The sequence below is a fragment of the Balaenoptera borealis genome, assembly GCF_965194805.1.
Source record: "Balaenoptera borealis genome assembly, chromosome: 18".
NCBI lineage: Eukaryota > Metazoa > Chordata > Mammalia > Artiodactyla > Balaenopteridae > Balaenoptera > Balaenoptera borealis.
The window spans coordinates 17140805-17416373 of record NC_138877.1 but is presented as its reverse complement, the minus strand read 5'-3'; the positions used below and the strand labels follow the sequence as shown (position 1 = coordinate 17416373).

The 275569-nt window shown below is 40.8% G+C and overlaps 1 protein-coding gene and 2 long non-coding RNA genes across 11 annotated transcripts; 2 read left to right on the top strand and 1 right to left on the bottom strand.

Moving 5' to 3' along the window:
- Nucleotides 1–57603: 57603 nt before the first annotated feature.
- Nucleotides 57604–101592, bottom strand: LOC309615706. Of its 5 annotated transcripts, XR_014236993.1 has the most exons (5): nt 101008–101592; nt 80004–80199; nt 79623–79790; nt 77646–77697; nt 57604–57949 (listed from the first exon to the last, which is right to left on the bottom strand). It is a non-coding gene; the product is annotated as an uncharacterized lncRNA (long non-coding RNA). The 5 variants fall into 5 exon arrangements; XR_014236994.1 differs by lacking the exon at nt 77646–77697 and having other exon boundaries at nt 101008–101589; XR_014236995.1 differs by lacking the exons at nt 57604–57949; nt 77646–77697 and adding an exon at nt 67354–69986 and having other exon boundaries at nt 101008–101589.
- Nucleotides 101593–101932: 340 nt separating this feature from the next.
- WDFY2 (WD repeat and FYVE domain containing 2) lies at nt 101933–275047 on the top strand. 5 transcript variants are annotated; one of them, XR_014236943.1, is made up of 13 exons: nt 101933–102213; nt 174364–174431; nt 187620–187693; nt 223216–223270; nt 227471–227621; nt 234254–234366; nt 247488–247614; nt 260015–260120; nt 263966–264067; nt 264921–265051; nt 267411–267519; nt 268569–268685; nt 274465–275047. XR_014236943.1 is itself a non-coding variant. In XM_082365592.1 (12 exons), the coding sequence occupies exons 1-12, from the start codon at nt 102077–102079 to the stop codon at nt 268596–268598; spliced, it is 1203 nt and encodes a 400-aa protein (XP_082221718.1). In that variant the 5' UTR covers nt 101933–102076; the 3' UTR covers nt 268599–275047. The 5 variants fall into 5 exon arrangements, 3 of the variants coding, with proteins under 3 accessions (XP_082221718.1, XP_082221719.1, XP_082221720.1); XR_014236944.1 differs by lacking the exons at nt 267411–267519; nt 268569–268685; nt 274465–275047 and adding exons at nt 265439–265531; nt 265674–266551; XM_082365592.1 differs by having other exon boundaries at nt 268569–275047.
- LOC309615735 lies at nt 227651–230987 on the top strand. The gene is made up of 2 exons (XR_014237032.1): nt 227651–227692; nt 228930–230987. It is a non-coding gene; the product is annotated as an uncharacterized lncRNA (long non-coding RNA).
- Nucleotides 275048–275569: the final 522 nt, after the last annotated feature.

Sequence of the window (275569 nt, the reverse complement as noted above, 5' to 3'; positions counted from 1 at the left end):
TGAAGGCAGACGTTCTCGGATAAAACCAGCCCCTGTCATCAGGCTTGATGGCATAATGATTCCTCTCCTAAATCATGTCCGAGGAAGAGTTGCCTCAAATATACTAGTTGAAAACTTAAAGACATTGCCTAAAATACAAGTTGAATTAGGGACATAAGACCGGTATAAGACTGTAGAGATTTATAGGGCCTCTCCTATTAGCCTAGCATTTCGATTGTTTATCCTGAAATTCTTAATTATTTGCCTACTGGTCACTCAAAGAAGTTGTTCCTATTACCATTAACACAGAACAGACATGTTTTGTGGCACTTTTTCTAAATTTTGAATTTTATAACTTGGACTTTTCCTAATATTTAAGACAACCTCTGAATTTTTGTTAATTTAATAGTAGGGCTATTCAGTAATATGGTGTTCTGTATGTGCCATAGAAGAGTAAAATATTTTTAAGAGATTTGGACTACTAAATAAAGTGGAGTAGCGAGCTTACATCCAATATTTGCTGAGGACCAGTGGAGTTAAAAAATGATTAAAATATTGTCCGTGCCTTCAAAGAGTTTGTGGTTTTTCTAGAAGAATATTGCCTACATATTATTAGCTACTACAGAGTAGAAAGTGATTAGATACTAAATAATTCAGAAAAGAGAAAATTTTATTTCCCTAGGGTAATGAAAGAACATTTTCCAGGGTCAGTAAGTTTAAGCGGTGCCTTAAAGCAATGTTTCTCAAACTGGGATCCTAGACCCTGGGGATAAGAATTAGAGTTCTTTGATACTTTAAATTTTTTGTTTTCATTTTAATGACAATATACAAATTGTTTTATTAGTTATAAAGAAATTTTTTCTTTCAAAGTGATAATTTGCAACTGAAAGAGATTTTCGTAGGGTTGGTCTTCAGATTTCTCTATCAGTGCTTTCAAACTGTGCTCTGTGGACTCCTGCCTGTCAGAAAATGTATTTTCTAGAATCATAATTTCTTTTACGTTTCTCAGGTTTGAGAAACACTGCTTTAAAAGATCAGTAGGATTTGGGTATGTGGGTAAAGGAAAAGAAGCTGCTGGTGAAAACTCCTTCTAGACGCTGGAAATGTAGTAAAGAAAGGAAGTTAGCACAGCATTGCCAGTGGCTTCCTGGGGAACAGTCAAGTTCAGCTAGGCTGGAGCACCAGGTACATGAAGAACAGTATAACATCCAGAAAGGTAGGTCAGGTCTGGATGGTAGAAGGCCTTTATTCCAGGCTAAGAATTTTTTTCCATATAAATTGGAGTTTTTAGTTAGGGTGCTGAGTACAAAGCAGTGTTTGAAGGGAATAGAACTAGACGAGTGAGGTAGATGAACATGCATTAATAATGACCTTACCTATTGCCGTTACTTGAGATCATTTCCAACGGAGCCACCATGGTCTTTCTTCCCTGACTCCATGGAGTTGGCAGATTGTTGCACTAGGGTCATAAGTGGAGGTGTATGGTAGAGCCAGGATTAGATGCAAAGATCAGGAGAGCCAAGTCCAAGGAGCCAACGTGGAGCATATAACCAGAACCTATGCTTGTGGTGGCACCTGAGATCAAAGGCCAGGTTTCCAGTTCAGAGGCCCAGAAGTGCTGGAAGGCAAGGCCCCAAGGCAGAACAGGAAAAAAATCAGGACATACATAGGCAGCAAATCAAGAGGCAGTCCAAAACCAGGAAGCATTGACGAGTGGTCCCTAGACAAAATTGTGAAATAGGCCAAGTTTATTCTTAGTGACTCTGGTTGGCAATTAAGCTATTAGTTGGTGATGGCTTAAATTAGTGGTTCTGGGCCAGGAGATGCACATCAGCATTATCAATAGAGCTTAAAAATGATAATGAATGTACCAAATCCCCAAACCCAGAGGAAGGTGATACAGTAGAATTGGGATGGGCCCTCTACCTCTCATTTTTTAAAAAGCTGTTCAGGTGAATCTTAAATAATGCTGATTAAGAGCCATATGCTTAAAGTATAAGAATAATGTATGTGTCTAGCATCTAGTAGTACTCAGTAAATAACTTTAAAAATTCACATACCCTTAGAGTTATTACATTTCTTAAAACTCCTAAAATAAATCTGCAGACTAAAAGGGAAAAAAACTATAAATGTGACACCAATATAGATAACAGTGGAGTTTCATCATATGCATATTTAAATTGCTTGAATTCAACTATGTTTGACAAAAAGGAAAAAGAGAAAACAAAATAATGCCAGAGACTCCCACTGTTCCCCTCAGTGAGCTTAGGCCTTGCAGGAAGCACAAGATGGGAAACATGAACCTCTTCTTCACTCAATCTCTGTGATTCTAGAATGTGATTCTAGAAAGATTCTGGTTATATGCAGGCTTATTTTTCTAAAACATGGCCCCCAAATGCAAGCCAACTATTTCATCAGACTCAACTGAAGAAACAGTGAACTCTTGCAATGCTAGAGGGAAAACTAGTTGGAGTAGGGTGTGCTAAGCCCTGTGCTGTTGCAGTCTAAGGGATTAGAGAAGACTTTTCTGGGAGGACATTGGTGGGAAGAAGTATGTGGGAGAAAACATGCTCTTTGCTGCTGTTTTTAAAGGAATGCTGCCCAAATGCTATGGTTCTGATTTAAAAGGGAATGAATTAATTATACAAAACCCTCTGAAAGAATGGTGACTCTGGCTTAAACAATAGCCTAAATTGTTGAAATGGAGCTATTCTAACAGAATTAAGAACTGATGAATTATATTCATTTGTAGGAGCCAACCAGAGCCCTTTTAAATTATTTTAAACTAAACAGGGTAACACGGTTTAAAAATAATTATGTGCCAATGACTTGGCTTATGGTATCTGGTTGTACCATCTGAAAAGAATAATCAGATGAACTTAGTGTTCCTCACATGTAACCTAACAAAGTTTCTTTTGGCTGTCTTACCATTCATTTGCTCAGCTCTCTGTTTCACTCTTTGAGATCACAATAGTGATGTTGAGAGGTTGAGAACATCAAAAACAATGAAGAAATAAGCGTAAAAAATTAGATGTGAAATTATGTAGCAGAAAGTATTCAAATAATATATAAGGAAATTTAATTTTGGTCATCCTAATTTATAATATTATATAATACCAATTATATAATTATATAATGTCAATCCTCAGAAAAAAATGCTACTAGGGACTACTATTAACAAGAAATTAGACCTTTCCAACGGGCAGCATTTCACAGTAATAGTTGAAGTCTTAGGCGATTCAAGATGAGTACTGAAAATGAACATATCCAAATTGAGAATTAGAATCAAAGTGGAACAGTTTCTCTATCAAAGGAGCATGAACATAGCAGTAATTATTTAAACAACTATTAATAGCCCACCTACTATGTGACAGGCACTATTGAAACCCTATCACTATGGTAAGCCATAGAGAGTTTATAGTTTAATGGAAAGAAGAAAAGTAGTGAGAATACACTCTTATGATATCAGCAGACCCCAGGCATGATACAACCAGACCTGTCTTAGAAGATTGTTTTGAAAATGCAAGATAAGATACCGTATTTTATCAATTCTGAGACACCACGGGTTCTAAGAAATGCCATTACTTTGGGGCACTGAAAGAAAAACAAAAAATGCTGCTAATTAAACTACAACATGGGAATTCCCTGGCGGTCCAGTGGTTAGGACTGGGCGCTTTCACTTCAGGGCCCCAGGTTCGATCCCTTGTTGGGGAACTAAGATCCCACAAGCTGAACGGTGCAACAAAAAAATTAAAAATAAAAGTAAACTAAGGGCTTCCCTGGTGGCGCAGTGGTTGAGAATCTGCCTGCCAATGCAGGGGACACAGGTTCGAGCCCTGGTCTGGGAAGATCCCACATGCCACGGAGCAACTGGGCCCGTGAGCCACAACTACTGAGCCTGCGCGTCTGGAGCCTGTGCTCCACAACAAGAGGGGCCGCGATAGTGAGAGGCCCGCGCACCGCGATGAAGAGTGGCCCCTGCTTGCCGCAACTGGAGAAAGCCCTCGCACAGAAACGAAGACCCAACACAGCTAAAAATAAATAAATAAATAAATAAATAAATAAATTTATAAAAAAAAAAAAAAAAAAGTAAACTAAGACATATTGCTTTCTTACCAATTAGAATTTTTCCATACTGTACTGAATTCTACCAACCAGGAGCATTAGTGATACAACATGTTTTAAAAGAATACTCCACTCTTGTCTTCAGTATTTTCTTCTAAACCATTGGCTTCCATTCCACAAGTTTTGATTCTGGTGCTTTCTTGATCCAACTAGAAGGTGTCAGTGAAAGGTTTTCAGGCCCAAACAGGATTTATGTCCTTTCTTTAAACGGTTAGTTGACTAAAATGTCTAAGGTTTGCAATTGCCTCATTGTGCCACCAAGAATAATCATGAAGTTTGCGCATGTACAGGCTATGACAGCTACATCACAACTGCCTTCTGGTGACAGCATTATAAGATGCAACTACTGAATGCTGAATTCCAATTTTCGAGATGTTAAAAGAGAAAGCAATGTACATTTTAAAATCGGTGAAATGCTGGGACTTCCCTGGTGGTCCAGTGGTTAAGACTCCGTGCTCCCAATGCAGGGGGCCTGGGTTTGATCCCTGGTCAAGGAACTACATCTCTCATGCCGCAACTAAGACCGGTGCAGCCAATAAATAAATAAACATTAAAAAAAAAATCGGTGAAATACTATTTAGTGCTTGTAGCTTTTAAGATAAGCATCATTAGAATATACAAAGAGCACTGTGAGTACTGAGGCTAGAGCAGCTAATCTCACAAAGGGACATTTGAGCAGACAGAAATCCATGGGGCTGGAACGTGTGTGGAAGAGTGGCAGGAGTTGAGGCTGGACCACATCAAGGGTTTCATGTGTCCAAGTAAGATATTTTGAATTTTATCTTCGGGTGATAGGAAGACAGAATTTTGTGGTAAGGGAGTAATATAATCAGAATCTCATTTTAGAAAGATAACTTCAGTAACAATTGGGAAGATGGATTAGAATGGGAATACAGTAAGCAAGGAGACCAATTAGGCAATTTCTGCCTTAATTCAGGGAACAAATAGGAATCACTGTGGATGTGACAACAGGGACAGTAAGGTAAGGCAGGTGTTATAAAAGACATGGGGACTTCCCTGGTGGCGCAGTGGTTAAGAATCCAACTGCCAATGCAGGGGACACGGGTTCGAGCCCTGTTCTGGGAAGATCCCACATGCCCAGAGCAACTAAGCCCATGCACCACAACTACTGAGCCCACGTGCCACAACTACTGAAGCCCACTTGCCTAGAGCCTGTGCTCCACAACAAAAGAAGCCACTGCATTGAGAAGCCCACGCACCACAACGAAGAGTAGCCCCCACTAGCCACAACTAGAGAAAGCCCACGTGCAGCAACGAAGACCCAATGCAGCCAAAAGTAAATAAATAAATCTTAAGAAATAAAAATAAAATTTAAAAATAATCTATAGAAAAATAAATAGATAAAAGGCATGGAGGCGATATATTATTTATAGAAAAATAAATAAATAAAAGACATGGAGGTGATAAACTCCATGAATTGATAGGACCTGGTGAACTGAGTAGATGCAGGCAGAATCATGATATTGTGAAATTAAATCCATCGTGCGTCATGTGAAGTGAATATCAAACTACTGGTAACTATAACTTCTAATAAGAACCAATGGTGTTTATTCAGTCATTGGTTCAACAAATATTTATTGAATCTCTAGTATGTGCAGCAGCTAGAAATTTAGCAGTGAATAAAACAGGTTGGAAAATGCCTGTCCTTATGAAGTTTACATTCTAGTGGGGGAGGGAGGCAGTAAAGAAGATAAGTATATGGTATGTTCACTCTTAAGTGTGAAGGAGGAAAACTAAAGCAGGAAAGGTAACAGTGTTGCAGAGGGGGAAGGGCTGCCGCTTTAGATATAGAGAACAGGGAAGACATCATTGAGAAAATGACATTTGAGTAGAGACCTGAAAGAAGTGAGAGGCAGAGCTGTGCAGACATCAAGGGGAAGACAGATTTTATCCATTTACTGAAAACATTTGTAGTTTGAAGTGCTGATACATTTTAAAGTCTTATCTGTTGGTAAGTATTCTTTGCAGATACTTAGTATTTTTATAACAAGTAGTATTAATAATAACTATTTTTGGGTGATAATACATGTTCTTACTAATAGCAGTATTGTTCTAATTAATAATAATAAGTATTCTTTGCTAATATACGTTCTCCCTGACAGGCAGAATATCAATTATTCATTAAATATTATTGAGAGATTTATTTATCTTAAAGTCAACAGGTACAGTTTTAGATTCTGGGGATTCAATGGGGAGGGATAAATTGGGAGACTGGGATTGACAAATGCACACTACCATATAAAATAGATAACTAATAAGGACCTACTGTATAGCACAGGGAACTCTTCTCAGTACTCTGTAATGGCCTATATGGGAAAAGAATCTAAAAAAGAGTGGATAGGGCTTCCCTGGTGGCGCAGTGGTTAAGAATCCGCCTGCCAATGCAGGGGACACGGGTTCGAGCCCTGGTCCGGGAAGATCCCACATGCCGCGGAGCAACTGAGCCCATGCGCCACAACTACTGAGCCTATGCTCTGGAGCCTGCGAGCCACAACTACTGAGCCCGCCTGCCACAACTACTGACGCCCACGCACCTAGAGCCCGTGCTCCACAACAAAAGAAACCACATCAATGAGAAGACCCGGCTCGCCGCAACTAGAGAAAGCCCGCGTGCAGCAACAAAGACCCAGTGTAGCCAAAAAAAAAAAAAACAGTAGCTGTATGTATATGTATAACTGATTCACTTTGCTGTACAGCAGAAACTAACACAATATTGTAAATCAACTATACTCTAATAAAAAAATTTTTTTAAAGATTCTGGGGATTCAGTGTTAAATGAGATAGACCTACTCGCTACCCTCGGAGAGTTGCCAGGTAAAATACAGGACCCACAATTAAATTGGAATTTCAGATAATGCATAATTTTTTAGTATAATTATGTACCTAATATTATGTGGAACATACTTATACTAAAAAAATTATGTGTGGGCTTCCCTGGTGGCGCAGTGGTTAAGAATCCGCCTGCCAATGCAGGGGACACGGGTTCGAGCCCTGGTCTGGGAAGATCCCACATGCCGCGGAGCAACTAAGCCCGTGCACCACAACTACTGAAGCCCACGCGCCTAGAGCCCGTGCTCCTCTACAAGTAGAGAAGCCACTGTAACGAACAGCAGCCCCTGCTCGCTGCAACTAGAGAAAGCCCGCACGCAGCAAACAAGACCCAATGGAGCCAAAAATAAATAAAATAAATTCATAAGAAAAAAAATTATGTGTTGTTCATCTTAAATTCAAGTTTAACTGGGCATCCTGTATTTTTATTTGCTGAATCCGGCAATTCTATGCCCTCAACTGAACCTACAACCTAACCTACAGGTGGCAGAGATTAGTAAATACAATTAGCATACAGTGCACATGCTGTATAACCTGGGAAGCCATAAAATGGAAGACACTGAGACTCTAAATGGGTGGAAGAAACCTGCCTGCCAACCAAGAACATCCATCCTTAAGAGCAAGAAACAAACTCATCATATTTGCACCATGTGTTTTGGATCCATTTGTCCCATGGTCTCTTTCTAACACCAGCCTAGCCTAACTACCTTAATGTGTCAGTCCTGAAATCTATCATGCCCAGGTTTACTCCAGAATCAGAAGTTTTCATGTAATGTACCAGCAACTAGTAAAATATGTAAATAATTTTTACCAACAGAGAGGTAAAAATGCTTGTACTGTAGTCATCATTCTCTCAGGTGCTGGTTTTAAAAACTGGGGTGCCCAATGTCGGGTATGAACCCTTCACTCCTCAGAAGAAGCTCTGGGTTTTGAGTTCCCTCCTGATTATAGGTCGCCATGCCAGGGGTGGGAATTACAGTGAGATTGTGTCTCAGCCTTTCTACCTGCTTCAATGTGATTTCCCTCTGGTTTGCCTCATGTGAAGGGGTTGCTCCGCCAGTTTTTACGTTTTTGTTCAGAGGAAATTGTTCTGTATACAGCTGTAGATACATTGTGTCCATGGCAGGAAGTGAGTTCAAGGTCTTCCTACGTAGCTGTCTTGAGCCAGAACCATAGTCATCCTTCCGACATGGCTTTAAACCTGAGTATTTTCAAGGCAGTCATGAGGGACATCGGATCAATAAAAGAAAATTACATGATTTGATGGTTTCCCTAAGCAACTAACACCATACATTATTTCTGGCTATTAAAACATTTTAAAATACTTTTTCTTTCAAACAGTTATTGAATGTAGAGACAGGTATTGTAGGCTCTGAAAATTATAAATAAGACATGATTTCTGATTTCAGAAAGTGTAGGGCCTAGTAGAGCAAATAAAGATACATAATACTAAGCACAGTCTAATCAGTGCCAAAAGATAAATGCAAATAATATCCCTAATTGAAGTGAGAAATTCATTCAGACTGAAGAAGAATAGAATAAAGCAATTGAATAAGGAAGCATTTTTCTTCAAAGTTTTATAATTTTCTAACTTTAAATTTTGTTTAAAAGAATCTGTCAAAAATTTACAAAATGCAAAAATAACAGAGAAAACAAAATTCACTTTTAATCTCACTACACAGATATAGCCACTAAGAACATTTTAGTATATATTCCCTCCTTTATATTTTAAATAGAATTAGGGTCTTTTATATATATTTTTTCTATCCTGCTTTTTTCCCACCTAATATAATATAAGCATTTTTCATTAAATAATGTTTTCAATATGACTTTTAAAAAGTGCATAATATTCCATCCCATGGATGTATCATGATTTATTTTCTTATTACCAGATATTTTATTTCTAGATGTTTTACTTTTATAAATAAGGATGCACTGAACAGCCCTATACATCAATCTTTGTAATAATTCAACAATTATTATTTGAACACTAGTTACTGCTCTGGATGTTGGAGATGTGTTAGTGAAAAAAACAGTCCCAAATCCCTGCCCACATGGGGAAGAGGAGGAGAGAGACAATAAATATGTAAACTCTATATTTGTAAGACAGCGATAAGTACTCTAGAAAAAAATAAAGCAGGGAAAAGGAGTAAGTGGTGGAGCTAGGTGCTTCCCTTTTAAACCTGTGTGATAGAAATAACTAAAACATGGAGTGGAATTTGGTAAATGCCAAAAAGAAGTTCAAAATGCAATGAGGGACATTACCTAATTGGACAGGACAAGAAAGAGAAACCCACCAAATTAGCAGAGAACAGGTGGACAACCAAAGCCAAAGCAAAAAGAGAATTTCCAAAAGGAAAATATAATTTTTCAAAAGTTAATGACACAACAAAGTGAAGGCTGAACAAAAGCTATTAGATTTGAGAAAGCCATTGTTGACTTTTATAAGGAATATAAAGACAGAAGAAATAAGGTGAATTAGATCACCAGGGATTTTTTTTTTTTTTTTTTTTTACTTTTTTTTTTTGGCTCTGCCACACAGCTTGTGGGATCTTAGTTCCCTGACCAGGGATGGAACCCAAGCCCCCTTTAGTGGAAGTGTGGAGTCCTAACCATTGGACTGCCAGGGAATTCCCACCAGGGATTTTAGTGAATGACTGAAGGCGGAGAATATAAACTTCTCTTTTTGAACTAAAAAAAAGAAGATGGGATGGTAGCTCAAAGGACCAAAGAGAACTTTATTTTAAAGTGAAGGAAAAACCTGAACATGTTTTCAGGTAGAGAAACAATGGGGGGAAACCGAAGGTGTGAGAGAGGTATGGCGGGGTGGGGCAGTCTCAGGAGAGGAAACGACAGGGTTAAGAGCACAGGTGGGAACACGAGGACGTGAAAGAAGGGGCACTGACTTCCCTGAGACCAGAAACAATGACAAGAATATGAACAATGCCCAGCACCGTGCCCACTGTGATGTTAATTGACCACAAGGCTGCCCAGAATTTGGTCAAACATTATTCTGGGTGTGTGTGAGGGTGTTTGTGGATGAGATCAATATTTGAATAGGTAGACTGAGTTAAGCAGATTGCCCTCCCCCAAGTGGGTGGGTCTCATCCAATCAAAGACCTGAATGGAACAAAGAGACACCCTCCCTTGAGTAAGAGGGACGTCCCCCCTGACCGCCTTGAGCAGGGACTTCGGTCTTTTCCTGCCTTCAGACTCAAAACTGTAACACTGGCTCTTCTTGGGTCTCAAGCCTGCCAGCTTTTGGACTGGGACTACTATTGGCTCTCCTAGGTCGTCTCCACTTTGCCGACTGCAGATGTTGGGACTTCTCAGGCTCCATGCTCGTGTGAGCCAATTCTTTATAAGCAATCAATCTCTCTCTCTCTCTCTCTCTCTCTCTCTCTCTATATATATATATATATACATACACACATATATGTATGTTCTATGTTCTGTTCCTCTGTTTCTATTTGTTCTGTTTCTCTGGAGAACCCTGACTAATATGTCAGTATATGGCAGATGTGTAATCTATATTGAATGACAAAATCAATTATAGAGAGATTCAGAGGTGGAGAGAATGGGTCCGAGGGAGCAATGGGAAATGGATGGCTGCCCAAGCCAACCAAGCTAAATGCTCCAGGGAAACCTCTTTAGTGGCTGCTAGGGGATAGTATGGACAAGCAAGCAGACCTTCTGAGCTCTTCATAGGCAAAAATCCCGGCTGGCAGGGGGTCAACCTCTAGGACATTCAACAAGCATACCTGTAGGTGGTCAGAGCTCTGAGTCAGAAATATGAAATCAAGGGAATGGTCAGAAAACATGCATTTCATCGCCTACTTGTGCCAGGCACTCCTGCTAGAGCTTCCCATGATCATTTACTCTTCTGACAAACCTGCAAGCTAAGTGTTCTTTCTTTTTCAGAAAAGGAAAGGGAGAACAAGTAATATTAATTAACATAGTCCAAGGTCACAAAGCAGAATAGACTTAGAACCTAGATCTGAATCCAGAGGCATAATCCAGGGCAAGCCTGACAGGAGTTGTCGTTGACCCATCCATGGGAATTGGCACTTAGGGCTAGGGCTCCAATCCCTGTGCAGATGTAGGAACTGGGATACTTGGAACAAAAACAAGGCAGAGCCTCAGACACAGAGGAAAACATAAGGGAGCCAGTCAACAAAATATAGTATAAGGGAGGAATTTGCTCATAAGAACATAGTGGGAAGGATAATGGGGTGAGAGCTTCTAAGATGTTAGTAAGAATATCATTTTAATATTCAGTTCGCTAGTCTCCAAACACTAGTGTTCTAAAACAGTGAGTAAAATAGCTTTACATCTTATTAGGCAATATCTATCACAGATGATGGGCACATAGGAGCACTCATGACGTCCACTTAATTTGCCAGATTAAGTGATGCTCCTCATTCCCTCTTTAAAACATGCCCACGTTGTGGTATACGCCCCAAACTAGTAAAATTTCCTTTGCTATCATTGTGAACTTCACCCACTACAAGTTCCATGCTTGTGTAATCAGTTGCATTTTTCCCCCCAAGCCCCTTCATACCAGCTGAACTTGTATTATGTTAATTATTACATAAACCAATGGAACGTGAAACAAAGTCACTAAGTAAATCGCTGTCAAATTAGGTGTAAGCAAAACAACTACAAAAGCCTAGACAAAAAAGTAAAAATCTATAAATATTTTGCATTTCAAAAGATTGACAAATGAAATACAGTTGACCCTTGAACAAAGCAGGGGTTGGAGCGCCAGCCTACCACACAGTGGAAAATCTGACTATAATTTATAATTGGTCCTCCGTTTTTTGTAGTTCCTGGGTATCCACCATCCACATCAAATTCATGAATTCGGGACTTCCCTGGCGGTCCAGTGGTTAAGACTCCACGCTTCCGACGCAGTGGACACAGGTTCGATCCCTGGTCGGGGAACTAAGATCCCACATGCCGCACGGCGCAGCCAAAAAAAAAAAAATTCCATGAATTCAGTCAACTGAGGATCATATAGTACAGTAGTACTTACTATTGATAAAACGCGCGTATAAGTGTAACTGCAGAGTTCAAATCCCTGTTGTTCAAGAGTCAACTGTACATTTGCAGTTCAAGTTATTTTAGCTTTAGGTATGTAGTGGCATTTTTTAAATTTCTCTGCTTTAGTTGACTTTTTCAGTCCACCAATCACCTACCAATGTTGGATAAGAGGGCTTTTACTATGCTCTGCATTGTACTTGTATAGCACTTTTGTTTTTTTCTAAAAAAAAGCAGTCTGTCTAGAAAAGCAAAATTCAAGGCCAAGTCCACGTTCTTTTAGTGATTCCATTCAGCATTTTTCTGTTAAACCTCAACACAGAGTATAATAATACTACATGTCTGTTTAGACTATTCCTCTAAGTCTATAATGTGACTCCTCTGTATTAAATTCTGTATTGCAAACATTTATGGCTCACTAGTATTCATAAGATTGCCAGGAATTATGCATTTGGGGGCCAAGTTGTTGTTTCATTATAGGCCAATATGTACAGCATTCTAATAGTTCTCAATGGACGGAATCCTAGAGACAATCTAGTGATTCTCTTGTATTAAAGATAAGTAAACTGAGGCCCAGGGTTAAAGACACTTGTCCAAGGTAAAAATATATTGAAATAAAATTAAGGGAAATATTTCAATAGCCCCTAACAATTGTACCTTCCCCATAATATATAACACTTAAAATCCAAGATTCTCAAAGCACTTTTAAATCAGATCATTAATGATTCTGATACCTATGTATCAAATTATTGTCCTATTTTCTACCAGCTGGGTTGCCTCCTCTCAGACACTGAATGGTCAACATTTTCTTTGCAGGTGAATCAGTTGAGAGTTGCATTCATCCGTGAATAAGAAACCTGAAAAACAAGGGTTATTTTTATCACCTGTGTCAGTGTTAGGCTGTCCAGGCAGGCCTCGTTTGTCCACTCTTAAGTTTTATAATATCATTAAGAAAATGAGGCTTTCTCAGGTTTTTGTTCAGCCAGTCTTAATGAGTGCTTCTCAACTGGTAATAAGCTATTTCACCTCAAGTATTGTAGGTTTGCTTTGGTAAAAGAGATGAGAAGAAGAAAAGAAAGCAAGTCAGCTGAGCTGGCTTTCCTTAGAAAAGAGATTTTCTGGAACCATCCTAATAATTTCCTCTCAGATCTGACTGGCCAACTATGTTACACGGCCACTGTCACCTGAATGGTGGCTGCACTATGTGATAGGAAGGCAACCTGCAATCTCTGTCACTGCAGGACTGTTGCCAAGATTAGGAAGAACATGTGTGTGGCATTGATAGCATGGTTCATAGTAGATGCTGAAAAACTGGCAGCTGTTATTGTTAGAAAAAAATGAAACTAGTGGTGACATCTCCAAATTTCTTCCATAGTAATTATGAAGAAATGTAGTAATGTTTTCATGCATGTAAAGAATCCAATATGGTAATAACATAATTTTTAGTAGCAAAGCACATTTTTACTGAACTTCCATTTGGCAGTAAAATATCGGTATGGCAACTTTTAAAAACTCATTTGATTTACCAGATTATCATTCTGGACACTGGTCAATAGTTTATGAATATGCACTGTAGTGTCAAAAGTTTTAAATATAAATGACCTTTTTCTCTCTTATGTTTCATGAGTTGGAAAATATTTGTTTATTGTACTTAATTATCATTAAAAATATATTTTATCATAAGTAAAGCATGTTCACATTGGTGACATGTTGAGAAAATAACATCTGTTGGACCATTAAAATTTTACAAGTATTTATTTGTATTATTCATACAGACATACATATTCATACATATTACTGTTAAATAGAGATCTTGACTTTAAAAAGATGTATCTGTGGAGATCATTGGGTTTCTGGTTTCAGTTCCAAGAATTTCTAGTTTGCTATAGGCATTGCCACTAGAATGGCAATCCCAGAAGTTTTATATAAGGTACTTGATTTTGTGAAGCAACAAGAAGAAAAAAGACAAATATGTATTTTATAAGAAAATTAACCATTTTCACATAGAAAAATAAAAAATATTAGCAGAATTTCATAGATGTAAAAATACCTAGAGCTAACATCTGCCTCATACATGTAGTTTACCATGTACCAGTCAATCCCATGATAAAACAAAAAGCTGAAGCACAATCCAATATTGTGTTATACTGGACTTTTATGATATAAATCGCTTTGAAATGAGTAGGCAAAACAAACAAAAAACTTCACATAAAACCTCTGTCTAAATATTTTCTCTAAAATTAATTAAATATGAAAGGGGTATGTGTATGTGTAATAAAAGAAAGGGAATGTAGCCATTTTAAAAGTCTACCTAGGAGTCATTATAACATTATGCTTAGTGTTTTACAAATACTTCTTATCTCTCAATCTTTGTAACAACTCTGAATACTTAGTTGTTTCTCCACTAAGGGGAATCACATGGAAAGGAGGCATCAGAGAGCCTAAGTGTCCTGAACAGGGACTGCAGAGCTGTGACTCCAATGCTGATCAAACTCTACAGCCTATGTTGGATCCTCTACTCCATGCCCTAAACATGTGATTGTCTCATGAATATGACTTAGCCTCTAAGTTTTTCATGTAGCAATTTTGTGACCTTTGATGTTAATTCATGTATTGTAGTTTTAATGTTCAGATCTGTGAAATGTAATTTTGGTTCTGGTTTGCTTTTCAAAATACAACCGAGGACAATACAAGCAATATAATATGAAGAAATGAACAATTAGATGATGAATTTAACCAGTTTATAAAGTTTGAACTCAAACTTCCCCTGGATTGTAAGATTCGTCTTTTTTCTCTATAATTACCAAAATACTTGATTCAGTTATCCAATTAATTTTATATATTAATTTTATATATAAACTTCAAATTGCAGCTTTTAATTGCCTTATTCCACCAGCAAGCATGTACATGCTTTTTTCTTTTGAACTTTTTCTTGCTTATTTTTCCCTTTGCTTAGATTCATCCCATCATCTACAGTTAAGCCTGTTTTATAGGAAGTCTTTGCTTTCTTTAAATTATTTCTTTTAGTCTAATTCCACCTCTTCCCAACTTTAATTCAGCATATATCCTGCACTTACCTATAGTACTTGTGTCAGCATTATTATTTCATTGGCAACACTGTCACCACTGGAAGTCAGTCTCAGTTGTGAAAGAGAATTTGTTTAGGCATAACAATAGCAATATTGAAAAGATATTTTCAATGTCTTTTGTAAAGAACTGAAATAAAATGCAAGCCTCCCTTTAATCCATTGGATCTTTTGCAGATAAAAAAATTTTTTATTTTAAGTAAAAGTGCACTTCATTTTTATCACTAATGCATCCAAGAAGATCCTTTTATACTCTAAGGAGTACCATTTTCACTTCCATAAAGAATTCTGAAACCTATTAGTTACTCAGATCCAGCAGTTTGTTTCTTTCCACAGATCGGGATGAGCAAACTGCCCTGGCAGGAAGCCACCAGAAATTCCAGTTGCAGACTGCCATCTTCCTTCACAAAAAGGGCCTGGAAAGTGCTAGCAATACCCTATTCCTCTTAACCATCTCTAACCCTTACTCAAGAAAAGGGCAGGGCTTCCCTGGTGGCGCAGTGGTTAAGAATCTGCCTGCCAATGCAGGGGACACGGGTTCGAGCCCTGGTCTGGGAAGATCCCACATGACGCGGAGCAACTACGCCTGTGAGCCACAGCTACTGAGCCTGTGCGTCTGGAGCCTGCGCTCCGCAACGAGAGGCCGCGACAGTGAGAGGTCCGCGCACTGCGATGAAGAGTGGCCCCCCACTCGCCACAGCTGGAGAAAGCTCTCGCACAGAAACGAAGACCCAACACAGCCAAAAATAAAATTAATTAATTAATTAATTTAAAAAAAAAAGAAAAGGGCAAAGGTTAAGTAAAAATGTTTGGTACAGTCGATTTTTAAATGAAATAAAAACACATACTCATACTATGGATAAACTCCTTTTTAAAGTATGTTCTGCCTTATTTTCTGAGGTATAAAAATATTTTTAAGGCAATTTCAATGAATCAGATTTCAAGAAACTACTAGAACATTTTTTGTGAGTTGCTTTCTATGTATCTGAATTATGATACATATTTCAACACTTTGCTATACCAGAGTATGTAGGTTTGTCAGTCACTTCACAGCTGTCAAAAGGAAATTCTTATTTTAAATCTCTACATCATCATTAAATAGTTCTAATAATAAAAGGCCTAAATTTTAGGTCCTCAGGGACATCAAGGTATCTCATCTACTGTGTTGTTCAAGCTCTGGCAGCATGTTGTAAAACAGATATGTAACAGGCAATAAAGGGTAGGAACAAAACCTAACATTGTTACCTGGTGTTGACACCACCTAAGATGCTGAATAAGATGATACAATATTTTGTTTAAGACTAGTAGGCTATTTTAATAAGTGAACCAAACCGGGGTGGGGGGTGAGGAATTCTAGGCATATCTATTTCAGGATACGACCTATCATTGACCCTTTTTCCTCCTTAAGTAAATGTGTTCCTCTTCCTACATAGCTCAGAGCATTGTCATAACATCCTTGTGAAAGCAGTCATTTAAAAATGGAGTTCAAAGTCCACATTGCAGCCTTGTAAGGTGATCCAATTATGTGATGACCTTGGAGATTTAGCTCCAATGGGCAAAGTCTAGTGAAGTGGACCTAGCATAGCTTCGAAAATACAAAACCCCCAAATTCCTTTTTATTCTACTAAATATTTGTATTTGTTATGGTTTCCCTGAGGAAGGGTTGGTGCTGGTAAAAGGGCAACAAGCCCGATGGTCTGAATTTGACAGCCAAAAATAAACATGGAAAAAATCCTGACTTTCAGATGTGTGACTCTGAGATTTGGCCCAGGCTGAAGTCAAGTTTACCTTTGCACAGTAAAAAAAAAAAAAGTTTGCTAGGCACACAGGTAAACAGTAGAGTTTATCTTACTTAATAATTACTTTCAAACTATCCAAGATATTTTAGGCTCAAAATTGTTTATTCACAAGTAATAAAGAGGAGCATTACAAACACACCTACAAAATTATCTCATTTTCATCACCTGATCGTTTTCTTTCCCTATCAGTTGTGTTGCTGTGTGTTTTTAAAGTAATAAAAGTTTTTTAAAGTTATAAATTTATAAAAACTTATGAAACTTTTAGAAAAGCTGTGAGATAGATAGACAGATGATATATGGAGAGAAAGAGTATATATGTATGTATTTTATACAGACTTTTCCTCTGGTGATTCTCAAGTGGAGAAACTGAACTGGGAAGCATTTGGAGATGGATGAGGGCGCTTTTGATTTCTCAGTGATGGAGGATGTGCCAGGCAGTGAGCTACTGACATTCAGGGCCAGAAGCTAGGGATATGAAACACGCTGCAAGAATGGAGTGTTCGCTGTGAAGAAGTACAGAGACAGAGTAGTGTAGACACTCTATGTGGACTGTGGAGCCATACAGCTTGAGTTCAAATCCCACTTCTGGCTGTATGACCTTGGCCATGTTAACTAAGTGGTCTAAGACTCAGTTGCCCCATCTGTAAAATGGACATGCTGGTAATGTCTGCCCCACAGAACTTTGTTGTATGGATTAAACAAGTTAAAATATATAAAGTGCTTGACATATGGTAAGCTCTCGATGTTGGCTATGGCTATTACAAGTTCACTCAAGTCCTTCATTTTATGTTAATCAGAACTGTTAAGAGAATGTATCAACACAAACAGTTTTTGAAATCTTCATCTCCTAAATTTAAAAATTCTCAGTATGGAATCCATTATGTATTAGAAGATATTTCTGGATGATGAGAGTCATAATGGAAGCACACTTTCAGTCACTAAATATGTTCAGACAAAGCAGTAGGAGAAGATTAACAGTAAGAGTGGGAAGCATTCTCAGGTGGAAGAAAATTTGTGTGGGCTATAAAATAGGAAGAGTGTAAGAGGATTCTTTACAGGGTGAAGGGATGCAGAGGACATCTGATCAAATTATCACCGTGAGTTTGTACAGTGGTGATCATGGCTGATGAGATGCAACCACAGAGAGATTATTACTGACCTAGGACCACGAGGAAAAATCAAATCCAGATAACAGTCAACTTGGAGGATATTTGTGGAACACACTACACTTCCATGTGGCCTGCAAGCCTTGAGCCTATCAATGCAGACTTCACTTCGAACGTTCTGAATAGTTAAATGCTTCTTTCTATGAAAGAGAAGACTTCTCACTCTGCAGCTAAATCTTGGATTTGCTGTTTGCATACAAGGGTCTTTCTTATGTAACACTCACTTTGAAACAAAAAGAACTAAAAAGATAAAAGTACACCAATCGCCCTTCCAATTTTTCAAATCAAAGTTCTGTCAACTGTCAGATGTTTTATGCAGTGATTAAAATAATCAAATGCTTTAATCAAAAATAGAATTGAGTATTAGCACCATTAGTAGGAAACTTCCAAAAATAGCAATAATAGTACTATGTTGATTCCTTCTCTTTCAAAGACTGAGTCACAAAGTACAAAATCTAGTGATCTGGAATTGATGACAACTATCCCATTTCCCCTGTATCTTTCTTGGTCCTCTTCCTACCCTTTAAAGCTTCACATTGCTAAAGGTCTAACAGTCTCCGTTATGTTCTCTGGCTATACACTTGCATCACACACACACATACACACACTTTTTGGAGACTCCTTAAAGTCATCTTACTGGCACTACTGTGAATGTTTCTCAAACTTCTGTCTCCAGCATCGTCCCCTCCCTTGCGTTCCAGTCTTAGTTTCTGAGAGCTATATTGCCACTTAAATACAAAAATTCTACCGTAAAATTCACATTTTCCCCCTTACGTATCACACCCAAACCATCAACAAATCGGGTCTATTTTCCAAATACATCCAAACGCTGACCCCACCCTCTCTGCTTCCGTTCTGGTCCAAGCCACCATCAACTCTTCCTGCATTGCTGTAGTAGCCTCCTCACTGCTGTCCGTGCTTCCATCCTTCCCCCACCTCACTCTCCTGGACACAGCAGCCAGAGTGGCGTTTTTAAAATGGAAGTCACATCCCAACACAACTCTGCTCAAAACCCTCCAGTGGCATAATTTCTCTATAAGAAAGTATGCTACCCCACTTCTGCCACTGAGTTTGCTAGGGAAAGCTACTTAACATCTCTGAGCCTCTATTACCTCATGGTAAAATAAGGACAGTAATTTTCTTATTGATGTATAGGGAATATACATGCTCATTGCAAAACACACAGAGTGTAAAAATTGCACTTAATTCTGCTGATCTCCAGGGAAGGCTTGTGTGGCAATGAAATGAGCCATATGATGTCCTATCAAGCTCAAGAATGAAGACAGATCTGCAGGGTAAGGTGGTAACTGAATCTCAGAGCATAACCAATCTGTGATTCTAAGAAAGAGCCCATGAGGATATAAGTGTAAGGCAGACCCACAACCAAAAGATCAGTGCAAGACAAAGATTGCTGATTGGGCTCAATACTCAAGATCCAGGGCATCTACCTGGATGGTAGAGTGCAAGCAATCACCAATATTTTAAGTAGATGGAATGATCAGGTCTGGGAGGTCCAACTTTTTTACTTCAGTAAGTGAACCCTGTGATTTTAGTTGGACATATAGACACTCAGAATTGATTCTATCACCCAGCTTCCTTGGCATCTGAGTGTTCTGTGGTCTTGGGATGGCAGCAGAGGGATGTATGTAACTTTGGGGCTGTAACTTTAAACAAAAAAAGCATGTCTTTCAACCCCTTTTCTCCATTTTGCTGCTAAATAGACATCTTGGATCTTGATAAGGACCACACCCTAAGATAGTAGAGAAAATAAGACAGCAAAAGCTTGGGTCTGGGGACTTCCCTGGTGGTGCAGTGGTTAAGAATGAGCCTGCCAATGCAGGGGACACGGGTTCAATCCCTGGTACAGGAAGATCCCACATGCCACGGAGCAACTAAGCCCGTGCGCCACAACTACTGAGCCTGGGCTCTAGAGCCCTCGAGCCACAACTACTGAAGCCTGCGCGGTCTAGGGCCCATGCTCCACAACAAGAGAAGCCATTGCAATGAGAAGCCCACGCACCACAACAAAGAGTAGCCCTCACTCGCCACAACTAGAGAAAGCCCGTGCACAGCAACGAAGACCCAACAGACAAAAATAGAAAAAAGAAAAAAATTTGGGTCTGGCTATTTTAAAGCTGCCGTATTGGCCTTGAACTGTCTAAATTTATGCTTTAATATTGTTTGTTAGGACAGCCAAACTAATATATAGCAGATGACAAGAAAGCCTGTTAATTATCTAGCAGTAAGATTTTTCAGAAGTAGCTTAGGTACAAAGGACAGGTTGTAACCTATGGACCTAGTCTAGGCTGTCCCTGGGAGGTGCCAGCTCTGACTCCAAGTTGTGACCTCAACATTACTCCCTTACATTGTGGCCAACAATAGCTGAACACTGCCCCAGTCAGAGCTCCCGTGACTGAGTTTCCCTCTGTGGTTTGACACAGGGCTACCAGAGCCAACTCTGGACCCCCAGATTCTTTCCTATGCAAGCTTGATTGTGTGGTGGTGTGTGGTCATGGTCCCTAGTTTTGTCCTTGAGGTTCTCTCCTGGCTTCTGATAGAAATTAAGAACTGGAGACTTAGGCTTCAGAGACCACTGTCATAAATAGGGAACAACCTATCTGATCCTAAAAGTCATTGGGATGACCACTGATTTAATGCTGTGCAGCCCTTTCTCCAGTGAGTATGGACTTTAGCCTGAGATCAGCATTCAAGAAATTCCATATACTAAAATGAAGAACTCCTTTGTTATTAGATGTCTTGAAATTCATTTTGGGTACCATATGAATATGTAGATTTTCTCTATACTTCAATAATTCCAAAACTGATAAATACATTCTATTTCTGTCTCTCATCCTAGGGGGTATTTTTTTTTTACTTTGCTAAAATATACATAATATAAAATTTACTATTTTAACCATTTTAACTGTATAATTCAGTGGCAATAAGTGCAATCTCATTGCTGTGCAATTATCACCACTCTCCATCTCCAGAACTTTTTTACCATCCAAAACTCGTACACTGTATGCATTTAACACGAATTCCCCATTACTCCCTCCTCCCAGCCCTTGGTAACTACTATTCTACTTTCTGTCTCTATGAATTTGACTACATTATGTGCCTCAAATAAATATGAAGTATGGAATCATACAATATTTGTTTATTTGTGTCTGGCTTATTTCAAGGTTCATCCATGTTGTAACATGTTTCAGAATTTCATTCCTTTTTAAAGCTGAATAATACTCAATTGTATGTATAGCCTGCATTTTGTTTATCCACTCATCTGTCGATGGATACTCTGGTTGCTTCCATCCTTTGGCTACATAGAACCTTTTGCTGCTATGAACATGGGTATACAAATATCTGTCCAAGGCCCTACTTCCAATTCTTTTGGGTATGTACTTAGAATTGCTGGATTATGTAGTAATTCTATGTTTAATTTTTTGAGGAACCACCGTACTGTTTTCCATAGCAGCTGTACCATTTTATATTCCCATAAGCAATGCACAAGATTCCAATTTCTCCACACCCATGTCAACACTGGTAATTTTCTGGGTTTTGTTTTTTGGGTTTTTTTTAAAGATAGCCATCCTAATGGGTGTGAAGTAGTTTCTGCTTCTCATTTTTAATGTTCTCAATCAATTCGAATTTTAGAAACCCCTACCAGCCAGTACTGGCTTGAATCTTCTAGCCCTGACTATTCTTTGATTAAAGTGGTTAATGAAGGAGTTCAATGTGGGATGGACTTTCAACGTCACCTTGTCTATTGGTTTTCACACCTCAGTCCCAAAAGCTGCTTCCCCAATTTTCAGCCAAACTACTTCTGACTCTGATTTCATCAGTTTTACATAGTGCATGTCTGAGTAAGGTTTCATTTGATAAAAGAGCTCCTCAACTTAAAAGAAAAGTTTGAAAACTTGGTCCATACTCTCTAAGGTTCAGAGAAATTAAATGACTTTCCCAAGGTCTCTCAGCTCAGTAGTAGCAGAGGTAGAATTTGAACAGAAATACATCCAGTGAGACAGAAGACATGCCTAGTAGCAGTCATGTTATGCACGCATTCCATCAATCACTTGTTTATTTCTTCAAGGTATACTGCACACACAATTTAACTGCAAAAAAGAATTCACTTACAAAATAGACTAGACCAGTTGGTCTTTATCTCTCACCAATTTAACAAGGAGAATGGTAAGGAATCAGAGGAATGAGACATGCTCTTGTAAATACCATCATCTTAGCAGGCAAGGAACCAACGATAACAAATGAAACTTCACCCCTTCCTGCCAAGAGAACTACACATGAGAGATATACAGTTATATTGGAAAAGTATGGGGATAGTCAGTTCTTTCTAGAGAAAAAAAGTATCATGAGTCAAAATTTAATAATAGTTACGAAATTAAGAATAGTTCTGTGAAATTCCCTACACTAATACTATAGGAAATATAAAGTTGAAGAAGGTGGCATAGGCCATGCATGTAAGAAGCTTACAGTATAATAAGGGGCTAAGGACAAGTATACAAATAGCCATGAGCAGGGTGACAAATACTTGAAAGACCAGGGTAAAATAAGAGTGCTGAAAGTTTTTTTAGAGACTTAAAGGAGAGAAAGATCTTATTTGGTTAGGGAAATCCAGAAAGGCTTTGTAAGGGACTTTGTAAAAGAGAGGCTAAAGGAAGAGTACTATGGCATATTCTCTGAAAGGTGGACAGATGTTGAACAAGTAGATCTTGGGGAATCAAAGGAGGGAAGGCCAATTCAAGTTAAGAGAAAATGTGTGCAAAGACACGAATGGGGATGATTACAATTTGTATCCCAGAATAGGCTGTGTATGGGCTAGTTGCAGGATAAAGGCCTAAACAGATGAGTTAGGAACACGTGGTGGAAATACCCTAGAATGGCAAGCTGTAAAGCATATGCTCTCCTAACCAGAAAAGTAAAGGAGAGTCATCAAAGGCTTCTTAGAGCACTGGGTCTTCGAGGCGGGTTATATAGACAAGCAGTTTCTCTGGGCCTATGTTGTCATATGTGCTTCATGCCCTACTACAAGCACTGCTTTAGGAAGATTTATCTTACAGATTGTTCCCTCTCCTCAAATGTCAAGGAGGACAGAGGCAAAGATTATGTCCATATAAGTGAAGCAACTTGGTGCAACAAACTTAACTATTTGTGCATTGGATTGGGTACAGAGCTGATTGGAGCTAGGGTAACATTTAAGAATATTACAATAGTCCAGGTAAAAAGTAAAGGCCCATAACTAGGACTTAGTCATGAGATTGGACACACACTAGAAAAGCACACTGGAAGAAGAAGGTAGAGGACTTTGCAAACAACCAATGGAGGGGGGGAAAAGGGAAGGCACAGATAAGCATGGCTGAGCTTGCAAGATTGAGTCATTGGGAGAATGATGGTACTACCCACCCAAGTAGTATGAGCGAGGAGGAAGAGGAACCAGTTTGGAGCTGAGGTTGTGGAAGATTATGGGTTTGGTTGGGGATCTGTTGCTTTTATAGTACCAGTGGCCATCTGGGTCAAGTTATCCAGCAGGAAGTTGGATTAGGTTGAAGGTAGGGCTGCATTCCTAGGGATTGTGCAGAGTGGTGAGAGTTATTTAACTTATGGAGGAAGAGGCCTGCAGGAAGTCCTTTGAGGATGAAACCTTGAGAGATGGCCAGGTTTAAGAATAACCTGGAGAAGAAGAGACATGGATAGGTTGGTTAGAGGGGTAAGAAGGAGGTCCTATTGTGCTTTGGAAATCCAGGGGCGTCAGATAACTTATACTGGTTCCTCCAGATTCCCTCTCCACCCTCCTACATTCTGCTGTCAGTCCCAAGGCTGCCCCATATGGCCCCATGCCTTTGGCTTTAGGATGTGTTTAGTCAAAGGGGATTCTGGCAGGCGGTCCAAAGGTGGGAGAAGAAGGAGAGGTTGCCTCGGACTGGCTGCGACCTGACCTACTCATTGCTCCTCTCACAGCACCTGCTATGCATGATTCTCCTTCCAGGCTCCATAACTTTCCCTCACCTTTTCCCTTTGGGCCCAGGAGTGATAATTGCTCAGCTGCTGTCATTTCTGAATTCATCCTATCCCTTTTGGTTCCCTTAATTCTGCCTGCAGTTTTGTAATTAGCCTCTTATAAACCTTTCTAAGTTATCCTAATTTGAGTGTTCTACTTGTTTCCTGTTGGGACCCCAACTGATATACTCACTAAACCCTAATATTAACAGTAAGTGTTAACTAGGAGTATGGGAACACTGACGTCCTATCCCCAATCAATAGCTCCTTTGATTTATGGGTATCAACAGCAAAATTTAATTTCAGCCATAATTCTACCTAGTTCTTGGACTCCCACCCAGAAACTGCTGTGCAACTGACTAAAAGGGGCCTTTGCTAATCAAACTAAGCTGTACCTAGGCCTAAAACCAAGAGCATATTTTTGATAAAGTTGCTGATTGATGCATGAAGAAAGTGAGCACACACATAGATAAAAGGGAAGCATCCCTGATTCTTGATCCTCTCAAGATGGGCACGACTAGCAGTCTTGGTCAAATGCTCTAGGGTACAAAAGAAGCCCTGCTCCTTGACTGTCTGGAGCACTTAGTGCTCCCCAGGGGGTCAGTGGCCAGCCATTGTTGGTAGCCCAGCTTCTCATAAGCTTCTCGATGTTCAGAGCCATATCTTAAACACTGATTTTTCTAGCTTAAAGAAGACTTCTAGGGCTTCCCTGGTGGCGCAGTGGTTGAGAATCTGCCTGCCAATGCAGGGGACACGGGTTCGAGACCTGGTCTGGGAAGATCCCACATGCCACGGAGCAACTGGGCCCGTGAGCCACAATTACTGAGCCTGCGCGTCTGGAGCCTGTGCTCCGCAACAAGAGAGGCCGCGATGGTGAGAGGCCCGCGCACCGCGATGAAGAGTGGTCCCCACTTGCCGCAACTGGAGAGAGCCCTCGCACAGAGGCGAGGACTCAACACAGTCATAAATAAATAAATAAAAGAACGTGAATTTCTTTAAAAAAAAAAAAAGACTTCCAGGACAAGAATATCCAATTCCAGATATCCACCTGAATCAACCCTGGGGGCCCATGGAAACAGATGAACTCAGGATTTAGTGGTCTTTTTAAGTGGAAAAATTTTAGTGATGAGAATTATGGAGGGAAACTTCAGTAATTCTGGGGTAAGCAGGGGTATAGGGAGACTGGTTACGTTTCTGAAATTTTATCTGTCCTTGCAGTGTAGAAGAATATCTAAGGCCGGGGTTTTGTGGCCTTGTCAGGGATAAGCTTTAGATTTCCAGACAGAAAGAAGGAGTCTGATAGTTAGGAAACATGTCTAAGTGGTGAATAAGCACAGGCACTGAGGTTTTTGAGAGCAGCTGGATTTTGGGATATGAGGCTGTTCCTTCTCTCCTTATCATAGTGAGGCAGGCTTCTGCGGTCTCTGAGTATTTCTTTGGTCACTGGTCAGACCTGTAGTAGAGCTTCTCTGATCCTGAGAATACATTGAGAACGAGCTGTCCCAAGAAGCTTCCAAACCCTTCAGCAGTGCAAAGCCAGGGGTGGCAGATTTCTGATAAGTGATGGGCCCTGCTTTTAGGATTCTGCAGCAAGAGTCATAAGGCTGGCAGATGCTGCTAAAAAAGCAAGCACATTCAATTCAAGGCAGTGCTTCTAGCATTTTGAAGCTGAAGTAGGGATATACTCTGGGGTGGAGCCAAGGCTTAGTGTTGGAGGTGAGAGTGATTTGACAGGTAAAGCTTGACCTCTCCCTTTAAAAAGGAAGCTACCAGGAAGGGATTCTAAACCATGAAATAGGTTGCTGAGGTTGCTTTTACTATTCCCAAGCTCATGGCTCATATAATTACTGGTATTCCCAGTCTCACCTTGTGGCTCTAGGAATGAACATGCTATCCTATGATGGGTATGTTTTAAGTTATTTCTTCTATGCATTTAGAATCTTCAACAGAAATGCACCAAGATTTGCTATAAATAATCCTGATCAGGATAGTCAAAAGCTATGGACACGTGACTTCCTATTTTTCTTCTACTTTGATTTATATCTGCTATGTTCTTTGAGATAACAGCGACTCTATTTATTACTGCTAATTCCTTGACCCAGACTCCTCCTGAAGGATATGTATCATTTCCCTTTTCTCCCAAATGTACATGCGTGCTAAAAATCTTTCTTGTAAGTGGGGAAATTTATAGCAAACAAAAAAATGCTGCATCAGTTCAAGTTTGCAGAGAAATCCTGAAGGGACTGAAGCAAGAACATTTAGCTAAGCTGAACGACAACAACATGAGGCTAATTCTGGGGAAGAAGAAGGGAAGGCATGATTAGGAAAATGTAGACTGCAATAAATGGACAGTCTCAAAACGACATCTCTGTGACATAAATGCAAGGTCATATTCATTTTTAATAATTAAATGTCTCATTCGCATTGTATTATTAAGTCCCGGACAGTGTTCTGAGCACCCGGCATGCACCATCTGATTTCATCCTCACATCAACACTCTGAGGTATAGGTACTGTCTTTATTCACATTTGCTACATGGTGAAACAGCCCCAATCACACTGTTTGTAAATAGTAGATCAAGTGTTCAAATTTAGGTCTGTCTGACTCCAAAGCTCGTTTATTTCATTTCTCCAACAAATATTAATCGGGCACCCACTCTGAGCCAGGCACTGGTAAACAGGCAGACGGTGTCTGTCCACATGACGTTTATAATCTAGGAAGGGTGACAGACATTAGTCATGTATTTAAGTTATAATTGTGCTACACATCACAAACAAATGGTAGAAGGTATTCTCTAATATATTCCAAACTCCTAGACCGTGCCTGTGTCAGATGCCCAATAAATACTGGTAGAAAGGTGGACTAAGCCCAGTCTTGGTAGAGGACCGGGAAGGCTTTTCTGTGACAGTAGTCTTGAACCTTGAGACGTGAAGGATGATTTGGGCTGATTGGGAAGGTAGGAGAAGCTTGCCAGAAAGGAGTGTTTTAAGCTGCCTGCCTAAAATACTTCATTCAGGGAAGAACCTTGGTAGTTAGAAGGGATACAGTGTAGACCAATGAAGTTGAAGCACGGAGGGTGGGTGAGTGTGAGTGAGGGTGGCCGAAGTATAAAGGTAAGAAGGGTAAGATATCCAGGGTCATGTGAACCATATAAAGATTTTTATCTTGATTCGAAGAGCAATAAGTTGCCAGGGAAGTGTTTTAATAAGGAGAATTTCCATTAATCATTCTTGCTGGAGTGTGGTCAGTGGGGAGGTCAGTTAGGAATCTATCACCATGGTCCAGACTTGGACTAGGATGATGGCAGTGGAGAAGAGGAGAAGTGAGCAGATACTTAGGAGGCAATTGCCTGGATATGAAGGGTAAGAGCGGGGGGAATGTGTGCATCAAGGTGCCTGTATTAGTTATCTATTGCTGCAAGACAAATTACCCCAACCAACAAGTATTTATTATCTCATGCAGTGTCTTGGAAGGTCAAAGACCCGGGAACAGGTTACCTGGGTGGTGCTGGCTCAGTCTCTCATGAGGTTGAAGTGAAGCTGTTGGCAGGTGTTACAACCCTCTAAGTTTTCACTGGGGCTAGAGGATCTGCTTTCAACCTCACTCATATGGTTGACTGCAGGCTTCAGTTCCTTACCATGTGGGGAATGCTTGATGTGAAGGCTGGCTCACCCCAAAGTGAATGATCAGAGAGAGAGAGAGCACAAAGTGACCAAGAAGGAAGCTTGGGTGTTTTTCATGACCAGTCTCAGAAGTGACACACCATCACTTCTGCCATCTTCTACGGTGAACACAGACCAAGTCTGATACACATGGGAGGGGACTACACAAGGATGTGAATACCAGGAGGCAGAGCCTGTTAGGGACCACCTTGGAGGCTGGTTACCACTGTGCCCATTGTGAAAAAGATGGCACTTTCAAATCACGGTAATTTGAGAAGTGTGTGTGTATGAATAGTTGGTTTGTTTTCTCACAAAGGGACAATTTACAAAGATGTGTGAAGGGAAGAGGAAGACCACAAAGGAATAATGCAAGTGTCCAGAGCTGGAAGCAGTAGAAGCTGTTATCACCCCTATGCCCAAAGGACAAGAGGACAGAGAGGTTGCCGGAACTCTGAAGGTGAGAGAATCATAGACAGCACGGCCGCCTTGAGAGGAGTTGTGTTATTCTGTCGGGCGACACAGCCAGCCCTGTGCTAGGACATGCGGGAGCTGACTGCTACCATCATTTCCCAGCTCTGCATTCCATGATGTCACATGGGTAGCCACATAGTTTGTGGTTGGTAATATACCAGAGAAATCAGCGAATATTATGAACCAGAACTTTTTTTTTTCAGAGAGCCAGTCGTTAAACACTTACAAGCACACTGCTGGACACAGCCAGCCTGAGGCAACCTCTTAAACTGGGAGCTAAGAAAACTCACACCCGGACCTCACTCTCAAGATAGGAGGAGGACCAAGCTAAACCAGGAAGTCAGAGAACACAGGAGCCTCTTGACTCAATTAATTACTCTTGACTTGTTCTATTCAAACCATCCCCTAGGGGAGACAGCAAGCGGAGGAGGCTGGAGAGTGGGTCCAGCACAGCATGACTGCCTATCAAGCATAATTCTCCAGTTTCTTCTGTGAGGAGTTGAGTGGACAGCGATTCAATTTACCGGAAACAGAAAAAAGACAAAGTATCAGTTGTCACAATCTCTCTTAATTATATTGATACTTTCCTACCCCTCCACATCACTCCTGACTCCCCACATCAATGCATGTAACTTTGGCAGACAATTGAAAACTGGATTTTCTAATAGGGTCAGAGAATTAGTTCATTTTTTTTTGTTTGTTTAATGGTTTTAAACAATACAAACTGACTCTAAGTTGAGAGAATTTATTAGAAAGATGTGAGAGAGCTCAGATAATCGAAAAAGGACCTGAAGAAGGAGGCTCACAAAGGGCAGAAACGGGGCAGCCCTGGCTCATCCAAGTGGTAGGAAGTAATCAATGATCTCAGAGCAACTCTGATGAAAAAAATCGTACTCCAATTTTTTTTTTCTTTCATAACAGTCCTTGAGTTGCTCTGCTCAAGATGCACTGTCCTAAAGTAAAATTTGATTGGCTAGCTTCAGTCAATGACTACTCTTGGCAAGGAGAAGGCAAGGGTTCCTTGACTGACAGTCTCACTGGCACTGTCACAATAAAGAGCCAGTAATTCCCAACAAGGAATTCATAATTAAGAACAGGAGGGTGAACGGGTGCTGAGAAGTCAAGGAGTAGCAAATGTCCACTACAGTCTGGGACATGACTTTGCTCCAGGGTCCCTCCTCAGTTGGGGGGTAGGGAGAGGAGCAACTTTCAGATTAATGTGGAAGTAACTGGAAATTAACTGTTCTTTAAAAATCTCTAGGCATAATGTCAATAGTTCAGAAATGTCACACGATTTGACATTAAGAGAATTAACAGTGAAAAATCACAGGTAGGTAAATAAATGTTGGAACTAAATAGGAAATTGAAAGAAAAACTGAAATGTGATGTTTTAAAAGGAAGGCCAGCTGTCAAATATCAAAAGCGATGAACAGATAAGTGTACTCCTGTTGCATTCCGAGGAAGCGGAAAATCTAGAGTTAAAATGGAGACAGGCTGTTAAGTATTGTGAGTTTGTAGGAGGCTTTCTGGTATACCTCAGTTATAAATATGAGTTAAGAGAAAATGCTTGACCTCTAAGACCATGGGTCCCCTGACCTGCATTGCTCTGCTCTCTTCTCCACTCATCTCAGCTCTGCTGTCCTTCAAGACCCAGCACACGTCTTCTCCTCTCAGACCTTCCTGGACCGGCTCAATCCAGCCCAATCCACAATTACATAGCACTTCTTGTCCCATGCACTTGACACTTCCTAAATGTCTCCATAGGTTGTTCCACATCTTCTCATGTGTGCATCCTGATCCTCGTCGAGTCCAAGAATGTTAGAGGCAGGATCTCTGTCTTACCATGATAAGTTGGCTGTTGGAGGTTTAATGTAACTTTTTAAAACCTTGGTCTTTCTTCCCTTTTCTAGTTCCTCTTCTGCCTTCACCCTGAAAGTGTGGACCTTCGCAAGGATTTGCCCCTTTTCCCTCTTTTTTTTCTACCTCACAATGTTCTTGAGAAAATTAATGAAAGTATACATGTAAAAGCCCAGCCTTACACTCACGCTTTAATTTTGTTTGCTGCTCTTTCCCCTATCAGCAGAAATCTCCTAAGCACATAGAAGATCCTTGTAATGGTTACTAATATTGATAGTATTTGTCTCATGCTACATGTCCTTCCTCAATGATTTCATCAGCTTGGGCAGTTTCAGCTGTGATCTTTAAGGGGCTGACTCGCTATCGGCCTTCAGCTGATTCATCTTCCAAGCCCCAGGCCCATATTTCCAACTGGATGTTCAGTAAACATCTCAGACTCAACACGTCCTGAATTGAACTCATCCTTCCATACAAACCCAATCTTTCTTTTTACTGAAGTACTTGATCACAAGTCATAACTGGGCTAGACATGACTGACTTCTGCTTGAAATACCAGAAACATTCTAGCTCCAGCGTCTCCCTTTTACTCTCTCCCACCCGATATCCCGGTGGAGAGTACCTTGTGTTCCTAATGTTCCGTTTTCTCTGCAGCCCCATGTCTGACCTTCGTTAAATCTCAATCCAAACCTTACAAGAATGTCCTGGCTCGTCCCTTTATCTCTGCCCCTCCACCTCAGCCCATGCTCTACACTGTCATTAGAGTTCTTTGCCTAAAACACTGATAAGATTTTATCAAACCTCAGCACCCTCCCCACATACACCAAAGCTTTCCGTATCCCTCCTGTTGCATGTAAGTAATCGAAGCTGTCCACAGTTTGCTGCCCCCGCCAAACTTTCTGGCATCATCTCCGCTACAGTCCCCGAACCCAATGCCATCCCCTATTTCACATTCCCAGAATAGGCCTTCCACTGTCACACAGTTAACTCTGTTGAAGTCGTTTCCATTGTCTTGAACAGTCTTGCCAACCAGGATCTTCCTAATCTTACCTCTTCCAAACCACTTTACTAATTTTAACAGTTAAAATCAATTGTTCTTTTAATAACTACCCATTATAGAGAACTGAATGTGTGCCAGGGGATTTACATACACTATCACAGGAATCCTCACCACAACTGAGCAAGTTGGGTATTACAGGCCCACGATCCCTTATCCACAGCCATGAGGCCAACCGTGCTTCCAAATTCAGAATGACTTCTTTTTTAGAAAGGCAAGAGTGGACTGCATGTCAATTTCCCCATCTGTAATGTGTGGAGGATAAGGATTAGCACTCTACCTACCTCGTGGGGTTGTTGTGAAACAGGCAATGTGTTCCATCAGAGAAGCACCTAGGGAAATGCCCTTATTTAATGCATTTTGGGAATCTATTCATTTGTTATAAATAACTCATAATACCTTATGACAACACCTTACTAGGAAATAAATGGATCTAACTTTTACAGTTACCTAATTTGTATCAGTAAAGTAATTTGAATGGTGATAAGAGCCCTCATTTTGTTGGATGTTGCATTTCTTCTTCTTTACTTTCACTTCCTTCTGCTACATACCACACCCTTTACTCAGCGTTTCCTACCAAAATTACAGGCCTCCTGCCGCTGCAGTAAAAATGCTTTCTTCAGTTTTCTGGCCTATTTTACTATTAATTCATAATTTTCTCTGGCAAAAAAAAAATTATGCTAATTATTCCCTTCCTCTCTGACAAAAATACTTCATGACAATCATGCTAATTTTTAGGAAGTCAATGAAAACACCACTAACAAACTCATCTCCTTTACTCTTCCATGGGCCTGGATGCAGATGAGATCAAGAATGTAGTGCTGGCAGGGACCTTGAAGATCAGCTGGTACATATGACCTGGGTTTATTTAATTATCTACAGGCAGACCTCATTTTACGCTTCACTTTATTGCCCTTCTCAGATTTTGCGCTTTTTACAAATTGAGGGTTTGTGGCAACCCTGTGCCAAGCAAGTCTCTTGGCACCATTTTTCGAACAGCATTTGCTCACTTCATGTATCTGTGTCACACTTTGGTAATTTTCACAGTATTTCAAGCTTTTTCATTATTACTATATTTGTGTGGTGATCTGTGATACTTTGATGTTACTATTGTAATTGTTTTGGGGCACCATGAACTGCGCCCATGTAAGATGACAAACAATTGATAAATGTGTGTGTCCTGATTGCTCCCCTGAAGGGTCAGTCCCTCGCCCCTTTTCTCAGGCCTCTCTATTCCTTGAGACACGACATTTTTGAAATTAGGCCAATTAATGACCTACAATGGCCTCTAAGTGTTCAAGTGAAAGGAAGAGTTACATGTCTCTCACTTTAAATCAAAAGCTAGAAATGATTAATCTTAGCAAGGAAGGCATGTCGAAAGCTGAGATAGGCCAAAAGTTGTGCCTCTTGCCACAACAGTTAGCCAGGTCGTGAATGCAAAGGGAAAGTTCTTTTTTAAAAAAAAAAAATTTATTTATTTATTATTTGGTTGTGTGGGGTCTTAGTTGTGGCAGGCGGGCTCCTTAGTTGGGGCTCACCAGCTCCTTAGTTGCAGCACACAAGCTCCTTAGTTGTGGCATGCGAACTCTTAGTTGCGGCATGAATGTGGGATCTAGTTCCTGGACCAGGGATCAAACCCGGGCCCCCTGCATTGGGAGCGCAGAGTCTTCTCCACTGCGCCACCAGGGAAGTCCCAGGAAAGTTGGGTTTTTTAAAAATAAATGTATTTATTTATTTTTGGCTGCACTGGGTCTTCGTTGCTGCACGCGGGCTTTCTCTAGTTGCGGCGAGCGGGGGCTACTCTTTGTTGCGGTGCGCAGGCTTCTCATGGCGGTGGCTTCTCTCGTTGCAGAGCACGGGCTCTAGGCGCGCGGTCTTCAGTAGCTGTGGCACTGGATTAATATTTGCCTTAAGAATAAGTAAATGGGGACTTCCCTGGTGGTGCAGTGGTTAAGACTCCGCCCTCCCAATATAGGGGGCCCAGGTTCGAACCCTGGCCAGGGGAGCAGCAAATGAAGCTTCACTCGCTCACCCCCTGCTCACCTTCTGCTGTGTGGCCCGGTTCCTAACAGGCCGTGGACCGGTACCAGTCCTCGGCCTGGGGGTTGGGGACCCCTGCTTCAAAGGACAGGTTGACTTTCTCATTAGGGGCTAATGCAGCTGGTGACTTTAAGTTGAAGCCATCACTCATTTACTATTTTGAAAATCTTAGAACCCTTAGGAATTATGCTAAATTGACTCTGACTGTGCTCTATAAATGGAACAACAAAGCCTGGATGACAGCCTAAGTATATATTATAATTTTTATGTGATAAACAGAATTTTAATTTACTTTTCTAATTGTTCATTTCATTGTATAGAAATACAGTTGGCATTAGTATATTAACCATATCTCTTAAGTACTCATGAGTTCGAGTAGCTTTTTCTTGGTTCTCCAGGGTTTTCTATGAATACAATCATTTCATTTGTGCATAAAGCCAAATTTATTCCTTCATTTTCAATATGAATGCCTTGTTTCTTTCTTTCCTTCTATCCCCACTGTCCTGCCAGGATCTCCAATACAATGTTCAACAGAAATGGTGAGAATGGACAAGCCTGTTGTACTCTCAATGTTAGGGAGAAAACATTCAGTCTTTGAACATTAAGGATGATCTTAGCCTAAGATTGCTTTGTTTTGTTTTGTTCTGTTTTGAAGATGTCCTTTATTAAGTTGAGAGAGCTATCTTTTACTCCAAGTTTATTGAGAGATTTTATCATGAAAAAATTTACTCTTGATATGTTGAGTTACATTGATTGATGTTAACCAAACTTGCATTCCTAGGCATCTCACCCCCCCAGCCCCTTGCTCATGATGTATTATCCTTTTTTTCTTGAATTTGATTTGCCAAAATTTTGTTAAGGATTTTTGCATCGATGTTCATGAGGAATACAGGTCTGTAGTTTTCCTTTCTTATCATGTTTGTGCTTGGTTTTGGTGTCCAGTTAGTACTGACCTCATAAAATGAGTAGGAAATCATTCCTTCCTTCTGTCTTTCCTCAAAGTTTTTGAAAATTTGTATTATTTCTTCCTTAAGGGCCTGATAAAATTCATCAGTGAAGCCATCTGAGCCTGGAGTCTTCTTTGAGGCAAGATTTTAAATTACTAATTCAATTTCATTAGTAGGCATAAGATTATTTGGGTTTTCTATTTCTTGGTATGTCAGTTTGACAAATTGTGTCTTTCAAGGAAGTTGTCTATTTCATCTAAGTTGTCAGAGTTATAGACATAAGTTGTTTATAGTATCTCCTTATTATCCTTTAATGTCTGTAGGCTCTATAGTTGTGCTCCCTCTTTTATTCCTAATATTGTTAATTTGTACCTTCTCTTTTTTTCATCGATCTTTTCAAAGAACCAACTTTTGGTTTCTTTAATATTCTGTTTTTGTCTTTTTCTGTTTCATTGATTTCTTTTTATTTTTATTTATTTGGTTGTGTTGGGTCTTAGTTGTGGCATGCGGGATCTTTTTTTAGTTGTGGCATGTGGGATCTAGTTCCCTGACCAGGGATTGAACCCGGGTCCGCTGCATTGGGAGTGCGGAGTCTTAGCCACTGGACCATCAGGGAAGTCCCTGTTTCATTGATTTCTGCTCTTATCTTTCTTATTTCATTCTTACTGCTCGCTGTGAGTTTAATTTGCTCTTATTTTTCTAATTTCTTCTTCCCCAGCTTTATTGAGATAATTGACATATTGTGTAAATTAAAGGTGTACACTATTTAAAAATTTTTGTAAGGTCAAAACTTCGATCATTGATTTTAGACCTTTTTTTTTCACACTAAGTACTGCTTAGCAAACAAATTTTCATATGTTGAGTTTTCATTATCATTCAGTTCAAAATATTTTCTTTCCCTTGTGATTTCTTCAATTCATGGGTTATTCAGACATGTGCTGTTTAATTTCAGAATATTTGGTGCTTTTCTGTTTATCTTATTGTTATTATTTCTCATTAAATTCCATTGTGGTCAGAGAATACACTCTGTAAGATTTCAGTCTTTTGATATTTATTGAGACTTCTTTCATGGCCCAGGATATGATCTGTCTTGGTGAACATTCTTTATGTACTTGAAAAGAATGTATAGTTTGAAGCTGTTGGGTGCATTATTCTATAAATGTCGGCTAAGTTATAGTGCTGATAATGTTTCAAATCTTCTATAGCCTTACGGATTTTTTTGGTTGTTTGTTCTATTCATAACTAGAGAAGTATTTAAAAATCTCTATGTTTATGTGTCTATTTCTCTCGTTAGTTCTATCAGTTTTTGCTCCATGTATTTTGAAGTTCTACATATATAATTATTATGTACCAATAGCAATGCATAATATCATTATGAAATGTCCCTCTCTGCCTCTTATAAAACTTTTCTTGAATTCTGTTATTTTATTAATATAGCCACACTAGCTGTCTTATGTTTATGGTTTGCCAGATATACATTTTTTGATACTTTTATTCTACTTATGTTTCTGTATTTAAAGTGTGTCTCTTACAGACAGCAAATAATTGGGTCTTGCTTTTTAAATTCAGTCTGACAGTCTAACAACCTCTGCATTTTTTCCCCCCTTTATAAATTTATTTATTTATTTTTGGCTGTGTTGGGTCTTCATTGCTGTGGGCAGGCTTTCTCTAGTTGTGGCGAGCGGGGGCTACTCTTTGTTGTGGTGCATGGGCTTCTCATTGTGGTGGCTTCTCTTGTTGTGGAGCATGGGCTCCAGGCACGCGGTCTTCAGTAGATGCAGCACGCGAGTTCAGTAGTTGTAGCTCGCGGGCTCTAGAGCTCAGGCTCATTAGTTGTCATGCACGGGCCTAGTTGCTCCACAGCATGTGGGATCTTCCTGGATCAGGGCTTGAACCTGTGTCCCCTACATTGGCAGGCAGATTCTTAACCACTGCGTCACCAGGGAAGTCCCCAATCTCTGCTTTTTGATCAGAGTGCTTAGTCAATTTAAATTTAACATAATTGTTGATCTCATTGGATTTTGGTCTACCATTTTGCTATTTGCTTTCTATTTGTCTCAACCAGTTTTTCTCCCCTGTTCTTTCTTTCCTACCTTCTTTTATGTTAAACAACTATTTATAGCATTTCAATTCCTGTTTTGACTTTTTAGCTATATCTCTTGGTATTATTTCTTTAGTGACTGCCCCAGGGATTACAATCTTTAATTTATCAATCTACTTGGAGTAAATGTTAATTTAACTCTAATGTTAAAATATAGGAGCCCTGTATATAAATACATATAAACGTATATATAAATCTGTATATATTATAAAACAAAAAATACTAGATCCCAAGTTTCTGCTCTATCATTCCTGATTTGTGGTGAGATCTTTCAGTTTTAAACCACATCTTAAAAGTTATAATCTAATGCAACTGAATCAAAACCAATTTCTCATTGGGTTAAGAAATTTTCTAAAACATTTTGTGTCTTTATGCCATTATAAAAGCTAGTAATGGGGAAACCTGAGCAGCTCACTGAGATTTATTCCTTGACTCTGAAACAAACATAAGGAACATTTAAATTTCAAAGCTGAAAGTGAATTAGAAATCCTCTAGTCAGCACCCTCATTTTATACACAAAGAAGTGAAATCCAGACATCTAAGATCACATACTTTCATTTATTTAGTAATTTACTTAAAAATAGACATTCATTCTAAAAACATCTATTAATTGCTTACCTGTCACTGAAGATATAAAAGTGAGTAAACACTAAAAATCATTGAATTGCATACTTAAAATAGGTGAGTGTTATGGTAGGTAAATTATACCTCAGATGAAACTGTTTTAAAAAATGAGTAAAATTCAGTCTTTTCCATCAAGGAGATCACAGTGTAATGACAGTCTAAGACAAGCATAAACAATTACAATAAAATGTGAACATGCTATAACAGATCCGTATGCTTAATCACTTTACACTGGAGTACCCTGGGGCTCAGGCTTGGACCTCTTGTGTCTTCTTTCTACAACCACTCCCTTCATGATCTCATTCAGTGTCATGGCTTTACATATCAATTGTATGTTGATAACTCCAAAATTTTTATCTCCAGCAGATGTCTCTCCCAAACTCCAGACTCACTAATCCAGCTGACAACCTGACATCTCTCCTTTAAAGGCTAATTATCATCTCAAACTGAACATGTCCAAAACCAAATTTCTTATCTTCACTTCCATATCTGCTCCTTCCACAACCTTCATCATTGCAATTCATTAGTAGCTTCATCTTTCCAGTTGCTCAGGCCAAAAACCTTGGAGTCATCTTTGGCTTATTTCTTTCTCTCGTTTAATCCTATTATCTCTACCCTCATGAAATCCTATTGTCTCTACCCTCAGCATGTATTCAGAATCTGACCACTTCTCACCATCTCCCCTGGCGCAAACTTGGTCCAAGCCACAATCCTCTCTTGTCTGGATTATTGCCTTGTCCTCCAACAGTCCATATTCCATAAATCAGAGGAACCTTTAAAATTGTGACTCAGATCAAGTCAGTTTTCCAATCAAATTCTCCAACAACTTCCTATCACACTTCTAGTAAAAGCCAGAGTCCTCACAATGGCCTCCAGGACCCCATAAAATCTTGGCCCCCATCTCTACTCTATTACCTTTCTGATCTAGTCTGTTCTTTCTGCTCACTCTGTTCCATGCACATGGGCTTCCTTGCTGTTCCTCAAATATTATTGGCAAGCTCCTGCCTCAGGGCCTTTGCACTGGCTGTTCCCTCTACCTGGAGCTCTCTCCATCAGATATCTCCATTGCTCGCTCCTTCAAGTCTTTGCTCCCATGTCCTCTCCTCACTGAAGTCTTCCTGATTACCCAATTTCAATCTGTAAACAATTTGTAGCCCCCCGCCCAAAACTCACACCCTCCACACACATTCTATTGCTCTTCCCACTCTGTTTTCTCCATAAGCACTTATCACTTTAAATATACTATGTAAAATGTACTTATTTGATTCATTGTCTGTTTATCTCCATTAGCTAAAAGCCCTATGAAGGAAAGTTTGTCCAAGCATCTAGAACAATAGGCATTCAATAAAATATTTGAATAAGTGAACAAAAGTGCCTTAGAGTATTAGTTTCCTTCTGCAACCAGGCCAGGTTTGTCTATTTGGGTTTTTAGGGGTAGGAGGAGGGTAACTGTAGCTAAGATGGGGGAAAAGGTTGCTGGTTGTTAGGGAAGAGTTAACTGTGGAAGTGGCTGTTAAACCTAGCTGTGAAGGATAATCAGGAATTTTCCAGACCAAGAAGATGGTGAAGGGTATTCCAAGTAGAAGGAACAACACGTGCAAGAGCAGGACATTTTGCAAATTTGTGGCATGGTCATAAAAGGCCAGAGAGTTGCGTATTACACCAGGGAAGTATGGAAAAGGGAAAGTGAATTGGTGGGTCCAGAGAGGAGGCCTGGAGGGCTAGTCAGAGCCAACTGTGAAAAATGGAGGCAGATTAGACCCTGGTCTCCCAACTCCCTTTCCAATGCTGTTTCCAGGCTTCATACAGCCTCACTTTTTCAGTCTAAAAGTTATTTTTCTTTTAGATATTGTAGGCTGATACCTTTACCATTCACATTTTCCTTTATAAATAAAAATGCATTCATGATCCCAGAGTGTGAGATTTAAGGTAGGTGATTATAAAAAATATGCACATTTTAAAAAGCAAAAAGCTAAAATGGCTTATATTTTGAAATAGATTATAGATTGATTGCTTAGATGCAAAGGACTGAATAATCAAAACTTCCAGAGAAATGAGAGCTGGTGCCTAGTGCAAGCCTTAGAGATAAAACCCTGTAGGAAAAAAGTGCCTATGATATAGCACACAGAGGGCTGTGGAAACAGATGTAAGTTTGGGGGGATTGAAAAATATGCTTCAAATTTTTTGGCAGTTGGCAACTGTTAAATTGACGTTGATATTATATTGACTATTGTATATTTGAATTGTTAAATTAGGAATGAAAAGTAGGAAATTGTGTGCAGTAAACTGATCATGGACTATAATACCAGTTTCTTATTCTTTTTTTTTTTTAACATCTTTATTGGAGTATAATTGTTTTACAATGTTGTGTTAGTTTCTGCAGTATAACAAAGTGAATCAGCTATAGGTATACATATATCCCCATATCCCCTCCCTCTTGAGTCTCCCTCCCACCCTCCCTATCTAGGTGGTCACAAGGCACTGAGCTGATCTCCCTGTGCTATGCGGCTTCTTCCCACTAGCTATCTGTTTTACATTTGGTAGTGTATGTATGTCAATGCCACTCTCTCACTTCGTCCCAGCTTAGCCTTCCACCTCCCCTTGTTCTCAAGTCCATTCTCTACATCTGTGTCTTTATTCCTGTCCTGCCCCTAGGTTCCTCAGAACCATTTTTTTTTTAGATTCCATATATATGTGTTAGCACATGGTATTTGTTTTTCTCTTTCTGACTTACTTCACTCTGTATGACTAGACCCTAGGTCCATCCACCTCGCTACAAATAACTCAATTTTGTTTCTTTTTATGGCTGAGTAATATTCCCTTGTATATATATGCCACATCTTCTTTATCCATTCATCTGTCGATGGACACGTAGGTTGCTTCCATGTCCTGCCTATTGTAAATACTGCTGCAATGAACATTGTGGTACATGACTCTTTTTGAATTATGGTTTTCTCAGGGTATATGCCCAGTAGTGGGATTGGTGGGTCGTATGGTAGTTCTATTTTTAGTTTTTTAAGGAACCTCCATACTGTGCTCCATAGTGGCTGTATCAATATACATTCCCATCAACAGTGCAAGAGGGTTCTCTTTTCTCTACACCCTCTGCAGCATTTATGGTTGGTAGATTTTTGATGATGGCCATTCTGACTGGTGGGAAGTGATACCTCATTGTAGTTTTCATTTGCATTTCTCTAATGAGTAATGATGTTGAGCATCCTTTCATGTATTTGTTGGCCATTTGTATGTCTTCCTTGGTGAAATGTCTATTTAGGTCTTCCGCCCATTTTTTAACTGGATTGTTTGTCTGATATTGAGCTGCACGAGCTGCTTATATATTTTGCAGATTAATCCTTTGTCAGTTGCTTCGTTTGCAAATATTTTCTCTCATTCTGAGGGTTGTCTTTTTGTTTTGTTTATGGTTTCCTTTGCTGTGCAAAAGTTTTTAAGTTTCATTAGGTCCCATTTATTTTGTTTTTATTTCCCTTTCTCTAGGAGGTGGGTCAAAAAGGATCTTGCTGTGATTTATGTCATAGAGTGTTCTGCCTATGTCTTCCTCTAAGAGTTTGATAGTGTCTGGCCTTACATTTAGGTCTTTAATCCATTTTGAGTTTATTTTTGTGTATGGTGTTAGGGAGTGTTCTAATTTCATTCTTTTACATGTAGCTGTCCAGCTTTCCCAGCTCCACTTATTGAAGAGGCTGTCTTTTCTCCATTGTATATTCTTGCCTCCTTTATCAAAAATAAGGTGATCATATGTGCATGGGTTTATCTCTGGCCTTTCTATCCTGTTCCATTGACCTACATTTCTGTTTTTGTGCCAGTATCATACTGTCTTGATTACTGTAGCTTTGTAGTATAGTCTGAATCAGGGAGCCTGATTCCTCCAGCTCCGGTTTTCTTTCTCAAGATTGCTTTGGCTATTCGGTTTCTTTTGTGCTTCCACACAAATTGTGAAATTTTTTGTTCTAGTTCTGTGAAAAATGCCAGTGGTAGTTTGATAGGGATTGCACTGAATCTGTAGATTGCTTTGGGTAGTAGAGTCATTTTCACAACGTTGATGCTTCCAATCCAAGAACATGGTATATCTCTCCATCTATTTGTATCATCTTTAATTTCTTTCATCAGTGTCTTATAGTTTTCTGCATAGAGGTCTTTTGTCTCCTTAGGTAGTTTTATTCCTAGGTATTTTATTCTTTTTGTTGCAATGGTAAATGGGAGTGTTTCCTTAATTTCTCTTTCAGATTTTTCATCATTAGTGTATAGGAATGCAGGAGATTTCTGTGCATTAATTTTGTATCCTGCGACTTTACCAAGTTCATTGATTAGCCCTAATAGTCTTCTGGTAGCATCTTTAATCCATTCACACTTAAGGTAATTATCGATATGTATGTTCCTATTACCATTTTCCTAATTATTTTGGATTTGTTTTTGTAGGTCTTTTTCTTCTCTTGTGTTTCCCACTTAGAGAAGTTCCTTTAGCCTTTGTTGTAGAGCTGGTTTGTGAGTGCTGAATTCTCTTAGCTTTTGCTTGTCTGTAAAGCTTTTCTCTGTCAAATCTGAATGAGATCCTTGCTGGGTAGAGTAACCTTGGTTGTAGGTTTTTCCCTTTCATCACTTTAAATATGTCCTGTCACTCCCTTCTGGCTTGCGGAGTTTCTGCTGAAAGATCAGCTGTTAACCTTATGGGGATTCCCTTGTATGTTATTTGTTGCTTTTTGCTTGCTGCTTTTAATATTTTTTCTCTGTATTTAATTTTTGATAGTTTGATTAATATGTGTCCTGGTATGTTTCTCCTTGGATTTATCCTGTATGGGACTCTCTGCGCTTCCTGGACTTGATTGACTATTTCCTTTCCCATATTAGGGAAGTTTTCAACTATAATCTCTTCAAATATTTTCTCAGTCCCTTTCTTTTTCTCTTCTTCTTCTGGGATCCCTATAATTTGAATGTTGGTGCGTTTAATGTTGTCCCAGAGATCTCTGAGACTGTCTGCAATTCTTTTCATTCTTTTTTCTTTATACTGCTCTGCAGTAGTTATTTCCACTATTTTATCTTCCAGGCCACTTATCTGTTCTTCTACCTCAGTTATTCTGCTATTGATTCCTTCTAGAGAATTTTTAATTTCATTTATTGAGTTGTTCATCATTGTTTGTTTGCTCTTTAATTCTTCTAGGTCCTCCTTGTTAAACGTTTCTTGTATTTTCTCCATTCTATTTCCAAGATTTTGGATCATCTTTACTATCATTACTCTGAATTCTTTTTCAGGTAGACTGCCTATTTCCTCTTCATTTGTTTGGTCTGGTGGGTTTTTACCTTGCTCCTTCATCTGCTGCATACTTCTCTGTCTTCTCATTTTGCTTAACTTATTGTGTTTCTGGTCTCCTTTTCGCAGGCTGCAAGTTCATAGTTCCCGTTGTTTTTGGTGTCTGCCCCAAGTGGGTAAGGTTGGTTCAGTGGGTTGTGTAGGCTTCCTGGTGGAGGGGACTGGTGCCTGTGTTCTGGTGGATGAGGCTGGATCTTGTCTTTCTGGTGGGCAGGACCACATCCGGTGGTGTGTTCTGGGGTATCTGTGACCTTATCATGATTTTAGGCAGCCTCTCTGCTAATGGGTGGGGTTGTGTTCCTGTCTTTCTAGTTGTTTGGCATGGGGTGTCCAGCACTGGAGCTTTTTGGTCGTTGAGTGGAGCTAGGTCTTAGTGTTGAGACGGAGATCTCTGGGAGAGCTCTTCCCAATCGATATTACGTGGGGTCGGGAGGTCTCTGGTGGTCCAATGTCCTGAACTCGGCTCTCCCCCCTCAGAGGCTCAGGCCTGACACCCAGCCAGAGCGCCAAGACCCTCTCAGGCACATGACTCAGAAGAAAATGGAGGGGAAAAAAAAGGAAAGAAAAGAAAACAAATAAAATAAAATTAAGTTATTAAAATAAAAAAATTTTTTTAATATTATTAAAATTAAAAAAAATTAAAAAAAAGGAGAGAGCAACCAAACCAATAATCAAATCCACCAATGATAACAAGTGCTAAAAACTATACTAAGATAAATATAAAAATCAGAAACTAGTGTGTTGCATACAGCAAACCCCAAGTCTACAGTTGCTCCCAAAGTCCACCGCCTCAATTTTGGGAAGATTTGTTGTCTATTCAGGTATTCCACAGATGCAGGGTACATCAAGTTGATTGTGGAGATTTAATCGCTGCTCCTGAGGCTGCTGGGAGAGATTTCCCTTTCTCTTCTTTGTTCGCACAGCTCCCGGGGTTCAGCTTTGGATTTGGCCCCACTTATGCGTGTAGGTCGCCTGAGGGCGTCTGTTCCCCACCCAGACAGGAGGTGGTTAAAGGAACGGCTGATTAGGGGCTCTGGCTCACTCAAGCCGGGGGGAGGGAGGGGTACGGAATGTGGGGCGAGCCTGCGGCGGCAGAGGCCAGTGTGACGTTGCAACAGCTTGAGGTGTGCTGTGTGTTCTCCCGGGGAAGTTGTCCCTGGATCATGGGACCCTGGCAGTGGCGGGCTGCACAGGCTCCCAGGAGGTGTGGATAGTGACCTGGGCTTGCACACAGGACTCTTGGTGGCTGCAGCAGTAGCCTAAGTGGTTCATGCCTGTCTCTGGTATCTGTGCTAATAGCCACAGCTCGTGCCCATCCCTGAAGCTCATTTAGGCAGTGCTCTGAATCCCCTCTCCTCATGCACCCCAAAACAATGGTCTCTCTTGCCTCTTAGGCAGGTCCAGACTTTTTCCTGGACTCCCTACCAGCTGGCTGTGGTGCACTAGACCCCTTCAGGCTGTGTTCACGCAGCCAACCCCAGTCCTCTCCCTGGGATCTGAACTCCGAAGCCTGAGCCTCAGCTCCAGCCCCCACCCGCCCCGGCGGGTGAGCAGACAAGCCTCTCGGGCTGGTGAGTGCTGGTCGGCACCACTCCTCTGTGCGGGAATCTCTCCGCTTTGCCCTCCGCACCCCTGTTGCTGCGCTCTCCTCCGTGGCTCTGAAGCTTCCCCATCCCACCCCCCATCCCTGCCGTGAAGGGGCTGCCTAGTGTGTGGAAACTTTTCCTCCTTCATAGCTCCCTCCCAGAGATGCAGGTCCCATCCCTATTCTTGGTCTCTGTTTTTTTCTTTTTTCTTTTGCCCTACCCAAGAAACAAGGAGTTTCTTGCCTTTTGGAAAGTCTGAGGTCTTCTGCCAGCGTTCAGTAGGTGTTCTGTAGGAGTTGTTCCACATGTAGATGTATTTTTGATGTATTTGTCGGGAGGAAGGTGATCTCCACATCTTACTCCTCTGCCATTTTGAAGCTCTTCCTCCAGTTTTTTATTCTTAAAAGTGGTATTTCTTGTACTTCAATTCTCCTTAATTTGATATGTAAAGCTGAAGATCTTGCGCTTTTTTATTAACTTCATTAATTTGGTTTTAGATTCCAAATGACACAAAAGCAAGTAACTATTTCTCTTTTCTTAAAATAACCATGAGGAATACATTGATCTACAGTGTAGAGAATAACCATTCAAATGAATTTGCAAATTTACACTCTTGTTTGATTAAGATGAAACAGTTGTGAGAATCCCCCAAAAGCCCTATGGAAATCAGACCATTTCCATTGACTCACATGCACAACTGACTAAAACTTTGTTGGAAGTCGTACTTGCCTGTATTTGCCTTCCTACAGAGATATCACTTATATTCCTTGTATTGGAGTGAACTCAGCCCCCATCTAGCCCTTGGGAGCCTGAACCACTGTAATAAGACCAATTTGCTATGCATTAAAATATATATCCAAATATATATATATATATATATATATATATATATCTCCACAGTATTTTTTTAAATATTTATTTATTTAGGCTGCACTGAGTCTTAGTTGTGGCATGTAGGATCTTTGTTGTGGCATGTGGACTTCTTAGTTGTGCCATGCGGACTTCCTAGTTGCGCCAGGCATGCGGGATCCAGTTCCCCGACTAGGGATCGAACCCAGGCCCCGTGCATTGGGAGTGCGGAGTCTTACCCACTGGACCACCAGAGAAGTCCCCATCTATAGTATTTTTAAATTGCATTTCTTGCAGTATGTAGCAAGAGCCAATAGATGTTCTGTCACTTTGACCTAGCAATCCTACTCCTGGGAACTTATCCAAAGGAACTAATTCCACAGAAGCTAAAGTCTAGATGCACAAAGACTTTTATTGCAAGGCTATATAGAACAGCCAAAATCTAGAAGCAACCTAAGTTTCTACAACAGGAAAATGATTTAGAAAAGTATAGTGCATCAACATCATGTCCCATTATGTGATCACTAAAAGCCAGAATCATGAACACTGCAGAAATGCCAAAAATATTTTTGACAAACCTGAAATTAAAAGGCAGTATTTTTTCAAATGGTACTGTGATTATAAAGGTGTAAAAGCAGATGAGCGTGTGAAAGACTAGATGATAAAATGGAAAAATGAAAACAACTGTATTGAGATGATAAAATGGAAAAATGAAAACAACTGTATTAGGAGTTTGTTTTACTTATAAAAATGTTTCAAGTTTTGTTTTACATCAACTTTTCAACTGAAGATTACGCCAGGCAGAAGCAACTCACACCATGTGGATATGTCGACAAAGATGATAAATAAAAGCTGGATTTTTACAGAGTTGACCCATTTGTGTTTTCTGTGAGCTCCTTACTATAACTGTCTCTGTAGTATCATCATTTGTACCATTGTTTTCAACCTTGCAGAGCTGTTTCAAAATACATATGCTGGGCCCCATCTCAAATCTACCAAATCTGAAACTCTGGAAGTGGGGCCTGGGCATATGCGTTTTATTTTATCATTTTTTAAAATTGAAATATAGTTGCCATGCAATATTATGTTAGCTTCAAATGTACTACATAGCAATTTGACATTTGCATGTGTTATGAAATGAGCACCATGATGAGTCTAGGAACAATCTGTCCTCATACAAGTCATTACAATATTATTGACCATATTCCTTATGCTGTGTATCACATGCCCTTGGCTTCTTCATTTTATAACTGGAGGTTGTACCCCTTATTCCCCTTCACTTATTTTGCCCACCTTCCACTCTCTCCCCTCCGGCGACCACCCATTTGTTCTCTGCATCTGTGAGTCTGTTTTCATTTTGTTTTGTTTGTTGGTTTGCTTTTTTTTTAGATTGTATTTTAAATCCACCCCCAGGTAATTCTAAGTTGCAGCTAGGGTCAGAACCACTGATATCACCATGCAAGAGAACCAGTGGCTTCAAAGCCAGCCTTTTGGAAATTAAAAAAAAAATTTTTTTAACTTCATTTTAAATAAAAAACAAAAATTACAATCAATGTTCAGGTGACTATTTTCAATTTTCATTCCCTGGGATGTAGGAAAATGTGGCAAATGTGTTCATACAGCTACAACCCAAGGCACACTTTCCTGCGGTCCTCAGAACACACCAAACCAAAGAAGGAAGGTCCTAGAGCCACCTCAGACCTACCCTTAAGGCAGGGCCCCTGTGGCCATGGTGATCTTGTAACACGGCAGGCAAGAGGTTCTTGGGAATTTCCCAGAAGGCAAACATTTCTTTCTTCATTAAATTTATATGGTGCTCAAACCACTCAGAATTTTTATTTTGATTTCTAGAAATTTTCAGACACTCGACTGCTCTCTGCAGGTGCATGAAGCTCCGCTGCCTCCAGCATCCCCTACAGCAGAGTAGGTGGCAGCAGAGCCTTCCAGAGGTGGAGGAGGAACAGAGCCCACCATAAATGGTCCTCTCAGTTCTGCCCTGATGATGAGGCCTCTCCACCTGCTTCTTTCTCCAAAATGAGCACCTTACAATACATTCTCTTTTTTGGCTAGTGGTTCTTTCCTTTTCTCTTTGATTTATAGGTTTTATAAATGTGCCATTTTTTTTTTGTCTCAGAATATTAGAGTTGGGAGGAACTTGCCCCAATTCTTATATTTTTAAACTGAGAAAACCAAGGCCTAAAGAGGATAATGATTTGCCCAAGATCACATCACTCTGATGAGGCAAAACTGCTTCCTTGGGCTTCCCTGGTGGCACAGTGGTTAAGACTCTGCCTGCCAATGCAGGGGACACAGGTTTGAGCCCTGGTCCGGGAAGATCCCACATGCCACGGAGCAACTAAGCCTGTGCGCCACAACTACTGAGCCTGTGCTCTAGAGCCCGCGAGCCACAACTACTAAGCCCGCATGCTACAACTACTGAAGCCCGCGCGCCTAGAGCCCGTGCTCCACAACGAGAAGCCACTGCAATGAGAAGCCTGCGCGCCACAACCAAGACTAGCCCCCCACTAGCCGCAAATAGAGAAAGCTCGTGCGCAGCAACAAAGACCCAATGCAGCGAAAAATAAATAATTAAATAAATTTATTTTTTTTTAAAAACTGCTTCCTTGTCTTAAAGTCCACTCTTCTCATTATTATTAGGAAACTTGTACCATCAATCCACAGTCTACAGGGCATGTGCTTTAAATTGTTCTAATAGTGGGGAAGGTTGGCAGTGATTCATCCACACCTTCTTGCCCAACCACCATGTGACAGGTGACACATATCTGAGACATCTGCTGTGACGTACTGAAAGCGTTCAGACAGGGTCATGCTGGGAGGGAAGCTCAGGAGGGACTGAACCTTTGACACTGGCTTGTTAACAACACACCTCCTAAGAGCAGGTGGTCTTTGAGTAGAAAAGGAGAAGCAAGATTCGTTTGTAACCCTATGTACCCTAGATTGCGTGTCAACCACTCAACACAAAACGCCAAGCATGAGTTAAATAACAGGGTACACGGGCTCTATGTTATCAATCATCTATATTTCTATATTCAGGCAGTTGCCAAAATATGAATGAGATATAGTCTATATTACTTGGAAGGACTGAGTATTTGGAATTCTTTAGCCACTTTTGTTAGACAAAAGATTACAGAATGTTACTGCACAACAACCAACTTAGCCCCGTTTTGCTGGATGTGGCACTGACAGGACGTACTGAATTGTGTCCTCCCCAAATTCATATGTTGAGGCCAAGGGGGCCCTAGGCCCCATGTGACTGTGTTGGAGATAGGGCTTTGAGGAGGTGACTAAGGGTTAAATGAGGTCACCATCTCTGATCCCACAGAACTGGATTATAAGAAGAGGAAGAGACACCAGAGCTCTCTCTCTCTGCCATGGGAGGACATAGCAGGAAGGCAGACACCTGCAAGCCAGGATGTTTCTCACTAGAACCTGACTCTGCTTGGACTTGCAGCCTCCAGAACTATGAGAAAATAAATGTGTGTTGTATAAGCCACCCAGTCTATGGTATTTTGTTATGGCAGCCTGAGCAGACTACAACACTAACCTCCAAGAACCACGTGGACTCTCTGGGCTTGGTGTTCCAGGCTCCACAGCATGGGCCCAAGAACACATGGTGCTCCCCGCCCTGGCTGCCAAATGTCCAGCTTTGGGGGGAAGTCCAGGATCGGTAACAGTAATGTAAGTTCTGCCAGCTTTGCCAGCTGTTCATAAGCAAGGTATTCAGAAATTAGGTGCTTTCATATATATACAAGAAAGCGCAACAACACACCAATGTATGCAACCGCTCATTCAACAAATATTCACTGAATACCAACTATGTGTTGGGCACACAGGCACAAGGGGTATGCTGGTAAACAGAACAGACAAAACTTCCTGTCCTCAGACAGCTGATCCTCTACTGGAGGAAGACAGATGACAAATGAAGTAAGTAAAATATATGATCTGCTGGACAGTGATAAGGAGAAAAATAAGGCAGCAAGGGGCTAAGGAATACATGGTGATTTTCAATAGAGACATCAGGGGACGTCTCACTAAGAAGATGCCAGAGGAGTAAAGAAAGACCTGACGGAAGTAAAGGAGGGAGCCATGTGTATGTCAGCAAAACAACATCCCAGAATGATAGAAAGTACTGAGGCGTGTTGGAAAACACCAAGAACGGCGGTGTGGCAAGGAAGAGATGAACTGGGGTGAGAAAGATGCAGTACAGATCATGCAGAGCTTGTCGACCATTCCATAGACTTCGCCCTCTACTCTGAGCAGAGCAGCAGTACAACCTGCTTTACATTTGACCAGAATCTCTCAGGCTGCTGCACTGGCAGAGCTGCTGTGGAGTAAAAGCTTGGAACACATGCTCTATTGGCTTCCTAGGGCTGTTGTAACCAGTTACCACAAACTGGTGGCTTAATACAAACGTAATGTGTTCTCTCATGTTTCTGGAGGCTAGAGGTCTGAAATCAAGGTGTCAGCAGCGTTGGTTTCTTCTGGAACCTCTCATGGAGAATCTGTCCCATGCCTCTCTCCCAGCTTCTGGTGGTGGCAGCAATCCTTGGCGTTCCTTACCTTGTAGCCACATCACCCAGATCTCTGCCTCCATCTTCATGTGGTCTTTTTCCCCATGTGTGTTTCGGTGTCTCTGTATCTGAATCTCCCTTTCTTTTCTCTTATAAAGACTCTAGTCATCAGATGTAGGGCCCAGCCTAATCCAGTATGACCTCATCTTAACTAATTCAATCTGCAAAGACCCTGTTTCCAAATGAGATCACATTGACAGGTTCTGGATGGACATGAATTGGGGGAGATACCACACAACTCACTCTACATACCTGACATTAAATACTGCATTTAGGCTTATAATCTGAGAAAAACTAGCCTTTTTAAAAAAATCAATGCTAAATTCAGGTCCTGCAGTTTATAGGAAGGAAAACACCATGTGAAATAAGGGTAGATCCCTCAGTAAGATGGAACTGGTTGAAAACAAAGTATAAATAAAAATGCCGAAGTCCGAGGGACTAATCCGTTGGGTTTTCTTGGGGTTTTTTTTCCCCTAAGTAATAGTGAACTTATATGAACACATACATATGAAAAGAAAACCAAAAAAGCCTTTCCACAAAATTACTTTCAGTAATGACGTGTTTAGCCCTGGGTCTGGGAGGGAATGGCCTCTGGCCAGGGGCTCAGCAGGTCTGCACTCAGATCTCCAGGATAAAGATGGGGTAAGGGCTGCCGATCCTTTCCTGGTCACTTTTTAAAAAGGGACATGTTTGTGCTCCAGGAAACAAAAATGTGGGATAAATTCAACCTCTACAAATAATTATAATCGAACAAATTCTTAAAGTACCACATCTCTTCCCCAGGCTCATCCATTTGCCACCCCTTTCCACCGGGCCTTTGGAGCCTGGTTCACCGAAGTCCAGGAAGAAATCCCAGGAGAGAAGCTCAACAAGGGCAGCATGGTGCCCTGCCACCTTTTCCTGCCTGGTTTGCCAGCAGCGCTCTTCAGATGGCCTGGTCTTAGCACATTTTTATACAACTGTGTCCACCTCAGAATAAAGTCATGGACCATTTCTGGAGAAGATACTGAGCACAGGAAGCTGCTTCGTAGCCATAAGCTAGTGATGTCTGGTGATCACAGGAATTCTCTCTCTTTCGTGCGTGTATTTCTGTCTCTTACACACACGCACACACTTCACACACTTTAATGCACTGTCTCTTCCGCACGCCACCCCCACTCTTCCGGTCTAGCTGCTCCTCTTTTCCACGCCCTCTCTCCACACATGCACATTTCACACACACATACACCCGGCACCTGGCCTTACTGAGCGCCTGCGCCACCAGCCTTTCCACCCAGGTGGAATGCTGGCCACCTGATAACCCCAGCACAATCCCGCGCCTTCCCATTCAGTGTGACACATGGGGCTGTAGCTGGGTCACACATGAAGTCAGATTGCCTGCAACACGGCTCCACGCACAATTCAAGGCCTCTTAGGGGAGAGTCAGCGCCCAAAGCCTCCGGCCGTGGAGAAGACATACACCTTTGCCTCTTCTCTCCACAGACAACCCCCTGCCCTGGGGGCCCATATTTTTGGTATTTCAACACTAACGCTAGACTGAAGTACAGAATAAGTGTGAAAGCCCAACTATAAAGAGAGGTAACCATTTTGACTGAAAAAAATTTTTTCTCTGCACCATTGCGTTAAGATTCAGCCGCTTTTGATAAAACATCAGTAAACTCCCACCTTTCTTCTAATTCTCCTGGGCCCCACCGGCGTTTTCACGTTTTCCTCAGTGCTCTCCCCGGAGATGAGCACAGCCTCCGAAACGCTGAGGAACTGAAGAGAAATGAGAGGTGCTGGGAGATAGGCCCTCTGCACAAGCCGAAGAGAGGCCTGTCCCGGCCGCAAGATGGAGGCGAGGACTGCAGAAGACACCGCGCTCCCCAGACCTCAGCTGACGGAGAAACAGGCGTCGAGAGGGGCCACGAGGACAGCGGCTCTCACTTCCTGCCCCCGGGCCAGAGGAAAACCGCCTCTGGCACCACAGGAGTTTAAAACGCGGTTGAGCGCTCCTCCGGCAGAAAAAGGCCGGTTTGTAGGCAAGACGCAGGCGTGAGCGCGTCACGTGGGCTGCTGTGCTTCAGGCTGATTGGTCGATTGATGGAGGGCGGGTGGCATGCAGGCTCCGGAAGGTTTCCTAGCTATGTATTTTTAAGTCCTTATATATTAGGTAGAATGGAAGAATTTATCGTTAAAAATGTTATCTGGGATTTGCTTTAAACTATTCCAGGAAAAATGTTGGTGGGGGAATAAATGAAACAAGATTGGCAGTATTGATAGTTGCTAAAACTGAGAAATAGGTACATGGGTAGGCTTATTATACTATTCTCAAATATTTTTGTATGTTTGAAATTATCATAATGAAAGTTTGAAATGTATAATTTTCAATAGTGTGATTTAGATAAAAACAAATGCTGTAGAGAAAACACTATTTCAATGCCTGAAGCTGTTCATGCAAATAATCAATTAACAATCTATAATAAGAAGAAAAGATTCAGCCTCTTTTGCCCTTCTTTTGGTTTCCCGCTTTTTCCTTTAAATGGTAGCATATTAAATACACGGCTATACCTCTTGCTTTTTAATATATCTTTATTGATGCATATTTTATGTGTCATATAATTCACCCATTTCAAGTGTAAAATTCAAATTTTTTTTTTTTGGTAAATTACCAAGTTGTGTAACCATAACCATAAGTCAGTTTTCAATTGTTTCCATCACTCCAATAATTGAACAACTTCAATTGTTTCCATCACCCTCAGGCCCATGTACAATTACCCCTCTCCACTCACCCCTCCCTCAGGCCCAGACAACCCCTTTTGCCTACTGATTAGAAACTATGATAAAACAATTCTTGGTATTGTCATCAGAGTCTAAACAGACTTGGCCAGTTTCTTTCCCATCAGAGGAACCAGGCATTTCACAGTGGCTGTCGTCATGGACTAAACCCAGGGTAGCTGTAATAGTAAAATTGAAGGCTGGGGGAAGAGAGAGGAGGCTGTGGCTAGGCACATTGAACTGTGCTTGAACCTATAGGCCCTTTTTCCCCAAAACCACACCACAGTGACTGCCCCCTAAACCAGCTCTGCCAACAACAACTTTTTAAAAAAACATAAAAACCAAATTCACAGGAAAAATGACTACATGCCTGAATCTTAATTTACTTTAATTTTTTAAAAAATAATTTAAAAAGAAATCCTGGATGATTATGACCAAATAGGTTTTTCAGAGCTAAAAAGCAAAAGTTGAGATAAAATGACTGAATCACTGTCCTCAGGTACACAGGAAAATGCCTGTCACTGACCATTTGGAATTTTTTTTAAAGAAAGGAAAGAGTCAAAGCAAACACAGGAATCAAAACCCACAGAATTCAAATTAAGACTCTGTCAGGGCTGTTTTGAAGAGCAGTGACTGATCACAAAATGAAAAGAAAGGTGAGCAAGTCAAGTTGTAATGCAATTTGATTTACATAACAAACAGCTCTTGCTGCTTCCACTTTCCTCTTTGCTCCGAGAGAGGAGGAACACAATAGGTCCTCAACTCAATTAATATTTGCCTTAAGAATGAGTAAATGGGGACTTCCCCGGTGGCACAGTTGTTAGGAACTCCGCCCTCCTGGTACAGGGGACCCAGCTTCGATCCCTGGTCAGGGAACTAGACCCCACATGCATGCTGCAACTACGAGTTTGCTTGCCACAACTAAGGAGCCCGCCTGCTGCAACTAAGACCTGGTGCAATCAAATTAATTAATTAATTAATTAATTATTTTAAAAAGTAGTTAAAAAAAAAGAATGAGTAAATGAATGAAGGCCTATTATGTTCTAAGCACTATGCAAGAAATTGGGGATCGGAAATGACAAAGGTCCCGATGTCAAGAAAACCAAGTACAGTGGAGAAGCAGACATATAAAAAAATCATTTTTATGTAGTGTGGTAACCACTAGAAGTAATTTCAAGGTATATTGTTAGCTCAGAATGGGCAGTAATTAATCTGGTTGGGGTAGGAGGTTACATATACTCATATTCTCCAGGAAAACAATGACAAGGAGAGTGTTCTAGGCAGAAGAAATAGCATTTGCAAAGGGAATGAGTAGTTCAGTCTAAAGCATTAAATGCATCAAGATAGGTTTCCCCCTGGAGCCATGGGACACAGAGCAAAGGTGAAGGAAGTCCTGGGTGAGGTCAGATGTGGGAAGTAAGAAACAGTTTGATAGTCAAGTTCAAGGAGGTCGATGGAAAGCAAGAACTGGGCAAAAAGTAAAGGGTCTTCAATACAGGACAGACAGGATGGGTGTGAGCAACAGTGTGCAGAATAATGGAGCAAATTTCTTGTCCTAGTTTATGTGCAGGAGCTCAGAGCTGAGCATGTAGGAAAGTGGCAGGAGTCGAAGCCACAGCTTTGATGGAATAAGGTGGCAGATGGAATCGTATGTGAATTTTGTGGTGGGGCAGTAGATGTACCAGACAGAAGTAAAGGAATGCTCTTCAAATACGCTATTCAATATTCTGTGGAGAAGGGATAGTATATGGGTAAATGTGGACTTGGATGAATTTTTTTTTTAAGTTCCTTTACTCTTTCTTTTAAAATTAATTAATTTATTTATATATTTTTGGCTGTGTTGGGTCTTCATTGCTGTGCATGGGCTTTCTCTACTTGCGGCGAGCGGGGGGCTACTCTTTGTTGTGGTGCGTGGGCTTCTCATTGCGGTGGCTTCTCTTGTTGCGGAGCACGGGCTCTAGGCACACGGGCTTCAGTAGTTGTGGCTCACGGGCTCTGGAGCGCAGGCTCAGTAGTTGTGGCGCACGGGCTTAGTTGCTCCGCGGCATGTGGGATCTACCCGGACCAGGGCTCGAACCCGTGTCCCCTGAGTTGGCAGGTGGATTCTTAACCACTGCGCCACCAGGGAAGTCTGGACTTGGATGAATTTAAACAGCGTCCCCTAAACAGGTAGAGAAACAAATAAAATGAAATAGTAGATATCAGGATTGTTAAGGTGGGCTGGGTCAGGATAAATTAGCATCTTGTCTGATGTATTGGTACATACAGAGGTCTTTGTGGATAACGGCCCAAACCCGGAGAAGTCAACTATGACTATGAGGGCAAACAGAGTAAGAAAGTATTCCCTCTTGGGACACACTGGAAAATCTTTTATTGACTCAGTAGGGAGACAGCCTCTTTTACCCCTAAATTTATGTCACATTGCTTTGCACAGAGATCCTTTGGCTAACATGTGGTCCATACAATCCTCTACAGGGTTCTTGAAAACCTTTTTTCTCAGTATTGGCCAGGGTTTAATGCTATAGACAGTAGTTGAGACCCACCCAGACCAGAGCACCATGAGATATGTGAATCATAGCTTCCCACTATCAAAAGGCATGTGATACACTGGTCATTAACCCATAACCTAAGAGAATATCTTTCTTGCAAGTGGAGAATCCAGTATGACTTTGATTAGGGTATAGAGGTAAAGAGCTGGGTGTGGGAGCAGGAACCTTAGCAGTGGGGGACAGAAAAAAGGAAATAAAGTCTCTGACTCAGACAATAGTGAACTTGGGGAGAAAGGGCAGTTTCAGGTATCAGACTCAAAGCGGTGGACAGAGAGCAAGAACCAGATTACAGTGAAAGTGGAGACCAGGAAGAGCCCCCAGACTGTGGCAGGCAGAGGAAGGAGGCTGGTATAGAGACCTGTGGTCAGGTCCCCGCACAACTTGAGAGCTGTTGAAGATGCTGTTGATTGAAGGTTTTCACCACATATGTGAGGTTTGGCAAGCAAACTTAAAAAAAAAAAGTCATCCTAAGAGATCTCACTAAAAAGATCTGGAGAATGATATCAGAAACCTTTTAATTTGCTTTGGGAAAAAGAAGTATTGATACAAAGCAAATTATCTATTTCTATACAAAATTGTTCTAATTCTAGAGAAATAATTTCACTGTCAACAAAACTTGCTGTGGTCTTTATAAAGTTCCAAGTTAAAAAACCCCTCAAACCCCTCTGGTATTGTTTTATATATATACACAGTACACACATACCTGGCCAAGGTGGGCAATAAATTTGAATCAAGGTCTAGGTTTCCAAAGTAGCAGAGCCAAGTAGACAGTCCCCCGGCAGAATTCCTTTTTTAAAAGGTTTCTTTTTTATTTTTAAAGGATTTTGGGGGGGGGGGTTTGGGGGGGGGCCGGGGAAGGGAATCTGAGCGCACTCCATCTATCTACATGACACCATAATAATTTGTAGACAAGATAATCATGTGGTTCCTTTGACTGTGAGATAACAAATCATGAATAATTCTTTTTTATGTGGACATGCTTGTGATAAAGGAAAGATATTGAGGACTAGAGTGAAGGCAACTCTCATTCAAGAGAATGGAAGCAAGAAAATTCTGAATGTGACTTCACGATGAGGGTAAAGGTAGTGGTTTGGGAACATGGGGTAAGGGTATTTATTTGCCTAATTTCAGCACTGCTAGAGCACACGCTAACAATGATATTCCACTTCTGAAATTCCACTGGCTCTGGAATTCCAGCAAAGGTCCCTCCAGGTCATCGTGTTCTCCCCGACCTCATAGTGCTGCTTGGGAAGGCACTGCCTTTTCTTTGCATCACAAATTGTTTAGCAAACTATTCATGAAAGAAAAAAAAAATTGTAAAATTCTATGAAAATTGTCTTGAGCTCTGACTCAATGTATCCAAATAATTTTTTTTTCTGTATATAACATCCTTAAAAATGAAAACTCAGCTGAAGCTTCAACTAGTTGATCGTTTGGCATTTTGAGAAGTCATGATTCAAGCAGAAGAGGCAGCCTCTTGCTTTATCCCATTCACCCTGAGCCTGTAACTGAGACAAGATGTCCTGCCCTCTGGAAAAGGGGTACCACCACACTTTGTCACATCTGCCATTTTAGAATGTTCCCCAACAGCTGCAGCTGGGCCTGCCAAGGGGATGCTTCCGTGACACAAAAAGCCTTTCATTACAGTTTTCAATGCTATTTGAGATGTTTGGATTCTTCTGTTGTTACTGTTATTCTTGAAGGTTGCTTCTGGTTTGGAGCCCTATTTAAAACCTGGAGATCTCTTTTCCTTAGATCAAAGTTATCTTGTGCCCACAGACAGTGGTATATATGTACACTAAACAGAGCTTTGGCACAAATGATCTTCCAGATGGGAGAAGAACACCTGAGCTATTCAATACAAACCCACATTTTTAATGTGACAAGCCTGTCTTATATTTTCATGTTATAGCCTTCTGACTTCAAGTCTTCATCCTACTTTCAATGTGCAGATTTTCTTTAATCCTATTTCTTAATGAAAAAAGAAACTATTAGGGAGATTAAAAGTTTAGCGTTTTGAAGTGCATGCTTCGGGGATATTGACTTATTCACTTATCACCCTTGGTGATCCAAATGAAAAAGGATATCAGGCTAACTTAGAAATTCGCAGGGTCTTCCCTCTCGGGCTTCTGTGCAATTAATTAGAACAACAGGGAAGGCTTTCATGAAAGTTATATCTTCAGGCTCACCCTCATGTTCTTTTATCTGAACATAACATGTTGGTTTCTAATTTCTTTTCTTTCTTCCACTTCCCCCCAAATCATGTAGGTTAACAGCCAATCAAAAAGCAAAGAGATTTTCTAATAATAAGATTATGATGTATTTAATATGATAAACTACTTTCCTAATTTCAAAGTATAGCTTTCATGCAGGAAAAAAAAAAAAGGCATTATATAAGTTGCCCTCTTCAAACTGCAGTTAATATGATAATTAATTTCTTTGATTTTTGTCTATCAGTACATATTACTGAGTTCCTGATGGGGTCATAGCAGTATGCTCCCTGTTCTGCTTCTTTTGAGCCCGATTTAAATCAGGGATCTATCAATAGGGGTCTTGTTGACCAGTGGGGTAAGTCAAGTGGACGTATGTGAAAGCATCTTTACCAAGCTATTGTTGGGTTTTATGGTGAGGGCTGGGGTGTGCTCTTCTTCAGTATATTCCCCACATGCTGGAAGTGATGGTGACCCCCAGCCTTCAGCGAAGTACTTCTCCCAGAATTGCCCTCAGCCAAAGACTGCCATCCCCCCAAGGTCATGCTCCCTCCCTGAACGCAGCATTTATCCAACGACTGGTTGATTAGAGAGCAAGTATTAGAGGCTCCAGGCCCTGGCCTTGAGGCAGGATAACTCAGAAGGACCATCCCAGCTCCAGACAGCCTGGGAAACCACTTACCTTTGCATTTTAAGTGCACTTTAAGTCACTCCTCCCTCTGCCCTACTCTGTGCTAGTCCCCAGGGCACTGCCCAATATATTCCCAATATATTTCTTGCATGCAGATCTGTCTCAGAGCCTGTTTTTTGGGCGGACCCAGCCACAGCAGCATCAAATGCTGATATAATGAAATCAGGATGCCCAGGTTTTGGTCCTGCTCCTGTCACCACAGGGAGTCCCCTCTCTCGACTTCCTTTAAAAGGGTTGCTTTTAAAGGAAATCTCGACTAAATTTCCAAAGTAACATCTCTCTAAAAGTCTAAGATAACTGTCACAGTAAGCACTCAATCTTGATTGTTCTTCTAAAAATTATAACTAATATCAACTGAAAAGAACACGGAATCAAAAATCAATGACCAGGAATCAGTTTCAATTACTAATTTGTTTGACAACACAAAATAGATTTTCCCCCACGTATCTATTCCACAACAGAAGATACTCTTATAAATCATCCCTATTCTGAGTTTAATTCAGCAGCTTTCATTCCATTCTTCTCTCTGCCCAGGTTTCCAGGAGCACAGGTAAATCCACTCAATCATCTCCTCTCCATCTGGAACCAGATCAATGATTGCAAAGAGGGTTTGTAGAATCCACCCGGAGTCAGATATTTCAGAATCAAGCAACAATGTGTTAGTATTCTTAAGTGGAAAAGGAAAAGGGACTCCTTAAAAACAATTTAATAAATATAATAGGGAAAGAATTATAACCAACTTATTAAATGAAATATATCCAACTAGTTAAAATATATGACTCCACTACTTAAAGTACCAAGTCCTTTGTTTTTCATTTTATCCTCTTAGATTACTTCTTTGACGTAGGTATCGTTAAAGCCATTGCAGTACCTGCAGTAACTCTATCCTTCTTGGTTGGTGCCTTAAGAGAACGTAAACACCCACCGAGAGAGGCAGGGTGTCAGTTCCTGCCACTAGCACCAAGGTGTTCTTGACCTTAGGGTAAAGTTATTTTTACAAATTCACTTTGTTTCTTTATTTTCCCCTGCCCTTCCTTTCCTGTTTTATCCATCCTGCTTTTTGGTCCCTCCCTCTGGCATACACTTTGTCCTGCATCTTTTCCTATAAGGGTGTACTCTGTGCCCGCATTTGACTGCTGTTACTGGGATTGCTTCCATTCTCTTCCTGCCTGTTGGCTCCACAGCTTGCCTGAGCGCTGCTGAACTCACTTTCAAGTGCCCATCTCAGCATGAGGCAGCCTTCTCCTGGTGGTGTGGGGAGAGGTGAGGGTAGTGAGCTATTATGAGATGAGGTGCGGGGAGGCGTGGGGAGGTGTGGTCAGGTATGGTGAGACGTGGGGAGACATGGGGAGGTGTGGTCAGGTATGGTGAGACGTGGGGAGATATGGGGAGGTGTGGTCAGGTATGATGAGACGTGGGGAAACATGGGGAGGTGTGGTTCTATTTTTTCTAAAGTGACTCCATGCACAGTGGGAGAAACTATAACCTGCCCTGGAACACCTATCATTGGCCAAAAAGGCCTAGCTTTCTGGCAATACTGTCTGGTTAACCAGTTGACCCTGGAAAACAATCACATTCTCTGTGCATGTAATTTGTCTCATCCACATAGGAAAGTGGCCTGGATTACCCACCACCTGATGTCATCAACTGTGGCAACCTACCATCCTAGTAGCACTTTGCTTTTAACCTACTACCACGTGGGAGGTGTGTGCAGACTTTTATCAAAAGCTTTGGAGAAGTTTCTCTACCTCATTCTCCACTGAATAAAACTGCTACATGTAAGGAAAGAAACACTTAAAAACTTGCATCTATCTTTGCATATTTCCCCAAGCTTATATTCTACCCCAAGCCTCTTCATTCACAGTTTGCTGCCAGCTTTATTCATTTTCTACCACCCTTACTCCCAATCCTGTACATCCATAGGGTTGTATGTAAAGAGGAAAATATTAGTTTTCAAAATGGTAGGTGATCCAGTTAAGTTTTTTAAATACTTTACCTTTTAGAGCAATTTTAGGTTCACAGCAAAATTCAGAGGAAGGTACAGTGATTTCCCACGTACCGCCTACCCCACACATGCAGAGCCTCCCCCATTATCAACATCCTCCACCAGAGTGGAACATTTGTTACAACTGATGAGCCCACACTGACACATCATGATCACCCAAAGTCCGTAGTTTACCTTAAGCCTCATTCTTTTTTTTTTTTTTTAAACATCTTTATTGAAGTATAATTGCCTTACAATGGTGTGCCAGTTTAAGCCTCATTCTTGATGTTGTACATTCTGTGGGTTTGGACAAATGTCTAATGACATGTATCCATCATTATAGTGTCATACAGACTATTTTCACTGGCCTAAAAGTCCTTTGTGCTCCACCTATTCATCTTTTCCCCTCTCCCGTATACCATCCCACCACCACCAGCCCTTGACAACCGCTGATCCTTCCACCATCTCCATAGTTTTGCCTTTTCCAGAATGTCATATAGTTGGGATCATATAGTATGTTGTCTTCTCAGTAATATGCACTTAAGATCCCTCCATATTTTTTCATGACTTGATAGTTCATTTCTTTTTAGCACTGAATAAGATTCCCTTGTCTGGATGTACCACAGTTTATTTATCCATTCACCTACTGAAGGCCATCTTGGTTGCTTCCAAGTTTTGGCAATTATAAGTAAAGCTGCTATAAACATCCCCATTCAGGTTTTTGTGTGGACATAAGTTTTCAGCTCCTTTGGGTAAATACCAAGGAGCCAATTACTGGATCGTATGGTAAGAGTATGTTTATTTTTATAAGAAACTGCCAAACTGTCTTCCAAAAGTGGCTGTACCATTTGGCATTCCCACCAGCAATGTATAAGAGTTCCTGTTGCTCCACATCTTTGTCAGCACTTGGTGTTGTCAGTGTTTTGGATTGTGGCCATTCTAATAGGTGTGTAGTGGCATCCCGTTCTTTTAATTCACAGTACATTTAATTTTTAAATTATGTCTCCCTCTAGCTTCTCTATAGATATATTTTAATTTGCAAAACAAAAATAATACTTTAAAAGAAACTTTAACATGATTGAATAAAAGTGATGTTTGAGTGTTGAAAGCCTAACTCAACAGTAATACAGTAGATATTCATTAAGTGTTTAACCATGCAACATTCATCAAGAACTTTGGCATCTGGATCTTAGTCTCTGTCTTCATTCCAAGGTCTGTCATTGACCTAGGCAGTTTCCCTGTCAATATAGTTGACCTACTCAGCACCCTAGGCTCCCAGTTCAGCTAAGGTTATCAAGCTTGTCAATTTTATGTTCAAATCTAGCTCTGCTCCTATTGGTTATATGACCTTAGACAATTGTCTGCCCTACCTAGATCCTTTAAAGACTATAACTCCACTGCCTGTATCAATCTGGTTGGAATTCCAGTCTGATCTTCCATGCCCCTGCAACTAGGCAATCAGTATTATCCATTGCAAATCAGCGCAACTATAAGTTTGTGACCTCCAACCACAGACAAATCCTCTGCACTGCTGTGCAGTCATCCTACGTGTCTTTAAACAGCCACCTCAAACCTAAATTTCTAAACAGTGTTTCTAAATCTTTACCACTCTCCTCATGGCCCCTCCCCAGAAATCATCATCAGATGGGAACTCCCTCAACCTCTTGCCCTTCTTCTACCCAACTACAGATTTATCTTCATTTACACCTGTCCTTCCCTCCTTCCATCTCATTTGAGAGAGTATTTAACCACTTACTCAAATCCGCTCAGGATACCAACTTTTCTTATCTCCTTTAATGTTTTAGTCTTTTCATGTATCCGTTTTATGCTGTATCCTCAATCTCTCCCTCCCTACTGCTTTTTTCCCTTAGCCTATGAACAAGCTCAAGCTTTTTATCTTTAAGGAGAAAAAAAGGCCTTCTATCTTCTACACAAACTCTCTCTCCATTCACAGACAACCTTCTGCAAAGATCAGTCTATGGAACCATCACTGCCTCTTTACTACCTTCTGGTTCACTACTTTACCCACTTCAATCTGGCTTCCAACCGCACTTGAATTGGGAAGCCACCCCCGCAGATGGCAGATGTGACATCTGTATCACCCAATACAATATAAAATTCTTAGTCTTTGATATACACGCTGTCTCTGTGTCATTGACCATTGACCACATTTCTTTCTGAAGTCCCCTCTTCTTCTTTGGTAATTGGGACATCACTTTCTCCTGGTTTCCTGCTTACCTCTGACTATTTCTTCTCGGTCTACAGTTCCTAACCCTTTAAATGCTTATATTCTCTAGGGCTCCATCCTCACCCTTCCTCTTCATTTCATTCACACTCTCCCTTGGTGATCCTGACCAACTCACCCTTCCAATTCCACCTACAATCTGATAGTTCCCTAAATTATCTGTCTAGATATCCCAGGCATCCCAGAGCTCCTCTGGGCCCTAGGACAGTAACTCCCTAATGGACATTTCTACTTGTGGGTCACACGGAGACATCAAATTCAACATGTCCCAATTCAAAGTCCTCATCTTCCCGCCCCCTCCCCCCCACTCCCCAGTACCTGCTCCTCCTGGGCTCTTATTTTGTCTGATGATACCACCACCCAAGCACACAAGCCAGATATCTGAGTCTGATCCTCAGCTCCTTCATTCAAATCCTCTTTTTTTTTTTTTTTTTTTAAAATTTATTTATTTATTTATTTATGGCTGTGTTGGGCCTTCGTTTCTGTGCGAGGGCTTTCTCCAGTTGCGGTGAGCGGGGGCCACTCTTCATCGCTGTGCGCGGGCCTCTCACTGTCGTGGCCTCTCTTGATGCGGAGCACAGGCTCCAGACGCGCAGGCTCAGTAGTTGTGGCTCACGGGCCTAGTTGCTCCGCGGCATGTGGGATCTTCCCAGACCAGGGCTCGAACCCGTGTCCCCTGCATCGGCAGGCAGACTCTTAACCACTGCACCACCAGGGAAGCCCCAAATCCTCTCTTTTTGTCTTCTATTCTCAGTTAGTAAAATCCTATCAAGACTTTTTAAAATCTCTTGAATTTGTCTCTTTCTCTCCAGTTCCTCAATTACTGCTCCATCATCTCCAACCTGGATTGTTCTCCTGACTCCAGCTTTGTCCCTTTGCAATCTGTCCTTCATAAGGCAGCCAGCAGTTGTCTTTCCTTGTTAGGATAACTTTCTAAATAACGTAATGCTCAGCTTAGAGTCCTTAAGTGGGAGGAATATGGCCATTGGGTAGTAAAGTTACCTAAATTTATTTTACTTAATCTATTTTTAACTGATAACTTTTATATTAAATTTATAATTTTAAAATATCAGGACAAGTTTGGTAGAGGACTATGAGGGACTTCCATTCTAGAACCTCTTTCTCAGAATCAGGCAAGTTAATATGGCATTCAAGAGGTTTGTTTTTTTTTAATATTGATTTTTATTTATTTATTTATCTATCTTTATTTTTGGCTGTGTCAGGTCTCCGTTGCAGCATGCGGGGCAGGCGGGATGGTTTTAGCTGCAGCGCGTGGGCTCCTCTCTAGTTGTGGAGAGCGGGTTTTCTTCTCTAGTTGTGGCACGTGGGCTCTGTAGCGCGTGGGCTCTGTAGTTTGCGGCACTCAGGCTCAGTAGTTGTGGCGCATGGGCTTAGTTGCCCTGTGGCATGTGGGATCTTAGTTCCCCAACCAGGGATTGAACCCACACCCTCTGCATTGGAAGCGCCAGGGAAGGCCCAAATTCTTTTTCTTGTGATGAGAACTTTTAATATCTACTCTCTTAGCAACTTTTGAATATACAATAGAGCATTATTAACTATAGTCACCATGCCTATATTTTAATCACTATAATTCTAAATGCATTTTGATATCTGATATGACCGTTATCCCCTCTTTACTTGTTTTTTAAAGACCATATTACCTTTCATTTTAACCCTACTCTTGCTTTTCAAAATGTCCACTATTCTTACATGTTTATGCCAAATAATTAAGTCTTTGGTCAATAAAGAGCAAAGGGATGGAAGGAGAATGGACATTTAGAATTTCTTTTTATTTTGTTTTCCAAAAAGAAGACTGAAAAGGCATTTAAAAATTCTTGAAATGCTAACTGTAGAGGTTAAGACTCACTCTGGAAGCCATGATCTCCCAGCTTTGAATTCCAGCTCCACCACCCACAAGCTGGGTAAGCTTGGACAAGTTTCTTAACTTCTCTGTGTCCTCAACAGTAACATTGGGATAATATTATTATACCTATTTAAAGTCTTTTTGTGAAGATGGCATGAGCGAATACATAAAGCTTTTGGACAGTACCTGGCAGGTAGGAAATGCTTAGTAAATGTTAACTCATAGTAATGCCTGTCTAGAACATATACACCACGAGAACAGGAACTTCTATTTTGGCCACAATCCTATTGCCAGCAATAAAGATTTTGCAGTTCAGTTCATTTAAGTTCAACAAATATTCATGAATACTTATGACATGCCGGGCAGACACCAGAGATGCAGTGATGAGTAAGAGTTCGGCCTCGTCCTAGAGAGGCGAAGACAGATAGGAAGGTAGAATTTTCTCTTCACTCTTTCTTTGCTATGCTGTTCCCTCTTCCTGGAACACTCCTCTGCCGCTTCTTCACCTGCTTAATTCCTACCATTATTCATTTCCTTAAAACTCTCAGCTCAGACACTACATCCCCACAGAAAACTTTCCTGACATTCCAGGATGGGCGAGGAAACTTCCCCAGCCCCTGTGCAAACTTCTGTTGTGTTCTTAGCAGATGGTGATTTGTCTGTCTCCTCTTCTGACTAGTCTAAGTAAACAGATGTCAAGAAGGTGGATTGCAGCTCTGTGGCCTCAGCACCCAGCCCAGGATCTGCTATGTAATATGTGTGCAATGTGTGGTAAGAAACTAATGATGATGAAGAAACCTGGTAATCTTTCCACGATGAGAGGACTCTTTTTGAACAGTCGTGCCATAGCTTTTAAAGAAGCAAAGACGTGTACTGCAGTACAAATTATGACTTCAAAATGGCATAATAGCAAAACAGAATCAGACTGACAGACATAGAAAACAAACTTGTGGTTACCAAAGGGGAGGAGAGGGAGAGAGGGACAAATTTGGAGTATGGGATTAACAGATAAAAACTACTGTGTATAAAACAGATAAGCAACAAGGATGTATTGTATAGCACAGGGAATTATGGACATTATCTTGTAATAATTTATAATGGGATATAATCTGCAAAAATACAGAATCACTATGCCTTACTCCTGAAACTAATATAACATTGTAGATGAACTCTACTTCAATAAAAAAGTTAATAAAAATGAAAATGACATAATAAGCCAAACTTTATAAAATCTCCTTTTGACCCTTCCTAGGTACTAAATTGTTCTGAAAGTTACATGAAAGGAAATAACTAAGTTAAATGGTGAGAAATGAAAATAGAAAATCACTGTTATCTCAGTGGTGACCATGTAGCCAGTAACGTTAATTGGAAAAGTCAGACAGGTGACCGCAAGCCTGGGGTCATTTTTACACAGCAGCACCTATTTTACTCCTTTAAAAAACAGTGGGAGAGGGACTTCCCTGGAGGTCCAGTGGTTAAGACTCTGAGCTTCCACTGGAGGGGGCACGGGTGCCAACCCTGGTTGAGGAACTAAGAGCCCACATGCTGTGTGGCCCTGCCAAAAAATAAATAAGTAAATAAAATAATGAAAACAACAACAACAAACTGTGGGAGAGGTGAATTCCCCCACTCAGAAGTATTTTATAGAGTACCTTTTAAAATTATCATTTAAGGTAAGCAAGTCGTCTGGGCTCATACTGAAGGATTAACTGCTGTGATAATCCTGGCGGTGGTGAGATTTCTGGAGATTCAAGTGTCCCTGATTTCTTCACACCATGTCCCCATATCGACCTTTCCTTCCTCTGGTATTCAGGGAAGGAAGGATGGCTAAAAATGGTTCCCACAGAGGAAAAAGTCTCTAAATCCCTTTTCTGTGCTTCTTCACCTCTTGGTGATCTTCCATATTTTCCTCCAAGGGAGGCGCTGCCCCCTCCCCGCCATCACACATTCAGCCTCATCTCCAAAGAGCCAGGATCCCTTTGCTTTCTCTCCACCCAGTTGGAAAAGCCTGTTGGATCTGGAATCAGTGAGGACGTTATCGTCAGTATAAATAAGGCCCAGAGAGTTTATCGTGTGATCCTGAGCAGGGATGTGAGTATTTTAATAGATGAAGTCTTGATCCAAGAAAATGAATTCCTGGTTTTCAAAGTTTCAGGCATCAACAAGCAAGCGGTGGGAGGGGTTTTGGGGTCTCGCCCATGGCAGCTGTCTACTCCACCTACTTAGATGTCTGATGTGTCTTCAGTCTTGGTTTCTATTTTTAAAAAATGTCTCTTCCTTCTTCCGTAAAAATTTGCCTAGGGTTCTGGCCCATAACAACATTACAATCGCATGTAACGGTTTGAGAAAAACCACAATTATGAAAACCTCAGGGTAATCTTACATCCAAATACTTCACATTATCTGAAATTATCAAAAGTTAATATGGTTACCACCTCCCCCTCCCCAAATCAGAGCAGAGGGAAAAGGGTTTTGAATCAAACATCCTTTCCTCAGTTAAAATCATTCTGGAAAAAAACCAGCATTTGATCAAGTTTAGACAAGACTTTTTTGGTTGTTGTTGAAGATTGCTGCAATGGTTTCATATTAGGTTTTCTTGCCCCTTTCCAATTTGTTTACAATCACCCCTCCCTCCCCAGGGGTTTTGGAATGAATCATCAACTTTTCTTTTTCAAGTACACTATTAAGTTAGGCTACAGCCTGGAACCAAACATTCGTTCTTACAAGCATTTCTTTCATGTCATCAGCTGTAATGGAAACCAGAAATTCAGTAGGCAGGCCTTATCTCCAGCAAAGCGGAAGCAGGGACGTCCAGGCCCACACTTCTGCTGTCATGCACCATGTGGACAAATCTAAAAATCATATTTAAGGGTTGGAGAATTGATACTAAAATTAGAAAAGGCCAACTTAAATTTATGTGAAAATTCATAATTTCTTTTAATTCAGAAGTGATACGTGTCATTCATATTGAGTAAGAAGTTAAAAACAGCTTCTTCCTCTGAATTTCAATCTTACATAAGATGCTTTTAAAGGACATCCACACTTTAAAATAAACAGTGTTTTTCAAATTCCAGCTTCAAGAGCTTAAAGATACCTTCAGTCCATTTTTAATTTCAGGAAACAGCAATTGTTGAATATAAAAATACTTAATTATAAGAATGGCTATCTTTTAGTGATATATTATTATGAAAACCAGACCTTCACCAAAAGATATAAATGAGATGACATATGAGATGACCATTTATCCATTCAGCTAATAGTGCTATCACTAAGTTAAGGATTAATGATGTAGCAATAAACAAAACATACAAAAATCCCTGTCCTGTGGAATTTATATCAAAAGGAAGGCGAGTGAGATAGATTATAAACAAAATACATCAATAAATATATAGAGAAACACTATAAAGAAAACAGAGCAGGGAAGGCGATTAGAGAGTGGTGGGGTTGGGGAAGAAGTTACAGTTTTAAGTAGGAGGGTCGGGAAAGGTGGTGTTTTTGTAAGGTGGTAAAGGAAACGTGACTTTGAAGAAGAGGACTCCATGCAGAAGGAACTACCAGTGCAAAGGCCCTGGGGCAGGAGTACCTGGCATAGTTAAGGGACAGCAAAGAGTCCCATGTGGCCTGTGAAGAGTGAGTAGGCCAGAAGGGGTGAAGGGGTTAAATCATAAATTAACCCCTTGAGTAGGGTTAACCCTACTCAACCCTACTTAAGTTAAGTAGGATTGGGGTGAGCAGATTATATAAGGCCTTGGAGGGCATTGTGAAGATGTTGCCTTTTACTATGAATGAGGTGGGGAGCCTTTGGAAGATTTTGAACAGAAAATGACATGGTCTGACTTAAGTCCTTAAAAGATTATTTTGGCTGCTGTGTTGCAAATCGATTTAAGAAAGGGAAGGCTAAAAAGAGGAAGACTAGCTGGGTACATACTGGACACTCCAGAAATACTTGTTTACTACACACTGCATTGTTACATTAAGTTCTCTCTTTTTTTTACTTATTTCACCTTTTAAAACTTTACTTCAATAACCTATAAGGGAAAAGAATCTGGAAAAAAAATAGATACATATGTATGTATAACTGAAACACTTTGCCATATACCTGAAACTAACACAACATCATAAATCAGTTATACTTCGATTAAAATAAATAAAAGGCAAAATAAATAAATAAATAAAAGGCAAAAAAATTTTACCTTATTTATTTCCTTATTCTCCGTGTTATTTAGGGTTGTAATTCAAATTTGAAAGCAATACAATTGCATTTCTTTGAAACACTGAATTCATCTCAGACTTTTCACCATCGAGTCAAGCTGGTCTCTCATTTAACTTCCTCTTTCCCTTTCCTTAATTTGGGCAAAGAGTTAAAAATAGTTTGTTCTCTGTGAGCAGAAACAACTACAAAACAACAGAAGTAGACAGGAGTAGCCTTAATACTAATGGCTAACATTTTTGGAGTGTTCTACATGTACTAGGCACAGTGCTAAATGTTCAACATGAATTAGTTCATTTAATCTTTACAATGACTTGCTGAAGTAGGTACTGTTATCATTCCCATTTTCACAGGAAGAGAGAAGTTAAATAAGCACTTGAGGTTATACAGCTGGCAAAGGGCCAGGCCTGGATTGAAACTAAGGCCGTGGGACTCAGAACCTGTGCAGGTGACGGCCACAGTATATTACTATTACCTCCCAGCCACCCACAGAAACGCCCACGCTAAGAGATGGAGAGACAGGGAAGACGTCGGGAAACTTTGACTGGAGAGTGATGCTGTGAAGTAACGATGGTCCACGTGGTCTGCTTGTGGTCTATATGGTTAATGAACAGATGGCATTTCTGTTTATAAATCAGTCTTCTGTGAGTTTGGTTTGCTTGAATCAGCACCTCCCCCTCCCCTTCTGCCTCCCAGCCCCCACTGCTGCCCTCCCCATCTCCCTCCACTGCCTCAAGCTTTATCAGTCCAGAGGCTGGACTACATCACACAGGCTAGACTAAAGGTGCCGCCTGCACCTAACAGACGGCTCTCCCCCTTTACACACCATGGCTCCGAATGACTATTCAGAGTTGTTTACAACCTAATACAAAATTATTCAAGGCTAAGTTATTTTTGTGCCATGATTTTGATTTATTTAGGCTTCTTCCATGTAAGTGAAGAGGTTTAGTACATTTTGGAAATTTGATTTGTCATTTTGCACTCTGGATCTCTGTCGCCTCTCGGGAATGCTTGGTTCCTATCTTATTTGCCATCTGAGGTAGGGAAAGCTGAGGTGGTGGACATTTATATTTAATGCAGTTAATGTGGCGCGGATTCTAGATTTATCCTTTGCTGTAACTTGGTGAGAAAACGGATTTGGAGTTTAGGTAAACTGGTAACTGACAATATTGGAAAAATACCAAAGAGTTTTCTCAGCTACTTCTCTCTCTTTTTTGTGAACAGACTCTTTATCAAGTCTTTGCGTTCCATCTCATTCCTTAGGACTGCTCAGCACATTGTTTTTCTTGCGTAAACATTTGATATATTTTGCATATACTTTATACGTGTGTATATGTATATGTGTATGTGTTATATAGGTATGTATTGCTTTTATTTAAAAACGAATCCTGCTCTTTTATAGAATATAGTAGTTGCTTGCAGGGAGAAGAATGTGGTAGCTAGGAAACAGGGGTGAAAAGGAGGTTTTATTCCACTGTATATATTATTTTCTATCTTTTGAAATCTATACAGTATTTGTGAATTATCTATTCTAGTTCATTAATTGATTTACTTTTACAGTAAGACTATTTCAGATTAAAAGATATTCTCTCCTTATATAGTCAAAAACATCATATCCTTTATGATGAACTTATTTTTTCTGATTAGAATAATAAACTCCTCTTGATAAATATTGTTTTGGGAAAATATTTCCCCAAAATGGTTGTTAGACAAATACTGTATGATCTCACTTATATGTGGAATCTAAAAAAAAAAAAAAAAGAACTCATAGATACAGAGGACAGATTGTTTGCTGCCAGAAGTGGGTGCTGGGGGGGTGGGCGAAATGGGTGAAGGTGGTCAAAAGGGACAAACTTCCATTATAAAATAAATAAGTCCTGGAGATGTAATAGATAGCACGGTGACTGTTAGTTAATAGCATGGTGACTGTATTGCACATTTGAAAGTTCCTAAGAGAATAGATCTTCAAAGTTCTTGTCACAAGGAAAGAATTTCGTAACTATGTGTGGTGATGGATGTTAACTAGAATTACAGTGGTGATCAGTACAATATATACATATAGCAAATCATTATGTTGTACACCTGAAACTAATATAATGTTATATGTCAATTATACCTCAATTAAGGAGGAAAAGAATGAAGTCCCCATGGTCAGACAGCAGATAACCAGGTAGAAATCTCAGTTATGTTACATTCCAGCTGAGTGTCCTTGGACACACACACTTCACAGGGTAGTTGTGAAGATTCAACAAGTCTTGTGTGTAAACCCGTAGCACAGTGCCTGGTACACAGTCAAGTCTCAATAAATGTTACCTTCAAGACAAAAAAATACAAAATCATTTTAACCAAAGGTTATAGCAAAAAAAAAAAATTGTTAAAGGAGACTCCATCTAGTAGAAATTATAACAATATATTCTTAAAACATAATTTAAAGAGGTTTTACAGCAAAATCATATCTCCTCAGCTTATATCAGTAACAGCAAAATATAGATACAGTAGCAGATACTGGAAAGCATTTATTACTTTGAAGTGCCATACTCAGCGGTGGCAAAACTCTAGAAACATTCCCTTTTAAAAAAAAAATTTATTAAAGTATACTTGATTTACAATGTTGTGTTAATTTCTGCTGTACAGCAAAGTGGTTCAGTTATACATACATATACATTCTTTTTTCATATTCTTTTTCATTATGGTTTATCACAAGATATTGAATATAGTTCCCGGTGCTATACAGTAGGACCTTGTTGTTTATCCATCCTATATATAATAGTTTGCATCTACTAATCCCAAACTCCCAATCCATCCCTCCCCCATCCTCCTCTTGCTGGGCAACCATAAGTCTGTTCTCTATGTCTGTGAGTCTGTTTCTGCAGAAACATTTCCTTTAAAATGAAGAAAAATATGAAGATGATGTGATCATCCCGTTTTAAAAAAATATCTGAGAAGACAAAATAATAAGTACAAATACTGTCAAGGAAAAAGCAAAGTTATCATTTGAACATGGTATTATTACTTGAAAAAAAAAGAGAAATCTATTAAATCTACTAGAAATAATGTTAGGTGGATAGTTACAAGATGTTTAAAATCAATAGACTAGGAACAACTAGATATCCACGTGCAAAGCAATAAAACTGGACTGCTACCTCACACAATACACCAAAATTAACTGAAAATGGATCATAGTTCTAAAAATATGACCTAAAACTGCAGAACTCTTAGAAGAAAATGTAGTAGTAAATTTTTGTGACCTTGAGTTAGGCAATGGTTTCTAAGATATGACAAAATAAAAAATAGATAGATGAGAATTCATCAAAATTAAAAACTTCGAAGGACACCATAGAGAAAGTGAAAAGAAAACACACAGAATGGAACAAAATATTTGCAAATTACATATCTGATTCATTTGATATTCGGAATATATTATTTAATAAACTCTTAAAACTCAACAGTAAAAAAAAAAAAACCCAATTAAAAATGGGCAAAAGACTTGAATAGATTTTTCTCCAAAAAAGATATGTAGTCCCCCTTTGCCCATGATTTCACTTTCTATGGTTGTAGTAAACTGTGGTCAAAAATATTAAATGGAAAATTCTAGAAATAAACAATTCATAAGTTTTAAATTATGTGCCATTCAGAATAGTGTGATGAAATCTTGCTCTGTCCTGCTTCATCCCACCTGGGATCATCCCTGAGTCCAATGTATCCTGCCCATTAGTCACTTAGACTTAGTAGCCTTCTCAGTTATCAGATTGACTGTAGTTTATCGAAGTGCTTGTGTTCAAGCGACTCTTATTTTACCTAATAATGGCCCCAAAGTGCAAGAGTAGTGATGCTGACAATTAGGAAATGCCAAAGAGAAGCTGTGAAGTGCTTCCTTTAAGTGAAAAGGTGAAAGTTCTTGGCTTAATACGGAAAGAAAAAGAATTGTATGCTGAGGTTGCTAAGATCTAGGGTAAGAACAAATCTTCTATCCTTGAAATTGTGAAGAAGGAAAAAGAAATCTGTGCTAGCTTTGCTGTTGCACCTCAAACTGCAAAAGTTGAGGTCACAGTGCATGATAAGTGCTTAGTTAATACAAAAAAAGACATTAAATTTGAGAGAGAGACCACATTCACAAAACTTTCATTACAGTATATTGTTATAATTGTTCTATTTTGTTATTATTGTTGTTAATCTCTTACAGTGCCTGATTTGTAAATGAAGCTTTATCATAAATATGTATGTACAGGAAAAACATAGTATATATAGGGTTTGGTACTATCCAAGGTTTCAGGCATCCACTGGGGGTCTTGCAACAAATACCCCAAGGAGAAGGGAGACAAATGTCTACAAATGGTCAAAAAGCACACAAAAAGAAGCTTGTTGCATTTCAACCCCAAGTGGATATTCTGAGATTCAGTCTTGGCCATCCAGGGTTAATGCAGACCCCACAAGGTAAAGGGCACGACTCCCACAGGACTGTCCTTACTTCAGATGTCAGATCCACTTTGGAGGTCCCAGGCCACCCATACTTCTGACCAACTGGCTATAAATTCAGGGCTTTCCATGACCCCCTTAAGTCCAATAATTCACTGGAATGCCTCACAGAACTCAAGAAAGCTATACTTACAATTAAAATTTTATTATGAAGATTACAGATTAGAAACAACTAATGAAGAGACAGCTGTGGGGAAGAGAAAATAGGAGCGATTGCTAATGGGTTTGGGTTTCTTTGGAGGGTGATAAAGATGTTCTAAAGTAGATGGTGTTGATAGTTGCACTACCTTGTGAACATACTAAAAAACCACTGAAATGTACACTTTAAAAGAATGAATTTTATAGTACGAGAATAATATGTCTATAAAACTGTCAATAGGCTTGGTAAGAGTGAGGAAGTATAATGAAAAAATATCCCATTGAACAATAAGAGCATTAAGAATGAACTTGACAGGCTTCCCTGGTGGCGCAGTGGTGGAGAATCTGCCTGCCAATGCAGGGGACATGGGTTTGAGCCCTGGTCCGGGAAGATCCCACATGCCACGGAGCAACTAAGCCCGTGCGCCACAACTACTGAGCCTGCACTCTAGAGTCTGTGAGCCACAACTACTGAGCTCACACGCCTAGAGCCTGTGCTCCGCAACAGGAGAAGCCACCGCAATGAGAAGTCCGCGCACCGCAACAAAGAGTAGCCCCCGCTCACCGCAACTAGAGAAAGCCCGCGCACAGCAACGAAGACCCAACACAGCCAAAAATAAATAAATAAAATAAATAAATTTATTTAAAAAAAGAAAAGAATGAACTTGACATGAAATATCTTAGGCCTATGTAAGGAATCTACAAATCCTGATCTAGGGTCATAATCAAAGACCTAAATAAATGTTTAGGGCATGTTTCCAGATATTTTGAAATATTGTGAAAAGTAAATTCTTCCTAAATTCACATATAAATTTAATAGTATTCCAAAGGATTTTTTTTGAGGAGGATGTGTCAAAAGTAGTATAAAAATATATGAAAGAGGGACTTCCCTGGTGGTCCAGTGGCTAGGATGGCTAGGACTCCACGCTCCCAATGCAGGGGGCCCAGGTTCAATCCCTGGTCGGGGAACTAGATCCCACATGCCGCAACTAAGGGTCCGCATGCTGCAACTAAAAAAGATCCCGTGTGCCACAACTAAGACCCAGGGCAGCCAAATAAATAAATAAATATTTTAAAATATATGAAAGAATATACAATATAGTATAGTATAAAGATATATATGGAAGAAATAAGTCAATGTAAGTTCATCCATTGTAACAAAAGTACCACTCTTGTGGGGATGCTGATAATGTGTGGGGGCAGGGGATTTATGGGATCTCTCTGTACCTTCCTCTTAGTTTTGCTGTGAACCGAAAACTTCTCTATAAGTATAGGTCGTCCCCGACATAGGGTGGTTCGACTTACAATTTTTTCGACTTTATGAAAGTGCAAAAGCAATAAGCATTCAGTAGAAACCATGCTTAGAATTTTGAACTTTACTCTTTTCCCAGGCTAGCGATCCTTTATCATGATGCTGGGCAGCGAGCTGCAGCTCCCAGCCAGCCTCGTGATCACAATACACTTACAAGCGTTCTATACCCAGACAACCATTCTGTTTTTTACTTTCAGGACAATAGTCAATAAATTAATGCTATATTCCACACTTTATTATAAATATAGGCTTTGTATTAGATGATTTTGCCCAACTGTAGGCTAATGCAAGTGTTCTGAGCACGTGTAAGGTAGGCTAGGCTAAGCCACGATGTTCAGTGGGTAGGTGCGTTAAACGCACTTTTTTTTTTTTTTAAACGCACTTTTGACTTAACAGTATTTTCAAATTTTTTTTTTTTTAATTTGAGAGACACCTTTTTTTTTTTAATTGATTAATTAATTTATTTATTTTTGGCTGTGTTGGGTCTTCATTTCTGTGCGAAGGCTTTCTCTAGTTGTGGCAAGCGGGGGCCACTCTTCATCGCGGTGCGCGGGCCTCTCACTATTGCGGCCTCTCTTGTTGCGGAGCACAGGCTCCAGGCGCGCAGACTCAGTAGTTGTGGCTCACGGGCCTAGTTGCTCTGCGGCATGTGGGATCTTCCCAGACCAGGGCTCGAACCCGTGTCCCCTGCATTGGCAGGCAGATTCTCAACCACTGCGCCACCAGGGAAGCCCCAGTATTTTCAATTTATGATGGGTTTATTGGGATGTAACCCCATCGTAAGTCGAGGAAGATCTGTATATATGGAAGAATACATATGTAAAAATAATGGACATTCTGAAAAAGAGGAGAAGAGGTAACATTAAAGATAATATAGTCTTTAAAAAACATACAGAGGAGGGCTTCCCTGGTGGCGCAGTGGTTGAGAATCTGCCTGCTAATGCAGGGGACACGGGTTCGAGCCCTGGTCTGGGAAGATCCCACATGCCGCGGAGCAACTAGGCCCGTGAGCCACAACTACTGAGCCTGCGCGTCTGGAGCCTGTGCTCCGCAACAAGAGAGGCCGTGATGGTGAGAGGCCCGCGCACCGCGATGAAGAGGGGCCCCCGCTTGCCACAACTAGAGAAAGCTCTCGCACAGAAACGAAGACCCAGCACAGCCATAAATAAATAAATAAATACTTAAAAAAAAAAAACATACAGAGGAGATAAGGGTCATATCAGATACCAAAACACATTATAAAACAATACTGATTAAACGTATAGTATAGGCATAGGACTCACAGACAGAACAACCAATCAGAATGAAAAGTGCAGAAGCAGATTTAAAGTTATTTACAAATTTAGCGTGTATCAATGACAGCATTTCAGTTGAAAAGAGAAAGGATGGATTATTTTATAAGTTTGGGATAATTGCCTAAACAATAGGAAAAAAAAATAAAGTTAGACTCCTACCTCACAGATACAATCAAAAGTTTAGTAGGTTAAAGATTTAAATGTAACAAAAGTTTCTAATGAATCCATTAATTACTAGGAGAAAATACAGTTTCTCTTAGATTATTTATATAATCTTGGGTACAGAATGTCTTTCTTTTTAGCATTGTAATATAGGCAGAATTATAAAGAAAAAAATTGATACATTTGACTACTTAAAAAAAATCTTTATGCCCAGAAAATTAAATTTAAAGTTAAGACAAACCGGATGAAAACTTGTTAGAGTATATATAGTTCTAAATGTAGAATACACACAGATGTATGATAAATATATAGACAGGGCTATTAAAACTCAATAATATAAATATTCGAAGTCAGTATCTTATGTTCAGAGGACATGAACAGACATTTCACAGAGGAAGCAATGTACATGGTCAATAAACATTTTTTTTTAAATTCAGTCTCACTAGAAATCAAACAAATGCAACTAAAAACAAGATCCTATTTTTCATCATTAGATCAGCAAAGATGAAAAAGAATTATATACTCAGGGTGACAAGAGTGTGGGAAAGAGCATTCTCAACCACTGTTGGTGGGAATATAAATTGAAACAATTTAGCAATAAGCGTTTTCAAAAATCTTAAATATGTAACTACTCTTTGATGCAGAAATTCTACATCTAAGAATTTGTCCTAGGGAAATACAAAAAAAGAATTTGTCCTAGGGAAGTAGCCAGTTATTTGTACAAAGATTTATTTGCAAGGATGTCCCTTACACATTGTTTATAAAAGTAATAAAAAAGGAAATAATATAAATGTTTCATAGCAGGATATTGATTAAAGAAGTTATGATATGCCCATACTATAAAATAGTGTGCATCTATGCAATATTTTAATGGTGTATTTATTGACATGGACAATATTTATTACATATTGGTAAGTTAAATTATAACATGGCATGAGTATATTTTATAAAAATTGTAAATGCTACTATATACACTATTTTGGCAAAAGTCTGAAAGAAAATAAACCACCAATGTTGATTCTGGTTTGTTCTGGTGACAGGATTATGGACACTTTTTCATTTATCCCATTTCCATCTTCTCTGTAATTATGTAATAAAATGATGATTAACAAAGAATGACAAAATTCAAAAATCTAAAAGGAAATAAATGGAGAAATAACTATTAAAAAATAAGAGTCCTGAAGACAGAGTCTCTTTGTGACTATATCTCTGAATATAAGTTAGGCTACATGGGTTCTATGAAAAAAAAAAAAAATCCTCTGGACTTCACTAAACGCTGACCTGAAAGGGAGAGAAGCGTCTGAATGTTCTTTGTGAAATCCCACCTGCACGATGCTATTTTAAAAATTGTACTAATGGTCATAAAGGATCTTGAAAGGTGAAGGCTAAATAAATTACAATGACGGAAACGAATTAGCAAAAAGAATCTATGATCTGGGAATTGTTATGTGTATGATAAATCAACTCAGCAACAAAGGCCTGTTTTTTTTAGATGCAGCCACAAAACCCCTGCTGGGGAATTCTTAAGGAGAGCTGCCAAGCTGGCTATTTCATTTCGTGATTTACTCCTCACTTCTTCCAAGAATATGCAGACTGAAATTGGACTGACTGTTGTTATGCATCCTTAAAAAACAAAAATAAATTCTAGCAGAATGGGAGCAAAACTTGGTTCTCTTATTTAACGCATTCAGAGGTCAGTTATAATAAGCAAAGAGACTACTCTTTGTGACAGACAAAAAGATATGGGACCAAACAGACGTAAGGGAGAGTTTTTTCCTCCCACAAATGTGTGTATGATATGTGCAAGGTGCATAAAGCGAGCCCTGGGATAGTCCAATAGCGCACTCGTTACTCTGGGCATTTTCCACTACATTTACCTTTTATATGCTGTGCCTTAACCTACACAAAATGTAGAGAAATTTGCATGATTTGGTTATTTATTATTTGACTATGCGGTTAATGAGGTCTCCTGGTGTCTTAGGTTGGGCACCAGGAAATAGACTCTGAGACAGAGATTTGTGGGTGGGAAGTCTATTGGGAACAACACCTATAAGGGAGCCAGGGGAACAGGACAGGGGCAGAAGTTTGGGCTCAGTTGACCTCATGGGAAGCTCAGGAGGTGGGATGGCTCATCCGAGTTGTCTCATATTGAGGCAAGAGGGCTGGATCTTTGTACTCTCTTCCACTTGTACCTATCACTCACCCCTTTGGAAAGGGGCCTAACCTTAAGGAAGGCTGCTTCCTTCAGGCAAGTCCTTGAGAGGACTCAGCTGAAAGCCATCAGCAGCCAACACTTCCGGCACCTGGGGGTCTCCAACCTGAAGGGGGATCTAGGCTGGGTGCTATGGACTGAATGTTTGTGTCCCCCCTTTTCCAAATTCGTATGTCAAAACCATAATTCCCAATGTGATGGCACTTGGAGGTGGGACATCTGGGAGGTAGTTAGGGTTAGATTAGGTCATGAGGGTGAAGCCCCCATCATGGGATTAATGCCTTTATAAGAAGAGGAGGAGACACATGAGATCTCTCTCTGTGTGAACGAACCAAGGAAAGGCCATGTGAGAACGTAACCAGGAAGAGAGCTCTCACCTGTACCTGGCCATGCTGACACCCTGATCTCAGACTTCCAGCCTCCAGAAACCTGAGAGATAAATGTTTGTTGTTTAAGCCACAGTGGTAATTAGTTTTGGCAGCCTGAAATTTTTAAGATACTGGGCATTGCAGCAAACACTACAGACAGTAATACCCTGACTTCTATTAACAGTGGAACATTTCTCAACTCTGTCCTGCTCAGGTAAAACATGAGAGGCAAATTAATAGTTGAAGGTAGAATTCTTAAGAAAGCAGTTCTGCATTTTAATCAAAAAGTATTTATTTGACTTCGAGAATGGTAAAGTAGGAGTAATTGTTACTCTCCACCTCTTGCCCTGTTATCAATCCAGGTTATGTAGTAAGTTATTCTGTTAATAAAGAAGTGAACTTAGTATCCAAGAGAAAAATTTGAATTATATTTGTTTCCCTCTGTTTCTGTGACTGTCACTTTTCCATCTTATTTGGAAGACTAAAAAGGCCACTTAGGGACTTCCCTGGTGGCGCAGTGGATAAGACGCCGCACTCCAAATGCAGGGGGCCTGGGTTCGATCCCTGATCAGGGGACTAGATCACACATTCATGCCGAAACTAAGAGTTTGAATGCCACAACTAAGGAGCCCGAGTGCCGCAACTACGGAGCTGGCAAGCTGCAACTAGGGAGCCCGCCTGCCACAACTAAGACCTGGTACAACCAAATAAATAAATAAATAAATAAATAAATTAATTAATTAAAAAAATAATTTTAAAAAGGCCACTTAGGGTAGGCTGCTTACATTTCATAATAAATAGTGAAAAATTTTTTGTTTGTCTTTCTTTTTTCTTTTATTGGCCATACTGCTCAGCTTTGGAGATCTTAGTTCCCTGACCAGGAATTGAACCTGGGCCCCAGCACTGAAAGTGCCAAGTCCTAACCACTGGACCTCCAGGGAATTCCCAATAGTGAAAAAGCTTTGATTTGAGTTTTATCTTGAAAAGTGAAATAAAAATTGTGAAAGTATATTTACTTTATATTTACCAAAATGTAGGCTATAATGATAACTACAGGCTTACTCTTAGAACTAAGAACAAGTCAAATGACTGACTGGAATTTTTGGACATAATTTTTTCCAACAAAATCTTATAATAGCACAAGTGACATTTTTCCTTTGTATTTTATTTGTGCAGCATGACAATGAAGATGGACATTTAACAAAATGCTTGAGGGTTTTATTAATTTTCCCACAGTCTCTCAGTCCTTTAGTTAAAACTCATGGGGAGTTGAACTCATCTTTAGAAACATCTCTGCTGTCTTAATTCTTCTGGATGTTTCTCTCTAGTTGTGGGCATTTCCACTTGGACATCCAAGAGACATATCAGTCTTCACGAGTCCAAAACAGACCCTTGGTTCTCAATTTTCCCTGCCCCTTCCCCACCTCTACTCCATTTTCTCTCCTCCAGCTGCCCAAGACAAATATTAGGAATTATCCTTGATTTCTTTTTTTTTTTTTCTTCTCTCACATGCAACATCCAATCCATCAGCAAGTCCACCTGGCTCTGCACCCCCAACCTGACTCCTTCTCACCACCTCCACTGCTTCCTTCCAGAGCCAGCCACCATCTACACCTGCCCAACCAACTTCACCACCTTCCTAATGGTCTCCCAGCTTCTACTCTTTGTCTCTACAACTACTCTCCACAGAGCAGCCAGAGTGATTTTTAAATGTATTCATTTTTATTAGGTACAACATTTACATGGTTCGAAGTTCAACACACTATAAAAAGATAGGCCCAGAGAACTCTATAACCTACTCCTGCATCCCTCACCCCAACTCTCTAATGATATTTATTTCCATTGGTATCTTTTTTTTTTAATCCTTCTAGGATTTTTAAGGCAAATGCAAGCATATGCAAATATATCTCTCACCTTATTACATAAAAGGTAGCCTACTATAGAGACTATTCTACAGTGTTCTATATCTTGCTTTTTTTCACTTACCAATACATCCTAAAGCTCTTTTCATATTAGCACATAGAGATCTTCCTTATTTGTTTTTCCCGCTGCTTATCATATCATCGTTTACTTAACCAGGTACCTTTCGCTGAACAAATAATGCAACAATGAAAAACTTCATACAGGTGTCATTTCATGCATGTGGAGCTGCATCTATGGGATAAAATCACAGAAATACAGTTGCAAAATCATGTATTTTAGTGTATTTGCCAGTTTCAAAATGAAAATTTTAGAGATAAATCTGATTGTCACTTGCCCTGCTTATAGGCCTCCCCCAATTCCCCATCCCAATCAGAATAAAAACAAAAAGCACTGAGACCCACAAGGCCATCCCTAATCTTAATCCTAAACAAGGCCTTTGCTTACCTCTTCAATGTCAATGTCTTTTCCCCTCTTTCACTGTGGACTAAGCTCATTGGCCTTCTTTCATCTATCTCATAAAATTATCTTTCGTGAGACGTGCAATTTCACTTTGTAGTTGATTTCCATTGTGTTTGGACTGTATTGTCAAATATGTGTAAAAATCCAGTCATCAGCTCTAGACTTGACAAAGAAATTGACCCTAGAAGGGGAGGATAGATGTTAATGTTTAATGGGGATGGGTATTTATAAGCAGTCATTTGATAAGTAAACGTTTCTAAGTTATGATGAATTTTACTCTCCTTCATAACTTCAAACTTCAGGGATTCAGATAATGAATGCTGAGATAATGAGGACTTTCTATCATTCTGTAGCTGTGTGACCACAGATCCCAGACACATAAAGGTGGAAGTCTAACCTTACATAGAAATCCAACACGGTCGGAAAAGAACAGTGGGCTGGAAATGGCAAGCGCTGTGTTCTGCCACTAAGTAAGCTGTGGGAGCTTAGGCGGCCCATTTCATCTTTCTCTGCCTCATTTTATATGTATGAAAAGGAAGAAAATGGAATTCATCATGAGTCTCAACCTTTTCAGTCCCCAGGGATTCCTTTTATTACCCCCACTCATTTTTATAATATGTTGAGAAATTTTATCTACCGAAAGTTATTTGTTATAATTTATGTTACCATGTTCATTGTTCACTGTTAGCATGTTCATTGTTAATTTATCAACACTATATATAATTTTGAATTCTGCTTAGCATTAAATAATCAGCTGCTGTTGGTTGACCCAAAGCAAAGAAATTCATATGTTCATTTGCCTGTGTAGCTCTATCTTGTTTAATTCCTAAGGCTGGGAATCTCAGGACCTACATGACTGTAAGTTTCTTTACCAGTCTGGGAGTCAACGTCATGTATATAATCATCTAGCCCAGAGGATTTTTATTTTTATTTTAAAATTTTTTATTATTTATTTATTTATATTTTCGCGGCACTGGGCGGCTTGTGGGATCTTAGTTCCCTGACCAGGGATTGAGCCCGGCCCTTGGCAGTGAAAGCATGGAGTCCTAACCACTGGACTGCCAGGGAATTCCCTAGTCCAGAGGATTTTTAGATGGTGCCCCACAGAGCCCTGGGGCTCAGAGCTGAAGTGAGGGTAGGGAAGGAGGAGGCGAAGCAAGGAGTCTTAGGGCCCCCACACCTATTTTATCTAGAGTACCTCCACTTTTTTTCTGTCCTGTATATTGTGTTCTGCCTAGGATTTTGTTTGAAGAAAGGGTTTAAACTATTAAAAATCATTTGAAAAATACATCAATCAAACTCGATTGTATAGATGAAGATAATGAGGCTCAGAAAAGTTCAATGAAATTTGCCCAAGGTTACAGAGCTAATTAATGGCCAAATACTCATTCAGTCAATCAACACATACTTATTGAACATTGTGGAAATAAAAATTATAAATATAAAACTTTGATTCAGTCTTGGTCTAAAAACAATCTATGGGTCACCATGATGTTTGATCAGAAGCATTAGGATAAAAGAATCTTCTTTTCTTTTTTTTAATTCAATGGGGTTTTTTTTGGCCGCGCCCCGTGGCTGGCGGGTTCTTAATTCCTCGACCCGGGATCGGCAGTGAAAGCGTGGAGTCCTAACCACTGGACCACCAGGGAATTCCCTAAAGAATCTTATTTTCATGAACTGGTGGAGAATTGACATTAATGTGCATGCTACTCCTGTTTGGTAAGAAAAGGAAGAGAGGGCAGAAGAATATCTGCATACTGGTGACCGCGGGAGAGCAATGAACAAAGAGTCCTGTTAGAAGACAGGCCAGGTGGGGTAAAGGTCTTATTTCAGTTTAAATTCCTAAGGGTTCTGTCTCTGACTGTCACACTATTGCTATTTTTTAGTGTCACAGAGGAGGAGCCAAGAGCCCTGCCTCTCCAAGATTATCTATAAGGTTTTTATTTCATTTCCCAAATTAAGCATGTTATTACCGCTAAGCTTGGAAAAACCTGTGGCTATGGGAAATGTGTTAATTTAATCTATAAGATATATTTGTAATAAAAGTCAATTGATTGAATTTGTTCAACTTAAGCTGGTAATAAATTCTCTGGCCTTATGATAATTTACCTACGATGGGGTGTTAGGTATGTTCTGTTTTTAGGCCAAAAACTACAGGCTCTCTGGTTCTAGCTTTCTCCCTGCAAACTATTTGAAATAAAGCGTGTCTTTGGCAGATTCAAAGACAAATGTACCACAAAGCCTCATTCTTTCTCAGCACCAATCAAGTCAGCCATTCTTCTAGGCATTGAGGATACAGCAATGAACATGTGGAAAGAGTTTCCTGCTTCCATGGACCAGAATTTGTTCTCTTGGTTTCTGGTCCAATGCTGTTTCTGCTACACTATGCAGACTGAAGACTCATTCTGCTCTTTTGCAAATACTTGTCATTACAGAGTGTGCTTATGTCTCCCCCATGTTATTTATTCATTTATTCCACAAATATTTATTGAGTAGCTTCTATTACCAGATTATGCTAAGTGCGAGGCATCCTGATATGAATTAGCTCTCAAGGTGCTCACAGACCTATGGAACATAGACTTGTAAACAAATTTCAAACCAGCATAATAACTACGATGGAGGGAGAGGAACAAGGTACAGACACACTACACAGCTGGAACTGATTAACTCCCTCTGGCATGATATCCAAACTTGGATTTGAAAAGTTAATAGAGGTTTCCCAGGCAAACCAATGACGGTGGGAGTAGGAATGGCATATACAAAGGTACAGAAGAAACAAGAGAGAACATGCACATTCTCAGAACTATTTGCTCTTTGGTATTGATGGAGTTTGAAGCACAAAGTGGACGGGAGGCAGGAAATTGATGGAATCTCTATGTAATGGCCTCTGTTTTCTCTGTGAGTGAAGAGAGAGCATTTTTGGAGACTAAGGGAGGCAGAGGCTGGTAGGAAGTTTGAAGAGAGGTTTAAAAGAGCTGCTGAATTGTTTATAAAATAGAAAGGATTAGGGAAAAAACAGAAGGTCCATTCATGGGAGACTGGCCTGATAGATTAGAGTTCACTCGTGCAATGGAATACTATGCAGCCAGGAAAAAATATATAGATACTGATATGAAAAGATCTACAAGATATCTTATTTAGTGAAAAGAAGCAAGATGCAGAACTGTGTGTACTACTTTAACTTTTGTGTAAAAGGCAGTAGGAAATTAAAAATATTTCCTTACATGCATAAAATATCTCTGGAAGAATGCATGAGAAAGAGATAGCTTTGGTTGCTCATGGTAAGGGAAGCTTGATGGTTGGGTTACATTGTAGGGGGGAACACTTTACACTGTGTAGTTTTTATTTATTTATTTATTTGGTTGCACTGGGTCTTAGTTATGGTAGGCGGGCTCCTTAGTTGCAGCACATGGGCTCCTTAGTTGTGGCATGTGAACTGTTAGTTGCAGCATGCATGCAGGATCTAGTTCCCTGACCAGGGATCAAACCCGGTCCCTGCATTGGGAGCGTGGAGTATTATCCACTGTGCCACCAGGGAAGTCCCCTACACTGTATAATTTTGAATTTTGGATCACAGTAATGTGTTATCTATTCAAAAATAATTTAAAAGTGAAATCTCTAAAATCTTTTTAATAAAATGAAAAGGAATAGTTTCTTAGGACAACGGAAGATAAAACTAAATTTTGGCGTCAAGGCTATGTTCCTCTGGAACCTGGTACTTATGCCTAACTTGAGGAAATGCAAAGGGAAATCTTTATTTTCATTAGCGGAGCCTATTTGAGAAAGGTGATTTGGTTGAATTATGGGGATCAGAGCTGTAGAGAGTCTATAGAAAAACCTAACCAAGGCTTCTGGCTTGGCTTCTTGCAGCCCAGGGTCTCCAACCATGGCTTCTGCAGCTTATTTACAACATCTCTTTGGTTACATCCAAGCAGCCCCTCAAGTTCCTTTACTGCACTTCTTGGTGCAAAACCATGTTGCACAAAGTGAATTAAAACAGAACTTTGCTCTTCAGGAGCTAGGAAGTTAAAGGACCCTGATTATTTCATAATGTGTGAACAAATAACGAACAGGACTAATTTTTGCCTGTGGATTGTTGTATCTGGTTCATTCTCTCACAAGCAAACCCTTTTATCTCTAAGCAAGTATATAAAGAAATGTTCTGGGTGTCCGACAGCAAGCCTGTGAAGTACTGTCTACGGGCCACATAACATCAGGGAATGAGGATGCAGGGATGACCAATCTGTCATCCCTGGTGTCTGGGACCACACGGGGCAATGACAGAGACATGAAGAGAACGCTGGAATAAAATGTGGTCCTTGCTATCAGGGAGGCATGAACGGAATTCTGTGGGAGCCCAGAGGTAGGAGCAAGTAACTCTGCTTGGAAAGTTAGGAAGGGCTTCATGGAGGAGAAAATATGTAACCCAAGTCTTAAATAAGGAGTTGAAGTTGAGGGAGGTTGAGAAAGACATTCCAAGCATGGAGAATACAGTGGGCAAAGGCAGTGAAGATCAGAGTAACATGGTGTGTTCATGGGACACCAAGCAGCTTGCTCTGACTCCATGGCAGCTGCTTTTCAGGGAGTGGCAAGTGTCCGGGCTGGAAAGGAAGGTCCGGACAGGGTTATAAAATGTCTTGCGTGCCTGGCGAACAAGTTTAGACTTTGTCGTGTCAGTAAAACGCCATGTTCTCAGTCAACAGGCTAATTCGGTACTTTGCCATTACTCTCTAACCTGTTTTAAGCAGGTCGTCCTTCTGTTGGCTTCCATAGTCTTGTTGGACACAGAACAGGGATGTGGAAGGCAGGTTGGTAAACAGTGTTATCTTCCCCGTTCTTCCTTTTTATTCTTCTCTCACATCTAATTAGTCATCAAAGTCTATTCTGTCACAAATGCTTTCTTTGTTTTTTCCTTGGATCAACCATTTAGTAAGCATTTACCTGTGGCAGGTACTGGGCTAAAGGCTTTATACACACCATCTTATTCAACCTTCAAATAGCCCTGTGAGGTCACGTTTTAGTCAGTGTTCTTGGTAGCAGGCAGCAGATGTCTTAAGTAGGAAAGCAATTTACTGGGAAGTTATCAGGCAACTCACAGAATTTATAGGAAGGTGGAGGACTAAGTTCAGGGAAGAGCCAAGGGAAGAAGCAGAGTACAAAGTTGGGATCCAACCTCAGCTACAATTCCCAGGACATGCCCCGCCATGCCTCTGGATGCTAATCTCACCGCAGAGACTTCGAAGATTCTCAAGCTGACCACAGTGCCTTTGCATCACTACCCCCCAGCACAGAGAGGAGGGAGAGCATCAACTGGCTCTACTCAAAGCATGAGGAACGGCTTCCCTTTTGTGGCTTCCCAATCCCATTGGGATTCATTCAAATTAGGAAGGATGTCTAGATAATGCACTTCAAAAATGACAAACACCCGTGAGTGCATTTTGTAGATGAGGGAATAGCCTTATAGCAGGTAGGTTAGGTAGTCAAGTAACTCAGCTAGTCAGTGGGGGAGCCAGGCTTGGAGCCCGAGTCAGCTTGTTTGCAAAGCCCACGGTGTGATGCAGTCCTCTGCATTGCCTTCTCTAAACCATCCCAGCTCCATTTCACAGCCCACACACCAGTCCACGCTCCTGTCACCTCGTCTGCATTACCGCCTCCTACCTGATCTCCCTGCTTTGTGCTCCCCCGTCTCAGTTCATTCTCTACACAGTTGCTAAGATAATATTTTTTGAGTACCATCCACATTACATCAACCACTTGTTTAAAAATCCGTGACTCACCCCTTCGAGAGCCTTTCCCGATTAATATCATTCCACGCCGATCACTCAGTAATCAGTGAAATAACGTTGCTACAGTGCTATCACAGATGCATAATTTATACTACACTAGGTTATATTATGCATAGTCTCTAGCTATTCCATTGATGTGTGACTCTGCTAAGGTCGGACAGCCTGTCTTCTGCTGCTTTTGCGACTCTAATGACAGATACTAGCATCTAACACCTTGACTGTCTTCTAACTGAATCCTGGGGCCCTTCAGGAGAGTTGTGGTACTATCATCAATGTTATTATTTGCAGAGCACTTCTCATTGGCGAATTCATTATTAGTTTCCCTGACATTTCCCAATTGCTTCCTGTGTTTCTCTGCCATATACTGTACCCTACCTAGAGTTAAGTGTGTTACAAAATTGCTAATAATGCTAACAATTTTATTTCAGCTTTTGGAAATGTTTCTTTACTCCACCCCCAGATACTGTAAGTTGAGGAAAGGTAAAAAGTGGTATATTTTTTCTTTGAGCTGGGAGGTGAGAGGAAATATTATTTAGAGCATGTCCCTCCTTTCCAATTAGGAATAATAAAGGTTATATAAACATGGAGCACCACATGCAATTAGGGAATCTGCCTGGCCAGGTGACCAGCTTGAGGTTCCTATAGGAAAGCCTCTTGCCTGGTTCCTGAATCGCTTTCATATGGCAGAGGGCATCATTACAACTAATAATGCTCTGGACTCTCAAAAACCTCTAGATCCCTCTAAATCCAGATCAAGGAGGCCAAGGACCAGAGCATTGTAGGTGTTTTACCTCCCACCTGCCTGTGCTCCAGTCTCTAGCAACTTTTGAAGACTTGTCTCTTTCTTGAGTTTATGACATCAGAAGAGGTCATACCTACACACACAACTTGAGGATCGCTCCCACCAGTAGAATGAACAAAACTCAGAATTTATTTAAACAATATACATATATGCTGTGGTCTCTTCATAGACATCAAGAGGAAGGATAAAAAGGTTAGGGTTTCTGTTCTCAAGGGGTTAACCTTCTGTATGGGGAGACAAATCTATTAAACATACAATTGATGAATAAGGGGATGAGGCAATAAAGTAAGTCTATACTGGGGATAAGAATGGCACATGGAAGGGAGTAATCCACTCTGTTTGGTGGCGGGGCGGGGGTGTGGATACCCAGAGGCCTTACAGAGGATGAAACGCTTGAGCTAAGACTGAGGAAAGAGTAAGAATTTGCCAGACAGATGAAGTGGGGAAGAACATTCTAGGAAGAGAGCAGAGAGGTGTACCATGGGACGAAAGGCTTAGGTTATTATCAGGTATCTTGGATTCTGAAGATGCTTATTCAGCACCCATTCTTTCCTTCTCTGCAAATTTCCTAGACAGGGGGTTGAGTGTAACTGACCTCACTCCCGGCTCCAGGGATGGGTCCTGATTGGCCTTAGCCAGCTGGCATAATCCACTCCCCTGTCATAGCTGGTTCCCAGAAAGGCAGGTCCTCCAGGCCTAAGAAAATCAGCCATGGCATTCCTCAGGTATATTAGTTCAGGGCTGGATATGTCCAATCAGAAAGAAGCCCAGGACTTTGGCTTGATGGTTGGGGAAGAGGAAGCATGTAAACCTGAGAGCTGTTAGTTTCCACTTTGTTATTTCAAGGGGAGCCAACCAGAGGAGAAGGATGTCACATGGAGCTAAGGGAATTGCAGAGAAATGGAGCCAAAAGACCTGAACAAACTCCGACCGGAGATTAAGTGGAGCCTTGTGTTCCCTTCATTCTTTGAAAAATCAAGTCAGATTTTTTGTTACTTGCAACTAAAATCATTTTACCTGATGCAGTGTCACTGGGTTTGAGTTTGGAGGGGGTAGAGGGTGGGGAATGAATGGGCTGGAGAGGTAGGCATGGGCCAGACGATGAGTATAGTTTCAACTCGAGAGACAGGGAAAGCTCTCAAAGGTTTCAGGCCACGTTAGGGAGTAACAGGATCTGATGTGAGTTTTACAAAGATTTCTCCAGCAGCGATGAGAAGCGTGGCTTCAGGGGAACACGTCTGGGGCCGTGAGAACAGGAAACCATGACACATTGCCGCTTCCTTCATCATTCCATTCAAGGGTGTATGTTCTAGCTCCTTTTTGCACGAATCTCAAAAGGGAATCAGATTTTTAAAAATACTTAATCTGTGAACATACGAAATAGGATATAAATTCTTCAGGATTTTATACCTGGGAAGTAAGGATGTATGTTTTAGATGCCCACAAAATTCTTCAGGGATTGAATGTAGGAGATCAAAGCTGGGTTTTACTATTTGGGTTATCAGTAATATGTTGGCCTCCTTCTGTTTCTCGGTTGAACTTCCAATTTGTTCTATATTCCCTCTTAACTCTTTTTATTTATTTGTCAGTGCAGTCTTTTTTTCTCATTGTTTTGAGTTTTTTGTTTTTGCTTTTTTCTCCCTAGAGACAGGATGGCAGTTGAAGAAAGAAAAACGTTGAGTCAATTGGCACAAAAGCCCTTTTCCCATGGTATCTCTTCTCTTGAGGGGAATTAACCTGATCCTAACCAATTTTACTCAAGAGGAGGCATCTTTGATAACAAATATTTGTCCCAATCTCTCTGGCCTCCTGTTATTAATTGCCAAGTAAATTCTATTGATAGGAGCCATGTGCGTATGTGACTCTGTTCCATTTCACTGGAAACTGTTCTGTAAAGATATTAAGATTTAGTTAATCTTTCTGCTTGCTTGTCATTGCTGAGCTTCCTCTTCATGCCTTGCACTGTGCTTGATACTGGGGACAGTACAATAGGAGAGGAAAGCTGAGTCTCTGCTTAAAAAGGGCTTGTAGTATAAATTCTGATGATGGGAAGTGCTTTTCCTAAAACCAAGTCAATGAGGCCTAAGCAATAACAGTGGTTCATATCTAAGATGGCTGTGTTATGTTGATCCTTAAACTTATGAGAGGTTTGAAAAAGCGTGATCAGACATATACAAAGAGTTTCAGATGCCATTCTGCCAGGACTCCAGTGACATTAGAATTTTGGTCATTGACCACTGACTTTCAGTCAAGGTCTTTGCGGATAAAGATGATCTCATTCTTTGTTAACAGAATCGTTTCTCTCCCTCATGTGCATAATTTTAGATGGAAAATGGAGCCAAAAGCAGGTACTTGTAGAAAAATGTGTTATCCCCCAAAGTTGCCACAATACACAAAATGTCCATTCTGTAAAGAACTGTAGTTATATGTGAGAGTTAGAGATTGTTTCCTCCAAATGAATAAACCATTTTGCCCAAATGGCAATAAATTTCACCTCTCCCCCATTTCACTATTTCCTATGGGCGATATTCATTCTCCAAAGTTCTCATTTAATTCCTTCTTACACTTTTTTTTTCTTTTTTTTGGCCGTGCCATGTGGCTTGCGGATCTGCGGATCTTAGCTCCCCAACTAGGGACTGAACCTGGGCCCTCGGCAGTGAAAGTGCCGAGTCCCAGCCACTGGACCACAAGGGAATTCCCCCTTCATACATTCTTTTAAACATTATTTGATGTAGGAGATTTACAGCAAAACTGACTGCATACTTGTGCACCAGAACCCGAGCATAGTCCTGACCTTTATTTTTAAACCAAAATCTTTTCACATCAACTCCTCTTCTCTGCTTGCTCACTGGACTCTAGAGCCAGTGACCCTCTAATGATAAAACCAAGATATGAACCAAACTGAGCTCTGTCCTTGACTTTGCAAGGGAGTTAATCACATCCAGAGCCTGGCTCAGAGCAGGCACTGAACAAATATTTGCTGGATAAAAGAGTAAATGAAGATAATGTCTAAGGAGTTGTGAGTTAGTTTGAGTTTTCTTGAGCTAAACTGAGGACTCTGGCAGATTTAAGACCCTTGAATGACAAGCTGAGGAGGTTATATTCTCATTTCTGCTTTCAGTCAGCAAGTTTTTGAGACCCACCCTGCTCTAGGAATAATAGTCTCACTTCCTCTTGACCAAAGGCACTTGGGGTTCCTCTGCTCTTGGGTTCCTAAGGAGCGAGTTCACTGGTCAGTCCCTGCCGCTTGCTTCAGCCCAGGTCAGGGCTAGTGTAAGGGCGGGTCTGCAGTGGCATCAAAGTTATTAGTAAAGAGAAAGCCAAGAAGGAACAGAAACATACACTCTCTTCCTCCTTCTCTTTTCTTTCACTATTTCACCTTAACTGTCACCATTTCCCAGGAGTGGGTTCCCCCTCCCACTTCATTCTACCCTGTCCTCCTAGTTCCTCTGCAGAAAATTCCAGCAGAGTTGGTTTTCCTTTGAAATATAGATGACCCTAATTCCTGTTTATTGCTGGCAGGAATGCAAAATGGTACAGCCACTTTGGAAGACAGTTTGGCAGTTTCTTACAAAAATAAACATACTCTTAGCATACAATCCAGCAGTCTGGCTTCTTGGTATTTATCCAAAGGAGTTGAAAACTTAAGTCCACACAAAAACCTGAACACGGATGTTTACAGCGGCTTTATTGATAATTGCCAAAACGTGGAAGCAACCAAGATTCAGTAGGTGAATGGTACATTCAGACAATGGAATATTATTCAGACAATTCAATATTATTCAGTGCTAAAAAGAAATGAGCCATCAAGACATGAAGGAACTTTAAAAAACATGTTACTAAGTGAAAGAAGCCAATCTGAAAAGCCTGCACACTGTATGATTCCACCTATACGACATTCTGGAAAAAGCAAAACTATGGAGGCAATAAAAAGATGAGTGGTTCCTGGGGTTGGGCGGCGGGGAGGGTGAATAGGCAGAGCACAGATGACTTTTAGGACAGTGAAACTATTCTGTATGATACTATAGTGATGGATACATTTCATTATATTTTTTATTTTTATTATTATTATTTTTTTGGCCGTACTGCACAGCTTGTGGGATCTTAGTTCCCCGACCAGGGATCGAACCCACACCCTGGGAAGTGAAAGCAGGGAGTCTTAACCACTGGACCGCCGGGGAATCCCCTATACATGCCATTACATGTTTGTCCAAACCCATAGAATGTACAACACCAAGAGGGAACCCTAAGTTAAATGATGGACTTTGGGCGATAATGATGTGTCATTGTAGGTTCACCAGTTGTAACAAAGGTACCACTCTGGCAGGGGAGGCTGCGCGTATATGGGGACAGGGGAGATATGGGAAATCCCTGTACTTTCTGCTCAATCTTGCTGTGAACTTAAAATTGCTCTAAAAAAATAAAGTCTATTAAAAACATACATAGATGGGTAGTTAGATGATACAGCTGTAGATGTAGATATAGATACAGATATAGATATAGATATAGATACAGATATAGATATAGATATAGATATAGATATAGATATAGAAATGAACTTTACTTCAGACCTTTCAGTACATGAAAACCTATTTTTAGCCCAAGGTTTCCTGGGCTAAAGAGGACTGGGGAGGATTGAAGAGGAAGACTAAGGAAAAAGCCTTGCAAAAGCCTTGTGCTTGCTTCCAGCACAGGTAAGCAGGCGAAAAATCACAGGCTGTTTTCTGTTACTCAATGGGCACCCGCCCCCCCCCCCAAAAAAAAAAAGACATTGGTCTGATCAGAAACATTAGGTACTACCAGTGGAAGAGCATGCAGGCTGGCTAGTCTCTCATTCTGGGAAAGGAAAGGCAATGGGAGATGGGCCCCGTGGTTGGAGACCCAGCCCTCTGTATCTCGGATCACTTTTCCTGTACCCTTCCATTGGATTCCCAGGTCTGTGATTCCCGGATTACCCTAGACACCAAGGGCCACCTGCATTAGAATCACCTGAAATGCTTTATAAAAAGTCAGATTCTCAGGTCAAGCTCCCAGAAAACCAAATTCAGCCATTCAGGGATAGGATCCAGGAATTTTCCAGAAGTTCCCAAGGCACTCAAGTGCAGCCAGGTTTCAGAAGCAAAAAACCCTTGTTGCCGAGGGGGTCCTAGTGCCTGCTGCTGGGGAGGGAATGGGGAAGGAAGGGAGGGGGAAAACAAATGGAGGGATGTTTATCTGATGTTCCTGGATGTAATTTAAAAGATATTCTTCTGGAGAAGCATCATTCGTCACGGAAGTCCTATGCCAAGGGACTGCTAGTTTTGCACTGGAGGGATTTTGTGAGCCTGCCTGGGACCCACCAATGCATATTTGAGTCAGCAAGAAAATTCAGAGTTCAAAACAATGAATGCTAGACTTCCAATAAGTGTGGACTTCCAATACAGATGGAATCTCTATTCTCAGATTTTTGCCCTTTGAAAAGTTGGGACTTCTGCTGCAAGATGTTGTGGCCCTGACTTGTGACCCAGTTCTGATCATTAGATTTCTCCTTTGTTGTGAGACTAAGTCGTCATTGCCACCCCTTTTCTTCTGTCCCCATGTTTTCCCTGTGGTCCCCTTCCAAGTCCTTCTCAGCTTTCCCCTCTTCCTTTAGAGTAGCTACTTGCCAGATGCTGGCCTCTTCCTTCAGATGAATGATCTTATTCTTGTTTCACAACAACTCTGTGAGTTTGGTGCTGTAATGTTACAGATGAAGAAAGGGGGGCTCCAACAGAATCAGTGACTTGCTAAAGGACACACTGGTAAGTGGCTCTACTCCCACCTTGCCCCCTAGTTTTGACACCTACGACCCTGTCTAGGCCTCCTGCTCAGAACACCAGTCCTTCAGGCCCGGGCCCTACCTTGCTTTCCTAAGTTGTCACCTCAGATTTGAATGCCCTGCTCTTGAACCCAAGTCTGGAGGTGGGTGCACAGCTGCCTCTCCGATGTCCTCGCTGCTCACTGACTGCCTCTGGCTCTCACACCAGTATCCCAGACCCCTCTTGCTAAGTGTGGGTTTCGTCTGATGAGGCCGGATCCCCAGATCCCTGCTGCATTAGGGAAAACCCAGTTCTTCTCCTGTGTTTCTCCTTTACTCTCACACAACTTCTGCATGCACACTTCTGACACCAGATGTGTGGGGTTATTCTCCCATCAAGCAATTCTCTGACACCAGCTGGGTGTCCTATACTTTAATTCAATTCTGACACTGTCTACCCGGAGAAAGCACCAGTTCCCACAGGTTAAGGGCTCAGTCCCATGAGACTGCCCCCCACTTCAGATGCCAATTGCAAGTAGTAGGTCTCCAGGTCACCCCCACTTCTGTCCAATTTGGCTATAAATCAGAGGTTCCCACCACCCCCTCCTCTAATTCAACTGATTTGCTAGAACGGCTCACAGAACTCAGGGGAACACTTATGTTTACCAGTTTATTAAAGGATCTGATAAAGGATACAGATGAAGAGCCAGATGAAGAGATACATAGGATGAGGTCTGGGAGGGTCCAAAGTGCAGGAGCTTCTGTCCCTGTGGAGTTGGGGTCCATCACCCTCCTGGTGTGAATGTTCTCACCAGCCTGGAAGCTCACTGAACTCCCTACCCTTGGGATTTTGTGGAGGTTCCACTTCCAGCCCCTCTCCCCTCATGGGGGGCGTGTGGAGGGGGGCAGTGCATCTGCAAGCTTCTAATCATAGCTTGGTTTTTCTGGTGACCAGCGCTCATTAGAACAAGAGACGCTCCTAGTGCTCTTATCACTTAGGAAATTACAAGGGTCTTCAGAGTTCTGTGTCAGACACCAGGGCAGAGACCAATGTATACGCTTCTTACTATTTACACCTGCTCAGTTTTCTATTGCCAGACTAGATTGCTGAGGATGAGCCAGAAAAATACATGCTGCTTACTATTAGAAAAAGCTTTGGACTCAGCTCCAACCCTTTTCCCTGGACTCACCTTGCTTCCTATAATTGGCCTTCCAAGAGTGAGGAGTCAATCCAAAAGAAGTTGCCTTGGTCCAATTATTAAGCACAATTCTTTTCGTTTAATGCTTCTCTAAAAGCTCCATGTCCTGCTGGAGTGGCAGCCCCCTTCCTGTTTCCTAGATCAGTGGTATCCAAACTGTGGCCTGTGGAGCTCTGCTCCGTGAAAACTTGTCAAGTGGTACACGGACACACATCATTATAAGGGTATTCATTTCCAGATCCTCAACTTTTATAGGTACGTTTTCCTAAAATCAATTTGCCTGAGGATGTGCCTGCATTTATGTCAGATGTTCTCCCATCTCATAAACTTTCCCCATCCATGTCTTACTGTGGTGCTTTGCATGGGGTAAAAACAACAACAAAAATGTACTACAAAATATTGATTTGGGGACTTCCCCGGTGGCGCAGTGGTTAAGAATCCGCCTGTCAATGCAGGGGGCACAGGTTCGATCCCTGGTCTGGCAAGATCCCACATGCTGCGGAGCGACTAAGCCTGTGCGCCACAACTACTGAGCCCGTGTGCCACAACTACTGAAGCCCTCGTGCCTAGAGCCCGTGCTCCGCAACAAGAGAAGCCACTGCAATGAGAAGACCGTGCACTGCAACAACGAGCAGCCCCTGCTTGCTACAGCTAGAGAAAGCCCGTGCGCAGCCAGGAGGACACAATGCCACCAAAAATAAGTTTAAAAAATAAAAATTAAAAAAAATATTGATTTGGTGGAAACGTTTGTATCGAGATATAATTGATGTCTTAGTTCCAGGTGTACTACATCATGATTCAATAGCTGAATATATTGTGAAATGATCACCACAAGTCTAGTTATCATCCATCACCACACAGAGCTACAGTTTTTTTCCCCTCGGGATGAGAATACTGCATCATTACATCCCCAGGACTCATTTATTTTATAACTGAAAGTTTGTACCTTTTTGACTACCTTCACCCATTTCACTCACTCTCCATCCCCTTAGGGGATTTCCCCCATCCCCCTTAGGGGGAAACTCTAATGGTTACTAAGGCAAGTTAACCCACAGATCTTTCTGGCCTTCTTTATATTGTAAGTATTCCTGATAAGGGAGAAGAAACAAGGATATTTTGGCTCCTCTTAAGAGGTTTTGAATTCTATAAAGTAGAAATGGGGGTGCATATATCTTTTCTAATTAATGTTTTTGTTTTCTTCAGCAAAATACCGAGGGGTGAAATTGCTGGATCATATGGTAGTTTTGTTTTTTATTTTTTAAGGAAACTTCATACTGTTTTCCATAGTGGCTGCACCAATTTACATTCCCACCAAAAGCGCACGAGGGTTGTGCATCCTCGCCAACACCTGTTATTTGTTGTCTTTTTGATAATAGCCATTCTGACAGGTGTGAGGTGATATCTCATATGGTATTGAGCTCTTAACCACACCTAATAATCCATCTTACCAGATGCATTTCATTTTATTTTTACAATATTCTTCAAAATGCTTATTAATGTTTATTTATTTGAATGGAAAAATGAAGTAAAATTTTTTCTAACAGAAGGTAAATCTAATTTCTCTAATTCATTTGACAACAGGACTTTGACCAGGCTACATGGTGGCCTTCTTCTATAAAAATCTGCCGCTCTAAGATTCAGAGAAAAATATATATAAGCACGTGATGAGATAAAAGCACTATTATAAAAAAATTGTATTAACAAAAGATATACTGAATTGAAAACATTAAAAAATTTCCGTTCCCAATTCTTTTTTTAGTATATAGGGTTAAACAAAGTGCCTTTCAGTGAAAGAATAACAGATAAAAATAATAGTCATATAATACGTTTTTGTATACTTTCCAGAAATTGAGAAAATAAATTACTTTAATAAATGTGTAAAAATTCCTTTCACAAGTTAGGTGGTTTTCAATATTTTGCTTTCAATAAAACCGATGGAGACGTAATAGAATTTGTCAGCAAGACATCAAAAATAATACTGGGTGATAGACAACTATAATTCATATAGCATAAAAATTTACCATTTTAAAGTGTACAATTCAGTGGCTTTTAGAATATCCACAAATTTGTGCAATCACTGTGATAATCAATTTTTTAATGTATTTCTTTTTAAATTTTTATTTATTTATTTATTTTTGGCTGCTTTAGGTCTTTGTTGCTGCTCGTGGGCTTTCTCTAGTTGCGGCGACCGGGGGCTACTCTTTGTTGCGGTGCACGGGCTTCTCATTGTGGTGGCTTCTCTTGTCACGGAGCATGGGCTCTAGGTGCACGGGCTTCAGTAGTTGTGGCACATGGGCTCAGTAGTTGTGGCTCGTAGGCTCTAGAGCGTAAGCTCAGTAGTTGTGGCGCATGGGCTTAGTTGCTCCGCAGCATGTGGGATCTTCCCGGACCAGGGATCAAACCCGTGTCCCCTGCATTGGCAGGCGGATTCTTAACCACTGTGCCACCAGGGGAGTCCGATAATCAATTTAAGAACATTTTTATTATCTGAAAAAGAAATCCTGCACATTCCTTAGCCATCAAAATCGGCCCCTCTTACTCCCCCCTCTGCCCCATGCTACTAGCAACAGCTAATCTGCTTTCTGTGCCTGTACATTTGCCTACTCTGGACATTTCATATAAATGGAATCTTACAATATGTGATCCTTTATGATTAGCTTCTTTCACTTAGCATAAGGTTTTCAAGGTTCATCCGGATTGTAGCATGTATTAGTATGTCATTTCTTTTTTTTGCGGAATATCCCATTGTATGGATACACCACCTTTTACCCATTTATCAGTTGATGAACATTTGGATCATTTCCACATTTTGGCTATTCGAATAATGCTGCTATGAATATCCATTTCAAGTTTTTGTGTATATCTAAGTTTTCCTTTCTCTTGGGTGTATACCTAGAAGTGGAATTTCTGGGTCATATGGTAGCCATGTTTAACAGTTTGAGGAAATGTGAGACTATTTCCTAGAAGGCTGTGCCATTTTACAATCTCCCCAGCAGTGTGTGGGGAGATTTCAACCTCTCCATATCTTTTTCAACATTTGTTATTATCTGTATTCTATTTTAGCCATCCTAATAGTTGTAAATTGGTATCTCATTGTGGTTTTGATTTGCATTTCCTTGATGACTAATGATGTTGAGTATCTTTTTATGTGCTTATTGGTCATGTATATATATTCTTTGGGGGAATGTCTATTCAGATTTTTTGCCAATTTAAAAATTGGTTTATTTGTCTTTTTACTATTGAATTGTAAGAGTTATTTGTATATTCTAGATATGAGTCCCTTATCAGATATATGATTTGCAAAAATTTTCTCTTGACAATGTGATTTTTGACATGTAACTCAGAAAGAATTCAAAGAGTTGAGTAGCGTTGATATAACAAGACTCGTTCCACTCACATATATTGGGTTGGCCAAAAAGTTCCTTTGGTTTTTAAGTAAAAATAAAAGACACATTTTTCATTTTCACCAAGAACTTTATTGAACAACATATTCACCCTTTTGTTCCACTACCTTCTGCCATTTTTCAGGCAACTTCACAATCCCATCTTGCCAAAACTTTTTATCTGTTTGAGCAAAGAACTGTTCCAGGTGCTTTTACAGTCTTCCAGGGAATTGAAATTTTTTCCATTAAGAGAATTCTGTAAAGACCGAAATAAATGGAAATCCAAAGGTGCAATGTCTGGTGAATACGGTGGATGAATCACAACTTCCCAGCCAAGCTCTAACAGTTTTTGCCTGGTCATCAAAGAAACGTGCGGTCTTGGGGTATCCTGATGGAAGATTATGCGTTTTCTGTTGACTGATTCTGGATGCTTTTTGTTGAGTGCTGCTTTCAGGTGGTCTAATTGGGAGCAGTACTTGTCGGAATTAATCATTTGGTTTTCCGGAAGGAGCTCATAATAGAGGACTCCCTTCCAATCCCACCATATACACAACATCACCTTCTTTGGATGAAGACTGGCCTTTGGTGTGGTTGGTGGTGGTTCATTTCACTTGCCCCACGATCTCTTCTGTTCCACATTATTGTACAGTATCCACTTTTCACTGCCCGTCACAATTTGTTTTAAAAACGGAACGTTTTCATTACGTTTAAGTAGAGATTCGCTGGCGGAAATACAGTCAAGGAGGTTTTTTTCGCTTATGTGGAACCCAAACATCAAAGTGATGAACTTAACCAAGCTGGTGCAAATGATTTTCAACACTTGATTTGGGTATTTTGAGTATGTCGTCTATCTCCAGCATGGTATAATGTTGATTGTTCTCAGTTAATGTCTCGGTTTGATCGCCATCAACTTCAACTGGTCTACCTGACTGTGGAGCATCGTCCAGCGAGAAATCTCCAGCATGAAACTTCGCAAACCACTTTTGACATGTTTGATCAGTCACAGCACCTTCTCCATACACTGCACAAATCTTTTTTACCTTTCTTGAAATAATAAAGCATAATTGGCTGAAAATGTTGCTTTTTTTCTTTCATCTTCAATATTAAAATGGCTACACAAAAATTCACCAATTTTGATGTTTTTTTAAAATGCACACTGATATGACAGCTGTCACACACAATCTAACAAAATTGTTTTGAATGAAGTTAAAGACAACAAAGTGCTACTAGAGCCATCTTATGGAAAAAACAAACGAACATTTTGGCCAACCCAATATTTACATAAATGAGATTTCTTAGCCCTTATATTTACAAGATAAAATATAGGAATAGAATTCATCCTGAATCCTCTTAATTCTAGCAGTAAATCATTATTTATCCTTGGATACAGGGGAATGTAAAAACGTAGCCCTGTTCATCTTGAAGAATAATTTTCATTAAACATTTCTAGTTAAAAATTTACTTTTTATGTTTAATAATTTTTATATACATTTCCAATATACTTATGTTGTTTTGACCTATTGTGTACTAACAATTGTAAGGATCAGTTAATGTAGAAGAAACTTTTAAAAATCAGAGCTTTATGGCCTTAGTATATTAAGTAAATCGTAGAATTTAAATATATATACATATTTTTTTGTTTGTTTCAGATAGTATTACAGGGAAATCAATAAAAGATCATCAAGCGTGAACTATTTACAACAAATGTTAATATTTACAAGATGCTAGAACTCAGACTTTTTGGAAAATTTAAATTTATATACTGAAATTCTTCAAAATTCTTTAAGGTGGAATATGAACAAAGGAGTTTGAGAATCATTTTTCTAGCAGTAGTCTACTTCTTTCTGTCTTTAATCTCCATTAGAATGCCCTTTCCTGAGGGTGGGGAATTGGGGCTGAGCGGTCTTAGATTTCCTGAGAGTTAGCAAGAGGTCCCAACCTGGGTCTCTGATACTTGTGTGCCTTGTGAAATTGCACGTAAAATTGCACGTAAAATATAAGTGTACATATACATACACTCCCCCACTCCAGCTGATCTGTAATATTCAACTGATTTTTCATAAGGTCTGCGACCTAAAAAGTTTAAGAACTGCTGTAACTACTACCTTCCTCTCACCTGCCTATTAGTACACCTCATTTATCTCATGCTAGGCCTTTCTCTTGGGTACCAATTAATCACTTGTTGTTGCCTTTACCATACCGCTATTATCATCTGCCTGCTGGATATCGTCTGCAGTTTTGTGTCTTCTCCCAAGGATCACCCGATCCCAGGAATTAGGACAAGTGCCAGATACCAGTCTTTCCATTATGCTCTAGTGTAACAGAGTTAAACAAATCCTGAGTGGCCTCTCCTTCTATTCATTTATTTAACGAATACTTAACAACATGCCTCCTGATGTGCCAGGTACTATTCTAAAGGCTAGGAATACAATGATGGACAGGCAGACAGGTCTCTCCTCTCCCAGTGTTTCTCTTCTGGAAGAGGAAGACGAAGAACTAAAGAAACACACAAGATTATTTTGGGCAGAAGTAAGTACTGTGAAGAAAATAAACCCGTGTGATATGACAACGAGTGTTATGAAGAAGTAGGGTTCAGTTGGGAGGTTAGGACTTTTTAAGGAGCTAACATGGGAGCTGAAGCCTGAGTGGTGAGAAGAAAGTAGCCGAGAGGTGAACACAGTTGGTGCAAAGGCCACCAGCAGGAAGGAGGTTGGTGTTTCTGGGGAATTTCCAAGCCAGGGTTTGGAAAGTACTGAGCATAAGAGGTGAGGTTGGAGAGGCATTTCATCCCGAGTGCAACAGTAAGCCAATGATGTGTTTTAAGCAGAGGAGGAACTGATCTGTTTTATATTTTAAAACAAAATCCTTCTGGCTACTTTGATAAAAATGGATTGTATGGGTTCAAGAGAAGAAATAGAGAAAGCAGTTAGGCTACCATGGTAGTAGAGGCCAGAGATTATGGTGACTTGGACTGGGGTGGAGATGATATAAATGGGAAAATTCAAGATATACTTTGGAGGTGGAGCTGATAGGACTTCTAAATGGTCTGGATAGAATTGTGAGGAAAAGAGAAGAGTCAAGGATGACTCCTAGGAAGTTAGTTTTGAACAACTGGGTGAATGATGCAGTAGATTTAAAGATACTATTTGGGAATGTTTGGAACACCTATTAAACAGTTAAGTGACAAAGTGGAGTAGCTTTAGATACATGAGTCTGGAGTTCAGAAATGTGGTCAGGGTAGAGATTATTATGGGAGTCAGGAGCTTATGGATGGTATTTAAAACCACTGTGGCAGGCTGAATAATGTCCCCCTGAATACGTCCATGTCCTAATTCCTGGAATCTTAAAGAACCTACTGTGTATGAAGGCACTTAAAATCTGTCACTTGTAAGCCTCACAACAACCCAAGGTAGGTGTTATTATCCACCACTTGGCAGATGGGGAACTGGAGGCTCAGAGAAGTGGAATGCCCTGTTCTAGGCTGCAAAGCTGGAAAATACCTCAATCTCCCTTTCAAGGGCCTTACAGAATTTCTATGAACGTGGGAAGTGGTAAAGAGCTGCACTGTGCTTTGAGACAGGTCCAGCCTACCTACCGCCTCGGCTGCCCAAAAACCTGCCTTATAAAATGCATTTCTACAAGGCCTGTCCCATTCTTTGTCTAGCTCTGGCATATTATTTTTCTCACCTTCAGAGCCCTTGCCAGCCCAATTACACCACAGAGACCATGACCACTCCTCAGCTAGCTTGTTAACTGTGGAAGGGCTAGTGGGGTTATCACATAACCAACTACCCCGCATGCCAGGCCCTTTGCCAGTCACCTAACATGCATTCACAGATCACAAATTACTCTATCCATCGTCTCTGGAGCAATCTAGAAAGGAAGGATTACTGGGGAATGGGAAGAAGTCAGGACCAGGAGCAGGGGCACCTGAGTTCAAGTCTGGGGGTGCTATAGCCCTAACTTGAAGCTAAAGTAATCCTGGTCTAGTAACTTAACCATCTAAGAAAACGAGTAGGTTAACACTACACATCATCTCTAACCTTCTTCAAGGATGCTTGCATGACAGCCTTTCTTCTTTCCCCACTCGTGGAGCTCCACTATTAAGTGCAGTGGCAGGGCCGTAGCGACTGTCTGCTCCGCGACGGCTGCCCTTCAGTTCCCTGCCGTAGAGGCCAGACCCAGCCGTGACTCGGCCAATCGCCCGGGAGGCCGCGGAGCCCCTCAGGCCAGGAGCGGTGAGAGGTGGGCGATAGGTCATTTCAGGACAAGGGAGCGAAGGCTCCGAAAAACTACAACTCCCAGAAGCCCATGTGGGTGCCAATCGGAGGCCTGGGGCTGGTGCGTGTTGGGAGCAGTAAACCACGCTTCATTGCAAGGCCGCGCTGGACAGGTAACTCGAGCGCATGCCCAGTCACGTCCCCACTAGCTCAGCTTCTTCCTGCGGGATACTTCTCTTTCCGGCCTCGCCCAGCGCGCTTTTCCCCGCCCCACCTCCGCCCCCTTTTCAGGGATTTCGGAGTGGGCGGGGCCACTGGCAAGCGCGTTCCCAGGAATGTGTACGCGCGCGTTCACGGGAGATTAAAGAGGGAGGGGACTAAATACTGGGTGTGGAAGGTGGCGAGGAGGCCGCAGATCATGGAAGGCGCATGCGTTCTAGAGGCGGTGCCGCGCGGCTTCGGGAATGGCGGAGGGGCGGGGTGGAAATGGGCTCGTGGCCTGACGCATGCGCATTGGGCCGCCAGCGCCCCGCCTCCTTTTTCAGTTTCCCCTCCTCCTCCACCACCCTTCCGGAAGTGCAGCCGCCCTCGCGCCCACCAGCGGCCACCCCCTGCGGCAGGCCCCGCCCCCGCCTGCCCCGCCCCCCCGGCTCTCCGCCCCCTCCTCCGGTGGTGCCGGGTTGCAGCGCCGGTCTTGGAGGTTTCGGTGCCCGAAGCCGGGAGCGCGGAGTCGTTCCCGGGAGCGCCGGCCAGGCTATGATCGCGGGTCCCCGGCGGCCCGCTCCGGCCAACCAGAGTCCCCGTCTCAGCTTGTGCCCGTGCCCGAGCGGTCTCCTCAGGCCGGCCCCGCGGCGCAGTTGGCGGCGGCGCCCGCAGTGCGCCCCCTCCTCCGATGGCGGCAGAGATCCAGCCCAAGCCGCTGACCCGCAAGCCGATCCTGCTGCAGCGGGTCGAGGGGTCTCAGGAGGTGGTGAATATGGCCGTGATCGTGCCCAAGGAGGAGGGCGTCATCAGTGTCTCGGAGGACAGGTACGAACCGCTGCCCCTCGGCCGCGAGGAGGGGCGGGACGGGCCGGCGGTCCCAGAGCCCGCTTCAGGGGCTGTGCCTCCACGTCGGCGCGAGTGTAGAGCGCTCTCCCAAGTTGTTATTATAATGCGCATCCTGGTGGTGCCGGTGTCCAGCTGCGCGTCGCCGCCGCTGCGTGGCTCCGGGAAGCGGAGCCCGGACCGCGGCGTTCTGTCTGGCCTTGCCCGGGTGGCGCCTGCCGGGGCCAGGGTGACCCTTGAACTAACGGTGCACCGGCCACTGGACCTTGGTCCAGCTCCGAGGACAGGAAGGGGAGAGGGTGGAGCTGCCCGGCCCTGCAGGTGTGTGCGTGGGGAGGATGCTCCGAGCCGCTTCTGTGAGATAACTAAGAGGTTTTGAGAACTCTGGTATAGTTCTTAAGGCTCCAGACCCAGGAAAGCAAATGCCACTCCCTTCTCCCAGACATTCCCACCGAATCCAGATCTCCCAGACATCTTACACTGAATTCAATGAATATTGCAAGTTGTGAAGAGTATTAGGGCTTCTGCCCAGGAGAGGTGACTTCTCTGCTTTGCCCCCCTTGTCTCTTCAAGCTCAAGGGGAAGCTCCTAGAACTTTCAAGGGACCACTGCTGCAAATAGCTCTTGAGTTCCTTCCCTTTGCTTGCGTCCTTTCTTTTTGCCTAATTTTGCTTAATTTGCAGAAGTAGAACTAGTTGTTCTGCCTTTAGTATCCTCCCTTGTTTTTCAGACAGTGCGTTTTTTGCTTTAACTTAATGTCCTTTAATATACATAAATTATGCAGATGAAGCTAATTTCCAGAGGAATGATGCTTGAATATAGTAGTTATGGTTTTGATCTGGAATTGTTGCTTTTATAATATCAACTAGTATTCTAAAAAATATCACATTATAGAGGTATATGTCAAGGAGCTTTTAACCTTAAAATAGTAGTTACGTTTTCTTAATGTAAGTTCAAATTATGCTCAGGTAGAAAATATTTTTTTTTGGTGACTTGTAAAATTTCAGGCAAAGGTAAAGCAACAAAGTGTTCATACTGTCTTTATAGTCATTTCAGTGCTTTGCATACAGTGTGGCTTCAAAAAATATGCCTGATAGGTCTATTCATATCATAGGTTCTTCAGTATAACTAGGATGACGATATTAATGACATATTTTTGTCTACATCATACTCCATACAAATGGCCAAATGGTGCCTGATTCACTTCCTGTGCAGATTCAAGGGAAAACATTGTAAACATACACCAATGGCAAGCAGTCTGCCAAGAACAGAAGAAATTCATGGCTGCAGTGGAATACATGGATGTAGAAACCATTTGAAATTCACGAAGAAGCCTTATGAGTGTTTAACTTTTCCATGGAGGCAAAATTCTACAAAAGAGTTTGCTTCTGGACCTAGAAATTCTTTGTCACAGTATCGTGTTTTAAAAAGAATATATTGATGGACATCACTTTCCTTGTCTGTAACTACTGGAGATGAAACTGCTCAGCCGAACTGCGGTAGGAAATTCGTAAGTAAGTTTGTTGAATCAAGAGAGGCAGAAAGGTAGATAAACCTAAGCTCCTTTAATAATTAGTTTTGAAACTTTTTGCTTTGGTTGACGCTTTGGGAGTAGAGGTTAGTTTTCATAGTTTTTTTTTTTTTTTTTTTTTTTCCTGAGTGTTCAAAGGGATCTTAGAGGTTATTTGCTGTAACGGCTTCATTTTACGGATGAGAAAATTAGGCCAGAGAATTTACCTGCCCAAATTCATGTAGCTAGTGGCCGAGCCGGGCCTGGCTCCTGTCTTCTGATTTCCATTTCACTGTATTTATCCTGAAGGAAACAGCTTTAGTCGGGGTGCATTTCAGAGTATTTGGAGAAGCTGAAGTCGCGTATATGACAGAGAGTGAAGATAAGTTTCATTTGATTATGGGACAACAGAAATGCAATGTTTAGCTATTTATTAAGCTTAATTTTCACTTTCCCAGTTTACAGTGTAAGTAATAGAAGATATTTTATTATGCAGTTGCTGTTAAATAAGTAAGGCTAGGATTTATTCTTTACATTTATTTTTATTATTACTCAAGTTGACCAGTCTGTGTTTCTGTAGGTCATATAGTCACATGTGACAAGAGCTTTGTTATTTAGAGCTCAGTGTCAATTATGGTTTCCATTAAAAGAGAACTGATCTGTATTCTTGCTTTTCAAAATCCAGTGTCACTGTCAGTTGACATAATGATAAAGATATAAAGAGAGAATATTGATTTTCATCAAAACCTACCAAGCCATTTCCATCAACCACTTCAGTTAGAAACTAGTAGTTTTCATTCCTGAACCGTAAGGTTAAGCCACAAAATATTGTCCCATTCCTGAATGGCAGTGTCCCGTAAGTTCTTTTGAAACCTTGGTTTTCCTTTTTGACCTCTGATTCCCAATAGCCTTTGAAAACGCGTAACATTTTCCATCTATAACAGTGTCATAGGTACTTGTTATCCATTTATCTTCTTCTCCATGAATTCCCTAAGATGCTATGTGCGTCTTACTCATTGTAATAGCTGTAGGGCCTAGTATGGTGGCTGGCACACAGTAGGCCCTCAATAAACATTTGTTGTGTTGGTGACTGGTCTTGTTCCTGAAAGCACAGCATCTTAACTGTTGTAGACATTTCATTGATATTTGTTTGAATGAACTTTATGACAACCTGTGAAAGTTCTGTTGGACAAATGTACGGAAAAGGATTGGACTGGATGGCCTTTAAAGGTGCCTTAAAACTTTGAAAGTCAATGCATTGCTTCATTCATTCTGTCAACCAACATTTGAGTCCCTACTGTGTTCCAAGCACATGTGTACACTTCATTGGTGAAAATGACAAGGTCCTTCCAAGATGCTCACAATTTATTTGGGGGGGGGCAGATTTTAGAAGAAAATAAAACCACAAACTCTAAGATTTAATATTGAAAAGAGAATTTTTAGATGAGGAAGAGTAGCTGGATTCCACAGCCATTGTGGTTCCCTAAATTTTACTTACCTTTGGAGGATTCTTTCACTTGGACTACCATTTTCACCCTATGGCTGCCATTAGTCGTGGGCTGGTGATATTCTAATCTTCAGGCCCAAGAGTGGCTAAAAACCCTTACCCTCAGTTCATCTGAGCACAGTTAAGACAGCCTGGAACTTTACTGGATACCAACGGAGACAATATAAGGAAATAGAAGAAATATAAAAATGGGAGTTCCCTGGTGGTCTAGTGGTTAGTGGTTAGGGCTCGGCACTTTCACTGGTTCAGTCCCTGGTTGGGGAACTCCCGTAAGCCTTGCCTCACAGCCAAAAAAAAAAAGAAAAGGAAGAAGAAATATAAAAACACTCTGACTTACAAGTATAGATTTCTGGTGCTATGATAAAATGGAATTTGTTCTCAGAACTCACTGTCTTTATCTGAGTCTGTCTTTGCTTTGGTTGTAGCTGGATTCTGTCTCCAAAGGATATGCCCAACTTTGGTACATTGGGTTCCTCATTTCCCAGCTTCCACCTGGACTGTCTCTTCTGAGTGACTGCCATTTTAACATTCCTTGCTTAGGAGTTTCCTCACAGACATCTTGGCTCTATTTTGGTCAAGATCGATCTCTAGCCTGCAGCTTACCAGGGTAGCTGGTGAGCTACCTGCAGCTCCCTTGTCCAGTGGCAGCCTCTTCAAGTGTTGAAAGCCAGAAGAGACTGCTCCAGGTGGGAGCCAGCCCTGTCCAGACGTTTTAACTTTGTAAGTTCTTTATATGCATATCTTAACACAGCTCAACAATCTTAGCATTCATACAGAGAGTTTCTCTAGGTAATTACTATTAGACAGTTATAGAAAATTGTTCCTTCACCAGGAGTAAAAGGGGGTCAGATTTTCATCTCACATAAGGAGATGTGTTGAAGACGGGTACAAACACCATCCACTGGGGTCGTTGAAGCATCTCCTCTGCTTGCGGTGGTTAGAGAAGAGACCAAGGAGCTCTCCTCCAGGTGGGTCTTGCGGGATGAGTAGGAGTTCATGTGAGAAAGCTAGGGTGTCGGAAGGGGCATTCTAGCTAGAGGGGGAAGAGAAAACTCCTGGTGCACTGAGAAGCACTAGAACAAACTGGTTAAGAATGCACTCAGGAGCCAGGCAGCTTGAATTCAGAACTCAGCTCTGAGTGTCACACTTGGAGGAATCTGGAAAATTGGTGTCTCCACAGGAGTAATTGTGATAGTGAACATTCCCAAACCTCTGAGTGCAAGAATTTGGAATTCTCTTGGGAGATAAAAAAGAGCTGAGGGTGTGGTGGGAGGGTGTTGTGGAGGAGACCGTGGGGAGGGGCCTGCAGGGGGGAAGGTAATGGGAAGGGACTGCGGAGTTTGCTTTTTCGGTTTTGGCCGCGCCTCGCATTTTACCGTTTCTTAGTTCCCCAACCAGGGATCGAACCCGCGTCCCCTGCGCTGGAAGCACAGAGTCTTAACCACTGGACCGCCAGGGAAGTCCCGGTGAGGGACTGTGGAGAACTGCCACCTTATATTCTGACTTCATTCGGGACCAATTTAGGCAACATTGTTATCTGTGTTCTCTGTAGGCCCTAAGGGCACATAGGACCATGCAGTGGGTAATAGGGGGTCCCATTTTTGTCTCAGTATACGGTCTGACCTCCAGTGCCTAGCACAGAGGAGGCAGCCCATATATATATATGTTCATTGAATGAATTAAGCAATGGCTGATCTATCAGCTGTTTGGAATGGAATGGGCCTGAGGAGGTTGTGAGTTTCTTAGAGCAAAGGTTTAAGTTGAACCTGAGAGAAGCTTAACACCTTACTTTGGGCCAGGGTAGTGTTACAACAAGGGATAGGGGTGGGAAGCGGTTGGAATGAGAGAGTGGTTGGGTTTTTAAAAATCTTTAAGGCCTTTTTCCCCCAACTCTGATTTTTTTCTTTTTTGGAATATTTATTTATTTATTTTGGCTGCACCAGGTCTTAGTTTCGGCATGTGGGATCTTCGTTGCGGCAGGTTTTAGTTGTGGCATGTGGGATCTTTTTCATTTGCGGCAGGCGGGCTTCTTAGTTGTGGCATGCAGGTGGGATCTAGTTCCCCAACCAGGGATTGAACCCGGGGCCCCTCCTGCATTGGGAGCGTGGAGTCTTACCCACTGGACCACCAGGGAGGTCCCTTTTCCCAACTCTGAACCACTCTGAGAGTCACTACTTGACTATTTCTTCTTCTTTTTTTTTTTTTTATTGGAGTAATAATTTTTATTGGAGTATGGTTGATTTACAGTGTTGTGTTAGTTTCTGCTGTACAGCAAAGTGAATCAGTTATACATATACATATAGCCACTCTTTTTTAGATTCTTTTCCCATATAGGTCATTACAGAGTATTGAGTAGAGTTCTCTGTGCTATACAGTAAGTTCTTATTAGTTAGCTCTTTTAATAAATATAGTAATGTGTATATATCAATCCCAGTCTCCCAGTTTATCCCTCCCCTTCCCCTTGGTAACCATAAGTTTGTTTTCTACGTCTGTGATTCTGTTTCTGTTTTGTAAATAGGTTCATTTATGACTATTTCTTGAAAAGATATATTAAAATATCATTTATAAATCCTCATACTATTGGCTCATACCATTTATTCTTTTCACTGTGGAATCGCACTATCTTGGTTCTCTGGTTGACACCATTAGTTTCACTAAATACTTAGACCTTGGATCAGTTCAGTTGAGCTCATGGAGTTTTATGTACCATGCATTTTATAACACTTGCATCAAAATATTTTTTAAATGCAAATCAAAGTTTTTCCCAATGTGCAAGCATAGTTCTGAAAGTTTAGGACTTCCTAGAGTGATGGTGTGAGGTCCCTGAAGTTGACAAAGTTAGAAGCCATCTGAACTATTTTTTGAGTGTGTCAAGTCTCTATTTAATGGCATAAAATTAATAAACTTTCAACTATGCACTAGAGATTCATCACCTGGAAGTAGTAATTGATGGTTTCAAGGTTCCAAAATGGGAATTTGCCCCATATGATTTTGAAAATTAGACCTTTACCCTGAATTCAGAGCATGAGGCAGTCTTCATGTCAGCAAATCTGTCTGGAAACAGGCTGCCTCTGGGTCTCTAAAGGTCAGAATACAAATTGACTTTTTAAGAAAAAAAATCACTATGGGAAAGCTGTTTAAGGAGGTTCGCTAGAGGGGCTTAGCTTCTAGTGACCCCAAAGCTCCTGATGGTTCGGAATTTCCTACTTAATTTGTGTAGTTAAACCAGATTCTATCTAGGACCTCAAAGATCTTAATCAGGATACATTCATCTGGATATTGCAAGATAATGGAAAATGTTAGAGAGGCAGGTCTGATGCTCCTGAAGTGAGGGACTCTTAGATTTTGAAATCCTGAGCAGCTATCTTGTATCTCAAGTGTTGCTAAACTTACTTTGAAAAAGAAAAATAGGTAAAAAAATCACAGGACAGTAGTAGCCATAAGAGACTAAAGAGAGTTGATCTTTTTCTAAGCAAACAAAATCAAAACTTTAAAAATGGAAATACTATTTTTTCCTTGCACAGCATCTTTCCCTGGCTCTGTTTTCAGTTTGAATTTGCCTTTGAGAGGGAGAGATTTTCTGTTTCTTGTTGAGAGCCGACTGGATGTCCTTACAAAGTAACAGCTTTGGGGAAATTAAAACAGTACCATTTAGAAATCAATAAGTAAATGGTGATTTAAGACAAAATACGTAGTGATCTCTTGATATCTGTAACACTAAACTAAGTTATATTCATTGTATACGTACCATCAAGCCAAGCTTTTTTTCTCAATTACAGTATCAGAGTGGAAGGAATTCAAAAGCAGGCAGCACTCGTTTATTTTTATGTGAATAGGTCTCCCGAGGAGAGTGCCACAATTAACCTAGAAATTCCCTAATGCAGAAAAAATAACTTCCCTCGTGCAACTTCAGTAAGCAGTCTCATTAACTTTTTTTTTTTTTTTTAAGGGCTGGGGTCCTCCCCATCCAAATGCTTCATTTAGTCATTAGTCTGAAAAATTGATTCAGAGATGTAAGTAACAAATAAGACCAAAAAAGAAAAAATAGTCATCCTACTTGTCTCTTGGCAGGGAGTGCTGCTTTGTGCTCTCATGTGCCTTTAATTTAAGGAATCTTGGAAAAGAACTGGACTGGGAGGCTGATCTCCGCTCAACCCTGCATTGACCTTGGGCATTGGGCATTTCATCGCTGTAAACCTCGGTTTCTCCCTCTGGCTGAGGAGAGTGCAGGATTTCCTAGCTGTGACTCTGGCACTGTGATGTACCCACATAAGGACTAGATAAGTGTAAAGTCTCTGCAGACCCATCATCCTACACCTGGAGCTGAAGAAAGTGTGCAGAGGGGGCAAAAAAGTGGCATGCGCTCTGTGAGGTGATGTAAAACGATGCTTTCCAGAGCCTTTGGATGACAGCGGTTCTTTATTCCTGGATGAAATATTAAAGAGGCGTTTGTTTTGTATTGGTGCCTAACACCTAGTTGAACTGGGTTCACTACATTCTTATCTCCAGATGAATCCTTTAGTTTCAAGCACTAAGCAGTTTAGCTCTGGGTGGTTTTCTGGGCCTTAAATCAGGGCCTGGATCGTCTAGAGTAATGCTTTTGAAACTTTTTTGACCATAAATCATAGTAAGAAATATATTTAGATTTGCTACCCAAGACTCATGTACACTGACACATAACACACATATGTAACTGAAACAGAAGTTTTATTAAATGGTATCCTTTTAATGTGACATGGATACTGATATTTTCTGTTTTGTTGTAGCCATAAAATCCTAACTATGACTCATGCAAATGATTTCATGACCCGTAATGGGTTGAAAACCACAGTTTTGAAATACAGTGCCTTAGAGAAGCCGTTGAAGTTTTGTACCCTCTTTTTCTCTCTATGTAGTTTTGGTTTTCTAGGAGATGGAACTACAGTTCAACTCAGGGACCTGTACCCACCAGCCTACCCTACCCCTGGCCTGTCTTGCTTTTCTGAATTTCCATAGATTAGAGAATTGGCCTAGTCTCATTGGAAGCCTAGGTGTCAGAAGATAACTATTCTAAGCCCTTTCAGCCCAGAGCTGGAGAGAGTTCAGAAGAAACCAGGAGTGGAGCAAAAACAGCTGTTTAAGTGGCTGTATTTTGGCTTCCTGTGATGTGTTCATTTATTACTGAGTTAGGACTCAGAAATGATACATCTCATCTAAGTTATGAATGTCAAGTGCTAACCTCTCTATATGACTGTGCTTTTCTTTTTAGCTGGGTGGATTTACCTATAATGTGGAGCTATTTGGGGATTTTATGTATTTTCTATTAGTTATTAAATTTTTAACCTCAGTTTCTAAGGATCAATTTATATTTTAAGTAATCATAATAATAATCCCTCTGGAGTGTGTTTACATTTTAAATAAAGATAATATAACCATAATAAAGAATAATTGCTCATAAATCTTTAGCACAATGACTGTATTTTATGTATTTCCTTCTAGCAGTTTTTTTTAATGCAACTTTCAAAAATATGACTGTAATCATACACTATTATGTTCTTGCCCTCACTTAAAATTGTGCCACCAGCTACCTAGTCTTTAATTATCATTTTAAGTGGCTGTATATTTTTCTTTTCCTTCAGTTTTCACCCATATTTATTTAATGCTTGTACTATATGAATTTGGCCCTGGAACTCCCATCATGCATAAGATACCCTGCTCTCAAGGTACTGGTAATCTGTTAGGTACAGCAGCATCATTTATCTGTCACCTACTGTTGGCTATTTATTTTCGCTTTTGTAAATGTTATGATGAACAACATTGTTGTGCATATAGGTTTTTTTTGTTTTTTTTTTTTTCTCCAGATTTTGGATTATTTCTTTAGGAAAAATTGTAAGAAGATTGCCATATTGCTTTCCAAAAGGCTTGTGCCACTTTATAATATTTACAGCGACATATGTAGTATTAGTTTTGCCACATCTGACCAGCCATGGATATTATCATTTATAATTTTTTCTGGGGGAGAGGGATAAATTGGGAGATGGGGATTGACATATACCACACTACTATATATAAAATAGATAACTAATAAGAACCTACTGTATAGTACAGAGAACTCTACTTAATACTCTGTAATGACCTATATGGGAAAAGAATCTAAAAGAGAGTGGCTATATGTATATGTATAAGTGATTCACTTTGCTGTACAGCAGAAACTAACACAACATTGTAAATCAACTATACTCCAATAAAAATTAATAAAAAATAAATTTTTTTCTTGATAGATTGTAGTACTTCATTGATGTTTAATTTGTATGTTTTGGCTGACTTGTGAGTGTTTTTCTGTTTGCTTGTTTACTTGTTATTTTTTCCTTTTGTGAATTGTCTGTTCCTGTCCTCTGTTTCTCTATTGAAGCCTCCTGGTTCTTCTGAACGATATTTTGTAAATATATATTCTATAAATATAGTAAGGATATTAATCATGTGTCTCTTATGTATCCAGATATGTCTTATACTCCATTGTTTGCCTTTTTATTTTTTATATAGAAAATGTTTACTATTTGGTTTAACCATCTGTCCTTTTTTATAATTGAAATTTCTTCCATTATTCCTAATTTTTGAAAGTAATTCTTTACCCAGAGATTCATTGAATATTCATTTTTCTTTTATCCTAGTTATATAATTTGGTAAAAAAATAACTTTTTACTTTATTTTGAAATGTATTTCATTGGATGGTGTAAATTGAGGAATGTAATGGTGTTTCTAAAAGTTGCGGTTATTCAGCATCATTTATTGAATGGTGCTTATGCTTTCTTTTATATTTATTTGTGAAACTACCTTATAGTCTCATAAACAAGGCCTACTATGGGCTGTGTTGTATTTTGAGGATCTCTGCTTTTAATACCTGCCCTATACTTCTTAAAAAAATTTTTTTCTTTTCTTTCTTTTCTTTAAAATTGAAATACAGTTGATGTACAGTATTATGTTAGTTTCAGGTGTATTACGTAGTGAATTGACATTTGCATATATTACAAAATTACCACCATGCTATGTCTAGTAACCATCTGTCCCCATACAAAGTTATTACAGTATTATTGACCATATTTCTTATGTTGTGTGTTACGTCCCCATGGTTATTTTATAACTGGAGGTTTGTGTCAATCTCCTTTACCTATTCTACCTCCCCACCCCCTTACACTTTTAATTATTGTAGCTAATGTGTTGTTCTTGATTGTTTGCCATTGTGTATCTATAATAATAGCTGGACTCTCTCTAGCCGGGTCAGCAAATTAATGGGAAAGAAATCATTTGGCTCTAAATGATTGGCTGTTTCCCAAACTTCAGGATTTCAGAGTCTCAGTTTCTTTATCTATAAATTGGGAATAATGATTCCTCCCAGGATTGTTTGGAGGTTTACATGAGATGATATTCCTGTAGCACGTGGCATTGTACTTGGAGCATAGATGGTGCTCAGTACAAGTTAGTTTTATTTTTTGTTTATGGTACCACCATGCCTGTTGCTGTGGTTCCATTAAGGCTTCACTATTTTAAGAATCACCTTGGATACACAAAAGTGGGGCTATTGAATTTTTGTTTGCTTGTTTCATATAGTTCTGAGTCCCTTTATCTCTTCTCTAGATGTACCAAGGTGGGGTTACTCTGTCATCTTTTTACTGCCGCTTCCCAAACTTGTTATGTGAAAGCCAGGGGTCAGGGGAGGTATGTGGCTGGTGGGTTCTGTGTTCTCTTTTGCAGCTTTTTCTCTCTCTCCATTTGCCATCTTGTCCTGAAATGATGAGTTCATTGTCCCTGCTGGTCTCCTGAAGGGCAAGGGCTGTGTATCCTGTATCTTCCATGGGGAATACATTGAGGTAGGGATGAAATTTTAATTACCCCAGTTTAGCTGCCCTCCACTGGAAGACTGGGCATTATAAACCAGCAGCTAGTGGGCTGAGGTCCACCCGCAAACAGATTTTGTCTGTACACAATGTTTTTAGAAGTTTGTATTAGTAGCCAAGTTTTTAAAATCTGGATTTCACATAAAAGTCTGGCTTGTTGGCTTCTCTTGACAACTGGGGAGATGTAGCTGGGCCAGGCCGCGAGTTCCCCTGCTGTGGGTCCCTTGATCTGCCCACTTCGCCTAAGGTCATCTGAGTGAGGCCATGAGAGGCCACGCCCATGCGCCCCTGCCGCCTGCTGGTGGGAACACGGCACAGTAGCCAGAGAGCTTTCCTGTTTTCCTCTGAATCTGAAAGGTATTTTCCCTTTTATGGAGTCAGTGGTTAGAGGTTTCTTGGTATTTGGAAGAAGAAGAAGAAGGAGAAGTTGAAAGATAACCAGGATGCCTATATTTTTAAAAAGTTAGGTGGAGGTGGAGGGAGGAAATTAAGACACCTTTCATAAGAGATCCTGATGTTGTACACACAGTAAATAAATGTATAAATAAAGGTGGGTATTGGTAAATTAGGCGTGGCATCTAGCCTGCCCCTCTCTGGACGCCGTGTAACAGTGATTGGGGCCAGGGATCCAAGTCCCAGAAGCCTGGGTTAGACTCTTGGCTCTGCCATCTCCGAGCTGTGTGATCTTAATCACTTCTTCAAAACCTGCCCAGCTGTAAAATGGGAGTTCAGACAGTACCTGCCTCATAGTGTTATTATGAGGGTTAAACGAATAAAGTGCTGGGTCCCAGCCATTCCTCCAGGAATATTAGGGTTTTTGCTGCCCTTCCTCCAAACTAGTTTCCTAATTATTTAATAACTCTCTTTTCTCTCTAACTCTTCTTTGTCTCTTCTTTGTCTTTGAATCAGTTTCTCTTTCCCTTTCTCCCTTAGTTTTCTCCTTATTCTTTCCTTATATGCCAGTGCTTCTGGAAAGTGCTCAAGCATCATTACACTAGTTCTGTGACATTTGGAAAGTCACTAACCCTCTTTGATCCTCATCTGAAATTGATTGTTCATAGTTTTAAGTGACATAATATATGTGAAAATACTTAATATATCAAACGTCCTATAAAAATGTTAAGGGTTGTTATCATTTAGCTGGTCATAAATATAAAACATGACTATATACTTCTTTGAATTTAGAGAGTTTTGTCTTCTTTATCCTCATTTTAAAAGCAGATGAATATAATATTTAAATACATTTAAATTCTAATTTTAGAAAAACTTAAAATTAACATTATTACCTTTTATTGTGTAGATCTGGATTAATATTTTTCTGGAGTCAGTTATCCGCAATAGAAAAAAAGCTTCCCATGTTGTTAGAGTCTCAGTAATCTGCTTTAGTATTCATGCTGGCACTTCTGGGACTTGGAAAATCCTAGCTGTCTGATATTTTACAGGAAGATTTTCTTTGGGGAGAAAGGGTGTTGGGACTAGCTAGGTTATTTCATTATATTCTGATTTTTGAAATATTTTTGAATTTATATTTGAGTGGCTTAATAACTTCTCTTTACATTTCAAAGTTTAGATCATTAAACAATTTGAAAGAATGAATAATTTTCCTCCAGAAGGTCAAACTAAATTAGAGAGGTTAGTTATGCTTAATCTGATGTGTGGATTATCTGTAGGTACATATTTGTCTGTGGGCTCTCATAGTTCTCAGGGGTGGTTCTCCTACCCCCTCCGTTTTATTTTTTGTTTGTTTTCTTTTAAAAAAAAATTCTACCTTACTCTTTTTTTTCTTCTTTAAGACAATTTTTTTTTAAGCAGTTTTAGATTTACGACAAAACTGAGAGGGAGGTACGTAGATTTCCCACACATGTCCCTGCTCTTACACATGCATAGTCTCCCCACTATCAGCATCACTCGCCAGAACTGTACATCTTTAATCAAGGATGAGCCCACACCGACCCATCATTGTCACCCAAAGTCCACATTTTACTTAGGACTCACTTTTGGTGGTGTACATTCTACGAGTTAGGACATATGTATGATGACATATCCATCATTATAATATCATACAGAGTATTTTCACTGCCCTTAAAAATCCTCTGTACTCTGCCTATTCATCTCACCCTACCCCATCCCAGACACTGATCTTTTTATTTTCTCCATAGTTTTGCTTTTTTCCAGAATGTCTGTCATATAGTTGATATCATATGGTATGTAGGCTTTTCAGGTTGACTTCTTTCACTTAGTAACATACATTTAAGGTTCCTTCATGTCTCTTCATGGCTTGATGGCTCATTTCTTTCTTTTTTTTTTTAATAAATTTATTTATTTTATTTATTTATTTTTGGCTGCGTTGGGTCTTTGTTGCTGCCCGCGGACTTTCTCTAGTTGTGGCAAGTGGGGGGCTACTCTTCGTTGCGGTGCGCAGGCTTCTCATTGTGGTGGCTTCTCTTGTTGCGGAGCACGGGCTCTAGGCGTGTGGGCTTCAGTAGTTGTGGCATGCAGGCTCAGTAGTTGTGGCTCACGGGCTCTAGAGCGCAGGCTCAGTAGTTGTGGCACAGAGGCTTGGTTGCTCCGCGGCACGTGGGATCTTCCCGGACCAGGGCTCGAACCTGTGTCTCCTGCACTGGCAGGCGGATTCTTAACCACCGCACTACCAGGGGAGTCCATGGCGCATTTCTTTTTAGCACTAAATAATATTCCATTTGTCTGAATGTACCAATTTGTTTATCCATTCACCTACTGAATCTTGTTTGTTTCCAAGTTTTGGCAATTATCAATAAAGCTGCTGTAAACATCCATGTTTAGGTTTTTGTGTGGACATAACTTTTCAGCTCCTTTGGGTAAATACCAAGGAGCACCACTGCTGGATTGTATGGCAGGAGTTTTGTAAGAAAGTGCCAAACTGTTTTCCAAAGTGGCTGCACCGTTTTGCATTCCCACCAGCAATGTAGGAGGGTTCCTGCTCTGCATCCTCACCAGCATTTGGTGTTGTTAGAGGTCTGGATTTTGGTCATTTTAATAGGTATGTAGTGGTATTTTATTGTTAATTTCATTTTCATTTCTTTGACGTCAAAGAGTAGAGTATACTGGTAGAGTATCTTTTCATAAGCTTATTTGCCATCTGTAGATTTTCTTTTTGGTGAGGTGTCTGTTAAGGTGTTTGGCCCATTTTTATTTTGGTTAAAGTCCTTTATCAGATGTGCCTTTTGCAAATATTTTCTCCCAGTCTGTGGCTTCTCGTCTTTTTTTTTTTTTAATTTTTTATTGGGGTGTAGTTGATTTACAATTTTGTGTTAGTGTCAGGTGTACAGCAAAGTGAATCTGTTATACATATACATATATCCACTCTTTTAGATTCTTCTCCCATATAGGCCATTACAGAGTACTGAGTAGAGTTCCCTTATTAGTTATCTATTTTACATATAGCAGTGTGTATATGTCAATCCCAATCTTTGTGGCTTCTCTTCTAATCAGTGTGTATATGTCAATCTTTGTGGCTTCTCTTCTAATCCTCTCAATATTGTCTTTTTACAGAACAGAAGTTTTTAATTTTAAAGAAGTTCAGCGCATCAATTTTTTTTTGCATGGATTGTGCCTTTCGTGTTGTATCTAAAAAGGCATCATCACACCCAAAGTCATCTAGATTTTCTCTTGTGTTACCTTCTAGGAATTTGTAGTGTAAGTGCCTGACATTAAGCTTTTAAGTGCCGAGGCATCCATTTCAAATGACATCCATCTTGCATAAAACATTGCCAGCTGTATGACACAGCTACTAGCAAAACAACCGGATAATGAATTAGATGCCCCCCACCTGTGAAGGTCCCTTTTTCAGAAAGCCCTGAGTAGCTAGATAACTGACCACCTGAGTGACCCTGTTCCTCCCTTCCTGCATCCCATTTCCCACTCTTATGCTTGAAATTAGCCAATACAGAGTGACTCCATGAAACCCTAGACACCCCACCCTCGGACCCTAATAAAGGCAGGGCCCCAGGTCTGCTCTTGTATGTGCTCTCCCCCCTCATCCCTTCCAACCTGTGACCTTGCTGTGTGGCTCTTAGGTGTACTGTATACCCTCCAAGGCCCGTGAGTAATAAATCTTGTTTCTCAAAGTCCCCTGATGGTTTTTTTGCTAAAGTGCATCCTGAGATCAAAATAAGAACCACAAGAGCCAGCCATTCCATAAATAGGGGCCCCAGTGAGGGAAATGTCTGCTGAGCTCACTACAAATGATATATATGTACCTGAGCAAGGGCTACAGGCATTCCTAACACAGGGCACTCCTGAGCTAGGTCCAAGCATAGGCTTGGGACTGACATAACAGAGTTTTATTGTTTTGCATTTTACATTTAGGTTATATTCCATTATGAGTTAATTTTTGTGAAGGGTGTAAGGTCTGTGTCTAGATTCATTCTTTTGCATGTGGATGTCCATTTGTTACAGCACCATTTGTTGAAGGGACAATCTTTCCTCCCTTGTATTGCCTTTGCTCCTTTGTCAAAGATCAGTTGACTGTATTTATGGTGGTCTGTTTCTGGGCTCTCTGTTCTGTTCCATTGATCTATTTGTCTGTTTTTTCACCCTTACCACACTGTCTTGATTACTGCAGTTTTATAGAAAGTCTTAAAGTCAGGTAGCATCTGTCCTTCAGCTTTTATTCTTCTCTTTCAATGTTGATTTGGCTATTCTGGGTCTTTCGCTTCTACTTATAAACTTTACAGGCAGTTTTTCAACATTCATAAAATAACTTGCTGGGATTTTGATTTGGATTGCATTGAATCTATACATCAAGTTGGGAAGAGCTGACATCTTGACAGTATTGAGTCCCCCTATCCATGAACATGGAATATCTCTCCATTTATTTAGTAGTTCTTTGAGCTTGCCCACCAGAATTTTGTAGTTTTCCTCATAGAGATCTTGTACATATTTTACTAGGTTTATATCTAAGTATTTCATTTTGGGGGTTGCTAATATAAATGATATTGTATTTTTCATTTCACATTTAACTTGCTCATTGCTGGTATGTAGGAAGCCAGTTAACTTTTGTATATTAACCTTGTGTTTTGCAACTTTGCTGTACTACCTATTCTTGAATAATTTATAATTATTATAATTATAAATTATAATTATAATTTATATTATAAATTATAATTCATTATAAATGAATTTTTAAGAGTTGCATACATCTGAAGGTACAGATCAGTATCAATATTGAACCCAGAAGAAACATACACACTCTAAGTTGTTGATTTGTTGATAACTGAACAAAAGGTTAATTTCTTGAGATTACTCTGATCTGAGTAGCTTCCAGTGGTCCATTGGAACCAGGATGGCCCTCTTGTAAGTGTCTTTGACTTAACTGACATTTTATATTTTACACTAGGCCCTTTTTGATATCTTACCACTAAATAGTTACTGGTAAATTCCATTCTTGAGCCTGAAGGACTGAACTTGATCTTGAAAACTTGAAGCAATGGACATTTTTTACATTGCACAAATATCAAGTTTGTATTTTTAGGGATGCTATTATAGTCAGTATTTTTAGTGTCCAGCATTGCTTATTTCTACTTTTCTAAAATGTTTACTTAAAAAATTGATCTGTTGCTTTTGTTGCCTAGTAGTCCCACGCCTACATATGTGGAAAATTGAGGTTAAAGCTGGTGGCAGATACTGGATGGATTTGCAGGGAGAATGGATCAAAATGGCAACACATTTAGTTATTTGAAATGGGATTTAGCTGGGAGAGTGCCACAATTTGAGCAATAAATAATCATAGTCAAAAGACACAGGTTTTAAGGTTAAAAATGGTTACTTATTTGGTAGTTTATTTCCCTTAGGGACTGGTTCATTGAGACTATAACTGAAGTTCTGAATATTTGAATAAAAAATAGCAGGTAAAAATAGTTAGATACTAGCAGTATATTTAAAAAGTACTTAAACTTGTTTTTAAGGTGATAATACATGCATATGTAAAATTCTGAAGGCTATACTGAGAAAAGTTGTAAGATTTTATGAAAGGAAAACTGATAGGATTTGCACATGCTCTGATAAGTGCCCTTATATGGATCTCTGGGCATTTCTGCTTTAGCGACTGTAAACTTTTCATTTGCAAAACTGCTCTGGGATTAGCAATGCTTGCACAGGGCCTCCTCCAGATCTCCTGATAGCTGCATTCCCTTAGTTCACTCTTCATGTAAACACCTCCTCACATGCATTGACATTTTTCTGCTTACCTTATGTTCTGGGATCCTCATCACTGTTTCTCAAGGCCTCCAGCTCAGAACTTAGAACGTAGTAGACAAAATTGGAGCAACAGAGGTTTGTGTTGTGTGTTAGTTCAAAGTGAGGCCTCCCTCTGGTCTATAGGGGTCACTCTGAAACTAGTTGCCTTCTAATACTATATAATGGTGGAGTCTCTTAGGTTTCTTTGGTACTGTGAACAGAAATCAGCCTGGCAGGAGGCTCAGGTATCTTGCAGAATCCAAGCAAGGATGGGGATGCCTTTGGGCCTTAGGAAGTGAACTAGAGACTGGAGCATATGGAGAACCAGGAAGTGCCTTCTCCATGCTGCTCATGGGTTTGTCTGTGTCTGCTTCATTCTTTTCTGTTGCTCACACTGGCTTCAGTGTTTCTTACTTAGTCCACATGGCAGAACATGGCTGCCAGCTGCTCCTGAATCTTACATGTTATAGTCTAGATAGGCAGGGAGAGATTGATGTCAGGCACTCAGTCCCAGTTCCGGAATTCCTTGGGAAGGGACTTATTGGTCCAGCCAGGTCAGCTGTCCATTCTAAGATTGTGGCTAGAAGTGGGGTCATATTGCAGGAATATGATAATCACTGCTGCAGCCTGTGGATGAGGAGTGGAGGGCAAGTCTCACAAAAGAGATGTAAGGTCAACAATCCAGCATGTGCCCACCGCTGGGGTGGGGTGGGCATGAGATGAGCCCATGCCCTAGCAGCTCGGCATGTTGTTGGTTGTTGTTCTGGTAGCAGCAGAATAATGAACACTGACTCTTGCTTTTCTCATGATTTTCTTTCCTTCTTTTCCTTGAAATCTGCTCATGTGTATAGCGTTGACATGTTCAGGCAGCTATTTTCTCCTCATTGCTTCATTTGCTGATTTGACATGTTGACTGCTGTTTTCCTCTAGTCAATATAAAGTGAGGAATGGGTAGATATTTCACAATGAATGTTTGCTGAGCAAAAAACCATTGTTCTTTGACAAATTTCAGCACTGGTGAATGGACCCCATATGGTGACCATATTTCTAAACTCCAAGTCAAAACACATGGCAACATAAAAGATTTTTTTCCTGATGGATGAATGTAGATAGATAGATGAATATATATGCAGATAGATATAGATATATAATATATTTCATTATACATTTAGCAAACTGAAATCCAAAAAATGACTTGAAACTAGACTGCTAAGCACATATGGACACAGTATGTATCCTATTTCAGGGAGGAAGCTGAAAAGCCTCAAGGATATTAAAGTAATGAATAATAGTTAACATTTACTGAGTACATACCACGTGCCAGGCACTATGTTTTATGTGCCTTTTCTTATTTAATCCTCCAGATGATTTTAGGAAGCTAGTATTTTACTCCTATTTGAAAGATGAAGGATCAGATACAGCCGGGAAGAGGCAGAGTTGGGGATGTGCATGCACCTGGTTCATTGGGCCCCACAGCCCTTCATTCATCTTCACGGTGCTACACCAGCTCTCAGAGGCTCTGTTGAGGAAGGTGTAGAAGGACCAGTATGGAGCCTCCGTGGAAATCACAACAGGCTGAACTTGGTTTTTTAGAGGAAAAGCTAGCAAATCAGCTAACCGATCAACAAGTGACAATACACATTAAGTAAAAAGAGGGTAGACATCCTTTTTTAAAATTTTATTTATTTATTTATTTATTTATGGCTGTGTTGGGTCTTCGTTTCTGTGCGAGGGCTTTCTCTAGTTGCGGCAAGTGGGGGCCACTCCTCATCGCGGTGCGCGGGCCTCTCACTATCGCGGCCTCTCTTGTTGCGGAGCACAGGCTCCAGACGCGCAGGCTCAGTAGTTGTGACTCACTGGCCTAGTTGCTCTGCGGCATGTGGCATCCTCCCAGACCAGGGCCCGAACCCGTGTCCCGTGCATTGGCAGGCAGACTCTCAACCACTGCGCCACCAGGGAAGCCCCTAGACATCCTTTTTACACCCTTGCAATGCCTTCTTTACCTGCTCTAAGTATTGGTATTACAAAATTGTAGATATGACTTTGAGTGGTATCAGGAAGGGCTATGCGTTTATTGGTGGACAGCAGGGTCTGTGAATGAGGAGGGCCTTGTTGGCTGCGTGCGGGTGTTTATAGGCTGATTTTTCTCACATAACAAGACATCTGGAGATAGGTGGTCCTTATCTCTTTCTGTTCTGCCATCTCCAGCTTGTGGCTTTCATCCCTGTGTTTGCCCCGTGATTGAAGATGGCTCTTTGGCTTTTAGCTTCACATCTGGTCATAAATCTATCACAAGACCACCTAGCTACAAGGGAGGATGGAGCATTTGTTTATTCATTGATTTATTCATTTTTAACACTTTAACAAATTTGGATATTGGGGAGATAAATAAGTAGTATGATCTCAAACAAGACCTTTGTCTAGGGGAACTGCGCTGTACCCTTTGGACCAGTGGGCTTTAAGCTTAGGAATAGCCTGGTCCCCACATGGGTTCCATTTGAATTTTGTACCCTGTAAAACTGATGACAGATTTTCCTCCTATTCACAACTGTGCCTCTTCTGCTCACATTGCAGTACTGCCTTTGCTGCTTGGAACAGATTCCCAGATTGGCCAAGTGCTGTAATCTAAATTCTAATATCAGGGTTAGAAACCTGTGGTTTGTTAAATTCATGGATATAGGTCTGGGACTTTTATGGTTAATGGATATAATTGGCCATGGACCACCCTAACGTTCATCAGTTAATCTGGCAAATAGAAATATCAGAAAGTTTGCCAATTCTTGCCAGCCTTTTAGAACCGCCTGAAATCATTCATTTGCTCTTCTCATTTATAACCAGGTATTGAACTGCTGGAAGAATTTGTAAATGTCCAAGTATGGATGCTTTCTAATGTATAGTTATAGTGTGTTTTCCACTAACATATTTTAAAAAATTTTTATTTTATATTGGAGTATAGTTGATTTACAGTGTTAGTTTTAGTTGTACAGCATAGTGATTCAGTTATACATATACATATATCTATTCTTCCCAAATTACAGAGTATTGAATAGAGTTCCCTGTGCTATACAGTAGGTCCTTGTTGATTATCTATTTTATATATAGTAGTGTGTATATGTTATAATACATATTTGCCCCTCCCCCCCACCTTTCCCCTTTGGTAACCATAATCTACTAATGTTTTAATTCTAGAATATCTGGAGCAGAAGTCCCCTTCTGGGGGTTTAAGTTATAGGTGTGGTGAGGTAATGATGCTTTCAGCCCTCAGCGTTGCCTGTTAGGGCCCAGAGCCCCTGGAGCCCCTGGGCTGAGTGCTTCTGGCTGGGAGGACCCCTGTCTCATTACTCAGGGTGCTGTCAAAGGTTGGGAAGCACTTCTGTAGGGACACTCATGGCTTTTTTTGTTTGTTTGTTTTTAAATTTTAATTTTTCAGCCACACCGCGCGGCTTACAGGATCTTAGTTTGACCAGGGATCGAACCCGCGCCCCCTGCAGTGGAAACACGGAGTCTTTACCACTGGACCCCCAGGGAAGCCCCTCATGGCTTTGACGTTGTACTTTAATTAACCAACTCATCAAACCTGGCCGTATTTTCTCAGTGACAATTTGAGCAAGATATTGAAGGATGTTTTCTTTACATTATAATGTAAGTCATTTGCCCAAAATTTAAATCATAGAACTGTTCTTATACTACTGTCAAGCAGTATGTCCTGTGGTAGAAAAAGCATGAGAGAGGGAATTATGGGACCTAAGTGAAAACCATGCTTCTCTCACTGTCTTCATTTTTCTTTTAGTTTCAGCTTCCTAATGGATAAAACAGGGAGAATAAATACGACCTTCTTCATAAGATTGTGATAAGAATTAAATGAAATAACGGATATGAAATTTCTTTGTAACGCTGTTAGGGGTCATAGACTCACATGGCCATAGGCACAAAGCGTGTAATATAAATAGGTGGAAAAGCCTGCTTCGAGGATAATTACTAGTTGGAACTGGGTTGGGCCTCAGTGTCAGCCGTACGAGAGGGAGTAGTAAGGATTGTGGCAAACTGGAGGGTGTTTGCCTAGTGAAAGAGGACGGCTGCTTCTCAGCTCCAGCAGATGTTTGTCATGGGGGAATGCAGGCCCAGAGTCTCCAGATCACTGGATTTTTCAAGAAGTACTGAAAATCCTGATGTGCATGTTAAATTCTTCAATTTTTAAAGTTAGTGCAAAAATGTTTTTAAAAACTCTGCCAACCAAGCAGAATATTAACATGGGCCAGAGTCTTCCCTTTGTGCTATAAATATTAATTTCTTTTGAAAATAATGCATGCCAATTTATAATATTTATTGACAAGGTTCTCAGTTAGAAAAAGCATTTTTTTAAAAAAAATTTTTTGGCCATTCCGCACGGCTTGTGGGATCTTTAGTTCCCTGACCAGGAATTGAACCCTGGCCCCAGGCAGTGAATGCACTGGACTGCCAGGGAATTCCCGGAAAAAGTATTTATATTAGGGTTGTCTTCTTCATTTTGTCCCCTCAGAAATTTCTGCTTCATATTCCTCACTGAAAGGCCCTTCCCTGAGTATGTTGAGAGGAACATATCACTGTGATCCTGCCTCTATCAAATAGAAACTCATGAGGAGAGACTTTTTTCAGTTAAGAATCAGATTAAGTGACTTCCCTGGTGGTCCAGTGGTTGAGAATCAGCCTTCTAACGCAGGGGATGGGGGTTCGATCCCTGGTTGGGAAACTAAGATCCTACACGCTGTGGGGCAACTAAGCCCATGCGCCACAACTACTGTTCCCACGCGCCTCAACTAGAAAGCCCGCGTGCCGCAACTACAGAGCCCGTGCGCTGCAATGAAGAGCCTTCACGCTGCAATGAAAGATCCTGCATACCGCAACAAAAGATCCTGTGTGCCGCAACAAAGATCCCATGTGCTGCAACTAAGACCCGACTCAGCCAAAAAAATTTTAAAAAAAATTAAAATTAAAATTAAAAAAAATCCAACCTCTTAAAAAAAAAAAAGAGAATCAGACTAAGTCATAACCTTTAGTTAATAAACAGAAATGCACCCAAAAGCCTAAGGAAAGGGGAGTTTATTATGAGTCTCCAGGAGAACTCCTGAAACCCAAGGGGAGAGGGAAAGTGGCTGAGCCTTGTGAATGCCACGGCTTGGGAATAGGAGAGACTTGAGGACTGGGTAGAGCTGTATTGTCTAATATGGTGGCCACCAGCCACATGTGGCTTTTTAAGTGTAAATTTAAATTAATTAAAATTAAATACAATGAAAAATCCTTTAGTGGCCCTAGCTACATTTCTAGTGCTCAGAAACCACATGTGGCTGGTGGCTACCATATTAGTGTGGATTATAGAACATTTCCATCATTGCAGAAACTTCTGTTGGGCAGTGTGGATAGAGGATCAGGGGTGTGAAGTGGGAGGTCTAGTTAAAGGTTAAACTAAATGGTGGTGGTGCCTGGACCGAAGCATTGGCAGTGGGGCACATTGAGAAGCAGTTCAGTTACTGAGGAAAGTTACCTTTGTGGAGGCAGCATTGGGTAGGGGTTAAGAGCAAGGTTTGGTGTCAGATTTGAGTCCTTGCTCTACCATTTCTTAGCTGTGTGGTCTTAGACAAGTTACTTAAGGCTCAGTTTCCTAGGTTGAAAGATGGGGATTATTGAAGCCTCAGAAATGGATGCCATAATCCAGGGACAAGTAGAATGAAAAGGGAGGAGGTGAGCAGTGTGATCCAAGACAAGTTACTTAAGGCTCAGTTTCCTGGTTGAAAGATGAGGATTATTGAAGCCTCGGAAATGGATGCCATAATCCAGGGACAAGTAGAATGAAAAGGGAGGAGGTGAGCAGTGTGATCCAAGAAAGTGCTGGGGAAGCTTGCAGTGAGGAACGTTAGCTGGGGAAGATCTCAGAAAGAGACGGATGCTAAGCAACTTTCTGAAGATGAGTGGATTTTAGAGTTGGTCCGTGTCCACATAAGGATAGCAATTTGGATTGAGAGCATGGGCTTTAGAGTCAGACCTGGGTTCAATGTCACCACTAACTAGCTCTGTGGTATTGAATAATTAGCACACAAGCTTGTAATTACCGGGACCTTTGTTTCCTTATGTGCGAGATGGGCATAGTAATAGAATTTATCTCAAAAGGTTGTGAGGATTAAGGGATGTAATTCATATAAAGATGGAGTAAAAAGCCTGATAGATTATAAACATTCAATAGATGTTATTAAGAATCCATCCTTGTGGGCTTCCCTGGTGGCACAGTGGTTGAGAGTCTGCCTGCCAATGCAGAGGACACGGGTTCGAGCCCTGGTCTGGGAAGATCCCACGTGCCGCGGAGCAGCTGGGCCCGTGAGCCACAATTACTGAGCCTGCGCGTCTGGAGCCTGTGCTCCGCAACAAGAGAGGCCGCGACAGTGAGAGGCCGGCGCACGGCGATGAAGAGTGGCCCCCGCTTGCTACAACTAGAGAAAGCCCTTGCACAGAAACGAAGACCCAACACAGCCATAAATAAATAAATAAACAAATACTTAAAAAAAAAAAAAAAAGAATCCATCCTTGAAAGGTAAAAGTTCAATATCGAATAATAGAGAATCATGGTGGATGTGGATTGTGCAAAATTGGAGAATTTTCACCAAATATGTATTATTAAAACTAAAGGGCACCCTGTTGGAAATTTAGAATGTGAAGAAAATAATTTTGGTGTAAATGAAAAAGTTTTGCTTTTGTGAATACAATCATTACTTGTGGAACTCATTATTCAGAGCCTTATAGACAAATATGTTTAATAAAGTTAAGAATAATTGAATTTCTGGATGGTAAATCCACACTGGATGACTGAGGAGGATGCTAGGGGTGTTTGGTGCATCTGAGAGAGCCTATCAGGATGCTGGGGACCTTTTAAATGTTCTCATTGGGGACTAATGGTCACATGCCTTGCGGGATGGGGAGGAGGGGTTTCCAAGCATTTTATCATGATTAGTTGCTTCCAAGATGACTTTTTTCCCCTTGTTACTCTATGAGTTTGTTCTTGTCTTTTATTCTAGCATAAATTGAAGCAATTCTCTTCTCACCGTAAATCAAAAGCACAAGGCAGAGACAGCAAAAGGCAGTGTTGGGTGGTAAAGAAAACCAGATAGACCTGCCTGAATTAAATCCCAGCTCCTCCACTTACTAGCTGTGTGACTTCTCTCAGAGAGGTTAAAGTCATTTTTAAAATGTGTCATGGTTCTTGTAAGTATTATAAGTATTAAAGTACAGAAGGAGTTGTATGTAAAGCTTCTGGTGCATGATAGGATTTTTAGATGTTAGAAAATGCCTTAATTCAGTTGATTTCCAATTCAGAAATTTAGGAGATTTGGTTTTTGGTGGGGATTTTCTGTCCATAGTCTTAAGTATAGTGTCAGGCACATTATAAGCACTCAGTAACTAACTCTGCATTAACTTAATAATTCAAGAATTTATGTAACTCTTTGTATAGGTGGAGAAGAAATTGCCTAGGGGTAAAGTTGTTACTTTTATTGCTTATTTATCTTCAGTTATACACCCACATCAGGTATTATTATTTGGTTGTTTGGGAAATAAGCACTTTGTAAATGGTAGCTACTATCACAATCCAGAAACTGGATTCTAAAGCAACAGTGTAGGAAGTGCACCTGTCACAAGGGAACTGTCATTTGACCTTTTGTTAACAAAATATATCTTGTTTATGTCAGCGGAGTATGAACAAGGTCATAACATGCCTATAAATGCAGTATTGTAATAAGAGGGAACTGGAACCTCTTTCATATTTAGAATCATTTTGGTTAAAAATTGCAAATGTAATAAATACAATTCACAGTATGCCACTGCATTTTCAGTTTTTTGATAAAATTATATATTTTATCTAATAAAATTGAGATATTTGCCAGCATTGTCACTCTTAATTTATGATTCACAGTACCTACCTGAATGACAAAGTAATAATTTTTCACCATTTAGTTCTAGTGATTGTTAGTTTCTTTCCCATTGGATGGACAGGATAATTTATCTTGCTCTAATATTCTGTGGCGGAAAGCAGTATCCCTGCAGTGTCAGTGATCACTTAATTCAGTGACTTCAACTATGTGAAATGTAACTAAAGACCAGAAAATAAGCAAAAGTGACCTTTAGCAGCCAAAATGTGATATAGAAACCCTGCTCACTAAAATTTGTATATTTTCCTCCTAGACACACCCGTTAGACACTTAAATACGCTGGTATTATACTGAAATGTACTTACTGAAATACCATATTTCATTGACTTGAAGATCCACATTTTTTTTTAACCTTTAAATTTTTCTGACGTCAGGATTTTAGTGGCTTCAAACAACAATTACTGTTTGCCCAAGGTCAGTGAGTTGGCCGGGGTGTCTGGTAGACCTGCCTGGACTTGTTTACTTGGTAGAAAGGCAGCAGCAAGAGAAAAGGGTAGCGCCAGTGTGCAAGCAGTTTTCCGGCTTCTGTCTGAGTCACTTTTGCTAATGTCCCATTAGCCAAAGCAAGTTGCAAGGCCAAGCCCAGAGTCAAGGAGTGGAGAAGTAGACTCTGCCTCTTGATGAGAGGGGCAGTCACATTGCAAAGTATGTCCACAGATACTGGGATAGGAGGGATTTCTGAGTGTATTTTTGCCAACCATCTACCATGATATTACAATGAAATCATAGTTCAATCAGTGTTTTATCTTTCTCGGTCATAAATAATGTATCTATGATTGGTATCTTAGAGTTGATGAAATAGGGTATATATATTCAGTTTTTAATTAAAACAATACATGTTCAGTGTCAGAATTTAAAGTAATATGTAAGTATATGAGTTGAAGTGCTTCCTCACTCTCTTTCCCCCACATTGCAGATCCTAGAGGCATCCTCCAAGGACAGTTCTGTGTATATCTTGTGTGGTGGCCTGAACAGTGGCCCCCCAAAGATGTCCCCATCCTAGCCTCCAGATCCATAGAATATGTTACTTTATATGGTAAAAGGGACTTTGCAGATGTGATTAAGGTTCTTGGGATGGGGAGATATCCTGGATTATTGGGTCTTTAAAAGAGGGAGACAGGAGGATTAGAGTCAGAGGAGGAGGCAATGTGAAGATGAAGGCAGAGATTAGACTGATGTGACCATAAGTCAAGGAATGCTGACAGCCTCTAGAAGCCGGAAGAGACAAGATTCTGCCCTGGGACCTCCAGAAGGAACCAGCTATGCTGACACCTTGATTTTAGCCCCTTGATTTAGACTCATTTGGACTTCTGACCTCCAGAACTGAAAGAGAATACATTTGTGTTGATTTAAACCACTAAGTTTGTTGTAGTAGTTTGTTGTAGTAGTTTGTTACAGCAGCAAATGGAAATGTGTATTTATTTAATTTTTTACTTTTAAAGAAATACTTGGTTAGGAATTCAAATAAAATCAAAGGGTACAAAGTAAAATCCCCTATTTTTTCTCATCAGCTCTTCCTACTGTTAATAGTTGCTTATGCATTTATAAGACTTCAGGATTAGTCACATTCATTCTCTCCTTTTTATACAAATAAGATCATATCAGACATGCATATTTCATTGTGCAACTTGCTTATTTAAATATGGTCTGGGACATATTTTCATATCAGAATAAGGTGATCTGCCTCATTCAGTACCATAATTTATTTTACCATTCCCCTGTTATAGAACACTTATGTTTTCCTTTCTTCCCTTCTGTTACAAACAGTGCTGAAATGAAGGGTCTTCTGCAAATCTCATTGGCTGTCACCTAAAAATATAATTGCAAGCAATTGAATTACTACCTGAATGAATGTCACTGTGTGTGTGTGTGTGTGTGTGTGTCTCTGTTTATGCAAGTGTGCGCTGGAATAAGGGTGGGGAGACGTATCTTCCCATTCAACTTTTTACGTATGTGTTATTTTAATGTTTTTTTTAAGTTATGAAAAGCACCTAAAACATAAATGTATAGTTAAGTGCGCTATTGGAAAGGAAACACTCATGTCAAGAAATTGAATAGTGTTGGCCCCTCAGAAGGACCTTGTATGCCCTTTCCTGATTACAGCCCCCAGAGGTAAACAGTATTCTGGCTTAATTATTTACCACTGTTAAGTAGAATTCTAACAAACTTGGTCATCTGGCCCTCAGAATATTAGGATCGTGATATGAAAAAAGGAGATATATATATATATATATATATATATATATATATATGAATCACTTTGCTGTATACTTGAAACTAACACAACATTGTAAATTAACTGTACGTCAATTTAAAAAAAGAATATTAGGATTATGAAAAGAGCTAATTAAGGTCTTCATAATAATATGATCAAGAATTGACAGTTGACCTTGGAAAAATTATAGAAAGTGGATATAAGAACTAAAAGCAAAATTGAGAGTTTGGGACATTTAGTGTTAGAACAAGCAGTTCTCTGTGTCGGACTCTAGCTCCTGGGATAGCTATATTTAAGGCACCAAATAAAAGGTTAATTTATGTTTAAGAACAGATGAAAATATTTTAGAAAGAATACCATAAAAGCGATTAAAAGAAAAAAAAATAGAATTTGAAGAGCTAACTGCCTGTTACCTTGAAAATTCACTCCGAGAGGTTGCCTCAGTGTGCTGAGATGTCAAATCTATGCATCCATTATATGGTGCATTTGGCGACCTGATCTTCATTTTTAAAAACTGAATTGATTCTAAGGGAAGTTCCTAGGAGACTTGATTTAGAGCAAGCCCTGAAGGTCTAGTTCTCATCCATTATGTGGTGCATTTGGCCACCTGATCTTCATTTTTAAAAACTGAATTGATTCTAAAGGAAGTTCCTAGGAGACTTGATTTAGAGCAAACCCTGAAGGTCTAGTTCTTCCTCTACTCTGTTTTGTAAACTCCCCAAAGGAATCCTTTCTGATCAGTGCTGATTAGTCAAAGGTGGAATGGAATCTTAGGCACATGTAATTCTTGTCTTTTTTTTTCTGACCTATACCCAAGCCCAGAGGGTAGCACTAAAAATTGCAAAGACAAGTTTCTTCCGTCAGAAAGCCTTGACTAGGTTCTGTGGTTGTGATGGTGAATGCATGGAGATAGAGATGCGCAGACAGAAAGGTAACATCCCTCATCTCTCATCTCAACAGCTGATAGCTGTGAATGTCCTGAGTTACATTCAGAGTTGTATCATCTTGGCTGTGTTGCTCTCAAACTTATTTGGCTTTCTTTGGCCAAATAGCCAACTAGCTAATACCTTCCACTGATAATTTTTATGGATATAAAGTTTCAGGGATTTCAGAAGTAAGAGGAAAGTTAAAACTGAAAACTTAAGGGAAGAGTAGTTAGAGTTTGTCATTTGGTTGTCACTGCGTATGTTGCAAACGCAAAGGGGAGTGGGGGAGTGGCTTTGTAACACAAAGCAATGCTTTCACACTGTCCTCTGCTTAGAAACAGATAATAGGAAATCATGTATCTCTCTGAATAAAAAGAGAAAAGTTGGCGTGGGCTTGGGTAAAGATCTCTAAAGGAGTTAGGTAAAATGCATCCTTAAAAAGCTCTGCTGAACACTCATTTGTTTAGGAAATAATTTCTTTTCCCCCTCAAATAAATGTGCATAAGTATTATATATTTATTGCATGAAATTACTAGAGAAAAGTTCTTTAAACTGGACTTTCGATGAATACTTGCTTAAGTACGTAAGTTTCATTCCCTTTTCTGATTTGTGTGACTCCTTGGTATCATATAACTCTGCTTTTGTGAATATGAACAGTTAGGCAACCAGATCCTCTTTGCATCCAATAATATTAGTTATCTTGTTTGGTAAGGATTGGTGTGAATGTAAAATTTACAGTTGTCCCTCAGTGTTCAAGGGGGATTGGTTCCAGGACCCTAGAGGATACAAAAATCTACGGATGCTCAAGTCCCTTATATGACATGGCCTAGTGTTTGCATATAACCCACACAAATCCTCCTGTGTACTTTAAATCATCCCGATTACTTATAATACCTAATACAATGTAAGTGCTATGTGAATAGTTGCTGGTGCTTGGCGAATTCAAGTTTTGCTTTTTGGAACTTTCTGGAATTTTTTTGCAATCCAAGGTTGGTTGAAATCCATGAGTGTGGAACCCACACATATGGAAGGCCAACTGTACTTGTAAGATTCCCGGTAAAATATATAATGTCAAATCTGCCATTAACGGACGACCATCATGGAAAACATCTGTTGTAGGTTTGTTCTTAGGATTCTTTGGTTATGTGTATTTGATTGTTTTTATTCTATAGATATTGATGCTATTTTAGCTCTACCCTTTGCAAGTATCATCTTTAGAAATGATAGCTGAACTGTGGTTCTGCTTTTTGGCCTTCATCCAGAATTGGGGGTTGCGGGGGAAGCAACAAAGAGGAATCTGGTTAACTTATCCTTTGTTCTAATGATGAGAGCCTGTCAATTTCTTTTCCCCCCTAGATTCATGATTTTATTTATTTATTTATTAAAAAAATAATATCAGAGAGTGATAATTTTTCTTTTAAATTTATTTTATTGTATTTGGTTTTGGCTGCGTTGGGTCTTTGTTGATGCGCGGGGGCTTTCTCTAGTTGAGGCGAGCGGGGGCTACTCTTCGTTGCGGTGCACAGGCTTCTCATTGCGGTGGCTTCTCTTGTTGCACAGCACGGGGTCTAGGCATGCAGGCTTCAGTAGTTGCAGCACTTGGGCTCAGTAGTCGTGACTCGCGGGCTCTAGAGCACAGGCTCAGTAGTTGTGGCGCACGGGCTTAGTTGCTCCTCAGCATGTGGGATCTTCCCGGACCAGGGCTCGAACCCGTGTCCCCTGCATTGGCAGGTGGATTCTTAACCAGGGAAGTCCCCATGATTTTATTTTTGAGTGGTATGGGAAAGTAGGAGAAGTCAACAAAAACCAAAGTTATTGTAAGTAACTTAAAATTACCCATGCTCTGATAATTTCATATGTTGGTGATTAAGAATGCTTGTCTTCAAAAATAGTTATGCAGTTAAGTATCAGCAAGGTAGGAATTTTGCTTTGTTTGCTGTGTTATCCCCAGTGCTTAGGATAGTGCCTGGTACATAGTGGGTGCTCAGAAAATACCGCTGAATATAGAGTAGAAGTATATATTGGCTGTAAAACCTATTGCTGATGCTTCATATTGTCAATCCGTGTGTATTTGAAAAATGCATATATTCATAGTAGTTCAAGACCTCACATTTTATTATTTGAATGGTGGTCATTCTAGTTTGCTGTTTAATGACTTTTTAAAAAAGAATATCCTTTATTTTCAATGAATCTATCTCATCATTTGAGATTTTGGGGAACTCTGCTTCCTCAGTACACAACATTCTCCTTGAATGAATAATAGTCTCTTACATCTGTAAAGCATGTTATACTTGACAGTTTTTTCATGCTTTATCACATGATCCTCACTGCAGTACTGTGAAGTAAGGGGTTCCCAACACTTGATTATCTGCCTGGTTGTCTACTTCATTCTTTCTTGCTGGCTGAACCCCAGTTTTGTTCAGGTGTCCATCCCTACCCAACATGACATCAGAACTAAATTCTGATTAGTCTAAGCCTGTTATGGTAAGTTCCTTCCCTTTGCCATGTATTGGTTTAGGAATAGGCATGTGACCCATTTCTGGCCAACGATGTGAGAGGGGAGGTCGGCTGGGAGTAAGGGAGGGAGGTACAGCTAGGAAAAGTCCCCTCCCTTTTCCCAGACACACAAGGAAGAAACAAGCTCTGTTTTTCTGCTGCCTGCTGTCAGGACTGGATGTGACCACCTGGAGCTGCTATAGCAGTTTCATGACCATAAGGAGAGGTAGCCCGAAAATAAGTTGGTATGTTGAATATGGTGGAAGAAAAAGACGGAAAGAACCAGCTACCAAATGAACCAGCCCTGGAGTTGCCCTGCTGATTGACTTCTTGTTACCAGAGAATAAATTTTCCTTATTCCAGTTGAGAACATCCTAACTAATATTGGTATCCTTATTGCCCTTTTATAGGCAAGGAAACTGAGACTCACAGGTCTTTAAATAGAATAATCATCATTAGAGGGTGACTTCACCAGGAAAATTGAAACACGTATTCTGGTTCCTCATCTAGTGCTCTTCCTGTTCCACTGTGTAGCTTCTCTATAAACAGCCGTGCCTCCCTGCTTGGGAGGGAACTGGATTACCAAATTTAGCTATTTGTGTTTGAAATGCATTTTAGATAGTTCCTAATTATTTTGTGGCTGATTACCTGTGACAAATACTGCTTTGAAATTCTCACTGATATTGTTATCTACCTTCTTACCTTGGCTGACATAAATTGGAACTTTATTTACAAATTAACTTTTACAATTAAAGTAAAAAAAATTTTTTTTTTTAACTACCTTGGGAATATACATTTCAAAAAGTTTGTTACACTCTGCCTAAGTTTGTAGATATATATTTTTAAAATGGTGTTAAATTCTGAGAAGTGGTATGGCTCATTTGTAAAGGAATTAAAATAATAACTGACTAACCTATTGGACTGAATGGGAGTAGGGGTTACATGTCTGGCTTTGGAAGCTGTACTGACATTTGTTAATATGGAAAGGTATGGTTGATCATATACATGATGTTCTTTGCACTGCCATTTACAGAATGTCCTTTGACTTTCTTGTCTGCATTCCACCCCGCTCCTCTCATCTTCCTTCCCCCTTACAGGTTGAGGGTAAAGAGACTGATCAGTGGCCTGCGGTCCATGCCTTTTTATTACAGAGCCAAACCAGGACAGTATTCAGTCGGAGGAAAGGAGTTTATTCATAGTTGAAGAATTCAGTTAAAAAATATTTAATGCCATGTGAAAGACACTTTGATGGAAGAGGGTTGGGTATTTTTTTTTAAAGAAAATTATTCTTGGTGGAAGCAGTGACTGAGTCCCCCACCTCCTGGAGATTACAGTGTGTGTCTCCTTCCTCCCCTTCTTTCTCAGACTGAAGCAGCAGCCATGTTGGCGAGGACCTCTGTCGGGGGGCAGAACCTGCTTTTCTCTTGGCCCTTTTGCTCCTTCCTCGGGTTGGAGGGCTGTCCAGCTGAAGTGAGAGGACTAAAAATAGCTCTTTAGCAAAGTGGCTAAATAGTTCCCTCAGCTTGTTCTTTTCCTTCCTAATCTAGTGAAATACTTTGAAGAATCTGATCTTGGACAGTGGTGGGGCTTTCACTGGGCACCTTCTAGAATATTTTCTTAATTCTTAATTTTATTTAAAACTACAAGTGAGCCCAAATTCTTAGGAGTTGATTAATGACAAAAATTAAAATTCAGTTTTGTATAATTAGTAAGAATATCCTCAGTGTGTGATTTCCCCCCCCACCCCCCACTGGAAATTTTTTTTAAATTTCACAACTAAAATGAGCTTGTGTGGTGTCCTGATAAGGGTAATTTAGCACCAGAATTAACACAGGTGACACCATATGTTGCTGATTGCTGACTTCTCCTTAAGGGTCCTCTTGGATTTCTATTCAAAGAGCTTAATGATTTGATTTCCTCTTTTAAAATTAAATAAATCTGTGAATGGAGAACTTTCCCTTCAAACCAGCATAGCTGTTCTTCAGGAGACCATCTCGAGCCACAAAAATGGAGAGTATTTTAAGATCTATAGGAAGATATTTGGGTTCACCATGACATGCAGTTTAGATATTACATTCTGCTGCAATTAACAGAAAACCTGACTGATTAATAATGTCTCACACAAGTAAGGGGGTTATTTTCCTCTTGTATTAAGAAGTCCAGAAGTGGGCATTCCAGGATTGGTCAAAGCCATCAAAGACACAAACTGCTTCTGCCTTTGCATTTGGCCATCTTTAGTGATCTTGTCACTTCGAAGTCTCAAGATGGCTGCTCTCCAGCCAGCATTGCATCTGCCTTCCAGGCAAGGAGGAGGAGGAGGGCAGATGGCAAAAAGACATGTACCAGCTGTGCCTGTTCTCTTTCAAAGAGCTTCCTGGAAGGTCAGTTCAGTGACTTTTGCTTGCATCTCATTAACCAGAACTGTGTTATGCTGCCACCCCCAGCTGTACACGAGGCTGGGAAATGCAGTTGTTTTGGTGGGGCATGTCGACACCCTGAATACGGTTGGAATTCTGATGGAAAATATTTTGAGAAGAATTATGTGCCTCTTGTCTCTAAACTAATGGAACTCAGGAGTAATAAAATTAATGAATATTAATTGAAAGCCTACTGCAACCTGGATCCTGTGCTGGTTGCTTCTGGGTGCATTATTTTTTTTAAGTTTCATCACTCAGAGAGATAGGTCATATATACATTATTTATTTATTTTAAAATATTTTATTTCATTTATTTATTTTTTTTGCCACACCACTCGGCATGCGGGATCTTAGTTCCCCGATCACGATCGAACCTGTGCCCCCTGCAGTGGAAGCGCGGAGTCCTAACCACTGGACCACCAGGGAATTCCCATATATACATTTATATAAAAGACTAGGGGCTTCCCTGGTGGCGCAGTGGTTGAGAATCTGCCTGCCAATGCAGGGGACGCGGGTTCGAGCCCTGGTCTGGGAAGATCCCACATGCCGCGGAGCAACTCGGCCCGTGAGCCACAATTACTGAGCCTGCGCGTCTGGAGCCTGTGCTCCGCAACAAGAGAGGCCGCGATAGTGAGAGGCCCGCGCACCGCGATGAAGAGTGGCCCCCGCTTGCCACAACTAGAGAAAGCCCTCGCACAGAAACGAAGACACAACACAGCCATACATACATACATACATACATACATAAAAAAAAAAAAGAATGTAAGCAGACAAGAATAGCAAAGACTAAAGTAAGTTCAAGGTGGATTTAAAGAGCTAAAAAAGCAGTATTAATTTATTTGTGGAAATATTCTTGTAGTTAACCTATTAAGCTTGGAATTAATTTAAAGGACTATATCTGGAAACCCAGATATTATAATGGGAAATTTTGACAAATTCAGTTATATTAACTTAAAAGAAATCAATGTGTTGAACCCCAGCATTCATAAATGGAGGCTTGGAGAAAATATTTGCAATGTAGATTAAAATGTCTTAATATTCATAATAAAAAGCTTCTACAAGTAAATAATAAAAAACTTACCTCATTAAAAAATGAAAAATATGGAAAAGCAGCCATTTCTCTGAAGCAAATAAACAGTCCAGAAAAGTTGGAAAAAAGCAATGCAAATTAAAAGAAATACTGAAACACTGTGTTTTTGATTCCTAGCTTGACAAATATTTTATAAAATTGATAATATCCAGTTTTGTAAGATTCTAGGGAGAAAAGGTACTTTTATATACTATTGGCAGCACTGTTAGATTGATACCATCATTTTGGAGAGCAGTTTGGCAGTACCTGTCAAAATGTGAAATGTTTGTACCCTTTGACTCAGCAGGCCCCTTCTTGGGATAAATTTTACAGAAAGAAGTGGCCTGATTTTACAAAGATATTTATTGTAGCATTGCAATTAAATACAAATGTGGAATGAGCCAAAATGTCCATCAGTAGGGACATGGTTAAATAAATTATGTAATGTCCATACAATGCAATTGTTAACTGGAAAGCTGTCTATGGACTGTTAAGTAGACAAGTAATAAAGTAGCATGTATACTATTTTTATGATACCTCTCCCTCTTAAAAAAGGAATCTATATATGCATATAAAACAATTGGAGTGAGAGGTCTGACGATTTTTTCAGTTTTTATATGTAGGTGTTATTTGAATTTTTTGCAAGGGCGAATTACTTTTGTGTGTGTGTATGTTTTGCAAGGATGAATTACCTTTTTTAAAAACTAGTAATGCTTTTTAAAGCAGAATTAAAAAAAATAAAGGAATGTATACATTTTTAATTCTATAAAAATGCTAATAGTGATTTTTATGACGTTTTCTGGGAGTTGTCGGGGAGCAGAGGGGCGCAAATGATGTGGTGGGGAGAAAACAGCCTGGATTAATGAACAACATGAATGACAGAATATTGGAGAAGAAATATGTATCTTTCATCTATCTTGTATGAGTCAGAATAGGCTAGATTCTACTGCAATGACAAACAACCTATAAATATCAGAGGCTTACACCACAAAGATTTATTTCTCGTTCATGGTTCATGGCTATTGAGAGTTGTCTGTGGGCTCTGCTAACAGAGCTGGGTGGGCTAACAGAGGCTCCACCAACTTGGGCATCGCCACTCACCACGACAGCGCAGGGACTTGGTAGATCCTACACTGGCTTTTATAGACCTCTTCCCAGAAGTGACACACATCACTTCCACTTATACCTCATCAGTCAAAGGAAGTCTTGCGGTTACGCCTAAATTTAAAGAGGTTGGGAAGTGTCATCCTACCACGTGCTTGGAAGGAGGATGATCAGAAGATTTGGGAACACCCAGGTGACTCATAGCGCTTCCGAGTGGAGCTGTGAGATGAGCTTCTAGACCAGCGTCTGGCACGTAGTTATAAGTGTTTTCATTTTCATAGATACACAGTAATTTCTGCTAACCTAGATGAATTTCTTAAGAAATATGTAAGAGGGACTTCCCTGGTGGTCCAGTGGTTAAGAATCCACCTTCCAATGCAGGGGACGTGGGTTCGATCCCTGGTTGGGGAACTAAGATCCCACATGCCACGGGGCAGCTAAGCCCTCGCGCTCTAGAGCCCCACACGCCACAACTAGAGAGCCCATGCACTGCAATGAACGATCCCACGTGCCGCAACCAAGACCCGATGCAGCCAAATAAATAAAAAGAAATATGTAAAAATGATTTGTATATTTATTGAATGAACGGGCATTTGTTGAGTTCACATTATTTTACTAAACTTGTGAAAGATAAAAAGATTTGTTTGTGAATAGGTACTTCTTAAAAAAAAATTGAGGTATAGTTGATTTACAATATTATATTAGTTTCAGGTATACAACATAGTGATTGAAAATTTTTATAGATGCTATTCCATTTAAAGTTATAAAATATTGGCTATAGTCCCTCTGCTGTATAATATATCCTTGTAGCTTATTTTATAGATAGTAGTTTGTAGCTCTTAATCTGCTACCTCTATCTTGCCTGCACGCCCCATCCCTGTAACCACTAGTTTGTTCTCTATGTCTGTGAGTCTGTTTCTGTTTTGTTATATTTGTTTATTTTATTTTTCACATTCCACATATGAGTGATGACATACAGTATTTGTCTTTGACTTAATTCACTAAGCATAATACCCTCCAGGTACACCCATGTTGCTGCAAATGGCAAAATTTCATTCTTTTTAATGGCTGAGTAGTATTCCATTGTATAAATATACCACATGTTTATCCATTCATCTGTTCATGGACACTTAGGTTGCTTCCAAATCTTGGCTATTGTAAATAATGCTGCTATGAACATTGGGGTGCATGTATCTTTTCAAATCAGTGGTTTCATTTTCTTCAGCTGTATACCCAGGAGTGGGATTCCTGGATCATATAGTAGTTCTATTTTTTTCCATAGTGGCTGCACCAATTTACATTCCTACTAACAGTGTGTGGATAGGAACTATTAAAGTAAGATTTTGTGACAACTTTTTGTAAATATCTTGAAAATCCTCTTCCTCCCTTTGTACATTCTAACTCTATGAAGAAAGTGTTCATTACAGGTATAAAGGAAATTTCTGTGAGGCTTTTGGTGTATTTTTACAAAACTCTAACTTAGTGAGGTTTTAATCTATATAGTAATAAATTCCTATTTATCATAGCTATCAGGGATGCATTTTATAGCAGTAACTCTTTAGCTATGCTTGTTGGCTGAGTGGGAAGGTTCTTTCCATGAACAGAAAGGACATCTTTTTCGACAACCCCCTACATGCTTGAAGTCCAAGGGCAGAGTTCTTAACTATTGTGATGTCTATCATTTAGTAGGAAGTTGTTCTCTTCTGGGCTTGATGGAGTTCCTCTTCTCTTTCTAATCTTTCTTCCTTTCCCCATAATCCTCTTTTTTTTTATGTTTTTAAATTTTTATTTTGTTTATTTATTTTTGGCTGCGTTGTGTATTCGTTGCTGCACACGGGCTTTCTCTAGTTGCGGCGAGCGGGGGCTACTCTTCGTTGCGGTGTGCGGGCTTCTCATTGCGGTGGCTTCTCTTGTTGCGGAGCACGGGCTCTAGGCGCGTGGGCTTCAGTAGTTGTGGCTTGCAGGCTGTAGAGCGCAGGCTCAGTAGTTGTGGTGCATGGGCTTAGTTGCTCTGCGGCATGTGGGATCTTCCCGGACCAGGGATTGAACCCGTGTCCCCTGCATTGGCAGGCGGATTCTTAACCACTGCGCCACCAGGGAAGCCCTCCTCTGTCTTTTTATCTTTATTTGGTCATAAGTTCCATCCTGTTTTCTCATAAATAAGCAGACTTTTCAGGTCCTTAAATTCCTCAGGATGGAACAAGACAGACAAATCTTTCTCCTAGGATAGGGGAGAAGGTAGAAAATCTCTCCTGCCACTTTAATCAAGTGGTGGGTTGAATCTCAAGAAATTTCAAGAAATGTGTCCGTAGCCTAATATATTTGAGATGTAGGCCAACTTCCTCGGCCTTCAGTTTTCCATGCTGGGACTTCCCTGGTGGTCCAATGGTTAAGAAAGAATCCGCCTTCCAACGCAGGGGACGCGGGTTCGATCCCTCGTCGGGGAACTAAGATCCCACATGCTGCGGGGCAACTAAGCCTGTGCGCCACAACTACTGAGCCCGCGCGCCACAGCGGAGTATCCAGCATGCTGCAACTAAGACCCGACACAGTGAAAAATAAAATAAATATTAAAAAAAAATTTTTTTTCCATGTTAACTTGTTTGATTTCTTGGTTTTATTTTTCTTACTTCTCTAGTTGTTAAATAGAAAAAGCTCTTCATTCTTTATAATACTTAAAGAAGCTTGATTATAAAGGATGAAACTGCCCCTGTGTTTCTATTTAATGATCATTTGTCCTGCCATCATTCAGCAGTCTTGCACTGACCGTAGGACTCAAACTCCTGTGAAGAGAGTAGTCCCACCTTAGCTGATGTAGAACTACATCAGAGTTTGGGGTGCCGCTTAAGTACAAGTGACAAGCACTCTATGAACGCAAGAGAATTTTGTCTTATTCTCAGGCCCCCTGGGTTTAGGGCTACATTTTGACAGCATTTCTTTCAGAGTAGCAGTAAAGAGAGGATATGAAAGATAATTAACATTCCTTTTGAGCACTTAGACTATGTGCCAGCACTGTATTATTACACTGACCCCATTAGAAGTTAGCTCTAGGCTAACAGATGGCCTGTTTCTAAGACTAGTCAGTACCAGTGATATTGATCATAAACTAAGACTCAACAGTATGGTGCTTTACTAGTCTCTCTCTGCTACTGGCTTCCGAGCTTCTTGAGGGCAGGGGCTGTATCTTGTTCTACTGTGTATCCCAGTGGTGTCCCACAGTGTGTATCAGTAAAGTTAGTTCAGTGAATGCCTGTGTAAGTGGATGGGTGAATCGAGGAACCGGTGGACTCAGTCAGTGGTACCACCTCGTTCCTAATCTGGAGAACTTCGTGATTTACAAATAACTAATGGATCTTGATGTGATCAGTGGATGTGTGAAGGGTTTCCTATGGTAGAGTATAATGCAGCCGGACGGCGTTATATAAAAGGAACCTACCTGTCTGTTCCCATCACTCATGAGATATGCCCAACCCTCACTGTTAGTATATAGCGTCAGCCTGTGACTCATGAACCCATGTTCTCACAGAATGTTGCTGGAATTTCCCTGAACACAGAACATCCCAGTTCTAGAAGATGGGAGGCTTGCCAGAGCAAAACAATAAAGGCTTGGAGGGCCTCCTCCCTGCCTGTCGCCATTGTGATCCTGGAAGAGGGCCTGGTGAAGGGGAATGATCAGTGCCACACAGGCAGAGAGGATGATTCTTAGTTTCTAACAATCTGGGCTGATCTCCTTACAAGCCCCTTCCCAGTGTGGAAACGGGGGAATGGCCTAAATATGGGTCAATCCATTACAATTAGTCTGATGCAACAGTTTAAGTAGCTTTTAGATAAATCCCCACTTTTAAATATGTAGTGTGTTCTGATTATATTTCTTCTCCCTCCACATTTCTCCCTAAGATGGCATCTGGGTGAGGTAGGGGTGGGAGGGTGGATGGGATGTGTAGACCCACCTGGTGACCTCTGGATCCTTTCTGGCTCTGCCATGGAGTAGCTGCCCTGGTCCATCACCTGGACTGGGGATGGCTGAGGGGTGGCGTTCCTCCGTGGAGTCTGCCGCTGAACACTTTTGATGGTCGAGCTCCCGTTTTGCTTGTCATGCTTTGTCATGCCTGGTGGTGCCCTTGGCGGGCTCTGCTTCGCTTTGGCTCTTGCAGGTATGCTTCCCCTCTGGGTCTCTGCCATATCCTTCATCCAGCTCACGGCCTAGTGGTCTGGTGCCCTGCGGTCTTTGTAGTGGCATCACCTCGCCCCTTACCGGGCACTCTGTGGCCCTCAACCCATCGCACCCCACCTGTATCTGCTCACTTCCATCCCACATCCATCCAGGCAGGATTTTCTGGGTCTTCTGGAAACAAAAGTCAGGCCGTGAGGTGAAAGATAAACACTAGCCATTGTTCTGTGTGACTTTGCTGTAGCAGAGTTTACTTTGCTATGACTGACCTGGGGTTGCTGGCATCCTAAATGGGAAGCATGGAGAAGCCCCTGCCCTCACGCTGTGGGCACACCTGCCCATGGGGAGGTTGGGACAAGCTTACCCACTTCTCCTGATTCCGGCTCCCCTCTTTCCCACTTTCCTCTGGGCCAGGCCTCCCTCCTTTCCTCATCCTGTTAGATAGAACTTTTTTTTTTTTTTTTCGGCCGCGTCACGTGGCTTGTGGGGTCTTAGTTCCCTGACCAGGGATCGAACCTGGGCAGTGAAAGTGAGGAGTCCTAACCACTGGACCACCAGGGAGTTCCCCCAGAACTTCCTTTCCATATGAAACTCGATGTTGGCTTCAGTATGTCCTGTTGGCTTCAATATGTTAACGAACTTAAAGAGATTTAGAAAAAGACATTTTCTCTGGATAAAGCCTGGGATTCCTGCTGCAAAATCCTGTGTCCCACCTCTCCCCTCACCCAACCATGCTTCTGCTCTAACAGAAGCCTCACTGAGCCAGACAGGTAGGTGCCTTTGATAGATCGGGTGGTGGTCATGTTCGGTACAAGTACATTAATAGCACAAAGATGCTCTCTTCATTAAATCTGTAAGAATTAAAGGGACCTTACTTAAGACTATTTTGAATTGAAGAGTCTGCGGACTTCATATCTTAAACAGAGTTGCAAGTAATAAAGTGGCAACTGCCTCAACTCTCTGAGTGAAAGTTTTAAAGTACACGGTGGCCAGATCCGTCCTTTTGGGTTCCCTCAGGCACACATGGCAGTTGCCAGCAGAAAAGATACAGAGAAGATTAGATCAGTTTTGGAGCGGCCACATGGTACTAGTGGCTCAAAAACTTGGGTGGAGGAGTTAAAAGAAAAAAAAAAAACCCAAAACTTCAATATTAATATGATGATGCTGAAACTGCCCCAGTTAGTAATGCAGTGGGATGTTCTGGTTTCAAATCAACAACAAAAAAATACTTCCTTCAATCCTTTTTTCTTAATGTTATCTTTTTGCTCAGTTTAACTAGATGTGCAGAGCTAGGAGTGTGCGGTGGTTGGAGAGAGAACGAGCAAGGGAACAACGGGTTGTTCAGCTTCATGTAAAACAGTGCACTTTAGGTTTATAAAACTACACTGAAATTGGAGGTCCTGATAATTTCTGGTTTCACGAGGGGAAGGGGTTAACCCAGAACACATATGTGTTGGACCTTCTCCTCACTCCAGGAGGCCATATGCTGATAGTGTGGAGCTTTTGTAGTATTTGCATCCCTAAAGATGATATTTGAATTTTAAAAGAATGTTTAAGTGGAGCGCTCAACATTCCTCTCTGTGTTCTGAGTCCCTGCTTCTTTAGGTAGCGTCTTTGTTTCAATTATTGCTCCTTATTTCAGTCTTGTGAATCTGCCCAAATACGTGTAAGCCCACACCCATTGTCTTGCAGCCACTGTCTCCCGTGGCGGCCCTCTGGTGGGTAAATGACTGTTCTTTACTTGGCCAACAGCACACATTTACAGCATCCTGTAGCCCACTGGCTCTTTCTCTTGTTGGTCTCAGAGACAGCTGTGGAACAGTTTCCAAGTTTCCAATTCTGAACCTGGGGGAGGACAGTAAAATGAAAATTAACCAGTAGGGATTTTAGGATAACATTCATTCATTTATTAAACATTACGAACAATATGCCTGGTACTGTGCTGGGTTGGGAGCATAAAAACACAGGACACACCATTCTGTTCTCCCAGTTACAGGAGAGAAGTTAAAGTAGAGAAGAGTGATTATTTAATCCAAACTGCAACACTTTTTTTTTCCTTTTGGCCACGAGCGAGGCTTAGCGGGATCTTAGTTCCCCAACCAGGGATTGAACCCGCGCCCTAGGCAGTGAAAGCACAGAGACCTAACCGCTGGACTGCCAGGGAATTCCTAAACTGCAACACTTTAAAAGCAAAGGTACACTTAAAAATGGTTAAGATGGTAAATTTTATGTTGTGTGTTTTTTCTTACAATTGAAAAAAAAAAAAAGGGTTGTTACTACTTAGGCCAGGACCACAGACATATACAAGGGCCATCCTGGGCAAACCAGGTGAGTGGACAGTGTAAGTCAGAGCTGTGGTAGAAGGATGTAAGGGGGCCTGGAGGAGGAGCAGGGAGAATGACAGGGAAGTGAAAGCACACCTGCCTTACTTTCCTCATCTGTGAAATGGGGATGGTTATAGCACCTAATCCATAGGGGTCCTTATGAGGATTCAGTGAGTTAATTCAAGCTCCTAGAATTCTGCCTAAGAGTTCAGCATATTTTTTTAATCTCTTCACCCATTTTTCAGTAGTCACCTGTGACTCTCCTTGGTTGTAGATATTGATATTTTTTGTGTTTTTTTACACAGTAGCCTCTCAACAGCTGTTTGTAGTTTAATCTTTCGACCTCATCGTAGTCTCATCAGTGACCCACTCATCTCTCCAGCACGCCACAGGTCAGAATGCACATCCTGTGGACATTAGGAAGCTACCTTATTTTCTAGCTTTTTCTCATTCCCTCTAGAAATTCTGGATATTCCGTGGTTCCTGTCCTCCCAATCTTATGGTCATTTCTGTCTTTCCACAACAGGCAGTTTTATATGCAGCTCTCTTTTAAGGGGTGTATCCTTTTTTAATTTATAGAAGTAATTTCTTCATCTCCCACCCCTTGCTTTTAAAATAAAGGGGCAGAATAAAGAGACATAATTAAATGACTGTGCTCCCACTGTCACCTCATACTCCTTTCAAGAGCGGTCTTTGAAGTGATTGAACCCTGTTTTGAGACAATGTAATAAAAGATGAAGGATTCAAGGAAAGATCAGGTTGGGAGAAACCAATATAAGTGAAACTGATTCATTTAATCAGAGGCTACTCCAGGCACCTGCTTTTCTTGGGGTCGTTGTGGACAGATTACTGCTGGGTTCTGATAGAATGAATTTGCTAAAAGCAAGAGTTCAGATTTCATCCGAGATACTCTAACCCTATATGTCTCAGGCCTTGCCTGATTATTTATAGTTGTTCCCAAGAACTGTGGTATGAGCCATCACTGCTTCACTTTCGTGACTCCTGATGTGCTTTTCCGGTTCCATTCATCCCTGGGAGTGGCAGGAATCTTGTGTGCTGGATCTTCATGTGATCACATTAGGCCACTTTCACTCTGCTTGTTTTACTTTAATTCAGCCTGTGTTCAACAAATACTAGTTGAGTTCCTAATTGTGTCAGGCACTGTTCTAGGCAGGGGATAATATTAGTAAACAAAACAAAGATCCCTGCTACCGTGGAGCTTATGTTCTTACGGGGAGAAATAAACAATGATCATAAGAGGTAAGTATTGGGCTGGCCAAAGAGTTCTTTCGGGTTTTCCTGTAAGATGTTACGGAAAAACCCAAACGAACCTTTTGGCCAACCCAATAAAGAGCGTGTTAGAAAGTGATAAGCACTGTGGGAAAAAACGCATAGCAGAATAAAAGGACTGGGAATGCAGGTGTGGGGGGCAGGGAAGGAGGTGATGTTTCCACTTTTTAAAAAGGAATGGCCAGGATGGTCCTCACTGAGGAGGCAGTATTTGAATTAAGATTGGTAAGGTGAGGGGGTTAGCCATGGGGCCATCTGGGTGCAAGTCTTCTTGGCAGAGGGAACCATTGGTGCAAAGGTCCTGGGGCAGGAGCATCCCTGGTATTGATCAGGGAGGTCAGTGTGGCTGGGAGGAGAGTGCTAGAAGGCAAGGTCGGGGACTGTCACAGGGTAAAAGGTTGCATTGTAGACCATTTTGAAGATGTTGAGTTTTACTCTGGTAAAATGGGAGCCACTGAAGAGTTTTGAGTGGTGGAGGGATGAGATTTGACTTGTTTTAATCGTATCAACTGACTGTTGTATAAGAGTTGCCTAGGTGCAGGGTGGGAGTGAGTGAGCACAGAAGCTGGGGGTCCTATCACAGTAGTAGAGGTGATGATGACCGACCAGGATGAAGGTGGCAGAGGTGATGAAAGGTGGTTGGGTTCTGAGTATACAGTCATCCCTCTGTATCCGAGTGGGATTGGTTCCAGGAAACCACCACAGAAACCAAAATCTGCAGATGCTCAAGTCCCTTATGTAGAATGACATATGTAGTACAATGAATACTGTATATACTTTCATAATCCAAACTTTACTTAGCGGTTTCTGGTCAAGCATATTCTGAACGAATAGCAGTTTAACCACACACATTCCTAGTACTGGTGGATGATTTCCTCCTCTGAGGGTGCATGTGTGTAGAAATTGTTTGTGTAAATGTTTGGGGTACAAAACTCCTGAGTTTAATCTTGAGTTTAATCATTTTAAAGCTGGAACGAACGTAGCCATCTTTTAGCTTCAGTTATATAATAAAAGAAAAAGTAGCTGTTTATCTTAAAAGTAGTAAGCCTTTTTAAAAAACCCAAAAAGATATTCATAATATACAAAGCAAAATTGTTTCACCCCACTCACGGCGGCCACCACTAATGTTTGGTACCTATTCTTCAATAAGAGTCAATAAAGATATTCCTCAGTTTGGAGGGTTTCAGAATTTCAGTACAAAAATGGCAGTCGTTTATAGAATAAGTATCTCTGGACTTGAGAACTAAGCAAAAATAGTACTGAGGCCAACTAAAATCATGTGGCATTCAGCCAAGATAGGCAGCTCAGAGTAGGGCCAGCCCTGGCTGAGGGCGGAATGCTGACAGGGCAGAGTTGAGGTGCAGCCAGAACTTCGAAAAGGAAACTGATATCAACGGAGGGAATTTTCACCTGATGTAGCGTGTAATACTTAGCCCTCCAGTGAGTTCCTTCCGTTGGATTGTTTTAACATTTCCTAGTTGGGTCGCCCAGAGCCCCCTGGCTGCCATGCCAGGGCTGCTGCCCCACCAGCGGCCTCCCAGGGAAGATCTGAGGGGAGAAAGATACTGAAGGGGAAAGAATATTCTAGAATTTCACTTGAAAATCTTGAAATCTTAATTGAGGGAATGAGGCCCGAGTTTGTCTTTAGAACATAAATTCTTCAACAGTAAGGCCCAGATCTTTTCTCGTTCTTCACAGGTACTTGCTCAGTGGAGGGAAGACAGGGTTTGGAGTGAGACTGGTCAGGTTCAAATTCCAGCTTCCTGTTATCTGTGAGGCGCAAACCAGTTTACCTCCCCAAGCCTCAGCTTCCTTCTCTGTATAACAGGGTTTTTTCACATCTACTTACTAGGGGTGTTGTAAGGATTGGACCAGGCAGGATGCACAAAGTTACAGGAAAGAAGCACCTTCTTCTGTGCAAGGCTCGTTAAATAGCTCCTTCCTCTTTCTCCACCAATTGCTCAAACCATTAATTTTTATGGACGATGAAATCACAGATGTTGATAGTTTGTTGAATTTTGTATGTGAAGTATATTACATTTCATAATTTATGTGATCAATGTGGCAGGGCCTAAAACAAAATGAAACCAACCTGACAAATTTTATTTTGGTGAAGTTTTGGTTTACAATTTGGTGTTTCCACATTCTTCTCTTCAGTGCCTCGTGTCACATTAGTGAAGACAACAATAACCAAAGAGGCAAAGATTAATTTCCATTCTTTGTGGATGGAGAAGAGGAAGGGCATGTAGCTGCTTTACTCTGCATGTCATGATTTAACCGAATGGAATTTTCTTACTTGAGGCTTTGTAATGTGTAAAAAGGACCTTAGGAACTGATTGAGCAGCATTTTAAAAGTAGGCTCATAACTAAAGATTGAGCAGCATGATAAATTCTTGCAGGGTTTAGCCCCTCTTCAGAAGACATCCTCATGTGCTCAGTAGAATGTTTCTGTTTTTAACGGTGATCCATTTTGACGGTTTTCAACTATGCCTTGACAGTTTCCTTGTGTATCAGATGCGGAGTTTGACTAGAATATTTCTCATGTGTCCTTCCGTTTTGAAATTGAAATTCTGAGATCCGAATTTTTAATTTTAAGCTATGGAGAAGCAGTCTTGGAAGATGCCAGTGAAGTTAGCCGATTGATACTCTACACTGGGAAGTCACTGATGCACATCAAATGGATCGTGTAGACTTCTCCTAGCCTGCTTTGGTCTAGACATTCGTTTTGTCTACAGGAGACTTAGGGGCACACATGGTTACTACTGGTCTTCATTAAATATCTAAGAGAATTGGAGCCCCTTGGAAATGGTGCAGTATAACCATGAATTTGTTTTAATATTGTCTTTATGAAATATGGTACATGAAAAGAGAATGCTATTGGGGTAAATTGTATTTAAATTTCCCAATTTAACGTGATTTTGGGAAAGGCTCTTGAATGATGGAAGTTTCAAATTCCTCACTGCGAAATGCTCTATTTATCTATTTTTATTTTCCTGTATTTATCTGTAAAGACTGTAGTCAGTATTCATGAAATAAAACCATGTGAAAGGGAACTGTTACATTCTGTACAAGTGTTACACTCTACATAGAGGATAATCATTAACAACATCACAAGCTTTTTATACAAAACTACTGCGTGTGGTGGAGAATTAGAAAATTCTTACACACAACACATCAATTTGAAAGAATTCTAATTGGAAAACAAGGAGAAAATACCTATGTCATATGGCCAAGGAGTCGAGCCCCTTTCTTCAGTAGCTCTTCTCTTTTCCTTGTTTACTGTGTATATATTTTTTTTCTTGTTTCAGTTTATACACATATTACATTCTTAAAAAAATATGTAAAGTGCAAAAGTCTGTAAAGCAGGAGGTAAGGAACCACCCATGATCCCACCATCTTGGAGCAACCACTATTAACAGGTTTCTTTTAACTCTTATATTCTTCTGATTTTGGTATAGTTAAGATCATGTAATATATACAATCTTATAAACCTTGTATTCGCCTACCAGGATGTCCACAGCACACCGAAGGTGATAGGGTGGAAATACGGAGCCTTGGCCATTAAAGATATATTAGAGCTACTGAATCAACCAGGAAATGCCTGCCTTCCAGTCTTTTTGTTTAAGTCAGATCCTTTTTGTTGAAATCACTTTGGTTGGGTGTTCTGTTATTTGCAGCTCAAATCATCCTAAATGGAGGAAACTATCTTGAATTTATTCATCCTTTCCATGTGTAATTTCTTTTATAACATGTGGATGTAGAATACATTTCTACAAATGGAATTTCTGGGTCAAAGATTACATACTTTATTAGTTTTTGACCTCTGAGGGTTTCCTTTATTTTTCTGCCAGCTCATGATGAGACTTTAAAAAATATTTTTTTATTTTAATTTTTTGATGTTTTAAATTGGCAGAGTTTCCTCTTTTTCTTCTTCGTTTTTAAAGTGTTTGGCTCACCACAGTGCCTCAGTGTTCTTTCTTTATATATACTTTTTTTGCACAACTATTATATGCCTGGCATTTTCTGCACATGTGGCCTCATTTAATAACCCAGGAAGGTGAGTGATATTTTGCTCTTTCACCCAGTTTGTGACTTCCTCTTTTATAGCCGTAGGTGACCCGTTAGCATTCACTGAATGTTTGATCTTACCCTTGGCATCTTGTATTGCGTTTTCAAATTATTATGTTTTCTTATTGTTGACCTTTTTCCGAGTTTTGCCTTGCTTTATTTATCAAGTTTTCTGTTCTTTTAAAGAAGAAAAAATGGGGAGAGATAAATCAGGCATTTGGAATGAACAGACACACAGTACTATACATAAAATAAGCAGCAAGGATCCGCAGTATAGCACAGCAGGGAGCTCTATTCAATATCTTGTAATTACCTATAATGGAAATGAATTTGAAAAGGAATATATTTGTATAACTGAATCACTTTGCTGTGCACCTGAAACATGGTAAATCACCTATACTTCAATTTACAAAAAGAAGAATGAAAACAATTCTCTTTGTAGCTGGGAGTTATATGTCCAATTTTTGTTCTAATTGTGGGTACCTTTAAAATTTGTACTTATCACTGGAATGGTGTCTGTGAATTCCCCTAGACCATATGCTTCAGCACATTCTTTCCTTCCTTCCTTCCTCTCACCCGTGAATTTTGTTGAAATACTTAGAAACGTTTGTCCATACTATTTTTCTTTTATATTTTGCTTCTTCAAGCATCCTCCTTGCTGAATATTTCTATCACAATGTCAACACCATTAGTGTACGTAATTTAGACCACTGTAGTTTCATTAGCTTTATTGCTCTGTGGTATTTGCTCACTGGTATTTCTTCTTCCTTTTTTTTTTTTTTTTTTGGCTGTGCCACGTGGCATGTGGGATCTTAGTTCCCCTACCAGGGAAATGAACTTGTGCCCCCTGCAGTGGAAGCACTGAGTCTTAACCACTGAACCACCAGGGAAGTCCCTGCTATTTCTTTTATACTTCTGTATGCCTACACTTAAGATGTCTATACTCCCTAAGATTTTTTTTTCCCTGAAAAGTATGTGGAAAGTACACTTTTGAGTCTTTTTACGTCTATTAATAGATTTCTTCTGCTTTATAATAATGATAAGTATCGATACAATATTGATAATTTAGTTAAGTTTAGAATTCTTAGCCCACAGTCTTTTTTCTTCCGAGTTCTGGAAATCGTACTCCATTGTCTTTTTGCAGTTAGTATGGCAGCTGACAAACCTGATGTCCATCTCATTCATATTCCTTTTTTATTTTTTAAAAATCTTGCCGGAGATTTAGATTTTATTGGATTATTTTTTTCTCCCTGACATTCAGAAATTTGGGGAATGCATGGATCTTTTATGATTAATTCTGCCAAGTTCTGAGTAAATAATTTCAGTCTGAAAAACTCATTTAAAGTTGTTTTTCCCCCCTTTATTATTATTTCTCCTTTACTTATTATTTCTCCCCTGTTTCATTTTCTCGTCCTGAAATTCCATAATACACATATTTGATCTGTTGTTCAGGTGCTGTCTTTTCCCTGATAATTTCCAGTTTCATCATTTTCCTGTGAGTTCTGGGAGCTTTCACTAAGCGGATCTTCACAGGCACCAGTCGTTCTCTGCAGTAGCCAGTCTGCATTTCACTGCTTCTGTTCTTCAGGCCACCAGTTTCACTTTTACCTTCAAATACTATTTCCTGTTGTTTTCATCTGCCTTTCATTATCGTTACATTTGTATCAGAGATTCAGTCCTTTTGAATCTCCCTGAGAATGTAAAATTTCAGATTTGTAAAGTGTCTTGTTTCTTGCAGTTACCCTAACTGTTCAGATTATCCCACTGGTCTTAAACATCTGAGTCTCTCTAGTTTGCTAGCTTCTCTGCCCCTCTGACAAGTGAGGTCTAGTTTGTTCAATATTGGTAGCTGAAATCTGCTTTGTCAGAGACTGTGTAGGTCATTGTTCAGTTCTTTTCATTACAGGCGAAAATAGGGGAAAAGTTAGGTGATGGTAGCTTCTCATCAGCAGCTTAGAGTTCTGATAGCTTGTGTGGGGTAGGGGCGGGGCTGTGGGCAGTGGAGACAGCTGCAGGGCAGAGTTCCCCTTTGTTGCAGAACAGTCTTCCTTTTGTGTTGCTTTGGCAGCTCTGAGCCTACTGGAGTAGTTTCCCTTCCCCCTGAATAGCTGCCTGGTCTGGCACCCAGGCAGAAGCTCCAGCACGGCTCTTTGTCCAGCACCGGTCTTGCTCGCCTCCAGCCTGTGCTCTACTCCGGGAGCCGTCTGCAGGCTCTGAAGAGGGGACCTGGTGGCCTTGGCCCCCCCTCTGTGTGTATGGAGTGCTGAAGAGTTTAAGCTTGAGTTTTACAGCCATCGTGTCCCAATCCTGGCTTGGCTACTTAGTAGCTGTTTAACTTGGGGCATCTTGTTTAACCCTCTGAGCACCAGTTTACTCATGTGTATAATAATATTGAAGTTTGTTAACAGCCTAAGGCACTTTGTAGGGTCTCTGGTTCACAACAACTGATGATTGACAGCAGTTTTCTGACTGATGTTCGGGGCCTGGCTGTTGATCAGGTTTCTCCACTCGCTATGCGCTCTCCTAAACCACCTTCTGCGGACTCTCCTCAAGGGTTCAGCTTTGTGGGTGGGGCTCTTGTTAAGTGGCCAGTTGGTGGTGAAGAATGTTCCCAATTGAGCTAGTTGGGTGTTCTTACCAAGAAAGGATGAGGCAAGGGAGTCACATGCATCCAGGTACTCTGGCTGTAATTCTTTAAGCCACTGAAATTTATTTTAATAAATGGTGTGAGGTAAGGGTCCACTTTTGGGGAACTAAATAATTAAATAGTTAGGGCAGCACCTTTTATTGTATAATTCATCTTTCCCCCATTATTTATAATATCTTTCTAGTATGCTGGGATTAGTAGCATACTTGAATCTGTTTCTGGGCTTTTTGTTCCATTGCATTGGTCATTCTATTTAATCTGGTACGGTGCCATGATATTTGAGTCTTCCTTCAGTGGCAGGAATAGTTGTTAAGAGCATGGGGTTTGGAGACAGGCTACCTGGGTTTGAATTTTGGCTCCTTTAATTCCAAAGAAGTTAAGTAAATTTCTTAACCTCTCTGTACCTCAGTTTCATCATCTTGAAAATGGACATAGTGATAGTGCCATCAATCTGTAGGACCCATATAAAGACCCATATTATTAAATCAAATAATTCTCACAAAGTAATTTCAATTGAACTTGGCTCAGTGTAAGCACTTCTTAAATGTTAGTTATTATTATTACATCTTAAAATCTCTTGCCATATGTAACACAGACTTCCTAATTTTTAAGGCCACCTTCTGAAACTGGAGATTGAAAAACTGGAAAGATTCTTTTCTTTCATGATCTTTTTTCCCCCTTATTTCCAAGCAGAGACATGGCTTTAATTATATAAATAACAACACCAAGAACTAATAGTGTAGTCTTGTGAAGTCCTGGAGGTGTGTTTTTTGAGAAAGAGTGGATGAAAACCCAACTCTGTGGGCATGTGAGGGCTGAGACCCCATTTTTACCCTTTTTGTGTTTCTAGTACTAGTCCTGGTTTGTGATAAGCACTCAATACATGCTTTTCTTTTTCTTTTTTTTTTTAAATTAATTTATTTATTTATTTTTGGCTGCGTTGAGTCTTCATTGCTGCACGTGGTCTTTCTCTAGTTGTGGCGAGCAGGGGCTACTCTTCGTTGCCGTGTGCGGGCTTCTCATTGCAGTGGCTTCTCTTGTTGCAGAGCACGGGCTCTAGGCGCGGGCTTCAGTAGTTGTGGTGTGCAGGCTCAGTAGTTGTGGCTCACGGGCTTAGTTGCTCCGCGGCATGTGGGATCTTCCCGGACCAGGGATCGAACCCGTGTCCCCTGCATTGGCAGGCGGATTCTTAACCACTGCACCACCAGGGAAGCCTCAATACATGCTTTTCAAAATGAAGGAAAAGTAATACTTCAGCCTCTTAATAAACAAAGATATTTAAAATATGGATCCAGCTGAGGGTCAATTAAACTTTTGTAAATTTACAATACCTTTTAGCACCCTAAGAGTGGAAAAGGCTAATTTTCTCATAGGTTCAGTACCAAGAAATAACTTTAGTAGAGCAAGGAGGACTTTTTTGCTAAAACGTTTGTGTATTGATCAAAGCAATCGAATGTGTTATGTTTGGATTAAGTGGGTTTCATCCACACTGACAAAGCAGAGTTGGAGGAGAAGGTAGGGAAGTACATATAGTTGCCCCAGCAGGAAGCCCTAATCCTTTTAAATGGCATAAGAACAGTAGAGAGGTAAATTATGAAGTGATCATCATTTTCTATGCCAGACTGTAAGAACAGCAGCTCTGTGTAGCTGAGAGAATTTCGCAGAGCAGCATGGTTTTTGTCTGGCGTACCTCTAAGCGTATTAGATGTGATCAGATCCAGACCTGAGTAATGCCCTGTGCAAGGTGCTCTAAATGCCTGTCAGCCATTTTCTTGGGTTCCTGTCTTCTGTTGTTGTCTAAGTAGTGAAAACTTCACCAGGCTTCCTTCCTTTCTCCTGTTGTCCTCGTGGTCTGTTTTATTCCTCTTTCTGAGTAATGAACTTAGGAATAATAACTTCAGGAATAACTTCAGGAATGAAGTTTAGTAATAAACTTCAGGAATAGTGTGGTGGGTAAGTTAAGACCTAGGCTTTGGAGTCAGACTGCCTGGGGTAACTCCTGGCTTTTCCCCTCCGTGGCCTGGGGACCATTGTTCCTCACTTCTGAAATGGGAATGAAAACAGGACCCCCTCAGAACATTTGTGAGGATGAAGTGAAGGAAGCAAGTCACAGTGTGTCTTAACAGAACAGATGCTCAGGATGTTGGTGTCTTAGTTGGGGAGAGATCGTGTGTCTGGTGTTTCTTCCTAGAAGGATGCTATCGATCCCATTCACGACGGCTCCGCCTGCATGACCTAATAACCTCCCATCTCCTAACACCATCACATGGGGCTTAGGCTTTCAGCATATGAATTTGGGGGGAATCCATTTAGTTCTGAGCAGTTATTATTCCTTCTACTACTGTTAGCCAGCTGTCTCAGCGGATAGAGGGAGAGACAGAAGCTTTACTGTAACCACACCACTGCTCTCCATTTCTTTCCTGGTGTCCCCGTATCTGGGAAGTGTCACAGTGTAATTCTCTTCTCAGACTCTGGAAGCTTCCATTTACACTTTAATCTGGCTTGACTCCATGGAGAGGATGCCCACCAGAAGTTTCTTCTTTTTCACAATGTGCTGGAAAACCTTTGTTTTCCTTTGTATCAGAAAGCCTGACAATTGTCTGTTGGGTAGTTGGTGATATTTCTTGAAAGAGTTTGGCTTTTGCTCATTTTTAGGTCCATGGGTCACTTAGCTTCAGCCGCTTTCTATAGCTCACATTCATGCATGCACATTTACACTCACACACTCTGATTTATAAATGTGCTTTAGACTGAAAAATTACTTATTTTATGATTATCCTTTGTTATCCCAGATAATCTGGCCATCGTTAACTGGTTATTATCAAAACAAACTGGTTATTATCAAAACAGACCTGTGGGGCATGAGCAGTAAAACTTGGGAAGTGACATTCCCAGCAGAGAGGGCACAAGGGTAACTGACCTTGACCCATTTAGGCAGGATGGAAAACAGCCAGTCCGGTGGATTTGTGTTCTGTTTTTTTAATCACAGAAAGCAAAATCATTGCAGCAATTACCCAGGGTCAGTTAATTGAAAGGACTCACAAGACTTCACGAAGTATACTTACCTAAGACTTTGATGGATGCAGTATAACAGGAGAAAGAAAACACAGGTGAACATCAAGGAGGTCTGGAATATTCCAGGTCCTTTCTTTGCACAGAATAGTTTTGTTTTTGGATCATGAGCCTTCAAGATCATGTGAGAAAACGTGGCCAAGACAAATAGATCAGTGGAAAAGGTAGAGAGTCCAGAAAGAGACCCATACACATATATGGTCAATTGATTTTTGACAAAGGAGCAAAGGCAGTTCGGTGGAGAAAGGATTCTTTTTTCAACAAATGGTGCTGGAACAATTGGATATCCACATATTAAAAAAATGAACTTTGATCCATGCCTCATACACATACAAAAATGAACACAAAATGGATTATAGACTTAAATGTAAAACCTAAAGCCATAACTCTTCTAGAAGAAACATAGGGCAAAATCTTTGTGACCAGAATCTGCATTTTACAAAACTCGCAGTTTATTTTTATGCACATTAAAATTTGAAAAGGACTGCCTTATAAGGTGAGATTTAAAGATGAGTGCTGGTTATGCAGGTGAAGAGGGGGGGTGGGGGAGAAACAGGTGCTTCAGCAGAGGGTCAGCGCCTTCAGGGGCATAAAGATCTGATAAGTGAGGGCAGTGGTTTCATTGAATAACTTCACATGAGAGTTCTCACCAATGTGCAGTGAAATTTTTTATAAAGGGCAATATAATGAGCTTTTTGTATCTAAAATTAAATGTATTCAAGTTTTAGAATTCTAAGATCATGTTCTTTTTGTAAAATGAACGTGTTAGCGAAATGTAGATTTTGTTTTTGTTTGAAATGTTTTTTTCTTGGCAAAATACAAACCTGGTAAACTGATGTTTAACTCACCACCCTTTCAGGTTTAGTTTTTGTTTTTGTTCACCTGAACTATGATATCCAACCAAAAGTTACTGACTATACTGAGTTAGAGAACTAAGAACAGTTTGGTAGGGTATTGGACAGGTGGGATGGTAGGGCCAGAGAAGCAGACAGGCGTCAGATCCTGGAGGACCTGGTAGACCATAGAGTTGGACTTGATCCCCGCATCTTTGAAGGCTGTGACATAATTGGATTTGCATTTTAGAAAGATGACTTGAGTGACTGGGTGAAGGGATCAGAGAAGGGTGAAATAGGAGGCGGGAGACCAGCTTGGAGGCTCTTGCAGGTTATCAGTGAGAGTGTGACCAAGGCAATATTATAGATAGTAGAAAGACAATGGGTGTTAGTTGTAGGATTGACAGGGTTTAGCAATGTATTGGGTGGAAGAACAATGTAGACAGCAGAGAGAGGAGACTTTAGTTATTGTACATTAAGGAGAATTGGCAGGAATTAGCAGCCTACTGGATGGAAGAAGTAACTTTACATAATTTAAATTATTCTCTGACTTTAAATTTTGGCGAATTTAGTATAACCAAATAAGTGCAAGTCAGCCCAGTTCTCAAAACTCTTAAGTGGATTGATTTAAATGACTAGAGTAGAGTGATTGAGCATCTGTGCAGTGTAGTCCCTCAAAGACAAAGAGAAACTCATTAAAATGAGATCAGAGACTAATCCATCTTCACACTTAAGTACCCATTCAAGAAAAGCTACGCTGTGTGTCAGAAAATGCTGATTTCATTCATTTTATTACATATATAACTCCTTGGGAGAATGCTGGCTAGTAAAAACATTGGGTTCTTCTAAGCTTTTTGGACTTTTATTTTTGCAGGGATTAGCTCACTACTGCTGCATATTACATAGAGCAATAATTTACATAGCATGTTTGCTTTACAGAATGGCTTTTGGTGGAGGGGCTAGGTGTTATGTCAGCCTTAGCTCAAGATTCTTATGAATTTCAGAATCTTTTTGCAAGTAATGAATTCTTAAAAAGAATTTTAGAAAATAATTTTGTTTCAGCTATTACTTTTACCTTACTTCTCCCACAAAAGCATAAATGAGGGTTGACTAGTAAACAGAAGGTTCTGTTTTTTCGGCTTGCTCTTTTCATTTAATGAGTTTACACGTATGCTTTTCTGTTGGCATGGCTTAAATCAAACAGGTTTTCCAAGGGAGGCCAAGATATAGTGAATTATTTCCGGTAATAGACTTTTCTTCAACCAACATATGAAGAAATTTTGTTGTTGTAGGTTCATCTGCACTTTTTTACACCATGTACTTTGATACATCAAGGAAATTCTATAGAAGCTTATGGGGAAGGTTCAATATGGAAGGAAGGTTAATGTGATTTTGATTTATGGGATTTATTAACATTCATGAGTATACATTATGTACCTCAAAAACCCACAGGAAGGAAGGTTGATTGTAGGAAGAGAGGATATCTGTATACTCTGGTTTCTTAAGATAACGTGAGATTTTTTTAACCATTCATGCTAAATCATCACTTTACGTCAAGCAGAATTGTAGAGGACAATAACTACTGTTATATGTTTATTTGACCTGACAGAGTAAAGATGTAGTATTAGTGTCTTTTTGATTTTGCTGTTTTACACCTCCTTTGTACTACTACAAAGCATGTCAGATGCATTTAAAATTAGTGAGAAATATGGTTAGCCTTAGTTACTTTATAAAACAGGCTGGATTGTAAGGGCTTTTGTGATTCCATCTAGAAACTGAGTACTTGTCTTTGTCATAAAGGAGAACAGATGGATGTTTGAAATAATGTAGATTATTTAATACGGAATCTGAGTTCATTTATGCCATTTAGTGTTTTCTAGTAGCGAGGAGAATTTAATCACCTAATGAAATACACTTAAGCACTGCAGAAAATAGACATTTTATGCACTCTGCTAACTTCAAAGCAGCCCATATGCTATTATTGTCTCCTTTATCATTGACATATGCTACTGTAATTTATATACTGAGAATACTTAACATGAGACCTCTAAAAAAAATTTCCAGCAGGATTATTCTGATACTTTGTGCCACTTTCCTTTGGGCGAATATGTTAAATATTTTGCCCCAACCGTTTACACCTTTTAAAGCATAACTTTTCAAGGTTGTTCATTCATTTTAGAGATCCAGAAGTTGTTGCCTATTCTCTAGAAATAAAGAGTGTTTCATTTGTACATGATTTAGTAGTAACTACAAATGATACTAAACCAATGCAGATTGCCAAGTGGATGACAAAAGTGGTTAGTATTACTTGAATTAATATGCACTACTGTTTCTCTATTCATAACCTCTCTGTACTTCCAAAGGAGGCTATGCCTTTCTGTTACATACAGTTATATACAGTTGTTGTTATGAGTCAAGGCCTCAAGATTGTTAAAAACAATTTATTATGGACAGTTTCAAACAAATACAAAACATGAAAATAGCAGTATATGATCAATATTCAATGATCAATCTTTCGCCAATCTTGTTTTATGTATCTCCCCACTCCACCCTTTGTTGGGTAGGGATCCTGGGGTTCACTTTAAACGAATTTTGGATTACTATATCATTTCATTTCACCTGTTAGTACTATAAATGATAAGTTGTTCTACACTCCACAATGCCATTATCATCAGAGCTAAATTAACAATAATTTCTTAACATCATTTAACATGTTCAAATTTCCCTAATTTGAATGTATATTTTTTATGGTTGGTTTATTCAGAGCAGTATCCAAACAAGGTTCACACACTGTATTTAAGACAATAGAGATTTATTAATTTATTTATTTATTTTTGGCTGTGTTGGGTCTTTGTTGCTGCGCGCGGGCTTTCTCTAGTTGCGGCGAGTGGTGGCTTCTCTTGTTGCAGAGCATGGGCTCTAGGTTCACGGGCTTCAGTAATTGTGGCTCGCAAGCTCTAGAGCACAGGCTCAGTAGTTGTGGCGCACAGGCTTAGTTGCTCCGTGGCATGTGGGATCTTCCTGGACCAGGGATCGAACCCATGTCTCCTGCATTGGCAGGCGAATTCTTAACCACTGCGCCACCAGGGAAGTCCCGACAATAGAGTTTTGATGTGACTTTTCCCACCATCTTTCTCTGTAACTGCCATCAAATTCCTCTAGATTCTAAAACCTTCACGTAACCACTGGGAATGATTATATTTTTGCTTTTTTCATCTTAGAGTGTTTTGTAAAGGATAATGAGAATTAGAGGAAGGCAGACAAAATGGATGGACTTTATATTTTCTGCCCTACTCTATTTAATTTCATTAGTGAAAGTTACTTCCCAAAACCGTGTTTGGCCTAACTTGTGTCCATCTTATTCATGGAGCATTTCCAGTCACCGTTGAATTATAAGAGGTGGTATTGAAAAATGTATGTGGTATGTTTCTTATGAGAATGTGGGCAGCAAAGAAAAATGGTTATGATATAATGTTGCATGACTGGATTCCTATTTCCCTACCAAGGCCCACATACATTCTTAGAAAAAAAATTTTTTTTGTCATTTTTTGTGTGTGTGTGTCTAAAGTTCTAGGATATCAGAAAAATAGGAGAGTAGCTGAGTTACAGTCACTATCATGGTCTGATCAGTTCGTCTAGGAAAGGAAATAACTTTTGATCTGATCTGGGCTAATTTCCTGTTATTGCTTGTCTTCATCTTAGAATCAGCATCTTTCAAAATTTCTTTAAGAGTCTGAGCTGTTATCTCTCAACTATTGCCTCTTTCCCCACTCTCTCTATTACTTCTTATTTATTTATTTTTATTGGAGTATAGTTGCTTTACAATGTTGTGTTAGTTTCTACTGTACAGCAAAGTGAATCAGCTATACGTATACATATATCCCCTCTTTTTTGGATTTCCTTCCCATTTAGGTCACCACAGAGCATTGAGTAGTCTCTATAAGTTCTCACAATTATGCATATCTTAGACCTTTTCATTCTAATCTTTTTTGCTCTGTCCTTCATGTTTTTAAACTTTTATTGTTTCCCATATCTTTGTGAGGACTGTATTGTAGATTGTTTTTTATTTATCTTCTAATTTATAAATTCTCTCTTTGTGTCTGATCTGTTTCATTTGTCCATTGAAATTTTAATTTCAGTAATATGTGTTTCATTTTCAGAAGTTCTATTTGGTTCTTTTTCCAATCTGCTTACTTTCGGTTCATTTTTAAACCTTCTCTTTTATTCCTGAAACACATTAAATGTAGTTATTTTACATTCTGTTTCTGATGATTTTAGTACCTGAAGTCTTTGTTAGTCCCTTTTTGTTCTTTTGTTTTTGCTGGTTCTCACTCTGTGATACCTAGTTTCCTTGTGAATTTTGTCATTTAAAAAAATTGTGATCCATTCATTTTCCTTAGAAATTCACCTGGAGAAATTTTTTAAGGTCTCCTTGAAGTTGAGCTCCTCTGTAGGACTGTGTTTACTTTTGCTTCTCCTGGTTGCCCAAGGACATTATAAATCTAGGACCACTTAAAATTAAATTCTCCACTTGAGGCTGCTCAGATGACACAAGTAGGTTATATTTGTACTGAATCTTTCATGAGGGTCAGCTTATGGAGAATAGCTTGATTTTTAGTTTTTATTTTTCCTTTCATCCAGACAAGTTTCCTTGCTGTCCTGTTTTTGCATATGGGGGTTTATTTCTTATAAACTCTTACACTAAGGGTGTAGCCTTTGGAATCCCAGCTTAAATAGGGTCTCTTATTCGATTCTCTGTGTTGGTCAGGCCCTAGGCCTTTTCTCCTATATCCTGTGCCCGATGTGGGATATAGGAGTAAAATGGATGCTTAAGATCTCCAGGATCCAAAAGAAATTTTTAAGGTTAAAAGCTATTAAAAACTCCCTTATTAGAGTTTTGGGGATCTGCAGATCCTTCACTTTCAAACAAGTTGGCAGTGTTTTAAAATAACAACAATAAAAAGAAAATCAAATTCTACTAAATTTTACCTAGCGTTCTGATTGTCCTAATCCCAGAAGATCTTTCAGAGCATCTATTCTGTCACACTGCTGGAAATCGATGAGATTTTCCAGTTTCTGTCTCTCGGAAAAGTGATTTGACTTTGTGAGGCCTCTCCTTGTTTTTAAAATACGGGCTTGAGCATCTGTCGCAGTCTGCCTTCATCATCCATATGGCTCTCCAGGCTGGAAATGTTGTAGTCACCTTTGGCTCTTTCTCCTTCCCTTGATTCCCTCTTAAAAACGTATCAAGGATTTGGTTCTTCCTCCTTATTCTCCTGCCACCACTGTATTCTAACATGTTGATCCCTATAGCAGGCTCTCACTGGTTTTGTAGCCTTTAATTTTTCTCCTGTCTAATGCAGGTTGCTCAGTACTGCCAAAGTAGTCTTTGAAAAACACCCCCTTTCATTATGTAACCTTACCCACTTATACCTGGTTCAGAAACTCTCCTTTGTTCCTCTTTTCATAGTATATCAAGTCTAATTCCTCCACACCCTAATTTTGAATTGGATTTGAGTGCTGGATGGGTACCCTGTTGCCCTACCCTGCTGGAGTGGGCAAGTGAAATCCCTTTTACGCCTTCTCAGCCAGGACGCCCTCTGTAGACCTGTTCTAAGGCCAGTCTGTCCGCAGCTGTCTTCTAATTGCTGTGACTCCGGCAACTCTGTGAAGACTACAGTTTTAGAGAGATAGTCTTTCTGCCGTGTTTCTTTTTTTAAAGATTAAAAAATTGTTTTCTTTTTTTTAATTGTAGTAAAATAGACATAAAATTTAGCATTATGACCATTTTTTAAAATAACTTTTATTGGGGACTTCCCTACTGGTCCAGTGGGTAAGACTCCATGCTCCCAATACAGGGGGCCCGGGGTTCGATCCCTGGTCAGGGAACTAGATCCCACACGCATGCCGCAACTAAGAGTTCACATGCCGCAACAAAGAAGCCCGCGAGCCGGGCTAAGACCCGGTGCAGCCAAAATAAGTAAACAAATAAATATTTTTAAAAAAATAACTTTTATTGGAGTAGAGTTGATTTACAATGTTGTGTTAGTTTCAGGTGTACAGCAAAGTGAATCAGTTATATATATATATATATATATATATATATATATCTCCACTCTTTTTTAGATTCTTTTCCCACATAGGTCATTACAGAGTACTGAGTAGAGTTTCCTGTGCTATATAGTAGGTTCTTATTAGTTATCTATTTTATATATAGTAGTGTGTATATCTCAATCCCAATCTCCCAGTTTATTCCCCCCCCGTATTATAACCATTTTTAAGTGTACAATTCAATGACATTAAGTATATTCACAGTGCTGTACAACCATCATTACCACTACCCATTTCCTAAATGGAAATTCCATACCTGTTAAACAGTAACTCCTCATTCTCTTCTCCCCCAGCTCTGCTGTGTTTTTAAGGTATAAAATTCTTGGGCATTTTGCTACCTGTGGCTACCTTGGAAGAGAGTAGTTAATCTATCTAAGGATTCAGAACAGTGGCAGCCAGGGGCATTCTCTGAGTCACTGCTCTTTCAGTTTACTATTTCATTAAGTCCCTGTTGAGCATTTGTCACATGCCTGCCATCGTACCTGGCTGTAGGAATAGAGTGGTGAGTGGGGTGACATAGACCTTGCGCTCCCGCTGCGTACGGAGCCAAGAACAGTATTTAAATCTATAATATATTGTTCCTCTAGTGATTCCATCCATAGTCCTCCTAATGGGTGATACTGATGGACACTCTCATACTGTTGACTTGCTCAGACTGACAGCTCAAGGCTTGTCCTCACGTTTCTCTGGCCTGTGAGGGACTCTGGCTGCGGAGCAGTTGGTATTGCTGATGCTAATATCCAGGAGCTGTCCGCCCTCCGAGCTCTGGTGCTTCCCTATGGGCTGTTCTTCACCATTGCACTGGCAATGTGTTCAGTTTTTTCTCTTCTCTTTTATCTCCCGTTCTTTTTTTTTCTTTAGTGTATTTTTATGACCTTTTTCAAGCATCTCTCTTACACTAAGTACTGTATGTATTCAAAATAAAAGTACTGTAGGTATTAAGAAAATCAAAGATAAAAATTTTGAAGTCTTCAAGGAATTCATTGTCCAGTGGGGGAGATGGACTTGCTCACTAGCATTGATGGCTAATGTGACTGTCCTAACAAGATACAGTGTGATCCCGAAGCTTGATTTTGCCCAGGAGTCCCGAAGGCTTGTGGAGGAGTTACGCTAATGTGGGACAGCAGACAGCCAGGTAAGAGTTGTTAGAGGGAAGGAGTCTGCAAATGCTAAAACCCACAGCTGTGCCAGGGCAGAAAGGCTGTGCTTAAACGGTAGCCACTAGGAGCTAGATTACCAATACAACAAAATATGCAAAACAAGTCTAGACTGCAAGGAGACTATTTGCAGACACAGAATAGTGATTATCAGTAATAAAAGTACTCAGAGCTAAGGCCTTGCGGAGGCTTCTTCCTCTCAAGGCTTACTACTGATTTTTTTTTTTTTGGCCGCGCCATGCTGCTTGCGGGATCTTAGTTCCCTGACCAGGGATTGAACCTGCACCCTCAGCAGTGAAAACACAGAGTCCTAACCACTGGACCGCCAGGGAATTCCCCCTACTACTGACTGATAAAGATCACAATTCCGTATATTTTGTGTGTGTTTATAATCTCTCACCTGGCATCTGTGTCCATTTAACCTCATTTGGAGACTTCACTTCATAGATTTTAAAAAGCAGTGAAGATATTGCCACTTGATTGTCATTTTTCTTTCACGACCTTTGGTTCGAGAGAAATGACCCAGCTGGTTAAAATTCCCTGGGGGGATGGCTGTAATATGCACACCTTGATGAAGCACAGGGCTGTAAATGACCAGAATGACTGTTCTCGTTTTTAAAGCAGGAATAGCGTCCAAACCTCAAGGTGTTGAAATATAAAACAGCCAAACCTCTTCTCCAGCGGCTGATTGCTAGGTTGCTACAGCCATGGGAATCCAGGTATCTGCGGTTCAACAAAGTTGTTCAGGTCTGACATAGTGAGGTGGTTAATACTTGGAACTGAGCCTCTTGGCAGAATGTTCTGGAAGCTGGAGAGCACCCAGCTTGAGCCCCTGTCTCTGAAACCCCTAGCCGCCTTCATTCACTCCACACAGCAGCCTCTGTCTGTCCCTGGAAAAACCCTCAGTACAGAGATGCACAGTGTTCCGTAGAAGATTGGGTTTCGTGTATTTACTACATGTGATCTGAATGCATATAATGAGAATCTCATAGTTTGTTCTTACTACAAATAATCATAGAAAAAAATCTTTCAGTTCTGTTTTCCAAGAATTTCCACAACATTCTCTGCATTAGAGGCATTTTTTCCCCTTTGAAACAAGTCATTGTAAAAACTACAAAAAGACATTGACTGACATCCCATTGCTGAAAGTTCTTCTCTTAGTTTGCAGATTGCTAGGGACTGCCTTCTGTTAGTACTGAGGTTGTAATGTGTGATCTATTAGAAAAACATTCCCTGAAAATTCAGGGTCTTCAAAACACCGTAGGATTCACCCCCCCTCCCCCCAGTTACTTCAGTGGTAGCAAAAATAACAATTGTCCCCTGGGAAATGAAGCTCATCGCTATGGTAACTAATGAAGGTTGCATCATTCTAGGGCACATTTTAAAAAGCCTGGATTTCAACATGGGTAGACGCCCCGTCTTATTTTACTCAGTAGCTTAGCAACCTGTGGTCTCCTGTTTGTCAGCACCCCCAATCTTCCCTCTTCCCTCAGAAAAGTGACCTATATAGATGGTTTTTTATTGTGGGCACGTTCTCACTGTGAATTTGGTTCAGTCTTAGGTATGTTTATAATGACCTTATTTTCTGGACCAAAAATTAGGACACGTGCTGGGTCTGAGAAGTAACCAGCTTTTTCTCCTACTTCCCTGGCGGCCCACACTGAGGTCTTCACAGATCTTTTATGTTCTACACGCCTTAACTTTTAGTGTCATTCAGGGCTTTGTCTTTGGCCCTCTTTTCTTCTTCTTCTCCGATGAGTTACCTACTGCTTGTGTGCTGGTGACTCCCAGATCTTCATTTTCGGCTCAGGTCTCGCACCGAGACCTCTCGCAGGCAGGCAGGCAGGCAGTTCACTCACTCAGTCCCCAGGCTCAGCAAGTTCAAGATGAAGGCAACGTTGCTCGCCACAAGAATCACTCACTGACAAATGGCACCACCGTTCACGCAGCACCCCACCTCCGGTCGCCCCAAGTCCAGATGCTTCTGCTTCCTAAATGCTCTGAAATGTGGCCTCTTCTCTCCTCTAGGGCCTCGTCCTTTTTTGCCTGCTTTACTGCCCACATCCTGCAAACTGGTTACTTCAGAGTAACCAGGCTTCTTCCAGGCCTCCCCCAAACAAACAAAAATATTAGGAGTTTGTGACTGGCTGCTTATCCTCCAGCGGCTCTCCGGCATCCTCCAAGTAACATCCAGACTCTTCGGTGGGGCAGACAGAGCCCTCAGCGGCCTCCTGCCTGCTCCTTTGTCTAGGCTGGTTTCTCATCACTCCTGCCTTGCTCCCTCCCCTGCTTGCTCTCACCTCCTTCCGCTGCATCACCCTCTCCTCCTCTCCTCTGGCAAATGCCTCCTCGTCCTGCATTTCAGACACCATCCTCTCTGGGAAGCTTTCTCTGCTGTCCCCTGGCCGGGCTCCATCGTCAGGGTTAGACGCTCCTAGGTGCTCCTGGAGCAGCACGGGCTTCTCCCTGCTGTAGCTCTTACCTTGCAGAGGTGGCATTTGTTTGTTTTTGTGCATTTCACATACTAGTACCTAGTAGGTGTTTAATCAATGTTTGTCGAATGAGTTAATGATCAACAGGTCGATTGAATGTGTAAGTGCACTTTTGGGGCGGTGGGGCAGAATTCCTAACTTTTAGCAGCCTTAGAAAATCCAAGTTGTCCCAGTCCCGGTAGTTCATTGTCCCCACTAGTATAAGCGGCCTTAAAGATCGCTAGAACGTAGAACAAAGGGTATATTCCTGGATAGGATGTGGGAGGGTGGACCTGGTGTGGCGCTTGGCCGTATATCTATGTATAAATGTGTTCACACGCAAACACGCATGCACAGACACACAGTTCAGTAACCGTGTCTAAACTCTACTGGCAGCGTATGGGTACCAGCACAGGTCAAAACAAGGAAGTCAAACAAACGGAAATCTGGAGGAATCTCATAAAGGGAGCATCTGACTCCCCTGCTTGATTGAACCCCTCTGTGTGAACCTGCTGGCTGCTGGGCTGAGGGCTGCCTGTGAGGAGGACACCCCCATCCTGGCTAAGGTTGTAGCTCAGGACTGGCGCTGGATTCGGTTCTTTGGAGGGACTTGGGGGGTGGGATGGGAGGCAGCCTGGGAATTCCATTCCCTTACTTATTTCTTTAGAGTGTTAGTGGATGCTGGAGCTGTAAAATGAAGAATTTCTAGTTGCTTCCCATCATCCCGCCCGACACAGTGTACAGATGTGTCGGTGTCAGCCCATTCTGCCCAAGGCCTCTGTGCAGGTGTAACCAGAGACTTCCTGACAAGGGCAGGTGGGACGTGGGTGACTGGAGGGAGGAATTTTTATCCGATCCTTTTGATATGTCGTAAATGATGAGCACCAGTTTTGGACCTCGTGCGGGGCGTGGCCCTGGGGCAGATGCCAAGTACGATAAAGTGTGGTTTCTTCTGACTGTGTTCAGAGCTCAGCCACCGAGTCAACCAGCTCTGATGCTGCGGGAGTTTTGATAAATGCTACAATTTATCTAACATCTATTTTAACCCTAAAAAACAGCAACAACAACACTTTTTTACGTTTAAGGAATAATACTTAACGCCAATATTTTAAAATAAGTTTTACTTGCTGACATGTGGTCAGCTGGGTCCAACGTAGAGTAAGACTATGCTACTTTCAAAGTGGCCCAGCTGCTGGACTGGCTGAGGCCCGCTGGGGGTACCTTGTCTTACTGTTTTTGAGATGAGCAGTGATTACTTCTCCCCAGTGTCTGTTTCTGCCTAGTGCCAAGAACTTGGGGGAGAGGAAGAGGCAGGGGGAGAAGAAAGCAGCACGTGGCAAGGTGGGCTGTGCAGTGCTATGTTGGGTTGGTGAACCCCAGGGCTGTGTGTGGGTGGTGAATGCAGTATCCCTGCCTTTCAGCAGAGTCATGCACTTTTCTTCCCCCGCACACTGACCTCTACTGGCTTAACTCTGACTCTTAATCACAGCTGTCTTTTCTTAAATTTTTTTTCAAGGAAAAAAGTTTTCACATACTATTAAAAGCTTTTTATGTTGCTCTTTAAATATAATTTGTGGAAAAATGAACACTTATAGGTTTTGTATAGTGGAATTTACATTTATTTAAGAAATTCCTAGCCACCCAAATTGTGCTTTTGACCTCTGGGTTGCAGTATCTTTTTTCTATTTTAAACTGCTATTACACCTTTGAATATAAGAGAATATAAGAGAACAGATGTTTTTGTAGCATTTTATTTTTAGGTTGTAAAATTTATCAATTGCCAGATACATGCTAGTGTAAGGAAGGCAGTATATTTAGTGCAGAGAGCACAGGATTTAAAATAACTGCATCCACTCACTAGTTCTGGGCAAATTGCTTAAGCTCTCTGAGAGGGGCTTTACACTTTCATCTCTAAAGGATAGTTTCTATTTCATAGGGCTTTGTAAGGATTAAATGTATATGCAAAGTGCTTTGGGGGCTGTTATTTCTGTAGAAATGTCTGTTACTATTATTAAAATTAAAACTCATATTATCCTGCCACCTTTCTGACCTGTACAGCTATTTTAGAAAATCTTTAAACAAACATGTGCTGACTGTATTGATGTGTACCTTTCTTAACAGGGAGTTTTAGGAACACTGTTACCTAAAAAAAAATGTGTGTTTGTATATGCTTTTATATATTTTAAAAATAATTTATGCATCAGAAAGACCATTGGTTCAGCTAACATTACAATAGTGTAACAACCTTTGTGCACGTAGGGTAGGTGCTCCCTTTATCTGGAACCCTCATGTAAGAAGCTGCTGCATGTGTATAATCGTTACTCAGATGATCTGTAGCCATTTTAAACTCAGAATGTTGAAGTGAAACTTGCCCGTGGTTTCCTACCTTCCTCTCCCCGCTCCTTGTGCGGGAGCAGCTCTGCACGGTGTAGTGGCTGAGAGAGCGCAGCCTGTGGAGGTGGGTACCTTGTTCACCCTGGGGCTTTGTGCAGCCTGGGCCTCTCTGGGCTGCAGAACCTTCACCTGTAACATGACAGTAATCATACCCACCCTGTGGGATTGTTGGGAGGCCACGACGGGGATTCTGTTGGCCAAACGGTCCCCTGGAAAGCCTGGTAGACTTCTTTTTGTTTGTTTATAGTAGTATCTCTAACACATAAACTGTGCTAAGCATCTGGTCTAGCTTGAAGTCTTTTGTCTTCTACTTACTGGCCTTTGTGCTCTGCCCATCCTTCTCTGGTAAATCTAACTGCTATTCAGGAAGAAGAGGAGAATGAATCTGGTGTAGACAGCCAGCAGGCTTTGCCACCTGGGACTAACACCTTGTAGGGGTACAGAATTTGCCATCCCCTAATATCTCTCTTTGGCATATTAATTTTAAGCTGGTTATTTTCTAAGAAACAGTAGACATGGGGAAAACTCTGAAAATCAAGTAGGAGTTACCGTTTTGCAAGAAACATTTGCATTTGTAAGGGAAATCTCCACTTGTGTAAGGGTATCTCCCTGGATGCAGCAAGAAGAGGAGGATGACCAAGTCTCTGGAAACTCTTATCGATGCAGAAAGCAGTGTCTTAAATCTGCATCACAATCCTACCCTTGTTTACTGTGCTTTTCCTGGTAGCTTCCCACAACTGACTCTCCCTGCCCTCAACATCCTCTTTTGTCTTTAGCTGAGGGTGGTATTTAAGGTGAGGGCTTCTGCCATTTTGGAGAGTTACTCAGTTTTCCTGGGTCTCTCCCATGTATACATGTTATTAAACTTTTGTTTGATTTTTTTCCTGTTAATCTGTCTCATGTCAATTTACTTCTTAGACCTGGCAGAAGAACCTGGAAGGGTAGAGGAAAATTTCTTCCTACTTTCATTCACCCAGCAAATATTTATCATACATTTACCATGGCCGTGTACTCCTAGGCTCTGGGTAGACAGTGATGAGCAAGAAAAGAATATTCTTTATTCTCATGCTTCTTTTTTTTGGCCGAGCCACGTGGCTTGCGGGATCTTAGTTCCCCAACCAGGGATTGAACCAGGCCCTCGGCAGTGAAAGCACTGAGTCCTAACCACTGGACCGCCAGGGAAATCCCCCTCATGCTTATTTTCTAGTGGGCGAATCAAATTGTAACCGAGCAGGACCCTCTGGGGCCTTCCCTGGACAGACCCCTCCTCTGTACCCTGTGCTTTAGCTCCTCTCTGAAGTACCTAGATAGTAGTATCTGATGCACATTTCCTGAGTCGTTTTACAGATGCTAAAACCCACACCAAATGGAAGATGTTAACTGCTTGATGACCATGAACACATAGCCAGCCAGGCCTACTGGAGCCTAAGGATTGATGTTAACCGCTGTGGTACCGCCCTGTTACCTCACCATCAGCCAATCAGAGAATTGTGCATGAGCTAATCACAAACTCTGCCCCCACCCCGCCCCCCTTTAAAAATGCTCTCCTGCAACCCATCAGGGAGTTCGGGGGAGTTCGGGCTTTTTGAGCACTACCTGTGCCAGATTACTTGTCTGGCGCCTTACAATAGTTGCTGTACTTCCCTTCACCACAAGCCAGTGTCAGTGGATTGGCTTTACTGCCTGTGGATGAGCAAGTTTGGTTCGGTAACAAGAAACACATTTACAAGTAGGTAGATCAGATAGCAGACTGTGGCCGGTGCCATGAAGGAAATACATGAAATAACAGATAGTGCTATTCCTTCAGAGTCAGCACTTCCTGAACCTGCCGCCCTTTGCCATGTGGATTAGATACCTTTCCTACATGGCCTTAAATAGATATAAAATAGCTTGCAGCTCTTATCAGGTACTGTTTTAATGATGTTTCTTTGTCTGTCCACATGGAGCTCCTGCACAGAGCCTGGCACATAGTAGATGTTCAGTACGTGTTAAAGAAATGCATGCAGGAATGGATAAATAATTTATGACATCTTTGCAGATTGAGTGTAAAATCCCTTATAACAAGGAGTAAGATGTTCAGTACATTGGCAAAGCAGGAAAAGGTTTGGGATCTTGAACTCTCCCAAGCTATGGTTGATTGATAGGTTTTTAAACAATAGTGATGATAATCACAATACTATTGTTGGCAGTTATCCAGTGCTTGCTGTGTGCCAAGCACTGTTGTCAAGAACCTTACATTTAATCTTCAGAGCAACTCATGCCATAGCCTCTAATTATAATTGTCTTTTGTTCACTCATTAAGAATTCTAGGCTAACTTAAAGATACCTCCCACTCAAATGTTCAAAGTGAACTCATGATACTCCCCCAAATCTGGTCCTTTTCCAGTGTTCCTCATCTCAGTGAATGACAGTGCCATCCATGCAGCTGGACAAACCCAAAACCTAAGGAAAGGCATTCCTTTCTTTCGTCTTCTCTATCAGTTAACATGTATTCAGATCCTGGTAATAAAATCCACTAAACAGTGGCTTAAGGTAAGAAAAAATCAGATCATCTCACAAACAAGTCTAAAGTTAGTCTAAAGGGTTGGTGGGCCAATGGTGTTTGATGTCAACTTTTTTTTTTTTTTTTTTTTTTTTGCTGCACCACATGGCTTGGGATCTTAGTTCCCCAACCAGGGATTGAACCTGGGCCATGGCAGTGAAAGTGCCGAATCCTAACCACTAGACCACCTGGGAACTCCCCTTAGCATGTCAACTTTTATCCTCAAGCTTGTTTGTCTCATGATCAAAGATGATTGCCTCAATTCCAGGCAAAGTCTTTATTGATTCTGTTCATTTTTCTTCATTCTTTTTCTTTCTTTTCCTCAGACTAGGTAATTTCAGTTGTCCTATCTTGAAGTTTGCTGATTCTTTTGTCTTCTCACACCTATCATTGACCATTTCTAGTGAATTTTTCATTTCAGCTATTGTACTTTTCAGGCCCAGAATTTCTATTTATTTTATTATATAATTTCTATCTCTTTACTCATATTCCCTAATTGTTCATACATCCTTCTCCTGATTTCCTTTAGTTCTTTGTCTGTGGTTACCTTTAGCTCTTTGAGCATATTTAGATAGTTAATTAAAGTCTTTGTCTAGTAAGGCCAGTTAGTGTTTGGACTACTTCATTGGTGGTTTTTGTCACTTTTTTCCCTGTGAATGGGCCATTTCCTCTTTCTTTGCATACTTTGCAATTTTTTGTTGAGAACTGGATATTTTATTTAATTTTATTAAAAAATGTTTTGATGTCTAGAAATATTTTATTTTTTAAACTTATTTTTAATTGAAGTATAGTTGATTTACAATGCTGTGTTCATTTCTGCTGTACAGCAAAGTGACTCAGTTATACACATATGTACTTTTTTTTAATATTCTTTTCCATTATGGTTTATCCCAGGATATTGAATATGGTTCCCTGTGCTATACAGTAGGACCTTGTTGTTTATCTATTCTATGTGTAAGAGTTTGCATCTACTAACCCCAAACTCTGAGTCCATCCCTCCCTCACTCCCCCTGCCCCTTGGCAACCACAAATCTGAGAACTGGATATTTTAAATATTATAATGTGGCAACTGAAAATCACATTCTCCCTCCTCTCTAGAGATTGCTCTTGTTACTTGTTGAATGCTGCAGTTGTCTGTTTAGTGACATTTTCCCAACTCTTTCTGCAAAGACTATATTTCATGTTGTACGTGATCATGTGATCATTGAAGTTTCTGTTCTTTTATCTCTGAGGTCAACCTGTGATTTCTTTTTTTTTTTTCAACTTTATTCATCTATTTATTTTTATTTTTGGCTGCATTGGGTCTTTGTTGCTGCGCGCGGGCTTCCTCTAGTTGCAGCGAGTGGGAGCCACTCCTCGCTGTGGTGCGTGGGCCTCTCATTGCGGTGGCCCCTCCCATTGCAGAGTACGGGCTCCAGGCACGTGGACTTCAGCAGTTGTGGCATGCGGGCCCAGCAGCTGTGGCTCGTGGGCTCCAGAGTGCAGGCTCAGCCGTCATGGCGCATGGGTCCTGTTGCTCCGTGGTATGTGGGATCCTCCCAGACCAGGGATCGAACCTGTGTCCCCTGCATTGGCAGGTGGACTTCCAACCACTGTGCCACCAGGGAAGTCCCAACCAGTGATTTCTTTTAATGCCTGAATTTCATAAAGGAGAAAAAGGTCTTCCTTCCCTTTAAATTCTTTTGGCAGACATCGCCCAGGAAACGTTTCAGACCTAGGGGATTGAAACAACGGCCAGTATCTTCTCTAGTCTCTCAGTGAACTGCCAGGCAAATCAAAACACGCATCCCCAAATTTTGGAGGACAGGGTTCCCACCCTGGTACCTGCAAGTCACTCCATGACCATGGGCCACTGTCCCCACAGCTGCCTGCTACAGGGATGGGGCATGCATGATGGTGGCTGCAAGTAAGATGTGAAATTCGTTGACATAATACCAGCTTCTTCATCAAGCATTCCCATGGATGCTGCAAGTGTCTAACTAGACTTTAGAATTCTGAGACAGTGATTCTGACAGCTCAATAGTTGATTTGGTACAGGGACTGATTCTGGGAGCTTCCTATTCTGACATTTTCCATGATGTGACTCCTGTATTTATTCTTGTTGAGATAATAATCTCCATATTAAAATGTTGTTTTGACATATATTATAAAAAGAATTTAAGTGAAGGCTGGTATGATATGTGTATAAATAATGTATGTATTGAATTATTTCTTAAGAATTATTTTCCATTATACCATCTCACAAATTGGCTGGTTGGCCAAAAAGATGGAGTTTTACATGTATCTGTAGTGGTGTCACTATATATCACTACATCGTATCTTATGGCTGTGCAGAGAAAGTGGCATTTCTTTATTGTGTCTGTAGTTAGTCTTTTTCTCCTATTCTGATGGGGAGACCCGCTGATTAACTGGGGAAGAAATCCAATACAATTTAAAACTTAGTCTAATATGATGACTTAAATAGTCTATTTAGGTAGTGTCCAGCTCTCTCTGAGATTAAAATTCTCAGTGTCTGCTTTTTACCCTAGGATGGTTTAAGGGTGTGGGGTGAGGGGTGTGGTGTATATGATCTTCTAGCAGCAGTGGGGCACTGTTCGTTTCCCTTGGTTTGATGTTTGCTACTTCCTCTGGTCTCTGGGGCAATGTCCCTTTACCTCCTAGCTGTGTTTGCCTTGCGTGCGCGTGCTGGTGTAATTCGTGGTAGGGCCTTTCTGGTTAGTAAGAACCTCCCAGTAACCTCTGGTTCATTCTCCCTTTGGCCCCTCCTCTCTGAGCTCTCCTGGATGTCTGCTGTGTCTCTATCTGGCCTTCTAGCCTGGAACGTCATCCACAGCCTTTGCTGCGGGATTACCCTGTTCCATGGTGGGTTGCATGGCCAGCCCTCTAGCCCAGTAATCTTGAGTCTCAGAGTTTACCATTGCTTGACTGTGTTTGCAAAAACCTTCTCTCACGACGATGCCGTGGCCTGTAAGACTGTGAATTTACTGTGTCATCCTTCCGTGTGTGTCAGATGTTGCATATTGCTTCATTTTACCTCTTCCTACTCCCTTCCATAGTAAATCCTAATTACTCCCCAGGGAGATGAATGCTTCCAACCGCCTGGGGCAAAGGCCATATACTCCGAGAGCAAAACAACTACAAAAATAATTTTTAAACACTATCACACGTGTGTATATAAATATATATGAGGATAAAATTTAATTATCCTCAAATATTTAATTATAAGAGTCATATGTAATTTTAAATGTATACAGCCTTAAATTTAAGGAACATAGGAATATGCCTTTAGAGAGGCATAAATGGTGTGCACGCACATTATGTAATGTGTATATATATAATTAAAATATATATGCATGTATTATATAGAGATATGTTATAAACATATATGTTATACATATTTATATGTAATATATATTATTAATTATAGCAATGTAGTTATGTCATATATACACACACAGCTGACCCTTGAACAACACAGGGGTTATGGGCACTGACCCTCTGTGTAGTCTAAAATCTGCATATAACTTTATAGTTGGCCTTCTGTATCTGTGGTTCCATATCTGCAGATTCAACCATTCGTGGATTGTGTAGTACTGTAGTACATATTTGGTGAAAAAAAAATATGCTTATAAGTAGAACCATATAGCTCAAACCCATGTTGTTCAGGGTCCACTGTATATATAATTAAGAGGTTTGGTTTCTGTCTATCAACACTCCCATGACCAAAAATAGCGTGATTTAACACACACATTTTCTTTTGTTGCAGGACTGTTCGTGTGTGGTTAAAGAGAGACAGTGGACAATATTGGCCAAGCATATACCATGTGATGCCTTGTAAGTATCTGGATCTCTGTCTTTAAAAATCAGACATGGACCCCAACTCCCCTTCCTTCCCAGATTGCCTTCTCTGTATTTTCTTGAGTAGAGATGCCTGAGGGTTGGGATTATCATTATAATGGAAAGTACCTTGTTAAATCATTCTAGCTCTCAGTATGTAAAATAAGAAAATTGTTCTGAAATTGACTATATATGCACAGTTTCTGAATAAGATTAATGGAAGGACTACAGCACCTAGACTCCTTGATTACACAGTCTCCCTCTCTTTTCCAATTTTTTTGTAAAGTACTTCCTTAGACAACTCAAAATTTTGTCCAGTGATTACATTTGTGAAGTAAATTTGTTCTTGCATTATTGTTATATTATTTATTCAAATTCAAAACATTCAGTGTTGAACATTCAGTTCTGAAAAGGATTTGCTTAGGATTGAAACGTTCTGATTAGAAGTCAGTCTTATTTCCCCAGAATCTTATGTGAGAAATATGTCCTTGCACTGATAAATAGTGAATCTTTCAAATATACCTTTAAAAAAAGATGACTGATTCTTACATTCTTGCACTGGCAGAAGTTCCCCTGCAGGGAGAGAGCTGGCTCCCTTAGATACAGAATTTCTTTTTTGTCTAGTGTTTTGTTGTTAAAATTACTGAAGTTTAATTGTCCTATTCCATATTTATTTTCGTGTAAAATAATTATTTAAACTTATTATCAGTTATATTATGAAATGATTCTCTTACTCCCCTTCCTTCAAATCTTAATTGAAATTGACATGCTAGAAAAATGCCCCAGGTTTGTGGTCTGGGTTCATGTACCCTCTGGCTTCCTGCAGTGTGCACCTCTTCCCTTCATACCAGTATCCCAGTTTGAGTAGTACATGCCACCACGTACAACCAAAAGAAATTCATGCTACGCTGTAGATGTGATTAAGTTTATGCCTCTGGCAAAAGAGTACTGCAATAACTTAAACAACAATTTTGCCTGTTTATGAACAAATACATTATTAAGGATGTAATGGATTTCTCTGATTTTCAAATTTGTCTTTGAGGTTTGCATTTCTTTAGAATTGTAGTGAATAGATGATAGTCCGTCATTGAACCAAGCATCCCACTCTACATTAGTGAAAAGGCAGCCTGTAATTCCAAGTGCTTATATTTTCCCCTCATCGGTCATGCTTCCAGCAGACACCGTTGCACAGCCAAGACCCTGGGGGAACTTCCTTTTAAGCCTTGGCAGTGATGAGGGTTTAGGTAAATGGAAAGGGAAAGGAATTCTCTGATTGATTTTTTTTTTTCTCTCATTTTTAAGTGGTATAACCAGTCTTATCTACGGTCTTTTTCATCACACTTGACATAATATCTAACAGGACGAGATGGCGAAGTCCTGTAGTCCAGCAAGTTGAAGTTGACCCCAGAGGCTTATCGTTCCCATATGACTGCGAAGATAGAGGAGAGGCGGACGTGGGCAGAGTGACGAGGGCTTGGGGATGGTGCACAAGGAGTCGTCTTCTTCTTTTTTTTTTTTTAATTAATTAATTAATTAATTTATTTATTTATTTATTTATTTTTCGTTGCGTTGGGTCTTTGTTGCTACGCGTGGGCTTTCTCTAGTTGCAGCGAGCAGAGGCTATTCTTTGTTGTGGTGCGCTGGCTTCTCATTAGGGTGGCTTCTCTTGTTGTGGAGCACGGGCTCTAGGCACGCAGGCTTCAGTGGTTGTGGCTTCTGGGCTCTAGAGCGCAGGCTCAGTAGTTGTGGCGCGCGGGCTTAGCTGCTCCGCGGCATGTGGGATCTTCCTGGACCAGGGCTTGAACCCGTGTCCCCTGCATTGGCAGGCGGATTCTTAACCACTGCACCACCAGGGAAGTCCCAAGGAATCTTCTTGAGATGGACGTTGATACTTGATAGGAACCTCTTGAAGATGCGGGATCCTAAGCAGTTGCTTACCCACCCCCTCCCCCATACACACTTCCATACACATTTGGTGTCATTCTCTAATGTTCTCTTTATTTGAATATCACTGAGGATACAAAGACACCTTAAGTTGTATTTTCATCCTTTATTAAGCTGTATCCTTGATTGACTAAAGGCTGCTGTAGCTCTTGTACCTGGCATAGGTGCTCAGTAAAGAAGTACCTATTGCAGACTTGAATCTGATAATAAAGATGAGTTTCCCTGAGAATATTATCATACATTTTCCTAAATGACTGAGCATGATCTTTGAGAAGGACCCTCTAATTATTTGCATAGTTTGCCTATGGCCTCCTACTAAAGGGAGTAAAGCAGGGATTACTTTGCTATTAACATTTGGTCTGTGGACCAGCAGCATCAGGGTCACCTGAGAACTTACTAGAAATGCAGATATTGAGTTTCACCCCAGATCTACTGAATCAGAATCTGCATTTTAATAATATCCCTAGGTGATGTGAATGCCCTTTTAAGTTTAAGAAGATTGCCTTTTGGCGTTGTCTCCAACATGCTGATCTATTTACATATGTTTATATCAACACATGTGAAGCCTCATGCATATATAGTGTTTCTTTGTAAATACATAGATATAAGTACACGCTCTAGTTGATCAAATATTTACTGCACGCCGACTGTATACAGGCCATCAAGCTAGGTGCCAAGAGATGCAGATGAACAACGCGTGAATGGTCAAGATGATTTCTGTAATCTTTCATTGTTGGATGGTTCCATCTACCGTGGAGAGGGGTAAAAGAACAAAAGCCTGCATTCTTCACAGTTGATCAGAAATTGGCTTTTATTTTCCTAGGGGTCATATGCATTCAGATAACATAGGAACTGAGCTCTGAGCAAGACTTTAAGTTTTGTTTAACTTGAGAGAGGCAGAATCTTATTGCACAAGGAAATAGGCTACATTTTCATGTCAGTTAGAATTTATTCCTTTTATTCATTTATTGAATTTCCAAAGGGCTTTTCTATTTTTTTTTTTTTTTTGCAATCCTTTCTATTGAAAGGTGTTTTGTTAAGAGGTTACTCAGTATGATCCCTAAATAACGGTTATGTGGTATTAATTACAAAGTAAGTGGAAAAGTACAGTATATCTGGAGGCTATAATACGGACACCGCAAGGCAGATATGACCATGTTGTGTGTTTTTAGTGGTACATAATGGGTAGTATTCCAGATCCAGAAAAAAACAAACAGAGAATATCTTGTACATGCAATATATGGTTTATCTGTTTATTTTGTCCATTAAAATACCTTAAAAAAAAGAACCGAATTCATAGAAACAGTAGAAAAGTGGTTGCCAGGGGCAAGGAGGTGGGATGAATGGAATCTGGGGATCTAGTGTATAACATGGTGACTATAGTTGATAACACTGTATTGTATGATTGAAATTTGCTGAGAGAGTACAACTTTAAAGTTCTCACCAAGAAAAAAAAAATTAAATATGTGAGGTGACGAACGTGTTAACTTGATGGCAGGAATCCTTTCACGATACATACCAATTCATCACATTGTACACTTCAAATATCTTACAATTTTATTTGAAAATTATACCTTAATAAAGTTAGGAAAAAAAGTCACAGAACCTGAAACAAACAAACACTGGAAAAAAAAAACCCTTTTAATATAGGATTTGTCAGGACTTCCCTGGTGGCTCAGTGGTTAAGAATCCACCTGTCGATGCAGGGGACACGAGTTTGAGCCCTGGTCCAGAAGGTCCCACATGCCGCGGAGCCACTAAGCCCGTGAGCCACAACTACTGAACCTGCACTCTAGAGCCCACGAGCCACAACTACTGAAGTCTGCGCGCCTAGAGCCCGTGCTCCACAACAGGAGAAGCCACCGCAGTGAGAAGACAACGCACCACAGTGAAGAGTAGCCCCCGCTTGCCGCAACTAGAGAAAGCCCGCGTGCAGCAACGAAGACCCGACGCAGCCAGAAATAAATAAATAAATTTATTTAAAAAATATATATATATATATGTATATATATACATATATATATATATATATATATACACATATATATAGTATTTGTCATGTTCTGGGTAGGATAGTAATGTTTTATAGCATTGAGAAGAATTTGAAGTTGATTGGAGGGAAGGGATCAGAAGGCATTAGATGAGAAAGAATGAACAGTGAAGGCCAAGTTTGAGGGCAGGAGTGAGCCTGAAAGGCAGAAACTGCGTGAACTTCAGAGAGTGGTAGGTGAGAGAAAGATGAAGAGGAGACTCATCACGATCAAAAACCCAACCACTGCTTTGGGGGTGTCCTCATACCCTGCCTTTTCTGAGAAACTCCTGCTTCCCCTCCAGGAGGGATCCAGGAGAAACCAAATGTGCCTAGTGAAGGCTGTTTGCCCTGAGTCAGTCTGATTTTCCAAGGAATTTAGAGTTTGGAATAGGAAATGCTAGTCTCAACCTAGGCTGGTCCCTTGAGCTGGGAACACAGAAATGAAACAGCTGTGAGGCATTTGTGTGCCTGAAGAAACAGTGAAAGCTGATGCCCTGAAAAGGAAGTGTGAATCAGGGAGGAAGGATCACTTCGCTCCAGAGCGAGTGAAGCCTGAGCAAGTGATGCCTTAAGGTTTTCTTCCTCATCCTCCGAACCCCCAAGCCTGGCTCTGCTTCTGCCTTTGAGTTCAAGAGATACCCTCTGTCTTACTGCCATGTGCCCATTTGCGCTTGAGTCCATGCCAGTGGGCATCTGCGACTTGTCACTGCAAGTATCTGACTCAGCCTTGCCCTGACTGTACACCTCCCAGTTCCTGTCTTTTTACTTTCTCCTGGATCTGTGATCTTTAAAGAGGAAGAACCGAGCCATGCATGTCCCTATTGATGCCTCTGCGGTGTTGAGCTGAAAATAGTGCGGGAAACGTGAGGACAAGTAAAGATGAAAAGCAGAAAGAAATATCCTGTTTTCTTTCATTTCTTTGGACAGTACATTCAACTAATTTTAAGTGTTTCTTCCATCCAAACCCCATGCAATGTACAAAGGTAGAGTGTTTAATACTACAGGTGATTCCCATCTTCATGGTGTGTACGGTCTAGTGGGGGAGGCAGACCTCAGATGAGTACCGTGCATGGTGCATGGTGTGGTATAACCAAAGAAGTAGGTGTAATGCGCACATGGTCACAAAGGGTTCCCAAGCAAGGTCTGTTTTAAACCCTGCTGTCTACAGAGAATTTGGGGTTTCCTATAAGCTGATTTTTATGGATAAGTGAGAAATAAGAGCATATCCTTATCAAATATTCTTTCAAAAATAATATCTTCTTGACATATCTCACGTAGTAGCTGGAAAGTAGCCTATGACATGATCAAGTTACAGCCTGCCCAGCTGGGACCTGCCTGACCTTGGATACCAGAGGGACCTTCCTGAGGGTACAGAGTTAAGGTTTCAGTTATAGCCATAAATGTGATTATTTGTTCCAGGCTTCTAATAGGTACCATTTCAGCCACCGCGTTTTGCATCACACTACAGAGGAAAAACAACACATGAAAAGCACAGACATTCCTATTTTCATGGTTGAGTTATTTTAGATTTACTTTACCAACTAGGTTTGCTATTCATGGCATCAGACAAAGGAGTGGAGGAGAGAGCGCAAGCAGGAGCCAGGGTGGCAGGTGTTTGAGATTTTTCTTACTCTGCGGTATTGGGTATCAGGTCTGGGCCTTTATTGCCAACTTTTCCCCTATGGAGAATAGTTAAAGCAACGTGGCTGCCAAAGGTGTAGTGAATAGGTTAAGAGGGCCAGCATCTCAGGCCTGAGTGAGGGTTAGGCAATTGGAAAACCTCTGTGGATTCTGTCATTGCCAGGACAGGCAGGTGGAATTTACTTTGGCTCCTAAGCGTTTATGGATTTGTCCCCAAAACAAAACAGAAGGTGGTTTTTCAAAGGTAATTACAAATGAAAGGTACACCTAATAACTAAAATGACCGATTTTGTCGTATTTCCAGCTCTCTGCCTTGGCCTGGCGTGATGGCATTTGCCCAGTCTGAGGCTGTGGTTGGGCCCCTTCAGTTTTCCCACCACTGTGGCCACTTTATCATTTGCTCACCTAACTTTTAAAGCATAGAATCTCTACTCAGTGAAGTAGGTCAGACGGAGAAAGACAAATACCATGTGATTTCCCTCATGTGGAATATAAAGCACCAACAAACAAAATAAATGAACAAACCAAATAAAAGTAAACACATAGATACAGCGAGAAGAGAGTAGTGGTAACCTGGGGGAAGGGGAGGCAAAATGGATAAAAGGGATCAACTGTATGGTGACAGACAGAAACTAAATTTTTGGTGGTAAACACGCTATAAGGTATGCAGAAATAGAAATATAATTTTGTACACATGAAACTTATGTAATGTTATAAACCAGTGTTACCGCAATAAAAAATACATCTAAAATTTTAAAAAAGTTTAAAATTTAAACAAATAAATAATAGCTAAAAAATAAACAAGTATAGGAACCCTAGTCCTCACTGAAAAACTTAATTTTGCACTCTCTGCTTTCCAGTTTTTATCAACAGCCTGGTTGAGAGAAAGGCTGTTTATTATTTACGGTGGGCAGCATGAAGGACATGCGGTTGATTATTCATCTGTATCCTGAGATTTCCTGCTTTGTGTCAGCCTTCTGCAGAAACGCCTTCGTTCACTATGCCCTCAGCGCATATTGCTGTGTGTATACATGAAATGCTTTATCTGCTTTTGAAGTAGTTGTCTACCATCGTGCTCAGCGCCCCTTTGAAGAAACACCAAGGGAGATTACTTTTCAGGTAGGAGAGCCAGAAACCCTGCCTTTCTCTAAGGCAGAACCTCCCATCCTGTGTGCTACAGCATACTGGGATGAGCCAAATGGATTACAGGCCCCGAGAACTGATTCGTTTAGCTGGGCAGGGGTGATCCAGTCATCTGGGCCCTAGCAGTCTCTTCCATTTCCTGCAGGGACTGTTCACACCTAAGTTTCTGTGTGTATCATGAGGGGAAAAAGGTTAGGAGGAGCAGCTCTAAGGAACTGGTACGTAGTCCTTATGGGTAATGTGAAACATGGGATCTGTTATATTCCCAACGGATTTTTATTTTGATTTTCTTTCTGTTCTTTTATATATATTTTCCTTGCTCAAGACTTTTTGCTTATTTCTGTCGTTTGTTTTTATTGTATCTGCTTTTAAAGCCATTTCCAATTCTTTGTGAAATGAGGTGGGGAATGCATTGAATAAGTTATCTTAGTTAAGACAAATAGAGTGAGGCAGTTTGAACACAGTCTTACTGTTTACATTAAATTCACCGAAAAATATGCATTGTTTAAGATTAGAGCATTCAGAATCGCTTGTAGGGTAACACCTGTGCCTGGGTGGGAAACTGGAATTTGATTTTCATTTCTGCTACCAATTTGCTGACTCACTTCGGGCAAGTCCTTTCATTTTCTCTGCTCTGAACCTAACAGATAAACTGTCCATTTTCTTTGTTCTCAGATTTTGGTTATATGTCAAATAAGTATTTGTAAAGTACTTTCAGGTTCTTGGAGTTACGCAATGTATACTGTCATTGCTGATCTTTTTTTTTTTTTTTGGCCACGCCATGCTGCTTGCGGGATCTTAGTTCCCCGACCAGGGATTGAACCTGGGCCACAGTAGTGAAAGTGACGAGCCCTAACCACTGAACCGCCAGGGAATTCCCCTATCATTGCTGACCTTAACGCAGAGATATTAGGAAAGATTGGCTAATTTGTGAGGTTGTGGCTGGATTGGTTTTCTTTTCCCATTTGTTGGAACTGTAGTCTTAGAGCAACTTGAAATTGAGAATTTAGAAAATTAAAATGATTAACATGTTCATATTGATATGTTTATATTTGGGATGGAAATGAGTTATTTTGTATGTAAATCGCAAATGTTAATTTTCCCATTGGTGAGGTCCAAGGATTTAGGACAATGGAGGTGGTTCGTGTGCTGTCCTACCCCTTCTGCTGGGTTTATTGGAGCTTGGGGGGAAATTCATGTGGGAAGATTAGTGATTGAAAAGTATTTAAAATAATGAATTTGGTATTTCTGTTTTTATAAGATAGTGATTGTTTGGGTGACTTTTAGACAATATCTTTAACTCAGTTGAGGGAGTTTTTTGGCAGTGGGGGTTATGTGTATAATCGGGAAATGCTCATCCTGTTGTTTAATTTATATCTTTTTTCAGATAACTTCTTGGTTCCCAGCTGTGAAGTCTGTTGCTCCTTTGTTGGTTTCTTTTTGGTATAGGTTGTATTACAGAACCATGTGTAGAAAACAACTTGTTGTTTTTACTATTGACATTTCCAAAATTAATAGTATATAATCTGGTCTTTTAATTCTCTGTGTACCAAGAAGAAAAGGTGCCCATGGAACTTTGATATTTAACAAAAGTGAAGGAAAACATAAATTATCCAAACTGAAGACAACAGATATTAATTAATCTGAATAATTATAGCATTTATTTAGCATACTCTTATTTGATTTTCATCTGACAGAGTAATTTAAAGCTTACTGTAGTTAGATCACTTTACTGTAACTTAAAACCTCTCTGGGAGAAGAAGGGACCACTGCCAACTCACTGTAATTTTGCTGATGTTACTCAGACTAAATTAAAAGAAAACAAAGGGTTAATTTCAGTTGAATGCATAAAATGCTTGATTTAAACAAAAAACCCTTCTTAATGCTAGGCAGTTGAAGTCCTAAATATAAGTGTTCTTAATAAAGTAAAAGATGGGGGGCTTCCCTGGTGGCGCAGTGGTTGAGAATCTGCCTGCCAGTGCAGGGCACACGGGTTCGAGCCCTGGTCTGGGAGGATCCCACATGCCGCGGAGCAAGTAAGCCCGTGCGCCACAATTGCTGAGCCTGCGCGTCTGGAGCCTGTGCTCCGCAGCAAGAGAGGCCGCGATAGTGAGAGGCCCGCGCACCGCGATGAAGAGTGGCCCCCACTCGCCGCAACTAGAGAAAGCCCTCGCACAGAAACGAAGACCCAACACAGCCATAAATAAATAAATAAAATTAAAAACAAAAAAAATGGGCTGAATATTGTAAACCTAATAAATATTATCTTGTGACACACAGTTGAATGGAACAGTGTCCATGAATTAAATCTTTGCTTTGTGGTGATGGGGTGCTCTTGGTAAGCCTCTCTATTCAAGGCCCTCTTATCATAGGATCCTGACATTTAACTTCACCAGGATGCCTTTGACACCTGAAGTTTTATTCACAGAAGTACTGTTGCTTATTTCAAGTTCCCACCAGCACATCCCATGAAGATTAGTGTCTCCTGCCAAATAATGCCTTTGGCATTGTAGAGCTGTCAGAGTGATTGAAATCCACAGTTCAACCTTCAACAGAACTTGTGTTTATTTGAGTAAAGTTCAAACCGATCAGCAAAGGACAGGAAATAAATTAGTCATAAAATGAAAGAATTATAGGTATAAATAATAGAAATTGGGAAACTTTCCCCCAAATAGAAGTATTTTGAGAATGCCTCCTCTCAATTTACATTTTTTAAGAAAACAAAAGCAATATTTTTTCTTAGATGGCCCGTGGGATAAAAGTGTTAGAAATACAAGTAGCCAGTTTCTCTCTAATCCACTTAATTATTGCTCTGTTGAAGTTGATGTTGGTTTCAGGAGCTCATTTTTGCCTAGGGCTCATATCCTGAGCTTTTCCCCCTTCAAATTATATAGTCATTAATATAATCACCCAGACTGGTGTTTCTGTTTATTTTCACCCTCCCTAAATTTTAAGCTGAAAACCTGCCTTAAACTAGAAATATTTCATTTTTAAGAAACACTCAGTATTATGAAAGTGTTTAATTTTAAAGATAAGATTTTGACAGGCCATCAAGGTCTAAAGTCCTGACACTAATATAAGAGAATATTATTTCCCATTACCGATAGACCCCTACAAATTTCTTTCCTATCGTATTTGTACTTTTCATATCTTGCTTCCTAAAATTTTGCCAAGTACACGTCTTCTGATTGTCATCAGTCTGAGACAGAACGGAGATGGCAAATCTCGATCAGATAGCTTGGAAAATGAGAATTCTTCTCTCATTTCTAGATGAGAGAAATGTATTTCATCTAGAGTTTTGGCATGCAGTTTTGATAGTAGGAGTCCGTAGAGGGGAGCTGCATTGTAATTTTGTAGTCCTGGTTGGCCACTGTGCTCGGCTTGTGGAGAATGCAGTTTTAAGGTGGGAGGATAGAACAGCCTCTCAGCCAAGTTCATCTCTGACCTGAACTTTTAGCCATCAGAGAGACCCAATTATTTCTTCATCGACTAACAAATTATTAGCGTTATAGCATTTAAAGCCGAATTCTTCTTTGGGAAACATCACATCTTTGCAACCTGGCTATAAATATTGTGTTTAAATCATATTTTGTTTGTTTCCTACCTTATTCTTCCTTCCAAAGGATCCCCTTTACCATTTGGTCATAATTACCATTACTTTACTATGTTTTGCCAGACAGTTTTGCCCTTTGTTATTTTCTTGCATGGATGGATAGGCGCTTATTTTGTATGGGCCATAGCACTGGTCTTTCAGAGGTTGCTTTTTTCATTAACTTCTGGTGAGTTGAAGTTAGAAGGATCTCTGTGTCAATTTATCTACTCCCCCAACACCCCAAAAGAAAGACATTTACTATAACAACAAATGTGGGCATTAGTATTTCTTTCATTTCTTTCCTCCTTGGCCTTGCGGGGCCTTTGGGTAACCAATGCAAGCCCTCTTCCTATGGGAGTGTCACAGTTGGGAAATGGTTTGAGGACCATCGTAAGACTCACCTACCAAAAGTCTTTACACACACACACACACACATATACACGCACACACACACAACAGGGTTGCTTGGTGTTTTACCATAATGCCTCTTTGAAGGCATGTTTATACCTTTGGGGGCACCTGGGAGGTAATGCTCTCTGTCTCTGGCAATCCCCTGTCTATAACCATCTGGGTTCAAGCATATGGGTTCTGCAACAACAGAATTTCTGTTAAAACTTCTTTTGTTTATGGTCCTTTATAGGAAAAGTCTTTCCTTTTGAATTCTGGTGGCGTTTCTTACTATCAGTATAAAGTGATGTGGACTAAGGAGGTGACATTGGGGACAAGTTTTATATTATAGGCCCTATATATAGTTGGTGTCACAATCTATAAATTCCTGATGGCAGCTATAATACCTTATATATCATTGCATCACATGCCTTGAACATAGTAAGCATTCTAAATTTTTGTTGAAGAATAACAAGAAATTTAGTAAATGGGGGAAAAATAAGGAATAAAGAAATAGCAATGATGATTTAAGGGTAGCCTGTGCAGTATTGTAAAAAAGTCTTTTAAATCACATTCAAAGATCAGTGGGTTTTCTAATTATTATATAACCAGGTAGGAACTTTGGAGTAAATCATATAGGAAATACTTTTATATGGCCAGGCAGGCAGCTAAGTGATAAGATTTTTCTCGACTATGTGTAGCCATTTGGGCTGCAGTCAAGTTTTGCTTCATACACTCATGCTTATATCTTAATAAATTGTTAGATATTTTAAATTTTTGACAGGAGTAGCAAAATAATAAGTAAAGACAATGTTATAGGAATAATCTCAAACACAAGAACTGTGTTTAGTTTTTCCAGGTATATTTTTATGTGTGTATGTACTTTATGTAGTACCATAATCAGTGTATTTTTTTCTTTTGCTTTTTTCCGCTAACATGATAGTTTTCCATGAAATCATTAAATTTTAATCCTGCACACATGTTATGGGATTATGACACCTGGTGTCTTAGCATCTGTGTAGAGATTTTGCCAACATAGTTTATAGGCCAAAGGCAAGTAAGACTGGCTTTCTTAGGGCAGTGCATTAAATATCGTTTGATTGCTTTTTTTCCAGCAGTGTTCTTTTGGGAATCTAGTTTAAATTTGTGGCTAAACCAGAAGAAGATATTCTGCTGGTGGAAGTTTGCGGTGGGCGGGGGGGATTATATTTTACATATTTCTATTTTCTAAATATATCATGTTTGAAAATTAGAAAAAAGTAAGTACTTTATGCAGTTTAGAAGATTTTGTAGTTGTGGTTCAGGGGCCTTTTATAGAGAATTAAAAAAATGTTACCAAGTGATGTGTTTATCAAGTGGTTCTGTTAGTAGAACTTGAAGTTCTTTTATAGTTTAAAGATAACCTAAGTTGGGTATTTGAATATAGGACTGTGCGTTTGAATTATGTCTTTGAACCTCCTCCAGCTTTTTTTTCCTGTGTGACCTTGGGTAAGACATCTAATCATAACTGAAAAGTAAGAATAAAAACACTTGATGCCGATTATGATTTTGATGATGGGTAGTTCATGACCTACAGCGCTACTGTGAAGGTGCGGGGAGAAATTTAAAAGTTATGTTGAGGCCTTTAGAACACTATTTCAGTATAGAATAAGTTGTCGAAAGGCCCCCATTCTGATGAACAAGCATAGACAGAGAAAGCTGGGAACCGGAAGCTGACTTGGCCCCTCGTGGCTTCCAAGCACGCTTCGTTTACTCAGGCTTGGTGGTACTCAGGAAGTCAGTCCTGCAGAACTGGGAGACCCTGCCCAGGACTGAGTGAGCTGACTCACCTGATTTCTTTCCTCTGGAGCCGGGCCCTGTGTCGAGTTGGTTCTCTTTTAGATTGACACAAAGCCTCCGTCTTTTTCCAATTGGCAGCCTCCAGCATATGCCTTGAGTACTGAGACTAAAAGACTTCTGTTACTCCACATGCCCCAAATCAGTTCTGAATAAAAAAATAGATTTCTGTACTTGGCGGGGCGGGGGGCGAGGGGATAATAAGAGCTTTCTTTAGTTTCCTTAGTTCAGAAAAAATTGGTTATTTCCATTAAAGATGGGGTTTGCTTGGAAGAGATAGATTGGTGACAGAAGGCTTATGCAGCACAAAATATTGTTAATCTAGTCAAAGCAAATTTAGACTTGATACTGACAGAAGAGCCGAGACCACGCCCCTTGGAACTTGTCCAGTTTGAGAATATCTTATTTGTTATATTCATTAAAAGGATAACTGAAAAACTAGGGGTTAGTTGTAAAATTACTGTTTTTATTTTTTGGTGAGTGGGAGTTAAATGAACTGTTTGTCAGGAAATTGTGGGGAAAAAACTAGTCATACACTTTGAGCTAGTCACTCCTGAATCCATGAGAATCATCGTTTTGTTAATTTCATCAACATGTTCATTTCTTTCAGCTCCATGTTCATGCATGTCTTTTAACCCGGAAACAAGAAGACTGTCCATAGGTCTAGACAATGGTACAATCTCAGTAAGTACACATAAATAAGATTTTCAGTTGAAATACTTCCCTTCCTGTGGAGTATGTATATGTGTCTTGTGATGAGAATTATTTATTAGTTTTTTTTTTTTCCAAATTAACAAATTAATTTTCTTGCTAAGTTAAGTGGAAATTGCAGTGCAGCAAATTCTGGTGAGGTGCAGGGAGAGCTATCATCAGTCTCAGCTTAAATGCTGACGAGATTCAGCTTGACTTACACGCTCACAGCGGCTAGAATAGTAGGGGCATTACCAGGCCACGGAGTGAACTACATGATCTGTGGGTTGGCGAGAGCAAGCTGTGATACTAGTGACTTTGATCAGATGGTTAATCGTGGTGTCACACGATTCCCCACGCAGGTGACAGAACACGAGGGAAATGGCTCTCTTAGACCTGAGTGTCTGATCTTGTCTTTGATACTTGATGTTGTCCTCCTTCCTCTTTCTGCTCCTCGCTGTCTTCCTAACGCCCTCTAGCAGGTGAATAGAATTCTGTCAGTTTGTACAAATTCGTTAAGAAAGCAGAGAATCTAGATTTTAGTCTGTCGGGTAGATCCAGATAAATACTAGACCCTTCGGTTATAGATCTTGAAGGAACTGAAGTGATCAGAGACTGGAATTTCAGGTTTTACCACTTAATCATATTTTTGCATATTTATTTTCAGCTAATATATTAACTAGTAAGACAGCTGACCTGGTAAATTCTCCGTTTTGGTATATTGTCCAGTATTGCCTTTGGAGACCCTGCTTTGGGACCTGGGAATTAGAGGACCCTCCTCTGGCCACACCTCCCCACAGGATGAGGGATCTGAGGGGCCAGGGGCATGTGCCCAGCCTAAGCCCTCACTCCGCCCACCCCCATGCTCTGGGTACCTGACTCTGGAATTTCCTGCTCCCAGACAGCTTAGGGCCTGCTTCTAGGGCCTGCATGGGCCTTTTCCCTGGGTCCATCCAGAGGAGGATAAAACTAATAAATGTACCCTTAGCCTGAAGGGTGCCCCAGGGGCAATGGTTTGAGGTGAGTAGGTGTCCGCACGTGTGGGCAAGGCCCCTCAAGGTGTCGATAGATCTGGGAATGGGAAAGGAGGTGTGGGCTGGCCCTCCCGTGTCACCACACTATGGTGTGGAACTTCAAGAGGTCTAAAAATTCCAACTTTGTACCTGTGCCTCCAGGTGGTTGAAGGTATATTTGTCAAGATTGGAGGAAGAGACCATATTTAATAGTTTAACTTGATTTATAACTTTTACATATTTAGACACCTGGAATGTGGGTCTCCATTTCTAGTCTTTACCCAACCCCCCTGAGGGGTCTGAAGAGGTGAGCCTGACATTTGCTATTTGATCTTTAGTCAAAACACTTGTTTGGTGATCTTTATGGAAATTTTTAACAATATTGTTACATATAAATCAGTCCATTGACAAATATTTATGGAAGTCCTATAAGATCTAATGCATTGTAGATCTGTAAAACCTGTGCCTTAGGAGGACGGAAGAGAAGATCATGATACAGACCTTTGTCTTCTTTAAGGGGAGCCATTTTTAATAAGTGGGGTGTATGTATGATAAACTTGTTTTTAAAAGATAAGGGGAGATAACTGGATTGTTCAATGAACTGAAGTTTCACCACAAAGGAAAATCTGAAAAAATGAGCTGAGATCCATTTATTGCCCAGCAGTTCGTGCAATAGTATGTGTAACACTCACTGTCCGTGAAAAGCCTTATGTGTGTATAGCATATAGGTGATTCTTTGTATCTTTGAAATCAATATAAGGGGTTAGTTGGTACCGATAAATTTGGCTTTGAAGGCAAGTTGAGAGCAAACTAAGTTATGGAGAGTTCTGGCTATTTATTGTAAATAAGAAGAGAGGCTGTCTTAGCCATTATTTCTTTAGTAAATGAAACTGCCAGAGAATCAGAATTTAAATCAGGAACTGGACTAAAATGATTCTCTAGGTGTGTCAGCTCGGTGTTGAGATACCAAATCTTACCTTACCCGATCTTCTAAAAAAGATTAAGGGCCTGGCTTGTATGAAATAATTTCCTTAAAAGTATTTCTTCTACGTTGCTGAAGAAGATGAGTTGTATAACCTACCTATTCTCATCTGAAGAACTGTAAAGAGCTCTGAGTTAGGGAACGATACAGTGAAAGAACAGGGTGTTTAAGGTTCAGAATTCTCATTGATCACTACAAAAATAACCGGTTCTTTACTGAAAATGCTTATACCGAGTCTCAGCTGTTTAATAGTTTACTTTCTGGACGTGAGAAATCCTTTTCAGAGACTATAAGTTTTCTGTTCCTTGAACATAGCAAATACATTTTGGAAGAAATACTATTGGTTAACTTATTTTGAAGCACAGAAAGGAGGAAATTGGAAAGTAAATCCTTATTTCGCTTTATTTTACTGAATAAAAGAGATTTAAGAGGCAGTTAACCTTGTGTAACTGAGTACTGTATTAAAGATGAAGTAGAGATAACAAATACAGACCATTCTTTCAGAAGTTTGGCCACAAATGGAAGGGGAGAGAGGGAGGGTGAGTGCTAGAACAAGATATGATAGTAGATGAACAGCAAGAGGGTCCAGAACGATTTCAAGAATTTAGCTTTGGGAAAGAATGGGGAGACTTTCCATTTTTAGGATAGGGAAAGAAAGAGACAGTATTGAGATGTAAGGGAGGAATGACCTTTTATTTTTCTCATGAAGTAGCAAGTTAGATCACCTACTGAGAGAAGCAAAAATGTAGGTGGTATATTTTCATGTCTATAACTTTTGTTCTTTCTGATCGTGTAGCCCAGAACCCACTTCTGCCATCTTGGTCTACAGTCCCGATTATCTCTCAAGGTCTTGTTCACATGTTATCTTTTCATTCTCTCTCTCTCTCTCTTTTCCTTCCTTCCTTCCTTCCTTTCGACAGGTGGGTCCTGAGACCTCCCAAGTAAAATTAAAATTAATCACACACAGTACTCAGTAGGTTAGTTATATCACATTGCTTATTTAACCTGTTTTGTAAAAAGTTTTCAAGTCTGTCTCCTCCATTAAATTGTTGAGTATTAAGGAACTGGCCAGTCGTTTATTCATCTCCTCTCTCAGTGGATCTTAGTGTGGTACCTTGTGCATATTAGGGACTCAGTGAATAATTTGTTAAATAAGTTGTTGACTAAAGTATAAACACTATTATTATTAATATAGCTGGTTGTAATAAGTACCTGCTTAAATACTGAAATAGTTTATTGGTACAGTTCTATTGCTATTCAAAATGTTTTTCACAATGGAATTAACTTCCATAGGGGAAGAAGGTATGCCAGTAATTTAATTCATCCTGAGTTTGAGTTTTCAGAAATGCCTTCTGTTTCAATGTTGACAGAAGTCAGATTGTGCTAACTGCTATTCATACTGAAGCAGGACTTTAGATTTTTCTGTCATAAGGAGTCATATATTCTAGCCAACCAACAAATATATAAATATCAACTGTGTGAAGAAGATTATGCTCAATTCTAACATGTGGCTCCTGGTCTCAAAGAACTTATTCAGTTGGGGCAAAATGAAAAATGAAGTTATGAAATACCTAACACATAGTAAAAAAAATAACAGCAAAAGTAGCAGTACCCCAGTGAGTGTGATGTTGGCAAGGCAATGAGGTCAGATAAGAGTAGGAGAGAATGGTCTGGGGCAGCTCCATGGAGACTGGATGTGAGCTAGGATTTGATTAGCTGAAGATAGGAAGGAAAGGTATTTCAGGCAAAATGAATGGCATGGGGAAAAAAAAATGATGCTCATCTTTATAAATATATTTTTTCTTCTTCATCACAACTCTTAGGGTGCCAAAATTTTTATTAAAATCTTGCCAAGATAAATGCATAGTCACTGAAGATTTTTCGAACAAGGCCCCAAAATGATAAAATCTCTGTTCTTTGTAGATCAATTTCATACATGTGTTACGGGAAGTTTGATTGGGATGAGAGGAAACAATTGCTGTGTATAATGGTTAGCACTCAGGATAGAGGTTATTGTATAAAAATAAATGATATTGACCATGTATGGCTTTGTTGTTACTGTTTTGGTAGTTCTTGTGGTTATTATATTCTTAGAGTTCATATAGTTTATTCAAAGGAATGAAAGAGGAAAGAGAATAAACCTTTACTGAGCATCTGCTATGTACCAGGCACTCTGCTTTATATATATCCCCTCATTCCAGCTTCACAGTAATTCTATGATGTAGGTGGTATTACTCACATTTTTCGGATAAGGAGACTAAGGCCTAGAGAGTTTACGAGCTTCTCCAGCTCACTTAGCCAGGAAGCAGCTCTCATCAAAGCTAGGGACTCTGTGTGCCTTGAAGCCTGGGCTTTCTCCTCACCCCACGCTGCTGGCCAGGAGCCACTCCTGCGTCTGTTAAAGGCTTTCCATCCTTCCTGTTGCCTCATTTGTTTATGGGTCTGTCTCCTTCACTAGACTGTCAACTACATGAAGGCAGAGACCATATATGCTTCAGTGTTGTGTCCTGGGCCACTATAGATGCTTTGTAAAAGGTCTGTTGAAGGAAGGAGAGAAAGCATTTCAGTTCCCATCATCAAGGTGCTACAACCAAAGTTGGGCACTTAACCAGAAGGATAAACTTACTCTCAACAGTTGAGTGTTATTGTGTGCATTTACAGAGTGCATTGTGTGTTTAAATGACCGGTTTGGGCGTGTAGAAGAATTTGATGTCCATGCGCTGCTTCCTGAAATTAATAACATCGATACATGAAGAAAGCAACTAAAAAACCTAAGTAGAAACGTTATGTGTTCCTGAATGTTTGTGGGACTGATGGAAATCCTTGGAGTTCCTTTCCTTGTAGATGTGTCACTCTGGTCCCTGCCCATATCTTCACACTGGCTTCCTCTCTGTCTCTGTGTCTTCACATGGCCTTCTTATAAATCACCGTTTGAAGGGCTCACCCTAATCCAGTATGATCTCATTTTAGCTAATTACATCTGCAGAGACCTTAGTTACAAATAAAGTCATATTCGGAGGTTCCATGTGGACATGAATTTTGGGAGGACACTATTCAACTCAGTACAACTGGTAATAATATTGTATCTACAGAATTTCCCTAACAGTGTCCTAACAATTGATTAGGAAACCATTTTGTGAATGTGTAAAATGATGCCTTTGGGAAGAGGTACCTAAAGATATTAAAAGAGGGGGAGATAGGAAAAGATTAAAATTGAAAGGGACCTTAATTCTTCTATCTAATGCCACCTTCCCCTAGATTAAGTGACATGTATTAGGTAGGTCACATGTCAAGATGGTGGTGGCAGAACTAGGACTTCCTTGATCACTGGACAAATTTTCTTATCATACCAGGCTGATTTCTTCACACAGCTAGGACAACCCAGTTGCAAGGAATTGCCCTAGGATGGCCACTAATGAATTGGAAGCTTGTGTTATTCCATGCATCTGGCCATTGCTAAAAAAAATTTTTTTTAAAGAATTTGAGCCTTTAATGTAGCAAGGGGTTTTGGATGAGTTGTTTATTGTTATGGGTTATAATGGGCCTACAGGGACTGAACCCAAATGGTGAGGTCACGTTCTGCAGTGAAGAGAAGTAACTTATGAATAAAGCACTTCAGCTGTACCCAAGCTGAGTGTACAGTCGGGCCACTCCTGCTGGAGGGAAAGTCCTCTTAAAACCTTCACCTTGATTGGCTCAGAGACAACAGTGCTATAGCCGACTGGCTCCTGTTTGAACCATCATGGCACATTTCAGGTTTTGTACTTAGAGAAGAATTGATGTTGCTTCTGGAATTTCCCTGCCTTCCAGGATTTCTAATGTGGTACCATACATGAAAAGTATCCTAATCATGAAGTCAACGGAGGCTGGATTTGAAGACAGTTTCAAGAGGTCCTGTGTTCAGAGAAATGTGGACCTGGAATCTGTAGGGCTTCCTTTTAAACTCTTACATAATCTCAGTACTTACACTAACTTATGATTGTCTCATTCTCCCATGGTTTCTACCATAAAAGACAATCATTTCTGACTCATTTCATCACTCTATGGCCCTGGGCTTTCTAGTGTGGGGAGTTCCTTTTATAGACTGTTAGGTGGCCATTCTCTTCTGAGCTTGTGCTAATAAGTTATAGTAAACTTAAATATGTATAAATATATATCAATATTAAATACATACACACACATATATATATATATATATATATATATATATATATATATATATCTTTTTTTCTGCTTAGCAGAACAAGAGTCCCTGAGTGCTGACATGCCAGTTGCTTACTATTTATTCATACAGTATAATTCACTGAAGGTGGTTTTGTCAAAGAAGACACTTACTGTGATCATGGGAGTTGTGGTCCCTTCAGTTTTTGTGTGGGTCACCAACCTTCTCAGAACCTCTCAAGGACAAGCCTGTCTTTTCCAATTGTGTCATTGTATAGGTAGCCGTGTTGTCTTTTGTTCAGTACCTGAATGTTATCTAAAAACTTGGTCAAGTAGTACTGAATGCATATGCCAAGAGCTTTCTTTGGCCGCAAATTATTTTGTGGCACCTCCATTACAATTATGAATTTTTGAAGAACTTCTTGATCCCCCTTTTAGACCGATTCTGTAGCATGAATACTGGTAGGAACACCCAGATTGCCCTATATTTTAAACTGGGTGCTAAGGAGATCCTGTAGAGTGTGTGGTAGATTGAAATCATTTATACAATATCTACAGGAGGTATCTGCCACAAAGGATGGCCTCATTAGGGTCATTGTATTACTATTTTATTTATTTAAAAAATTTTTTTAGCCATGCCACGCAGCTTGCGGGATCTTAGTTCCCCGACCAGGGATTGAACCTGGGCCACAGCAGTGAAAGCTCTGAGTCCTAATCACTGGACCGCCAGGGAACTCCCTGTATTACTATTTTAGAAGGTGATCATCTTCTTTTTATTGGAGTATAGTTGATTTACAATGTTGTGTTAGTTTCAGGTGTACATCAAAGTGAATCAGTTATACATATACATCTATCCACTGTTTTCTTTTTAGATTCTTTTGGTGGTCATCTTCTTATCTTGGCCACATCAAGCAGTGTATCTGTGGTTCAGAAAGGCAATGGCTAGGAACTGATGAGCGTATTATGTTCCAAGTTACTTTCCCTTTGTCTTATTCCTTAATAATCTCTCCCTCCCCCTGGATCCTTCCCATTGGCTTTTAAACACACTCAAGTTTCTTTTTATTAAAAACAAAAGTTGCTTATTAAAAACAACTCTCTTCCCTGTTCACCCAGTAGTCTCTCTCTCTTCTCTCATTATCAAACATCTCCAAAGACTTGTCTGTAGTTGCTGTCTACATTTCCTCCTTCCCCTCTTTACTGAAACCACTGCCATCTGGCCTCCAGTCCCATCAATCTATCCAAACAGCTCTGGCTGTGATTATACAAGCTCTCCACATGCATCTGTACAACTGACATATTTAGGTCCTCATCGTGTTTGACCTCCCAGCAGCACTTAGCTCTGATGTTTCTTCCTGAAATACTCTCTTCATGTCTATCCACGACACAGTACTGTGCTGGCTTTCCTCCTGTTCCCTGGCTGTTTTGTCTCTGTTTCCATCACAGGATGTCCTCGGACCAGCTTTGGTTCAGTGTTGGAGTTTCTCAACATTTGCCCTCCTAGGCCCCCACTTCTCCTCTCTTTGGGCAGCCTCGCCAGTGTCATGGCTGCATTTGCTGCCCATGTGATCATAACTCTCAACTTTTAAGCTTTGTCCAGACCTTTTCTCTGAAATTCCAACTTCCTTCTTAATAGTTTCTGTTGAATGTCTCAGAAGAACCTCAAATTCATCAGGTCTAAAATCAGACTCCTTTTCCTCCCCCAGTCTTTTCCTCCCCTGGTCTTTTCCTCCCCCGGTCTTTTCCTCACCTGGTCTTTCTCAGTGTCCCCCGTTTAAGTGACTGTAACCACTGACCATCCTGTGGCACGAGCCAGGGCTCTTTGGAGTTACTTTCCTCCTTTTCCCTCAACTCTGTCCAGTCCATTATTTATGGATTTTTGCCCCCTAAATACCTCTCAGCTCCCCTCTCTCTTCATCATCATCATCGTCATCGTCACCATCACCACCATCGTCATTATCCTGCTCCGATGTCTCCTTGGACAACCCCCCCGCCCCCCCTCTGGTCATCCCACATCTGCGCTGCCTCTTCCACTCCGTTTTCCATATTGGAGCTATAGAAGGATCTTTTCAAAATACACATTTTATCTCGACATATCCTCTGCCAGCCCTCTCTCAGGCTTCCCTTTGCTCTTAGCACACAGGCCAGAATTCTTCCCATGGCCTATGTGACCCTACTGGGTCTGGCCCTGTCCTCTACAGCCACGCTTTCCGCCGTGCCCTTCCTTCCTGAGTTTCAGTCTTAGCTGCCACTCTCCGTTCCTTATGCCCACCTTGTTCCCTCTGTTCCCAGGGCCTCTGCCTGGAGTGTGCTTCGTTTCTCTTCGCCTACTTAACTCTCATCCTCCAGATACCAGTTTACTTTTCCTTTCCTTGGGGACGTCTTCCCTGATCTTCCAGCAGTTCGTGTCCCCAGATTATAAGTGTTCATAGCATTGAGTGCCCCTCCTCTGTAGCAGTTGTCATAGTTTCTATTTTATGTCTTTCATGTGATTATTTGATTATTGCATGTATCCAGCATAAGCTCTTCAAGGCGGCAGCTATGTCCACTTGACTCTCTTACGTTCCTAGCATCCAATACGGTGCCCTTGAATTAGAAGTGCTCTGCACATATTTATAGAATGAATTAATGAGTGAGTGAATGAATAGATATGGTCTATCAGGTTGACAATATATAGAGGTTAAGACAGTATGTAAGAGGTTAAGGTTAAGTCTGAAATCAGACTGCCGGAGTCAAACCGCAGTTCTGTACCCACAAGTTGCGTCACCCTGGGCTAGTTGCTTTACTCTCTGTGCCCCAGTTTCCTTACTGTAAAATAGGGAGAATAATTGTATCCATTTTACAGGGTTGTGATGAGGATTGTATGACATACACATAAAGCTCTTAGGACAGTGCCGGGAAGCATCAAGTGCCCCAGCAACATTAGCTTCTTATCAACATTACTGTCACCAGGAGCAGTAACATCTCCAGTTGGCGGGAACTAGGAAGCTTTGGTTAAAATCCCTGTCATGTGGCTTTAGCAGGCCAGTTACCAGGGGAGGAAATGTCTTAGTGATGGAACACTCCTTAGGATGCTTCAACTTATTTCTGGTTCCATCTTCCATCCTTGCTGCATCATTACAGTAATTCACCACTGATTTGTAAAACATGGGCTATCAAATACTATTTTTTTCTGCAAAAAAAGTTTATTATCCAAGTGATTATCATTCATCACCCTCAGGAAAAGGTTGAGCTTTGAGAGGATCCTAAAGATTGGAGAGGATGTAGCAAATTTTTCATCACAAGGGTCACCCTTCCTCCAGTGGACTGACTGGGGTCCTCCAGTGGACTGAGTAACTCCAGTGCGTTACCAGTCATCGAGAGCTCTACCACTTTCTGTTCATTTGGGAATCTGAATTTTATAGGCCAAAATGTCCAGAGAGCTATCTATGGTCCTGCAAGTATTCTTTCAACACTAGGAATCAGTCTTGTATCACAAATCTTTTATTAACCATTTCCATCTAGACGTGTGAGAATAATATTCTCTGTGTGCACACATATTTTGCTAGTTTTTATTTTGAGTTAATCTCTTATACAGACTATAGAGCCCGACCACGGTTCTCATGTCACTGTCATTTAGATGGCAAGGTTCAGAGCCCAGAGGCGCTGAGGTGGCATTTCCATGTCAATTACCTTTAAGGCATTCCTCCCAGAGTACCTTGACCGCAGCATTTGTAGTGAGGTGGATGGACCTAGAGACTGTCCTACAGAGTGAAGTAAGTCAGAAAGAGAAAAACAAATACCGTATGCTAACACATATGTATGGAATCTAAAAAAAAAATGGTTCTGAAGAACCTAGGGGCAGGACAGGAATAAAGACGCAGACGTAGAGAATGGACTTGAGGACACGGGGAGGGGGAAGAGTAAGCTGGGATGAAGTGAGAGAGTGGCATGGACATATATACACTACCAAATGTAAAATAGATAGCTAGTGGGAAGCAGCCGCATAGCACAGGGAGATCAGCTCGGTGCTTTGTGTCCACCTAGAGGGGTGGGATAGGGAGGGTGGGAGGGAGACGCAAGAGGGAGGAGATATGGGGATATATGTATACGTATAGCTGATTCACTTTGTTATAAAGCAGAAACTAACACACCACTGTAAAGCAGTCATACTCCAATAAAGATGTTAAAACAAAATTTTTTAAAAAGAAATTAAAAGAACCATCTGACATTTATTCCTTTGCAATAAAGCTTGAGAACTCACTAGAGCCAACATGTGTGAAGGAAGCAGTTATTCTTTTATAGCCCCTACAGTTGCTGGATTGCCACCACCTGGTGTTACTACACCTACTCTTTAATCTGAGAGTCTTGGAAGCAGGCTACCCCCTTGCCGGCTAGAAGCTTATGGTAGCAGAGAGGGGAGTAGCATTAGGTATGCCCTGGTCCCTGGGGTGCAGTGGCGGTGTTCACTGCTGGGCTTGTGTTTCTTAGTTTCTCTGTGGTTGGATGCTGCTGACTCAGGGCGGTGGTAACCCAGAGGGGTTTTTGTTTCCAAAGTGTATGCCCCTCCCTGTTTATTTACCGCTCCTCCAGCACCACATCTTGGATGCAGTAGGCGCCACGATCCACTCGTCTCCAGTTTCGCCTCCTTAGAGAGGGAGGGTGACTGTGCTCTCAGTTACCAGCAAATGTTACATTTTTATAAATACTCATTTGGTGTAGGAAGAAAACATCAGTATTAGACCATAAGCTCACTGAAGCAATTTACACAGTTGCCAAAAGACTGCTAACTATATTCCCACATAGAACAAACAGCACAGCTTTTCCATTGGCTGCAATCACTCAGGTCCAGCTGCTTTGCTGTATTGGAGAGCAGTCAAAACAATAGGGCAGGTTCTTCCTCCCAGAGCTTATCTGTCGTGGATGGCAGAGAAAGGACCTAGAAGGGTACCTGCAGTTCGGTGAGTGGTGGCATGGCGGGTTAATTAGTGCGGTGCTGTAAACGCTGAGCTCTCTCCAGACTCTCCCGCTGGCTCTTCCTTCTCTGGCAGAGCCTTAGATGCTGATGCTCCCCAGGGTTCTGCCTCGTGCTGCATACTCTTTGTTGGTGATCTTCTCCTGTAATTATCCTACACCTACAGCTTTCAAGGCTCTGGCCCATTCTGTCCTCCTGAACCTGAACTCAGACTCCAGCTGCTTACTTGGCATTCCTCCTACCTGGGAGTCTCCAGGACACCTCTGATTTAGCATATTCTAACTAGAAATAATTCTCTTTTCCCCAATAGATGCTCTTTCTCCTTATCCTTCAGTAAATGGCATCACCAAGTAGACCCAACCAGAAACAGGAGTTAGAGTAGATCCAAATTTTCCCCCAAACCTCACAGCAATACTGCCCTGGCCTGGCTATCTCAGAGCTGCTTCCAGACTCTCCCCTTTTGTCTCCTTCCACGAGGACTTTGCAGGTTTCTGTCTGCCGCAGCATTTGCTGGGACTGTTGCAATGAACTCCAGACTGGTCCTCCTGTCTCTTGTCTCAGCCCACGGCTACTCTGCCATCAGATATCCAAAATTCTAGTGTAATTAGGCCACTCCTCTGGGTATAAACTCTCCGTAACTTCCAGAAGGATAAAGTCCAAATTCCTTGATTCCTGCCCACTTTGTCAGCCCTATATATCACAACTCTCCTACCCAAATATCAGGCTTATTGCTTGCCCTTGTACATGGGGTCCCCTTGCTAAAAAAGAGGTGTTATCCCTTGCTGACCTCCTGCCCTGAGAAACTCCTCTCCCACCTTTAAGAATTAGCCTAAAGCCCCAAACACATTCTTCTGAGAAGGTCGCCCTACCTCCAGGGTATGGGGTTCAAAGGCTCGTCTTCTTCTTTTTTTTTTAAACTTATAACACACACATACACATCCTCAATTTGGTTTTGTTTGTTTTGTTTTGGTCACGCTGTGCAGCATGCAAAATCTTAGTTCCCCAACCAGGGATCGAACCCACGGCCCCTGCAGTGGAAGCGGGAAGTCTTACCACTGGACTGTCAGGGAAGTCGCCAAAGGCTCTTCTTGTTTTTTTTTTTGAAGTTTTTTTAAAAAGTTAATTAATTAATTAATTTTTGGCGGTGTTGGGTCTTCGTTGCTGCTCACGGGCTTTCTCGAGTTGCGGCGAGCGGGGGCTACTCTTCGTTGCGGTGCATGCCCTTTTCATTGCGGTGGGTTCTCTTGTTTCGGAGCATGGGCTCTAGGCACGTGGGCTTCAGTAGTTGTAGCACGCGGGATCAGTAGTTGTGGCTCGTGGGCTCCAGAGCGCAGGCTCAGTAGTTGTGGCGCACGGGCTTAGTTGCTCCGCGACATGTGGGATCTTCCTGGACCAGGGCTCGAACCCGTGTCCCCTGCATTGGCAGGCAGATTCTTAACCACTGCGCCAAAGGCTCTTCTTAAGAGTTCTCTATCATTTAGTTCAAATTTCTACTTCAGAATTTACGTGATAATTATTAGTTCACATGTAGGTTTCATCTATATGATTGTGTATTAAATAACACATATATAGTTCCTAAAAGTACCTGGTATATAGGACAGATTTAGTCAGTGCTGATTCCCTTGTTTTCTTGACCTCTGTTAGCCCGAGCAGCTTGAAGGCAGGAGCCACGTTCTGTGCGTGGCCGTTTCCGGTACCCAGTCCAGAGCTTGCATGAATTGGAAGCTCAGCAATAGTTTCCAGATGAATAAAAACCAAACCGGTTTCTTCCATGTTTTCATCCAGAAGCTCTTTCTCCTTTCACTTGCATTCTTGTATTCTAGTCATCCTTACAGAAGCCCTCGTTTCCCACCAGCTCTCTGATATGGAGGAAGCCGGTGTTTTAATCCTTTTCCCTCCCTTAATCAGGTAGAGCTTACTCAGAGTTCGTGGGAAAAATCATTGTTAACACACTGCCTTCATATAGCAGGGGTAGACCTCCTTCCTGGTGGCTGAGGCATGAACTTGGCTCCCAGAGAGAACTGCATCTGAATTCCAGCCCTACCATCTTTTAGCTGAATAATGATGGATGAGTTGGTTAACTTCACAGAAACCTCAACTTATGCACTGTAGATTGGGAATAATAATACGTTCCTCGTGGGGTTGTTGTGAGGATTACATGAGGTAATTTATGTAAAGGCCTCAAAAACTGGTAATCATGATTTTTATAACAGAAATTCTGTTCATTTCAAGAAAAGATGAACTTGAATTTACTTCTTGGTAAGGTTAATAATTATATCTGAAATTAAAGAGTATTATTTTTCATGCAATTATTTGCCACCTCAGTTTAAAGATGATATTTAAAAACTCATAATTTTTAAACCAGTTTGTTTCTTGTGAGCACCATTTTGGGCTAGCAAAACTGATTTTATATGTAATTTTTTCCAGTCTTATTGAGAAATAATTGACATACGTCACTCCGTAAGTTTAAGGCATACAACGTGATGGTTTGATTTACATACACTGTGAAACAGTTACCACAATAGGTTCATCTAACCTCCATCATCTCGTATAGGTACAACAAAAAGAAAAGAAAGAAGAAAAAATTTTTTTTCTCCTTGGTAATGAGACTCAACTCTCTTTTAACTCTCCTATATATTGTACAGCACTGTTAACTATACGTAATGTTTGCTTTCTACTTTTGCTCACTACTTGCTATCTGCATATTTATTGGTTTGAATAATATTCAGGGCTGAAAATTTGTGAATTTCAAGCCAGAAAAAGATACTTTAACATTTTAGCACAGAGACCATGGTTAGAGACAGTTAACATTAAAAAGCAACACATCACTCTGTTTTCCTATTGACTTAGGAAGTAAAACATTGATTAGTCCTAAGATGTGAGTTAAAAGAGTATACTGTCCATTTTTTGGCATCGATTACAAAAAGTAATAGCTTAGCAATTAGGCTCTCTTTCTTTTTTCTTTTATAATTTGGCCCTCTGGTAATTGTACATACTTTGATTCAAACCTACCCTAGCATTGAACCCTAAATAGAGAAATCTAGTTCCTACTTCCACATCTACTATTGATGAGCAAATCGTTTAATCCTTTTCTGGTGTTTTCTCTAAATGAAAACATAAACTGTATGTCATACTTATATACTGTAGCCATCACTGAAATGTTGTACCGCATAATATGTTTGTATAGCATTATAATATAGTATTATTTGAAATGTTATACTGCATAATATGTTTGTATAGCATTATAATATAGTATTATTTTCACATATTTCAAAAGTATATTAATAGAGAGCTACTATATAAATTAATATATTACTTAAAATGAGATTTTAATGCTTTCATTCAATTCTTTTAACACATATATTTTGAGCAGGTACTATGTGCCAGTGAGTTTTCTAGGTGCTTGAGATACACATCAATGAACTCTCCCCTCTCCCCTCAAAAAAATCCCTCTCTTTGTGTATGTTGCATTTAGTAAACATGAAATACGATAATTCATGTATGTTAGAAAGTAATAGATGCTATGGGGAAAACAGAGAAGAGTGAAGGGGATTGGAATATGAGGGTGGGGCAGGGAGATGGATTGTGATTTTTTTTTAAAGGCGGACACGTTAGGCCTCATTGAGAAGGTATCTTTTGGACAGAGGACTTGAAGCTTGGGGTAACGAATCACACTGATATCTGGGGAAACAGTGTTTATTTTATTTTTTTTATACGCTTTTTTGCCTTTTGTATGCTTTTTAAAAAATTTTATTTTTAAAATTTTTTGGCTGCGTCGGGTCTTAGTTGTGGCATGCCAGATCTTTTGTTGTGGCGCACGGGCTCTTCATTGCAGCGCACGGGCTTCTCTCTAGTTGTGGCACGTGGGCTCCAGAACACGTGGGCTCTGTAGTTGTGGCATGCAGGCTCTCTAGTTGTGGCGCTCGGGCTCAGTAGTTGTGGCTCGCGGGCTTAGTTGCCCTGTGGCATGTGGGATCTTAGTTCCCCTACCAGGGATTGAACTGGCGTCCCCTGCATTGCAAGATGGATTCTTAACCACTGGACCACCAGGGAAGTCCCTGGGAAAACAGTGTTAAAAGAGAGGCACAGCCAGTGCAAAGAACCCGAGGCAAGAGTGTTTATAATATTAGTACAATTAAAATCTTGACATATTTCTTCTTTAAAAAAACAAGAAGTGATTATTCCCTTATTTTTAAATATTTATTAACTTTCATACGTGGTATAATGGGAAAAATGTTGGACCTATGGGAGATACTGTTTTAAGACAACAAAAATTCCATTCCTTTCAACTTAAAATCTATAGGGAAGGATAAAATAATCTGATCAGCGAGAGCTCTAATTTAATGCAGATTCTGATCAGTATCATAAACGAGTTTATAGTGTCTCTTGAACTTCAGCAAAGGAAAGATCTATTCTGCCTGGGGTGATCGTACGAATGCAGACTATTCAACCTTGCCCAGAAGGTTAGGTTTGAAAAGTGTTGGAGATTGGGGAAAGGGAACAGTTTCTTGGGAAAGGAGAGACTCCAGCAGAGGCTAGGTAGTAAGAGGTGTTTAGTCCACTGTCAAGGACAAATGTCATTTAGTTGGAAATGCACTGGCAGGGGCATGGGTTCAAGAAGGATGGTAAGAATCTGATGACTAAATGTGTAGGATAAATTGAGTGGAGAGAAAGGGTAATTGGCGAAGATAACTCCCAGGCCAAGCTCGTTTTGGTCCAGTTTACATCATTGCTCCTGTCTACAGCCAGCCTGGGTCCTGATTGGTCAGTGCCGATGACATACTCCTTGGTCCTGCTTCAAGGTGTCAGACTTGGGAAACAGGGATAATGAAGGAGGTATTAGTGGTACTTGGTGCTTATCTTTCTTTCATGTCTGTTGTATATTGTATTGTCATCCAGATTCTCTGAAGAGTGGAGTGATTTCAGAATTTGCACTGTAATATTTTCCTTTGCTCATAGAAATTCAGTGAGACATTCACCTGGTTTCAGTCCCCTTTTGAAGAGGCTCTTTGAGGTTTGTGTGAGTTAAAAGATCAGTAGATAAAAAATTCAAGAGATAGACCCAAGTTTCAAACCTGGGTTGTGCAATCAAGTACACCTGTGACCTTGAATAAAGTCCCTTAGTATCTCCGGACTTCAGTTTATCTAAAGAATGAGCCATTGTGCTAGGACCCCTTACAAACTCTAAAATTTCAAGAAATCCAAAACTTAACAACCAAAGATCCAAACTTCTTTCACCAGCTGCTTTCATAAGTAGGAACAGTAGTTGCCAGCCTTGGCTATTGCACTGAACTTCATGACATCAGCTATAAGCAGTTTTCGATTTCAGCAGGCAACTTTTATGTTCAGAACAATTTTGTCAAAAGTTTTGAGCCTTTTTTTGTTTAAAAAGTAAGTATGAACAACTAGCCTGTATGTAAACTGATCTCCCGTGTAATTTGCTGTTAATATTATGGCAGAATTTTTATTGTGTGTGGATGTTTTTACAGTATTCAGTCTCTTTCACTATCTGTGCAATGTAATGGGGACGCAGAATACTTCAGCGACTTTGTGGGATACATCAATGTTCTGGCTTCATATTTTGGCCTTGAGCAGGATATTCCTTATTCACTGAATGACTTCCAAGAACATTTGTCTTTAAGATTCTGAAATTTGCCAGAGGCAGCCATGGAAGTGCTCACATCTAAACGTGGGTATCTTTTGCCTTTTACCCTCTCTCTCGCTCCCTTCAATCCTCTTGGGAGAGATATTTATTGAAAAACCAACTGCATCTGGTTACCTGCATTCGGTGCTGGGGGACTAGGGGTGGGAAAGCACAAAAACCTGTTACTGTTGATGTAAAGAAAGGTGATGACAGGTAAACAATTAAGCCCCCAGGCAAGCCTAGAGAGAGAGTAGGTAGACCTGTGTTTATGTGAGGAAAAACCTTGAAATTGTGTTCTGTGTCTAAACCTGTATCTGAAGGAGAATTTATCAAAAGAATTTGTAAACCTGAATTTGTTTCTTTGTAGGTGACATTTTGAATCTAGAGAGGCCAACAGCTGCTGTTGCTACACAAACGCCAATTATCTTTTCTCTTGCTTCAGATGCTTCCAAGTAATGTGACATGTTAGTCTTCTTAGAAATATGACTAAGGGTTTCTTACAAAGTTTAGACCTGAGGCTGGGGGTTTGCAGCTAAAGCATTCCTTCTCCCCACTTCTTAAAATGTATGTAGTCAGAAAAGATTAGGGCCATTAGGCATTTCATGGAAGGGGGAAAAGGCTCCTACCCTCCCAGTTCCTGGGTGGAGAGAATGTTCCATCGTTTGGTAGCCAGCGAAGCCTCTTTTCATAATTTCAAAACAAACAAGAATAACTCAACTCTCCAGGCAAATTGGCAGAATCTGAGTGAAGGTTAATCAAAACCAAAAGTCAGGTCAGTCACTGAACCAGTTGTTCTCAAACTGTGATCCGTGAGGTCAAAGCTGTTTTCATAATAATACTAAGATGCTATTTGCCTTTCTTTTTTTCCATTTTCTACGGAAGCAGAGACGAAGAGCCAACTATCTTCTATTAATGAGATTTGCAAAAATGGAAAACAATGCCACTCTTTCCACTTAATTTTTTGTTTTGCACAATATAGATATTTTCATAAAGTATGTTATTTATATTACCATGTAATAAATTTAATATTGTTATTTTAATGAATTAATAGTCTACAATTTTCTCTGTTTTAATTTCAAATATGATGAATATCAATAGATCCAACCCGTGGGGTGCTCAATAATTTTTAAGAGTAAAGGAAACTAGAGACCCGAAACTTTGAGAACTGCTGATTAAAGAACAAGACAACTAAGAGGTGCAAATTGCAGGCCACTGATGGGTAAAGTGTGGAGACAGCTGTAAGTAAGAACACGAGAATCTTCGAGGTTCTTTCTTAGCATCATCCTTCTGGGATTTGAATTTTTTGGATCTTTTGCAGAAAGGAAAAATAAAGCACATATCGAAAGCAAATCCAAAGAGAGAGCAAGACATATTGGTAGAAAAAGGCCAAATGAGAACCCCATGGATGAGATACAGACACCTTCGCTCCTCATTCCACGGAGTAGTGACCTCCTAGAGTGGATGCTTAGCCCAGAGGCTGGGGAGGGGCTTTATACGGGCTGGCTAGGGTCCTAGTGAGAAAAGATAATTAGGCTGGTCGGATTCCTGCCTTGAATTTGAACCTGGAGGTACTAAGAGAGCAAGCCAGTGGGTGAAGGTAAAACTGAAAGGTCACGTAGAGAGGGGCCAGAGGGGCGGTGATGGCCACATGCAAGCTCCAGTTATGAGGGAGCAGAAGCTGAGTTGTTGGATGGGACTGGTTAGTTGAGAAAGGATAGTAGAAAAAAACAGAGATAACAGGAGAGAGGCCCTGAGCCTGCAAGAGAGAGACAGAGGTGGCAGTGTGGTTTCAGTGGCCACCGCTTCCCGTCTCCTTACAGTAAATCGTCTCTTCTTTACTGGCTTGAGTTCCCGGCAACCAAAAGAGCCCGAGTGAAACGTACAGAGTAACACAAGTGTGCAGATTATAAGGACTAGCACAGTTTGTATGATTAAGACTTGAATTTGATTCTGAACTACCTGGTAGCCAAGGCAACAAGGAGACACCGTTAATCATGAAGCTGGATAATAAAAAAGAAGGCAGTTATAAGGGTAGTTAAGAACTTTCTAATACTGAATTTATAGTCACTCACCTTCTTATGTATGGCGGTTCCTTAAAAGATTAAAAATAGAATTACCATATGATCCAGCAGTCCCACTTATGAATATATATACCCAAAATAATTCAGAGCAGGATCTGGAAGAGACATTTACACACCCATGTTCATGGCAGCATTATTCACAATAGCCAAGAGGTGAAAGCAACCCTAACGTCTCTCTCTCTCTCTTTTTTTTTTTTTTAATTGGGGTATAGTTGCTTTACAGTGCTGTGTCTCTTGACAGATGAATAGATTTTTTTAAATGTGGTAAATACATATAATAGAATATTATTCAGTCTTAAAAAGGAAGGAAATTCTGACACATGCTACAACATTGATGAAATAAGCTTTGTGAAAGGGCAGTTTGCTTTATGAACTAAGCCAGTCACAAAAAGACAAATATTGTATGATGCTCATGTGGAGGATCTAAAGTAGTCAAAGTCATAAAAAAAAACAAAAATAGAAAGATGGTTACCAAGGGCTGGGGGAGGGCTGGAAATTAGTGTTTAATGGGTATAGAGTTTCAGTTTCAGAAGATGAAAAAGTTCCTAGAGATACACTGTGCAACAGTGTGAATATACTTTACACCACTGTACACTTAAAAATGGTTAAGATGGTAAATTCAATATTACATATTTTTACCACAATAAAAAATGTCAGTCACCCTCATGTAAATTAGTAATTGAGGTACTAAGTAATATATTTGATAATGTCCTGAACATTTTTAAAGCAGAAGCAGAAATGGATTTTACATGGAAATGTAAAATGAGAATTTTACCAATATTGAGCTTCCCAACAAGATTTTGGCTTTAGATCAATTTCTACTTTATGAAGGCAGATGCAGGAAGAAGACATCTCTGTTCCCAACCAGAAATGTAGTACCTATGTGTTCAAGAAACTTTTCATATATTTCATATATTTCCTCAGTAATGGCTTTGCATAGGCACACATAGAAGAGTACCTCAGAGCTGTGTACTTTGTGACACTTTTGCTGGGTAGTTAAGCTGATGACATTCCTCCCTTCATTTTTCATCACGTTTGGGCTGAGTTAAGAGTTCCTGTTTATTTTTCGTATGACCTTGCTGGTTGGTTTGACTTTTTTTTTTCCCCTGTGGAAGAGGAAAACCTATACAGAGACTCTGATTCAGTTTTCTTTATAATAATTAGATTTATCAAGCATTAAATCAATTTATATGTTCTGATATGCAACAAACACAACAAAGACTCAGTAGCGAATTATCTGATTTTAGACATTTCTACTCCCTCAAGTAGTGCTATATTTTAAGAAATAAGAGCTCATTGGCAAACTTTCAACTAAAGCAGGAAACTTTATATATATATTTTTAATGTGGAAGATACCATGGTTCTATTATTAGAATTCTTCAGAATCTATTTCACTGAAGCTTGATAAGTGAGCAGGTGGGCCGTGCTTAGAGCTGTGTAGCATTCCCTTACTGTAAACTCAGACAGAGAGTCAGGATAACCATGGGAACAGCAGAGGAGCCAAGCTCATTGCTTGCTAATTTAATGAATATCGATTGTTCAAAAGTTCTTATATTTTGCAGTGGTGGAACATCACTTTGTAAGAAAAGAAAGAGAGAGAGGGAAGGAGGAAGAAAGAAAGACAACTGGTCAGGAAATATACGTGGTCTAGGGTGAGGGCTGCTGCTTTGACATTCACACAAAATTGGGGTGTCTTTGAAGGGGTGCGGATACTTTCATTTCTTCCAGCACCTGGGCCATGCTGTGCTCCTGTCATGCCTGCCTGGTCCCTGGATGGAACCAGAAGCTGCAGCATGGCACTCTGGATCCTAGTCTGCTGTTCCATTACTTCCTGCATTTCTCAGAAGAATCCAGGACATCCCTGGAACTTGTGATGTGTAGGAGTCTAAGGATGATCAGAAAAAAAGCCCAAACATACCTTTCATTTGAGTGAAAACAGAAAGTACTGCCTGTTGACCTCTTACTTAGACTGACAAAAAGCTGAGGAACAACTTGATTCAGGTGAAGTTGACCTGAGTTGGTGACCTCTGTTACCAAACAAGAGCCCTGGTATCTACTTGACAGATGAGTTTTTATAAACCCATAGGAAATAATCATCGTTCTTGTGAAACATGCCTCAAGAGGGTCGAGAACGGCATGTGTGTACACAAGCACAGGCCTTGTTGACATTCTTTAATGACAGGGCATATTGGCAACTTTTCCTTTCAGTACGATGTTGCCCAAATAAAGAAATACTGCCATCTGATTGACTCATTCTGCAGGACCTGGTTTTCACAGGAATTCAAAGAGACAAGGAGTAGTAGAAAAGTGTTGACAAATGTATGAAGAAGCTTAATAGCATTACTCCATTTTTATTTTCTGCTGCACCCCCAGCCCAAAGCTCTATCAATTACAGCCCTTAACACTTGGACGCAACCAGTCTTGCCAGTTTTTTTCTCTTTTCTTATCTTTCTGTAATTTGATCTGAAACATACCTTCTTCCTTTCCTTCTAAATCTTAGGAATGGAACGGTGCTTCATTCTGCCTTGGCAGTTACGGTTGTGTTAAATGTCCCATGTAACCTTGTACCCTCTCCTGTATTGATCATGTCACTGTAGCTGCCACAAATCAAGATTTTTAGTGGGTCAATAGTGTCTCCCAGGAACTGTGATATCACTATTTTTCAGTTTTAGTCCCAAAACAGCAATCATAAATGTCTTTTTTTTTTTACTCAGTTTACCGAGGAATGAAAAAACAATCCCACTCACAGAAATTAACAAAAATTTAAATATGATCTCAAAAAGAAATATATGAAACTTTGCTGAAGAAAATTATAAAATTTTGTGAATATACGTAAAAGAAGAATTTTAAATGTCAGTTCTTCCTGAATTTAGAGATTTAGTGCAATTCCAATCAAAATTCTTAGTGTGATCTTTCTTTTTGTCACAAAAAAGGTTATTATAATGATCATCTAGCTACATTTTTTTAAGAAGAGAAATTAGGAGACACATAGCTTCTGTGTTAACACATATTTTGTACCTGCAGTAATTAAGTCATTTTCATTTTGACACAAGAATAGAATAGCAGGTCGATAGAGCAGAGTTAGATAACTCCCAAAGAGACCCAATTATATGTAAGAACATAAAATATGGTAAAGAAGGCATTAGAAATTAGTTGTGGATGGGAAAAGTTTTTAAATAAATAGTGCTGAAGCAGTTGGTTTTCTCTTAAGAAAAAGATTGATTTTCGATTTTAATCTTCACTTCATGTCCTATACCAAAATAAATTCCAGGAGCTTAAAGCACCTTTAAATGTAAAGAGTAAAGAGTAAAGCTCAGAGTAAAGCTTTAAAAAAGAAAAACAAAAAGCTAGAAGTAAACAGACTGGGCATTTATAAACAGTCTCTATCAGGAAGAACATGTAAGCTTAAAACAGTGGAAATCACAAAGGAAAATATCATATTTGATTACATAAAATTCAAAATTTCTCTCTCTGAAACAGCTGCTTGAATACAATTTAAATGAAAACAACAAATAGTTGCTTAAAATATGATAGAGAAAGGATACTGTGCTCAATCTGTGATAAGCGTATACAAATAGATAAGAAAAACACTAAAATCCTGTAGATAGAAGAAAAGTCACAGAAGAGGAAATATTAAGGGCTAATAAACATTTTAGAGTGTTAAAATTTTTTAATTCTGTTTTTAGCTAAGGAATAGCAATTTTAGAATTACAAATTGGCTAGAATTGAATAAAATAGGCTCTCATACACTGATAGAGGGGACATAAATTGACACAAACTATTTAGAAAAAGTATTGGTAATATGCAATAGAGCTTTAGAAGTATTTGTACCTTTATATCAATAATTCCATTTCTAGAAAACCATCCAAAGAAAACCATCATAAAAACAGACAAAGATTATTTATAAAGATAATCTCATTTTTTTATAGTAATAAGAACTGGTGTTTTAGAAATGTTATGGTCAGGGACTAATTAGTTAAAATCTTATATAGCCTTCCAGGGGAATATTATGTAGCCATTAAACTTATGTTTTCAAAGAATATTTAATAACATGGGAAATGCTTCAATAGTACTACGATTCCAGTTGTGTTCTTATGTATACCAGGGCAAAGATTGAAGAGCAAAATAATCAAAATATTAACAGTATTTATCACTATTTGGTAGAGATATAGACAATTTAAATTTCCTTTTTTTTTTTTTAACAGTGGCATTTTTTTTTTTTAATTATTTATTTATTTATTTATGACTGTGTTGGGCCTTCGTTTCTGTGCGAGGGCTTTCTCTAGCTGCGGCAAGTGGGGGCCACTGTTCATCACGGTGCGCGGGCCTCTCATTATCGTAGCCTCTCTTGTTGCGGAGCACAGGCTCCAGACGCGCAGGCTCAGTAATTGTGGCTCACGGGCTTAGCTGCTCCGCGGCATGTGGGATCTTCCCAGACCAGGACTCGAACCCGTGTCCCCTGCATTGGCAGGCAGACTCTCAACCACTGCGCCGCCAGGGAAGCCCTAAATTTCCTTCTTGATACGGTTCCATAGTTTTTGTTTATAGTAAGCATATTATAATCAGAAATTAAATATTAAAAATAAAGCACAATTCTTTAGTGCAGTTATTTCTGAATTTGAAATTCAAATAGACAAACAAATAAGTAAAAATATACACTATTTGAAAATTATCAAGTTTCATTGGATGGATATACAAATAGGTCTAGAACTTTGGATAAAATACATTTTTTCTCATCTACAGAACACTTATAAAATCATTAATCTTGACCACAAAGAAAAATCTTAACTAAATTCTAAAAAGTAAAAATGTTATATGTTTTCTGAATATAAGCTAATAAAACTAGAAATTAACAAAAAATAGGCATAAATGTAACTGCTTATAAATTAAGAATTTTTTTCTAAGTAACTACTAATTTAAAGAGGAAATGAATATATAAGTGATATATTTCTGTAATTCTGTAATTACAGAAATATACAGTGTATATTTCTGTAATAATAAAACAATATAGAAATTGTTTTAAAAGCAAGCCACTTTGTGTCAAAACCTATGGAATACAGTCAAATCTATATTTAGAGAATTTTACCTTAAAATATTACTACTTTAAAATAAAGATGTATACATGTGAACCTAGGCATTCAGTTTAATTTATGAACAAGTGATAAAAACAAACCAAAAGAAGGTTGGAAGAGAGAATTATAAAAATAAATCCTGAAATTAGAGATAGGGAAGACAGAAGGACAGCGAATGAAACCAAAAGCTGGGTTTTAGGAAGTACTGATAAAATAGATAAATTCCTAGCATGTGTCATTAGGAAAACTATAAAAATAAAAAACAGACGCTATTAAGCATAAGAAAACAGATACAACCACATTATATTTGTAACCACCTAATTCTGCTATAACACAACATATGTTTTTTAAAATCACTGCAGTATGCAGAATCACACAGTTAAAACCATAGGACATATGGGGAAAATAGGGACACAATACTCAAAAACTTTGTCCAAAAAACAAAAACCAACCAACTTTGCTGGTGATACGTAAAAAATAAAGATAGGGGCTTCCCTGGTGGCGCAGTGGTTGGGAGTCCGCCTGCCGATGCGGGGGACACGGGCTCGTGCCCCGGTCCAGGAAGATCCCATATGCCACGGAGCGGCTAGGCCCGTGAGCCACAACTGCTGAGCCTGTGCGTCTGGAGCCTGTGCTCCGCAACGGGAGAGACCCGCGCACCGCGATGAAGAGTGGCCCCCGCTCGCCGCAACTGGAGAAAGCCCTCGCACAGAAACGAAGACCCACCACAGCCTAAATAAATAAATAAATAAATAAATAAATAAATTTAAAGCCATGTATTTAAAAAAAAAAAATAAAGATAGGACACTCGTTAAAATGCTAGCACAGTTTTTACACATGTGTTAAATGGTTGGGGAATCCATAAGCATTACGATATATACAGAACTTTACCTGGAAAAAGACCTGAAATTTGCTTGTGGAAGTGGGCATCAGAAAGGTTGCAGCTCCTGGGACTTCTCTGGCTGTCCAGTGGTTAACACTCGGCGCTTCCATTGCAGGGGGCGTGGGTTCCATCCCTGGTTGGGGAACTAAGATCCCGCAGGCTGTGCGGTGTGGCCAAAAAATAGGAAAAAAAAAAAAAAAAAAAAGGTTGCGGCTTGTGAGTTATTTTGAATTGATGGGAGGAGGTTATCTGAAAGCAGAAGGCCAAGTTTTAACACCAGGTGAACATAGGTGTGGCTCTCAAGGGGTGATACCCTGAGGTAGCTGGTAGATGTTTGAGGTGTGTGTGTGTGTGTGTGTTATGTATTCCTACGTGGCTTGGTTCTGCTGGGTTCAGTTTTCTGTGTTCACTTAAGCGTTCTGGAGGACAAAATCATGCATAAGCAGCTGTGAAATTGGAGCTCTGCTTAGATCATTCCCTAATATACCAATCCTGTTGAAACAAATTCATGGTTTTAGAATAAGTGGTATAGCAGAACGGCCTATATAAGAGAGTTAAAGAATCAGAGGACAATATTATGTTAATATCCGTGGTAATACATTTGAAAATTTTTTAAAATGTGATTTTTTTTCAAATGATAGTTTTATCTCTTGCCTTTCCATCTTTGCATCTCATCTATTTTTAAAAATTATTTATTTATTTATTTGGCTGTGCTGGGTCTTAATTGTGGCACACGGGATCTTTAGTTACAGCATGTGAACTCTTAGTTGTGGCATGTGGGATCTAGTTCCCTGACCAGGGATCGAACCCGGGCCCCCTGCATTGGGAGCATGGAGTCTTAGCCACTGGACCACCAGGCAAGTCCTGAAAATGTATGATTTTATAACAAAAATAAATTAATAAATTTGACTCAAGGAGAGGTAGAAAGCTTCCATAGACCAATAACTGTAATTAGAAATTAGAAAAATTGTTTAAAAGTTGCTATTTTTAAAAGGACCAGGCATTCATGATTTTATAGCTGAATTCTCTCTAATTCTTCAATCAGAATTGTTCATTATATTCCAGAAGATTTTTTTTTTTTACGGTAAGATGCTTAATTCATTTTCCAAAGGTAGCATTTATTTATTTAACTTAACTCACAAAGAGTACTTACTGTGTGCCAGGCACTGTTTTAAATGCTTCATAAAGATTAACTAATCCTCACTGCAGTCTTATGAAGCTATTACAGAGAAGAAAACCGAATCACGGAAATCTTGAGTAACTTGTCCAAGGTCATGTAACTAGTACACGTTTTAGCTGGGATTTGAATTTATTTATTTTTTATTTTTATTTTTGTCTGTGTTGGGTCTTTTTTGCGGTGCACGGGCTTTCTCTGGTTGAGGCAAGTGGGGGCTACTCTTCGTTGCGGTGCGCGGGCTTCTCATTGCAGTGGCTTCTCTTGTTGTGGAGCACAGGCTCTAGGCGTGCAGGCTTCAGTAGTTGTGGCACATGGGTTCATTAGTTGTGGCACGCGGGCTCAGTAGTTGTGGCATGCGGGCTCAGTAGTTATGGCTCACGGGCTCTAGAGCACAGGCTCAGTAGCTGTGGCGCATGGGCTTAGTTGCTCTGTGGCATGTGGGATCTTCCTGGACCAGGGCTCAAACCCGTGTCCCTTACATTGGCAGGCAGATTCTTAACCACTGCGCCACCAGGGAAGCCCTTAGCTGGGATTTAAACCAGACAGTTTGGCTCCAGTGCCCGAGCTCTGAACTCTTACCTACTACTGTGCTTTGCTATCTTTAAACCAAAACTCAAAGAAGATATCCTCAGGGGCTTTCTGAGTTGTATGAAGTACAGCTCTGGCAAGGCCTAAACTCTGACTTCCCCTAGTGGCTGCTAACAAGGATAGGCAGAAGGAGGGGGGAAATAAGTTCTGTGGAGTTGTGATCAAATTTCAAAACAAGGGAGGAGAGAGCTGGCAGATAAATTCCCTCTTCATCGCCCTCTCCAATGGATTCTTCCAAATTCTGGTGTTTGTTCTGTACAGAGACCTATTATATGCTGGAGAACTAGCTGGGTTCTTCATGAAACACGGCCGAGCTTAGTGATACACCATTCATCTTTTTCTGCTTCACTTTGCTTCCCCCTCACTCAGACCACTGATATCACACCTCCAAACAAAGAAATAGCACTTAAGTTTCACCTCAAACTCTACTTTTTAGGAAACCAGGCTGCAGCAGAATTTGAAGACAAAATTCATAAAACAAGAAATGAATATGGCAAATAAAGATATAGAAAGTGCTCTGACTCATAAGCAGTTAGGGTAATACATACTAAACCATAGTGAGTTATAACTGTTTTGTACATTAATTTGGCAAAAAATTGAAAAGATGAGTAATATCTAATGCTGATGAGATATGGGGAAATATGCTGTTGTATGAGGGCCAGATGGTGGGGAAATGAAATACTGCATACATCTAGAAAGTGATCTGGCAGAGTTTATTAAAATATTAAGTGTACACAATCTTTGAGACCAGCAATCTTTTCAACATATTCATTAGTTCATATGTTTATGCATTCAAAGACATTTCTTGCCGTATTTTTGCAATAGTAAAAAAATAGGAGACAAGCAGAATAAAGTCCATTTAATGGGGGATACTTGAATAAAATATGGCATATCCATATTTTGGAGTGTGTTTTGTCCTGGAAAGATAGTTCTGATATATTATAAATGAAAAGAGCAAGTTGTAGAATAATATCTATAGTGTGATCCTATTTTGTACAGCAAAACAAACCAAAGAAACTATATATGTTTATATATGTTTGCATAAGGGTTTTCTTAAGAAAAAAAAAAAAAGATGTGGAAGGATACCACAGACCTTTAACAAACACTGATTCCTTCAAAGGATTGAGACAGAGGGTGGAGATAATTACTAACCTCTTCCTTATATATACTGTATTGTTTGATCTATTACTGTGAGCATTAAAAACAGGTGTGGGCTTCCCTGGTGGCGCAGTGGTTAAGAATCTGCCTGCCAATGCAGGGGACACGGGTTCGAGCCCTGGTCTGGGAAGATCCCACGTGCCGCGGAGCAACTAAGTCCGTGAGCCACAACTACTGAGCCTGCGCGTCTGGAGCCTGTGCTCCGCAACGGGAGAGGCCGCGACAGTGAGAGGCCCGCGCACCGCGATGAAGAGTGGCCCCTGCTCGCCGCAACTAGAGAAAGCCCTCGCACAGAAACGAAGACCCAACACAGCCATAAATAAATAAATAAATAAATAAATAAAAAACAAAAAAAAAACAGGTGTGATGAGAACCCAGAAGCTTTCCCTAAAATCAGGTTCCAGGCAAGGCTAATGATTCCTTTTCAACATTGATTCCTTCTCATGATTCCTTTTCAACATTGTACTAGAAGTTCTAGCTAATGCATAAGACAAAAAAAAATGGAAATAAAAGGTATACTGATTGGGAAGGAAGAAATAAGACTATCTTGTTTGCAGAGAACATGATGATTTATGTAGAAAATCTAAAAGAATTGATTAAAAAAACTCGTGGAACTTATAAGCAGTTATATTGAGGTTTCAGGATTCAAGGTTAATATACAAAAATCAGTCATTTCCTGTATATCGGCAATGAACTAGTAGAAATTGAAATTAAAAACACAACACCATTTACATTGGCACCCCAAAAGGTGAATTAGTTTAGTGTAAATCTAACAAAATATGTACAAAATCTATATGAGGAAAACTGTGAAACTCTGGTGAACGAAATCAAAGAACTAAACAAATAGATATTCCATGTTCATAGATAGGAACACTCAATACTGCCAGGATTTCAATTCTTCCCAATTTGATCTATAGATTCATTGCAATCCCACCATACAACCCACCAATCCTTGGTATTTACCCAAAGGAGTTGAAAAATTACGTTCACACAAAAACACTCACACAGATGTTTATAGCAGCTTTATCTACAATTGTCAAAACTTGGAAGCAACCAAGATGTCCTTTAGTAGATGAATGGATTAGTAAACTGTGGTACATCCTGTCAATGGAATATTATTCAGTGCTAAAAAGAAATGAGCAATCAAGCCATGCAAAGACATGGAGGAAACTTAAATGCATATTAGTAAATAAACAAAGCCCATCTGAAAAGGCTGCCTAATGTATGATTCCAACTCTATGGCAATCTGGAAAAGGCAAAACTTTGGAGATGGTGAATAGATCAGGAGTGCCAGGGCTTAAGCGGGAGAGAAAGATGAATAGGCAGAGCACAGAGGATTTTTAGGGCAGTGAAAATACTCTGTATGATACTCTAATTGTGGATATATGTCATTTTACATTTGTCAAAATCCACAGAATTTATAACACCAAGAGTGAAGCCTAGTGTAAACTGTGGGTTTTGGGTGATAATGATGTGTCAGTGTAGGTCATCAATTATAACAAATGTACCACTCTGGCGTGGGATGTTGATAAAGAGGGAGACTGTGCATGTGTGAGGACAGAGGCTTTATGAAAAATCTCTGTACTTTCCTCTCAATCTTGCTGTGAATCTAAAAATGCTCTTAAAACATAAAAATTAGGATGATAGATATGTAGACAGCTGAATATAAAGAAGGGAGGGTAGAGAGATGGATAAAATAATTTAAAATGTGTATATCTTTGATTGGTCAATCCCAACAAGATAATCTAAACTTCAGCCAAACTTTTACATTATATTGTTTGTAAGTTTAGTAGATAAAATCTTTTATAAAGTCAATTTGGTAGTATCTATCAAATTTAAATGGTCATATCCTCTGGTCCAGCAATTCTACTTCTAGAACTTTATTTTATTGAAGTATTGCTAGAGATATAAAGAGATATGGTATATTTTATGTGATTATTTTTATATGCAACTCATTTTTAATTAAGATAATTGACATATAACATTATATTAGTTTCAAGTATACAACATAATGATTCAATATTTGTATATATGGCAAAATGATCACCACAAGCCTGTTTAACATTCATCACCACACACAGTTACAATTTTTTTTTCTTGTGATGAGAACTTTTAAGATCTACTCTCTTAGCAACTTTCAAATATACAATGCAGTATTTTTAATTATAGTCACCATATTGTACATGATATCTCAGGACTTATTTTGTAACTGGAAGTTTGTACCTTTTGATCACCTTCACCCCTTTTGATCATCCCACCCTGCCCTGCCCCTGGCAACCACCAGTCCGTCCTCTGTATCCATGAGTTCAGTTTTCTTTGGGGTGTTTTGTTTTGTTTTGTTAACGATTCCACATGTAAGCAAGATCATATGGTATTTATCTTTCTCTGTCTGCCGTATTTCACTTAGCATAATGCCCTCAAGGTCCATCCATATTGCCACAGATGGCAAGAAGTTTTTTTTATGGCTGAATAATATTCCATTGTAGTTATATATCACATTTTCTCTATCCATTTATCCATCCATGGACACTTAGGTTGCTTCCATGTCTTGGCTATTTGTAAATAATGCTGCAATGAACATGGGAGTACATATATGTTTTCAGGTCAGTATTTTTGTTTTCTTTGGTTAAATACCCTGAGGAATAGGTGGATCATATGGTAGTTCTATTTTTAACTTTTTGAGGACCCTCCATACTGTTTTCCATCATGGCTGCACCCGTTTACACTCCTACCAACAGTACAGAAGGGTTCCCTTTTCTCCACACGCTTACCAACACTTGTTGTCTTTTATCTTTTTGATAATGGCCATTCTAACAGGTGTGAGGTGATATCTCATTATGGTTTTGAATTACATTTCCCACATGATTAGTGATGTTGAGCACTTTTTCATCTACCTGTTGGCCATCTGTATGTCTTCTTTGGAAAAATTTCTGTTCAGATCCTCTGCCCAGTTTTAAATCATATTATTTGTGTTTTTTGTATTGAGTTGTTTGAGTTCTTTATATATTTTGGATATAACCTATTATCAGATATATGATTTGCAAATATTTTCTCTCATTCAGTAGGTCACTTTTTTGTTTTGTTGATGGTTTCCTTTGCTGTGCAGATTTTTAGTTTGATGTAGTTCCACTTGTTTAATTTTGTTCGTGTTGCCTTTGCTTTTGGTGTCATATCCAAAAAATCATCACCAAGACCAATGTCAAGGAACTTACCACCTATGTTTTCTTCTAGACGTCTTATGGTCAGGTCTCATGTTCAAGTCTTCAATCCATTTTAAGTTAATTTTTGTATATGGTATAAGATAGTGGTCCAGTTTCATTGTTTTGCATGTGCCTGTCCAGTTTTCCCAACAGTTTATTGAAGAGACTCTCCTTTCCCCATTGTATATTCTTGGTTTCTTTGTCATAAATTGATTGACCATGTGGTATTTTTTTTCTAACATATTTATTGGAGTATAATTGCTTTACATTGTTGTGTTAGTTTCTGCTTTATAACAAAGTGAATCAGCTATATGCATACATATATCCCCATATCCCCTCTCTCTTGCATCTCCCTCCCACCCTCCTTATCCCACCCCTCTAGGTGGTCACAGAGCACCAAGCTGATCTCCCTGTGCTATGTAGCTGCTTCCCACTAGCTATCTGTTTTACATTTGGTAGTGTATATATGTCACTGCTACTCTCTCACTTCGTCCCAGCTTACCCTTCCCCCTCCCCATGTCCTCAAGTCCATTCTCTACGTCTGTGTCTTTATTCTTGTCCCCTAGGTTCATCAGAACCTTATTTTTTTTTTAGATTCCATATATATGTGTTAGCATACAGTATTTGTTTTTCTCTTTCTGACTTACTTTACTCTGTATGACAGACTCTAGGTCCATCCACCTCACCACAAATAATTCAATTTCGTTTATTTTTATGGCTGAATAATATTCCATTGTATATATGTACCACATCTTCTTTATCCATTCATCTGTCAGTGGACACTTAGGTTGCTTCCATGTCCTGGCTATTGTAAATAGTGCTGCAATGAGCATTGTGGTACATGACTCTTTTTGAATTATGGTTTTCTCAGGGTATATGCCCAGTAGCGGGATTGCTGGGTCATATGGTAGTTCTATTTTTAGTTTTTTAAGGAACCTCCATACTGTTCTCCATAGTGGCTGTATCAGTTTACATTCCCACCAACAGTGCAAGAGGGTTCCCTTTTCTCCACACCCTCTCCAGCATTTATTGTTTGTAGATTTTTTGATGATGGCCATTCTTACCGGTGTGAGGTGATACCTCATTGTAGTTTTGATTTGCATTTCTCTAATGATTAGTGATGTTGAGCATCTTTTCATGTGTTTGTTGGCAATCTGTGTATCTTCTTTGGAGAAGTGTCTATTTAGGTCTTCTGCCCATTTTTGGATTGGGTTGTTTGTTTGATATTGAGCTGCATGAGCTGCTTATATATTTTGGAGATTAATCCTTTGTCAGTTGCTTCATTTGCAAATATTTTCTCCCATTCTGAGGGTTGTCTTTTCATCTTTTTTATGGTTTCCTTTGCTGTGCAAAAGCTTTTAAGTTTCATTAGGTCCCATTTGTTTATTTTTGTTTTTATTTCCATTTCTCTAGGAGGTGGGTCAAAAAGGAGCTTGCTGTGATTTATGTAATAGAGTGTTCTGCCTATGTTTTCCTCTAAGAGTTTTATAGTGTCTGGCCTTATATTTAGGTCTTTAATCCATTTTGAGTTTATTTTGTGTATGGTGTTAGGGAGTGTTCTAATTTCATTCTTTTACATGTAGCTGTCCAGTTTTCCCAGCACCACTTATTGAAGAGACTGTCTTTTCTCCATTGTATACTCTTGCCTCCTTTATCAAAGATAAGGTGACCATATGTGCGTGGGTTTATCTCTGAGCTTTCAATTCTGTTCTGTTGATCTATATTTCTGTTTTTGTGCCAGTACCATACTGTCTTGCTTACTGTAACTTTGTAGTATAGTCTGAAGTCAGGGAGCCTGATTCCTCCAGCTCCATTTTTCTTTCTCAAGATTGCTATGGCTATTTGGGGTCTTTTGTGTTTCCATACAAATTGTGCAATTTTTTGTTCTAGTTGTGTGAAAAATGCCATTGGCAGTTTGATAGGGATTGCATTGAATCTGTAGATTGCTTTGGGTCTTATAGTCATTTTCACAACGTTGATTCTTCCAATCCAAGAACATAGTATATCTCTCCATCTGTTTGTATCATCTTTAATTTCTTTCATCAGTGTCTTATAGTTTTCTGCATACAGGTTTTTGTCTCCTTAGGTGGGTTTATTCCTAGGTATTTTATTCTTTTTGTTGCAATGGTAAATGGGAGTGTTTCCTTACTTTCTCTTTCAGACTTTTCATCATTAGTGTATAGGAATGCAAGAGATTTCTGTGCATTAATTTTGTATCCTGCTACTCTACCAAATTCATTGATTAGCTCTAGTAGTTTTCTGGTAGCATCTTTAGGATTCTGTATGTATAGTATCATGTCATCTGCAAACAGTGACAGCTTTACTTCTTCTTTTCCGATTTGGATTCCTTTTATTTCTTTTTCTTTTCTGATTGCTGTGGCTAAAACTTCCAAAACTATGTTGAATAATAGCAGTGAGAGTGGGCATCTTTGTCTTGTTCCTGATCTTAGAGGAAATGGTTTCAGTTTTTCACCATTGAGAATGATGTTGGCTGTGGGTTCATGTGATATTTTTTTAATAAGGAAAACTGGAAGCAGTGTAAACATTTGTCAATAGAAGGACATTACAAAACATCCTATGCAATCATTAAAAAGATTGAAGTTGATAAGTATGTACTCATATGGAATGATGTGCATGATTTGTTACCAGAAAAAAGTATTGTTAAATGATATTAATATTTTGTTTTATTATTCCAATTATACTTTCCATAATAATTATCTCTGAGAAATGGTATCATAAGAGACTTTTTAGTATTTATCAGTCTTACAATTCCTAGAATAGCGTATTGTTTCTTTGATCAAAAAAGTAATAATGAAAAAAAATTCTGGCAATTTCCCAGGCTTTCTCCATGATTATGTATCTATTTTCATAGGAAAGACAAATGAACACAAAATTAAGTTTACCTATGCAGTGAACTGGTAATTGTATTGTGTGTGTATATGTTAACCCTAAGCACAGATCTACAAGTTGTTTTATTTTATACCCTGCCTGTTTCCAAAAGGAATTAATGTACCTTTTCCCCAAGCTAAAGAACCAGTTCAGTATATTCAAAATAGCATATGCACTAGATGAACTCAGTAAACACTTGCTCAAGTAACAATCGTCTCTAAGAAATTTGTTTTGTGTGTTTGTTCGGAAATTTGGGGCACTCTAAAGTATAGGGCCCAGGGTTGAGCTACTCTTGCCGGGGATTAAGGGTGGTAGTGAACCGTTGCTCAGACACGTGCGTGGCTTCTTACCCACACTATAAGCTCCTTATGGGTAAACAACTTGACTTCTTTAAAAATTAGCCTTCTCTCTTCAATTGTGAGTCTAGCTCTTCAGAAACGAGAAGTGAATATAGTGCCGCTCCTTGAAGGAATAATGATACGAATTTTAAAAGTGACAAGTTGAATAATGTTATTACTGAAAAAATCATGGTGAAGAAAATCCATTTGTAGATAAGCTTCTTAAGGAGGGCTGGGATGGAAAAGCAGACACCCAGAGGAGCTTTGTTACCGCGTTCATTCTCTCGCATCACCTTGTGCTTTATTTAACTTTGTGGCATCTATCACAAAAACAGTATAATTATTTACTTCTGAAAAATCACACAAACTATATGAACTCAGTAAATACCCAGATTGCAGGTCACGAGTCTGTGTGTCTGTCCTCCCACCACCTTTCTTGAAGTCATCAAGGAGAATTTCTGGAAGCCTCCAAATGTTTTGAAAAGACTCATTGTTCTGTTTTTAAGTTCAGATAAAGGCATCAATTTATTACACTTCGCAGCTTTCCTTATATTTGACAGCCTACTGTTTAAGACTATATGGGCATTTTGCATTTGAAAGAAGCTAAGGGACTCAAAACCTGGCTGGGGCTTATAAACACTTGGTTGGCTTCTACATATAGATCATTGTATGTGCTTAGGTGAAGCATGCAAACATACACACAAAATCACCTCCTACGTGTCCTCACAAAGGGTACACACAATGTGTTATATAGAAACTGATATTTTTGAGTACATTTGACATCCAAACTAACCTCGTCAGATTGGGAGATACCTTTTACATGTCCATTTTTTCACTATTTGTTGACTACCTACTGTACCAAAGCACTGTGCCAGGTGCCGTAGGGATGTAGGGATGAGTAAGATGCAGCCTTGAGAAGCTTGTTGTACCAGGAAATAAGCTACTGTTATTAGAAACAGAATCTTTAAAATAGCTCATTTATTTCCCTAGTAGAGGATTGCCATCTGTTTGCTCACTGGCCAGAGCCTTGCAAAATTTCCGTTGTAGCACCACAGAGAGAAAAGTAATTTGAATTGCATTTACCTTCAAAATTGACCAGGATCAAGACTTTGAACTTGATCCAGTTTTCTTCTCATGTATACTTGAAAAAAAAAAAATCAACTTCAGAATTATAAGGTAAAAACTATGATAATTGCATTGGATTGTACTTATGATTGTTAGTTTTAAAGAGGTACATAAAATGCTGAGTTGATTGGCAAACTATTAATGTTAGATATAATTCTGTGATGATGTTTGCTTCATACAATCCGGTTTTACCAAAACATATTTATTCACTTAAAGAATTTCTTTTTGCTTAATATTTTTCTTCTCTTTTGCAGGAGTTTCTTTTATCAGAAGATTATAACAAGATGACTCCTGTGAAAAACTATCAAGGTAGGAACAAGAGCAGTGTTTTCATCGTCTTAGACTGTGAAATGCTTCTCAATGGCTTCCACTGCCACAAGAGAGGACTTAACTTTACAGTAGTCAGCGGGAACAAAACAGCACCTCTTTGTGGTGACTATTATCCCCGTTTTTGAATTAAGAAGCAGAGGCCCAAAGAGGTTGGGCGTGTGGTCTTGTAACTGGTAAAGTGTGAAGCCAGACGAGGTCAGTGTGACTCCAGAACGCACAGCCTTTGTCCTTTGTCTGCCCGCTCCACCCCACTGCCTGGAAACCCTGTGGCAGACTTGGAGAGTGGGGTCCAGGGTTGGCTTTCCATGGAGCTCATTTCATTTTTGGTTAAATATTTTAAAAGGCTGAAAGTGTTCATATTGTCTAAGGGAAGGAATTCAGGTTTTATTGTGTCTTCAACATTGACAGTGTACTGTAAGCCCTTTATATAGTATAGACCAGGAGCAATTTTCACTGAGGATTTTTTTCATCCAGGCCAATGTCAGGGGTCAGAACATTAGAGGTAGACATCGTTTCACTTAGACGTCATTTCATCCAAATCTCGTGACCTCATTCATGATCATCCAGCCTCTCCTCTGATACCCTTCAAAGACATAGCAGCCCCTCCTGAGTTGGGAAAATTCTAAGCATTGAGTTCTTTATTTCTAGATTTTGAGCCAAAATTCATTTCCCTATGGATTTATTCTTTAATTTCTTTTCACATATCACTTAGCCAGTATTTTTTTTTTTTAATTTATTTTTATTTATTTATTTTTGGCTGTGTTGGGTCTTCATTGCTGCGCATGGGCTTTCTCTAGTTGCGGCGAGCGGGGGCCACTCCTCATTGTGGTGCACGGGCCTCTCACTGCGGTGGCTTCTCTCGTTGCGGAGCACAGGCTCTAGGCACGCAGGCTTCAGTAGTTGTGGCACACGGGCTCAGTAGTTGTGGCTCACGGGCTCTAGAGCACAGGCTCAGTGATTGTGGTGCACAAGCTTAGTTGCTCTGCAGCATGTGGGATCTTCCCAGACCAGGGCCTGAACCCGTGTCCCCCACATCGGCAGGCAGACTCTCCACCACTGCGCCACCAGGGAAGCCCACTTAGCCAGTATTTATTGAGTACCTACTGTGTTCCAATAACTGAGAATTATAATAGTGAACAAGACATGCATAGTATCTATGCATCCCCCATGAAAATAGATGCAAAAAGACTACACAAAATTTCAGCAGATCAAATTCAGCAATATATAAAAAGGTAAGTACATCACAACCAAGTGAGGTTTATTCCCAAAAGAAATGAAAGCAGGGACAGATATTTTTATACCCTTATGCATAGCAGCATTATTCACAATAGCCAAAAAGTGGAAACAACCAAAATGTTCATGTATGAATGAATGGATAAACAAAATGTAGTATATCAATACAGCGAATTCTTATTTGGCCATAAAAAGGGAATGAAGTACTGATACCTGCTACAATGTGGATGAATCTTGAAAACATGCTAAGTGAAAGAAACTAGACACAAAACACCATACATTGTATGATTACAGTTATATGAAATGTCAAGAATAGGAGACTCCATAGAGACAGAAAATAAATTAGTGGTTACCCAGGGATGGGGAAGGGGGAATTAGGGGTATGGGTTTCTTTTTGAGTTGATGGAACTGTTCTGGAAATAGTACATTTTCTATGATGATTGCACAACATTGTGAATACACTAAAGATCAGTGAATTATACACTATTGAGAGAGAAACATCTATAAAAAACTATAGCTAACATCATACAGTTGACCCTTGAATAATGCGGGGGTAAAGGGTACCAACCCTCCCCACAGTGGATAATCCATGTATAATTTATAGTCGGGCCTCTGTATCCGCAGTTCCCCCGTATCGCGGTTCCTCCACATCCGCGGATTCAACCAACCTCGGATCGTGTAGTACTGTAGTATTTACTGTTGAAAAACATCTGCGTATAAGTGGACCCACGCGGTTCAAATGTGCATTGTTCAAGAGTCAACTGTACTTAATTGTGAGAAACTGGATGCTTCCTCCCTAAGATCAAGATCATGGCTCCTATTTAAGAAGTACAGCCAGGCTTCAAGCCCAGGTTCCTGAAGCTTAACAATACATATGTATCTTCAAAGGGTTTATTTTCGAATAAGAGAATTCTGTCACCTTAGAAAGAGTATGTGCTTTGAGTTTTAGGGTTTGTTTTTTGTTTGTTTTTGTTTGTCTTTTCAGTAGTCATAGGCAGCCTGACAGAGAAAGAGAACCAACTTTGGCAGAGAGACTAGGGTTTTAATTCTAGCCTCATCGCTCATTGATTATGTAGCTTTGAGCAAGTCACGTAACATTTTTGAGCCTCCGTCTCCTCCTCTGGCAGCTCAGAGGGCTGTAAACCCCCTTATCTTCTGGGCTACTGTCATCCCCTTGGACTTACAAAGTAACAGAAAGAAGATCAAAGGCCCCTTCATGAGAAAAGGGAGCGAAGCGCTGGGGACCACGTTCTGCCTGCAATAGACGTGGGTACAGTTGAAAGTGAACCATTAGAGAGTTCACTTTTATTCCACCATTGGTGGAACTTAAATTGGGCATTTGATGACACAGACATGACAAGATCTTCAGAAGTTTCTCCAGGAAGTCCCATCTTTTAGTTTAAGACAACGTTTTGATCTTGATGGTGGCCGATTCTCTGAAAGGCAGATACTGTGTAGAGTTGTTAACAGTATTATTGTTTCTATACCCCTTCTAAATCCCTTTAGATTCTCCAAGCTTCAAATATCAGATTTTAAAACATCAGGCATTTGGTGAAATGTCTGTCCTGGAGGTATTCACTATGGTTCTGAATGTATTGTTTGGTAACCAGTCTAGAAGCGCCATCTTGGCAAGGCTGGGTTGTGTCTGTAAAAGGAGGAAACCACCCAGCTTTGCAGAGTCATTACAACGCCTAAGTAAGACAGTATCTTTAAGTACCTGGCCCTTGTTAGACACTCAGAAATTGGCAGTGATGCTGTTATTGCTGACAGAGCTGCATTGATCCATCCATGTCCAATCCTATTTTCATGATCCAAATGGGAAGCTGATGTCTTCTCTGTCACCTCGTCACACACAGGATGAGTCTCCTCTCGCCCACCAGGCTGCCAGCTCCTGGGCACAGAGCCCAGTGGGTCCAAGTTCCGGGATATCAATCTTTGTTTATTCCAGTCAGCTCTGTTCAGTGGCCGTGGACCCCCTATACCTCTCCCCCTGGAACTGTGTAAGAGGAAGAAAGCGAATATTTTACTGATTTTATTTGGTAATTGAGAAGCCATGAGACCTTGGCCAAACTACTCAACTCAATCGTGCCTCGGTTTGCCCACATGTAAAATAGGGAGATGGAGTAGATGACATGAATAGTTCTTCTAACTCTGAAATTGTGTGACGCAGTACTTCCGTGATGGTGTTGTCCTTGTATATAAGCAACCCTGGGAAATTTGCTCTCATTATCTCATTATGTATGCTTTGATGTAAGGGATATTTCATTCTTTTTTATATGGCACTTGGGAATAATTCTGCCCTCCTCTCCAAGCTCCAAGCATTTGATTTCTCACAGAAAATTCATGTAGAACTTTGTTGTGGGTTTAAAAGCCAGCCTTCATCAAAAGGAGAACAGTAATGCTCTTTGCTTTTTTTAAAGCTTAAATAAACAGACACCAGTGAGTTTATTAGCAGAACATTGTTCCTAATGTGTTTCATAGTCACACTGATCTGCCTTTCTCTAGTCCAGCAGTTCTAACATGTCTGAGAGAGGTGGTCCAGGCCCTTTGGGTGTTAGGAAAATTTTCTTTCTTTTTTTTTTTTTTTAAATTAATTAATTAATTAATTAATTAATTTTGGGGCCACGCCACGTGGCATGTGGGATCTTAATTCCCCAACCAGGGATCGAAGCCACACCCCCTGCATTGGAAGCATGGAATCTTAACCACTGGACCGCCAGGGAAGTCCTGGGAAAATTTTCTTACGGAAACGCAGATGTGGTCTTCTCCAGGGGCATGCCTGTCCCCCTGATGAGAACCACTGCTCTAGCCCTTGTTTGTAATGTTTATCTACTGTTCAGCTTACTCTGGGGTGGGGAGGAGAGAATGATGCATCTCTGTGGACCATGCTTTACCAGCCTCTTTTAGGATGCTTTATGGGTTGTTTTCTTGTCTCTTGGCTTTTAGCGCATCAGAGCAGAGTGACGATGATCCTGTTTGTCCTGGAGCTGGAGTGGGTCCTGAGCACGGGACAGGACAAGCAGTTTGCCTGGCACTGCTCTGAGAGTGGGCAACGCCTGGGAGGTTATCGCACCAGTGCTGTGGCCTCAGGCCTGCAGTATCCTTTGCTGGACAAAATCCCTTGGTGGGAACTTAGCTGTTGACTTCTTTCTTTCATGAACATTTTGGGTATGTGCAACTTAAAAGTTTCTTGTTTTATTTGCTAGCTGCCCTACTGATTAAGATGCTTATAAACTTTCCTAACACATAAATCATCAAGGGTCCTCATGTAGGTGGAGTAAAGTAATTTCACCTGAAATAAGTTACTGCCGAGCAGGTTGTGGGTCTGCTGTGATACAAAGTCTGACATCTAGACAGTACACAGCCCAGATTTGTGAGCCTCAGCTGTCAGAAAGAATTATGGAACATGGAGATAAAACCGTCACTGAAATACAGTCTTTTGTTTTTGAACAGAAATAGTTTACACATAGGTATTAAGGTTGGGAACATTCCCATTTTGGTGCCTGGCAGAAGAACCACAGGATTCCTATTCATTTTAAGAATATTTATTGAGAGGCCGCCATGCCGGGACCAGAGTAGGCTGACTGGGATCTACGCAGTAATGCTACGCACGGTCTTTGTTCCAGGTACCAGACTTTTCCAGGATGTGTAGAACGATATTAACTCTTATCTCTCAAGTCTCCAGGGCCCATGTGCTCAGTGTGAACAGCTGCCAATGCTGGGTAATCCTCACATCCAGCCCCCTGGGCTCCAGTGAACACAGGCCTGACAAGTGAGAAGCCTGTATTGGTGATGCCACCACTGTAAGGAGTAAAGGGCCCTGAGTTTCTTCTTTAAAAAGCATAGAATCTCTCCACCTTCTGACAGATGAGGAAATAGTTATAAACAGATCACTTGTCTGCAAAAACAGGATGAAACAGTAAGACTTGCTTTCAGATTTTCATCTAGTATTTATATGCCTGTTTAGTGATTTGCAACCATCTGACAAAGTATTGCACCTTGCTGTTGCCTTGAAGATATGTGGCAGTAGTTGTGTGTGTGTGTGTGTGTGTGTGTGTGTGTGTGTGTGTGTGTGTGTGTGTGTGTTAGGCTAATGTCACTCTTATTTTCCAACTGGAAGGGCAAGATGAAGAAACTGAGAATGGCCATATGGAAGGCTGTAAAAGTGGCATGTTACCAAGAAGACCAGAAGCAAGGGTGACAAGGAATGGAAATCAAGATCAACTTATCTTTGAGAGGGTGGTTAAAGAAAGAAACTCCAAAGTTTACTTTCTAAAAGCCAGTTCAGACAAGCATAATTCTTGAATCGAAATACATGAACTCTCCTGCCAATAGATGAATGATTTCTTGTAGTGTTAGAATTGGATCTCCCTTAGAGATCATCCATCCAATTTCTCATTTACAGGTGAGCCAGCTGAAGCCCAGAGAGGGTCACATGCCTATCTGCAGCCACCCAGCTGGTATGTAGGAAAATCACCACCAGAACCCAGGTCTTCTGCCTTGGACTGCTGGTTTTTCCCATTATACTGCATTATCCCTCTGAGAACAGAACTAATGGCATCAATATAATTTGTTCTTAACATGCTGGCTTCTATATCACTAGCCAAGCCTAGTGATGTATCTTCGGTATCACCTAACCAAACCAAGGAGTATAGAAAAAAATACAGATCTTGCCCTTAAGAAGTTTACTTTTTAAACGATCTGAAAATGAAAACAAAAATCAAAAACCCCCACAAATACACAGAATTAAACTTGTTCTGACTCTTATAGTCTTTGACTCCTCTCTTCCGGCATCTCCAAAAGTCATCTTCATTTTTCGACTCTTCTTGCCATGTGGTTTACCAAGCAGAAAAAAATCATGTGATTGGCTATCAGAAACTTTTGTGTGTAGTGAAAGCCTCAGGCTTCCTTCCCCAGTGCAAATTACCATCCAGCCCAACCTTGCTATTAAGGTGGAAGGCAGCTGCAGTACTGCAGACAGAGAGGCCCTTCCAGAAGACGCCCTCACCTCTACCAGCTCTGCCTCCTTAGCTCCAATTCTGGAGCCACAGTGCCGGCCCTTGCACCTGGGAGCATCTGTCTGCCTGGTATTTTCCCAGTGCCACATGCTGATGCATAACAGCACTGCTTTTGCAGCTGAGACCCACGCAACTTTCCCAAGGCTGCAGGGTTTTTTCTGGGAGCTGCCTGATGCATAGATTGTTAACAGGCAACCCATACAGCGTTGGGGTTCACATTAAAATCCAGTTTTTAAACATGCTTTTTTCATGGGAACCCTCCTCCATCACCTCACCCCTCCTCTTCTTTCTGCCACCTTCTGTACTTACCAGTTTTCGGTTTTTTGGTTTTTTTGGTTTTTCAGTTTTTTAGTGATAAGGAAAGGAAGATCTGTTAAAATGACATAAAATGTTCAGAGTAATATTATGACTCCTATTTTTCTTCATAGTGGGCACCGGTGGTGTACATAAGAGTTTTCTACAGACGGATTAATTCTCTCCCATCTACACCTCAAATAGTCAAGCCAACAAGTGATAGAATAAGTCAGATTGACATCACCCTTTTTCCTCTTCTTTCAGGCCTCTTAGCAGAGAAGTAAATAAGCAATGAAAGTAACCAAAATTCAAGTAGAGAAATAAAGGATGACAGAGACTGACTAGGTCACAAGTTGAATTATCAATTTCGGAATCACCTCAAAATCTTTGTTGCTTTGGCTAAAGATCTGATGCTTCAAATATTAAGTGAACTATCATGTTAACAACAACAACAGTAATAAGGAAGTGAAGGTGAGGAAAAAGAAGAGAATATCTTACATTTGCAGTCCCTGAGAGTTTACATAGTGCTTCTACATAATGTTACTTTGTTCACTACTAAAACATAAAGACCGGGCTTCCCTGGTGGCGCAGTGGTTGAGAATCTGCCTGCTAATGCAGGGGACACGGGTTCGAGCCCTGGTCTGGGAAGATCCCACATGCCGCGGAGCAACTGGGCCCGTGAGCCACAACTACTGAGCCTGCGCGTCTGGAGCCTGTACCCCGCAACGGGAGGGGCCGCGATAGTGAGAGGCCCGCGCACTGCGATGAAGAGTGGCCCCCGCTTGCTGCAACTAGAGAAAGCCCTCGCACGAAACGAAGACCCAACACAGCTAAAAATAAATAAATAAATAAAGTAGCTATTAATAAAAAAATAAATAAATAAAGACCTAATTCTCAATTTTCACGTGTAGAAAAGCCTCAGACAAAGAATATACAAATCAATTTTCACTGCAAAGTAAAGGAGCTGTTACAGTGGAGGATTACCAGACTGAATGTCAATATTATGACGTAGTATGAGTGTGTTTCGTGTTTGGTAATTGCAATCATTGTTGCTTGTGTTGTGGTCATCCATGTACAATGCTTGGTGTCAGTCTATTTGTCTCTTGTAAAAGTAAAATACAGTGTGTGTGTGTGGAAAAAAAAAAAGAAAAGCCTCAGAGAGGCTCAAAAAGATTAAGAAACCTTCTCGAGGTCACATGACTGTTACCTGGCAGAACCAGGATTAGAACTTGGGTATTAAAATCTCTGAGCTAGCCCTCTGCACAACTAGATACAGCCGAACGGAGGTATTTCCCAAAGGTCCCATGGCAGGTTGATGTAGGAAATAGAACTGTTTTCCTTCCCCACTTCAATTGCTGGTCTTTATTTTTGTGGATACTTTACCTAGCCTCACCTTTCAGTCTGTCATTTGACCAAGTTTTGGTCACATTTTTCAAGCTTCCACAAAACTAATTCAGGTACTCTTCATTTTAAGAATTTATTCCTGTTGGAGATATTTCCAAGATGTCACCCTATATAGTCAAATGCCTTTCCACCAAGCATTCTCTTCTATCTATTCCTATTCGTGGAAAGAGTACTGAAAAGCTATTAAGATTATCCTGATTTTCATATTTCCTCATATCATACTAAATGCCAATCACTCTGGCTTTGAGCATTATTATAAACTCTTAGGGTTTTGTTTTTTAATATTATATTCAGTATATTTCAGTAAATTGCCCCCCCCCCCTTTTTTTGGACGCTCATATTGTCCCATCTTTGGCCAGTAAGAGCCACATCGTATTGGCTCCTGTGTCTTTTTGATACAGCCCCACTAGCCTTTGATAGCGTCTTTGCTTTTTGACACGACATGTCTTAAGCTCATCTGGTACCTTCCTGTCCCAGTGCCGGAATCAGCCATTTCTCTTAGTGAGGAATAGTATTCAGAGACAGCTAGCAAATATATGTATGTGTATTTTAAAAAAGAAAATAAATGATTAGTTCACATAATATTTCTAATTCAAATTTAACATTATAGAGTTTTTACTTCATTTTTGTACTTGATTCTTTTGGGCTAAAAACCTTTGTTCCTAAACATCAGCATAATTCCTTATTTGCTTTATCTCATGGTATATTTAAGTTGTTTTAAATAGTAATAGCAATATTATAATAGCAAGACTACTGAATAAGATTTTAGATTTTTTTTGCAGCTTTCTTTGTTCTGAGAATATATTCTACCAAGAATGTATAGTCAAAATGCTGTGTTTTAAAGTCACTTGAAATAATTCTTTTAACTCTGTGGTTATATCAGCAAGTTGACAGTAGGTTTATTCACTTTACTTTGTTGTCGATTTAGGGGATTTAAAAAATTTTATGAGTATTTTTCACATGTAACATAATTACAAGATTCCATAATGGAAACAATGTAATGAGAGAGAAGTCTCACTACCGCCCCTGTCCCCTCAGCTTGTTTCTCACTTTTCCATTGGCAGCAATTTTTGATCAATCTTGATTTATCAGAGTGCTTCCTTTTGTAAGTATAAGCACACACACACTTATATTTATGTTTCCCTCTTTTTTACATGAAGGTAGTGTAGCATATAAACTTTCATAAACCTTGGCTTTCCCCCTCCACACTTAATAATATATCCTGGAGGAACTTCCCTGGTGGTCCAGTGGTTAGGACTTGGCGCTTCCAGTGCAGGGGGTGCAGGTTCGATCCCTGGTCGGGGAACTAAGATCGCACACACCGTGGGGTGCAGCCAAAATTTTTTAAAAATAATAATAAATATAAAGTTAACAGAAGGCTATTAAGGCTGTAACATGTAAGTCTCTATTTAAAAAATATATATATATAAAATAATATATCCTGGAAATTACTCCATGTCAAATTTCCCAGCTGTGTAGTATTCTTTTGCATGGATGTATCGTAGTTAATAAGTCCTCTTTTGATGGACTTTTGGGTTGTTTTCAAACTTTAGCTCTTACTGTAATACGGAGTGAATAGCTTCAGGCATGTGTCAATTCGTATTTTGGCCATTGTGCCTCTGGGGTAGATGTCTACAAGTAGGATTGCTAGGCATTACCAACCAGGGAAGCTCACTAGAGACTCAGGGCCTTGGGTAGTTACTGGAGACTGACTGGTCACACAGGCACCCTCTTCCGGCATGTACCAAAATTCCAGACTCCCATAAGGAGGACTTCCCTGGTGATCCAGTGCTTAAGATTCCGTGCTTCCACCGCAGGGGGCACGGTTTCGATCCCTGGTCAGGGAACTAAGATCCCACATGCCGCGTGGCGTGACCAAAAGAAAAAAAAAAGAAAACCAGACTCCCAAAAGGAAAGCAGGTGTTTGGCATAAACCATATTGTTTGTACAGTTAAGGCACAGTCAGCCACTTTTGTCTGTTAATGGTGGGAACCCTCCTGAAATCCAAGTTCCCAGACGCCATGCCAATCTTGTAATAGCAGCCTTTCAAAGGATAGCCTGCTAGGTTAATTTTTTTTTTTTTTTTTGCCAAGCACCATTGTCATTTCTTGAACTATCCATTCATGTATCTTGCCTGTTTTTTATTAGGTTTGTAATCTTCTTCTTGATTGCTCTTTTTATATTAGGTATTCGGGCCTTTTGTGACATCAGTTGCAAATATTTTTTCCAATTTGTCTTGTGCTTTGCTTATGGCATTTGTTTGTTGTTTGTGTATTTGAGTCGTAGCTTTTTCCACTCCAAGGTTATAAAGGAACTCTCCCATCTAGAACTTACATTTTTCATTTTTTACATTGGAGTTCATCCTGGTATAAAGTGAAGTACAAATCCTGTTTTAGTTTTCCAAATGACTGGTTCAGTTTGTGCCAACTTCTCTTTTTGCCCTTCTTTTCCTTATTCATTTGAAAAGCCACCTTTATCAGATATGTACTAAATTTCTGCATGCTTTTGGGCCTATTTCTAGACTTTCTTTTCTGTTCCATTGGTCTGTTTGTCTATTTAAGCACCACACTTTCAATTAAAGAGACTTTATAACATGTTTTAATATCTGGTAGGGCTAACCTCCCCCATCACAATACCGTATTACTCTCATTTTCAGAGTATTCCTGGCTGTTCTTGCTTATTTATTTTTCTATGTGAACTTTAGAATGAACATACCTAACTGTAGGAAAAAAAAACACATGTTGATACTTTTATAGGGATTATATTAAATTCATAAATTCATGTTGTGAAAATTGACATGTTTATCATGTTGAGTCTTACCATCCAGTAAGTAATATCTTTCATTTTGTTATGTCCACTTTTTGTGTCTTTCAGCATTATATTCAAGTTCTCCTCCCGTGAGATTTGCACATTTCTTTGACATTTATGCTTTTTCTGGTGTGTGTGTGTGGAGAGAGGGGGGATAAACCATCCACTCACTTTTGAGAAACGATCCTTAATGCTTACATGATAGATTTGATGTTGAAACCCGGCATGTGTTTATTGGTGACCACTCAGGCCAAGTAACCATCCTCAAACTGGAACAAGAAAACTGCACCCTGGTCACAACATTCAGAGGACACACAGGTGGGATTGAAAGCAGACCCTCCATGTGCTGCTCTCACAGTGACCTATCGCCTGCTGCATGTTCTGATGTTCACATGATGTGGTGTGAAAGTGACGAGGTACAATCTGGGCTTGTGCAAAGATACACGTGATACGTGTGACTGATTTCAGAATGGTTCAGTAAGGTACAATGTCAGAAATTTTCTCCATCAGTCAAACAAAAGAGCAAACAGTCTATTTCAAAAATGGTGGTGATTTGGTCTTTGTCATGTCACGCTGGAGAAAGCCCTTGTTGGCATATGTTAATGAGACATTGTTTGAGGCTGTGTGGCCACTGCACAAACAGTTGGACAGAAGGACAGCTGCCTCGGTCTGTCCTTGCCATCCTTGGAGCGAGAAAATGGTATGTAAGACAGACTCCTACTTCCAAGACAAATGAAATGAAAAATAGATTTGTCGTGGGTAGCTAGCCTACATAAAAAGGTACAAGTTCCTCTTTAGTTTTCCTTCCTCTGGGGCTCTTTTCAAGGCCCCCTTTATGTTACTGGTCTGCTCAAGGTCATTTAAGCAAGGTGATAGACTGTATCCACACTTAACCTTTGAAAGACTTGAGTAAATGATGATGACTAATTTTTTACTAGTATTTTTAACATGAGATGTTGACCCTGGAGAATGAATAACTGACTGTTTTCCTGGTTCTTAATGGGCTTTTGTGTCTTCTGCAGTTTACCAGCCCATGATTCAGTATAGAACAAGGTTAATATTGAGTTTAGACGTCATATAAGAACAAAAGTAGGTGAATGAGGATGTAAAATGGGATAGTACCTAGCTCATAAGGGATTTCCTAAAGGGGAAAAGAGCAATGCAATAAAGAGAAAATTGAATCCAGGGGAAAGATTCATAAAAGATCATCTTAATTATCTACACCGGAGGGAGGAAGAGCACATAGAAACCTCCCCTGTGGATAGAACCCAGGTCTTTCCTGATTGGATTTCTCTTTTTAGCCACCTACACCCTGACCAAGCCTGGCCTGGTGGGGACCTGAAACTATCTCACGTCAGGACTGTTTCACTGCTGACTTCAGTCTCCTAATCCTTGGCTTCCCTAAGCCCTTAACTCCACCTGCACTTGTTCTTGCCCTTGTTGAGGATTCCTTCCCTTGATCTCTTGCTGCCCAGCGTCTCTGCCCCATCTTCCCTTCCTCCCCATCACTTCAGCCACGCATTTCCCAGCATTCTCAGTTCAGGCGCCCTTGTTCCTCCTTGTTGGGAAATTTCACCTGTGGTTCAGAGTACCCACGTCTCTCCTGCGCACTCAGCCGCAGAGTCTGCACTCAGCTTTGGGGTCACGGCACGAGCCTCAGCTCATCGTCCCCAGTGCAGTCGTCATTCCAGTCCAGACTCAGGAGTTGCCTCACAGCCCCTCCTGTAACCCGGCTCTCAGTCCTTCGTACACAGTATGTTCCTTCTCTCCGTCCCTCAGCAGCTTTTGCAGACCTTCCCCACTCTCCCCAGGCCTCCTTCAAAGAAGAACAGAGGTTATCAGATAGAAGCTTTTTAAAAATGTTTATTTCTTGGCCACCCCATCTTCCCTCCCCAACAAGCAAGCTTTTCCTTCGCTTTCCCCGCGTCGCTTGCCCTCCCGCCTCGTGCTGTCCTTGGCCCCAGACTCATCCTCCTCGGGGTCTCCACGTGGAAAGTTAATCTTTTGTTCTCCCTTTGGACCAACTCTTCTCAAGTTTCTAAGATGCTGAGTTTCTTGCCTCTGTTAAAAAACAAACAAAACCCCTCTGATCCCATCTTATTTTCTTAACAGTGGTGCCGCTTTTTTCCTTTGTTTTTCAATTGCAGTAAAATGTACACAACCTAAAATTGATGATTTTGACCATTTTTGTGTTCAATTCAGTGGCATTAAGTACATTCACATTGTTGTGCACTGATCACCACCATCCATCTCCAGAACATTCTTCATCTTGCAAAACAGAAACTCTGTGCCCATGAAACCCCCTCCCCCCAGCCCCTGGCAGCCACCATTCTGCTTTCTGTCTCCGTGCACTATGTATGAGGGGAACTGTGCAGTATTTGCTGTTCTGTGCCTGGTTTATTTCACCTAGCATAATACCTTCACGTTGTCGCAGTCAGTAACGCTTCTTAAAAAAGTATCATTTTCCCAGCTGCTTCGCCTTCTTCCCTCCCGTTAGCTTGCCCGCCACCTGCAATTTGGCTTGTCTCTATCACTCCTCTCACCCTGCCCTCCTCGAGGTGGCCAGTGGCCTGCTGGTAGCTAAATCCAGTGGACACGTTTTCAACTCTGTCCTGTTTAAGCTCTTGGTAGCGTTTTACATTGCGGCCATTCCTTCCTGCTGTGACTGCCCTCGATCGGCTCCTGTAACACACTTCCTCCCGCGTTGAAGTCTCTGACTTCTCTTCCTCCTCTCCTTTGGGGTCGTCTTGGTGGGTTCTGCCTGGGACCCTCGTCTCTTCACCTCCTGGGCTCTCCCTGGTCGACCTCGGCCACTACCCCAGTCACAGAAAGAAAAGGCATCGTCATGGTCCTCAAATTCCTCACAGCCCAGTGAGCGAGACAGAAGCTAAACAGTAATTATAGTGCCTGGGGGCCGGGGTGTGTGGAGGAGCGTCTGGGGCCCAGGGGACCAGCACCAAGCATGTCCGAGAACACGGAGAGGGCGCAATGCTGGGATGGGAGTGGGAGTGGGAGTTGTCAGGGAAGGTCTCCCCCCGGGGGGGGAAGGTATGACTTTGACCTAAGATTGTGGCGGAGGAGTAAGTGTTGAGTTCATGAAGGAGAAGTGGGGAGAGCAGGGCAGGCAGAACAAACCAGCGTAGTCCAAGGCCTGGGGATTTGCAAAAAGCGTGGCTCTCTTGGGAGCACCTAGTAACTCTTTTTGGCTGGAATACTGAGTATGGGTTGGGGGGGCGGGTGTCAGCCAGAAAGGAAGTGAGAGTCAGTTCAGATCACTGAGAGCATTATCCTGACATCAGGGGAAAACGGTGAAAGAGTTTTAAGCAAAGAAGTTAACCTGATCGGATTTTAAAAGATTGCTCTGGTAGTAGAGTAGAGAGTGTGATGGGAGAGCTAGTAGGAAACTGGCCCTCGCAGCGTGGCTATGGTAATGGGAGAGTGGGGAGTGGCTAGACCTGCGGTAAAATTTTAGAGGCCGTGACAGGCTGGAGAGTTCCCAGATTTGGTTGAGGCAGAGGTGGCTTTCAGCTCGACCTTCTGGCTCTTTAGAAGTCAGACGTTGCCCAGAGCACCGATAGAAATTTTCCGAGTTCTGTACTGCTGCCTCCGGATCAGGAAAGGGGTAAGTAGCTGCTTCTTACTGCTGTAAGGTGAGCCAGGGGTGGCCCAAGGATTTCATGTCTTCCAGATTAGTTCCAATATAAAATACTACCTGATATTGTATCTTACCTTTCTGAAAGAGTGTAGAATATTTTCACATGATTTCATCTTGAAATATCTTTGAGGAAGACAGGACGTAGCCCAGGAAGGTTGTTATCTAACACGAAGGCAAATAAATGTAGCAGATCACCTATCTAATTTGATATTATTCCTAGACAGTAGTATCTACCCATCTCCAGTCTGGCTACAGCACAGGTCATTCATTTAAAGCTAGAACAAGGGCATCTGAGAGATTCCACAATGATTCAAACATTGTTGAGCTCTTCCTATGCAGTAAGTCCATCTGGGCCCTGGGAGGTCCCAAACTCGGCCAGACACAATTCTGGAGAAAGGGGCTGTGAGTGGAGGGTTGGTTCTAACCTCCTCACTCCCTTACCCCCCAAACAAAGACCTTAAGATGAACCCAGATCCATTAAAGAGTGATCTTCGGGATCTAATCACTCCAGATCCAAACTCAACAGCAGACAAGTCTTCAGTATGTGTACGGAGTCAGCCATCCACCCATCACTCTCTGTTACAGTACAGAAGGTCATATAAAATGTGAGTTAGTGATGGAATCTGTCTAATAGCCATACCCAGAGGCCAAAACATGGCATTTACTAATCCATGGGGATTTAGAAAACTAATTTTATGTTCTTATGCTCCCTCTGCTGGTTTTATTTCTGGAGCTAAATGCCAAATATCATAGTTCTTTGATAATTTCTGCAGAAATTAGAATATATTTCTGCCAAAATGTCATACGCTGATTTGAACAAAGGGGAAAAATATCAGATTTTGACCACTGGAAACTAATAGTATCAATAAAATCTTTTTTTTTTCTTCTAAGAATTTTTTTGGTTAGTATGAACATATTGGAAATAGGAGGGCTTGAATGTGAACCTCCCAAAGCATACTACTTAATGGAAAATTAAATACAGACTTGTTCATTGACTGTTAGGAGAAGTATTGAAAGTAACAGTGTAGCTATAATAAAAATAATGAAAACAAGGGACAGGCACAGTTTAGTGCAAATATGCAAGTTCAGATCATTAAGCTGAAAGCTTGAGTTTTGTTTACAGTGGAGGCTTTCACATCTAATAGATGTGGATTTTCATCAAGAGTCCGTCAGGTCATTGGCTCTCCATGGGATGAGTGCTGCCACTCATCGGTGAATGAAATCAGCCTAGTCCTTGCCCTGTTCAAATCCCGCTCATGGAATTAAAGCAATAATTGGAAATATTATGCGTGTAACAAGTGTTGTGAAGCCCCGAGGCCACGCATGGGCTTCTTTGGGAGCAGTTAACAAGAGGGCTTCTTGTCCAGAGAGTTAAAGGGTGTCTTCTAAGAAAGTGGTGTTTAAACAACACCTTAAGAAGACTGAGGAGTTACCCAGGTGGTGGGAACATTCCAGACCCCGGGTGTATGAAGCAGGTTTGAAGCCTGGAGTGGATAAGTGTGCATGGAGTCCAGTGGCCTGTGTGGAGAGCCAGGGGTGAGGGATACAGGTTGACCTTCCGGGCAACGTGAAGAACTTCGAGTGGGCATTGTTCTCAGGCAGTGGGAAGCCAGTGGTGGAGTTGAGGCAGGGTGGTAACGTGCTTTCCGTTGAACGAACCGTGGTAGCAGCGGGTGGTGAACTGAGTGGGGACGAGAATGGATGTGAGGAGGCCTTTTAGAAGGAAGCTACCGCCGGAGTCCCTGGAAAAGGGGACTCCTGTCTGGACCGGGAGAACAGCAGCGGGTGTGGAGAGTAGAGGAGGGGTTCAGGGTCTGTTTAGGAGATGAGGAGTCAGCAGCGCGTGATGATTGGTTGAAGCAGGAGTGGCTTCCACGTTTCTGTCTGGAACATTTGGGTGGACGGTGATGCCATTTACTGAAAATAACAGCAGGTTTGTGAGAGAATATCGTGGTGCTTTAAACTGAACATGACCAAGAGACCCCCTTGAGGAGGCGGCGAGGAGTCAGCTGGATGTCCCGCTGTGGGTCTCAGGAGGAGGGTGTAGCCTAGAGACGGAGCACGTTTACCTTTCCAGAAACGCTCATCACTTCAACCTCGAGCAAAATGCAGTAACTGAAAGGTTACATACTCTATTCAAGAGGCTTCGTGGTCTGAGGGCTTCCTTGGCTGCCTCTCCTCTGGCCGCATTTGCCTGCACACCCTCACCCTGCACGTGTGGTGGGAGGTGCGTGGTGAGATGCCAGGTCGCACTGGTGGGGACAGAGCCGGCACTTTCCAGCCCTGACTTTGTGACCCTCCACCTAGTCTTCAGCTTTTGCAAGATATGTTGTAAAAGTCTCCAAAAATTAGCTCACTGAGCATTTGGTAACATGTATGAAATTTCTAAAACTGTTTATACTCTGATCTGGTTCCACGGTTGGGAAACTCTTCTAACCAAATCAGAAATGTGAATAAAGTTTTATGTATAAAAGTGTTCATCCTAGCAAAACGTATAATAGTTAAAAGTTAAAAAACCTAACAGTAAGTGAAATAAGGTACATCCATGCTTTGGGATATTATGCAGCCATTAAAAATTCCATTTATGAGAGCATAAAATAGTATAGATAAAACTTTGACTTTTAAGAATGAATTCATTTATGTTAAAAGTGATTCTGTGGGTTATATTGTGGAGGGCCAAGGCAGGGAGAGGCAAATAATGAAACCATGAGGGAAAGCTCTGGAGCGGAAAGCTGGAGTGAAGGACAACGAGATGGAATAAATGATTTTTGTCAGTTAAAATATCATAAACCCCGGCAACCCACAACCATCGCAGCCCTGGCTCTCATTCTCCATCCTGGTTATGGGTCATGCAGGGCGAGGAGGACGGCCTGGGTGTAGACGGAGAGCGGGGAGCCTTGTGTCTGCACTGCCCCGCGAGGCGGCTGACTCTCCCTGCCGCCAGGGGTGTCGCGTGGAAGGGACTCCGCTGCCCACCAGGAAGCTGCCAGAGGCAGCAGTCGCCTCAGAAGGAAGAGGCTCCCGCGCCATCCCTCTGTGCCCCTCCGTGTCTGCCAAAGCCTCTGCTGTGACGGCTTATTGCTCTCCTTTATTGCCCTCCCGCGCTTCTTTGCCATTCAATTAACGGGCCAGGTGAGTAAACATAACACTGAGCACCTCTGGTGCACCCAGCTCTGTGCACTGCGCTTGAATACAAAGATACGGAGCCTGAAGTCTACAGTGGGGACAGATTTATAATCCAGCAAAGTTGGATCCAGTGAGTGATGGTGACCTTTAGAGACATGAGCAGAGGTGGGAGCCTCACCTAGATTGGGGGTGTTGGAGGGAAGGCTTCCTGCAGGAGAGGGCACCTGAGCTGCACCTTGAAGAGGGAGAAAAAGTTACCTGGGGGATAAAAGGTAGGTCTGGCGCTCCAGGCAGAGGGAGCAACAACATCTTGTGAGAGAATGGCTCCACCAAACACAACGTGCGCGTCCTTCTCGTTCCCAGAACTAACATCGTATATTTGTGTTGGTGTTGGTCTGAGTCTTATTTGTTTTGAATATATCCACAGAGCTTAGCACAGTGCCTGCCATATAGAGGATGCCCAGTAGCTGCTTGTTGAACTGATTTGAAATGAATGCTGTGATTTACAATTTATAAGCCAGCCTCCAATAGAGACCCCGTTGTTAGGTCATTTACATAGAACTGGGATGGGACCACAGGGTGATTTTTTTGCCTCCCCAGTCCCATCCTGTTTCCTGTCTTGCAGCTTTTCCTTCCATCTTTCCCACTCTTCCTGAAGCCTGTGGTATAAACAGTCTGAGCCCTGGGAGAGTCTGATGAATATGCCCTGACTTGCTTTAACCTGGTTATCTGTTCTCTCTTCCTGACCCTGTGTTACCGAGAACTCCCCTTCCCAGCTCTGGCTCCTTACAGCCTGATGTGATGTGCAAAAACTAGAGGTGGATCTTGTTTCTAAAACTTTAGTTGATCTTATGATGGTTGAGATAGCATGGGAACGCGCTGGTCACTGCCTTAGGCTGACTCAACAAAAAACAGTGTCACAGAGATGGTCCAGGTGAGGTCTCCTGCACTATAATCATAGCTCACGTTTATTGAGTGTTTCCCATGCACTAGGCACTGTTCTATGTGCTTATATATATTCACTCATTTAATCTTAACAAAACTATTATCATCCCTCTTTTATGGATGAGACTTCTGAGGCTCAAAGTCTTAAATAACTCGCTCAAGGTCATATACCTAATAAGGGTAGAGCTGTCATTTGAGCCTAGAATCTGGTTCCAGAGCCTTTGCACTTCTGATACCGTATATCAACTTCCCATTTCTTCATCATAAACCATCCTTATCCCATAGTCACCAACAAAGGCCAGAGGGCCTGCTTCTCATGGTGTAGTGCTGGTAGATGTTGGTGTGTATTAGTTAGGAGGAGCTGAATGATATCTATCACTTGGCACATAGAAACCCTATTTAAATTATTTCCATGTTTATTTGGACAGGTTGAACAGCCCATCCAATTAAGTCTTTAAAGTTAAATAAGTCTTTCTAACCATTCTTTTTACCAGTGCCCACCATTATTTAAATCTAACATGATGTTTTAAAGAACCTGAGCCACCCATTTCACGTGGTGTCTTAGTCCATTCTGGCTGCCATAACAGAATACCATAGACTGGGTGGCTTATAAACAACAGATATTTATTTATCACAGGTCTGGAGTCTGGGAAGTCCAAGATCAAAGCACTGGCAGATTCATTGTCTGGTGAGAACCCACTTCCTGGTTTCTAGATGGCTGTCTTCTTGCCATAACCTCACATAGCAGAGTGGGTGAGGGAGCTCTCTGGGGTCTCTTTCATAAGGGCACTAATCCCATTCATGTGGTCTCTGCCCCTGTGACCTAATCACCTCCAAATATTGAATATGAATATGAATCTGGCGGGGGACACAAGCACATGTTAAATAGGAGAAATCATATATTTGTCATCTTTCTCTTTTCTATCCCCCTAATCCTTAACCAGTCAAGCAAGACCATCTCCAAAGCTTCTCCTTGAGATGAGCATTCCCTGACTTAACAGGTGTGAGTAGTGGAATAGGTGAAAACCAGCACACAGACAACACTGGTCAGCCGGGAAAAGAGATGTCATGTGCCTGTTTCACGTCCTAAGAACAGGCAAAGGACAGTCATTCATGTACTTCCTCCTTCGTTCAATCATTTGCTTATTGAATGCCTACTGTAAGCCAGGCAGAATTCTAGATCCTGGGGATCCTGTGGGAAAAAGCCAAAGCCCTGGCCCTCCTAGAACTTATATTCTGGTGGGACAGTAGGCATCGCTCTGAAGAGAAATACCTTAAGGAGGAAAGTGGTAAGAGTGGTCAAGGGAGGTCTCTGAGGACGTGGCATTTGTGAGGGAACAAGCCAGTGATAATCTAGGGGAAGAAAGTCACAGGCAGAGGCAACAAAATGCAAAGACCCAGAAGTAGGAATGAACCTGGCCCATTCTAGGAACTTTGGGAAGGCCAGCTGACTGGAGCAGAGCTAGTAAGGTGGAGGAGGAGAGAGAGGGAAGCCCCTATAGTGGCAGAAGCCAGATCACAAAGGGCCTGGAGAGAACTGTGGGTTTTACTCTGAATGGGATGGGAAACCACAGGGGTGATTTAAGCAAGGGGTGTCATCATCTGCTTTGTGTGCTTCAGTGATCACTTTGGTGGAGAATAGACAACAGGGACAGGAGTGGAAGCAGGAAACGTTGTATGAGGCTAGTATAATAATTTCAGAATTTAAAGAAGGTGCAAAATAGTGCTGAGAGTCCCATGCATCTTTCACCCCTATTCCCCACATGTTAACATCTTTGAAAATTACAGTACAAATATCAAAAATCAGGAAATTTTGATACAACACTGTTCTTTAATCCGCAGACGTTAGTCACATTTCTCCAGTTATCACACTAATATCCTTTTTCTGGTTCAGAATCCAACCCACGACTACACCCCATGTTTGGTGATAACGTCTCCTTAGTTCCCTTAACCTGGAACAGTTCTTCAGTCTTTCTGTGCTTTCATGACCTGGACATTCTTTTTTTAAAGATTTTTTTTTGATATGGACCATTTTTAAAGTCTTTATTGAATATGTCACAATATTGCTTCTGTTTTATGTTCTGTTTTTTTGGCCCCAGGGCATGTGGGATCTTAGCTCCCTGACCAGGGATCGAACCCTTGCCCCCTGCATTGGAAGGGGAAGTCTCAACCACTGGACCACCTGGGAAGTCCCAACCTTGACATTTTTGAGTACTAGCCTGACTGTCCTTCCCCTGTAGAAAGTCTCCATTTGAGTTTGTCTGATGCTTCCTTATGTTTAAATTTTTATAAGAATAAAACAAAAGGGACGATATGCCTTCTCAGTGCATCATATCAGAAGGCACATGATACTGATTTGTCCTCTTACTGGTGCTGCTAACTTTGATCGCTTGGTTAAGATGGTGTCTGCCAGGTTTCTCCATTGTAATCACCCTTTGTAATACATCAGTATGTTGTGAGGAAATACTTTGAAAGGTTGAAACTATGTAAATATTCTGTTTCTTATCATATATCTGACAAACTAACTAGAGTACTATATTTGTATACAAATCTTTTTATATTTGGCCTTATTACCATTTTTCATAGCTAATTTTGTCAATTCTTCCCCTAACCCCCTTCAGTGAGGTTGTACCACTTATTTGTAATATGGCTAGGTTCACTTGTTTCTGTTCATATTCCATTTTGGGTTCTCCTTCCCCCTCCCCCTCAGCAACACACACACGCACGCACGCACACACACACACACACACACACACTCCTAGTTTTTATTTTTTACTTGTTTTCAAGTATGTGAAATATTAACATGATTCCAAAACTTGAAACCAAACCAAAAAAACACAAAAGTGTCTCTCCTTCATCGCTTTTCCATTCCCATTCCCCAGCCTCTCCCACACACCTGCTGTAGTTAACAAATCTCAGTAATTTCTCATCTACCCTTTTTTCTTAGATGAGAGGTAGCATAATGTAGATATTCTTTTGCACTTTGCCTTCTTCCCTTTACGGTATATCCTGGAAATCATGTCATAGCCATCCAGCAGGTCTTCTCCATTCTTTTTCATAGCTGCATAGTACTCTGTGAATGTACCATAGTTTATTCGCCCACTCTCTTATATGAGCATTTAAGTTGTTCCCAATGTTTTGCTATTCCAAACCATGCTGAGATGAATAGAGTGTGTATTTTGGTGTATTTGATGGGAGCAGGGACAGTATCTTCCAGATAAATTCCTGGAAGTGAGATGGCTGGGTTGAGAGCTAAGTGCACACGTAGTTTTGTTGGATATGGCCTTCCCCATATTACTGGTTTGTATCCTCATCGACAATGTATGAGAATGCTTTTTTCCCCAGAGCCTTTACAACAAAATATGTGCCATACTTTTTAATTTTCTAAGCAAGAATTTTAATTGTCGCTCATACAAGGATGGTAGCAGTGGAGATGGTGAGAAGTGCTTAGATTCTAGATACATTTTGAGGGAAAAACCAATTCAGAGTTTATAGTGGGTTGCTTTGGAGGCTAATGTAACAGTTTTCCAACCAGGGTTCTCTCTAATTCTGTTTAAGTATAAGGCATCAATATTAACTGTCTAAACTAATAACTTCTTTTCACTTATCTGACATTTTTGAAGCTTTGGGTGACTCTCGCCTTCCTCTTGGACCAGCCTTATTATAATATTCTAGTAATTCTATGGCATTGTAGTAGGTAATGGTACTGCTCTAACAAATAACTTTCAACATTTCAGTGGCTTAATGCAAAGGCTTTTTTCTCATGCATGTAACAATCCAGTGCAAATGTTCCTGTTCTTTTCCATGTGGTCATTCAGGGTCCCAGGCTCCTTCTAGAATTTCTCTGTGTCCTGGCATCTTGGAGTCCTCCAGGAGGAAGTATAAAGAGAAAGTGGAAAAGGAACATCTTAACTGCCTCGGCCTGGGAGGGATGCATATGACTTCCGTGTACTTTCTGGGTTCCCTTGCTGAGAACTGGTCACATGCCCCCTAGTTGCAAGAGGGGCCAGTTAATGTGGCCCCTGTAGGAAGCAACTTTCCAGGGAGCGCTGTATATACAAGAAGAGGGAACATGAATTTCAGTAAACAATTAGCTGACTCTGCCACAGATATTTAACAAAGTGAGTCATTCTAGTACTGTGTGGGAATAAACATTTTGCATGATGGAATGCATATCCTGAAGCATTACATTCTCAGATACTGAAGGAAGGTTAAGGGGCGGGGGATGGGTACATGAAGTTTAATAACAGGGAGAGATGAGTTATACAGAAAGAGAAAATATTTAGCTTTGAAAGGCTAAGTAAGCATAACAGAGGAGTTCCAAATAACGAGATTTGTGGATGAAAAAGCGATCTTTGTGTCTTCATTCATCTGCTCTTTCATTCATTCAACAGGTACCACCAGAGCCTGTTTGCTGCTGGCCCTGTGCTTGTTTTGGGGTGGGAGCGGGGGAGGGAAGAGGAGATGGGAGCTGCAGGGGGTGGTCAGCACAGGTGCACTGGGGGAAGTGGTGTGTATTCTTACAGGGACAGGAATATATACACGCAGAATGTTGTGCAGGTATAGGGAGAAGCTATTAAGCATAATCCAGGATAGTGGGGTTTTTTTTTCCTTTTGATCTTGAAAAAATACCTTCTGAGACATTATATGAGAGAAACTTTCCTAAAAGCTTTTAAAGTGCAGTACTTCATTAGAACAAATTGATGATCTAAAGAAGAAAAATGTCGGATTCCAACAAATAAGAAGCAACTTGTATGTTCTTTTCAGAATATAATATTTTTCAATAAAAATGAGTAAAAAATGAGTATTTCTCATATTCTTAAGTATTCATAAGCTTTTTGCTCATCTTATACATAAAAAGTTACTATTGTTCTCAGTACACAAGAAGTTTGATTTATGATGGGACTGCCAGGGAAGAAAATCTGTCATAATATTTTATGGCCACACCACTGGAGTGGTGCTAATAACCATCTGTACTGCACACCACAGTTTACAGACTGGTCCCGGGTAATTGGTCCAGTCACGCTCACTGTAACCCTGTGAAGTGGGCAGTGGTTAGGCTGATATTATCCTCAGTGGTATCATCGTATTACCGTCATCCCCAGTTTACAGTTGAGGAAACTGACACTTGAGGATGTAAGTAATTTTCCCAGAATCTCATCATCCCCAATTTACAGTTGAGGAAACTGACACTTGAGGATGTAAGTAATTTTCCCAGAATCTATAAATTTAAATTCCCAGAGAGAGAAAATAAATTTTAAATTCTGATATTGTTGTCTATCAACACGTATATTCAAGAATAAAATAAATCTAAGTGAGCTTTTTTAAAGCCCCGTTTACTGCTCACCTGCTGTCGGGGTGAGAGGTAGACAGGGCTTAAATACTATGGTCAATATTTCCAAACGGTGCGGTATTTTCTGTTCTTAGAGCTATGTCTATTTTTTGAAGGTCAATTAATTGCCTTTTTCATTCCCCTTTGGTCTTTACAGTAATTGATTTTATGGTACATTAAATTTGGGGGAAAAATGCATAAAGGGTGGGACTTTTATTCTTGGAGCCCATTTTTTTCTCTTTGGGGACTTATTTGTTCTTTCCACAAAAGTTTGTTTTGTGCCAGGAATTGCGCTAGAGCTGAACTCCTCTGCTCTCACAAGTTATTGGTGAATAATGTTGTCACTTTGTGACTAATGGCCAGCTGTGTCTGTTCTCTCAGGTGGGGTGACTGCCCTCTGTTGGGACCCCGTCCAGCGGATGTTGTTCTCGGGGAGCTCCGACCACTCCGTCATCATGTGGGACATCGGTGGGAGAAAAGGAACAGCCATTGAGCTCCAAGGACATAAGTAAGGCTGCTGGTACTTTCATTTTTTTTATTTATCATTTATTTTTTTAATTTATTTATTTTTTATTTTTGGCTGCACTGCGGGGTGTGTGGGATCTTAGTTCCCCCACCAGGGCTCGAACCCGTGCCTTCGGCAGTGAAAGCACCGAGTCCTAACCACTGGACCACCAGGGAATTCCCTGCTGGTGCTTTTATGAAGAACTCTGGGAAAATATTCCTGGCTGAAAGCTGGAACAAAGGCATGCGGGCCAGTCTTTGTGGCAGGAGCTTAGCCTGGGGATAACATGACAGGAACGCAAATAATGGCCACTTTGATTTATATCTGTACATAAGTATGTTTATTTATTTATACCCCATTTTAATCCACAGAGGATTTGAGAGTGCTTACAAAAACCACAAAATAAAATAATGGCAGCAAAGAAATAAAAGGTAAAAAAGAGAACCAGGGAAGACTATAAGAGTAAAAATTTGAGAGTAAGAGAAAAAAGAGCTTCAGAATATAAGCTATGAAGGCCTACAGAATTTCTATAATTGAGTTCAAATGTGGTTTCAAGATTCCTGGCAGCTTAAGGAAAAGGGGAGAGATAATATCCTCACCCAGTACATGTTGTACTTCCCCAGATATTTACTGAGTACTCGCCTTGATTAGTATCAGGCTCTTCTTCCTGAAGGAGAGGATTTCAAGAGACTGAGGGGACGAGCAGAGAAAGCTTTGTGCTTCCTTGGAGCGGTTCTCAAACTTTGTTGTCCGCAAAGAATCACTGAGAAATCTGTTAAGTAGATTCCTGGGCCCTGTCCTCTGAGATTCTCTCCACTGGTCTGGAGCTGCGGGCATCTGTGTCGTAACAAGCCTCCCAAGTAGCTCTGCCAGTGACCCTTGGACCACACTCTGATTTGTCCCACGTGTGCTGCCCGAGGTCCCCGGAGGCAAAGCCTGATCCGTGTTGCCAAAAAGAATTTTCAATCTGCTTTAGAACTCTGAAGCTAATCTGAATTGTCTTTAACTTTTAAAGTTTTCAACCTGATCTTAACTATGACTCTAATATATCAACTCCCATGAACTGACTGGTTTTAAGCGGCATTAGCTTTGCCTGTAGATCTGCCTGGAAACACGAGTTTCAAAAACTTCTCCTAAGTAGTTAAATTTACAGTTTGGAATTATTAGATATGAGCTAATTCAGTTTTAGAGGGCCCATGCACAAATAATTATTTTTTGTGTTAGAGTTTAATTTTAGAGACGTAGCTACTAAGTCCTTCATTCCCACATGAGAGAACAGATCAGTTGTCTGGGGCTATACTTGGCTTGTGGGACCACTCAGACCTCAGTATCAGCTCATGAAAGGAATCACTCCCCTATATTTCTCTCCATGACAAGGGGACACGTATCGAGATCACGCAGAAGGAGTTGACATCATCCATGTAAGTGAAGAAAAAGAAAAGCAAAATACAGCCCTGTTTCCTAATACTCGGTTACTAGCTACCCTACCAAGTAATTCCTGCTACACGGGCTCCCTCCGAGAAATCAAATACAGGCTTTGAATGAAGATCAGCAATATTTCTTGGACTCATTCAGATTAGCTCATAACTCGTTTTATTTCTACACAGTGGTTCACAAAGACTGCAAGCAGGGCGAGTGTCAGTACTCACCGCCAGCATCACTGGGTGCTGCGTGTCCTTAGGCAAAACGTTGTTCTGGGAGACTTGCATCTACAGTTGGATAAGAAAGGAAAAGCTATAAAGTGGAGACAGAGTCTTTCAGTTCCAGAAAAATGAAACCTAAACTAATAGGTCTTCCAGTTTCTGAGACATACAGGCTTGGCCTTTTAGAAGATGAAACGAGCCATACTTGGAGTCCATCCTGATAGGATCACACCCTGGAGGTGGGCGGGGCGGACAGGCTGGTGAGATCGGGAGCTACCGGTCAGAACCGCCTTGAACAGGAAGAACAGCAGAAGGCCTTGCCCGGTGCTTTCCTTATTGATAATTCAAGCTTAGTAATAAGGTGGAGTCTATGAGGGGCTCCTTGACACCAGGTCTTAGCCTGAGAGGGGTTGCCCTTGGTGTCACAGAACTAGGAGAAGTAAACTTCCTCAGCGTCGTTGGTGTCACGCTGTGAGAGTGGGTTTGAGTGCCCGAGGTGGGGATAGGGAAGCACTGGAGCTGCTGACAGATGGAGGAAGACGGGGTTCACCAAGAATGTGCAGGAAAGGAGGGCAAGGGCATCAGGCAGGATAAGGCCCACGTTCACAGCAGCCATTCCTCTGCCCTGAAAATTGGCCACTGGATTGGTGTTTGGTGATTCTTGTATTTGTTTTTTGTTTTTGTTTTTCTAATTAATTAATTTATTTATTTATTATTTATGGCTGTGTTGGGTCTTCGTTTCTGTGCGAGGGCTTTCTCCAGTTGCGGCAAGCGGGGGCCACTCTTCATCGCGGTGCGCGGGCCTCTCACTATCGCGGTCTCTCTTGTTGCGGAGCACAGGCTCCAGACGCGCAGGCTCAGTAGTTGTGGCTCACGGGCCCAGTTGCTCCGCGGCATGTGGGATCTTCCCAGACCAGGGCTCGAACCCACGTCCCCTGCATTAGCAGGCAGATTCTCAACCACTGTGCCACCAGGGAAGCCCTCGTTTTTTGTTTTTTTCCAAGTTATCAGCAATCTTTTCTTGTTTCTTTTTTTTTTTTTTTAATTTTTATTGGAGTATAGTTGCTTTACGATGTTGTGCTAGTTTCTATTGTACAGCAAAATGAATCAGCTATACGTATACATATACCCCTTCTTTTTTGGATTTCCTTCCCATTTAAGTCACCGCAGAGCATTGAGTAGAGTCCTGTGTGCTATACAGTAGGTTCTCATTGGTTATCTATTTTATACATAGTATCAATAGTGTATGTATGTCAATCCCAATCTCCCGATTCACCCCATCCTTGATTCTTGTATTTGAGTAGCGCCTAATATTTTGTCAAAGAGCTTTCAAAACACACAGACACCTCAGTTTAATCTTAAGATAATAACCCTATGAAAGAGAGAGGTCAGATATCATTTTTTCGGTGAGAATATTGGGCTTCCATCCTCAAAGACCCCAGCTGGTAGCTTAGGTTTCCCAGACCTCAGTTCAGTCCAGCAGAGAAAGCTTCTCAGAACCTTCTTTGTATCCAGCGCTGTGCTAGGCTCTGGGGAAACAAAAATAAACATTGAATAACACGGTCCCCACCATGCCCCATGGTGTTTTCTTTCTTTTCTACTTTAGAGGCCAAAGACTTTCTGTTTGGGGCCCCAGGCTGCCCCTTGCTCCCCTACAATTCCTCATTTTCCCACCTTCCCCCAGGATGACTGTTGGTGGCCAGAGTTCCAAATCAGGGACCCAATCGTTGAGCTTGGGCACCGGGAAGAGCAGACTGGACCAGAGATTCCCCACCCTTCAGGGTGGGGAGACTGCCTTCCCCTCTTCTGGAAACGTCCAGCCATAGTGTGGAGGGACAGCTCCCTGTGGCTTCTGTCCCGGGTTCTGAGCTTTCACACCATCCTTCATTGGCGGAAATACAACGTTTATGTAGCTAGTTTGATTTGATGTGTAAAAATCCCATCAAAGCAGAGAGAGCTTTAGCACAAGTAAGTGATTGATGACAGCAAAAATGTTTCCAAGTCCGAGGAAAAAAAGCTGAGAAAGTATACTTCTGTAGTACAATATTATCTGCATTTGAAGCATTTGGGTATTTTTATTCCCTGCAGCAAGTAGAACATGATTACGTGCCAGCTCTGGGGAAAGAAAGGCAAAGAAAAGGTTCCAATTTCAGGGACCAGTTATGTTTTTCAAGAATCAGTTACCAGTTAGATGGATATTATTGAAGCATCAACCTGGACATTTATTGTCCCATGCCCACCTTGTCAAATCTAATCATGGGACTTGGACCTTTTAGATCCTTTTTTATTCTCGGATAATACCTATCATTTCATGACCAACTTTTCTTTCATGGCCACATTTTTTCTTTCTAATACTGTTTTCTTAGGACTCTAAGACTTTCCGGCAATTTAATTTAATGGTAACTTGATTTAAAGTACAGGTAAAGGTCTGCGTGGTCCCTTGTGATGGATCCCTCCTCCAAGACTGGTATCCATAGGCTGCATGAAGCTCAGTCACAGCCGTGACCCTGGGCCCACATGGCCTGTGTCTTTGCCTCCTCTTTCCACAGCCCCAGCTCTGGGTTTCTCTCTTCCTACTCTTACCATGGGTAAGACTTTTGTTATAAGCATCTTCGAATTCTTTTGGTAAAGAAATAGGCTATTCATAAATTAATACACATTGGGAGAATTTATGCTTTTCTCTTATATCAAAGTTATGAAAGGAAGTAAAATTCTTGCATTCAGCTTCTTCTGGGTTTGGGGAAGAGGGACCAAGGATAAATATGTATGAAAGCTTTCTCTCCTTCCGAATCTGAGATTAGGAGCGTTTCTCATTGTCACACTAGAGAATCATTAGGGGTGATGGGAAGATATGTCTTTTCTATTTTTAACTATTTAGCCAACTAAAGACATAATAGGTCAAACTATTAGCAGCTAAAGTTCTTTACAGAGGGTAGCATCTCGTCAAAGAGAGAGGGGTTGTATAGCGTGGTGACTAATAACAGCCTTTGAGTCAGGCCAGGCTGTATATGAGGCAGCCCTTCTGCTGAGGGCTCTGTAGGCTTGGGCAAGGCACCTCATCTCTGATCCTCAGTTTCCTCATCTCTAAAATAAGGATAATATTGGAAAGAAAAGCCCTCAAAGGTTGTCAAAAATCATAAATAATACAATGCATGTAAAATAATCAGCACAAGAATAAGGGGTAATTAGTGGCAATTGTTAACATTATTCTTGTTAATAAAAATGATAATAATTCAAAAATCAAGCTTTCAGATAAGATTACTGTTTCTCCCTGATTGTAGCATTTCCAATGGAAATATTGCCACGTACACCTACTCCCTCTATACCTAATACATTCAGCAGATGTTCATTGAGCTCCGTCTACAGATCAGACTTTGTATTGGGCTCTTAGGACCCAAAGGTGACTAAGAAAACAGTCCCTGCCTCTGTGGAGCTGTGCTAGACGTATGAAAAGGTGGTAAAGGTGGGTCAGTTTGCCATTTTACTGGAAAGTAGGTGGCCTCAGTGGGGGATTCCCTCTTGATCTGGAGCTTAGGAGATGAAGAGATTCTCATCATTCTCAGGATTATCCAAACAGAACTACATGAACTAAGTACAGTGTTCTCAGGAAATTGCAAGTGGACAGAGGGCCAGTGGCTAATCTGAACTTCCACTCTAGCCAGTGAACAGCAAAATGTTGCTGATGCTCAAACCAGTGTTCCCAGAAAGGAGACCCCAAGTTCAGGTTCAGCCTTGGCTGTTGTCCAAGAATCCCTGGGGAGACGATCCTTCTAGGGTCCCTTTGGTGTGGGATTACCCTAAGTATCAGTTATCCCAGAGACCTCTCATGTGTGGATCGGTCACGGACCTTCTCTGGTCCTAGGAAGTCTGGAAAACTTAGGAATGTGGGAGTTACGAATATAAGAGAGAGAGATCTCTAGAAGCAGATGCTTAACTGGTTAGATTTCACCAAGTGAGCTGGGACTTTTCATACTTTGGAAAGTTTCATTTCTTTGCTGTACATTTAAGTCCCCCCTACTTTGGGGATGGAACAGGGCCTAAGTTGACGTTTGGGTAGATGTTAGCCTGTCTCTGAAAATCTGTTTCTATAAAGAGGATAAAGGCTTCTCTACCCTTTTTCTTTAAGAAGCGTCAGACACAGGACCAGCTTCATGGGCGTGTGACCTATGCAATCGTACGAGGCCTCACGCTTAGAAGGGTCCTGTGCTTGGTTTAATGCTCTACTCTCACCATCTTGTAATTCTTTTTTTTTTTGACAAGGGGACCTTTGTTTTCTTTTTGTGTTGCGTCCTCCGTGTTACGTAGCTTGGCCCGATCAGAAATACTCCCTCTAGGGCTGGTGAGAAGGGAAGTGCGGCCATCCCACTAAGAATAGTCTTTGTAGATGGTGGAGCCTGTTGGTTGTGCAAAGGGGGGTCTTTATACACTCATAAGAGATTTGCAGTGCAGTTCATGGAATGCTCATCTATGAAATAATAACCAGTTTTGAGATGCTTTCTAGTATAAATGCTACAGTGATGCCAGATGAAACATGAATGCAAGAAGAAGGTATCTTTTACTTTTTATAACCGTTGATCTGTGAACCTGGGGATGTTCCCTCATCTTGTTTTTGACTGCAAGGTGGTTGTAGTTTGAATCCTTAAATCAAGAAGCCCCTGAGCAGCTTTATTACGAAGCTTGGGCTACAGCATTCATCACTGTGTTCTTCTGTGTTGGAATATTAACAGGACTGGAGTCCCATAAATTATGTATCTGTTGCTGAATGTTGCTGCCAGCTATGAGTGGCAAAGCAGTTCCTTCTGTAGCTTATTTCGTTTTGCAAGATCCTTGACGTGTATCAAGGTGCCTTAACAAATGAGATGTAGTTCAAATCACAGGGCGGTTATGAATCTGTTCAAATAGGTAGATTTTCCTTCTTGCCCCGGAATGTCACGGTTGTGTCAGTCCATACTCTAAAACGTATGAAGGAACAACCAGGAGAGACAGAAAACAATTGACTTTGTTTTTTAATGAATACATGTCAAAGATTTTATATTAGTCATTCATTAATAAAGGAACTGGTAAGATGTTACAACCAGTTCAAAGGAAAATCCAAAGAGTAGAAACATGCAGAGGCAATGGAGAATGCTGCCATGAATTTGTATTTTCACAGTTGACTTCTTCCATGTGAGGAACAGGATGTGGAAATTAGTTGCATCTTCACTGTATAGACTTCATTTGCAGTAGTATCAGTTTTCTATAACTTACAGAGTTATAAAATAGCATAAAGATACTGAAGGTACAGACCCCCATAGAGTCAGAAAACCCATAAGGGTGTGCTAGACCACACCTGATATTCCATTGAAAAGATACCCAGTAATTTCTTTTTGCCCATTTCAAAGTTTTTTGATCTACCTGCGAGTTCTTCCCCCTCCTCTCCTGTAATCAGAATAATCTCAAAGATTATTCTTGATCACAAAAAAAAAGGCTGGTCTCATAAAGTTTGGCCTAATTATTTACATTGGTGCAATAAGAGTGTTAATTAACCCGTAGGCCGTCTTGGTTTGCTTTGCAAATATGGAGCCGTATAGTATTAAACAACTGTTAAGCCCACACAATTTACAAAAGTTTTTATAAGGAATCTTGGATTGAGCTTTTCAGAACCTCTGTTATCTGCTATCCCAAGGCTAGGAAACTAAGCCCAAGAAAATCTCCACCATTTTTCACCTATAGTACTTAATAACCTTGGTTGAATTCCTCGAGGTTTTCAACATTTGCTAGCTTCCTGGCCTGGTAGCTTTCCTACCACCTGTAAGGCCAGGACCCTGCAAACCAGGTACCAGGCCAGTTTTCCTTTTGGGAGGGGGATGGTTATAGGCATTGGCTCCCTTAATTCTTAAATGGGCTAGTCATATCTGATTCAATGAACACTATCCTCTAATATGATACTCTAGGTAAGGCCTTGTTTGCCCAATGATATACTATGGATAGGGTCTAATTAAACCTGTGAAATAACTATATTGCCATGAAAATCAAGGGGACCCAGTAACAGATTTTGAATTCTGGGGGATCTCTGAGAATTGGATATCATTCTTAAATGTTTGGATTTAGCTTATCAAAGCAGAATTTACTAAATTGTGAGTTAGAGATAGCATAAAAAGTAAGAGAAAAGGCATCCTCATATATCCAAAAAATAGAACATTAAAGCAGCGTCAACGGTATTCCAGACAGGTAACCACAGTAAAATTCCCCTCTTCAGTTCATTCAGTCCTGTGTCATTAATTCTTGTTCTGCTGGTTTTTGGTTCAGCAGTCTGCATTTGTGAAGCCATCTGCATGCAGACTAAAAAGAGTCCAGAAATCCAAGGAAATCCTGACTCAATCCACTAGCACAGTTTACAGATTATCTAAGCAATGTCGGTTCAGTAACCTTTGCCTAAGAGTCTATTCGTTTAAATACCAGTATTTAAAAATACCTGGTATATAGAGTTCTTTCCCAGGAAACTCTGAGATTGACCTTTCTGGCCTGTAGCTTATAGTGGAGGCTTCAGGCAAGAATCAGAATAATACAAAGTTACCTGTAGATATTAGAGACTTAATGGTTAATTTTTACTGTTATAAATAATATCAGAATTGAGAAGAGTAAAATTCTCTATTGAGATACCCTACATAACTATTTCCTAAGAGATTTGATCAGTACTTTGCCTGAAGGTAAAAACAGACAATGAGAGCACTGATAAATCTCCGGGGTCTTCCCATGCAATATACAATTTCAGAAATATATTAATAATATTTTACCCATACTGACTTAACCTAGGGAAAACTAAGCATCTCCTCTGATCTGACAGCTCTTCCTGTAACACAGTAAACAAATGCAATTAGTAACACAGCAATTATGTATAGCACCTCTGTTTTTATAAGGAAAAGGGAACAAATCTTTATGATTTTTCTAGGACCCCTCTAGAAAATCTTAAAGATAGTTTTAGATAATCTAAAGATCGTTTTTAGCATTTAAAAATATGCTAAAAAAATTTTTTTCCCCAAAATACAGGGTTCAGTGTGGGAAAGCAAAACCATTTTCAGAGGATACTTGATATCTTTAGATACTTGATTAAGATAGGAGCACAGGTGCCTAAGAAACAATACTTGGTTATCTATATAATCGAAGTAACAAGAAAACATTTGAAAATAAATGTAGAAAGTAACACAGTCTTAAAGAATTTAGGTCTTTTCACAAATGAGGGCCCTTTTTCTTTTTCTTTTCTTAAATAATCAAGAACTTTTCAAGTCAACATAAAGCTCTGAAAATAATTTTCGTGAGACACAGAATCTCTGCTAGCTAGGCAGATTCCATAGAAGGTAAAGAATATCCTTTTGCATTGTAGTCCAAGGCATTAATCAGTAAATTCAGGAAGCAAGCCATCAAAAGCGAGGGAACTATGCCAAAATTTTAATGTATTTTATAGCTTTTTTTTAAAGACTCGAGTATTATAAACCAAAGCAAATAAAATTCATTTTCCATGTTTTGTCTTTTATTTCTCTCTTTTATATTCTGGAACAAATTTATACTTTACTTTAGAATTGCCTTTTTCATTCATTTATGCTCTCTCGAAAGTATAAGATGGAGTTTTCCAGAGGCTACCTGAGTGACATTATAACAAATGCAGAAAGAGATGAGTATTTGGTTCCTGCCTATTAAGCCAGACATTAGAAAGACTTGCACAAATATTAAACAATGCCATTTTGTCTTCAAAATATTTCGTTTTGGGAAATATAGTTGTTTTTCCCAAAATATATGTTATTTATGTTAAAATGCAATGGATTCATCATTGCTATTTTCAGATGAATCAATAGTTTAAAAATTTCTCAGATTTGATTTGACTTCGCTGCCAAGGGCCCGGGTTCGGTCAGTGGTCGGGGAACTAAGATCCCACGGGCCATGTGGTGCAGCAAAAAAAACCAAAAACAAACCACTACTCTTTTTTTTTTTTCTTCCCCCAAAACAAAAACACAGACACAATTGTATTTCCTTTTCATTACTGCACCTGGCATAGTCTCAACCACCCATTTTAATTATAATAATTAACCAAAGTAACTAACTCATATTTCATAGAGAAGATTGGGAGGAGGGAGGATGTGGATAATTGAGAACTTTCCATCACATGCAGGCATTTTAGCACAGCTAGACTAGCACAGCTCATGAATCACGTGACATCAATTTCTACTGTGACATTCATCACTTTTGCATCCCCTGAAAGTGGCAAAAAGGAACACGTTCATTTGACATGACTCACCTCAGTTACAGCCTCTCTACAGCGCATAAAAATAGGCAAACATATATAATCATATATGCTTATTATGCTTTGTAATCAAAGTTTCAGTTACTTAGAAATTAGATAGGTATCCAATGACTATCAATTAGCTCAACTTACCATTAGTCCATTGTAAGTTACCTAAAGATCTTGGGAATGATCTTTAAGTTGATATGCTATAAAACATAATTGCTGTATATATAAAAAGTTTATCAGAATAATTAATTGAACACAAACTTATTTTTCAAAATCTTAAACATTATATAGGCATAATATTAGCTTATTTGACTAGTTATCCTATATAAATTTAGGAGAAATCAACCCAAGTAAAACAAAATGTACATTTGCATTATATTTAACACTGATTAATCCAGAAAAAGACATACCTGTGTTTTAAAACTCATCATGCTAGTCTTATTTGCCAAAGAGTTACCCTAATTTTGTGAACTTGGATTCTTAAAATATCACTGAGTTAGGGTGTATTTTCTGTGGAATAATTTTTAAGTCTAGTAAATTTAAAGTTTTAGAGGTTCAGTTTCCTTATTTTCTGTGAAGTTTAGGAATATTTAATTTATATAAGCACTTGCTTATCTTTATAAGCAAGTGCTTATAATATAAAAGATGCCATAATCTAATTTACTGGTACCCTCCGGAAACAGGAAGGCATTCCATACACAAGAGGTAAAGGCCCTTCTGAATTGCAGACACAGACGCACAGAGCTTAATGGCTTCAGTCCTACAACTGCAGCCACAAGTCAAAAGTAAACACAAAAGCACACAAAAAATCACCAATCGAGATTTCACGGAGTTATTCTCCTTCCCAGTGGCCACAGAATTCTTAATGAATTTGAGCTCAAAATAGAAAAATATTCAGACAAAAACAACCAAGAAACCAGATTCCTTGTTCTGTCTTTGCCACGGGAACATAGGTCTCTATCATCTTTTGTTGGTGATCAAATTGTGAGACCCTGAAACTGAATTCCCCACCAAGGGGGAATAACTTGTCAGCCATGTATGAACGAGAAAGAAAAACAAAAGACAAAATCAGTAAAGAGGGCATGAAAACTAGAGAGACAGAGAATCAGTGAAACTCAAGTCTGTTGCTGTGTTGGATTCACCCTGGGAGCCGTGCTGGTGCCTCACGTCTCGGGCAGCACAGGTTACCTGGCTCCGTCAGGTACGCCCAGCGGGCATTTCGTTGGATGACCTTACAAATATAACATGAACAGATGGCGCAGATTTTACTTAATTAATCAGTTAAGGAACCAGTAGGATTATAACCAGTTCAACAGCTTTTTTCCTTAAGTGTTGGTAACTGACAAAGACTACCTCTTCTTGGGGCCTTAGCATCTTACACGAGCATTTTTAAAATTTGAGCTATAGTTGATTTACAATGTTGTGTTGGTTTCAGGTGGACAGCAAAGTGATCCAGTTATATATATACCTATTCTTTTTCAGATTCTTTTCCATTATAGGTTATTACCAGATGTTGAATATAGTTTCCTGTGCTATACAGTAAATTCTTGTTGTTTATTTTATATATAGTGGTGTGTATCTGCTAATCCCATACCCCTAATTTACCCCTCCCCCACTTTCCCCTTTGGACATAAATTGTAGCAATATTTTCTTAGATCAGTCTCCCAAAGCAAAAGAAATAAAAGCAAAAATAAACAAGTAGACCTAATTAAACTTATAAGCTTTTGCACAGCAAAGGACAACATAAACAGAATGGAAGGACAACCTATGGAATGGGAGAAAATATTTGCAAATGATGCAGTCAACAAGGGCTTAATTTCCAAAATATACAAACACCTCATACATCTCAATATCAAAAAAACAAACAGCTCAATCAAAAAATGGCAGAAAGGGACTTCCCTGGTGGCACAGTGGTTAAGAATCTGCCTGCCAGTACAGGGGACACAGGTTCAAGCCCTGGTCCGGGGAGATCCCACATGCCACGGAGCAACTAAGCCCGTGCGCCACAACTACTGAGCCCACATGCCACAACTACTGAAGCCTGCATGCCTAGAGCCCGTGCTCCACAACAAGAGAAGCCACTGCAACGAGAAGCCCGCGCACCATAACAAAGAGTAGCCCCCGCTCGCTGCAAGTAGAGAAAGTCCGCACGCAGCAACGAAGACCGAACACAGCCAAAAATAAATAAATTTAAAAAAATATGGCAGAGGACCTAAATAGACACGCCTCCAGAGAAGACATACAGATGGCCGACAGGCACATCAAAAGATGTTCAACCTCGCTAATTATTAAACGAGCATTTTGACTTATTTTAAGTGTTGAAAATCTTGAGTACTTTCCCAATGTTAGCATGTTGACAATTCCATCCGGTTTCCAAGATCTGCTCTTGGGTGGGGCTCAGGGGTGAGTGTGCACGTGACCAACTGCTGGGCGTCCTTCCCTCAGGGCTCTGTCTGCTCTCGGGAACTGTCACTAACTCTTGCTTCTTTCGCAGTGACAGAGTCCAGGCCCTGTCCTATGCACAGCACACGCGGCAGCTCATCTCCTGTGGTGGTGACGGTGGGATTGTCGTCTGGAACATGGACGTGGAGAGGCAGGAGGTAGGTGTCACAGCAGCCTCGGGCCACCCCCTCCGCAGCCACCGGGCTGGGCTCTGCAGCTCTGACCCTGCTGAGAAAAGCCTCCGCCTCCCCTCCTACTCACTTCTTCTTTCGTTTATGAGTAAACCATGAAATAAAACTTGTTGTGTCAGAAAATTTAAAAATTCTAGTATGAAAGGAGCTTCATTTTTCTTTTTTAACCCCTCACAAATTGGCACGTAACACTTAACGTAACAGAGATTTCGTAAGAATTTCAACGGAGACTAAGCTGGTTAGACTTTAAATCTGTTGTACCATTACAACAGCAGTTCAGGGGAGAAAGAGGAAGCAGCTATTTTCAGGTGAGTAGCCGTTTGCTATAAAGTGCCCTACGAAAACAGAAAGCATAGTACTTTATGTTATTGGGGGAAGTTGTGGCTAGTGTGTGAGAAATGGTATTTGATGAAGGATCCTTAGTTTGGTATTAATAGAAATATTAGAAATATTTTTTTTGTGTTTGCGAGTCATATTCTAAGCAGTTCTCCAGTTACAAATATATACGTTGTCATTTTTAGGCCTATATTTAAGTTTTATCATAACATTCTTTTTTCAGTGAATTTTCTTTTTCATCTTTGAGCATCTTAACAACTGATTTGCTTACTGAATATCCCCTTTGACAGGTACTTTGAAGTTAACCATTTTCTCATGTCCCTAGAATTATGCTGGGTAAACTTTCCCTCTGACAGTGTGTATTCTTCTAATTTATTTCCTTGCAGGATGCAAGAATTAGACAAGCAACACTTTAAAAATTAGACAAAAGCGATTTCCCAACTTCTTTCCATACCCTCACCCCAATCTCATTTCAGGGGAGTAGTTGCTATTAGCCATAACGCAATGCCTTTCAAATACCAGTAATTAAATGCTTAAGGAGATTGAAGCTTGATTTGCTCAAACCATAAATCCACGGGAGTTCTATTAGTAACTCATTAAAATGATCCTTACAGTCAGGAAGTAGGGAACTGTGGACTGTTGCTTTAGAAAGTACCACTTGGCCCCACGGGCGTAAAGGCAGGGATGTCGGCACAGTGTGTGCCAGCCGTGCGAGCCAGGCCCCCCATGTGACTCGTTATTCTGCATGGTGGCCTGCTTTGGGTGACGGACAGTCACACCTGGTCTGTCCTGGCTTCCTCCCAGGCCTGACTGACCAGACGCGGGGAGGGGAACCGCTGCGCTCTTCTCCCTCTGTGCACACAGCCTCCCTCCTTGATAGACGGAGGCCCAAAGGAGGACAACGGTGCGGTTTTCCAGAGCCGGAACCAGGTGGTTGGTGGGCAGCCCTTCGAGCCACCTTGCTTCAGTTTTGCCTTTTGACATGAAGATATATGGGCGCTCGGTACTTGTTGACTATCTTAAATCTTCTTGAGCGATTTAAAGCTCTAAATGAGCAGTGGTGGTTCCATCCACTTTTTGCACGTGTCACATTTTATAAACATACATCCCCTGAGGTGTATCTGTGGAGCTGCTTCCTAGGCGTGGCAAGTGCCATGCGGCACTCGGCTCAGGAGGCCTTAGGTGTAATGAAACTGTCCCTGCCCTGAAGGGCAGGTAGCCTTTCTGGAAGAAAAGACATGGGGGAGAAAACTTCAGAAAACTATTCAATGGTATAAATCATTCAATCGCAGTTGGTGTGAGTTAGAGCATCCGGGCGGAGGATTGTCGTCATCGGCTGATGTCCTCAGCGAAGGGTTTGTGGCAGGACAGACTGCTGGGAGTTTGACGGGCCTGAGTGCACTCTGATGAGAACAAGAAACACCAAGAGCAAAGAGCCGGCAAAGTGGTCGTGCGCAGAGCGCAGAGAGGAGGGGATGGCGGCCGAGGGGGTGGGCCGGCGGGGGGAGACCTCAGGTGGCCGAACACAGATCAGGTAGACATCCCATAGGTTGAACGTGTGTTTGTACAGTTAATGAAATGCAATTTCTCACAATTTTATTATTTTTTTAAGTATATATAATACAGGTTCTTTGTAGAAAAGTTACTGAGTGCTCGTTAACAAGGAGAATGTCAATTATTCATGATACCACCACCCAGAAATACCGCCCTTCACATGTTGGCAAACATCCCTCCTTACATTTTTCTCTGCAGATACATGTCAGATTTTTTTTTGGACAAAAAAATGGAATCGTACTACACACGCTGATTTTTTTTCAGAGCTCTACTGTCAGTTCCCTCCTCATAGACACCCACTTATGTATTTCATATGTGTCCTAAACCGGCATGCTTCCTTGTAAAAGGTGTAGCGGGGGTGTGTGTGTGTGCAAGTTTTTTGTAAATCTTCCTGATTTTCCTGCATCATAAGTGTACTGAAAAATCACAACATAGATAAGTCTTTTAGGGATAAAATGTCTTCAGCTAAAAAACTTTGGATTATTTTATTAAATCTGTCTTTAAACGAATTAGGGCATGAAAATTACCAAGTAAGTGAAAGGCTTACTTCTTTTCTTCAGTTTTAATAAAATAAATAGACTAAGAATTAGACCTCTTAAAATGTCCCCTTTTTACTCTTTTTTTTTTCTGACAAAATATGTCACTTTAGGTTCATTTCTGCTTAAAGGTAGGGGAATAGGCTAAGTCCCTGTGTCTGTTCTATGACGGCTCTTCCTCAGAAAAGGATTACATCAACAAAGTCCCTCCTGAGCCTTTACTGTGCTGCTGTCCGTTGTGAAGCCTGTAGAGGGGAGGCCGTTGTTTACCATATTTCTCAAACTTGTTTGATCTCAGGCCTCTTTTACAGTAAATGTCCTGTCAGTCAAATTGGCGTGCCCTGGAATTCACCTTTGGGAAGCCCTGGGGTTGGGTGTATTTTCCCCAATTCCTTGGGCTAGGTGATATATGGAAAGAGACCAGTCTCTCTGCCAGAGGATGAATTTACAGAGTAGAGCATGGAACTCTAGAAGCAAATGTAGCGTCACCCTATGCAGAATCTATAAAGATTTGATAAAGAATAGCTTTAAGCTTAACACATCCTTTAAAGCTGTTTGACATAGTTTAGAGTACTCGCGATGGGGTTGGGGAATAGTGAACAAAGCCAGGATATCACATGACCCATGAGGCAAGGAGCAGAGCCTTACACCCTGCCGGGCCCTGCCAAGACAGAGGACCATCAGGTTCCCTGAGAACCCGCCGCTGTGGTCAGGTTCTGTCCCTCCAACGCGGGTAGCTGCGTGCATGTGTAATAGGCAGGTGTGTGTAATTGTACACAATCAGAGCAAATATAATTGCATATGATCGGGAAGTACGAGATAACGTCCTAAGTCCTCAACATAGCTGTCTGTGGTGTGGCCCCTATATCCCCTCCAGCCTCAGCCCTTCATACCCTGCCCACCCCCCCCTTTTCCCTCCCCTGCTCCCCCCTTACACACACCCATGTGCATCCTGCCCCTCTCTCAGCCCGCTGTGCCTGGCCTCCTGCCATGCGTCCCCAGGTCTCAGCTTGTTATCATTTGTCAGAGACAAAGTCCTGAACCCCAGCCTAGGTCATCCCACTCTCACAGCACTCTGTGCTTCTCCTTCTCAGGCCTTTGATCCTTATACTGATTCAGATAATAACTATTATTAATAAGGTTTTCATGTTTAGTCTTCCCCGATAAATTACAAGCTCCTTGATGGCAGAGATTCTTTTTCTTCACCACTACATCCCCAGGGCCTGACGCATCATAGGCATTTTAGGAAATATTTTCAAAATGATTGAGAAATCACACTTCTGTTTCTTAGAAACACATCTTGATTATGTAAGTTTCAGCAATGACCTTGGTTCCACTGTCTTGGCTGCTTCTCACTGTGACCTGTTGTGTGCTTTATTTGACAAGACCCCTGAATGGTTGGACAGTGATTCCTGCCAGAAGTGCGATCAGCCTTTCTTCTGGAACTTCAAGCAAATGTGGGACAGCAAGAAGATTGGCCTGAGACAGGTGGGTGATACGGATGCTTCCTCAAAATGTAATCGTGTAGAAATAACTGTACCTTGTGATCTTGGAGGAAGTAGCGCCCCTGGGCGAGAGCTGCAGAGGGAGTAAATTATTGCCCTGGAGTCACTTTGTGACCGCACGCTAGTTTATTCCCTTTCTCTCCTGTAGCTCATTCCTGCTGCATTCGGTTTCCGTAGTGACTTGCTCCCAGTAGTTAAGGGATATGATTTTAGAATTCTAGTGGCATCTAGTGAAATGTACCTTAAAATTAGAGGGGCCGTGCTTAGCTCATATTGATACCAAACCATGAAATTATATGTGATGTTTATTTCTTCTTAATTTCACTTTCCTTCCTTCCATCTTAGTTTTAGTTATTTAGATCTACTTATAAGACAGCATTTTCAATCTGATTCCACGGTTGGGTTTGGTCTGCCCTAAGGAAATCAAATGCCAGTTGCCTAGCTTGAGCACGGCCAAAGTGTAGACAGTGGATTGAGTCAGGTTTTGTCCCAGTTCTTCTTCACCCAGCAGCGAAACCTCTGGAGGTGGCACTTCTGGACACCCAGCTTTAAGATAACCCAACCGCTGGGTGGGTCCTCTAGTTCATACGGTGATAATTGGAAAGGACCGAGACTGGGGAAGGGGGGTCCGGGGGGCCGTGGCACGATCACGTGTGCTTCCCAAACAGTCCTCATCCTGAATAAACAGTCCAAAAAGAGGAGCACCTGGCGTGTTCCTTCAGTTTCCTGGGGCACTCTGGTTTAGCATCCTCACCTGGATGCTGTGGGTCACACCTGAGCCCACCCAGCCAGGCCGAGGTGCGCAGGCGCAGGGAGCATGTTTTCTCTCCCTCCAGCACCACTGCCGGAAGTGCGGGAAGGCCGTCTGCGGCAAGTGCAGCTCCAAGCGCTCCTCCATCCCTCTGATGGGCTTCGAGTTTGAAGTGAGGGTGTGTGACAGCTGCCACGAGGCCATCACAGATGAGGAGTAAGTCCCAGCAGTCCGCAGAATTGTCGAGGTTAAGGAGGGAGCGGGACCTAAGAGCTTCGCCCAGCGCCGCAGCCATGACTAACCGTGCCCTAGTCCTGCTGGTTTCCAATACAGACCGTGGCAGGTGGGCCGAGACCTCCTTTCCACCAAGAGATCATGTTCTCTTGTGGGCAGGAGGAGAGAGTGCACGCTGAGAAATCACCTCTGTGCTCTCGTCGATCCCAGGGGTGTGTGCCTTGAAATGTTCTTGGAGCAAACTCTCTGTCTGCTCATTTTCTTGAGAATTGCCCAGCAGTGCAGGAGCCCTGGGTTCACTTTCTAGCCCAAGCCGGTATCTTTATAGGACCAAATCAGCCCACAGGCTCCAGAGCTTTTGTTTTCCAGGAAGAGCTAAGCCACTTCTAAGAGGCCAGTGCCGCCAGTTGCCCAGCTGCTGAGTCTTGCTGGTCGGTCTCGCCCAATAACCCAGGACCTGAGGTTACTGTGCCGCTGTGCTTTGTTGGGGGGTGGCAGGGAGGGTGGGACAGATCCATGTTGTCTTTTTATTTTTTTTAATCTATGTTCCTTTTTTGTTTGTTTGCTTGTTTTTGGCCACACTGCACGACATGCGGGATCTTAGTTCCTCCACCAGGGATTGAACCCGTGCCCCCTGTCATGGAAGCTCGGAGTCCTAACCACTGGACCGCCAGGGAATTCCTCCCATGTCGTCTTTTTCATGTCAGCTGTTGTAAAACAGATGTAAACAGAATGCTCTTCACCAAGTTTCCCTTTTAGTGAATTACAACAGGATCTCATAGGGAACTTATTGCCCAATTCTCCCACCTCCACCCACCCCCGCACCTGTATAGAGTAAAATCATTTTACGTACTAGATGGGTGTCTTAAAAGCTGCATGTAAATAGAAACGTATTTAAAATGCGTCAGAGGAGGTCAGCATTTAAAGGAAATTCTTGGCAAATTAATAAAACAAAGCATTCTCTTACAGATAACCCTAATGTTAATGTATGTGTTTTTTTCACTCTTATTTAGTCATAGCAAATATTAAGATGCCCTTGCATAAGTAAGCATTTATGTTCATTGGTTATGTTTTGCTCATCATATGTGGTGAAATTAATGAGTTCTCATTAAATTAGAGAGCTGCAAGAGACGGGATATTCTAGTTTAATTCTTCGTTAAAGACACAGACCCAGAGAGTCTGAGTGACTACAAATTAAACCTAATTCTTTAATTCTAAATATTTTTAAGTGATCAATTTTAGGATACTGAAGATCTGTTCTCCAGATTGAGCAATTAACAGCCATCTTCAGGGAGCCCATTGCTGAGGAGTGGCAACTTGAAACATGATTAGAAAACTGCAGTCTCCTCCTCCATGTCCGTCCCCTTTCCCACATCACTGTTTTTTCTGCTTTCTTCTCCGTGGGAGCATTTGCATTGCCTCTAGAGTACCTAGGCAGTTGACCAGCCTTCTTACTAAAAAAATAAAAAGCAAATAACAAGTGTTTGTTTATATATTGTTTTACTTGTCAAAGCATTAGAACGCCACAGAAAAACCAGGTTTGCAGTTATACCAGGGAAAAGAGGAGAAAGAATGAAGAGCCCTTAGATGAGAATGACAGTCTTGGGCATTTTAACAAGTGTGTTTTTTTTTTTTTTTAATGCAATAGACAAAGGTAGACTATTTTACCAGCAAGTCCTTCTGAGATCAAACTTAGCAAAAGCACTGTGGGTCATTTTAAAGATTTGTTTACAGCACAGGTAGAGAGCCTCACAGACTCAATCAGAGCAGCAAAATCTCCAAAAGGACGTTTAGATACTTCATCATCTCTTGACCATTTTGGAGAGTATAAGAATCCTTTTACCCTTTTTTTTTTTTTTTTTAAATCATAACATGTCACCAGGGAATAAAAGTAGCTCTGAGGAGCATTCCTTTTTTCTTCTTTTTTTTAATTAATTATTTATTTATTTTTGGCTGCATTGAGTCTTCATTGCTGCATGTGGGCTTTCTCTAGTTGCGGTGAGCAGGCTTCTTATTGCTGTGGCTTCTCTTGTTGTGGAGCACAGGCTCTAGGTGCACAGGCTTCAGTAGTTGCGGTGCACGGGCTCAGTAGTTGTGGCTCGCGGGCTTTGTTGCTCTGCAGCATGTGGGATCTTCCCGGACCAGGGCTCGAACCCGTGTCCCCTGCATTGGCAGGTGGATTCTTAACCACTGCGCCACCAGGGAAGTCCCTGAGGAGCATTTCTAATAGTGAAGTCACTTTAGCCATTTGGCTAAAAATTAGAGCTCAATGTCGCTCTAGATCTTCTTCCTTTATATACTACTGCCTTTTACTCTTGGAAACTTTCTTTGCTCCCTCCAGACGTGCACCCACAGCGACCTTCCATGACAGTAAACATAACATCGTGCATGTGCATTTTGATGCCACCAGAGGATGGTTACTGACTTCGGGAACTGACAAGGTTATTAAGGTAGGATGCTGTCTTATCTTAGAAGCTTTCCATCTTTGGCCCTGTGTAAATACACAGGAGCCCCAAGACCACATGAGGTCTGCTCCAAAGCTTACCCTTGGCAATGAGCATTTTTGAGAACCTGCTACATGCCGTGAACAGTCACTGGCTGTACACACCAAAATAAGACATGGCTCTCGCCTGAAAGGAACAGCTAGTCTACTGGGGACATACTCTTAAAAAGACAGTTAATAATAGGTCACATGTTCAGCAGCCAAAAGAGTAATATGGACAAGAATTACTGGACGAGTTCAGGAGACGGAGATAGTGCTGCTGGAGATGGCTTCAGGAGGGGGTTTGAGCTGAGCATTGAATAAGCCAACAAGTAATAAACAAGATGTTTTCCCAGTGAGATCTGTTAATCCGGGAGCAGTCCTCCAGGGCCTGAGGACTGCGCTAGGCCACATGGATTTGGTGACACAGCAGAGGCCCAGGACTGAAGGGGCCACACCTGTGTCATTCTCTGAGTCACCCAGAGGTGCAGGTTTGCCTCGTTCACTGAGCCCTCCTTCCTGGGCCCGTTCTGGTCCCTTCTTGGAGGCAGCAGCAGGATGGGGCGGTTAAAATAACCCCCTCTGGAAGCCACCAGACCTCTGTGACTTCGAGCACATTCAAAGTAAATTCTGGGAGCCTTGGTTCCTTTATTTTTGAAAATGAGACATCTCGTAGAACTGTTTGGAAGATGAGATGAGATAAGATATAGAAAGGACACAGCACATCTTGGTACCCATTTGTTGCCTCATATGTTACTTCCCTTCCCCCTTGAATGAATCTAATCTGCCTGTATTCTCCATCAGCCAGATTAAAATTACCAGCTGCCATTGTCTTGTTTTTGAGGGTTATGTTGAACTTTTTGATGGACAAATACTATTTTATAGATTTATAAATGATGTTCGCATAGTACTTAGTTCCTTGTTAAGTAAAAAAATACACTTGAATTCAGTTATAAGGACTGCAGATGCTCAACACAGTTGAATGGTAGTTCATCAGAGGTCTTCTTCTTTTTACAGTTGTGGGATATGACCCCGGTTGTGTCTTGATGCCCCTTCCAGGCACCAGAAAGATAGTATTTACTCAAGAAACGGTTGTTCTAACCTAAATCATGACTGGAGCAGTAAAGCAGATGGGTGAGCGGTGGGAGAGAAGCTGGAGAGCTGAGCTGAGCTTGCACGTGACCCGCACACACGGCGGTGAGCGGTCGGTGAGCTCTTGCGAGGGAACTCTTGCAACTTGTTCATACGATATAAAAGAGGATATTTTTTTAACAAGTGGTTTATACAGTCTGGCTGTGCTACCTTGTTTTGAGTATACTGCCAACTCAGTGTGGCGTGTATTAAGTTTTATATTTTTCACCACTTCGTTTTAGTTGTTGCTTTGTGTGTCGGAGAAATGAGGCGTGTATTAACTGTTCAGGGTATTTTCGGTAGTTATAAAGTAGTTTCCGTGTTTCCTTCACTTGGACACATATCTCGTGGTCGGCATCTTTTTCTTCTGTATGTATCCACCCTCAGCTTCATCTGCTGTTCCCCAGAGTGTACGTACTCACAGTTTATTTGCAGTGTTTCTGCTTTCGTAGAAATTCCCTTCCATTGAGAGACCTGGAAAACCATTCGTGTGGATTTCCCAGCTGACTCTTGAATCGCCTGAAGAGTGATCCGTTTGTGATATCTGGTCATACATGTTCTCATGGAGTGGAAATGACCTTGTGTTTCTGCCTCAGTTTTTCTCTGTCTTTCCCACATTAAAAAAAAAATGTTGTGAGAAAGCCACTCCCAGCCACGAAGTAGATTATCATAACTCAGACCTTCAACTCTCAGTGCCTGGATCATTTCTAATTCAGGTGGAGCTTTCTGAGCCTTTTAGGTTTTAGTTTTATTGACACAGCTCTCCGTCGCTCTTCATATTAAAAACAAAACAACAAAACCCTGTGTCCTTCAAGAATAGTGTCTTTAAAATGTGTTGTTCTGTGTGATGTCTGAACTTGAACATGTTCATTGCTGTGAGGTTGTATCCTGCTTTATTCCTCACCGTCTGTATTTTCTTCTCCTTTCAAAACGAGATATTTAAAGATTTTTATCTTCATGTATTTTATCAGAACACTTTGCACACTTTCATACTAAAACTGTGTGATCTGAGACATAAAAGGTACTGAATCCTACAGTTCATGCTGTGTTCCAGTTGGGAATGTAAAAAAAAAAAAAAAAGAGGGGCAGGGGGAGGCTTTAGGAAATGAATCTAAACTCTAATTTTAAGGGAATCCTTGTCAAACTTGATAAATTGAGATCTTCTTGTGTGTAGTGACTCAACTTGGGATATTGAAGTTCTTTTTTAAAATCTTATTTTCACTTGTAAAAATAGAATTGAAATTAGCAGCAGGCATGAGCTATGTGCTCGCCCCCTTCTAAGCACTTTACACAAGTACCACCTCATTCAGCCCTCACCTGTCAGGAGCGTTGGGGGATCCCCAGGTCCTTGGGGTTCATCAGGTTAAACAAAGCCTCGCAGTTAAACAGGCCAATTACTTGCCCTTCCCTATCTGCGCCCTACCTCCACAGGATCTTGTTCTCTTTTGATCTGACAATTTGGGGGTGGTAGTAGTTGAAGTCCTCCCTATTTTTTTCCCCTCTTTTCCTGAAAGTAATTTTTTCCCCCTCGTGATCATTAATTTTCTTTCTAACTGGGAGAAGGCCTCCCAGCCATACTTGGATTATCCCTCCCCCAACACTGACCAAGTGTGCTTCCGGGGCACGGGCTTCCTCGAGATGATTCTGCTGCTGCAGTTTTGGGAAGCAGGACAGTGGGTGTGCCCCACACGCCATGGTACGTGACAGCCATGACCTGGGACATCAGGGCAGATGGGCCCATGTGACCATACTCTAAGGTTGTGTACACACACACACACAGAGCAATTACCACTTATCACTTAACTGCCACTTCCACACAATCCTTGCTTGCCATCAGTCAAAGCCATTATAACTAACCTGAGTCTCTTCTGCATGACTGCTCTGTGAGAGAGCTTTAAAAAGGGAATTTAAAATACTCAAATATCTATTTTGTAGTTTACTACTAGAACCTGGAGCCACTTAACTAAGTTGTACGTAATAAAGGACTATGTGTTGGAAATGAGTTGTAGGAAAGAATCGCTGTGTTTTCCCTTCCTGAACTTTGGAGCCCGGCCTGTGTATAGAGAGGCAGGCCCAGCGTTAGGGAGACGGTGGATCCGGCGCGCGGCAGACCTGGCGTGGATCTGAGTTGGGTCTCGATGAGCTCAGACCCCACTGGGAAAGCTGATTGTCTCCTTTGGACCACATGTGATACTGTGGTCCCTCTGGTCTGTGACCCTGCACTTCAGTCCAGCCATCTCCCTCCCAGCCTGTCTGTACCCCAGCCCACAGGGCCACTCAGAGGTTGAAACCACTGGACACCTCGTTGGTGACGAGAGTTGCGATCAGTAACCACAGATATGTCAAGGTATCCATTGCCCTGCCTTTTCCTTTCTCCTCATCTGTGTAGGTGCTTGAACTTGGTGAGAAGCGCTTAGCACGCCAACTGTGTGTGTTTATAATACTGTGAATTCTTGAGTATTACATTATCTCCACCATTTTTGTAACTCGTAGCTATGTGTTGGTGTCGGGGTGCCTTCCAAGCATTTTTATGGAATAGAGGCTTCATTCATTAGGAGTGGAAGCTGGTGCCAGCACTTGGCTTTTCTCCTGTCTGGGTTAACTCTCATAGTTCTTGTTTTACCCCACTGGAATTGCACTTTATATATATTTTTTGCTCTGTTACTTCAACATACAGAAGCTCTGGCAAGTAATGCCTAACAGGATTATGCTAGGAAAGTGGCAAACCCGCACATACCATGCACGTGGCTGTCCTTTATTTGGTAGGAGAGAACCAATCACATGCTCTCAGTCTCTCCAAAGAAATGATGTTACTGGAACCTTTAACTGCCTGGGTTGTCTCCACAGTAGCACAGTTGGTTTTAGATTAAGTACTTGGAGTCATGTGTCTTTTTATCTGAGGTCAATCAACCATGATGTCTTTCTTATTGGATTGTTTGAATTATTCAAAGAATCATAAAATCACAAAACTGGAAGGGATCTTCAGACATCTAGAATGTTCCAAGCACAAAACACTATAGTCACACCAGGCAGTTAGAGATCGCTGAGGTATCAACAAGGGAAGCCTGAAAGAAGAATTTTCGAGGAACAGTTGTTTTAGAACATTAACTGGTAATGGCGTGAGGGGGAGCAATGACTTCCAGCCTCGAGGCAGGGAGCTCTCGGGAACCGGCTCTGTTCCTCTCATCGTAGGCACAGCCTTTGGCCCCAGCCCCGTGGTTCCAAGCGGATGGGTATGTGCAGCGAGGTAGTTCCTGCAGGTCTCCATCAGCATAAACTCCTTCCTACACTCTTCCCCACAGACCACCCCAGCTGCAGAGTTTAAGTGGAAATCCAGGGGCACTGAAAGCGCACCTCACCCTCCGTGTGTGGGCTGGCCCTGAGCCAGTCTCTTCATTGACCTTCTTATGGAACATTGCCTTTCTTTTCCTGTTTTAAGATTCATTTTTTCAAAGGCAAAATTTATTTTTTTCTTAACATTAATCAGTTTTTAACGCCTGAATTTTGCCTTTTAAGCAAGGGACTAGATTTAAACTGTGTTATCAAAGTTACTGGACATAAATATCCATTAAATGACATTCCTTTCGTTTGGCCTTTTCATAGTAGTTTAATTGTATGTAAGTGACCTTGTCCACTAAGATTTATATTTTAAAGTGAAGGAAAGCATTTTGCCAAAAACATTCTTTTTTTCCTCTCCTTTAAAACAAAGTTATGTTTTTCTGGATGTGCAAGTGCCTATCTAGCGACATGATTGGGAAACACAGAGATTAAGTCCATCTTGAGCACTGAGGGATCTAGATGACCCTTGAGACTCCAATTCTCATCCAGTCCAACCCTTTGTTGGGTGTCCACCACACTCCAGGCTTTGAACCAGGCCCGGGGTCACGAGGTCCATTCTGTGGCCTAGATGGATCATTTCAGTGCCAGGTGGTAAATCCAGTGACAGAGGGCTGTGGGGTCCTGTCCCAGGAGCTGCGCAGGTGCTCCTACCCGCATGGGTGGAGCCAGGGGACCTTGCAGAGGAAAGGGCTTCTGAGCTGAGAGTTAAAGGATGAGTTGTTGTGAGCCCAGGCTGTGGGAGCAGAGTAAACAAAGGCCCAGGACCTGCATCAGCCTGGTGCTCGGGGCCCACAGGCGGTTTGGAGCTGCCAGAGAACATCAAGTGCACAGCTGCAGTCCTGGAGCCTGAGCTCTTGTCACCGTGAGACGCAGATGCTCGTGGCCACAGAGAGAGGCAGCACGCGGTTCGCTATGCGCCTCTACCCAGAGTCAAGTTTCCCTGCAGCTGAGGCTGGTATCAAAGTTTCTTTTTCTTTGGAAGTACCTGGAGTTATTATCCTAAAATGACCCCTGGTAACTAATTTTTGAACTTTGTTGGGGGTACAGCCCCTCACTGGAGGCTGTGAGGTGGGGCTGGAGACCACTGCTTGCACAGACTTGGCCTGGACGAGCTTACAGCATACTGATTCCGCTATTACCTGGGGGCCCAGGCTCAGGAGCTCCCCTTTGAAAAAGGACAGGCCTTGACCTGTGGAGGAGGTTGTTCTGGACAGCGGTGGCACTGCACCCACGCGGCCTTCCCGTGAGCAAGCAGGCCACTGCTGCCCTCATTTCCCTCCGGCCTTGAATCGTTCTTGCAAGTAATGGTCATTTCAGTACAATGTGGTAAATGTGATAAATCCTCATCGCAGTGGCACTCGCCGAGCGGAAGGGAATGTTTTTCTCAACTCGGCGACAGTAAAAGGGCTCAGGCAGCCACCGCCCTGGAGACCCGGCTCTACCGAGTGGGGGCATCCCGGCGTCCCACCACGGGCCTCGGTACTTCCTAGTACTGATACTTGTATTCCATCCACTTGCCTTTATCCTTCAGTGCCCAAGTATCCTATGTCCGTAACTTAATTCAGGAACTTCCATGTTTTTAGTTTGTAATTTTGCCTTTAGACATTATCCTTTCCACCAAGAAGCCTGTTTAGGCCAAACACAAGAAAGCAGGGTGTAAAATTAGATCTGTCCAGCACTGGAATGGGATTCCTCTTTTGTGTTTCTTTTGCCAGGGAATTTTTGAACAGACAGTACGTAGCCCCTTGTCTATTTATAGTGGAATAGATGTGGAAAGGAGATTAAAAGCCTTGAGTAGAAGTTGAATTCGATGATTGTTCTTAAGATCCCTTCCAATCTGTGAACCTATGATTCCATGACTGTTGTTTATTACTGGACTGACCTAACCATTACCAGTGACCCGCCTGCATGTGGCTGACTTCACTCAGGTAAATGGGAGCATATCCCATTGCCTTTGTCTTGTGTCACATCAAGTAAACTGCTTCCTGTATTTTCCCATCTAGAGCCCAGGAGGTTTGAAAAAGATGGTGAAGGTGCAAGTCAATCATGGTACCATCTCATTAAAAACAAATACCTCAAAATGTTCACCTTCGTGAGTGTACAAAAGTGTATCTGACTTTCTTGGGAGAGAAAGGGAATTGCAGGTTGGCTTAAAGTTTAGATTTAGAATGCGACTTTGATATTTAGGATCCTTTCTCCTTTTTATCCCCCTTGGTTCTCTGGGAAGCATGAGAGGGTAAACTGTAACACAAAAAGGAGAAATGGTTTGAAAAAAGTATTTCACTTATACACACTTTTTCTTTCATTGAAATGGATGGCTGCCTTATGTTAGTAGCATATGAAGTATGGACCAAAATACTTGTGTCGCTGGTAACCACTGTGTACTTACATACTTGTGTTTTACGCCATCTGCTTTTTTTTCAAATGTACTGTCATTTTGCAGAAGAAAATCTTTATATGAAAAGTCCAAAAACTGTTACTAACTGAACAACCGGGAAGGTGCTAGCCCCACATTCGTGCCTGCCTGCCACTGTCTCCACAACCGGGGACACGGACGCTCCCACCCTGCACGCCCACCAGTCTACAGCCACGTCGGAACCTGGCTGCGGCGGGCGTGTTGCTTTATGGATGTCTTTTTCTTTCTTTTGGAAATGAGATTCTCCAAGGGGTCAGGCTGAAAATGTAATAAGCCCAAAGCTGGAAGAGATTTCTCAAATGTGGTTCTAGCCAAACCCTGCTGGCATTGCCACGCCCTCTGCCACTAGATTCCCCCAACCAGACCAAGCAGTCTTGACATTGACTTCCTGAATGTGATTAGGTGGGAATGAGCAAGGATTTCCCACGATGTTAAATGTCTGTATCCAGTTCTCCATTCAAATGCTGCTGAATGTCGTGAACGTTTCTGAACTCTGCTCACTTTCCCACTGTGCTTCCCGCTAACCGAAATGAATGTGTAGCCATGACCAATGTCAAAGACTCAATGCAAGCTACCGCCACGGTTTAAAATAAATCTCTGTGGAAACCTTCCTGCACCTGTGGTCCTGTCATTGTTGTCGAGCTGTGCCATGTGACACACCCCAGCAGCCCTGCGTTGGCGTTCAGCATGGCTGGCTGAGCAGCCCTTTTTATTTTCTTTACTTTCACACAAGGCTGCTTTACCTGTGGCTGATAAACTTTCCAAATGAAGGAGAGAGGACTCAGGAAAAGCCTGCGTAAAAACTCATGAGGTCCATCTTACGGATAAGAAGTGGGAAGAAGTCGATGACTTGCACGCTGTCAAAGGGCCGGAGGGAGGGGCGGCCGGCTTGCCCCTCCTCCATCCAACCCGCCCCGCGCCCGCCCGGCCCCGCCCACACCCAGCACCGCGGCAGCCCCCAGTGTCCTCCTTCAGGAAAGGAGGGATTCGTGCCCGGCGGGCCGCTGCTCACTGATTTCCAGGCGGACCCACCAGAAAGCCCCTTCCTAGGGGCTCCTCGGCTGACAGCCTGGACCTGAGCACCTCAGGCACCTCTGAAGGCCCCGCACTGTGGGACTAGCTGAGCGGTGCC

Coding starts and splice junctions, on each gene's coding strand:
- WDFY2 (XM_082365592.1), top strand. CDS start 102,077: ATGGCGGCAGAGATCCAGCCCAAGCCGCTGACCCGCAAGCCGATCCTG. Junction 102,214..174,363: donor ATCAGTGTCTCGGAGGACAG/GTACGAACCGCT, acceptor CTTTTGTTGCAG/GACTGTTCGTGTGTGGTTAA. Junction 260,121..263,965: donor TGGACGTGGAGAGGCAGGAG/GTAGGTGTCACA, acceptor TTATTTGACAAG/ACCCCTGAATGGTTGGACAG.